At 45.3% G+C, this 243793-nt stretch overlaps 61 protein-coding genes across 61 annotated transcripts in view; 29 read left to right on the plus strand and 32 right to left on the minus strand.

Moving 5' to 3' along the window:
- The window catches only part of AOL_s00054g667 (uncharacterized protein), a gene marked incomplete at both ends in the record, with an annotated part of 6267 nt that extends 1544 nt beyond the window's left edge, over positions 1-4723 (minus strand). The window contains 4 exons of the mRNA XM_011121983.1: positions 1-341; positions 406-684; positions 976-4035; positions 4100-4723. The exon at positions 1-341 is cut by the window's left edge and continues 804 nt beyond it. Coding sequence (XP_011120285.1) covers positions 1-341; positions 406-684; positions 976-4035; positions 4100-4723 — 4304 coding nt within the window. The remainder of the gene's footprint in view (positions 342-405; positions 685-975; positions 4036-4099) is intronic.
- A 154-nt stretch (positions 4724-4877) lies between these two features.
- AOL_s00054g668 (uncharacterized protein) lies at positions 4878-5276 on the minus strand (the record flags this gene model as incomplete). Its single annotated transcript, XM_011121984.1, has 1 exon — positions 4878-5276. The coding sequence occupies one exon, from the start codon at positions 5274-5276 to the stop codon at positions 4878-4880; it is 399 nt and encodes a 132-aa protein (XP_011120286.1).
- A 1302-nt stretch (positions 5277-6578) lies between these two features.
- AOL_s00054g669 (uncharacterized protein) lies at positions 6579-7572 on the plus strand (the record flags this gene model as incomplete). Its single annotated transcript, XM_011121985.1, has 3 exons — positions 6579-6941; positions 7086-7464; positions 7532-7572. 3 exons carry the CDS (start codon positions 6579-6581, stop codon positions 7570-7572), a joined length of 783 nt encoding a protein of 260 aa, XP_011120287.1.
- A 5935-nt stretch (positions 7573-13507) lies between these two features.
- Positions 13508-14924, minus strand: AOL_s00054g670 (uncharacterized protein; the record flags this gene model as incomplete). The annotated part of the gene is made up of 5 exons (XM_011121986.1): positions 13508-13563; positions 13621-14126; positions 14186-14286; positions 14362-14501; positions 14558-14924. The coding sequence occupies 5 exons, from the start codon at positions 14922-14924 to the stop codon at positions 13508-13510; spliced, it is 1170 nt and encodes a 389-aa protein (XP_011120288.1).
- Positions 14925-25745: 10821 nt separating this feature from the next.
- AOL_s00054g671 (uncharacterized protein) lies at positions 25746-27053 on the plus strand (the record flags this gene model as incomplete). The annotated part of the gene is made up of 3 exons (XM_011121987.1): positions 25746-25821; positions 25965-26379; positions 26453-27053. 3 exons carry the CDS (start codon positions 25746-25748, stop codon positions 27051-27053), a joined length of 1092 nt encoding a protein of 363 aa, XP_011120289.1.
- Positions 27054-27250: 197 nt separating this feature from the next.
- On the minus strand, positions 27251-28722 carry AOL_s00054g672 (uncharacterized protein; the record flags this gene model as incomplete). The annotated part of the gene is made up of 5 exons (XM_011121988.1): positions 27251-27293; positions 27370-27545; positions 27637-28065; positions 28186-28398; positions 28510-28722. 5 exons carry the CDS (start codon positions 28720-28722, stop codon positions 27251-27253), a joined length of 1074 nt encoding a protein of 357 aa, XP_011120290.1.
- Positions 28723-31713: 2991 nt separating this feature from the next.
- AOL_s00054g673 (uncharacterized protein) lies at positions 31714-34147 on the minus strand (the record flags this gene model as incomplete). The annotated part of the gene is made up of 7 exons (XM_011121989.1): positions 31714-32120; positions 32179-32710; positions 32779-33022; positions 33079-33362; positions 33454-33513; positions 33789-33834; positions 34002-34147. 7 exons carry the CDS (start codon positions 34145-34147, stop codon positions 31714-31716), a joined length of 1719 nt encoding a protein of 572 aa, XP_011120291.1.
- Positions 34148-36031: 1884 nt separating this feature from the next.
- AOL_s00054g674 (uncharacterized protein) lies at positions 36032-36705 on the plus strand (the record flags this gene model as incomplete). The annotated part of the gene is made up of 5 exons (XM_011121990.1): positions 36032-36138; positions 36231-36257; positions 36323-36437; positions 36516-36574; positions 36672-36705. The coding sequence occupies 5 exons, from the start codon at positions 36032-36034 to the stop codon at positions 36703-36705; spliced, it is 342 nt and encodes a 113-aa protein (XP_011120292.1).
- Positions 36706-37918: 1213 nt separating this feature from the next.
- On the plus strand, positions 37919-43429 carry AOL_s00054g675 (uncharacterized protein; the record flags this gene model as incomplete). The annotated part of the gene is made up of 10 exons (XM_011121991.1): positions 37919-38043; positions 38145-38161; positions 38357-39005; positions 39148-39796; positions 39862-40071; positions 40143-40358; positions 40660-41061; positions 41125-41565; positions 41632-42870; positions 42926-43429. 10 exons carry the CDS (start codon positions 37919-37921, stop codon positions 43427-43429), a joined length of 4452 nt encoding a protein of 1483 aa, XP_011120293.1.
- A 4400-nt stretch (positions 43430-47829) lies between these two features.
- Positions 47830-48989, minus strand: AOL_s00054g676 (uncharacterized protein; the record flags this gene model as incomplete). Its single annotated transcript, XM_011121992.1, has 2 exons — positions 47830-48472; positions 48568-48989. 2 exons carry the CDS (start codon positions 48987-48989, stop codon positions 47830-47832), a joined length of 1065 nt encoding a protein of 354 aa, XP_011120294.1.
- Positions 48990-50819: 1830 nt separating this feature from the next.
- On the minus strand, positions 50820-51874 carry AOL_s00054g677 (uncharacterized protein; the record flags this gene model as incomplete). The annotated part of the gene is made up of 2 exons (XM_011121993.1): positions 50820-51387; positions 51477-51874. 2 exons carry the CDS (start codon positions 51872-51874, stop codon positions 50820-50822), a joined length of 966 nt encoding a protein of 321 aa, XP_011120295.1.
- A 3019-nt stretch (positions 51875-54893) lies between these two features.
- AOL_s00054g678 (uncharacterized protein) lies at positions 54894-55949 on the minus strand (the record flags this gene model as incomplete). The annotated part of the gene is made up of 3 exons (XM_011121994.1): positions 54894-55371; positions 55491-55608; positions 55820-55949. 3 exons carry the CDS (start codon positions 55947-55949, stop codon positions 54894-54896), a joined length of 726 nt encoding a protein of 241 aa, XP_011120296.1.
- A 2297-nt stretch (positions 55950-58246) lies between these two features.
- AOL_s00054g679 (uncharacterized protein) lies at positions 58247-60981 on the minus strand (the record flags this gene model as incomplete). The annotated part of the gene is made up of 3 exons (XM_011121995.1): positions 58247-59219; positions 59275-59855; positions 59914-60981. The coding sequence occupies 3 exons, from the start codon at positions 60979-60981 to the stop codon at positions 58247-58249; spliced, it is 2622 nt and encodes an 873-aa protein (XP_011120297.1).
- Positions 60982-63644: 2663 nt separating this feature from the next.
- On the minus strand, positions 63645-66200 carry AOL_s00054g680 (uncharacterized protein; the record flags this gene model as incomplete). The annotated part of the gene is made up of 1 exon (XM_011121996.1): positions 63645-66200. The coding sequence occupies one exon, from the start codon at positions 66198-66200 to the stop codon at positions 63645-63647; it is 2556 nt and encodes an 851-aa protein (XP_011120298.1).
- Positions 66201-69801: 3601 nt separating this feature from the next.
- On the plus strand, positions 69802-73018 carry AOL_s00054g681 (uncharacterized protein; the record flags this gene model as incomplete). The annotated part of the gene is made up of 4 exons (XM_011121997.1): positions 69802-71679; positions 71739-71944; positions 72001-72850; positions 72908-73018. 4 exons carry the CDS (start codon positions 69802-69804, stop codon positions 73016-73018), a joined length of 3045 nt encoding a protein of 1014 aa, XP_011120299.1.
- A 732-nt stretch (positions 73019-73750) lies between these two features.
- Positions 73751-76341, minus strand: AOL_s00054g682 (uncharacterized protein; the record flags this gene model as incomplete). Its single annotated transcript, XM_011121998.1, has 5 exons — positions 73751-75233; positions 75309-75387; positions 75464-75803; positions 75866-75978; positions 76044-76341. The coding sequence occupies 5 exons, from the start codon at positions 76339-76341 to the stop codon at positions 73751-73753; spliced, it is 2313 nt and encodes a 770-aa protein (XP_011120300.1).
- A 2776-nt stretch (positions 76342-79117) lies between these two features.
- Positions 79118-79774, plus strand: AOL_s00054g683 (uncharacterized protein; the record flags this gene model as incomplete). Its single annotated transcript, XM_011121999.1, has 3 exons — positions 79118-79244; positions 79346-79414; positions 79503-79774. The coding sequence occupies 3 exons, from the start codon at positions 79118-79120 to the stop codon at positions 79772-79774; spliced, it is 468 nt and encodes a 155-aa protein (XP_011120301.1).
- A 1014-nt stretch (positions 79775-80788) lies between these two features.
- AOL_s00054g684 (uncharacterized protein) lies at positions 80789-82013 on the plus strand (the record flags this gene model as incomplete). The annotated part of the gene is made up of 2 exons (XM_011122000.1): positions 80789-81622; positions 81714-82013. The coding sequence occupies 2 exons, from the start codon at positions 80789-80791 to the stop codon at positions 82011-82013; spliced, it is 1134 nt and encodes a 377-aa protein (XP_011120302.1).
- Positions 82014-87211: 5198 nt separating this feature from the next.
- Positions 87212-88955, minus strand: AOL_s00054g685 (uncharacterized protein; the record flags this gene model as incomplete). Its single annotated transcript, XM_011122001.1, has 4 exons — positions 87212-87600; positions 87660-88268; positions 88373-88498; positions 88580-88955. 4 exons carry the CDS (start codon positions 88953-88955, stop codon positions 87212-87214), a joined length of 1500 nt encoding a protein of 499 aa, XP_011120303.1.
- Positions 88956-91794: 2839 nt separating this feature from the next.
- On the minus strand, positions 91795-92855 carry AOL_s00054g686 (uncharacterized protein; the record flags this gene model as incomplete). The annotated part of the gene is made up of 3 exons (XM_011122002.1): positions 91795-92149; positions 92418-92545; positions 92808-92855. 3 exons carry the CDS (start codon positions 92853-92855, stop codon positions 91795-91797), a joined length of 531 nt encoding a protein of 176 aa, XP_011120304.1.
- A 644-nt stretch (positions 92856-93499) lies between these two features.
- Positions 93500-94487, plus strand: AOL_s00054g687 (uncharacterized protein; the record flags this gene model as incomplete). The annotated part of the gene is made up of 5 exons (XM_011122003.1): positions 93500-93664; positions 93746-94008; positions 94079-94166; positions 94258-94328; positions 94397-94487. 5 exons carry the CDS (start codon positions 93500-93502, stop codon positions 94485-94487), a joined length of 678 nt encoding a protein of 225 aa, XP_011120305.1.
- A 581-nt stretch (positions 94488-95068) lies between these two features.
- AOL_s00054g688 (uncharacterized protein) lies at positions 95069-96682 on the plus strand (the record flags this gene model as incomplete). Its single annotated transcript, XM_011122004.1, has 2 exons — positions 95069-96443; positions 96513-96682. 2 exons carry the CDS (start codon positions 95069-95071, stop codon positions 96680-96682), a joined length of 1545 nt encoding a protein of 514 aa, XP_011120306.1.
- A 460-nt stretch (positions 96683-97142) lies between these two features.
- Positions 97143-97866, minus strand: AOL_s00054g689 (uncharacterized protein; the record flags this gene model as incomplete). Its single annotated transcript, XM_011122005.1, has 2 exons — positions 97143-97489; positions 97569-97866. 2 exons carry the CDS (start codon positions 97864-97866, stop codon positions 97143-97145), a joined length of 645 nt encoding a protein of 214 aa, XP_011120307.1.
- Positions 97867-99755: 1889 nt separating this feature from the next.
- On the plus strand, positions 99756-100780 carry AOL_s00054g690 (uncharacterized protein; the record flags this gene model as incomplete). The annotated part of the gene is made up of 2 exons (XM_011122006.1): positions 99756-100019; positions 100175-100780. 2 exons carry the CDS (start codon positions 99756-99758, stop codon positions 100778-100780), a joined length of 870 nt encoding a protein of 289 aa, XP_011120308.1.
- A 430-nt stretch (positions 100781-101210) lies between these two features.
- AOL_s00054g691 (uncharacterized protein) lies at positions 101211-104558 on the plus strand (the record flags this gene model as incomplete). Its single annotated transcript, XM_011122007.1, has 2 exons — positions 101211-103187; positions 103248-104558. The coding sequence occupies 2 exons, from the start codon at positions 101211-101213 to the stop codon at positions 104556-104558; spliced, it is 3288 nt and encodes a 1095-aa protein (XP_011120309.1).
- Positions 104559-104808: 250 nt separating this feature from the next.
- Positions 104809-105875, minus strand: AOL_s00054g692 (uncharacterized protein; the record flags this gene model as incomplete). The annotated part of the gene is made up of 5 exons (XM_011122008.1): positions 104809-104988; positions 105130-105515; positions 105581-105592; positions 105666-105723; positions 105825-105875. 5 exons carry the CDS (start codon positions 105873-105875, stop codon positions 104809-104811), a joined length of 687 nt encoding a protein of 228 aa, XP_011120310.1.
- Positions 105876-107218: 1343 nt separating this feature from the next.
- AOL_s00054g693 (uncharacterized protein) lies at positions 107219-110026 on the plus strand (the record flags this gene model as incomplete). The annotated part of the gene is made up of 2 exons (XM_011122009.1): positions 107219-107699; positions 107883-110026. The coding sequence occupies 2 exons, from the start codon at positions 107219-107221 to the stop codon at positions 110024-110026; spliced, it is 2625 nt and encodes an 874-aa protein (XP_011120311.1).
- Positions 110027-110861: 835 nt separating this feature from the next.
- AOL_s00054g694 (uncharacterized protein) lies at positions 110862-111616 on the minus strand (the record flags this gene model as incomplete). The annotated part of the gene is made up of 2 exons (XM_011122010.1): positions 110862-111340; positions 111439-111616. 2 exons carry the CDS (start codon positions 111614-111616, stop codon positions 110862-110864), a joined length of 657 nt encoding a protein of 218 aa, XP_011120312.1.
- A 2907-nt stretch (positions 111617-114523) lies between these two features.
- AOL_s00054g695 (uncharacterized protein) lies at positions 114524-117889 on the plus strand (the record flags this gene model as incomplete). The annotated part of the gene is made up of 3 exons (XM_011122011.1): positions 114524-115345; positions 115427-116785; positions 116861-117889. 3 exons carry the CDS (start codon positions 114524-114526, stop codon positions 117887-117889), a joined length of 3210 nt encoding a protein of 1069 aa, XP_011120313.1.
- A 1824-nt stretch (positions 117890-119713) lies between these two features.
- Positions 119714-120283, plus strand: AOL_s00054g696 (uncharacterized protein; the record flags this gene model as incomplete). The annotated part of the gene is made up of 1 exon (XM_011122012.1): positions 119714-120283. The coding sequence occupies one exon, from the start codon at positions 119714-119716 to the stop codon at positions 120281-120283; it is 570 nt and encodes a 189-aa protein (XP_011120314.1).
- A 684-nt stretch (positions 120284-120967) lies between these two features.
- AOL_s00054g697 (uncharacterized protein) lies at positions 120968-121635 on the minus strand (the record flags this gene model as incomplete). The annotated part of the gene is made up of 4 exons (XM_011122013.1): positions 120968-121083; positions 121147-121204; positions 121409-121501; positions 121588-121635. 4 exons carry the CDS (start codon positions 121633-121635, stop codon positions 120968-120970), a joined length of 315 nt encoding a protein of 104 aa, XP_011120315.1.
- Positions 121636-122664: 1029 nt separating this feature from the next.
- On the plus strand, positions 122665-126226 carry AOL_s00054g698 (uncharacterized protein; the record flags this gene model as incomplete). Its single annotated transcript, XM_011122014.1, has 8 exons — positions 122665-122691; positions 122793-123145; positions 123230-123309; positions 123375-123431; positions 123497-124473; positions 124541-124771; positions 124834-125071; positions 125133-126226. The coding sequence occupies 8 exons, from the start codon at positions 122665-122667 to the stop codon at positions 126224-126226; spliced, it is 3057 nt and encodes a 1018-aa protein (XP_011120316.1).
- Positions 126227-133939: 7713 nt separating this feature from the next.
- Positions 133940-134254, plus strand: AOL_s00054g699 (uncharacterized protein; the record flags this gene model as incomplete). The annotated part of the gene is made up of 1 exon (XM_011122015.1): positions 133940-134254. One exon carries the CDS (start codon positions 133940-133942, stop codon positions 134252-134254), a length of 315 nt encoding a protein of 104 aa, XP_011120317.1.
- A 7648-nt stretch (positions 134255-141902) lies between these two features.
- Positions 141903-143786, plus strand: AOL_s00054g700 (uncharacterized protein; the record flags this gene model as incomplete). Its single annotated transcript, XM_011122016.1, has 7 exons — positions 141903-141919; positions 141984-142051; positions 142123-142347; positions 142419-142503; positions 142567-142613; positions 142675-142783; positions 142844-143786. The coding sequence occupies 7 exons, from the start codon at positions 141903-141905 to the stop codon at positions 143784-143786; spliced, it is 1494 nt and encodes a 497-aa protein (XP_011120318.1).
- A 2203-nt stretch (positions 143787-145989) lies between these two features.
- AOL_s00054g701 (uncharacterized protein) lies at positions 145990-146406 on the plus strand (the record flags this gene model as incomplete). The annotated part of the gene is made up of 1 exon (XM_011122017.1): positions 145990-146406. The coding sequence occupies one exon, from the start codon at positions 145990-145992 to the stop codon at positions 146404-146406; it is 417 nt and encodes a 138-aa protein (XP_011120319.1).
- Positions 146407-148245: 1839 nt separating this feature from the next.
- Positions 148246-149211, minus strand: AOL_s00054g702 (uncharacterized protein; the record flags this gene model as incomplete). Its single annotated transcript, XM_011122018.1, has 1 exon — positions 148246-149211. One exon carries the CDS (start codon positions 149209-149211, stop codon positions 148246-148248), a length of 966 nt encoding a protein of 321 aa, XP_011120320.1.
- Positions 149212-150252: 1041 nt separating this feature from the next.
- AOL_s00054g703 (uncharacterized protein) lies at positions 150253-151275 on the plus strand (the record flags this gene model as incomplete). Its single annotated transcript, XM_011122019.1, has 1 exon — positions 150253-151275. One exon carries the CDS (start codon positions 150253-150255, stop codon positions 151273-151275), a length of 1023 nt encoding a protein of 340 aa, XP_011120321.1.
- A 1252-nt stretch (positions 151276-152527) lies between these two features.
- AOL_s00054g704 (uncharacterized protein) lies at positions 152528-159191 on the minus strand (the record flags this gene model as incomplete). The annotated part of the gene is made up of 6 exons (XM_011122020.1): positions 152528-154273; positions 154332-154781; positions 154838-155884; positions 155946-157480; positions 157533-158792; positions 158867-159191. 6 exons carry the CDS (start codon positions 159189-159191, stop codon positions 152528-152530), a joined length of 6363 nt encoding a protein of 2120 aa, XP_011120322.1.
- A 1146-nt stretch (positions 159192-160337) lies between these two features.
- On the minus strand, positions 160338-161838 carry AOL_s00054g705 (uncharacterized protein; the record flags this gene model as incomplete). The annotated part of the gene is made up of 4 exons (XM_011122021.1): positions 160338-160607; positions 160676-161602; positions 161673-161702; positions 161773-161838. The coding sequence occupies 4 exons, from the start codon at positions 161836-161838 to the stop codon at positions 160338-160340; spliced, it is 1293 nt and encodes a 430-aa protein (XP_011120323.1).
- Positions 161839-166375: 4537 nt separating this feature from the next.
- Positions 166376-167872, plus strand: AOL_s00054g706 (uncharacterized protein; the record flags this gene model as incomplete). The annotated part of the gene is made up of 4 exons (XM_011122022.1): positions 166376-166536; positions 166622-166832; positions 166896-167731; positions 167794-167872. 4 exons carry the CDS (start codon positions 166376-166378, stop codon positions 167870-167872), a joined length of 1287 nt encoding a protein of 428 aa, XP_011120324.1.
- Positions 167873-169275: 1403 nt separating this feature from the next.
- On the plus strand, positions 169276-175226 carry AOL_s00054g707 (uncharacterized protein; the record flags this gene model as incomplete). The annotated part of the gene is made up of 14 exons (XM_011122023.1): positions 169276-169531; positions 169602-169856; positions 169929-170866; positions 170924-171392; positions 171456-171798; positions 171856-171883; positions 171948-172259; positions 172324-172479; positions 172549-172965; positions 173019-173176; positions 173239-173336; positions 173399-173662; positions 173724-174821; positions 174889-175226. 14 exons carry the CDS (start codon positions 169276-169278, stop codon positions 175224-175226), a joined length of 5130 nt encoding a protein of 1709 aa, XP_011120325.1.
- Positions 175227-175775: 549 nt separating this feature from the next.
- Positions 175776-176944, plus strand: AOL_s00054g708 (uncharacterized protein; the record flags this gene model as incomplete). The annotated part of the gene is made up of 3 exons (XM_011122024.1): positions 175776-176240; positions 176327-176523; positions 176602-176944. 3 exons carry the CDS (start codon positions 175776-175778, stop codon positions 176942-176944), a joined length of 1005 nt encoding a protein of 334 aa, XP_011120326.1.
- Positions 176945-177151: 207 nt separating this feature from the next.
- On the minus strand, positions 177152-178243 carry AOL_s00054g709 (uncharacterized protein; the record flags this gene model as incomplete). The annotated part of the gene is made up of 2 exons (XM_011122025.1): positions 177152-177789; positions 177862-178243. The coding sequence occupies 2 exons, from the start codon at positions 178241-178243 to the stop codon at positions 177152-177154; spliced, it is 1020 nt and encodes a 339-aa protein (XP_011120327.1).
- Positions 178244-179690: 1447 nt separating this feature from the next.
- On the plus strand, positions 179691-180563 carry AOL_s00054g710 (uncharacterized protein; the record flags this gene model as incomplete). The annotated part of the gene is made up of 3 exons (XM_011122026.1): positions 179691-179925; positions 179998-180172; positions 180257-180563. 3 exons carry the CDS (start codon positions 179691-179693, stop codon positions 180561-180563), a joined length of 717 nt encoding a protein of 238 aa, XP_011120328.1.
- A 644-nt stretch (positions 180564-181207) lies between these two features.
- Positions 181208-185303, plus strand: AOL_s00054g711 (uncharacterized protein; the record flags this gene model as incomplete). The annotated part of the gene is made up of 7 exons (XM_011122027.1): positions 181208-181366; positions 181501-181582; positions 181671-181860; positions 181931-182148; positions 182220-182244; positions 182298-182882; positions 182945-185303. 7 exons carry the CDS (start codon positions 181208-181210, stop codon positions 185301-185303), a joined length of 3618 nt encoding a protein of 1205 aa, XP_011120329.1.
- A 939-nt stretch (positions 185304-186242) lies between these two features.
- On the plus strand, positions 186243-188366 carry AOL_s00054g712 (uncharacterized protein; the record flags this gene model as incomplete). Its single annotated transcript, XM_011122028.1, has 4 exons — positions 186243-186850; positions 186951-186980; positions 187061-187101; positions 187180-188366. 4 exons carry the CDS (start codon positions 186243-186245, stop codon positions 188364-188366), a joined length of 1866 nt encoding a protein of 621 aa, XP_011120330.1.
- Positions 188367-188843: 477 nt separating this feature from the next.
- On the minus strand, positions 188844-190241 carry AOL_s00054g713 (uncharacterized protein; the record flags this gene model as incomplete). Its single annotated transcript, XM_011122029.1, has 4 exons — positions 188844-189076; positions 189137-189166; positions 189234-189335; positions 189395-190241. The coding sequence occupies 4 exons, from the start codon at positions 190239-190241 to the stop codon at positions 188844-188846; spliced, it is 1212 nt and encodes a 403-aa protein (XP_011120331.1).
- A 1344-nt stretch (positions 190242-191585) lies between these two features.
- AOL_s00054g714 (uncharacterized protein) lies at positions 191586-193455 on the plus strand (the record flags this gene model as incomplete). The annotated part of the gene is made up of 4 exons (XM_011122030.1): positions 191586-192234; positions 192310-192434; positions 192495-192608; positions 192679-193455. 4 exons carry the CDS (start codon positions 191586-191588, stop codon positions 193453-193455), a joined length of 1665 nt encoding a protein of 554 aa, XP_011120332.1.
- Positions 193456-194782: 1327 nt separating this feature from the next.
- On the plus strand, positions 194783-195691 carry AOL_s00054g715 (uncharacterized protein; the record flags this gene model as incomplete). Its single annotated transcript, XM_011122031.1, has 1 exon — positions 194783-195691. The coding sequence occupies one exon, from the start codon at positions 194783-194785 to the stop codon at positions 195689-195691; it is 909 nt and encodes a 302-aa protein (XP_011120333.1).
- Positions 195692-196060: 369 nt separating this feature from the next.
- AOL_s00054g716 (uncharacterized protein) lies at positions 196061-197098 on the minus strand (the record flags this gene model as incomplete). Its single annotated transcript, XM_011122032.1, has 3 exons — positions 196061-196435; positions 196489-196770; positions 196835-197098. 3 exons carry the CDS (start codon positions 197096-197098, stop codon positions 196061-196063), a joined length of 921 nt encoding a protein of 306 aa, XP_011120334.1.
- Positions 197099-198089: 991 nt separating this feature from the next.
- AOL_s00054g717 (uncharacterized protein) lies at positions 198090-199404 on the minus strand (the record flags this gene model as incomplete). The annotated part of the gene is made up of 2 exons (XM_011122033.1): positions 198090-198847; positions 198939-199404. The coding sequence occupies 2 exons, from the start codon at positions 199402-199404 to the stop codon at positions 198090-198092; spliced, it is 1224 nt and encodes a 407-aa protein (XP_011120335.1).
- A 584-nt stretch (positions 199405-199988) lies between these two features.
- On the plus strand, positions 199989-201600 carry AOL_s00054g718 (uncharacterized protein; the record flags this gene model as incomplete). The annotated part of the gene is made up of 5 exons (XM_011122034.1): positions 199989-200698; positions 200774-200879; positions 200941-201044; positions 201110-201123; positions 201197-201600. 5 exons carry the CDS (start codon positions 199989-199991, stop codon positions 201598-201600), a joined length of 1338 nt encoding a protein of 445 aa, XP_011120336.1.
- A 225-nt stretch (positions 201601-201825) lies between these two features.
- Positions 201826-202930, minus strand: AOL_s00054g719 (uncharacterized protein; the record flags this gene model as incomplete). Its single annotated transcript, XM_011122035.1, has 3 exons — positions 201826-202219; positions 202448-202542; positions 202619-202930. The coding sequence occupies 3 exons, from the start codon at positions 202928-202930 to the stop codon at positions 201826-201828; spliced, it is 801 nt and encodes a 266-aa protein (XP_011120337.1).
- A 1706-nt stretch (positions 202931-204636) lies between these two features.
- On the minus strand, positions 204637-207793 carry AOL_s00054g720 (uncharacterized protein; the record flags this gene model as incomplete). Its single annotated transcript, XM_011122036.1, has 8 exons — positions 204637-205315; positions 205385-205545; positions 205603-206641; positions 206709-206873; positions 206945-207160; positions 207229-207279; positions 207357-207375; positions 207589-207793. The coding sequence occupies 8 exons, from the start codon at positions 207791-207793 to the stop codon at positions 204637-204639; spliced, it is 2535 nt and encodes an 844-aa protein (XP_011120338.1).
- A 4098-nt stretch (positions 207794-211891) lies between these two features.
- On the plus strand, positions 211892-216237 carry AOL_s00054g721 (uncharacterized protein; the record flags this gene model as incomplete). Its single annotated transcript, XM_011122037.1, has 5 exons — positions 211892-212184; positions 212263-212341; positions 212429-212581; positions 212753-214860; positions 214926-216237. 5 exons carry the CDS (start codon positions 211892-211894, stop codon positions 216235-216237), a joined length of 3945 nt encoding a protein of 1314 aa, XP_011120339.1.
- A 677-nt stretch (positions 216238-216914) lies between these two features.
- AOL_s00054g722 (uncharacterized protein) lies at positions 216915-221575 on the minus strand (the record flags this gene model as incomplete). Its single annotated transcript, XM_011122038.1, has 4 exons — positions 216915-217130; positions 217211-217978; positions 218040-218201; positions 218255-221575. The coding sequence occupies 4 exons, from the start codon at positions 221573-221575 to the stop codon at positions 216915-216917; spliced, it is 4467 nt and encodes a 1488-aa protein (XP_011120340.1).
- Positions 221576-222431: 856 nt separating this feature from the next.
- Positions 222432-223702, minus strand: AOL_s00054g723 (uncharacterized protein; the record flags this gene model as incomplete). Its single annotated transcript, XM_011122039.1, has 2 exons — positions 222432-222904; positions 222976-223702. 2 exons carry the CDS (start codon positions 223700-223702, stop codon positions 222432-222434), a joined length of 1200 nt encoding a protein of 399 aa, XP_011120341.1.
- An 822-nt stretch (positions 223703-224524) lies between these two features.
- AOL_s00054g724 (uncharacterized protein) lies at positions 224525-226055 on the minus strand (the record flags this gene model as incomplete). Its single annotated transcript, XM_011122040.1, has 2 exons — positions 224525-225536; positions 225910-226055. 2 exons carry the CDS (start codon positions 226053-226055, stop codon positions 224525-224527), a joined length of 1158 nt encoding a protein of 385 aa, XP_011120342.1.
- Positions 226056-227802: 1747 nt separating this feature from the next.
- On the minus strand, positions 227803-228813 carry AOL_s00054g725 (uncharacterized protein; the record flags this gene model as incomplete). Its single annotated transcript, XM_011122041.1, has 2 exons — positions 227803-227834; positions 227925-228813. The coding sequence occupies 2 exons, from the start codon at positions 228811-228813 to the stop codon at positions 227803-227805; spliced, it is 921 nt and encodes a 306-aa protein (XP_011120343.1).
- Positions 228814-229742: 929 nt separating this feature from the next.
- On the minus strand, positions 229743-231664 carry AOL_s00054g726 (uncharacterized protein; the record flags this gene model as incomplete). Its single annotated transcript, XM_011122042.1, has 4 exons — positions 229743-229788; positions 229879-230172; positions 230272-230335; positions 230413-231664. 4 exons carry the CDS (start codon positions 231662-231664, stop codon positions 229743-229745), a joined length of 1656 nt encoding a protein of 551 aa, XP_011120344.1.
- A 2663-nt stretch (positions 231665-234327) lies between these two features.
- On the minus strand, positions 234328-240761 carry AOL_s00054g727 (uncharacterized protein; the record flags this gene model as incomplete). The annotated part of the gene is made up of 4 exons (XM_011122043.1): positions 234328-234474; positions 234553-236867; positions 236931-237002; positions 237059-240761. The coding sequence occupies 4 exons, from the start codon at positions 240759-240761 to the stop codon at positions 234328-234330; spliced, it is 6237 nt and encodes a 2078-aa protein (XP_011120345.1).
- Positions 240762-243793: the final 3032 nt, after the last annotated feature.

Below are 243793 nucleotides of genomic sequence, written 5' to 3' on the forward strand. Positions count from 1 at the left end.
TCAGGACTTGAAGCAGCCTTTTCGTCATTTGCAACATCTCTAGCAACAAGTTCCTCGAAGAAACGTGACAACATGAGTTTTCTCTTCTTCGTTCGAAGGTGGATCCGGACATGGAACTCTGCTGCTTCTGGGGGATATCCATCTTCGAGGGCATCGAAAAGAATGGATGCAAGTTGCCAAACAGCCTTTTCGTGTTGTTGCTGTGGCGAGGCCCCAAATTTGGCCTTTGTGAATTGGTTGAACCCCGTAGTTACATCGAGTTTGGCGAAAGGAATGTTCGAGCGATCTTGGAGAATCTCGGAGGCTGCGAGTTGGAATTCAAGCAAGTCGATAGCTGCAGTCTATAGTCTGATATTAGGTTTGAAACACAAAGTTGGGGTTTGGAACAAGCGGTGGGCTACTCACAGAGGCTCCCGCGGAGTACTGTAATTTGACTTTGTGAGTCTTTGAAGATTTGATTTCGCCGAAGGCTTTAGAGTGGCCACCTTCTATAGAGCCAGCATAGATAAGCTCACTAGTTGGTCCCCAAGACGGGCGGATACATTGTCGCCATTCACGATCATCTGGCTGTTGATTATTTTTGTTAAAAGCCTCAGGGCGTTTGTATTGAGATGTACTGCTGGATTTCTTATTTCTGTTCACAACAGGGGATGAGAATACTCGGACGGACGGACGATACGGTGACTACAAAGGAACCCATGTTTTAGCAAGTTATTCTCCAGCCAGTTTTTCATTTCAGATGGATCTCGTTAGGGTGATATTTATCTAAATACATGAATTGGGCCGCGGTTACAGATATTAAAGACCAAAGCAATCAAGGTTGGACAAGTAGAATGACATCGCCGAGAGCAAGGAAGTAAAAGTGCAGTATGTGAAATTCATGTGGAAAGCGGATGGGGAAGAACAATGGGTGAAAAAAAAAAAGGAAGAAATGAGGGAGGGGAGCGAGGAAGGGGTGAGCTAGGGTATTCACACCTCAAAATCGCGATTCCTGGAAGCAAATAAGCTTTCTGAGAAGTCGACATTGCTAACATCGCCAAATGGGTTTCTTGCCGAGGTGATCGGGCCTCTGAAGCCGAGGGGGGCTCTGGTTTTAACTGGGCTGATAGTTCGACTAAGTTGGTCTGTCCAGTCACGGCCAACACCCAACTTGACTTCTGGGGTAGCTTCACGGTAGTCCTCGGCGACAGGGGCAAGCTGGGTGTCGTCATCTTCATCAACGATAGAGACGTCCTCGTGGGGGAGAATCTGTGTGGTTTCTCCTTCTTCCTCAGAAAGGTCAGAGCCCTCGACAGACTCCCCTGAAGCATCCGCTGGATCCACAATGTCGGAGGTTAGCGTTTCATCAATAAAACGCATAGAAGGTGCTTTCCTGGAGCGTTTGAAGTCGAAAGTATCGTCAGCAATACTATCGTCTTCGAAGGTGATGTCGGATGGAGATGCAAAGCTAGATTCTTCTAGGACACTCGAATCAAAACGTTTAGTAGGGGTAGCGTCGGCATAAACTGATTCACTCATGTATGCATCCGTCTCATCGTCCTCTTCTTGCAGACCGTATGTTGTGAAGTGCTGGACTTTAAAGATCCAGATTCCATCTTGAACAAGATAGTCGACGAACTCAGTATCTCTTATATTCTTGAGTCGGCGAAGATGGAACTGGTAGCGTGGGTGGTCTGGATCTCTGATCGGTTGTTTGTGCTCGCGGTCAGTAGGGAAACATTCTTCTAGTGTGATCGTAGCTGGGACATTCAATCCATTCCCAGGGAGAGGCTTGTCCCAGCCAGGAGGATAGACGGTGCAGACACGGTCTGCAAATGTGATCACTCCGCCAAGAATAGCCTCTAGAGCATCGGCGAATGCAGTAAGGTCGACTGGCTGGTCAAATCTAATTTGGCCAAAGTTGGTTCTTCCGACAAGAAGGTCTGGGACTGCGGACAGTTTTTCTCGGGGCATAGATTTGAGCTTATCAACCGAGGGGATAGACCAATAATCTCCGGTCTTATCGCCACTTGCCCGGACTGCCGAAGGCCCGGCCTCTTGTTCTACCTCTACTTCTGCAGCTTCCACTTCCGGCTCCGGGGACGGCACACGGACTAACGCATTTTCAGGAACAGGGGATGCAACTGGCGCACTAGAGTGTCGAGTAGGCGTCCTCATATAGCCCAAGTCGGCACCGCTAGCCGGGCTCCCAGTTTGGGAGCGAGGGCTAGCATCGAAGCTAACGGTTTTCTTAACGGTATTATCAGGGGTTGCAGTGTTGTCTGGAGTAGCTTTGATAGCCTTCACTTCTCCCTCCTTGATAAACAAATCCGAATCTCTGAGATTTCTATCAATAACAAGTCGCTTGAGACTAGTGGAGCGATTTCCACCAGGCGTAAACGCAGAAGTGTTAAGGATCGAGTCATCACTAGTACCCGCCGAGTCAAAGACAGACCCGCCGAGCCCGATTCTGCTGGAACCACCACTAAAAGTTCTGCCAAGGCTCCCACCTGTCATTGGAGAAGAGGTACCAAGGGATGATCTAGAGAACGGAGACGCGACTCTAGGGGTCAAAGCAGGCTGTCGAGGGGCGATCTTGCTATGAGGAATCATAGCTGCCTTTTTTTTTGCCCCAGAAACAGGTGTTGCGAGGAGACCAGGGGCTGTGCTCGCAGCTAATGAGGCATCGAGTAGAGAAACATTTCCATAGGGCCTTTGGTCCATGATTGAGGCAGTGAGTGTTTGTGGCATTTGTTGCTGCTGCTGCTGTAGTTGTTGGGATTGGAAGAGACTTGCGCCAAATCCTTGTTGGGTAGCTTGGGCAGTGTTACCAAAAAGGCCGCCAGCAGACGACTGACCAAAACCAGCTCCTGCGGTCTGTGCTGGCTGCCCAAAGAGTGAGGAGGCTTGAGGTTGAGTAGCTAACCCAGCAGATCCGAACATCCCACCAGCTGCTGAAGGTTGCTGTTGTTGTCCAAATAAGCCACCGGGTTTCGGCTGGTTTCCAAAGAGGCCACCAGCCTGAGCAGCCTGTTGTGGTTGACCAAATAGACCTCCAGACGCTCCAGTCGCAGCTGGTTGTTGCCCGAATAATCCTCCGGCTTGTGCAGGTTGCTGCTGTTGCTGTTGACCGAAGAGCCCAGCAGCTGCGGGTGTGGCGGTTGCACCAAATGGCTTATTATTGCCAAATAGTCCACCAGCAGCCGCGGGTTGTTGTGTCTGTTGGGCTTGTCCGAATAACCCACCACCAGCAGCTGCTGGCGCAGGTGTCGTTGAGGCGCCACCAAAGCCTCCGAACGCTGGCTTAGCAGGAGTTTGGGCAGCAGCCTGGCCGAAGGCTCCAAACCCAGTAGAAGTAGGTTGCTGCTGCTGCTGCTGCGTACTCTGAGCTCCAAATCCCCCGCTACCAAAGGCTCCCGTAGCTTGTTGTCCGAAGCCACCGGCACTCTGTTGAGTAGTTCCAAATAGACCACCGGTTCCTGTCGCTGTGGATGCAGCTGGCTGTTGTTGCTGTCCAAAAAGAGTATTTCCAGCAGCAGGCTGTCCAAACCCCCCCGCACCTGTTGTACCGAAACCTGTTCCAAAGCCGGTCGGTTTCGGCTGATTTTGGGCACCGAACATCCCAGCTCCTGTACTAGGAGCTGCTTGTCCAAACCCACCCGCAGTACCAGCGTTTCCAAAACCAGTCCCCGTAGTGTTATTTTGCGCGCCAAACAATCCACCAGCTGTAGCACCCGTAGCAGTGTTAGCAGTGCTGCCTCCAAAAATACCAGCGCCTGCAGGTTTGGGTTGTCCGAAGAGGCCGCCCGCGGCAGCACCAGAGGAGCCGAAACCGCCTGCCGCCCCTGCACCGAATCCCGTATTGGTAGCGTTCGGAGCAGTTCCGAAAAGTCCACCACCAGTTGCGGTTGTCGTTTGAGGTTGCCCGAATCCTCCAGCAGCCGGTTGCTGCTGCTGCTGCTGCCCAAAAGCTCCGAAACCGGTTCCCCCAGACCCGAATCCAGATGGTCCAGCTGCCTTTGTTCGGTTCTGCATGTAATCTTGGAGTCGAAGTTCCTATGGAAACCATATGTTAGAATATTTTGAAGTTGGGGGGGTGTACTGGAACAAAAAAACTTACTTCTAAACTCCAATTTTTGTACGGATCTATGAAGGAAATCGTCTGAAAATGATTGGTCATGCTACTAGCAGCATCTTTTTCAGTAAACGGAGAGAAGGGCGTGGTCGCGGTACCCTGGGCCGGTGGTTGGAGATTGCTGCTTCCAGCTGCTGCTCCACCAAATCCGCCGCTCGTAGTTTGGGTGGCTCCGAATCCACCGCCAGTATTCCCAGTGGTGCTGCCACCGAACATGCCTCCACCAGCAGTATTCCCGCCAAAACCTGTGGTTGCGGGTTTAGAGCCAAACAATCCAGTAGCAGTGCTTGACGAACCGAAACCCGTACCTCCTGTAGTTCCTGTACCAAATCCACCTCCACTTCCAGCCCCAGTTCCAAAGCCTGATGTTGCCGTATTTGACCCAAACAAGCCGCCGCCGCCGCCGCCGCCGCCACTAGTTGTCGCAGGTGTTGCTCCAAATCCTTTATTTTGGCCGAAGCCACCCGCCGCGGGGGTTCCAAATCCTGTAGTATTAGAAGAAGAGTTAGATTTTTGTGATGCCCATTTCGATGACTGCAAATTGCCTCGGTTGGAAGAGTTGAGCCCCCCGGTTTTCCCACCACGTCGAGTATTCAGGAATGACGCCATTTTGTCTTTGATGGATTGGTCGTTCAGACTCTCCAAAAGGTTACTTTTCGTCGTTCTTGTTGCTCTCAACCAAGCTTCCTAAACTCGAGAGCTTTGAGAAGAATCGATAGTGACAAAACCGACCAAGAAGCTGACAAGTCGAAATAAAGAATATTCAGAAAGTCTCGTCGCTTCCTGTACGTACCAGTTGAACCGAAACCCGTCGATTGGGTGTTCGCGCCGAAGCCCGTGGAACCGAAACCCGTCGATTGGTTTTGTGTCGTTTGACCGAAGCCTGCAGGATTCCCACAGGGTGTCCGTTAGACACATTCGGAAACGTACTGGGTACCGCCCCATAAAGCATATCTTGTATACAAAGGGGTGGGGTGTGTGTGCTTGTGATCGCAAGGAAGGGGGAAAGGGAATAATCGTACTCACCTCCGAATCCAGTACCGGTAGCATTTGAACCAAATCCACCACCTTGCGGCTGTTGTTGCTGTTGCTGTTGTTGCTGCTGCTGCTGCTGTTGGTTCTGGCCGAAGCCACCACCGAAGCCGCCACCACCAGAGAACATTTTGATAGGCAGTTAATTAATCAATTGACGGAAGATATTGAAATGGAAGACGCGCAAGCCGTACGCTATGGACGTTGAGGTAGACACGCGCTTGAAGAAGACCGTTGCTTGAAGAAGGCTGACAACAGAGACCCTCAAACACCCTTTGAAGCGCGTTTCTTTCAGCGCTAGACCTTTATTGGTATTTAAGAGAATTTATGTTTGTTGTGGTTGTGGCAGGTGAATGTCCGGCGACGTTATATGGGAAAAAAAAATCGCGATCAACTCGACAAATGACCAGAAAGGAGAAAGAGTAAAACAAGATGGTTGAAAAAATGGCGATGCTGAGAAACGAGAAGGAGAAGCAACGGAATTTGGCTTGAAGGGAGCGTATAAGAAAGGTATGAAGACAAGGCGGAGGATGTTATGCCGTCTACTGTGGTGATAATCGCTACCCAGCTGATGAGATGGGAGGATGAGATGTCGTTGAAGCGGAGAGGTTGGAGTGAGGTTGTTTGTGTGCGATGCTACTGCTGGCCACACGCTAAGAAAAACCCGCCAATATAAAGCGTTGCGGTAGGTGTTGATGACTAAGCACACAACACGCCTGGATCCTGACTGTGCCCACCATACAGACACAAGCTTGAGAGCTGGGAGCTAGACTAGCAGGTATTAGAAGCAGAAGTACAAAAGGTGCTTTTGGTTGTCAGGCCACTGCCGTAATGGCCAATGTGATTGCTCGTTTAGAGTGAATATCGCTGAGTCAACTATCATCAACCGTCTATAGACGGGGCTGGACCGGTCGATTAACAGTCACCTGATCGTAGATGTTACAGCGTTGATCTCAACGCCGATTGAATCCTGCGTAGGATCTAGCATTGATGCCTTGTTACTGTAACCAGCGCTGTAAAGTGTCAGTCATTCGATAGCAAATTGATAATCATTGCAGCCTCGAGACTCACTGTATCCTGTTTTTGAAGTTGTAAAATTAGAAGTCAAAAATGAATTATGTTCAGACTGAAATTTGATTTATATTCTTCAGAAATTGGACGTCGCTGAGCATGTGTTGGGCGCTCGGACCATGTGGGATCGGCCATGTTGTGTTGTGCTGTTGTACGCGCCAAAACGCGTCAACCACAAATGGCCAAGCGAGCGCCGAAACCTCAAACATCCACACCGCCAAAGTCACCACCAACCAAAATTCCCCCAATCGTGGACTTCATCTACCCGATAAAGAAGTTACTGCTAGCTACGCTATTTAGTTAGCCGATAGTACCCGATAAAAAAATTTGTTAGCTTCACCCCATCTACATGTACGCCTAAATGTTCGCCACATCTGTTGCGACTTCTTCCAAACCGCAAGCGCCAAATCCTCGATCCCGACGGCCCGCCCAGCAACCTACTTCCTCGTCGCAAGCCCCACAGGTTGGGACTATAGCCTCTATCGCTTCGCAAAAGCAGCCTCAGCGATCGCATTCGCCGTCCGGAGGTCCAGGTCCATCGTCTAGACCGATGCCTGCTGGTGCTTCTGCCGGTGCTCTATTTGGCCGGTCCACGATTGGAGGTGGTTCTGTCGGTGTTGGAACTGCGGGTGGTTCGCATCATCAGCCACATCAACATCAGTCAAATGGTGGGATATCAGCTCGAGAGTTGAGCGAAGAACAGAGAGAAGAAATCAATGAGGCTGTAAGTTTGTGCCGCTTTTCACAGAATCATGATCCTTTACATATATATGTGTGTGTGTATATACATATCTGTCCTATAAAAATATATTTCGTCGTATCCTGGAATCTCAAGTATGGATAAATTGACTAATATTGGACGTAATAGTTTGGACTCTTTGACATGGATAAAGATCAACGGATAGACTTTCATGAGCTCAAGGTGGCCCTGCGAGCTCTAGGTTTCGAAGACATCCCCAAATCCGAACTTCTCTCTATTCTGCATCGCTACCCTGCCCCTACATCAGGCAACTCCACACGGCTCCTGATCGGCCGGGAAGACTTCATTACTGTGGCTACACAAAAGATGCTAAGCCGAGACCCTCTAGAAGAAATCAGGAGGGCATATACGATGTTTGATGAAGACGGCAAGGGTGGCATTAGTATTGCTGACTTGAGGAGGATTGCTAAGGACATCGGAGAAAACTTGGAGGAAGAAGAAGTCAGGGCAATGATCGAGGAATTTGATCTGGATGGTGACGGATTGAGTAAGACCCAAAGTCCCTTCCTCCCTCCCTCCTTTGGAATAAACTTACTAATAATCTTGAAACCTAGTTAATGAGCAGGAGTTCATCGCAATTTGTCGTGGAGAGTAAACGGTTAATGCATGGCATCCTCTTGTAACAAACTCATCACCATATAACAGCATTTATGCACTGTCTCAACCACCCTCGACTTCGCATAATGTCCCCTCTCCTTAATCAACAACCCCATATGATTATAAACTCACATTCACATACATATACCCTTCTTGTTCGTTAGTCCCTTCTCCGTTCCTTAATATTGCCCTTTTTGAAATATTGGCACATTTGATAGCGAAGGCGTTCTTCTTTTTTTCCCTCTCCACTTGTCCGCCCTTTGTCACCGGACTTCCGTTCAACCTACATATTCCAATTTACAATCATCAGCCTCATCCATATCTCCATTTTATTCGTTTGGTCTGCAACCTTACGAGGAACCTGCGAGTGTTATTCATATGAAAAATAATATGTCCCCAAACACAGATTCCCTCGGTTGTTTGGGCTCTGTTCGGTTCGCGGCTTAAAAGACCGAGCTTCTAAACAAGGCCGATTTTGCGGGATCCGGGGAACATCATGATCGTTTGAAATCGAGTGTAACCGCTTGGGTGTTCATGCTTAGACATAAATCAAACGCACTCTGCCCAACTACCGACATGTGGCCACGAGACTAATTCAGGCAAGCTGCTATGCAGGGCCAGTGAACGGGACACCTCCGAGAACCCCATATTCTAATGCTCATGTGGGTCACCTAGCCGGAGTCCTCAAAGCCTTACGTCCTAACTAGGGCGCTGTGAAACTCCTCACCACCATCATGCAGGATTCTCAGAATCCGTGACAACGAGAATTGCCGACCCGTCATCTCAAGAATTCTGCAGGACCGAAGGGCATGAAGCTGCAGAATCGTGGCACAGGTTACCCATTGGGCTTCAATGCGATGCATGAACTAGCAACGCTCGAAGGGATACCCCAAGTATTTCCCGAGCAACCAAAACTCACATACGTATCTCCATACTTTCCTGGAGGAATACCATGTTGAAGAGGCTCGAGGGTCCCTTGCCCGCATGAAGCTATGCTGCAACCAAGCTGCAGCGCTGCAGCTCCGTCTATCCATGATATGGCCCGAATTTATCCCCATACTCCGCTTCCCTTTCCCCGCAAGGCAGGCATACGGCTGGCTACGCGGCATATCAGTGTCGGTTCTATTAAATGCTAAGCAATTTGCTTGATGATTAATTGATTAATTAATTCGCTACCGCTGCAGCTGGGGTACTGCAATAGCAGCTACTACATATAGCACTGCAATAGCCAGCCACCTATATGTATGTTACATGAAATTCTTCGAACGACCTCGCTACGAGCTCCAAATACGGATATCACGAATCCTCTGGGAAATGACGATACATATGCATCGGTACATTCTTCTTGTGTATGTACTTCACTATTTTGTATCATAGCAAGAAGACATGGGGCTCTCTTGTGCATGTGCGTCCCGTCCACATCGAATTACGTCTCATCTACCGCCCTACTACAGAAAACTAAATTGACCATGCCTTCGCCCCCGATACGCGGACAAATAATGTTGCGTTCATAGGCAAAATTTTGTCCAAACCAACAGGCCGATAGACGAGAAAGCCAGTGGATCACCTTGGCAAAAAGCGGTCAGTGCGAAGAAGGAGACTGGCAAACTGGTTGTTGTTTTTTTTGAACAAAGGGTCTGTGCTTCGCATCTTGTCGAGCCAGGTTGCGAAATCCACACTAGCAGCTCTAGCTACCCGAGAGCGGCATTTTCCATTGCATTCAAGAAGTCATTGTCACTCCGGTCACAGACCGGAATCCTTGATCATAACTTTAAAGAATCGAAGATTGGAGATAACCTGAAACCCCAAAGAAAGTTTCACGATCGATCAACTCATCTTCTTTTTCTCGATAAACTCCATGGATATCTCCACCAGACTAGGGTGCGCCTTGTTTTCTATTCCCCTCAATCATCTTGACACATCGGGCACACCGGTAGCACTAGGGGAACTTAAAGTCACTGTTACACGGCCCCCAAGAAATTATTCTGCGAGCCAGAACGGTGAGGCTGACAGCACGCTTGTAATGGGTACAGACGGTAGCGCTGAGGCCTGGGGATAACTACAAATAGCAAAAGAGGGTCTTACAAATTTGCGAAACTTACATTCACGCCCCCCGCGTTTTGACCATGTTTTGTGCAACTTTTTCGAGATGAAGGGAGGATAAAAAAGTGGCGTGATATCTGAATCCTCGGAGACATTCACCATCGATGTTGCTCACGGGATATGAAAGTTGAAAGGGCTTGTAGAAAAGAAAATGTACTTACAAAGTTTGCACGTTTGTACACAGTGTACAAATGCGGTATGGATATTTTGTACATCGAAGTACCTCTCGACTTCCAGCTTTTCCGAACCACGGAACACTCCATAAAACCTAAAGTTATGAGATTGCCAGCCACAATAAAAGCACGGACAATAATCCGAAATTCTATGAATCCACATTTCAAACGCCTAGTTGCGAATTCCCGACAGAGAGTGGAAAAGACCATCCCTTCGATATCAACATCTCGATCCGAATATCCATTCGGACATCTCCACTGCGATGCATCATGCACTGAACTTTAGCGCGTTGCCCAGTTCTTGTGTTGCAATTTGATCCAACAGGTTATTTTCATTTAGTTTGAACTGGGCAATCTAGACTTGCTTTTAGGCCAGGCCATGACCTACCCTACCCCAGCACCCAAGCCCAAGATCTATCGCTTGGATGAAATGGAAAAAAGACAGGTAGCGAGAAGGGAAAATGCGATTTTAGCAGGGTCAGTTCCAACAATTCTGTCCCATAACGATCTCCCCGCATTCCACAGACGAATCAGAGCTGGGGAACGGATTTATCTTTATCCGGAACTGGATTAAATAGGGACGTCTCTCCGTCAAACCTTGCATATGCAATCAACGGCTTTTGAAGCCGACGGTATCGATCGCGGATCGGTCGGAAAGACAGTGAAGCTCCTGTTGGAAGACAAATTTCCTTCATGCAGACAATTTTGATCGGGAGCAAGGATCAGCGACTTATCCTAGCATTCACTCTCCCAAAATGCCAACTTCTTGGTCATGGCTCAAAAATTAGGCTTTCCAGACGGTAGCCCAGATGGACCGGCCCTGTTTAAGTCGCCCTGCTTCCGCGAAAGTGTCAGTTTGCTGTACATGTGTGGGTGGGGAAACGCCGTAAATTCGTGCGACCTTTCCGAGAAAACGCTAGCCAGCATTTCTCCTGAGGTAAACCAATCGATACCTGGACAATTGATACACAAGCGACGGCAGGCTACGACAAGACAACTGGCCCCAAGCTTGAAAATCGATACAGAGAAGAACACCCTTTCGGTCGAGAGGGCGCTGGGATCCGTGTGATTCAGACTGGGGAGCTTTGACAGTTAACTAACCGGTCTTGTTTATTTCATCCCAAATGTTTCTCTTCGTTGAAGGATGGGGGCCGGGGATACCGCGAGGGAAGAATAGGAGGAAGTTAACGGCCTGGGTATACAAATGACGGTATACTTGCTTCTCAATTCACAACCCCATTATTGAAACGGACTTTAGGGAATTAAGGCATCATAAGGTGCAATTTTGGACCACATGTATGTATGTATGTAGTATGTATGTATGTATGTATAGTGCACACGGAATTGAGGTATTGATCAGAGTTTGGTGTCAGTCCGTGCTAAAAAATAGTAATCAAACCTAGTCTGCCAAACCATTCCTCGTCAAATCGAGGCAAGATACGTTACCATGATGTATCCCTCGCCCAATTGTGGGACCTCTGGTGGAGTCAAATCAGAAAGAAAGATAGTTACCGCGCCTCCAAGCATGCAAGTAGCTACCTAGGCGTATGGAACCCACTCGTATCAACATCCTGGCGTCTGCACCAATACGTAAGTACGTATCGATATCAGTACAGTGATGTATCAGAAATTTGCTCACCATAACTCTCTGGCCTTCAATCTACGGAACTGTATTTACACACGGTATGTATGAATTGGTTTTCAAAAGTTAACACAGCCAAGAGAAATCATTTGCCTCCTTACCCCCGCTTGGCATCATCCATCCAAAATGCACGTTGGAGTGAAAGTATCAAAAATTCAAGATTCAAAGTTTTGGATGAAATGTATCCGAGTCTGTTTCTTGGCATAACTTTCGATTCCACTCTTCCGAGTCACCGGCCGATACAAGTGAGCCAGAAATAAGCCCGCATTCGGATGTCAAACCGTGACCTAGGTCATAAAATAAACTTTGTGTACATGTAAACTTACGAAACTGGCACCTTATGCATGTGCAAGATGTGGTAGACGACTGCCCAACTGATTAGCAACAGTTAGCAAAGCCAGTTGGGGAATGGAGACATGGAATTGATATTCCGCCCGCACACCGCCAAGACAAGCCTTTCGTATCGAGGCTCCCATACGTCCATCATTTCCAAACAGGGCCTAACTTCTTGATCTGGCTTGTGCTACGGGATCGATCACGTTCCTTCTTTTCGACTCCCTTTCGCAATGGTGGAGGACCTGCACGCTCGAGCCCGTTGTTTCTCATGAAGAATGGCGAGAGAAATGCAGGCCTCACTTGTTGGCACTAGCTTTGACGCTAAAACGGCCTGCAAAACAGGTGCCCACATTTGAGCTGGTACATAACTATTCGTGTTAGTGCCTTACCATGTCCTACCGGGATGTTGTGATGTATCCTCGTAATTCCATGGGTCCGTTGTCATCAAACCGCGTAGATTAATCGATAAAGCAACAGCTCCCATGTCAAAATTGGGATCAACTTTCGGGTCAGCGGGGCCTTGCAAAGCCAATAGGAGTCGAATCATTAATTTCTCCAACGGAAGGGGAAAAAAAAAACAAGAGAACTTCGATAGTACTGAGAAGTGGAATCAAGAGTATTCCGGGCAGAAACATAAGGGCTGGGAGCTGAAAACCTCATGGCTTTCTCGGCCTTCTCCAAATTCCTCCTGCAGGCCTATGATCCGGGGGAACCGACGGGTCAAGGTTTCTCCCTTCTGCCAAGCCATATAGGAAAAGGTGGACGGCTCCTGAGTCAGTGTCCACTGACCTCCTCTCAAAGTACTCGCCTCGTTCAAGGCAGAAACTTTGTTAAGTCAACAACATAGTGGTCGGCATGTACTTCGGTGACGGTGCTCCTCGGAGCTACTTTGTTTCTCTCTCTCCCGCTTCGATAGGAACAGGAAGCCAAATCGAAGCTTTTTGACCTTCGAGAAGGAAGAAATCGGTTGGATTTGGAGCAAAACACGTCAACTAACTGTGAGACTTTAAAGCTTTTTGATGCAATAGGGTCCTGAAGTTGGCCGGAATGGGCACACAGGGACCGTTGCAATGAGCTTAGTTAGGACTCGTACGACAGGCTTTGTCGATCCAGGTCGACTGCAGGTTAGTCAACAAAAACAACACTAGCCAGATATCAAAGAAGCGTCCGGGGAAATTTAGAAAAATGATATCAAAAGAAAGTCGAACCAGAACTCATTAAATTCTCCAAGACCATCATAACTTTTTTGTTTTTTGAAATGTCGGTGCGCGCACTACCTCTCTACATGGTATGGTAAAACTCGTTAAACCAAAAAAAAAAATAACCGAAGAAGATTCGTAAGAAAACAGTAATGCGCCTGCCCCACTTCCATTTGAATACAGACACGACTCCAAGTACGCCTTGAATTTGAACGGAGGCAATGCGAAATATAAATGTAAATGAAACCGAAAAGACGAAAAGAGAATGGAAACCTCCCCGTGCGAAGTACATGAGCCCTAGAGTGAAAATAGGTAATATACTAGTAATCCAGAGAACGAACAGAAGGGCCCAGTGATTTTTTTGTGCTAAAGATGCAGCCGATGATGTACACATTTATTAAAAGATCGATATGAAGAAGCTTTGAAAAAAGCATATCAAGATATGCACAGAATGAAGTCTGACGAAAGCGTTTTGAAAGTTTACCGGTAAGCCGGCTGGGGTGATAGACTGATGGCAGTATGAATTGGTAGTAAAGCTATAATAAAATATCAGTATTGTTACTGGTAGATTCGTATGCCAGTACTGGGCTTACATGTAGGAGAGCCATTGTGCGTGTGGTGCTGCCAGATGTGATGCGAAATCCCTGAGCTTGGACTACGGTGGAGAGGGCTAAGAGAACGGGGCTGGGAACCACTGCCCAGCGGTGGTAAACCTCTAAGATTTTGCCTGGAATCCGATATCTGCAATGCGGCTGTGCCAGTTACAAGGTTGGCAGGAATGGTTGGGGTAGAGACTGGGGTGGGTAGAGAAGTGACTGCTTGGTATGGTGGGCTCTCACGCCATGCTAGAATCACTTGCTTGTCGAGATCTGCCGCCGGGCTCGATCCTTGGGATAATCTTAACGATGAGTTCGAGCCGGTACGGGATTGGGAGACTGACTCCATGTTATCTTCACGGGGGCTGTTGCCGGTCAGTGATAGCGACTGAACACTTGACTTGCTTGAAGATCTCCTGCTGGCTAATGCAGCAGCAGTTGCAGCAGCAGCCTCGCTAATAGTCCCAGTGTGATGATTTTGATGGCGAGTTAAAGTAGTACGCCTATGAGTTTAGCGTGAGTAAGTCTTTTTCTGGAAGGATTTGTAGGATTTTCTGTTTACCTTGTGAATGTCTTCTGGCAATCTGCGTATGGGCATTTGTAGGGCCTTTTGCCAGAGTGTATACGGCGATGGCGAGCGAGAGAGCTCGAGTCGCTAAAAGGCTGTAACGGTGAAAAGAAAACAAAATTATCAGTAAGATTGGGGAGCGAGAAGGCTGGTTGTGGGAAAGTATTTACCTTTCCACAGGCTTCGCACATATGTGGTTTCTCTCCAGTATGTACTCTTGCGTGGACCGTTAAAGCCGATCTCTGAATAAATTGTTTCCCACAACCTTCGAAATCACAAATATGTGGCCTGATGCCACTATGGATACGCTCTAATAAAAGCATTAGTAGTCTGCTTCTAAATACAAGCTTAGCATTTAGAACTAACCGTGGCGTGATAGGTCACTCCTGCGAGCAAAACCCTTCGAACATGTCTTGCAATGATATGGCTTCGTAGGATCATCGTTTCCATTATTCGAATGAGGCCCTTCCGAACTAGGACCAGGACTAGTTGCAAACGGATTAGAAGGGCTGGCTGCAGGCGGCGGAGAGTGCTGTGTCTCGTATGAATATCTTGGAGCAAAAGTTGCGTGTGGATATGTTGAAAACGAATTCGGAGCCATAGAGGGTAAGCGAACTGCATCTTGTTTCTCAAACCGTGCTTGACCGGTTTCCGGTTGTCTAGAAGTTGGGGAAACAGCATTGTCGCTGCTAGCACTAGCTTCCTTTTTGTTTAAGATGTTGACGATATCCATAGTGTCGATAATTTCCTCTCGATATAGGAAATAAATATGGGACTTATTGTGGAGATATTCGTGGAGGCGAAGTCCCACTATAGTACTAGCTCCTCTTTATAACCTCGGAAGCGAAAAGGCTTATGAATCGAGATCAAATAAGTAATTCTATAAGAACTTTCGACGTCACAAAACAGTGGTAGGAGGGCGAAGTTGTAGACTTTATAAGTTTTTAGTACATCCACAGGACGGAGAGGGAGAAGAAAGTTGTTTGGAAGAGGTCCTTAAATTGGAAAAGCTTTGAACCACGGCACTGGAACTTAGCTTATGCCTCGATAGTGCCAAATCTCAAGGCAGTACCTTAGCTCGGCTCCAGACGAGGGCTGCGGGATTACAGAAATTAGTTTTTGAGGGTGGTGGACCACTGAGACCCGACCTTTCCGTATGCAGACGCCCAACAAAGCAGTGTTTAGCGACTCGATTGGCGTTCGGGCGGCTGCAACTTACGGGAAACAATATGATTGTTACCTTGAAGAGGCCCTTGCGATGGAATGACGGTTCTTCCCTTAGTCAGTGGTACAGGTACAGATGGCCTGGGAAAGAATCGGATTTAGAAGTATTTCCCAAATGTTTTTCCGGTCTAGTTTTGTATTGAATCTGAAGGGTTCTTCTGCCAAGATCGAGAGGTGTTGCAGTTTTGAGTGTTGTCGTCTGGGAGTTCCGTATTGCCGTATTGAATGGGCCTGGTGGCAAGCGCAGCGCGGCCGACGTCAAGGTTTGAAAAATTGTCTTCTATGGGAAAACCCAGTGCTGTTTGTGTCAGTCAAAAACACCCAGATAGGATGAGGCATTGTTCACGGTGGGACTTTTCCGAGATTCCATTCAAATTAAATTGCGGAAAAAAAACCCAAGGCGACAACATAAAGCAATTGCATTAATTGCAACTGCAGTTGCAGTTGTAGTAACACTTCGGACGGGAGGAATAGTAATAATATGCCCGGTTAAGGGCAGAAGCGAAGGCAGCTGAGTCGGACGAGTTGCAACTTTCCGCTGTCAAAACAATGCAGCGTCTCAGCTAGTTTAAAAGCTAGCTTCCAAGGTATCAGAAAACTCGATTGACATCCGGACTACGATAGCTGGGTAGGCCTCGAGGATGCACGGCACTTATGGGGTAAAGTGTAATTCAACCCTCTCGCATAGCTTGTATCAAGAACTGCACATGGCAGAGCTAGAGGCTAGGACCTACCGCTGCCTTGAACTGGAACTGGAAAATGTCGCCTGCAGGCGCGCTCATGTCTGAACAAAGATGCAATGTGTGCTTGGGTACTGACCTTTATGTTGGCTTTAAAAAAGTAAGCTTTGTCTTCCTGCTGCAGTAACAGCCTATGCACTGTCCCGAAGATTCACCAACAGTCGATATTTCATACCATCGGATTATGTCTTGGTAATGTATTGTAAACCCCAATGTTCAAGCCTGGTTGCTTTGTTTGTGTGATTGTGACAAATGTCTCGGACGGAACGTTTGAAGAACCTTTTCGTTGAGGAGAGTATATGTTCAAAGTTCGATATCGGTTCAAGCGCAGAAGACGGCGCAAAGTTTGAGTTCTGCCGTGAGATTAAGCCGGGAGAGAGAGGCAGAGAGAGAGAGAGAGAAAAGAGAGGTAGAGAGAGTATGAGCTGAGTCGATCGCAGCAAGAATCGGGTTTCGGTTGATCTGGGGTTAAAAAAGTCGCCGTGCCTACTCCCTAAAGCTATGCTTTGTTCCCAGGATGTCGGATATGTAGACACTCCTAATTGTATCCCCGTGGCGTCTATAGACGCACTGTTGAATTTTTATGAAAAAGAAGAAGGAAAATATGTCAAGGCCGCTTTCAAAATCTTTCCACCCGGTCTTTCATATCTTTCTAGGTTTTTGTCAGGTAAGGATAACAAAAGATTTTTAATGTGAAAAGCTCGAGTTCAGTTGGTGTAAATTAGACTTTCGTCTCTATCAAAACATTAGATTATGGGGGAAATCTGTTTCCGAGACAAATCCGGCTTTGGAGGGCAAGTCGCTGCAGCGGAAGCACGTTTATATTTAGTTTCTCCCAATCAATCATTGCCAACTATCATGGAGACTGAAATATATCCGGCGGGGTGACAGCTATGGTCAAGCGACAGGTAGGTCACATTGGCAAATGCATCGAGACACTCATATGAGTTTCATCCAATGGGGAAGATTGGTAAAACCCATCGACCTGATGACAATGCAAGGAATATAATAAAATGTGAACTTAATGGTTGGCAAGGAAATTATTACTTACGGGTAAAATTTGCGAGTCCAAAGCCACAAAATTAAGCTCGATGTTTTAAATGACTCGAGTCGTGAAAGGGCGTATTCTCGGGTCGATGTGATGCAGATCTTTTGTCGTCGAAGGCCACTGTGGGAAACCACTTCTATATAGACCTTGTGCTAGAAGCCTTTTTTTATATATATAAAATAAAACCTGGAACCCTTGAGGAACCAGGTACTTCGAGGCTCTTTCTGAAATCCGGGGTGAGTACCTCCACCTCCCAATTCTCGCCCGGCATATACCAGAGGTTAAGACGTATTCAGAATGATGTTGTGTCTCCAATGATCAGACGGTCACTATTCGGAAAAGAAAACTGGTAGGACTGTGCCGTGCCCGTTTCAACGGATGCAAATTATAAGGGGAAAAACAAGGTCTCGAGGACAAGATCCTGTATGGGGGATCAATGCGTAGGCGGTAATTGAACTCCCAGACCCGTAAGTTGTGGTGGTGCGGGACTAAGTTTTAGGGCACGACCGGCAGTCGACTAGTTGCCTTGGGCGATGGAATGCCTTGCGGGTGGGGTGTGAATGTGTGTTCGAGGATACCGATATTGGGAACTTGAAACAATACATACAGAGACCGGTGCCAGTTTGATATCCCCAGATATATTGAGACTACCCTGTCGGTACGTAGATGCACCAGGCTCCAACCGAATCGAAACCGCGAAATGAGTACGTAGGTTGAAACAGGTAGAAAGGGAAACATAAAAGTAACTTGCAATGGTCCAAGATGAGGAATATGGAAAGGCGTGACGGGCAATTAACTGGCGAAATGTCGCAGCACTTGCAGCTACGCACGGACTGGAAAGCGATAAATCAGTGGTCACCCTTTCGGACTATTTCTTCGCCTCGCCAGATGCAGATGATAATTGACATAATAAAAGAAAAAAACAGCCAATTCTCTCGATCTTTGGGTTTCTATCCGAGGAAATAACTCGCCGGCAGGCTCGTTTGTATCTTTCTTTTGGCGGCTAAGCTATTTCGTCCCATCTGTGGAACTAAATCGCTCAAAGGAATGGAGATACTCGATGTAGTATCAGAAACTAAATCTTTTTTTGCTCAGGACTCGGGAGGGAGGAAATTGGTGTGATAGATCGAAGAAACGAGTTAGAAAAAAATCTGACCAGTAACATTTATTCAAAAGGTTCGAAAGCTTTTTCACTTGATAGCCAGCCAGCCCCGACGGCTTGGACCGAGATTATTCACATCCACGGCACATAAACACAGCTCCCAGGAATTATGCGCAGTGACCACCTCGACACTGGCCCAATACGGAAGCCGCAAAGGAACAGAGAAACCTCTTGGACTGAAGCTCTGCCCAGGATGGACCCAGAGAGGTTGGATACAAGTGCCCATGTTCGGCCGATGGATTGGGGGGCATGACCCGCTGCAGGTCTGAGTGGGACACTTGAAACCTATCACTCATTGGGGCAGAATGGAAAAGCTGACACATGAATTCAATAGCATAACAACGACTCGGCTTTGGGTCTCGAAATATTCCGCTCCACAATTGCAAAGTGCGATGCCAATGCAGCTAGCTAATATAATGAGCGGGGAAGTTACATGTACCAAGCTCACCTCAAACCGGGCTTGCCAATAGAACACTGTTTGGATAGGATGCTTCCATGGGTGGACTATGTAATCAACCCGCCGCACACATTTAATGTTTTTTTGCTTCTATTTACCCCAGAATGTCATCAGCAGGAAACCCCAACGTCGCTCCCAATGGTTTTTTATCGAATAATGAGAGCCATGGATGCCTTACAGAGGTACCGTATCATCATCTCATCGTCTAAAAAATAACTACTTCCCCTGTCAAAGCTGAATTTTCCCGATTTATCCGGGACGAATGGAGAAGCGGGTTTGCTTTTCGGCCAAGTTCAACCGGAGCGATACAGCTATGTCAGCAGGGATTTTTAAACTAAAATTTATAATTCCCTGCCGAAGGAAGGCGAGGTCTCGCAGCTATGAGTCGGTATGCATAATCAATACCCTTCCCCCAGATAAACCGGAGGTAATCCTTCCATCGGAGCGCCGGAGCGAGCAGGTTCGCCAGAGGGCAATCGTCCGGCATGTCGCATTGGCTAAATAGACCGTGGCAAATCAAAGAACGCCCGTGTAAGTTGACGCCAGATCGACTGAAATGTGATTTCAAGACCAACGCTATGATATAGGATCGATCCCCTTCAACTTCCAGTACCGTGGGGACCTCGCTCAACTAGCCAATAGGAGGCCCACAGTATGTGACTGATGTACTCAGAGCTACAGATATGATGTGTGAAATGAAACCGAAACAGCTTTTGCTCAAAATTACCATCCGGGGTTCGGACGAAATCGAAGGAGTTAGCGACCCAAGATGGTCCATGAACCGAGATTATCCAGGTCCCTTTGTATTGCATGTAAGCTACGAGGAAGATCCTCGAACGTGGCATCATGCTTTGCCGAATATAATCCTCGTGCCGATCATGGGACCCCATTATCCCACAGCTTCGGACCACCTTATGATCAATAATCCATTTGCCTTATGATGATGAGTTCCAAGGAATCACGGGAGGTCATCCTTGAAGCGAGGTAGCGAGCTCAAAAGACAAAGGGTGAATGAAGATAGTCACTGGTCAATGGATATATCCGCGTATAAACCCGGTTTTGCGTTCCAGCGTATACCCTTGGTTTATTTACCCGGTTCTCACCGCTGATGTGTATTTCAAAGTTTACACGGAGAGAGTCCAGCCAGCTCGGAACAGGAGTCGCAATCATGCAAATCATATGGATAGTTGAGCAAACTGTTGTTCCGGCTAATGTACGGAATAAACCAGAGTCGGGTGTACCAGGACGAGATCTCGGAGATGGAACATAACGACTGGGGCTTCCCGACCTGTGACACCAGCTTTTCTGTCAACCGCCCCACAGCTGGTTGGTGGGAAATACCTGCTGGTGAACTGGGCGGCGTAAGGCACGTGCATCGAATGTTGGCACCCGCATCTACCCTACTCCTGGTTCAGAAAATCCGAAGTTGGAGCGCAGGAATGCCTGGAGCAAGGCAACGGCAGCCAGGGACCCCACAAGCATGCAATGGCCCAGCACGGATCCATGCGCAGACGATAGCGTCGTGATATCTAGGCTAACAGTCGAGCCGAAATCCCAAGTTGGGGTCGAATCGAGGCCACGAAAATACGACGAGTTCAACAACAGCACGTGGGGCCGAACACAATATATTTCCAGGAACAGTATTGGAGAACTATAACAAGCCCCGCTATTGCATGTCGGCTCCGACACAGCTTCTGGTGTGTCGTCTGTACCGGACGCACCAACGAGTGACAGGTCATGTTTCAACGGCTGGAGCTGAAGAACCGATAATATACCCCAACTGAATGGATTTTTAAAAGCAGGCTTGAGTTTTAAAATCCACCCACAGGACTTACGCAAGATCGATCAACAGCTCCTCAATCAGGCATTTTACCAAACCATTCGGGACGACAAACTTTCACTCCGGAGCCTTATGCCCAAAGAAATGATTTACGGATAATGACCACGGACATGATTTACAGCCTTCCGCATATATTCCCACGGGACAGCACATATACGACTTTCCCGCAGGCTTCGAACCAGCCTGCATATATATTCTACAGGCATTAACGTCCAAGTTTTTCCCTCTCCGTCTCAATTCTGACATTTCATTTGTGTGTCAATTCCATCAGCTGATCCCCCAGCCGCGAGAATTTATGGCTTGCCAGGGACTTCCACGCTTCACCGAAAACCCTTTCCGTCAAAATTACACTTTTCCGTGCAGCAAACACTCTGCATTGATGATGAAGACCTTTGTCGCAGAACTCGGGGGGTTATTGATGGGCTTACTCCGGATTTCGTACGGGTCTTCCCGCTAACATAGCCATCCCCGGGCAAATGCAATTGTGGAGCCATTCGTTTGCCGTTTCGACATAAGACCATTATTCGGGATCCCCGTGCTAGGTCTGAGTGATTTTCTATCCATCCGCCCGTCAACGTCTCGCAGAAGAGTCTTGATAAGTAATTTGATGTCAAAGCTCATGGCCAAACTGACTGCTGAAACAATGGCTCGCAATCATTATTGGGTGGTCGGAGTCGCGGTTACTAATAATTCCAATTATCGCTAAATTGGGTGATATATCGGATACATATATTGATGCCTGTTGCTGATGCTGATATCGCCAAGTATCTAAATTAGTTATTGCCTCAAGCTCAAGCTCAAGCTACTGGCTTTTACGAATTCATTAAGTTGAGCTTAAAATCATAACTTTTTTTTTTCTTCAGTTGTTCTCGTGGCGGGGTATCTTGATGAGTGATATTAGCGGGTTGACTCGCAAGTACGACCAATCACAAGAAACTCTCAACGGCACCCTTTTTCTTAGCCTAGCAGGTGGAGCAGCTAGTAGTAGTGAAAAGCTTTGACCTTGCATCATGCAGGACTTAAATGTAGTGTGAGGTTTTCGGTGGATGTCTGGAGTATAGTAACATTGACAATGATCTGCACAGGGATTCTCTTCTCTTTGCAGCCGAACCAAAATTGGAGTGACTTTGAACAATTGGGATTTAGGTCACAACTCTGGCTGACGATCAAGCGGAAATTTGCCAAAAAAGATACAGGTCATGTGGAAAGTATTTTTTATGCTGCAGAATCCAAAGCTGCCGAGTGGGTGACACCCGAGATTCACCAGTTTAGAAAAACGGTATTTGAAGGATTGTTAATTTGATAACATTTTAAAACTTCAAACATACATACACACACAGACACACACAATCACATCCCACGCTTCAATGGCGAGCTACGAGATTCAAATCCATACTGACTGATGCATTACATGGCCTCATGAATCCACCAATTGGCCTTCAGTCAGTCAGTGCAGCAAGCGCATCAAACTTTTTCCGTCCCGAATATCCGCCCCCCAAATTACCAACCGAAGAAGCTAGAAAACCGAACAAGCGAAGAGGATTCCGAATAATACCGATATTGCTCCGCGCGTAGACTGAGGAGCTCTACGGGCCTCGAAATCCTGGGGAAATTGGCTCATTCGGTAACGAATACCGATTCTCGAGAATATCTGCAACAAGGATAATGAAGGTTGGATCTTTTTTGGGCCCTAACGATGTAGCCTGAGGCTAAGCTACTCGAGTGTAAAAGCTTAATAGCCTAAACTTTGGTCTCGCTTTCGAGGTTATATTAAGAAATTCTATATCGATAACCGATAAGAGAACTTCATCTACATACCATAAAACTGATGCTGTGGCACAGTAACGGGTGCCAGGAAGTGCAAGCCGGCCAATTAATTTAGTTTCCAAGGGTCCTGATTGTCTCGTACCCAGACCTGGAAGGGTCCTGACCAATTGTGCAATTCTCTTTGAATTCGAAAAATTTTCCTCCTACCCCAACTTCAAAGGGCAAACGAATCGACCCGTGTGCCCAGCAATCTGCAACTCCAAGCAGTGAGGTACGTGTTCATGTGGGGGGTTCTCCGTCGGCCAGGAACGCTTGTCCGAGGGAAAAAAAATGCTATCACTTCGATATTTGAGTTTGCAAAGCAGCTTAGACGAGTGCATGTAGTCTTTTTGTCTTAATCACCATGCACCGCGCATTGCATATATTCCTGTCCGGACGAAAGCAGTTTGCAATACGTTTCTATGACCTATCGGAGCTTGGCCGACACAGGAGCAGTGCATTGCTTAATAATTAAAATATCTTGTTAAACGGCCAAGTGGTTGTCTGATGCATGGTGCTGAAACTCATCGCAGTTTGTCCTACGTGAGATTACAGAACTTTGAGGTCTAGGCACGAGACAAAAGTTACACCAAATTTGGAACGAGAAAAGAATATTTCTCTGGAATGCATATGTTTTTAGGGACTTGGAACTCCACTTGACCGCGAATCGGACGTCTTAAGCACCATTCTCATCGGCTATAGCCTACATACACCTACTCAACGGCAATAACATTCCTTCATGATAGGTGCTATGCGGGTGGGGGCGAAATAATTATACCCAATTACATGTGAAAGTACTCACATATGCAACACCGTATAAACGACCAATCGCCTGATCTTTCTGAATGTAAGTTTCAGATAGATCAAATTTCAATATTTTCGGAAGCCTGGTGATGCAAGCCCGCAGAACCAATTGAAGCCAGACAGGTTATTTGGGATGTTTGGGACAAAAAAAAGACTCCGAGCTACCACCGTGCGCCATATTTTTTTCTGAATCAATTCAAACTTTCTTCAGTGCGCATCATGCATCAATGTGGCGGGATGCATCGGGTCAGGATGTCAAATTGAGCTCCGAGAGAGCTCCGAGCCATGAACTTAATGCTGCGATCAGACCTCACTGGCATCTGACCGTTGTGGCTCAAGGGCGAACGATGGCAATGTTACGTATCCCCAGTATATTTCCCTCAGGAAACCTGAATCACACATATCATGGTATAAATTTCTTGGAGGCTGTTATTCCCACGGTAACCGCGCTGCACGTACGGCTAAACATTTCCGGGGTAGATAATTAAGTGCATGTATGTATAAAGATAACAGCTAACTATGAGGCTCGCAGTGTAGTCTGCGGTTCCTGCATTACAAATCCTCGAGGATTCGATAGCCTGTATTGTGAAATACCCGAATCTACGCGGCCGATGCAACCCAGTGTTAATTAACTCCACTGGCTAAATGTCGATACATCTGAGCCGCACCAGGTACATTGCCTTATGTATATTCTTGTATCAATCATAAGGTCTTCAAGGATGGCAAACCTTGCCAGCTCGCAATTAACTACCCAAGTATTGCACTGCCACATTCCTTTAGGCTTCAGTCCCTCCGTAGGCCCCCTCTAATGCGTCGGTGCCTGGATTTTCCCACAAAATAACTCAGATAGATAGATCATGCCATGGGCCCATATTGATATTGTCATCACTTCTGTTTGCTTACCAGTATGGTCAGGGTCTCGACGATTTGTTTCTCTTAGTCATACTGACAATTCATATGGGGGTAGTTATCGCTCGTATTTACTAACATCGTACCGTGGTATATAGCGGGAGCGATGCAGGGATGTAAACGAATCTTGTCAAGGCCGGAGACTTAATGAAGGGATAGTCCATTTACTGTCCTACCCCGAATATCTTAAGATCTTGCAGCTACGGTTCTAGAGTGATGTTTTAATGCACTCTCCGACCCCGCTTTCGAATTTATGAACTTAGCTCACGGGTGCACGATAATACTTAGGCAGGGAACTCGGGATTCACAATATTAAAATGACACATTAATAGACGCCTATAAAAATACTTCCGAATTCAGATGTAAATTGTGACCAAGCTGAAACATTTGTGACATTGATAGAATCTCACAGCGATATGCCGACGGCATGCCGGTGAGCTAGGAAGTATTCTCGGCTAGAAAATTCCGAAACGGCTATATAGTGAAGTTTTATTTCTATATTCCCGGAAACTAGCCCTGCCATTTTTCATCTTTGTTCGTATGAAGGATGATATATCGCTATACCCTCTAAATCCTCATTGTTGTAGTTTATACATACCTGTGGGCCCGGTTAAATCCGCTTAAATTCGTCCGATGTCTCTAGTATACCAGCTATAGCTAAGTACGTATACCATGTGGATCTTTCATATATGAAATAGAGGAGCGTAAAGTGGCTATTTGAACTTGTGATCCAAATCTAATTAGCCAGCTCCGATTTCCTCAATAATAATAAGTCCCAGATTTCGAACAGTTTCGAAATTTCAGTTTCTACAATAACTGCTGGAAGATAGGTAATCAGCGACTAGATAGCCGTAAATTCCTATATTCACAACTGTAATATACCAGCAGATGTTATTTAGCACTGAGCTAGACTTTGTCAAATTACCCTGCTGGTAAGAAAGGAGGAGGAGGAAGATCGTTGTAAAAACTTAGCGTCATATAGATGTAGCCCGCTGTGGATGTTGGATTGTGGTTGCAGCTGTTCCCCACAATGTTTCAAATCTGTTCATAAAATTGAAAATGGAAAGGGCCTAGTGATTCGAACCCTCGATTTATGACAATTCAACCTCGATTGACTTCTAAACAATTAGTATATCAATTTTAAATAGTTAGGACATCTGGTTCTGTTCGTTTTTTCATTTGAAAATAGTTTTCCGAGAGCCCCCCAGGAGGCTACTGGCGCAGCTAGCCAAATGTCTTGAACACAAGGTTCAGGAACGCGAGCAAAAATGTGCAAGGATGTTGATAGAAGACGTCAGACCCACTTAGTCAGCTCAACGGGAGCTAACGACGTGAAGTAAGGGGCATTTCTGAGCCCGAAGAAACAAATTTTAGTACGCGACCGTAAACAATTAGCTAGCTCTGAACTTCCGCGTCCTGAGGTCAATCATCAATATCTACAATTTGCCAGAAAAAAAAAAATCTTCCCCCAAGTTTTCAAACTCTTTTTGGATCAATCCTGCAACGTTTGCACGGCTTTTTGTGGACGTCGTAAGTCGGACCCTCGTATCAATTTTGTGTTACAATGCCGCCGAAACGCACCGCATCTGCAAGCTCGCATGCCGCATCCAAAAGGCCGCGCCCGAATGCAGATGCAGAAGGTAGCAATAGCAACAATGAATAATCCCCTGCACCCCCACGAAGCAAGCGCTGGGCAAAGGTTTCTGGATCAGGAAACCTCGATGATGACTATAAACTCGCCACTCGGAGCCCAGCTAAGGCATACAAATACATTTCTGCCAAGCTCCGTTCAGCGGAGAAGATGATGAAGATGAGGACGAGGAGGACGAGGAAGATGAAGATGAAGATGAAGATGAAGATGAGGGAAATGGCAACAGCAACCCTTCTCGAAGACGATGTGACGGCGGCAGAACGTGTATCTGCAACAAGCCAGTGGAAGAGCATCCGGACCATCCCTGGAAGATCACATTTGCTGCAAAACGCAAGTTCTTTAACCAACGTTCCCATTGTAGCCTACGTGATCCCGATTGCTTTGGAATGCACACGTACAATGATCACGCTGGATTTGGGGTTCTAGAGGCCATCGAAAACCTCATCCTTGACTTCGAAGAGGCAAAGGATAATGTAGACGAAAAATGGGTCATTTGTGAAACACTGGGATATTTCATTCACACAGATCATACGGCCACAATGTTTGGGTATGTTATATAACTTTGCCTGATTGAATTTTCTCCTTCGGGTGTGTTTCCCAATTACTAACTGTTCATCTAGGATTAACGACGGCGAAAGGGTTAGAGAATTGTGTTTGATGCTTGTGCGCCTATTCATGACAACGCTTGCTCTATTGGAGCGCGATAACCTCCTTGGACCGGATAGCAGGATCAAGAATCTCGGCACCATTATGGCGCTATGGATGTTCGCCAAGACGGTATTCAACGACCAGGGCTGCGTGGAGGCGCACAATGAGGAACCCGAGGAGTCATTGGGCCCAAAGAAAGACAAGAAGAAATGGATGAATTCCTCGTTCGATAGCCTGATTTTTGTATATGCAAAGAAATATAACATCACACTTTCGGGACCCAGAATAATCGATAGTCTTATCGAAGATTGCGAACAAGATATGGCAACAGAAGACGTTGATCTTCCACTTCCGGAGTCCAACAATCTGCCGAAATCCGATCCTTTTAACTTTGTATCGGGTTTGAAAAAATACAAATCTGATTGCAGCCCCCGAAAGATTGGTGGGGACAAATTAGATATCACCACATTCAAGAGCACCGAACGAAAGGGTGCTGCTTTTGATGGGAGGGATCCGTTGGGAAGGAGTGAGATCACCAGTTTGAAGGAAGGTCTGGTGCTTATGGTAGGGTGAGGAGGGATATTTCTGCCTTATATTACCGCCATGACTAAGACACCTTATATTGTTTCAATGTGTGCTTCAATAGATTCATAGAGCTCGAGGTTTAGATATAATTAGCAATAGCCACATCCTCCTAGATACCTAAATATATATAACGCGTATTCTAGACATCTAGAAGCTCCTAAGGAGATATCTTAAGCTCTAATTAATCAAGAATGAATAATTTTAGTGATCAATTTTCCAGTATTTTCACTACATATACGCGATATTTAATTAGCAACTAAGTCGATTGACCGCTCGAAATCGGGTAGCGATATAAAGTACTCACCCCTTGAACAACTTCAACATTCCTTGAGGAACATCTTCCATCCTTGCATCCCAGATTTCTTTAATCAAGTGGATCTTCCCCTCCATAAGCCAAGGTACCAAATCCGCCAGTGCTTTCGGGAGCTGGTCTGCAAATTGTATCACGATAAACCCTTCAATCCTAACCTTATGGCAGTACTGCACCAGATATATATCATATCAGTATTCACTTCACCAATTTTTTTCCCATTATGCAAATCTAAAGTGCATATGATTACGGATAACTCACCACCTGTGACCAAGCCTCTCTCGATATTCCCGCCGAAGCCTTCCCACCCTTCATATCATCATACATACTAATAGCACCACATGAAACTATCCGTCCGTACTCCTTCATCCTTAAAAGCGCCATATCCAAAATCTCTCCTCCCACGTTATCGAAATAGACATCGATATCATCTTTCGTAGCTTCCTCGAAGTCTTGTTTAAAAGTTGGCGAGCGGTAGTTTAATGCATAATCGCATCCGCAGGATTTTTTCAGCAGTTCGCATTTTGCATCAGAACCGGCGATCCCTACTACGTTTTTGATACCAAGGACGTTCTTTGCGATTTGACAGACTACTGAGCCTGTTGCACCGGCGGCTACGGAGACGACGACGGTGCTGTCTTTTGAGGTGGCGGCGCCGACGGTGAGGAGGCCGAAGTAAGCGGTTATTCCCTGTTATATAAATATAATGTATTAGAATATATTCCCGGACCCCATAATATAATTAATTTTATAATTATATCAATCATTCTGCTTCTCTTATAAAAATTGCAACCAGTTTGGAAGCCTTACCGTTATTCCCAAAGTTAGAAAATCAGTTGGATCACCCATTATTTTCGTCAGAGTAGCCCCGGGATCAATCGTTAAGTCGATAGGCGTCAATGTACAATAGTCAGCCCAGAACGCTCTAGCAAGTACAAAATCTCCGTTCTCGTAGCCCGTTCTTCTCGACTCGATGACTTCATAAATCCCATAGGCCTCCATGAGATCCCCTTTTTCGATTGGCTATGGTAAAGTATCACGATTTATATTAGTTAACTTAATCGCGAACTTGTGTCCATACATTTTGGCAATTTGGAAACTATATTAAAGATTGTTTTTAGAAAAGCTGCTCACCGCTCTATAAAGCCTCTCCTTGACACTATCCTTATTGACCCATATCCTCTGTGTAGGGTCATTAGAAAAGAAATGGGCTTTGAGAAAGAGATCTCCTTCTTTGAGGTCATCTGTTGATAACTCCTTCGTGACCAATTCGAAAGTTTCCTCGACGTTTATATTGTCTCCTGACCGTTCCTTGACGAACCATTGCTTTGCAGAGTATTTAGTCATACCTCTCAATCGATATCAATTTTTTTTCCTAAAAAAAAAAGGGGAAGGAAAAAAGAGGCAAAATCAAATGCACAAAAGTTATAGAGTAATCTCAAGGTCTTAGGGTGTCTAGAGAACCGCGGAACGTAGGTATACGTACGTACTTATATAGCCGAAATATATACCTCAAGTAAGCCTCAACAAACTCGTATACACGTACTCGTATACGTACCCGCGCCCAAAACAAGAAGGGTCACCGAGACCACCCCAAAAAGTAGCCATGCGCGAGCTACGTCCAGAGTCCGTATTATTGTCCATGGATCCAAGACGCATTTCCTTTTTTCCCCCCTCTCGCCTTATTACTAATGTAAGTTATTCCGAAAATCCTCCGTTTCTTACCCACATTTATAATTATGATATACACTTTACAACCCAAATATTAATATTACATGCAGCGCATGTAGAATCCTAAAGCGTATTTGGTGAAGGATCTGTACATGCATCTGGGAATAAACGAACGTCATTCCTATCAGTTTCGTTGTGTGGAGGGTATGTTCTTCGGTAACAGCGCTTGGCATTCTTGAAGATGTTACATGTTACGAGTTTGACCTCTCCATAGTAATAGCTGATGTGATTATAACAAAGCAACTATACCATTGAACCTATATATATTGCGATCGAACTCGGAATTTTCTGGAATATAGGCGGTGTTCTGGCTTGGTTAGTTAAATATATATATATTGATACCAATATATACGTACTATGTATACCTAGCCCTTGACATGCACCTATACCAACTATACCCGATAGACTCCACAATTTTGTGGACTGTATCCCCAAAAAGGCTCTATTTTAGATTTAAGGTTCGATAATCGACCGTAAGCTAGCCGAAATGTTTCAAGTCAGCCTTAGGTCGAGAATGCTAGGTGGGGCAAAGGATAAGATAATGTCTATATAATCAAGCTATGGTACTAACTCTAATCGAGTTTGTGAATCCTATTTCAGAAATGGCATTGAGATCGCGACCTCATTTCCTGCATATGAACCACTAGCACTAATGTATGTACATCTACTTCAGCCCGGTTGCATTGACCAATTTGTCTTAATTACCTATCAAATTGAACCAATTCAGTCCGAATCTGTGTGCATGTGTTACCTAGATCTGCAGAATGATTCCTTGAATAATAAGCTCTGTAGTACATGCACTTAAACTTAGGATTCCCAGCTAGTTGATCGATCGTATTTTGCGATATATATTTTCAAGACCGTCATTCTCTGTCTATAGACGTCTAGACCCACCCGTCTTGGATTTGGATCAAAGATAGTCTTTAAATTCAGATAGAATAAACCTGAAAACCAAAAATTGATACACCCGGAATCAAGTAATGTATATCAATACCTGGATCCGGAGTATTTAACCGCAAAGGTCCCAGTCCGAATGTCTAAAGCTTCAAGATCGGCTTCGACTCTTTGGAAGTGACGTTATTTTGCATTGGTATACTTAGATATACATGCGTATGATAGGTTACACTAACCATCTACTGATTAAGACTTACCCATTATTATATTTTATATACGTTACGACAGGTATTTACCTAAATAACTAGGTACTCTTAAGTACCTAGCTAGGCCATATATAGGTAAGTACATACCACATAGCTAAAATATCCCCCAAATTTAAATCAATCATACAATTAAGCCAGAAACCAAAAAAAAAACAGCCAATCATAACGCCAGGAATCACATCCAAGACTCTTTAAATTCATATACAAGCCAAATTTATAGCCCCAACCTTCAGTACCTCGTATACGTACGTACCTTTTACCCAAGCGAATACCATCAAAACGACCTGCATGCCCAACTACTTAAGTACCTTAAATTATAAGTAAAATAAACAAAAAGCAAGGATCATCACGCATCGATTGTTCGTCAGGATCCTGCCTGGATCATCCCTGTAATTCAACCTCCCATCTTAAAAAAAAACGGTTTAAAAAAGCCACACTTTAAGTAAGCACTTGTTCTCTACCACTACGTTGCATTTTGCTTTCTCACAACACATATAAGCTACCCAGTCTCGTAACCAAACTGTGTGATAAGCTACCTGGAAGAGGTTAATCTCTAAATTTCGTTCTATCGGACTATACCGGAAAGATGTTTTTGCTTCCAAAAAAAATGTCTTGTGGTGTTTTCCTGGAAGGTCTTGTATATAATAAAAATCTTGACATTAGGAAAACAAAAAAACAAGAAAGTATTGGTATAAAATTAGTTATTGCGCCATTTTAATAACCATTAGTAAAGAGTTCGTTAAAGGGAGGGGGAGGAGCTTCTTAGTATAATACACTAGCTATTTGATGCACATTATGGGATTGGCTGCGGTAGGTGGAATAGAGTAAGTTCTTAGGGCGGGTTATCAAGATTTGTCAAGGGGTGGTGTAGGTCAAGGGCTGCCACCTTAAAAGCAATGCATCTACTCCAAAAAAAATTGAAAGGATTCCCTTTAAATAAAAAAAAAAGACACGTAGGAAACCTGAAGAGCGGGGGTACGAGGTACCTGTACGATATAAGCTGTACATGGAAGGGTACTCCGGGCGACAAACGAAAACGTCAAAATACTAACAGAAGAGGGAAAATTAGACGGGGAATAACAAGCCGAGGAATCGCCTTTGACAAACAACTCCCTTTGAAAAAAAAAAAAAGCAAAATAAAGGAAGGGCCGATGAGACGAAACCGTCAAATAACAACATGCTATGTTCCAAGCTGTGAAAGAGTATGGGGTGTTTTGGAGAGTAGTTGACAGAGAAAGCTGATTGCCAAGCCTCGTGGCAATAAGGTCTTAGAAAACACCGGGGAGGAGGGTAAATAAGCGACTAAGGGAGAAAGAGCGCCGGGTCGATTTGACTCATGTCCAGTGGTGGCGACGGCGTGGGCGTCATGCTCTTATTTTGCGGCTTTGGGGACTGGGAGCCACTGGTGTCGCTCGTGTCGCTGATCGTGCTATCAGACCCTCCTCTTCTAGTTAAGAGGGCCAATAACGAAATTGAACCAAAAAAGAGCCTTTTCAATGTATTCCTTATTCTGACCGTTGGTAACCACCATATCGGAAATGAAGTCGAGGTAATTATCCTTTCCAGGAGTTGCTCGGAATTCGTATATGCAACGTCTCTTGGATTCTGGAGGAGGGATTGATAGGGAAGTAGGATGGTGACCTGGGTGTTGGACCCACAACCCGTGGGGGGCTAGAAGAAAATTCTGGTGGGGAATAATCTCAAAGCGAATATTGGTTTGTCCCGGGTTCAAGGGAATGATTGAACCGCATCTCCACCTATCAAGTTCAGGACGAATAGTGATAGTCCGTGATTCGTTATATTCGCCAGGCTGTATGGAAACCTCTATGGCTCGAATTGGGGAATCTTGTTTTGCTAAATACATTTATGAGCATGAACGTTTACCAAGACATATGATCTAGTTTGTACTTACTAGTTCCGGGGCGGCGTAGAATCGAGTGATTGGTCGCTTCTGCCGGCTGGAGTATCAACCCATTCTTAATTGAGTGCGAGTTTAATCTGAAATCCGCATACTGAGGGAGTTTTTGATCAGGCTTCACGATTGGAATTTGAGGAGCAGAGGGTTGTGGTTGAGGTGTGACTATTGCTGGAGACAGAGACTTTTCTGATACGATTTTCGAAGGGCTAGCAGCGACCGGATGGGGAGACCGGGAGGTCTGGAATGGATTTCGACCAAGGGATTCTGGGCCTGGCGGCGGCGACTGGGCGGTACTAAAAGCAGCGGGCGTGGAGGCTGCTGTCGTTTGCAGGGAATTGGTAGCGGAGACGGAGGAGGGGCTACCCGCCTTTTTAGGACCGTTCATCTTCAATGTTATACGGGGCGGTTTGGATTCAGCGTCCTCAGGCTTCATCTGGCTTTGCTCTTGACCCCCCTCTGGTGGTAGAGTTCTCGGTGGCTGGTTAAGGTCTTTTCTCTTGCTAGCCATTGTGTTAATAAACCAGGCCTATACTATCGGTTAGAAATTACTTTGGTAATGTGTGCAGCGTTTATATCTGTAGTGATAGGGCATACCTCTAGAATCCTGGCGTCGGCCATGACTTCGCTGGTTGGCTCATTAAACAGTGCGCAGTTAGAAAGCATCAAAAATATATCATTTTCAAAGCAGGATACGATCGCATCCGGAGGGTAGTTCTTATTTTTAAGCTTTCTTTCGATCTCTCTTAGTGAAATTGGGTTCTTAATGATCTGATAGTAGTTCGGATATTCTTTCTTGGGGACAAGTGATCTGAAGAAATCGCCAACAAAGCTCTGACCGCTACGAGGGGGGGTTAGAAGGATACCATAATGTTGTTTGGGTATTTTGGGACCTACCTAGAATCTCTGACTTCGTTCAGGATGCTGTATATGACACCTAATAGCTCGTCCTGTATCTCTTTGTACGGCGGCCCGTTTACCTCCGGAGTAGCACCATCTGCGGTCTTGGAGGGCGTTGCATTGAAGGCACCGATAAGCTCTTCAACAACGACTCGAATCTTTGTTGAGAACTGAGCAATCAAAGAATTGGTTTTGTTGAAGGTGTTGGCATTCGTTTCCATCAACTTGAAGTCTTCCAGGATTTCTTGGACAGACTGGTAGGAATCCGAATCTAACTTGGACTGAAAAATCCAACGCAAAAAAATGTCAACAGAGCATGTCTAAAATATGGCGATTCCAGCGATAGGGAGAACGGAATTGAGGAAGACTTACTTCAATTGTATCCAAGGCAATGGGATTTGTAATGATGGTGTAGTACTCTGGCAAGTCCGCCTGGAAGTCGCGACAACACAAGATGGAGTGGAATTAGCCAATCCATGTTCTTGCGAAGAGATGCCTGGGTGCAGCGACATCCGTGTATCCGCATATGCAGGTACGATAGTGGAAGGGTGTCGCCAAGCTATGGGACGGATAGCTGCAGACGGTGCCCATAGCCGATGGGAAGGGATTGAATGCACTTGGGTTTGGAGCTTCGGCCTGAATTCGAGGCCTTGAAGCTCAAAGCCTCGAGATGTCATGATGGCCGAATATATTGAGGAAGAGCTTACCTTGGATGGGAGCGTCTCAAAGTTGGATGCGATCAGAATGCCCCTGCTAATCCGCCAATGCACGTTAGCCCGGCCCGTCTTATCAATCAAGGAAAGCATTTAATCCCCTCTTCCTGCTAAGTTCATCTCCATTTCAAGCTTCCCAACCTCTAACCTTCCAAGGTCACAACTCGGATTACTACCACCATCACCACCTACTTACTATCTACCTACCAAAAGGCTAGAACGGCCACACGGATATCAAATGGGAAACCGGAGCAAGTAGCAGCAGGAGGAGCAGCGGGAGGATCAGGAGCAGTGGCAGCAGTGATGTCGGGGAAGGGTGACGGTACGATGACAATAATAATAAAAAAAATCATGATGATAAAGGTGATCAAAGGAGGTGAACTCACCGTCGGGATTCTGTTGCTTCCCTGACTACCTTTAGAGCTGCTTTGCCAAAGTCGGCGACGGATTGTGTCTCAGAGAAGTCGAACGAAACAGGCTTTCGATTTGATGAACATCAGCAGGTTAGTTCCCCTTCACCATCAAGACTTCCCCGAGTGTTAGTCGACGGAAACTAGATCGCTTACTGAATTGGTTTGTCGCATTCTTTTAGAAGGGTCATTGGTGTCTTTGGTTGGAGAGCCGGACTGCTCCTTTCGTTTGGTAGTTCTTCTCATTGTTGTTTCGGCTATCTATCGGTCGAGTCGAGAGAGCAGTTGAAGTTCCAAACAGCTACCGAATACGAGTCCGAGCGCGTCTAACGAGAAAAGAAGAAAAAAAGACCGGATTCAATGGATATAAGAAAGGTCGGAAGGGGATGGTTGAAGGCCTGTGGCTCTATCCTCCGAAGTGCGATTTTGTCAGGGATAGAGCCGAGCTGTGACGCGAGAGTGGGATGGTTTTTTGTATCGTTGAGTACAAAGGTCCAGCTATCGGGAAAATGACGACCAGAGAAGGATGCGAAACACTGATGCTGACAGGGGTAGATGGTGGAGGTCGAGGTGATCGGTTGGTGATGGATGGAGTTTGGGGGTGTCGCGACCGATAAGCTGGCGTTGGTGGTGGTTTGTGATGGCGGAAAGTGGGAGAGAAACGCAGAGACGGACGGGGAACGGGGACAGGGCCAGGGGACAGGACAGAAAAAAAATAATAACACCGGGGACACAATACAATGCAAAGACGGGAATAGGTAGTCTCGTCGAGAAAGAAACAAACAGGAGCAGTGAATACTTAAGTATCAGGTATCTATCTATCTATCCATTTTCAGTATGGAAATACCTGTTTCGATATAATTCACTTGATTAAGTATACACCGGTGGTGGTGGTTGTGGCTGACTTTTTGGTGGACGGTCTTAACTGTCGGATTGGAAGCGACACTAAAGTGAGGAATTGCTAACTACGCTTCATGCAAGGTACATTTTTTTGCTCTCCCGCGACAGGGAACAACACAATCATCATAATACTCTATCTATAGTATATAGCAGTCTCGTAACCAGACTTGTGTGAGTATATAGTATATGACAATCTGGTAAAATCTTTTCAAGTAGCAGTGGAAATCCAGCTAGTTTCGAGATACCTATTTTCCATTTTATATTCGTCTACTTTGCAGTCCTGTGGCCATAGCGACTTATCTACTATTTAAGTACTATCTAGTACTTGGTGCTTTGCTTGTATCCTGCCGTTTGTTTACTTTGCTTGTTCTGTTCTTTGACCACCAAAATCTCTGTCGCTTCAACCCAACTCAACTCAACTCAGATCAACTCAACTCAACTCAAACCCCTCCGGCTGTACCAGACTGCACCGTTCCTTACAACCTTTACACTCCACTCCACCACTACCACCACCACTACTACCACTACCACTCTCCACCACACACACAAACAAAGCTTCCCCACAAAGAGCAAGAGAAAGGGAGAAAGAACAAGAACAAGAACAAGGAAGCTCCAACTCCATTCAAAGAACACCCCTCCCTCCTTTTCTTCCTCTCTGTCTCTCTCTCTCTCTCCTCGACCGCCTCTATCAGCTTCTGAATCTCCTGGGATCCTTCAACGTACATCTCTTTCCTTTCATAAGCTTCTCTGACTCACCTGCTCGTCTGTTCGTCAAAACAGCACTAGCTGAAATCGGTCCTATCCATCCTATCGAAGCTTAAATCGCAAAAAATCTGCTTCTACTATATACATAAATACATACGTACATACTTGGCTGCATCCTTCTTATATTGCGAGTACTTGATCACCCATTCAACCGCTCCGACAATGTCTCGTCATCACCATCGTCAAGGGGGATCTGGTTCCAGGATGCTCACGGAGTCTGAACGTGCGAGACTCGAAGAGTTCGTTCCCGACATCAACTATTCTGCCAGGTACATCCAATTTTACCTCTCCCTTTTTGTCCCGTCCCCTTATCTTCCTCTGGCAATCTCGAATTTCTAACGAACGGATGGTGCTCGAATAGGTACTCAGACAGCAAATACGAATACCGGTACGTCCTTGTCTACCTTCCCGACCGGCTTCTTCTGCCTACCGTGGTACTGATTATCGCTCTAGTCATGTGATGCTCCCGAAGGCCATGCTCGATATGATTCCTAACGACTACAAGGATAGTAATGGTGTCCTGAAGATTCTGAAGGAAGATGAATGGCGTGGGCTGGGAATCACACAGGTACTTATGCTTTCCTCGCAGGGCTGGTGATCCTCACGGCGCACAGTTAGAGCTGATCGCGGTTACACTCCAATTTAGTCTCTTGGCTGGGAACACTACGAAGTCCATGCACCGGAACCACATATCCTCCTCTTCAAGTGAGTTTTTTTTTTCTCCCTTTATCATTATCTAGGTACCAACCGAGAATTTCATCTAATCTTTTGGCTTCTTCCTCTCTTCCTCTCTTAAAATTAGGCGCCCGAAGAACTACGGCCAACCGGGTCACTGAACTGAATTCTTTTCTATTGTTTTTTTTTTCCCGTTCCATCTGCACCACCCTCACCGTATCGACAGATTCTCGCTTCACATGTCTATCACGGATCCGCCATCGTGGGGAGCTAGTTAGCTGTATAAATTGAGGCTCGGAAGACGAAAGTTATATCCCTGACCCCTGATAGGGAAGATAAAGATTTAGGTACCGGGAACGAATGACGTGTGAAGGAAGGAAGGAAGGAAGAAGGCAAGAAAGATAGGGAGAAGGAAGGAAGCAAGGAAGACAGAGAAAGACGACAACCATTCAGCAGCATATTCCCTCACATTTTCAGGCGTCTCGAGGAGTTTAAACAATATGGATTTTTTTTCTCTTTCTTCTTCTCAATTTTTTTTTTTTTTTTTTTTTGCAAAGGCTCCCAAGTCTATACCGTTGCTTTTGTTTCTCTCTTTCTTTCCCCCCCTCTTCGCTGTCATATTAGCATACTATTATATCAATGCATAGCTGGACTTCTCTTTCTCTTTCTCTTTCCCCTCCTCCTCCTCCTCCTCCTCCTCCTTTCTTCTTTCTTCTATCACTTATCGTCCATCTCTGTCTTGTACAAGCTTGTATTTGCACGGGTGTGTGTGCGTGTGCATGTGCGTGTTTCTCGAATATGTCCCTAGAGATAGAGGTAGATAGAATGTCTCGGTCATGTGAGATTACATAATCCATCGTTGGCGGAAAATGCCGCGGCCGATGAAACGCGCAGATTTCCATATCCGGTTAGACGACTCCTTCCAATTTCCTATTCCGGTAATTTACGGTCGGCTCCAACGCATTTTTGCACAGCGCTCCGACGCTCCGGCCCAAATCTCCCTTCCTTTTCTTCCCCGTCTTGTCTTCTCTATCTCCACCTATCACCACCAACCATCATCACCATCCCTCTCCTCCATCACCGCTTTTCTGGGTACCTTTTGTTCGCCGGTAACGGTCCAGCAAGCGCCCAGCTTGTCAGCTTCCTATTTCTTTCTTGACCGGAAGCCATAGTCTCGTTTATCTCTTCTTATCCTTGCTTTTCTTGAGACTCGTCTGGTCCTGTGTGCTTTCCTCGCGACGCGCTGGGTTTTTTTCTCTCCCACCATCTCGGAACCTCCTCCTCGCTCTTGTCCGATACCCATACCCTCTGGTCGATACGGTCCTTGGACATTCGGGCTTCGACAATCACGGACTTCACATATCTCTCGCCGAAATGACGTCGGCGAAAGATAGTTGGCACCCGGCCGACCAGCGGGAGCAACCTCCACCACCCGGTCACCTCCCGCCCAGCCAGTCTCAGTCTGGCCGACAGTCCCCAAGTGGGATACATCGTTACCAGTATGGCTCATGCTTCATGCTCCACTCATTGATCTTCTTTTCAAGTTGGTTGTTCAACTTACTAATCATTTGGTATTTTTTTTCCACTTGGAATATTGTAGGCCGCCTCCTTCTCAAGGTATGCAGAGACTCCGACACCCCGTGCAAGATGATAATTCCGACGGAGGCTATAAAATCCTTTTCGCCGAACTTCTATGGCTGTCCACTCCGAGTTTTCCGTTCTCTAGAGGCCTTCGGATATTTGTTTGATTGTTGGCTATCTTCGTCGTCGCATTTTCTGATTGTGCTAACGGGCATGCCGCACTAATTACAGGAAATTTCTACCAAGCACCTCCACCCACATCACAAGCTGGACCACAGGCTGCACCACAATCGCAGTTACCACACCTACCAGGTCTCTCGTCGGGACAACCTCCGTACCCTCTCCCGTCGCTACAAGGGGGCCCTCAGGGCCCTCCTCATCCACACATACTTGACCGGCCACACGAAACAAGGCCCCCCCACTCACAGATTCCGCAGCTTGCGAGTCCTCCTATTGGGATAGGGCAGCAACAGCAATCGGGCCCAGGCCATCTATACCCTGCATCACACCCTCCGAATCCTCAACAGCAGCCTCCTGCTCAACCTCAGGATCGTCTGGGACCTATCACACCGGCTAATAATGCCCAACCACTCCCTGCAATAGCTTCACACCCGCTTCAGGCTTTAGCTCAACTCCCTCAGCAAGGTGGACCTCAGCCACCTCAACCTCACCAAGAAGCTGTTGCGACAATAGTCAATGCCCAACCTGCCGGCCTCGTGAATATACCCATTGGTGCACAAGCGTCGATGCCCCCTTCGTACCGTCCGCTTAACGTTAAAGACGCTTTGTCCTACTTGGATCAGGTGAAGGTTCAATTCGCTGAGCACCCCAATGTTTACAACCAGTTCCTGGACATCATGAAAGACTTTAAGAGCCAAGCGTACGTACCAAATTTCTGTCTTGAATATTTTGCCCCAATGCTATTTGGTTAGATTGTCGCTCACATTTATTGCTAAATTGACTCTTTTTAATACCCCCCCTCCCTCTTTTTTTTCTCTTTGCTGAATCATTTACTCCCTTAGTATTGATACCCCGGGTGTTATCGAACGCGTTTCGACCCTTTTCGCCGGAAATCCAAATCTAATCCAGGGGTTCAATACGTTTCTACCCCCGGGATACCGGATTGAGTGCTCTAGCGACCCCTCGGATCCCCATTCGATTCGTGTAACTACGCCCCAAGGGACAACAACCGCAACTTCAGGGTTGCCTCCAAATCTCCACCTTCAGGGGGTAGTCCCCCCTGCTGGACAGGTAAACGGGGGGTGGAGGCAACAGGATGCATGGGGAGAACCGGCTGGCGCTAGGTTCAGGTTCAGCGGAGACGAGCCTGGGCCCTCCGAGAGACCGCCGCCGGGCGAACCAATGCGCGCGGGACAGGTCCAAGGCCGTCCGGGCCATCCCATGGCCAATCAGCCCGCACATCTTCAGCAGCCTCAGCCGCTCCAGGCCAATTCTGGGCAGCCTTCGGGCATAGACACGGTCAACCAGCTTCAAAATGCTGTAGCTGCGGCTAATGGAACCGGTCCTTTGTCTGGGGGCCAAATGAGGCAAGCACCCCCCAATGGCCCGTTGGGGCAGCCGGTGGCGAACGGCCCGCTCACCCCAGGCGCTGATGTAAAGCGTGGCCCTGTGGAATTTAACCATGCTATTAGCTACGTTAACAAAATCAAGGTAAGAGCTATATTCGAGTTTTCTAAGCTATGAAGCCAGAATTACTGAACAAATTCTTCAAATAGACACGGTTTTCGTCGCAACCAGAGATTTATAAAAATTTCCTGGAGATATTGCAGACATACCAACGTGAAAGCAAGCCTATTCAAGAGGTGTATAGTCAAGTGACACAGTTATTTAACGCTGCACCGGATTTGCTGGAAGATTTCAAGCAGTTTTTACCAGAGAGTGCTGCCCAGGCAAGGCAGAAGCCTGATGACCACCCGAGGGAAATGGTAGGTTGCTGTTGGTAGAGTGCATGCTGAGGAGCTTTTTGGAGTCAGAGCTGACATAACTCACCCGATAGAACGGAATGGGTGGCCCTGGTGGACGGGGGCCTCCTCCGCAAGGCCATTTCGCTCCTCCTTTGGCTGCTCCCAAAGACACCGGAAAGAGGAAGCGTCCAGCCCAACCTGTTCTGTCGAATTCTCGTGATTCAGGAATAGCTCCTCTGCCGAATAACCCACTTCACGACTTGAATGTTGGGCCGAGCCCGGGTCCTCGGGGAGCTGCAGCTAATAAGGTAAATCTCCATCTTTTCTCAAGTCGCTCGGCGGCCAACTCCTTTTCCTTTTTGCTTCCTCCTTCCCCCATTTCTCCTACCTCATCACTCTCTCACCCCCGCCACCTCTAATCACCCATCGCAACATAAACGCGTCCACTAACCTACGCCAATATTCGACTCCTAACCATTATTCTCTACCTCTTCTCCATGAAAAAAACATCCTACTGAATATTCTCGGTTGCTCAGCACCCTATACCGAGGTCCTGAGCACCCGAATTTGCCATTGAAGAAGCTAACTAACGTGTTTTTGGATTTACAGCGTCCTAAGATTATGCATAAAGCAGCGGAAGCCCCCGTCTCCCCTACCCTCATCCCTGCACCACCGACACCTCTTCTTCCGGCAGACCCAGTTGGAGCCACAGGTGAAGAGATTGCTTTCTTCGATAGAGTCAGAAAGTACATCGGAAACAAGCAGACTTACAATGAGTTCCTGAAGCTGTTGAACCTTTTCAGCCAAGATCTCATGGACAAGTCGTTGCTTATAGTCACGCTGGAAACGTTCCTAGGTAGCAACCCGGAACTTTTTAACTGGATTAAGCGCTTTCTCGGTATTCAGGATAAGGCCGAGGACAGCGTGCAGAATGCCTTAAAGAAGAGCCAAAAGGTTCGGCTTAACGTTTGCCGTGCTCTAGGTCCTAGTTATCGCCTATTGCCAAAGCTCGTAGGTCCTCCCTTCCTTATATCCCTGTGATCGTGACCAACTTAATCTCTAACTTCACCATAGGAAGCCACAAAGCCATGCAGTGGCCGTGATGATATGTGCCGTGAAGTGTTGAACGATGAATGGGCTTCACACCCAACTTGGGCTAGTGAAGACTCGGGCTTCGTCGGTCACAAGAAGAACCAGTATGAGGAAATGCTCCATCGCGTTGAAGAAGAGAGACACGACTATGATTTCCACATTGAGGCGAACTTGCGAACGATTCAGCTTCTAGAGCCTATTAACCAGAGGATTGCCACGATGACTAATGAGGAGAAGGCAAATTTCCGATTGAGTCCTGGTCTCGGAGGTCAGAGTCGAACTATTTACCAACGCTGTATCAAGAAAGTTTATAGAGACGACGGCCTTGAAACAATCAAACAGCTACACGAACAACCTGCTTACGCCGTGCCTATTATTCTTAGGCGACTAAAACAAAAGGATGAAGAATGGCGTTTTGCGCAGGTAGGCAATCACCATCCTTTTTTTTTTTTTTTTTGATTGCATCCGAGGTTGCTAATGCCCGTACAGCGTGAGTGGAACAGGGTTTGGCGTGAGCAAACGGGGAAGATCTTTTATAAGAGCCTTGACCACCAAGGAAACACCTTCAAGCAAAATGACAAGAGGAACACAACCAACCGGCATTTTAACGCCGAAATCGATGCCCTCTACAAGGTTGCAGATGCTTCAAATACCGACAAATCCTATCATCTGAAGTTTAGTTTTCCAGATCTAGACGTTTTGTTGGACATTTGCCGTCTGTTGTCTACTCAATTAGAAAAAGATGGCGCTTATTCTTACTCCGAGCGCCAAAAGATCTCACAGTTTATCAGGAATTTTATCCCCACATTCTTTGGAATCAACAAGGACGACGTGGAGAGTGCGATAGGTAGCTTCTCGCGAAAGTCTCCAGATGAAGACGTAGATATGGACCACGCCGATTCATCTTCAGGAAGACGCAAGAACAAAGAGTCGAATCTCCTCCAAGATGTCCTCAAGCGATCTCGTGGGGGTAAAACCCACAAAGCAGATGGCACTGGCAGTCGCGGGTCCACCCCTGAACTTTCGAATGAGGATGACCTTATGGAGGTTGACGGCCTTGATTCGGAACCAGTCCCACCGAACGCCCCTGCCACTTGGATAAACCCTACTGGCCCATCTCGTCCCTCCAATGGGATCGAAGCCTTGAATACTGCACCGGGCACAGACGCCCGGGACGTTGTTGTCTCCGAACTAAAAGAGCGAAATGTGTACAACTTATTTGCTAATGGTAGCATTTACTGCTTTATGAGGCTGCTTCAGTCTGTATACCAGCGGCTGTTGGACGTCAAAAGCTGTGAGGAGGTCGCTAAAGTGACGCTGAGTCGTCGAAAAAACAACACGACTGCTCGCAAGCTTGGATTGATCCCTCAGGCACATGACGAATTCTTTACAGTTGCGGATGACGCCAACTATTACCAACAAGTGTTAGAACATGCTGAGAGGCTCATTCTTGGAAATATCGATTCTAATGTATTCGAAGACGGAATGCGCTCAGTTTACATCCAGAAGGGTTGGCAGCTCTACACAATAGACAAACATATTGCCACTCTCAACAAGACAATTCAAACATTTGTCGGTGATGGTGGTAAAGAGAATAGTAACGAGATCCTAAAGCTCTTCGACAGAGATAGAGCTGAAGAGAAGACAAATTTCCAACTCCAAATGTCATATCGACGGGATGTTGAACTCTTCATAGGGCGTGAGGAGCCAACATATCGAATTGAATGGGTAAATTCCCCCGTCCTTTCATATATGCTGACCATTCGACTAACACGTTATTTAGAACACCGAGACAAAGGAGATGGCCATTCAATTGCTCTTCAGAGTTGACCCGACACATACGGCCAAGTTAACAAAAGATGAAAAATGGTCTTACTACGTGGACTCGTACATAATGGCACAGCCCACCGAAGGCGTCGACGTCCCAAAGAAACCACCATTCCTGCCCCGTAATCTTCCCGCACCAGAGGCGATTGACTCCTTTAGCTCGAGAGACTGCGAACTCAGCGGTTCGTATAGCTATAAGAAGCCGATTATCCAAGAAGGGTTGGAGCTGAAGATCTGCGTAAATACGTATAAGTTGTATTTCACGCCTGGTACCACCGATGTTATGATCATGAGTGGAGAATCTAGACAAAGATCTTTGGATGCAGAGAAGAGAGGTACATCGAAGCGAAAACGAGTCTTTGAGTCAGAGTATGTTAATAGCAGGAAAAAACTGAAGGATGCACTGCCAGAAGATGTAGTATTGGGATTTGATGAAAGAGAGGGCTTATGGAAGCCTTAGAGAGGATGGGTGTTTGTTAGTCTTTCTGTGTCGCTAGGTTATCCCACCAGCGAAGTTTGACAACGGCATTCTGTAGTGCTTCAGAACTGAATGTTGTGGCACGTAGAACTTTCTGAATTTATTTCCTAAGCTAAATACTGCCTTGAATAGTAGCATTTAGTTAAAAGTGATAAAGGTCAGTATTGTTCGTTCCAGGGGTTATATGATATACTCTGCTGCTTAGGGAGGTGAGGGGTGTTTTATGCTGTGGTTTATATTCCCATCCCACAAGAGCCTTGTGTTTCTTTTACCCACCATCCCTTTTCGTTTTTTTTTTTTCCTGTCAAAAAATATGGCGCGTGGTTCTCACCGATATTTATGTCTACGAGCGCTTTCGTATTTATCTTGCAGTTTTTCATCTCCTTTCGTTTTGGTATGCTGACCTCACTTTTGATCCTTTTTAATGAATATGAACTAGAATTCGGTCTTTTTTATTCTCTACCTTTTCTTTTCCTTTTCACTCTTTTTCACACTTTACTTTTGTCATTGGTGATTTTTGGTGTGCAATGATTTCATAAGTTTGAAGAGGAAGTGGTGTATCCTACTACTTCATCAAATTAAATAAGAATTGAAGCGTTATGATCATGGTGACTTGTGAGCTATGGGGGTTGTAGAAGGCTGGGGGTTATTGTGAACTTTTAATTTTGGGTATCTCTGAGTATTTAAGAGGTCCCGTTTGCTGGTATATATACCTAGGTACCTAAGTACTTAAGTAAGTAAGTACTATATAAGGATTTGTAGTATCCGGGTGTGAGGCTTGACCTGGCACGGGGCCCGCGTGATTACTGATAGAACGGATGATGAGTGGGGAGAGAAGGGAGGCCTGAGGAATCCCGCAATATATACATATCTAAGTATATAGAGATTAACAGGAGATCTCTAATTATCAATCCCCTTTTGACAACATTTTATACTTGTGCAAGTGATTTTGGAGGATCTACAGTGTAATTGGAGCTGAATGATGTATAGAGAGAACGGATGACGGGCGGTCAGGCAGAAGCTGGAAGAATATCTCGAGGTATAAGGTAGGCGAGATCAATTGGTGGTCTCTGTATCCCCTAGTGAATTTTATGGATAGAGAGTTAAGATAAATACAAGAATTTGGGGAGAAGAAAGGTACTGCATGTCGTGTACCGCAAAACCAAGAATAAGTAGCAAACCAATGAGGCCTCTTTCCCTTTACCCTCATATATATATATGTGTGTGTGTGTATGTATGTATGTATGTATGTATGTATGTATGTATGTATGTATGTATGTATGTATGTATGTATGTATGTATGTATGTATGTAAAGAGACGACCGTCGGCCTGCTATTGACCACAGTTGCAAATTACTTCGTTGGCTTTATTGCAGCATTTTCATATTGAACATCATAACTATATAACCTACGGCTTCTTGTAGTAAAAGGCATCCAGTCCCAGAAGTTTATACAAGAATTTATTCTGGATTGCAATTTGGCAATTGACACCATATGGAGCCTCTGGATCCGGCTTTTGCGGTGCGAAATATTTACCATAGATTTTTTCATATTCCTTGCATGCAAACCTGATCCGATGCTTTCGCTGGATCTCTGGATTTACCGTCAACGAAATAGCTTGCATCCCGACACTTAGCCCACTAATCATAATTTCCCTCAGCTTGACGGTATTCCACGGAATCTAACGACCCTGGTTTCAAGGATTCCAATGTTGCATTACAAATGTGAGAGGCGTCTACGTAGTCATTTAATCCCGTCCTGATATATTTTCTAGATGTCTCTGGGAATGAATTTTCAAGGGTTTGAGTTTTTTCCGTGCAGCCGAAGAGGGCGGGATAGATTGTTTTGCCATCGGGGTTTGCCATCGGGAAGAGGCGTGGGATGATAAGAGAGTTGAAGTAATTGTCTTTATTAATATTGTCGCCGCCAGCAGTACCTCCGGGGGGGCAGTCGTATAGACCAGCTGAACGACTGGGGTCTGGTTGTCTAAACCGAGCATTTGAGGTGTATACAGTATCCAATATATCGTAGTCTTTTGGATGCCTTTTTTTTTTATAGACAAGACATTGTGGTGGCAGTCAGCTTTATTGGTAGGTCTAAAGGAGATAGAAAACCAAAACTAAGAGGTAAAGGTGGGGAGAAAGGTTCACATACACTGGCAAATCTACGATCTCATCTATAACGTTGTATGCGTCGTGAACGTAAGGGTCCTCGTTTTCTGGACAAGGGGCCACCATCACATATCCCATGGCCATCTGCTTTGCATTGTTGGTATCCAATGAACGCATATCAGAGTTAGGAAACCCAAAGAAAGGGAAAATGCATCTTTTAGTTTAATAATTTTGTTTCCATCGGTGTTTAAAATAGGTAAAACTAGGCCCGATCCCTGGGAGTGGATGTTTCCATCGATTGTAGGGTGAGTATACGGGTACTCGGGATACTTTTGACGAGAAGGTACTAGGGCCAATCCACAGTTGGGCATCCCCTCCCCGCGCACACTCTTCGAGTGTGGCATACGTATAGTTAGATCCGGGGGTCCGGGTTCCGATTTATCAGCGAGGCAATGCTTTTTCCCATCTATCACGATAGTAACTTTTGTGCTTTTATATCAGTAATTTTCTATATAAACATAGCTATATAGTATGTATAGCTAGATATTTTTGAAGGGGGTGTTATTTTGGAAAAATTTACTTGGCTCAATACGGGGTTCGCGCCATGGGCTTACGGAATCAATGATCTCAAACTTCCAAGCATCAGAAAAGTCGGTATTATTCGGGTTTGGGAAGTCTTCTTGATTAAAAAATGCCGTGTTATAGTCTTCGATTTTAGGGATAAAATCACGATCCGTTCTTGGCTGTAGCTTGGGACCCGTTATATCTCCAATCGGTCGCAGCTGGACCTTGGAAAAACTGGGTTTCTCGGAAGGTGACGATTTACTCACTGGTATGTTCGGCCATCGACCAGATGCTAAACTAGCCATCGCAAAAGCGGGCAAAACTAAAGTATACGCGAGAAGAAGAAAATGGAGGGAAGAGATAAGACTCGGAGTTATACGGGGCGTCATATCTATAACTTGATCTATCCGATATGCCTTAGTATCGGTCTAGGTGTTCATTAAAGCCAACTAAAAAAAAAAATATTCAAAGAAGAACTTCGATTACTTTTGGGAACGGGAGAGAGGTTTTAGGCTTAGCCATCGTAAAGATTCGGGATGTATCGACTTTTTTATAGGACCGCATTTTTGGAGCAAAGGGAGAGCATGGTGGCGTAAGATCGGATAATATCAATACCAGGTTCTTTCCCCCCAACTAGTTGGTCGGTTGAGAGTGATGGAAGTACTAGGTACGGGTAGTAACTCAAACGTAAGCTGGCAATGCCAACATACATATGTATGTTGGTAGGCCGGCAAATGAAACGAATATTGACGGCGGCTTTGAGGTTTAAGACTCAGCTCCATGAATTTATGCACCATACGTTGTTTATAATACCATCCATTTTCCAAATTGTAAGCTGTGATACGGTTAGCTTACATAGAGTATGGTTTTTACAGCCACAATTGGATATCTAGAAAAGCCAATCTGAAATCTGAAAATATGCAGGTATACCGCGTAACATACAACAACTTTGTTTTGTTGGAAATTCTAAAACGGCAATTGTCGGAATGGGACATTTGTGCACCTGTGCATGCGGTTGCTTTTAGTTAGCAAGCACGGAATCGCTTCGCCATAATGTTGTACCCACTAAAGTGCCTCTTAACTGTTTTCTTCTTCTCGTCTGTACTTATGCAGTTTAGATAAATCAATTTATTCATTCATAGTTGAAGGATACAAGTCGAGTGTTTCGAATTTGAGGGCCTCATGTATATCTATTCTATTCTATTCAATTCTATTCTAGCAGACCCGAAGGATGCATGAGGTGTCACCGATTCGTATATGCGACCCCAGTTGAAAAACTAGATTCTAATATCTCATCTTGGGGACCAAAGGTTGTCAAAGGCAAATAAAAATATTTGACCTAGCAGACGTCTAGACTAGGTTTTCTGTCAACCGTATACTATTTCATCTCTGTCAGATACACTCCGAGTGTATATGACTATAGATGTATATATATGCACATAGGGTCACCTGAAAGCCTTATAGAATAGTATATATTATCTTCCATAACATGATATTCCCCATTTGCAAACAAAAACAAAACCCAGCACCTAAAATTCTGCTCCAGACACAAGACTTAAATTTATATAGACATAAAAAGGGGTCTCCGCAACAGTGATGTAGTCTTTGCGGCAAGGTAATTGTAAGTTCTTATATGCAAATGTACAAGTTGACTTTTTTGGTTTATTTCTTATATTCTGTATACCTATACTGAGGGGTTTCATACACTCAGTAATTCTTATGCATTAAATCCTCGATGGCCAGTGGGTTTGATTTATCCAGAGTAGCTATCTCGTCACACTCAACGAAATTTGGTGGTCTTTCCGGGTCAGGAGGTGGTAAATTCAGCAAGCCCCTGTTTTGAAGTTCAATACACATCTGATTCAAAATCCCATCAAGGCCGGGGTTGACGTGGCATCTTTGAGCTGTTTCCCAGTAAGATTTTGCCTGAAGGAACTCGTCAGAAGCTACCCACAGTTCCTTCGCTCTTTTATTTTTTTGTTGACAAGCTTGCATCTTGTCCACGTATATATTTAATCCGATCTGGTAGACATATGCGAGCGTATATGGGAGTGTGGTTTTTTCGGGGAGCTTCCGACTCACGCAGCCAAATATGGCGGGGTAGAATTGTGTACCATTTAAGGACGCCGGGATCAGATTTGGGAGCATAAGGGAGTTGAGGTACTGTTCGTTGAGTTCTGAAGTCTTTGTACGAGTGTAGTCACGGAGAGTTGAATTTTGATTGGGTTTGTCTAGGGTAGGATCGAGCCTATCTGCGGGACAGCCAAAACTTCCATTTCGAAGATCTGGGGCCAGCTGGTCAAACCGTAGATTCGAAGAATACCGCTGGGTATGATTGCCATACACAAATCTTTTGTTTATCCATTAGTATTAGATATTCGCTTTCCACGTATAGGTCTGATCCAAGTTACATCGTGTCGAGAGTGAGGATCCATTGGTACTTACGGAACACCTACGACTTCAGTTCGCAAACTGTGTATCCCATACCCTTTGGGTGTTTCCCCGTTCCCGCAAGGAGCCAAGGCTACAAAGCCTTTTCCAGTATCCAAATAATTTAGATGAATTACGTCCATATTAATCCATTTACCGGGGAAGCCCCAATAAGGCATGATGCACCGCTTGGTAGCATAGTTTCTTCTCCATTGGGATCGATAAGATGTGAGCCCAGGACCAAAGCCGGGAAGTCGAAGCTCGTTGTTATCGCGAGCCACTCTAGTTGAGAAATAGCCTGGACCTTGCCATAATTGAGCTTTATCGAAGTTTTCTTGATCACTGCACTTTTCCAGTGTGGCGAATGTAACATTAGTCCCCGGAGGTCCCGGGATTGAGCGGTCGGTAAGGCAGTAGTAAGTATCGTTTATCAGCATCTGAACTATTTGAGTAAAAAAAAAAAAAGATTTAGTTTTAACCTATTTTTCTAGATGATTGGGAGAAGTGAAAGAGCAGTTATATATTGGAAGGATTGCTAGTATACTTGGGGCAGCAAATTTAGGGTCCGACTGTGGCACCTCAAGATCGATCTTCCAGGAATCGGTAAAGTTCGTATTCCATGACTTCGGGAAGTCAGCAATTGACAAGTTTGATATCGGATCGTTGATTGGTAAGAAAAAACCAAAGGCCGGGCCAAAAAATATAGAAAGAATGAGAAGAATGGGGTTTAAGGCTGCAAGGCGAGCCATAGTGCTGCATAAATCGTATGATCAAAATATAATCATAGAAAATTGTAGCCAGATCCAAAAATGAGGAGCACTAGACAGCTCTTAAGCTAAATTGACTATAGGATTTCGAGAAGACGGTGGTAGCGCGAAAGTATAAAAATATCAGTGAAATATGAAGAAAAGACAGTGTTTATGCTGGCCTAGGATTTGGCATTTGAGGAGAACAAAAGTTAGAGATTGAATAGGCCTATGCCCATTCAAATTGATTCTTCGGAGTCGAACTTATATGGCTGTCACACGCATTATATGATCACAGACTAGCACAAAACAAATTAATCTCAGTACCTTGTCTCGTACCTAGACCTGGAAGCTCAGTACCGTTAACCCGTTAATCGTATAACATGTTGTGTGTTTAAATTGGTCTACGGGCCGCAATGCGGTTCTGAAACTATTTCTTTGTTCTCGAACGGAGCAAGGCCAAAAGAAGACGAGCTTAAGGATAACCTAGCTATAGGAGTAGACACATGGCCTCATAACGCACCCTGTTAGGCCTTGGAATTCTCTTCTTTTCTTTTGAATATACTATTTTACATTGAGTTGATACCACTTGTACAATTTTTCTCCGGCGCTGATGACAGATCACAACGTTGACGTTGGAATATATGTATGGTAAATTTATAGCAGGGTTTCAATTGTGGGATGTTGGAAACTTTGAAACGGCAATAAGGCCTACAAGGGTCTTTCCTCGATCTTCGGCTCGAATTCACTTTCCCCACACGGCCACAGCCCATGCTCGCTATTCAATTGCAAACGTCACATGGCTTATATATATATAGACATACCGTAGTAAATACTTTACACCTTACCTAGGTACTATGGCTCATGGTACTAGGTCATTTATATGATCGATTAAACTTCACGTAGGGCAAGGCGAGCTAGGCTGTTGGATACTGCGGCCATGTTCGAAAGGCTGATGTTTAATTCCATGCCTGTTTAGTTGGCTGCGAGTAATAGTCTCACCCTTGCGGCATAGATTAACAGTATAAATTATTTTTATCTCTTCACTACTTTTTAGCATAACCCTAAGAACATTGCTGTACATCAGATATCGTTCTAAGCCGAGCGGTTATCTGGTAAACCAACTACAGATGCTAGTATACCGTGAAAATAGTAGCCTAGGACCCGTTCTGGCTTTTTTCCATATTCGATCACAAGGGATCTTATACAAACTAGATCGACTGGTATAAAAATAAAAGAGGTTATCGATAGCGATACTATTTTCCTATGATAATAGTCAATCATGATTGTCGATACAAACTAGCACTCGTCTTGCGAAATCGAACAGAAATCTTAGTTCATGGGCAGGTATTTCAAGATAGATGGCAGAAAACAGAAATGGAATATAAAAAGGCGTCGAAAATACATGTATATTATGTACATTCATTTATGATATAAATCCAAGAACCGGCACACACCCGGATACCCATCCTCCTGGAGTTTCGCATAACCCCCGGCTATATATTCCACTATCCCAATCTATTAAACCACCCAATCTGCGTAACAACTACACTCCGTTACATCGGGTACTGACCCCTCATAATACATCTTGGTAGCTGACCATAAACTCTCAATTTCATTTTTAGGATCCAAATAGGGCTGACAGACTTTAAACAAGTCCCTAAATACGCCAATACTATAGCAATAAGGCCAATGTTTATAATACTCCACATTTTTGTTCCACTCATCTCTCTTTTCCTCGTTACATTTCCGAATCTCCGTGACTTTTTCACCGTACTTGTAGAGAGCAGATTTTATCGGTGACTCTTTGAACGATGGGAATGATTTGTTAGTGTTGTTTGCACAGCCGAAGAGTGCCGGGTGGAATGATGTATTATTGATGTTCAATTCGATTAAGTGCGGGATTATTAATGTCCTTGTGCGATATTCTGCTTCCGACGAGTCGAGTGAATCCTCTGTTCTATTTTTCTGTAGTAGCTTTGGACAGTTCCATGTTCTCCTAGAGAGGGTTGGGTTATCGAAATATAACACCTCTTTTATTTCAGGGTAGGACCAGGTAGGATTTGCGTCCGCTCCATGGAAAGTATATCTATTTCAAACTACAACGGGTCAGTGTCAATATAACTTAAAAATTTAGATATCTATAAAGAAAATTTGTTTATGGGGTGTTCAACTTACCCGGATCCCACAAGTGCATTCCGTACATCAAAAATCACACTTGACTGTTGACCCTTCCGCGGACAGTATTCCGACAAGTATACAAATCCAAAATAGTCATCCATAGCCCCGAGACTTTTAATATCAGGTATTTGAACCTCTGAACCCGGATAGCTAGAGTCCCCGTGAAGACACCTCCCCGTCATCTCATTCCTGAGTCCTGGGATTCCGTAATGGGTCACATTAACGGCATAGTAAGGGAAAAATGGGTCCTGATTGTTGTTATCACGCTTCGGGGCCTGGGTGATCAGTTGTCCTCCTGCAGTACCTGGCCAGAGCGTCCATTTTTGCCCCGGCTTTCCCCCTTCGAAGTCGCATTCCTCTAAGGTGGCAAAGTTTTGGATACTTTGGTTTGTCATAGGTTGGATTCTATCTCCGGGATCGGTGAGGCAGTATGTGATATTATTTATTATGAGGGTTACTATGAATTTTGTTAACCTTTGGTGAACCGATGCTTTATATGTATATATTCGAGGATGTATTATAATTTTTGACATAGGTTGGTACAATGATAAACTCAAGATACTAAGAACTTTAAGGAATTTTTGAGTAGGAATACTTACTCCAGCTGGAGCCTACGAGCAAATTTTCGAGTGCAAGCCTCCTAGAATCGAGGCTTACTTGTGAGGTGTTAACACCCGTGGGTATGTGAGATTGGAAAATATCGTAAAACCCAGGGTCTTCTGTGTCTAGTGCTGATAAAGTGGAAAATAGAAAGAAGAGGAAGACTATAATAACGCTTTTACTAGATTTAAAGGTAGACATAGCGGGTGTTCTAGTGCGACCAGCGCTATAAATCCGTGGTTTTCATTCAGGTGATAGAAGGTTTGCAGGAGATATATGCAAGAGAATCGGGGTTTTTTTTTTTGAAAATAAGAAACTAGTGAACGATAGCTACGGGTTGAATTCTTCAGATCAGTCGTTTAACACAATATATAGCCACCAATCTTTTTTCTTCCTTTAAGGCTTTCCTGCCAGCTATGATGGATGTGAAAACCTCATTGAATACTACTCAATAACCCGAACACTACCCAATAACCCGAACACCACCCTTATCGATTTTCCTGTGCCCCTTTCAAACAGGCGTTGGAGTAATAGATTCATGGGCATAAATATCCTCATATCCAGTGCATGAGAGTTGAATACTATCAAAAAATGTCGAATTCGCGAGGTTATACTTTGAAACGGGAAGTCACAAGGCTGGCATGGAGTTAGTTATTCGAACATGTTGGCTTTGGTAGGGTATGATTTCGTTGGAATTACCTATCAACATGCAGTTTCAAAAAGCATCCAACAAGGCCCCAGGAAGAAATTTAAGCGGCGCTGACAAGCCAACGTTTTATCGATTGGCTGCTGTTGGATCCATGCGTGGGGCGCTTATACTGGTCATAAGCAAACGTAGTATCTATCTAATTTGATTAATCAAATCTCATAGCTCTTGAAATAATTAAATTTAACAGAGGTGTTATAGAGCATTATTTTTAGTGTTTAAAAAAAAACATATTTAAACTTACTCTTAGGGCGATATATATCTAAACATGGACTCCCAAATAGCATAGACCACAGCTTGAAACCATCCTTAAATTCCAAATCGAAATTTGAAACGAGATGGATTTACTCGTGCCGCGAATGCAAAAAAGCGGAGAGCCCGACGAATTAAATTATGGTGTTGAATATGTTGGATATTTAGCCAAACCTCAAGATCATTGCTGTGGCTGTGCTGTACTGTGCTACACACGCACACAAGCCTTAACCGAAAGCCCGAATGCAATCATCACGTGATCAGTATAAAATTCTCAAAAGCTTCCTCGAAACCCCAACCACACGACGCCTCACAACTAGCTGCACCAATCGTTCGCCAACCTCACGACGGGCCGGGACCAGCCACACCTCCCTCCGAATCCTCCAACCCTTATACTACTACAATGCATCACAGACATCTACGGTAGCCTCTTCAATTTCAGTACCTTGAACGATTTACCTTCATTCATCCGGACCGAAGAACTCCAACAAAAAAACACACAGATACACTACATACTACGACGACCTTCAAACTTAAAGGAAGAAAGAAAGAAGAAGGATGTCGGCCAAGAACTTCCGTCTCCCACCACTCCCACGCTTCCGTGTGAAGTCAGCAAATAAACAACAGGTCCACCCGTGTAACCTCGTCATGTCCAGTGTTCTAGGATGTTGGGCATCTCAAGGTCACGCTACCAAGGGCTGTGAAGCGTTTGAACAGGCGTTGAGGACTTGTATGGATACAAATGTTAGTATAAAAAAAAAGAACCATATACCCCCTCGATTGATTATCTCCATAAGAAGAAGGGTGGTCTGGCCACTCTTCTTCTTCTTCTTCTTCTTTTTCTTCTTTTTTTCATTTAAGCTTTTTGGGGAAAGAATCTAGAATACTAACGATCTCCTCCCATTCCCTTTTCTACGGAGTATAGAAACGAGTTAAAACACAAAAGAGCACACTTAACTACCATATGGCGAGGTTATACCCGAAAATCGTGGGTCCGCAGAAACCGCATGTCTAGCATCTACATACCGGTTTCGAAATCGAAAGGGCTCGGTTAGCTCTTTTATATTATTATTAAGCCATTTATGGCCGGCCCGGTGGTCGTTTAGTAGAGGGATGAATGGAGCGCCCCCTTAGACTTTGGGTATTTGTGCATAAAGTCTAAACAATCATACTACATCTTTTTTCGCCCGGAAGGACGGGAGTGTACTCTATTTTCGGTTGGTGTAGGAATATTACTTTTTTCTTTTCAATTTAATGTATATACTTTAGGTACTTACCTCTTACTTATTAGACGGAATATACATCGTTTGGTTTCTGACAAGGGGAGTTTAGAGTTTTCGGGTGTATGTGTAACTTTGGAGGGTGATATAGACAGATTTGATTGTTTAAGAAAAAAATATACAGTATAGCTATAGTACACCATGGAGCATTTGGAAGAGAGAGAGGAAAAAAAGGAAATCCGAGCTCTATAACAGATATGCCGCGATCCGAAAAAATAAAATAAAATAAAATAAAATACCATAGTAAAATAAAAAGGAGTAGAAGAACATACAAACCAGATATGTATATATGCATGTAACTGGTAAGCTCGAACTACTCACTCCTCGAACACCCAGAATACATCCTAACACCTAATCCTAGAGCGGAACTTCATATACGATAACAAATGCACAAACTATTCGGTGATATTGAAATTTCGAACGTTACCAAGTCCCCAGTAACGTTCGAAATATTCAGTATCCCAATACCCAAAACTTCCCCCCTCCATTTCGATTTTTTCCTCTCTTTAAGCTTTCTCTCCTCAGAAAGAAGGATCGAATCGTGTCCAATCAAAAAAAGCCACCAAATACCCATACTTAAGCCTCATCGACCCACTTCCCTTCTTTCGCCTCCACATACTCCACCATATCCTCAATCGTACAAACCTTAAACCCCCACTTCCTCGCAAAAGCAATACAATCATCCCTTCTAGCCATCAGCCCATCCTCCTCTCTCACAATCTCGCAAATCACCGCAACCTGTTCCTTCCCCGAAAGTCTACAAAGCTCCGTCGCAGCTTCCGTATGTCCCCTTCTGACCCTCACACCTCCCTTCTTAGCTCTAAGAGGGAGAATATGCCCGGGTCTCCTAAACTCCAATGGCTTGGAAGTTGGATCTGCTAGTTTTCTAGCAGTCAGGGCTCGGTCGTGAGCGGATATACCGGTTGTAGTGTCGGTTGCGTAGTCAACGGATATGGTGTAGGCGGTTAGTAAGTGATCTTGGTTCTTTGGGACCATTTGGGGGAGTTCGAGACGGTCGGTGTGGTCTGGAGTCATGGGGACACAGACGTAGCCACTATGTTGTTTTAATTGAAACGGGATTTGATTAGTTATTTTGTCTTCTTTGGCTCTGTTGCTAGGGAGAAGGAGAGGCGGGGTGTAGACTACGGGGTCGGAGCTGCAGAGGGGGGTTACCTAGTATGTCGGACCAGGAAGGCCATTTTCTCGGTAGTTACATCTTGGGCGGCAATGATCAGGTCGCCTTCGTTTTCTCGGTCTGTGGAATCGAGGACGACGAGGAATTCTCCTCTTCCTGGAGATGATTGGGAACAGCGATGGTTAGTCTACTGGCTACCATTTTCTTGCATGTTGAATTCATATTCTGTGCGGGGAGATGCGGCATCCGGACCGAAGCCGGTTTAGACCCGACGCCATTATTTTTTTTTCGCTTGTGATATTTGGTTACCTGCTTCTGGGGCTGGTTTTTGGAGCATGTGAGAGAGAATGAGATATGGGGGACATACTGAAAGCTTCTACCGACTCCTCGATGGAATCAAATCGTGTATCTGGAACATGTGAACCATTTGTGCCATTGGCGCCGTTTGCACCGTTTGCGCTGCCGTTTGTTACGGTTGTGGTCATTGTCGCAGGCATTCTAGAATATCCGATGATATAATTTTTTGGGGGAGAATTGAGGGGAGTTTTCTTTTGCCGATTGGTAGGAAGTGTTGTAAACTTAAGAGAGGTTTCGACAAAGCTTAAAAAGCCCTTTGAACTTAGTAAAGATAGCTAAGCTTCTTAGTAAGGATTGATAATAGAGGAGGGAGAAGATGATGAAGATAGAGGATTCTGAAGTTCCGGGATTTTGAGAGGGTTGGAAGCTGGGATTTATATATATTTATTATCTTGAGCTTCCGGTCCGTTAACCGTTATTACTTGTAGTCGCAATCCGCGCAGAGGTATACGTATTAGAAGTTAAGAGTTTAAGAGGGCGGTCGTCTTCGGAGTAAAAAACGAAAATGAAGATATACTAGAAAAGTCCAATGCAGCTGTACAATTCAAACCAATGATAATAATAACAATAGTAACAAAAGAATACAAGATGGAAGTTAGCAGATTTAGGTTGAAGTATCAATGGAATAGTTCGGAGAAAGGTCAGAAAAAAACTGTTAGCCTTGACGTCGCCCAGCTTAACGCTTATAAGGGCAGGCTTAGACCGGGACAAGTCCACAGCATCCGTTCGACTGCCGGATCTGGACCGAGGCTTTCGAGCCTTAGGCCTTTGAGCTCCGAATCGAGGTTGAAGACGGATGACTAACTCCTGGCTGGCCCCCCTCCTCTTAATTATCCTAACCGATCGATGCAATGGGGTGGCGAATCAGATGTGAAATTGGTTTGTGAAAAGATGCAAGATCAATTAATGCCACCCAGCGGGGGAAAGGGGACCATGGAATGGAATGGAATGGAATGCGCATGCGATGGGATTCGTAAACCAGTAACGTTAAATGGGTTATAGATAGCCAAAAGGCATTATGCAATGCAATGTCGGCCCTGCAGCTGATGAAGTATCTATAAAAGTTTATTTTTCGATTTGTATTGTGTATCGTATCTATTAATTGCTTCAATCTTCAGCGTTCCCCGCTCGACACTTTTCCTTTGTAGGCCCTTTTTATACTTCCCGGTATAATTAAGTAATTATAAGAGAGCTAGAGGGAGAAAAATACAAAGATGAGTAATTAATCATGAAAGCATTTCGCATTCGCCATCCGCCTTAGTAATCCGTGGCATGAACATGAAGCTTTGTGGGGCCAGATGCAGACCTCGACTAGAATAACGTGACAGTACAGGCACAAGGGTCCCACCAGTCGGCCGAAGTTCAATGTTGTGCTACCCGACAAAGCCGGCCGAATAGCTCCCTGCAAATCCCACCACCGGTAATATATCGGCTGTAGGCCTCATCATATCATATCATATCACCCCAATTAATTATCAAGGAAACAAGGAAAGAAAAGATAAAAAAAGACTTGGATAATTCGGTCATTGTATTGTCATTTGCATAGTAGGAAAAGTGAAAGGGAAGCTATCGTAACACTTCAAGTTTGTTCATTACACCTAAAGTTATAAAAAAAAGTAGTGACAAGAGAAAAAGCAAGGAAAAACGCCTGTATCGTAACAACGGAAGAAGCCGCTAAGCAAAGCACGCAGTCAGGCAATGCAAAGCAAAAAGGGACATCGTAAACGCAACAGAAGCAGGCAGGCAAGCGGCGGTAGCAGGTAGAAGCAAGAAATAGGAAAAAAAAAGACAAAGGAAAGACGTTAAAAGACGCAGTACCGTCCAAAAAGAGACAGGTGAAATCCGAAATAAACGGAAACCGCCGCCTTATCTAGCGCGAATAACTGCCCATAAGTCCAAGATGGTTCGTTCAATATTTGCGACATTGAGGCCCAGAAGAAGATTCGTGGTAGAAAAAACTCATGGATAAGCCGTAAACACATCATCTTGACTTCTCTCTTCCTCCCGTCTGTTCCCCGCGTGGGTTTGCACAAAAGAAATTCATTATCAATTAAACTCCTCCAAACAGTCAAAAGACCTCGCCATTCAGAATAATCAGATCGTACAATCCGAACACCATTCGCTCCTAAACAAGGAAGCTGAAAAAAGTGGTTAGAATACAGGGCGGAGGCGTGCCATACCGACTCGGGTAAGGTTCGGGGTCATGAGGATTGAATCGGTAGTCGTAGTCGTAGAAGTAGTAGTAAACTCAAGGTTAGAGTTGGTCATAAGGGGATGGACGTGTGAGGGTGAAGGTGAAAAGGGGGGGGTTTAATAAAATATCGACAGAGAAGGAGAATGTATTTCGAGAAGTATCATATCATGTTTCGGCAGTCGTCGTAGTTGAGAGGGAATCTCCCTCCTCTCTAGTAAAAGAAATCGTTCGAGCCACACAGGCTTAAAAGTCCCACTCCAAAGAGACACCACCGTCGGTAACCTGGAAGACACTCATGGACTCTTCAGGCTTCATCGACATCCTCTTCTTTTGGGCAACCGTATCCTCAAGACCCATATCGGGAAGCTCGTACTGAGGGCCATACATCGCCTCGATCTTTCTCATCGCCTTGACTTTATCTTGAGACTCGGCTGGGAATCTTCCGGTGCGAACGTGCTCCCAAGATTCCCACCCATCGGCTCGGGCGGCAGTGACCCAGTCGGTGAGAGCAGAGTGGATGTTGGCAAGTTGCTCATAGTGATGTCCCTTTCCGGCACATCTCAAAACTTGTCCCATGATTTTTTCCATACCAGACATGGAAACCGCCATGCGGAAACCATTCCTCTCCGCCCTGGTTGGAAGATAAGCGATGATGGCATTCATAATCTCCACATGCAACGCCGCATAATTTGAAACGTTCATTTCAATGGAATTAACACTACCACCATCAATAGCCATAAAGGCGCGTGGGGTGGGGAAGTGTGCAACACTGAATGGTGCCTCCGGATCGTATTCACGGAGTGTAATTCTGTTTCCAGGGTGATACCAAACCCATCCGGTCTCGTAAGTCAATCGAGCAACCTCACTGCTCCATCTGGTAAAGGGTCGCGGCTGTTTGATAGCCTCAACCCAAGCAGGTCCCTGTTGGCTCTTAGCCAAAGGTGGGTTCTCCAAGATCTTAACAAGAGATCGGGCACGGGCGACTTGTTGGTCAAGTGGTGCTTGCTGGAGGTAGGTAAACATGAGGCTGATGGCGGCCTCGCGAGTTTCATACTCATAAGGGGTCTTCTTTCGTTCTTCATCAAACATCATAGAGAGGATCATGGTGAAGAGTTCGACATGGACTGTGTCAAAACGGGCATCAGCCATTGGGGCGGTGTAGGCTGCCTTGAGGCACAAGAAGACCTCTTTAATAACTCTGCCGCTTTGAATATCGCTAATGAAATGTTAGAATATGCGTCCAAATTCAGGTACGGAATGTAGTGGCTTACTGGTATTCCAATTCGTAAATATTCTTGATCAAATCAAGAAGGCGATCCAAGCCCTCTTGCTCAAAAAAGGTCTCAACCCATGCAAGACGCTCGTTTCTGAGCATCCTCTTAAGGCGGCGAAGCCATCCAAGGTCAACGTCATTGTAATTCCTTCCATAAAGGTAGTCAATGAAGTCGCAAGGGGAATTCGCGTGAAGAGGGCCGACATTAGTCTTCACAGATGGGGTAATAGGAGTAGTAGGCGCAGCGCGGAAGGCTTTATCGGAACGAGTAGTCTTAGGTCGTCCCTTATCTTCCTGCGACCTGGTCGGTAGACCAATGGTGCTAGCTGTCTTGCTCCTAGCACGGGTATGCTCACCACGGAATAGGGCAGCGCCAAAGGCACTAAGAGGACGCTTCTTCTTCTCGCGGGCAGGTGTGACAGGAGAAAACCCTGTCATAAGTGGTGGAGACCCATGGCTGGATGGTGGTGGCAGCGGGGCCCTTGACATGACTTTGCTAGATTTGAGCAATGTCGCCTTGACATGTGCTGGCATTTCAGATGCTCCATTCTTGATGTTGTGGGGGAGACCATAATTGGACTACATATAACATTTAGCATCGGAATGTTTCACAACACCATGATAAGGCAGGACCTACCAGAAGATTATTGAATTCATGATTCAAAGTAACGGTGGATGGAGCTCCAGATTCCAATGCCGCAGGGTGGACTCTCTTATTCCCACCGGACCCAAAGGTTGTTACCCTTGACAAGAACCCACCATGCTCATTGCTGGTATGGTCCGCCTCTCCCATACTATTACGCTTCCCCATCGAGATGATGCTTCCCCAGCTGGACTTCCTTTCTCCTGCTTGTTGTCCGTAAAAAGTAGTCGGCCGAGGCTGTGGGGCTCTCAACTCGGGTGTGACAGCGAAATTACGCTGGCCAGATGCCGAGTAGAGCCTTGGAGTGTAAAGCGAGATCTCTCGTGCAATTTCATCAGGAATATCCGTCTTAATGGGAGGAAGGGCCTTATTTGTATTGCCCAAAATACGAGATTGTTTTTGAGGAGGTCGAAAGTTTTCCTGATCGAGGGTAAGAGTGAGGCTGGATTCATTTTGCATTCTAAGGTCAAGGAATGAAGCATCCAACTGATCGGACATGGACTGGGATTGCTCGACAAAAGCGGGCTGAAGAACTCTGGATGTCGTATAAGCCCGAGGGTTTCTTGAATTCTGTTCATCTTGACAGTCGTCGTCGGTGCTAATTGTGAAGTCGGAATCCTTCTTGGCATCTTTCTTAGACTTGCCGGTAAGAAGGTCCATAAGACTGGGTGTCTTCATGTGTCTAGCCTTCAGATTAGGCTTGGGCAATGGACCCCCAAATCCATGCTGATCGGTTTTGGTGGGCGATGGAGGCCCGTTTGCCGCACCACCGGAAAACGAGAAGTCCAATGGAGGCAGCTGGGGAGGACCCATCAAACCTAAGTTGTCGCTAACAGATTCGGCACGCTTATGGCGACCGCCAAAGAATCGCGAAGCCCGTTTCGTGGGCGAAGGAGGAGGAGCCATTGATGAAGCCATGGTGATAGTTGCGGAGTCGTCTGGATTGTAAAAGATGATGTTAATAAGCCGTTCTTTAAATTGTTTTAAAGTTGCCCTGAGGCCTCCCCTGTGAGGAGGAGGATCAGTAGCAATAGCAGTAGCAGTAATAAGAGGAGATTCCATTTTTGGATGTGTTTTTAATGCAGGTATCTTGTGGGACGTGGCAATTGAGATATAGGCTGAATAGGCAGACCAATCGGGGCAGTTGAAGTGGAGATGGAGATGTGGATGGTGATGAAGATGAAGATGGTGATGCTGACGATAAGGACTTGAGGGGACATTGCTATGCTCGAATAACTGACGGGGTTTTATGTACTTATTTCTTACCAATTATGAATGGATTTCGATGCGGGATCGACTTGATACCTGAGAACGTCGAGATCGCTGCCGACGGTCTGTCGAGCAAGTTGGGGAATTCGAATTTGAATTCGAATTGGTGTTGTTGTTGGCAGTTGGCGGGTTGTGGTTGGTAGGCAGTTGACTGGGCAGTTGAGGGAGGTCAGCCCAGACAAGAAGTCGCAAACGTCACAATTGTAGTTGCAGTTGCAGTTGCAACAGCCTCCACTAAAAGGAAGAAGATCTGAAGAAGAATAGAATACAGTGAGAAAGTAAGTAAGTAGGTAAAGTATTCGTTAATATCACAAATTTAAAGAATCGAAAGGTCAAGAAGGAAATGGGAGAGGGAAAAGGAAGTGTGGGTGAGAGTGTGAGAGAGAGAGGAAGAGATCTTCTGGAGCCTCTGAGAGAGGAAGCAGCCCGGATGGAGTTCCAACTACTAAAAAGTTAGTGGAGCAGGTTGAAGCTGAAAGTGGTTCTCTCGAGATATTTATCTCATCTCTTCCCCAGCTTTTAAACATATCACACAATCTCTCTAAGCTTACCACTAAGTAAACCCAATACAATACAATACAATACAATCCGATATACACACCAACCCCCCTGTCATAACAAAGACAAGAATAAGAGAAAAAGATACCACTACCACCACCACCACCACCGGCGCCAAACATAGATGTGGGGTCGCTGTTGATTGTATGTATCCAAAGCTTACTTTTTCCTGATACCAGCCGGCTATGCTCTGAATCGGTCAATTGTTCATGCGAAATGCCCTGCCCAGCCAAGGTTTGTATGGAGTGCTATGGAACAGCTCGAGTTGTTTAGAATGTCGTTAGAGTGCAAGGGTCGGTCGGCCTGCAGCTTGTTCCCACAGCAACTGACGCTAATTCGGGAAAGTCCCGCCACTGCCCACAACAACAAACCACCTTTAGGCCCCCATGATGCAGAATCCCGCGCGAATCGGGCAGGGGAATAAGACCTCAACGTTCCGAAGAGGGGCGAATCAAAGCTGCAGTGATTTGCTGGCACGGCCGTTGTTTATATATTATTTCCAAATGTATATACATATATATCCACAGACCAGCTTATTTTTTTACGAATTGTAATTATATAAGTGTCGAGGGAAATAAAGGGGTGCATTGAAAACAATATATCTACGACCTATCACAAACGGTCAACTTGCATATAAGGCTTCTGCATCGGGGAAAAATAAAAAGAGGCGTGAAGATCAGACAGACCCTCGTGCAGGACGTGTTTGCCGGCCTATGTACATAGTACATAAACTCACTATGTAATTAACAAAGTAAACTAATTATTCCTCGGGAACGTCAACCAAGTGGATCCCATGCCGACGGTTCGAGGTCCCTCGATCGACCAGAATTACCTGCATCTTTGGCCTTCCCGACCTGTCAACGTAGAATCATCCGATTTATTGCACTATCGATACTAATATATATGCTTAGATACGCACCCATTGTGCTGAGACACATCAAAAACAAGGACAAGAATTTGAACCGGGAATATCGTTGGAAAGAATAGCCTTTTCGACTAATCTCGACTGATATGATCCTCGGCTTCGTCTTTCCCCTCTCGCTTTCTTCTTTCTTTCCTTCATGACGACGACTACGCGAAATCACCACTTTCTTCTTTGTTGATTTATTTTGGAAACTTGGCTAATCCGTTAATTTACCATTTGCGAACAGGAACAACCCGTTGCGACGGTCTGTTTTTTTTCTTCTTGTCTGGAATTCGCGGTTCAGCTGATCCCCCACCACCATCAGAACTAATAATCAAGATGGGAATTTTATTGGGTAGTTGGGGTCATCGGAACATTTCACGAGGGTGTCACAAGCATCGTCTGGCAAAATTGATCGCATTCTGGGGCTGGTTGGGCGACCGGACAGACAGGGGGTTCCCTGCTGTTGGATTTTGGGGATCATCAACAACACCTCTTTTCACTTTCACGTTCACATTCATGAAATGTTGATTTTTCTTTCAAGCTTTTCAAATTAATTTTTTTTTAATACCGTCAGAAACCGGTCCTGAAATTTCTTGAGACTTCCGACTTTGACACTAGTGTAATTACATCTTTCCTCTGTACAGAATAATAATAATAAAAAATCGGTTGTTTGAAGAGCTCCGATTAAGAAAAAAATCAATTGAATAGGAACTACAAAAGAAAAACGGCCCGTGGTATCATTTCCCCGATAGCTAGCTGAGACAAAAGAGATTGGGAGATTATGGTAAGGCTATTAGTATACTGTGAAAGGAAATTCTGAAAAATCAAGAAGATCAAAAAAAAAAAAAACGCCGTATCCCTGAAGAACCTTTTGTGGATATCATTTCCCAGAACAAAGAAGAGGTGAAGTTATAGAAAGGATGGACAAGCAGATAATCTGCTTAATAAAAAACAAAACAACAAATGAAACTTGAAAATAGCAGGTACTTTTTTAAGACATCGAGATACGTCTAGAAGCCCTTTCGGACTCTGGTAATAGTGACAAGGGTTTGACTGGCGACAGAGGAAGCTCTCCGGATTGTGGTGTCCTGGTTCCCATGATATCGTCGTCTTCTTCGACTGCGCAGTCATCAGAAGGCTCTTCGAGATACATTGTTCTCAAACCCTCTGCAGCTTCGACTATCAAGCACTCCGAACTTGCTGTCCGTCTTCTCCTCCTCCTCCTCTTCTCTGGAGGCTCTGTCATCGCTAGCTCTGTGATCTTTCGATAGTGTGCGATTTCTGCGGCAGTCGGTGTCGAGGGGTGTAGATCATCAGTGGTGAGTGTTGTCCCTGTCGATATACTACTCTCCCGTTGTTGAGACCTTGTATCAAACTCTAATGATGGTACACGGGGAATTTCCCATTCTTCATCTTCTTCCGGAGCCTCTTCGATCCCGGACATCCACCAGTCATGGGCGGCGGAATGGCCAAAGAGATCTTCGTCGGAATCGAGAATGCCAGCGCCCTCGTCTTCATCATCACTTTCATCATCTGAATCAAAGAAGCTGCCATTTGCGATACGTTGCAAGAGTTTTTCCTGCTTTTGTTGTTTCTCATAAGCGCGAATCTCTTCGGCTTGGATTTCTAGTGGGCTTGTTTTGGGTTTTGTAGCCATGTAGAATGCAACGAAGGGGTCTTCTCCTTCGGTTGCTGGGGTTGGCTGTGCCGAATATACCCTTTCGACAAGAGAATGGATGGATGATCCATCTGAAGATCTAGAGGTGGCTGCGGTAAGATTTGGAGAAGAGGTTTTAGTAGCAGTAAATGTTTGTGTGAGTGTCTGGGAGTATTGCCATTGGTGGGTAGCAGTGGGTGTGGCCACCGAATTCCTTCGAGACGACATCAGGTGCGCATAAGTTTGTGGTGGTACTTGTCTCCAAGGAAGTTCTGCGACTGAAGAGCCGGATAGTGATGGACGTCGTCTATCTTCCACGTGAACTCCTGTTTCCGGATGGGTGTGGTGGTCTAGAGCTGAAGTAGATGATGAAGATAATGACGAACCCTGGGAAGTAGATATAGACGCAGCGGAGTACCTCGCCCTGCTGTGCCTATTATTTGCAGAAGAAAAAGATGCGATAGAAGACCTATTTGACCAAGATTTCCAACTCCTTAATGGCGACCTAGACGACTGTTCGCTTCCTCCGTCATAGTCATGTTCGGATCCGGAAAGGTATGCCAAACTGAATCTACGAAAACGGGAAACGGATCTTGAAGAGCCACTAGGCTGCTGTTCCTTGGCGGAACCGACGACTTGTCCGTGCGACACCATGTCTGACAATTCTGCGACCACTTCGTCTGCTTCGTCGATTTCCTGGGACGGCCCAACCGAGACAGACGAATAACGGGCGGTGCTGTTGGATAATCTGTTGTTGTTGTTGCCAATATTAATGCTGTTGGAGATTGAGAGGGCGATACTAGGAATGCGGCCTCGGCTTGTGCTTTTACTCCTGCTTCTTGTGACAGCGCCCAGCGGGCTAAGCAGCAGCGAGTGCAATGGAAGTTTTGTACGAGATTGTTGCGGCGTTTCTGTGGTATTCCGTTCTGGCGATGCGGCCCTTGAAACTGTAGAGTGTGAGGATGTGGCACGAGGTCCTTTTCTCTGTGTCAGACCCTTCTCCTTGGAGTTTCGTCGCTCACTGCTGGCAGGAGCTATCAAAACTGGAGTAGTCCTAAATGTTGGATTGCTAATTGCGGTTCGAAGTTGCAACTTCGGTCGGAATATCCGTAAATTTCTATTCGAGGGTTCCTCCACAACAGGCAGTACAGGAGTAACAACAGAAGCTGGGGTCTCGATTGGTTTTATGGTGCTGGATGAACTATTGCTGGATGAATAAGGCAAAGAAGCAGTAGAATTCAATATTAACTTCTGATAATCAGTATCCCGATCATCCAAGCCCCAATCGCTTCCTTCCCGGCTGCGGTAACTTTCAGCCTGGTCCTCATCTTGGCTCTCAGATAGGAGAATAGAGTTGTATTGCGCATCGCTTCGGTCAAGCATGCAACGTCGGTCTAGACGCTGGCCGCTTTTGCCGTTGGCTGGCACCGTTACTTCAACTTTGTGCGGCGACTGCTTTTTCGGATTAACTTTACGGTTTGACTTTGGTCGCAGAAGAGCTGTCCCGATCCGAGACTCGTTGGATTCAGAATATACTTTATTCGGATTTGCGGATTTGCCCTCCAGATCGCAAGTTAATATTGATCTAGGCTTGGACTTTGGGGACAATGGGATTTCCTCGATCTTTGCCAATGGCGTATTTCTGACTGGTGATGATTCGCCGTCGCTTTCGAACCAGCTAGTGAAATTTCCGTTGATTGGGCCAGTGCTACTTCGTTTGATGATGTTCCCAAAGTTGAAATCTGGGTTGAAGACCATGACTGTAGAGTATACTGAGATATAGGAAAGACCACCCTTTGGGTCAATAGAACCATCTGGCGATGTCAATTGAGGCTCTGTAGGGCTTGAAACGGCCGAGTCGTAAAATATCGAATTAAAGTTTGGTGACATTTTCGGTTCTTCTTCTTGGAGGATTATGGAAATTTCTTGGGTGTGTGAGCAAGTTTTATACAATCGAATCCAATCGAATCACTCAGTATTTTTTAATTAACATCAACAGGCCATTTAGAATGGGAGAAAAAATGGAATGGCTCAGTGCTGGGATTTCACAGTTTCCATATCAAGACTCTTCGGAGAATTTGGAGGTTTCTTGGAAATTATTGAATGTTCGTGGGGGGGAAGCAATGCTGGGTAGGTAGCTGTCAACCGAAAACGGGGGACAACCTAGTTGTTGAACCGGCTACGAAGGAGTCCTGAAGCTGTGAGATTTTGGAAGTTGATGGTAATTTCCTTTGATTGTTGTTTTGAACCCGCAAACGTCCTGCACAGGCGGATATTACAGATTCTGGCAGATTAAGTCCTTATATTCCTCTTCTTCTTCCTTTTGAAGGTTGGTCGATTGATGTTGATTTGTTGGTTGTATGTTGTCAACGTTAGTACGGTAATGAATGTGTGGACATACGTGGCTGTCGCTTAACCAGAGAGACAGGCAATTGTATATAGCATATATCGAAGTAGGCAAATAGAGATATTAACGAGTGACAGAATAGAGCAAAAGCATAGGTCTGCTTTCAGCAGTAGGAAAAGTGAACCGTTCGAAAGAAGCCTCAAAGTGGTAGGAGCGGATCGTTAGGAATATTAATAAGTCTGGCAGATACATATATGAGTACTCACCCATACGTAAGTACAGCACATTCAAAAAGTCTTGCAAGGGAACGATCCGGACCCCTGGAAGATAACCTAATGTGTACACAGCCTGGACCGCTAACTAGTTTACTGACCTCATTGATGTTTCTCTCGCAGCGAAACGGACCCTTCCAATTCGTCGTTGAAGGCTGCAACGAAAATACACAAAAAAAAACAAGCAAATGCCCATGCATATTGGGGGTATGTAAGAACCGGCACCCATGCTCGCGGGTTCGCCAAACCTCGCTGTGGAGTGTGGGTCGCGATGATCAGCCAGGCTTCATGCTTCGAGCAGGTTAGCGCCGTGAAATTAGAGAGTCTTCCTCCCTGCGCCAACGGTGACTTGGGCCAATGGTGTGGCGCGGAAGGTAGGAAGCACACCTAAGATTAAAGATCTGAAGATCATGATTGAGATTTTCCTCTCAACACTAGCGACGTTCTATCTCTTGTTCGGGACGGACCCATTGAGATCGAGCTAGCACATGTACTTTCTGGGCCGTTGGGAAATTCCGGATGCACTTTTTTCCTGTCCTTTTCTTCCCTCTTTGATGGTATGAGCCGCTCCGCGTCCACCACGTCTTCGGTTGGGGATTCTGGCCCTTCTGATCATGCAGGGTGCAGTTGGTTTGAGTGCTTCACGAGCCGTCTTGGTGAGATTACGGAGGCATATGATATCTTTTCTATTGTTAAAAGTAAAAATAGACTAAACATGTGAAGCCTAGTCAATATTATTATTTCGAAAATGGGAGTCTTATTCCCCTCCCACCGTCGGAGCCTCATATGAGCTCATGCAACTTGGGTTCACGAGTAATATGGTTAATAGTGGGCATGAAGTCTTACAGGTGTGTTATGGTAATATAATACCGTCAGTTCAGCCACAGTTTTGGCCAAATGTAAATTTATAAATTTTCCCCGTATAAAAACTCTTTTATGTTCGGGAAATTCCCCCCTCTGCAAGAGTTAGGTTTCGATATTTGGGGTGTATTATGCATCGAACAGGAGGTCTAACTAAACGGAATGCGTAAGGTTCTTGCGAAATGGTCCGCTTTTCCGCTGTCAGATGGATCCAAGGCCATGTCTTTGCAGCTCGCTTGTGCAATTGTGCTAGGACTCCGTTAGAAGGCGTAACGGTTGTACACCTTGAAACCATGCAGGTGCCGGTGAGTCTGGATGATGCCGGACTGCCCAGAAGGATGGTGTGCAGACGGAACTTGCAGCTGCTGATCATCATCTGAGAATATTCTAAAAGATTATATTTCACCGTTAGTTGTGCGACCTAATATATTTCCGACATCCAGAAAAAAGACAGGAGACCTTCCAGAATATCAATTGATACAAGATGTTGGTGTGAGCTCCTTGGGGGGGTTTTCGGCAGCAGGATTTTGGCACCAAGGCTGTATCGGACCTGTTTTAGCGAATGTGGAGATCTAGAACATATGACTTCAAGGGGAATTAAGACGCCACCGAAAGGCCGCATTGTGCCGCACCACGTCCACATTATAATAGTCCATTACGCCATCTACGTAAATACGAATTTTAAAAGACGCATTGTATAGGGGTCTGGAAGTAAACAAATCAGTCGTGATAACAATCATATCGAGTTAACGTTAAGAGGGCCTAGGGGTGCAGTTCAATTACATAGTACAATCCAACATCAAAAATTAATCAATTGGCACCCATTGGGGTTTCCTAGCTTTGAACCCAACAGTCAGAGCTCTATTTAACCCAACATAAAATCTATCACAAATTTAAACCGATCGGACGGGAAGACGAATGCAGGCATCTGATATCTGTCTCGCGGAACATGGTTACACCTGCCGACAGACAAACGGACAGACAGAGAGACAGACGTCCCTTTACTCTTGCCGAACCGTTTGCCGTGAAAAATGGTGTCGACGGTAGATACCGATGAATATGTATTAACCGTTCGTGGCCCCGAGCTTGAGTTCAAGACTTTAAACCTCGTGGCAGGCCGGGAATCGGTTGCAGTCTGGTCGGGATGATTCAGATCTTGCAAGACAGTAATATAGAAGAAACCGAACCTAATTGTTATCTTTCTCTGGAGGGGCTGAGATCAGAATTCGTGAGAATTTATCAAAATATGATTTGCAAATTTGATCTTATCTTCTGGGGTGAAGCTTGTAGACTAGAATGATGCACAGACCATGGGGTTTTCCGAGCTATATAAGATAAATAGCGAAAGTTATGGGGAGTACCGTAGAATATTTAGACATTCCAACCGGAATCTAATAGCTATTCTAGCCTTGAATTGCCGTCCACTTCAATTGCTCAATCGAGTCATGGCATCAGCCAATTTATCTCGAATTGGAGCTCACGAATGAAGCTGACCACGCGAGATCGAGGACGTGGACCACATGGACTCCATGTGTTGCGATCAAAATTGTTTGTCATAATCGAATTCCCTATTCGGGACAATTACCATATTGCCCTGAACCAATGACACCGCGTTGCCAAGACAGACGCTAACCCGATCGGCAGAAACAGAAACAACAACAACAAATTTCCGCAATCAAACAATATTTTGTGTCGCGTTCCACCTCTGCAACGGCTTTTTCGATCCCTTACGCCTTCAACGACACAACCACAACCTTCACCGCTTCATCTCCACGACCATCTTCATCTCCACATCAACCTCCATCCTCACCATCGATCACCAGCTACCATCACCGACAGCTTTGACTTCATCATCAGCTCGATATCTCTATCATCATCACGATCAAGTTTACTCCAAGCAATTGTCCCCTCCTGAATAATCACCTGATTCCAGCATCCGACTCGTGATAGTCGGTTTTGCTTCACTTACATCATCACCAAGAACATCACACCTTCACATTTCGCATTCATCATGCCGCCTAAGCGCAAGCAAACCGTTCCGGCCAATGAGCCGACAGGTACTACTACTACCACTACTGCAAACTCCAATCCTACCAATCCTCGCAGGAGGCGTAACCAACCTTTACCGGAGCAAGAGCTTCCATCTCGAAGATCGCACAGATCACGAGGAACAGTCGCAGCTACCGAAGCTGTCGCATCCAATGTTCTAGAGCAGCAGCAACAACAACAACACACAGCTCCTGTTGCTAGAACCCGCCGAGGCAGAGCTGCTGCTGCCGCCGCCGTCACCGAACAACAACAACCCGAATCAGTTGTTGAAGAAGCCCCACTTCCAACCAAGACTAGGAGTACTAGGGCAACGAGATCTACGAGAGCCAAAGCTAAGGCTAACAACGAAGACGAAGTCACTGAGGGAGCAACCCAAGCTGTTGAACAGACGCAACCACCTGCCGAGAAGGTGAAGAAGCAGACCAGGAAGACGAAGGTCCCCGTCCCACCTTCATCACGAGCGATGAGAAGCAGAAGTAATAGTGTCACTTCGACTCAGTCGCAAGAGAACGAAGTTGGTGAGGAACCAAACAAAGTTGAAGAAGAGCAGCATTCCGTGGAGGACGAGGAGAAACAGGCGAGGAAGAAGAAGGCACCTGTCCCGCCTTCGACTCGAGCGACTAGGAGTAGAAGTAATAGTATTACTTCTATCCAGTCAGAAGAGTCTGAGGGTGGGCCAGGTGCTGAGAAAGAGGAGGATAACACCGTCGAGCCGGCTCCAGCAAAGCAGGGGGACAGGAAGAGTATGGCCGCGAAGGGGGGGAGGAAGACGAAGGTCGCCGCCCCCAAAGACGCCGGGCCAACCACCGAAGCCCCCATCGAAGCTTCGAAGAGGCCAACCCGGTCTGCCAAGAGGGCGGCCGGGCCCTCGACCGAAGTGGCTGAGGACCAGCCACAAACAAAGCGCCAGAGGGTCCAGGGCGGCCAGGAGACCACCCAGGCGCCAAGGCGGCGACGAGGTCGTGCGCCGAGGGCCGAGGTGGACCCTCCTACTGCCACACCACCACCACCACCAACATCATTATCACCACCACCACCACCACCAACATCACTATCACCTCCACCAGCATCGGCGCCACCATCGCCACCTCAAGCAGAGGTCGGGCCGGGGGCACTAGTTGCCCCGGAACGGACTGGCGACGACACCGAAGCCAGCGAGCAGCTCTGCCAAGAGCAGGGCTGCTGCGCTGCCGGTGAAGTTGTAGAGGCTCCAGAGGAGCCAGAAGCCGTTGAGGAGAAGGAGGGGGAGGGGGAGAAGAAAAATGGGGAGGAAGAGGGGGAGAAGGAGGAAGAAGAAGAAGAGGAGAAGAAGGAGGAGGAGGCAGAAGAAGAAGAAGAAAAGAAAGAAGAGGGAGGGGAGGAAAAGGAGGGAGAAGATAAAGGGGAGGAAAAGGAGGAGAAGGAGGAAGGGGGGGTGGGTGAGCAGGGGGTGCAGTATGCTCGCCCAGGGGATGAGGAGCTTAGCTTGACGGGGTCGGAGAGGGAGTTGTTGAAGGGGGGTTGGGGTGGTGAGCGGGGGCCTGGCCAGGTGGAGTTTGGCCAGGAAGGGGACACAGCCCTGAGCATCACGCAAAGCGAATGGGCAGAGTTGGAGGAGGGCGGAGAGGAAAAGGATGAGGAAGAGGAGGATGTGGAGATGGGGGGTATGGAGGAGGAGGGGGAGGGTGTGGAGTCCCTAGGGGAGGGGGATGCAGCCGATGGTGCTTGGCCCGGTCCTGCCAATCCGTCGGCACTCGCGCCCTTGTCGCAGGCGGCCATTAATGCTGGCCACCCTGCCCAAGCTGGCGCAGGCCCGGAGGAAGCAGGATCTGCGGCCTCGCCCATCGCGCCGCAGACTCCGGTACGTACTCCAAGCTCAATCTAAGAGCGGGGATCTCCTAACCATATATATACATACAGACTCGGTCCGCGTGGGGGCAGTGGGGGCACCTCAGGCACCAGCCCAGGCTCAGTTCCCCGCTAAAATCGTATTGTATCACCGCCCAGTACTCGCCGCCAAAGGACGATACGCCTCTGAGGGGGAGGCTAATTTCGGAGAATGGGATAATCTCGCTCAGCGGGGACCCTTCACCCCTCCGGGGTGAGGAGCTCTTAGGAAGAGACTTGTTCGTCATCAGTTGTTTGTTCCCTCTTCTATGACTTTATGCTAACAAATAAATAGTAATACCCCGGTAGGGTCCCCAAGCCAGCTATCGCCCAGGACGCGTTCGACCCCGGGCCCGAGGAGGCGTGGCCGCAGCAGGTCGGTTTGCGGGAGCTCCCCGCTTAAGAATGCGGTGGATTTTGCACTCGATGCCAGCAACGAGGGTGGGCCTAAGATAGCCAGCCCTCTTGCTCGCTTGGCTTCAGATTACGACCCGACACAGGAGATATCCGAGTTGAGGATAGAGGAGGTCCTTATGACTCCAACCGCCGAGGAACCAGTTGGCACCATCTTGGACGATGTGCTGGATGAGCAGTTGCTCGAAGAGAGCACTGCAATCAGCTCTGATGATAGTAATGATGACGCCATGGCTGCTCCAACTGAAGAATCATACCAAGAATTTAACGGCGCCGACTCCCCTTCGGAAAGACCAAAGCGACGGTCTCGACTTCCCGTTCCAACGTCTATAGAAAACCTACCAAGCTCACCGACTAGCGCTCGACAGAAGCGGGTTTCCCACACAAAGAGTCTATCTGACCGAGAACTTTTGAAGGTTACTGCTCGAAATACGACAAGGAATGCAGTTTATAAAAATGCGAAGTTTGAGCGAAAAATTGTTCGGATTACTCGACAGCGACCGCCGTCACCAACCCGGGACACGCAAAGCGCTGTTGCAGAAGAAGCCCGCCAACTGAGACAACGAGTATTTGAGGAAACCGGAGTCGCCCTAGGGCCTGGTGATGAATCTGATTATGTTCCACCTCAAGTTTCGCCTTCTGCCAAGAAAGTTAAGTGGCATGAACTCTTGGAGTACGATTTGGATGATGAGGAAAGGGCGGTCTTTCAAACTGATAAGGGAATATTGGCTGTAAGTTTTTATGCTAAATTGAGTGAGCCTCTGCAATGACACTAACAATCCGTCTAGCCTGAGCGTGTTCGCCGGGACTCTAGTACTATCCACGAGATCACCATTCAAAAAATTCTGTATGAGGGCGAGAAGGACGTCCTTGATGAGGACTTTGAAGAAGGGTTCTAGAAATCCTATCCACCTCCACACCCTCTCTTGTCCACCTCTATCGAAACTGAAGACGAATTTCACCCCCCAAATTTCTTTCGTACAGTGCGACGATGACACTCACCGAACATTAACATGAACGAGATACGCATATCCGAGTGAGGTTCACAGCAGCATTGGCATTTTTCCCGAACCTAGCTAATTGATTGAGATGACTTTTGTCTTCTCCCGGAGTTTATGGTCTAGAATGCTTTTCTGTTTCTATTTTCTTTATACAGGCGTTTGATTCTAAAGTTATACTTTTTTTTTCTTTTTACAGCCATCGACATGCTCTCGCTTTGCTTTGGGTTACACATGTTTTCATAACCCTAATCCTTATTCCTGACTCCACTGGCATTTAGAACACCCATGTTTTCAGTTCTTACGCTTGGTTGAGTGCCCGTTAGCGAAAGCATAGTCTGGCGTTCATTGTTATTGAGCGTACCTTGATGATTGAACGAGGTACTTCGTCTAATGCACTTTACTCTTTTGATATTCTATTTTTAAAAGTCTCTTGTTGTTCTTCGTTTTTGTTTTGCTTGGTTCAATTAGAGTCAACCCCCACCGTGCGCCTCTCTAGATCGCCTTCTGCCGTCTAGCGAAGTTGCATTATATTAATTAACATTACATGCCGCATAATTTACAACTTAAATCAGTTTCTCTACCCGCTTAAGCCTAGATATCAAGTCTGGCGTCTAGGTTCTACATAATGACTCAGTCCCTTTTATACAAATGAAATCTCTCGTCCTCCTCACAGTCAACATGAAATGCAAGGCCAAATTGCTTCCCCCTCGGACCTTTCCCATAAAACCCGTCTCTCCTCCTCGCCATCCTACTGCTAAAGTCCACAGCAGTCCCATCAGACCTCGAATTAAACGCCACACAAAACAAGTTCTCGATTTCCGTAATATCAAATACAAGCCCCCTTGCTACAAAAAAATATACCAAACAAAACACATTCATAACCATCACACCGGCCAATACGACATAAAAGCTAGCCTGCCAACCCGCAGATACACCCGATGCGTACTCTACCGTTCTTATCCTCGCATTGAAAGATTCCGTCGTGGGGAGTTGGTACAGATACGGATCCACCCCCGCGTAAGAATTTGATTTTTCGTCGGCACCGAATTGAGCGCCTACGGAGGAGAGGACTATGGCGTTTGCGTATAGAATTGCTAATGCTTCTGCTACGGATGGGAGGGAAGGGTTGAATCCTGGAACTGTGGATGTGGCGAAGATACCGAGGATTCGGGATAATGCGGCGTCTGCGACGTTTAATGAAAGTGCGTAGGCGAGGGCGGTTGAGATGTCTTTGAATTGGGATTGGTAGGTTTCATGATTGGTTGAAGGGAGGGAGTGGGATAGAGAGTTTTGGTTGTCTGGGGAGCAGTTTGTGGTTACGTTACCACCGCCGGAGGCGGAGAGGTAGGTTGTGGAGCAGCGGGAGGTTAGGAGGGAACGGATGGCGCAGAGGGTGTAGGATGGGGATATTGTGGCGTTTGCGGCGGTTAGCATGTACATTGATGGATCTGTGTAGCCTGCTGAAGCGAAGATTGCGACGTTGAAGGGTGGTGGGAGGGAGATGAATGATGGGGCGAGATATTGGCCTTCTGAGGGAATAGAGAGGGATTGTGAGGAAGATGGGTCGAAGTTGAAGATTCTTTGGGCTTCTGGGTCGAGGAGTCCTTGTCTGGTGTCTGATGAGTTATTTGATATGAACCATTGTACTGCGGTTTGGTTTAATTTGTAGCAGATGACGTTGATAGCGGGACTTAGAACTGAAGCCGTTGCATCGATATTTCCAAAATCACTTTGCATCTCTGGTTGGACGAGGTTGTTGAGGGTAACGTTTCGAACCGATGGAACAATACTGCCGTGAGGCATGGCTAATGTTACATTGTTCAGTTTGTCGGAACCGGATATCTCGAGCCATGCTCCGTAGTATCTTTCATTTCCAACCGTTGTCCATCCTACGGGTCTTCGGTTGAGTTGGTCTCTCGGTATGGATTGGTCGGCTCGATATCCGTTCCATGCGTCTGTGAAAAATGTAAAGTCTCGAAGTGGTTGGTAACTATTATGGACTCGGTAGCAGGTCGTTTGTGATACGGGAAGTGCGGAGCCATTCATAGGACCGTCCAAGGACGAACTGATAATCGCGGGACATCGTGAAGCTAAAGCTGTTGAATTGCCGTATCTGTTTTTGTATCCAATGTTGTGAGAATAGTCACAAAATAAATTGTATGCTCTAAGATCTTAAGAGATGACTCACGTTAAGGTGACATATCCTTCTAACTTCACGTCACCATATTTACTAAAATGAAGTTTTGGAGAAACTAAAGAATCGGCGGCTGGTGATTTATAAATCGGTTAACTTGGAGTCCTTCATAAATTATAAATTTCCTCTGAAGCATCCGAAAAACTTACCAGTCGTATAAAATGTCACGCATAGAACTACAAACAAAATAACAACCCCCAATAGTGTCCTCCCAGCGTATTTTAGGCCTGGCATTGTCGTAAGTAATGATCCTGGCTGGTAGACCCATCCTTTCATCAATAGATCCGCTATCCTAATCCCTTTCGAATCTTTTCCCAACGCCCGTTTACTGAGTACTTGGCCAGTATACGATGTAAAAACTGTGACAAACGATATTTCAATCGCCTTTGCGAAGATGGCAGATAAGAGAGATGCGGTAGTTGGGGAGAGATGACCGTTCGCATGAATATAACCTTGATATCTAGGTTTTGCGACGGCTATGAAGAAAAACTATACCATCAAATTCTTGTGAGCAATAATTCTATAGTAAGTAAATATGATAGTTATCTTACCAGAAGAGAAAATAATGTCGAAAATATCGATAACGAGAGGATCATGACCCCCAAGCCGGAGAACTTGGGCACTTTTGCTTGTTCGAGAGCTTTTGGAGTTTTTGGATCATCTCCTATAGATGATGTCAATATTCAAACTAAATTTGTAAATTCATTTGTTTTGTTTTTCAGAGCTTACCATCGATATCGCCTGTATACTGTTGAGTCCGCTCAACTCTACTGATTAATTGGATTTCTTCCGATCCGAAGCCAGTTTCACTCTCCCTTTCCTTATTGACCGGCCTTAATTTTACTTGTTTATAGTCTTCGATCGTTTCATTTGACTTCGGTCCCTTTTTCAAACTACTTATTCGCCGTATGAATCGATCCGTTGTCGTCTCTGGTGTATAGTAGGGTAGCTCATTGTCCTCCGGTCTTGTGTGAACACCAGCGGCCCCAGTAAAAACTGGGTTGGCATACCCACTCCGATTCGACATTGATGGATATATACGGTGCAGAATCAAGATTCTATCGAAAGAAAACCCCTATTCGTGACTATAACCTTTTCACGAATCGTCGTAAAAAGCCCATGAAGATTTCTATTCTTCCTTACGGGGACAGCCCTTGAATATAACATTCTTTCCTCTACAGCCCTGAGTACTACGTACTCGCATCGGCTATATTTGCAACGGGGGGTAAAGATACTGTGGCTGGCTCGATAGCCTTCTTTTTGTGCGCCAACCCAGGTTTTTTCGTCAGCCCCTCGTCGCACGCGTCGATAGCTAGCACTAACGATATGAATGGTGAATGGTTTAACAGGCGTACGTATCAGCGTTTTTTTGACGGGATTAAAAAAGGGCCTGTCGACGGGTACAGGCAGCGAACCAGATAGCGTCAGACCCACACACCGGCCTTGTTCCACGACTAGGATCCAAGGGTGTCAACATGGTCTTTTGCATAATGGAGGGTTCCGGTCTGCTACGTATGTCGACACTCAAGTGGTCGGCCCGCCGCTGCATCATTCCCTTTTAGGATCAGTGAGGCTGAGAATAGATTCCGAATCTGCAGGTGGGCAGGTATGAGTACATCGAAACTTACATAGCTTCGAACTCTTTTTTCTCAAATACTTCGATGTTACTGGTGGTGGTCAAGGATTTCGGTGTTGCCTTTTGTTGTGCCAAGGATGATGGTGCTGGGGAGGTTCGAAGCCGAAGAAGCTACCTCTTACACGCGTGTTAAGTATACGAGATGGGGAGTTTCGGAGTACTCTTTTGATTTGTGTAACCCTGACCAAGAGGCAGCCTGTGTGACCCAGCTGTCTGGGCTACCTCAGCTGTGAGTTTCCCCGTTGGATAGCGACATTGATTCGTGAATGACTGAAACGTAATGTATGTATATGTACGCACGTATGTATGGTACCTACCTCTTGGTTGACTAATTCTCCGTAGGTGGATGCATGGTGGGCCATGGGATGTTATCGCTGTCACAGAGAATTACTCACATATATGTTTTGCATAGGTACTTTATATGAGCACTTCTTTTTTATATTATATTGTCGGCGTTATATCTACTAACGTTATTGAAAGCCGTGCCGTTGACGGGTCGGTATCACGTTTACATCCGATGCAGGTGTAATTAACTTTCGGAGTACCGCTCTGCAAGGCCATTTTCTGCCTTGAAATCTGCCAGGGAGGGTGTCATGGAGGATAACGTCTATAACGACACTTTGCTGTTGTATCATAAATATCTAGATTCGGGTTATCGACACGAATCGAGCAAAATTCCAACTAGCCTCGCTTCTTTCCATATGGAATTTGTATAGAATACATATATTTTTAAATCATAGTTATTCTATTATACCAGAAGGACATATGAATACCGCTTTATATAATATAAGTCTATTATTAAATCGCTTATATCAAAGTTCATGTAGTATTCGCTAACAGCTAAGTAAGTGCATTGGTCGAGAATGCAACCTCACTGCAGTAAAATCAAATCGTTAAGATATAAAATATCTATCTATTAAGCCTACACAACCGACTGTACAATCTTTCCTACAGCGCTGGCAATACGGTTTCTAGGAATTTAATTAATATTTGTGTACGTAAACTTAGGGTTGTATCGGTTAGAGGTGTGCAACTTCCCATCTCGGGGAAGCCGTGGGTATCCGTGATGTTGATATTAACATGGCCGGCTACTACTTTTAATAGATACTCCCCTTGTCCGGTGTACAGTGAATAGAAGTGAGAAAAATAATATAGCTGAATGTTTCATTTGTACATCTATGAACTCGGGAGGAATACCGTCCCTGATATGATCCAACATGACCAACATTGAAAATTTGGAAATCCCATAGGAACCTAAAAACTTTCAGCTGAATTCTGGAGTAAGCAGACAATTAACCCAACTACTTATACCCTGTAGTAGCATTCTTCTCTCGGAATCTTACTACGAGGTGGGAAAAAAAAAAAACAGTTTAGTCCCTCAATCAATTGCAAGCCTAAGAAATTTTATTTGATATAGAAATTTGACATTTAACTGAATATGGCTTAGTCCAGAGCAAGGCCCCTCAAGCGAGATCTTAGATCTAGATCTGAAATCTTGATCTTGTTGACTGAAATTTTTTTTTTCTTCACACCGTTATCCGAGTAATGGCGTCTTACCGAACCGATACCGGACGAGAAGTCACGGGTATCACTATCACACCCGACATCACATTTTTTTTGAGATCTTGAATTTTCTCGGCTTATGATCGGACTCGACTTTCCTACCTTGGTCTAGCTATGTTTATAATGCCTAACAAGGGATTATGTGCAACTCAAAAATTCGGGGCGAAGGAAGTGAGGGGCAGCAATTAATCATGGGGTGTTGCTACAAAATTCTAATCGATCAGCTAGTCAGCACTGCTTGGAGGGGTGTACTAGCCAGGCATCCCACTCAAAAAATATCGACGACAATTTGATCGCTCATCGGTATACTGAATTCACTAAAGCACTTTTACCTTATTTGCGTTCTAAATTCTTTACAACTAGGAAATTTAGGTCTAGAATTCTATACTATATATAATAGTATTAATACTATATATTTGATGTCTTTTATCCATGGTGCGCTGTTCCTTTCAGACGATTTCAATCCTATAAATTTATAATATATTAAATACTTATGCAAATACACCACCATCAAATCTCGATACGTGAATATAACTCCGATTCTTTCATACTCAAATAATCAACTAGAATTATATTTTAAAATAAACATATTGAATTTTAAAATATGCGTCCACAATCTTTATTATTCCTGACGTTTTCTGTTATTGTGGCAGCAGCCCCACTATCGACCTCAGGCCCATTAACAGCCGGATCTAAGGCCACGGGGGTCACAGTAGACAGATCTCGAGATGGTATGCTCTCCTTGCCTAATTTGACGTTTGCACTTTGGCACATGCACTATAGTACTAAGTAGAAACATTGTGGCACTACTTCTAACATATAAGGATCGCAGGATCTACACACATAACTGGTTTCAATCCCACTGGGGACTTTAAAGACATCCTCGACCGTATGGAATTGGGTATGCATCCTTCATTAATCTATAAGACTTAATATATGCCCTTTCTTTTCAGCATAGGATATTTTCCTAATTTTGAAATAATAAATAGATCTGTCAGCGAGGGATAGCGCTCAAGCTGCAGACCCAAATCCAACCGGACTACTTAACGACAAAAGACAAAGCAGTACTGTTGATTTCGATTCTGATGTGGTTCTGAAAATCGATATTGACAATGGCGGTAGCGATCCCACTCGGGTCGAAGTAAAGCCGAATGTTCGCTTCGATGGACAGGAGTCGGGGAGGGGTAAGACGCACGTTATAGTAGAAGGAGATGTCTTCGCCATTCCGGCAGGACACCATGTTTGGTCCCCAGGTGTATAAGTACAATTATACTAATTTGGCCCCCCCCCTTTTTATTCTTTATGTAACGTCTTATAGCCCGACAGCCCGTTTTTGTACAGCCTCTTATAATAATTTTTTTGGAATCAAGTTTGCGACTTGAGCTGTTTTGGGTCTGTTTCCCAGAACACGGTATAGCATCTGGAACACGAAACATACAGAAACTTAACTTAACAGGTAGGAATTTCGTTCTAGATCCGTCATCCGATTACAAGACGTTTAGAACCCTAAACTTCTATCCCGCTCCCGCGTGTAACGCTATATATATATAACGTATGCACATGTACCACGATATGTATAGGCGAGCCAAGCCTAGAATGCAGATTTAGACTCTAGACTCTAGAATATGCGTTGCCGTTGGATTTCCGAATGAATCAAAATTGGCTGGGCTGGCCTGGGAGGAGTTCAAGTTCGAGTAAAGTTTGTAATCTGGCGAACTCCATTTGCCCTGCCACCATGCAGATGTCGTCACAGGTCAAGGGGGGAGTGTGCGATAAAGGTCGGCTGGTTTGATTTGGTCAAAAATATGTTGAGGAAGGTGTGGCCATGGGCATAACTAACGGGTGGAGTCCGCTACTGACCTCTCTATGTACTTACAAGGGCCCCTTCGAGGAACGCCCTCCGAACAAGGGTTTTCGACGAAATAAACTTGGTAGAACTTGGTACTGGGCTAAGAAGTGCTTAAGCACATGGTGTAGGTACCGCACGTCGCCGTCGCCGGAGATAGGCCATTGAAAGGTTTTTTTCTTCTTTTTCTTGTCCTTTTTTCTTTTCTTCTTTGATTCTTGTTTGGCGAGAAGATGACCTTCCCTCTGCATTCCCTCGAATGAGCTCAACAGAATCACCCGATTATAACCCACCCTTTTGCTTCGAATCTGCATGATACCCCCATATTTCATATGATATCTGGACGTCAGGTATTATTAGGTATCATTCTATACGACCCGAGTCCGAGTCTGAGTCCGAGTCCAAACGGGAGCCTGAAGGAGGTATCATATGTCCTCCTCGGTTGCACATTTCCTGACCCGTAACCTTGGTGGAGGTCTACGCAGAGGGGGTGGGGGCCGAAAGTTCAAGTCAGCTCTTCCTCCCAGCACGGGCGCCTTTATTAATATACGCCATCCCCTCGTTCCATCTCGTCTTTCTCTTCTCAATTCATCTTCATCATCTTCATCATCTTCACTATCACCATCACTATCACCATCATCATCACCACTATCATTGTTATCATCATCTTCTCCAAATCATTTACATCTTGTTCATCAGCCCTTGTCAGCTCGCAGCTTCAGTATGCTTCATCCTCTTCAATCCCAGCACAACAAGGCAATGTCTCCACCGTTTCCTGCCCCATCACGAGCACAAACACAACCACTACCTCTATTAGAACCAGCAATCGAAGAATCCCTCTCATCAACGCCACCAAATGAGGCTGTCGCTGGCATCGATCCCTTAACCGGTCTGCCAAAACGTGGAAACAAGAGAGCATTCGCCAGCGAGGACCCGATTGAAGCTCTTTTGGCAAGAAACGAACACTGGTCGTCATCCGTCAGCAAAAAGTATCCCGAGTTGTTCCCATCTCTCGCCTCAACACAGAAACCTCAGATCCTCTGGTTCGGTTGCAGCGATTCGCGTGTGCCGGAGACAACCATTCTCAACCTGTTGCCTGGTGAGGTTTTCGTCCACAGGAACATTGCCAATTGTCTGCCGCCGAACGATCTCAGTTCCTTGAGTGTCTTGCAATATGCAGTTGAGGTCCTTCAGGTCAAACATATCATTGTCTGTGGTCATTATGGATGTGGTGGTGTCGCGGCCGCTTGCGCCCAGAAAAAGGTATGTGTGATACATCATGAAACATACACCGATTGACCCTCGGTTCCCAATATATATTATATATACTGACATCATTATGTCTCTGATTCAGCTCGGTCTTATTGATGTCTGGCTGAAGAACATTCGGGATGTCCGTGCAAAACATATGCCTGAACTTGAGAACATCAAGGACCCAGAACTCCGAGTCAGACGGCTTGTTGAGCTCCACACAAAGGCACAGGTTCATAACGTTCTCCACAACGCCAATGTTATCGAGGCGATGAAGGAGCGAGGTCTTAAGGTTCACGGTTTCGTCTATGATGTTGCCAATGGAAAGATTAGGAAGTTGGAAGTACCGGACGATCACTCGACGGAAATCTACAATCTCAACAACGATAAGCCACTACACTAAGATATATACCCATATCTTTCATATCTTTTACATCTTCTATGTTTCTCTTTCACTTTCGCTCTTTCTTTACAACACCCTGTATTATTATATCAATCTTTGGGCTATGGTGGGTTGTACTTTTTTTTGGATGTTTTAGCGGAGTATTTTGAGGCAGACAGCTACAATTACTATATACCTATAAGGAGTACCAACGGAATTTTACTTCGAATTCTTTTTCATTCTTTCTCCACACACACACAATGGCAAATTCAAAGTTCCGGATACCCTAGACTGCTTTCGCATCTTGGTTTTCTTGATCTTCAATTTCTCATTTCTTAGCATTCTCATATCAAGCTTTTTCTGCCAACCTATCCTGGCAACACAAATTGTCCAAATGATATCTTTGTCTCCACTTTCGTGAGAACAAAGTATACAGGGGAATCCCCATCGGTTTCCTGCACTCTGACCAACGGCAGCGACGAGCCAAGCAATATGCACGGTTTCTCTGACAGGCTGACATGCGGGTTCAGGTCCCAGCTTTCGTTTCCCCTCTTTCGTTCTGTTCCTTTCCCCGCTTGGAACAGGTGGAATCCGGCAATTTGTGCATTGTCAAACGGCTTGAAAAGAAACCGTGCTTGGGCCTCAATTTCCGAGCTCAAGAGCTCGTCTAGACCTTCAGAGACCGTTGGAAATGACCTGATATTATAGGCATATGTGGGGCGGGGAATGCGGGCGTTTCGAATCGAATGGACTTGGCTCTTTTTTTTCTTTCTCGCCTTGGAAGCTAACTAGCTAGCTACATACATACCTAGTAGCCTGGTACGAGCGCTGGTTCGACGCCGAAAAGTCGTTGAGGGATAGGCAAGTGCGCTGTACTCACACGCACACACGGGAACAACGGCAATGTCGGAACAGCAATCCCGAGGCCGTTCGGGTTCGCTGGTCTTGGTTCGGGTTGAGTAGGCTCGGATTGTCCGGCTGATAACAAATGAAAAAAAGAACCACCCACCCTCGGATGGGGTTACGTCGGCATGTCTATCACTTTTTCTTCCCTTTCATATGCATTCGGCCGTATACGGATTGGTTTCAAAGTGCTTAATGCGGGCACGTCCCGTAGCATATACGTACTTGCTAATAGGAAATCGCCGACAAAATTGGAAGAAGTCGGAGCTTTAACTATATCTTTTTCCCCCACATCTGTGTTATATCTGCATAAGCCTCATATGCTCATGATAATGCATTAATGGGAAAAAACAAGCTTTCTCTAACGCAAGTATACGTTGCTTGTCAGGCCATTTTAGATGAATATTGCCGATGCAAGCTGCCCGGCGGAGTAGGTACAACCGTAGGGAGAATTTTCTTCTTTCTTCTTCTTCCTCTTTTATCCAAAATGATCGTTTTATTTTTTTTTATTTTTTTTTAGGAGTCGTATCTTCGCAATACTAAAGGGGCTTTGCGCATTTTGCATTTGCATTGGTGAGGGGTATTTTTATTATATTATCTTGTGATAGATAAGTATGTATGTTGGTACCTACGAGTATGTATGCTGTCTATATCAGCTGATGAGCGCATAGATGCTCTGCCTCGTGATCACTAGAATCCGTGGGGATAATTCATATTCAAATGTATATTTGCCGATGGAGGCCGAAGCCGAAGATGATCGATATAGACGGTGCTTAAGGTTCCGCGATCAGAACCTGGTTCATTATCGGCCGGCCTCGAGGGGTTTCTAGCTATACTCGAATATTTCCTTCGGATATGCAAATCAAAATTGATTTATTTTATTTCAAAATGATCATGATATCGGGTGAATAAATGTATTGTATACTGATACATAATATCAAAATGTTGATGTTTCGATATGCCACCCGCGAAACATCCAGGGTGCATATCCTGATTCTTCCCCGCATTAAGACTTGTTTACATGTATGTAAATATGCATGCACGGCTATATTTAAGCTATATTTAGAATGCTTATCATAGGTTATTAGTATTGTGTGATAGTCACTAATTGCCACTTCGTCGCCTTGGGCTCTTAGATTGCGGTTACAGATATACAACCCCCCTTCTTTCCATATCACCAGATTTGAGATCCACTATCACGGCCCGGTTGATGTCAAAATGAACTCCCTTGTTACATTATTTCCGAGATTTCGAGAGTTATTATTGTGGGGCTGCTTTAGGAGGGTACATTTGGTTTTAGGTCCTAGACTTCAAAAGGAGGTTAGGAGAGCAGCATACAAGCACGTGTGAATATCTTGATATACGGCTCGTCTAGTAGCTAATTCCTAGTATTCGGAAGAAGAAGCCTAACCAAACATCCCCCTTCAATTTAGTCTGGTCAAAAATCGTATAAGTCCTATAACCGACTTCGGTGTCTTGATCATGGACAATATTTACTAGCTTCCCAGTACAGTAATGATAGATATCGTATGATACAGATGGTGGAGTATTCTAAATATCTACCCTGTTGTCAGATGACCAGATTGATTCCCTGGTAATGTAAGAAGTGGGACAGCTCCGCATGCAGGGCTTGGTTTTGGTAGGGTAGGGTTTTCGACGTTCCCCGAGAACGACGACGTCCTATCGGCATTTACTTCCAATTGGTTTTTGAAAAATGGGTTGTAGTTTGTGGTAGAAAACGGTTCGTAAGAATCGCGCTAAGGACCGTAATGACCAATTTGGCAAATTGAGCAGCGGCAGGTAGGTTATGCATATATTGTATCAACATTAAGCCCTAGTCAGAGCCTTTGGGGTCCTCAGCTCTTCAAAATATTAATGTATATCGGTAATATTTGTCATGATAAAGGGTGCCGGGTGCTGGTACCCAGTCAAACGGTTATCAGAGGACCTCCAATCGTTGTAGACTAGCAAATCCAATATCTCAGTGCAAAGACATCGATACCGTAACATGAATACCATCCGGGGACATGGAATTATACATTAGCTAGTACCAGCTAATTAATAAATCTTAATTCTCCATCCTACTAGGATTCCAAGCTGGCTCCAACATGCGACGCGAGATACGCGAATGCCGTTATCATGGCCATGATGTTGACGTTTGAATATATCTAGATATATCGATATCCAACATAACATGTCGATATATGGTTTATAAGCTAGATAGATACTCTCACAATGTATAACCAATTCTGACTTTCATGATGTCCAAACTCCCTAAATACCGTTATGCACACCAAACACCACGCGCCCAGCCTCCGATACTCGGGATTCAACCGTAATGCATTAATGCATGCATACGGATTCTAACACCTGGGGGAGGAGTAGGATATCGATATGTATAAAATTTATAAAATTCATCACCTGGGGCCAGTCAGCACTACTCCCCCCCCTTTTCCCCAGCTTTTTTTTTTTTTTTTTTTTCCAACCCTATCTCATTTTTTCTCCTCGGAGTTCCTCTCCGCTTATGTTGATGTCGTGCTATGTAAAAAAAATTGATAGGAAAAAAACTTGAGTAGGAGGAAAAATAAGGCTAAAGGGAGCTCACCCCCTTGCCCATGAACCCGCCCAACGGTGGCGCTAAGGGAAAACTACTATAGCTATAATAAACGAAAATGGTGTTTTGTAATTTTTTGCTCGCCTCGTTTCTTTGGTTAAGAGAAGAAAAGAAAAAAAGTACACTTAAACGTTTTTTTTTTCTTAAGAATTCTTTTACTATAAACCTGGTCTCGTACCCAGCTGCCCAGACCTGGAAGCTATTAACCGTTAAAACAACCGAAGGTTACTCTGCATCATGCGCGGGAAGTAGCAAGCATGTAATGTTAGTACATCAGCATGTACATACATACATACATACGTATGTCAGTACTTACTTATGAATTGTTGAGAAGATACTTGTCCACGCGGGGAAAGGAAAAAAGAAGCTGTATATAGCTATATGTGGCTGTTAACTGTTAACTGTTAACTTGTTTGCAGCTGCACATGTTTGACATGTCAAGGCGCAGATCCGAATGCAAAAAATTAACGTAATATGCCCTTAGATTGGTCTAAGATTGGCGAATTTCGGGTTAATGGAACTGTCCAAAACGGCCCAAACGGGGCTTCTTTATTTCGGCATGTGGATGATTCAATTGGTTGGAGCTAAGCTTGGAAAAAGGGCTTGCGAGGATGTTATTGCATTTGATGGCTGGTAGTATTTACGCGAAGCTTTGGAAGTCGTTGAGGTTTTCGAAGCGAAGGTGTGCAACGCAAAATTTACAACAAGCAATCTCGAAGATCAAGTCGAGTGACTAAGTGTGCTCTAAACCTGACTACCTTTACTTATACCAGGATCAAAGATATTACTTGATTCAACGTGTCTGGAGAGGCGTATACCTAAACACTACCTGGGGATTTAATTCAATAGAATGCCTTAGTCCTAATAGTAGAAATTGTACTACCTACCCTGGGGACGGGATCCTAAGATGAAAGACAGGCCCCAATACACATCCAGCTTGTGAGTCCCCCCGAGCTGCGGTGGGCATTGGGAGGAGAAAAGGAAAAGGGGTTAAGGTTATATTTTTTAATAAGAGTGAAACCGTGCAGCTATACTTAATAGACAACTTCATAGACAGAGAGGACAACATGCAAGAGACGTACCTTAGGGATCAATATACTAAGAGCGAGAAACCGTACAAACTTTCATTTCCAAAAATATCCTATAAAAAAATTGATTAGTTTTGAGGCTCAAAATAGTCATGTGACATCCAAACAGGTCCCGCACGTGGTAATAAATATGACCTTGATTACGTTCGTTTACTCTCGATGATCGTGACACGGAGGGATAGCTGGTTGTGCACACTAAGTACTTAGATAATGTGCCGACACCCCCTTTCCGGCACAGTGCTTAAAATAGGGTATATATACAGCCTCGTATTAGTATCTGTGGCATTATAAATTAGACTACACCTTCGAAGTTACTATAGAGATGATATATTTTGATGTATTTGGTGGAAGAGATTGGTGGTATTCTGGGGTAAATTTGTTCTAACTCTGCTAATTTGTTTTTTTGTTTTCTCTTTGTTTTTTTATAACACTAGAATGATGCTTGCAATGATGGGTTGGGTATCGATATATGTACTTAAGGGAAGAAAAAAGAATAGGTAAAAAAAAAAAAGGTAAAGAATATCTCGAAATGAAGGTCTAAAACAAATGAAAATGATGTGCCATGCCATGGTGGCCAAAAAGCCCTTCTATTCCCCGATACTCCACAATCAAGTCTAATCTCTTTTATCCCTCAACTCCCTAAATCTTTTCGTCACCTCCTCTCTCTTAGCAAGAACCTCCTCCTTCCACTGCGTCACATCACGCAAAGCTTTCCAATAATCATCTTTTCTAACCATCAGAAACTCCGTAATCTCCGCAGGCGAGAAGATATCGGCATCCAATAGGTCACCGAACCGAAGAGCTGCTGCTATAAGCTTCTCCTTCGCAATTTCGTCACCTTGTTCTTCATCGTCGTAGTCATGAGAGTACATTATTGTGAATAAGTTGACTATTTGTTCTTTTGTGGCAAGGCCGAAGGGGACTTCGAGGTCTACTCGACCCTTTCTGACGAGAGCTGGATCGAGAACTTCGGGGTGGTTTGTGGTCATTATGAGGATTCGTCCTATATATAAGTTAGTATTTGAGATATAAACTAGGGGTTCTTGGGGTTTTCTCTCTTACCCTCATGGCTAGCTACCCCGTCGATAGCATTCAACAGTCCAGACAATGTCATTTGTGTTTTATGCTCCCCCTTGCCTTGATCCCCACCCGCCGATCCATCTCTTCTCCTGCTAATATCCACAGTATCGATATCTTCCAATAGCACAATACATCTATTCGGTAAAGCTCCAAAGCATGCCAATAATTTATCCTCCGTCATACCCGTATCCACCAAACTCAAACAATAAATCGGCAACCCGAACAATCCACCCAACGCAAAGCTCAAGGAAGTCTTTCCGGTCCCCGGTGGTCCATGGAGTAAGTAACCCCTTCGATAAGGGATTCCTCTGTTAGCATACCACCTTGGAGCCTTTGGGTTTAAAAACTCATTGACGTCTCGTAAGAGCGCCTTTTTTGTAGATTCGTCAAGACTGATGGTGCTGATTGGACGGGTGGCGCGGGTGGCGGCGCAGTACCATCTGGGACTCCAGGAAATATCCTTTGCACGGAAGATTCGAGTTTTGGAGCACTCTTGGGTTAGGTAGATGGATTTTGATTCTTGGAGGAATTCTTTGATGGGGTCGGCGGATTGGCCCCAGCAGGAGATGCGGATGTATTCTGATTTGTTAACTATGATTTAATGAAAGGGAGATTCGTGAGAATTAGTCTTTTCTTCCTGCTCCTGTGAAGAGGGACTTGGAAGATCATGTGAGGTAGATCTAGAGATTGCTTACTACTAAATTGATTCCCAGAAAGGAGGTGGTCCTGTAAAAGACTATCATTCTTGTTTCGTGTGATCCAGAATCTTCTGCCTCGAAAGAAAAAGATATGTTCGCCAACATGGGGTTCAAAGTCCGGCTCTAGTAGCACTGAATGTTAGCCTTCTACAATGGCCATTTAACGCACACTTAACCGCCTCCCCTATGATTATGCACACATACTTGTAAACTTTTGCCATTCGATCAAATGAAACTTTCCGTCCCTTGCTGAAGCATTATACTCCATGACTCTCGTCTGATCCTCAGAATATCCACTGGCCTTCGCTGTTCTTGCTTGCAATCTCCGTGTCGATACATTCACGGCAAGCCATGACATGACATGAGTATAAATGGGATCATCAGAATCGATAGTTATAGATGTTTCGTAGTATAATGAGAGGTAATGTAATACCCTGATCCAAATATATGTTGTAGAGCTAATGATTGCAAAAGTAACGGTGGTAAGACGAAAGATCCAATTGTAGGAAGCCAAACTGAAGAAATCAAAGATATCAGACATGAAGTCTGGGCTAGCTGTTGGTAGGATGGTTTCTAGCATAGTGAGGGGTATGGAAGAAAGAGGATCTGTGTCTCTATCGTATCTAAGGTCGTTGGAGTTTGCTGCTGGGAGGCTTTGGATTTGATTCATCGTGCTGGAGTAGTTTTGGGGGGGAAGAAGTAGAGATACTCCCTTTAAATATTGTTTCCTTCTTCTTCCAGTTGCTCAATTGACTTTAGGTGTTAATGTTTTTTTATCCAGCCTTCTCCAGACTTTGTATGATCTTGGAGTAGACAATGGTGAGGAATTCTTGTCTTGGAAAGATTGGGCGGGCCTTTCTCTGTGCGTTGTGGCGACAGAAGGGAGTGTTGGATTGGACGTCAGCCGACTACCCAACTTGCGGTCCCAAATGTGGAATGACAAGGATAGGGGTCCTCGGGAGGTTTAGTCCGGGCGGGAGCTAGGGCAGCCAAGTACCTCCTTCCCGAGCAGCTTAGATCGATCTGAGATCTGGATAGCTTGGGAGGTGTGTTGGTAAAACTAAGGTACCTTAAGGTATCTTGGATATCTCTGCCTAGGGACCAGTATTCTTGATACTTACAATAGGATGGCTCTTGAGAAACCCTTTGAAATATCGAGGAGGAAATTCAATTAATTTATAGCAAATTATAGCTGTATAGCCCGGCTGTTGCTTGATCCTATATCATTGAATCGAAAGTGGCATACGACACAAACAAAGGAGTGAACTCTCTCCTGCATCGTGTGAGAGTTCTGTCTGCTTCCTCTACAGGGTATCAGCAGAAGTACCGGCATCCGGCGTAGAAGTATTTCAACTTGCGACGAGCCCCTCTCGAGCTCTCCGGCGAAAAGGGAACTATAATGCATAGAGCAATCAATCTATATCGCGGCACAGTATCCCACCAATTCGCAGGAAAGTCAATTGGGAATTCGGGCTCTAAAAGATGGGTACCAGGAAATCAAAAGATATCCGGGTGTCGGTACGAGGGTCTGTGCAAACATCGACAACTTGCATATCCGCCAGTTTGTGTACCCAATCGTAATCCATCAATTTGCCTTTACGGCGCTCCTCCTCCTCCCAATGGCATATTCCAGGCAGGATGCCAGTTTGCTGTCCGTTACGGCCTATCGGCAAATGCATTAAAATGCTGTTTTATGCCTATTCCGCATGCGAGTAAACATGGAAATCCGAATTTGTAGCATGCTTTTCAAATCGAAGTTTGCGCAATCGAGGGGTTCGAGAGTGGAGAACATATTTGTGAAGGTGATGTAGGCCCTTTTTTTGCGGCAGCCGCGGAAATAAAGATATATATAGCATATAACGCTATTTCAAACCAACTTCTTGGAGGTCCTTGTGATGGGGCGCAGTTTCCTAAATCATAAAAACATTCTTTCAACTTGTATCCTCCTTAGATCATCATTTCTTCTTCTCGAAGAACCACCTCAGGTGATTGGGTTCGAGACTAGAAGAACTCTTGTGCAAATATTTGGGTTCATAGACGGAACGGTGGCGTTTGCCATACTATCACGGAGCGCCGATGTTTTGAATGGAATGCTCGTCGCATGAAGTAGGAAGAAGCAGCATGAAGCAGAAGGAAGCAGCACCAGGCAGTAATATCAACGCTCGCTAAACTCCATGTACAAATCGCAGGTTGTGGCATTTTATCCAAAGTCTGCTTGGACCGGCCGTACATATCCGGGAACTCTCAGCGTCACACTGCACGGCACCGAATTCTTGGTACTTGCACTTGACTGAAGGAATGATACCAGAGGTCGCCGCTTTAGGCCTGACCATGGTCTTTCACCGTACTCTGACATATTAGATATTTTTTTCCCAATTTCCTCACGAAGCGCCGTCGAATAGCATAGTTGCTGTAATTATATGGAGTGATCGCCACCTCGCACCGGACGGGCTGACGATTGGAAAGAGACGTTCTTGATGGTAACACAAAAAGGCCCAACACTTGTACCGTATCTTCCTTCGCAGTCTCGTAACCAGACTTGTGTGTTCTTCCTTCGATAAACCCACCGAAAATATCAGCAGGTGACTTGGTATTCATGAACCTCTGGTTCCTATATCCCGCTCTTGCATGAACTTATCCAGGGATCAAAAAAGTGGTCACAGTGTTCTTCATCTATCGACGGCGTTTTCGTGGATGACCCAATTGCAAAAATTGGGTTTGAAAATTCCCAAAAGGGAAGATTTTGGGCTCGAAATTGTTCTCACTGAGTGCCACGGCAGTAGGCAGGAACCGAAAAGAGACGGGAATATGCAGCGCTGTCGATGAAATTGGGGTCAGTCGGAGCGAGGAGCTGTGGTTCTGAAGCAAATCAGAAAGAACGGAAATTTTTTTCATAAGGGTCTTATCGTGAAAAATTGGTGAGACCTGAAAACGATAGAAAGAAATATGTGTCATTCTTAGTAAGAGAATGAAAATACGTCCTTTTGATAGCGAACAACCACATGTGCGCCCAAAAGCTGCCTGATGCACGGCAATTGGATTGGTTCCTCTCCTTCGGAGAAATCTTGGGAGCCTGCAATGCTCCGATTCCGTTTTGGGGGGCTGTCTACCCTGGCCGCCTAGGAGGTTCACTTCAGTTGGGAAGGGCACGAGTCGCACAAAACCACCAGTTATGCACTGGTGGGTGTGGAACAACAAGCGTGGCCTTTCTTCACGCCTCTCAGTCTTACCATGCTGTATGACCCGGGGGAACTGTTCCCTTGTGACCCCTAGACCAAACGCTTATCCACTATTTCTTCTCCTGTCGCCAACTCTTCATAGCCTTTGTACTGTCATGAGCAGCACGGAATACTACAATGCCACGAAGGTAGCCCTCATGATCAGCAATAAATTCTTTCTTTTTCCCCTTTGGAACAATGTCATCTCAAACGGCAAACGGCAGAGCTCTCGTCGTCGTTGTTATACATACTCTGCCTCTCCGACTCCTCCAAACCCGTCAAGAACTCTGTACCCTCGCCCAACGCACCTTTCGGATTAACCGCATGATCCGCAATTTCAATCGTCCTTTGTCGAAAGGTCTCTGACAACGTGTCTACTAGTTCATCTTCTGCGTCTTCGACGAGGTTGACCATTCGCTCTCCAAGGGAATAGTAGTGTGTGGCAAGATCTCGAAGGTTGACGGAGAGAGGGTTGGCCTTAAGTGCATTCATTACTGGTGCAGAGAGTGCGTGAGGAATATTCGTGTGAATGAATGTTTTGGTCCCAAGTTGCTCGCTAGATAATTTGTTAATTAGCAAAAAAATTAATAACAACCTCCAAAACAAGATTTTGAAAGCAAAGTATCACAGCATAAGCAGTGAAATATTGCATTTTTTGTAGTTGGTATCTTGCAGTGTGATGTTGTATAGGGACGAATGGGTATTCCAGCCCTTCGCATGGGGGTTCTTGTAGTACGTTCGTTCGTCTCATCTTTCAAAATCTCGAAAGCGAAAAAGAAACTTGTAGAAGAGGCGACAAGGTATAGAATGGTGTAGGTTTGTACCTGACAGCCAATATCTCAGCCAGCCAAATAGGCATCTCGAGTTTAGTCCCGGCTTTCATATCGGAGTTATCATTTCCGTCCAGGTACCCCAACCCGGGTACATCGACTTCGAAGGTGCATGGTATTTTCTATGAATGAAGATAGGTTGGGTGTGAGCATCCGTGTCAGCCTATTATTGGAACTCAAAATCGACAGCCTAGGTTGCAACCTGTGGAGTTGCCGTCTCCCCGAGTTTTGACGTTTTAAAATCAAGATCTATTAAACGATCATGTAGGGTTTGCATACTGCTCGTGGGCTGAATAATCCTCCCACCGAGACGTTTTGCAACGAGTACAGGCGGAATTGAGATGTATGTAATGGTATAGAATGTACTGGGATGATGATGTTTACCTGTGCATCGGTTAGGATAGCGTCGATATCGTAGTATTTGCTGCCCATTGTCGAGACTTCCACGGTGCAGTGATCTTGATATGATAATTGGATGAAGTTGAAGTTGGTGACAATTGGAAGTTGGAGCTCAAGCTGTCATGTCAAGAGCTCATGGCAGGTATAGTGCTGCTGGACATGGACATGCAATGCATGGTTGTTTGTGGTGTTTCGCGTGGAAAGGACGTGTTGGTTAGCGCATATAATATATTACCTCTTTAGGAAAGTGGGTTGTTATCCATATTTATTTCCTTAAAAGGTAATCTAGGATATAATTCTTATCTCCGAGTATTGTGTAATGGCGCCGGCTTTCGGGAAGTGATGTAATTGTGATATTCTAGACCCGCGGATATTTTGTAAGCGTCGACTAGACTAGCATTCTTTCACCCTCATTTGTAACAAACTCCTGCAATTGACCCTTGATATCTTCAAGAAACCACCGGTAAACAGCCGATTCGATACCAATTCCAATTCTTCGGGTACGTTCGTGTATTTAAAGTGTCCTTTCATGGCTGTTTTACGGACTTGAATTCTTTGGAATACACGCAATGTCACAAGCTAGCCCGAGTTCAAGATATATCAAGATACTGAGACATTAACATATACGTATATCGTCATTTCAACAGGACACAACCACTTCTCAATCGTATTCAACCATGTCGATTGCAGCTTCAGCACGCTCCACGCTCGTCAGAGCATCCAAGGCATCTAGTGTTCGTGCCTTGGGAGGCCTTACCGCTGTCCGAACCAAGTACACCCTTCCGGACCTGCCATATGACTTCGGCGCTCTCGAGCCACATATCTCTGGCCAAATCATGGAGGTAACCTCTTCTATTTTTATTTTTTTTCGTCAGGAGAAGAATAAGGAGTATAGACTAACAAAATTTGGGAATTGATACCAGACCCATTACACAAAGCACCACCAAACCTATGTCAACGGCATCAACGACGCGCAAGAGAAGTTCGCCGCCGCGTCTTCACCTGCCGAGAAGGTTGAATTGACTTCGCTCATCAAGTTCCACGGTGGTGGCCATGTGAACCATAGCTTGTTCTGGGAGAATTTGTCTCCTACCAGCAAGGCTGGTGGTGCACCACCCAGTGGTAAGTTGAGCGAGGCAATCAACGATACCTGGGGTAGCTTGGATGGCTTCAAGGGAAAGATGAAGTATGTTTCTCTCTCATGATAGTATTTGAGTTTCTTTTGTTATAGACTTTGCATTCTAACTATGTAATAGCACCGCTCTTGCCGGTATTCAGGGATCCGGATGGGGATGGCTTGTCAAGGATAACACCACCAATAAGTTGTCTATCATCACTCTACCCGTAAGTCTATCCATCGAGATGTCTGGATATCAGACGGATTTAGTACTGTTCACCGATATGTACAACTGACTAATGCTATTATTATAATTAGAACCAAGACCCAGTAAGCACCACCCAGTACACTCCAATCATTGGTATTGACGCCTGGGAGCACGCATATTAGTAAGTCTATCATTTACTCCTATTCGAAATTAATAGGAACTATAAATATCTAACCGCATTACGTGCAGTCTCCAATACAAGAACGTTAAGGCCGATTATTTCAAGGCTATCTGGAACGTTATCAACTGGCAAACTGGAGAGAAGAGATTCTCTTCCTAGTTGGTTCAATAGAGACTTTCAACTTGTCGCTAAGCGAAGGGAGTGAAGGGCTTGTAGTTAGTATTGGTACAATAAGTATTTCAAGAAGCAATTTTGGCCTTGATATCACTTTTAGTACAAGAGACGAGGTTCTGCGTATACTCTAATATCGTTACTAAGGGATCATATGTGATCATATCATGACGAGTGAAGTGAAAAGTTAGTAATTAAGAATATACACTTATTAAATCCCAAGTACATATTGCATACACAGCAAAAACACCCCTAAAATCATGTAGCACTATTATCTATCAATCATTCCAGAATTTTTGACAAAAAGATCTAATCCGACGCAGATTGGATCGTTAACTTGGAAATTTATGTCCCCAACTTCAACAGTAGAACAAATCGAAAATGTGTTGCCTTGAAATTAGGCGGTTGTGATTGGCCACACGCCAAAAATGACCTCAGAAGTCAACTTCAAACCCGACAGACTTCGACAACCTCGAATTTTGAAGCCCTTCCGACATCGTCACCAGCCAATTGACGGGAGTCACTAACATCATCGAGGTCGGTCCCTATAGGCCCTACTACTGCCCACCATGCTGGCCTCACGAAGTGCTTCCTCTTCTGTCCGCGCCATCTCCAAACGCCTCTCCACAGCCGCCTCCTCCTCCTCGACATCCACCACCACCCTCCTCCGCACCACCGCCTCTTCCCTCCAACATGTCCGCGGCCTAGCCACCCCGGCAGCAGACCCGGCTCCAGCCCCAAAACGTACCCAATTCGGCGGTCTAAAAGATCAAGACCGTATCTTCCAAAACCTCTACGGCCACCACGGCGCCGATCTCAAATCCGCGCAGAAGTACGGCGACTGGTACAAAACCAAAGAAATAATCCTCAAGGGACACGATTGGATCATCAATGAAATCAAAGCCTCAGGACTCCGAGGCCGTGGTGGTGCTGGTTTCCCATCTGGCATGAAATGGTCCTTTATGAATTTCCCGGGATGGGATAAAGATACCCGGCCGAGATATTTGGTCGTCAATGCCGACGAAGGTGAACCTGGGACTTGTAAGGATCGTGAGATCATGAGGAAAGATCCTCATAAACTCATCGAAGGGTGTTTGGTCGCCGGAAGGGCTATGAATGCTACTGCTGCGTATATTTATATTCGTGGGGAGTTTTATCATGAGGCTACTTGTGTGCAGAGGGCGATTCAAGAGGCCTATGCTGCTGGATTGATCGGGAAGAACGCATGTGGCAGCGGATATGACTTCGATGTCTACGTGCACCGAGGAATGGGAGCATACATCTGTGGTGAAGAAACCTCGCTCATTGAATCCCTTGAAGGCAAGCCAGGAAAACCGCGTTTAAAGCCACCATTCCCGGCTTCGGTCGGTCTCTTCGGTTGTCCATCCACTGTCGCTAATGTTGAAACCGTTGCTGTTGCGCCAACAATCTGTCGTCGTGGCGGGAAGTGGTTTGATAGCTTCGGCCGTGATCGGAATTCTGGTACCAAGCTATTCTGTATCTCCGGAAATGTCAACAACCCTTGCACCGTCGAGGAAGAAATGTCAATCCCGCTCAAGGAGTTGATTGAGAAGCACTGCGGTGGTGTTCGTGGCGGATGGGATAATCTGCTTGCTGTCATCCCCGGTGGTTCCTCGACCCCGATTCTACCAAAGCATATCTGCGACGATGTGCTTATGGACTTTGATGCTTTGAAGGACGCACAGAGTGGATTGGGAACCGCAGCAGTTATTGTGCTTGATAAGAGTGCGGATGTGGTCAGATCTATTGCTCGATTGTCGGTCTTTTACAGACATGAGAGTTGTGGACAGTGCACACCTTGCAGAGAAGGTAGCAAGTGGACACAGCAGATTATGGAGCGGTTTGAGAGGGGACAGGGAAGTGTTAGGGAGATTGATATGTTGCAGGAGTTGACGAAGCAGGTTGAGGGACATTCTATTTGTGGTATGTATCTTCTACTCAGCTGAAGTTCTAATATCGAAGAAAGGAAGGATGCTAACATATGGGAAATAGCTTTGGGAGAGGCTTTCGCCTGGCCGATTCAAGGGTTAATAAGACACTTTAGACCAGAACTTGAGGCACGGATGCAGAAGTATGCTGAATTACAGGGCGGTGCTGCCAGAGCTGGTGGATGGGATCATGATTCTGCGCTGAAGGGTACATTCTCTACACCCGGACCTTGAAGACTTTCTTTATAAGAAAATGGGTTCCGGTCTTTTTTGATTCAGCGTGTATATTTTTTGGTTCCTTTTCACAAAAAGCTGTTTTTACCGATAGTGTAACGGCAGTTGTATAGGTTAGATTCGGTCATCCTTTTTTCTTCTATTTAACTTCGAATTGTGTATAGTCATTTCTTTTTTCTCTTCCTCTTAGGGAAAAAGAAAGAAACGTTTTTTTATGTCGAATATATAATATTTCAGTACATACGTCCTAGATTGGGGTATCGTATTCGAAGTCTATGATGATGGAAGTCTTCCAAATTATGGGATCGTGAGGTAGCTGTAATGCAAGAGTAACCCGCCCCCAATAACGCCAAACAGCGGTTAACATAAAAGCAATAAAAAGGATATAACGCTATACACAAATACTCTTTCTCTTCCAAGGCATTAACGATTGATGATTGACATGAAATAAAATAAAAGATCATGCAGCAGCCTCCTTAACCGGCTTAACTTCATCTTTACCACCATCTATAAACGTCGGCACTTCTTCTTGCAGGAAGCTGGGTATCTCGCTTTCCATGTTTGCTTCACTCCAGCCGAGCTCTGCCTCTGCGCCTAGAGCCTCGAGTTCGGCGTCCAACTCCGATTCGTCGATATCGTCGGGTACATCGTAAGCTCTTGCTAAGGAAGCGTTGATGTCGTTTCCTATTTCGAGGAGGTCTGCCATTTCATCCTGGAGTTGTTCTATTTTGTCGATGTCTATTTTGCCGTATTGCTTTTTTAGGGTTTGGTTTGTAGTTTTGAGGGCGTCGACGGTGGTCATTACGTCTGGTTTTCAAGAATTTAGTAACATATTCCCCACAATTCACGAGGTTAAACTCGGCGAAGGGAAATGAAAGAAAAATACTCTTCAAATTATCCGTCATCATATTAGCCTGTTCCATATTCCAACTCTGGTTCATCAACTGATCCCTCTGAGTCTCATACTGTTTCCTACGTTTTAAGACAGAGAGAGCCTTGGTTTTTACGGAGTTTTTCGCGGGACCGTCACGCATTTTTGACATTTTGGACTGGTAGGTTGCTAGTTCGGCATTTAGTTTTGAGATTTGGACGTCTAGGGAGGACACGCGGGTATCGATTTTGGAGATGGCATCGTCCAAGGTTGGCTTTGGACCGGTGGCTTTGGTGCCGAAGAGGCGATTCATTTTGGATGTTTCTTTTCCCTTTTTGGTTCTTTTAGGTTTCTAGTTAGGGAAGTAGTCGGTAGGGGTTATTGTAGTATGATGGCGGGTGGCGCTGAGGTTGAGATGGATGGAGGAGATGGGATGAAGTGAGAGGATGGGAGAGTTAAAGCGGTGGAGGGGCAATTCGTCAGATGTCTAACGTTGCGACAAAACAGTGCAAACGTCACCCGGCAGCTTTAGCTCCCTAAGCTTGGCTTATGCTTAATTACAATTCCACTGCTCAACAAAAAAGAACCCTTTGAATTCGGTATCTTAAAAAAGAGAGAGAAAATAAAAAGGTTTCTATGTTCGAGTCGATAGAATAACCGGTTTCTTAAAAATCAACAGATACTTTATTTTAGTTTCTATTGAAATCTGAGGTTGGTAAGGCTAACTCGATCACAGGTGTTATGGTGAAGAGCTTCAACCACAGTCAACACATATGCACATATCGATCTCTGATGCTGATCTATCTGTTCATGAGGGCCTATGCATATATGCTTTATCTCGCCCATGCTACTGGAGCAAGTGATATTATATTAAGCGCTGTCTTTGTTTCATATGGTCAGGTATATTTTCCCAGAATCCAATACGCACCGGCAGAAGGTCCAGCCGGAAGCGCTTTTAGAGATCAGAGAATAATATCAAATGCCGAACTGCGACGAGACAAAACTGCCCAACTGTCCCAGGGACTATAGCCCAACTTGTCAAAAAGGCAATACCCTATTTTGCACTAGCTCAGAAAGTTCAGGCAAGAAGCGAGTATGTGATTAGAGGATGTCTTTCTAGATATGGCCGAGTATACAACCTTGTCAGGGCTTCGGGGACAACATCAGCCTAAGATTCGGACACTATAGCCGCCTGGATTGATAATACTAGCATGATGTTTATATATCAGAATACCCACGGATAGATATTCTCCTAGATCTGAGGAAAATTTCGTACTCTACTGAATCTGCACTTGACGGGGTTGCTAGTGAAGGCTGCAGAGGTACTAGGAGACATACCATGACCGGCCAGACACACGTGCACCTAAAGTATTCTGGTATTAATATGTGGGAACTAGATTTCGAAACAGACTTCTAAACCATATCAACCTTGCAAATGAAATAACTTTTTCAGTCTTAGCGAAATTCAAGACGAAGATGTTACTCTTGTAGGAGATTGGGGGTGGTCAGAATCCTGCCAGGAGGCTTATAAGCTTATTGATTAGGAGACTGGTGGGATATATCCTTCTGATTTGGTATTCCGAGCATACTAAATTTATAATTAACTTAGAAACGAAAGTATACGTATGTAAGTTGGTGTTAATTTGAAGTATCAGGAGGTATATGGTATCGATTGAATATTTTATATCACCAATAGTATCGATACCAATACTGGTATAATCTCATTCGTATGATAGCTGTCATCCAACCTCTGACTACCTCGTCCATTTAGCCGTCTAATTTTCAAACTATATACTCAACTTTATCTCTAATCCCTCCTCGATAATATTAATTAAATGCGTTATCTTTTCACATGTATACGTAGCTTAGTGTTAATTAGTAGTCTCCAGTAGTGCACCGGGCCTGTTGAGAAGAATGAATGTCCTGTGTTGCACCAATGTTGCATATTTCCTGACAAAACGGGTAATTTTATAAGTGACAAACATATATCCCTCTAAAAGGCCAGCTTTGAGTAGCTGCGGATGCGCCTGTGTTATATAACCACCAAGTTCCCTAAGCAAGCCGCAGGAAGTCTGGAGTAAGCTAAATTATAGACAACCCCCCAGGAGTAAGTTACCTCCCTCGCTCATTAACCTCACTCAACCTCACAATCACTAACTCATCTCTTCTAAAAAAAAGGAAAGGAAGAGAGAAGATGCGACAATGCAAGTCCCCGGGTTCACACACACACCCATCAGTCAATTCTTCGTCTACTACCTCGTCATAGCCGCCGTCTTAATCTCGGTCAGCGACTACAAATACCTCTTTCACATCCAAATAATCCCGCATTTATGGCGATGGGGACAATGGTGGAGAGTTCTGATCTGGCAGTTTTCGTATGCCAATACCGGTGAAGTGCTTTTTGCTTCGTTGGCGGTTTATACGCTTAGAGTCGTGGAGAGGTTGTGGGGGAGTAGGAAGTTTGCTGTATGTGGTTTTTTACCCTTTCCCTTCTTTCTTTTTTCCTAATTCTTTGGAGTTTGTTATTATGATGATGATGGTGATGATGGTGATGGAGACGATGGTATACTATTATGATATAGATGACGCTGACGTTGTGATGGTGACGATGATAACAACAGAGCTTCATAACCTACAACCTAATCTTCACATCCCTCATAACCCCCCTCCTCCTCGCCATAATCTTCCGACCTCTAACCCTCTGGCGAATGAACTACCTCCCACCGGGTCCGACCCCTCTAATCTTCGCAATCCTAGCCCAATTCCACGCCACAATCCCATCAACCTACAAATTCCGTCTCTTGCTCCCCATCTCCCCTTCACCACCCCCACCGGAAGCAACACCATCCCTCCAAGTCGCAAGAGAAGAATCAGAACCATCCATCACTCTATCCGATAAATTCTACGTCTATATCGTTGCCGCTCAGTTGGCTGTTAGTCAGTTCCCAGGGAGTTTGGTGGGTGCTGCTGTAGGTTGGATTGCTGGGTATGCTTGGAGAGCTGAGGTTGTGCCTTGGGGGAGGTGGAGGTGGCCGATTTGGTTGTTTGAGAAGAGGGGGGTTAATGATGGTGGTAGTGGGTATGGGGAACTTAGGAGGATGGCTAGAGGGGAAGGGGAACAGGGGACCGGGGTGCAGCAGGTTGGAGAGGGGCAGGAACAAGGGGATGGAGATGGGAGGAGGCCGTTGAGTACGCAGATTTTGGATCAGTTTAGGGGAGGGTTTTAGGGTTTGATTTGGACGGGTAAGGTGTATTTCTTTGTATGTTAATGTGTGTATGGGTTATTATTCTTTTTTTCTCTAGCATATTTGCTATAATTTACCTATTTATGGCAGTCGATCAGTCGGGCCTTATACCTTGAAAGTGTAGAGATATAGAGATTAGAGAGTGTGGTGGGAATTTCCCTTGATATTCAGGAAGTAGTAGTCTCTGATGTTATGATCATGAAGCTTGAGCGTATCTTCATAAAGTACTTAACTTAAGGAGCTTGTGTAATGAGGCTCTGCGAGCTATCCTCTTGGCATCCAAACCATCTGTCATACATCCACACCTTGAACATTTTCGCGTCACAACCTTCCCTTCCCTTCCCTTCCCTTCCCTTCCCTTCCTTCTCCACGCCCTCACCACCACCATCGTCATCATCAGACCACTCCCCAAATGATGAAACGTTCCAAACTCTCCATGCAAGTCGCCTACGACTCCGACTCCTCCCAAGCAAACACCGACTCCGATGCCGACCTCCCAAACGATGATAATACTACCATAACCAACAACGAATTCGATACATCATCCCACCGTCGCAAACGTCAAAAACGTTCTAAACAGGACGCGAAAGAAGCTGCCGCTCTGGGAGTCTTCGGTAGCGATAGCGATGACGACGATGATAACTTTAGAGATTATTCTAGAGGGAAGAGGGGAAAAGTCGGGTTTAGGAATTTGAGGGAAGGGGGGATGAGTTTTGTTAAGAAGGGGGAAGGGAAGGGGAAAGATGATGAGTATGGTGATGATGATGATGATGATGATGACGACGACGATGACGATGAAGAGGAGGAAGATGAAGATGGAGATGAAGGGCTCAAGCAAGATCCATTCGCTGTGGAAGCTACAGCCGGTCTTCGCGATATAGGAACTCGAAGAGGAAACGAAGGATACTCCGAAGATGAAGATGAAGAAGAGGAATCACGACCAACAATCGGTCTCGGAAACGCCCTGCGAACCGCATTCTCCGCCGTCACCCCAGCTACAGCAGACGAAATGTCACTTGATGAAAGTGCAGACGATAAACCCCGAATCTCATTAAAACCCCGTCTGTTCGCTCCAAGAGCCTTGGGCGGTGGTGGTAGCAATCTAAAAGGTTTTACATCTGGAACTGCTACACCGGGTTCTTTGGACGGTCATCGTGGGTTGGGGTTTCAATCCGCTGGGACCAGTAGTATGGAACAATCACCTGCTCCTGAAGTTCAAAAACCTTTGTTCAGACGAGCGGGGCTTGGAAGCGGAAGTGGTGGTGGTGGAGGAGTCGGGTTGGGATTTAGGAAGGCCGGGGTTATTGATTCTACAGATTTAGCTGGAGAAGAGGAGAAGATGGATGAAGATTATTATGATGGGCGGGGAGAAGAGGAGGAGGAGGAAGTAAAGGCCTCTATGATTAACCCCCTCGGTCAGGGATTCGTTTCATCGATACAAAAGGAAGCAATGATGTTTGCACCTCCAAATGGTGGTGAACAGGAAGAAGAGGAAGAGGCGGTAGTCGAAAAACAAAAGGCCAGACCATCGTTTACCGACGTCCGAGGGATGAGGGGGAAGAAACAAAAGGGTGATGCACCAGTGATCAATCAAGATTCCTTCGCTGCGAAGATGATGGCAAAGATGGGGTATCAACCAGGCCAGGGTTTGGGAAAAACTGGAGAAGGAAGATTGGCGCCTGTGGATACGCAATTAAGACCTACGAGAATTGGTTTGGGTGCTGTCAAGGAGAAGACCGAACAAGCAAAGAAGGAGGAGAGACGGGCGAAGATTTTGAGAGGAGAGGTGCCGAGCGATAGTGATAGTGAGAAGGAGAGGAAGAGGAGGAAGAAGAAGAAGAAGGGACTGGCTGGGCTTAGTAGTAAAGAGGGTAGCGGCGCTAGCACGCCGGCTAGGAGGCGGCCTCAATTTAAGACCGCAGAAGAGATGGCGAAGGAGTTGGAAGGCGTGGAAGTTCCATCTGCTTTGAAGAATTTGATCGATTTGACCGGGAAGGGGGTTGATGTTGGTAGTCCTGGAATTATGGCGGGAGGACTGTCCGAGGTGGAGAATGAGAATGTAAAGATTGCGAAACTAGCAAGGAAGGAACTCGAGGATTTCGCCAGAGAGTGGAAGAGATTGCAGGAAAGGAAGAAGTTTTTGCAATTGGAGGAGAAACAGATGACGGAGGATATGGACGAGCAGGCGGAGACTGTGAAAGCTTTACAAGGGATCGTGGATGGAGCTGAGAAGCTTGCTATCGATGTATCCGTTGCGGACAGTCGGAATGAGTTTGAAGACAAAATCGCGGCTTTGGCGTCTGAGCTTGAGGCGATGCAGTTCAAATACAAGAACGAAGTGGAACTGTACGATCTCTCAGAAGTCGCTATCGCTGCATTCCATCCTTTGGTAAGAATTCTTAATTCACAGCTTAACTTAAATATCTCCTTTATACTAACATTTACATAGTTCAAATCCGCCTTAGCAATCTGGGATCCTCTCACCGACCCTGTCTACCTCCTAGATTACATCCGCAAACTTCGCCCCATTTTCAACGTCCGCACCCTCGAAGACATGGAGGCCTCCCTCGTCACAACGGGATACGCTGAAAAATCGGGTAAAATGTCAACATATTACGAAAGCATGATGTATAGCATCTGGCTACCCAAGATCCGCAGTACCATTAACAACCACTGGAACGTTCACGATCCCACGCCCGTTCTCACAATTCTTGAAACCTGGGCCGGTGTGTTACCACCATTTGTTAGTGACAACATTTTGAACCAGCTGGTCCTGCCGAAAGTCAAAGCTGCGGTTACAGAATGGAACCCACGGGTCTCATCAAGAAGGAAAACAGCACCTCCACCGCATGTGTGGGTTTTCCCGTGGTTACCACATCTATCGTCACATATGGATGATCTAGTGAGAGAGGTTAAGAGGAAATTCAAGGGTGTTCTGGATAAATGGGATCTCTATAAGGGAGTCATAGACGGCCTAGAAGCCTGGAGAGAAGTCTTCGGACCCGGAGAATTGGAAAAGATGTTAATCTCCCACCTCCTACCACGACTAGCCGATTTACTACGACGAAAATTTGAAGTCAACCCGGCGGATCAAGATATAGCACCATTAGAAGCAGTAATGGCATGGCATGGGTTCTTCCGACAATCCACATTTGCACAATTACTCGAGGCGGAGTTTTTCCCAAAGTGGATGCAGACGTTATATACGTGGTTGACGATGGAAGGGGTTGATTTGGAAGAAGTCGGGGAGTGGTATAAATGGTGGCAAGCACAGTTTCCTGAGGAGGTTAGAGAGTATGTACTTGTTAGGAGGGAGTTTAAGAAGGCGGTTGATATGATGGGACAGGCGGTTGATGTTATGGATGGAGTTGAAGGGGTGACTATTGTTCCGCCAGAAAGTGGTGCTGCGAAGCCTATTAAACCGCAACCGCCATCGGTGGAAGAGAAGAAAAAGGGGAAGTCTGGGAAGGGTGGTAGTGGTGGTGGTGGAGGAGGAGGAGTACAGACGGAAACGACGTTTAGAGAGTATATGGAGGAATGGTGTGCTGAACAAGGGTTATTATTAATGCCTTTGAGGAAAGCGCATGAGGGGACCGGGTTCCCGTTGTTTAGGATTACGGATAGTCCGAGTGGGAGTGGCGGGGTGCTTTGTTATTTCAGTCAGGATGTTGTTTGGGCGCAGGATAGGAAGAAGAAGGAGGTTTTTGAACCGATCAGTTTGGAGAAGGTTGTGCAGAGGGTGGAGGCGGGGCATCGGTAGGTCATAATTAATATTAATATTAATATTAATATGATATACAATCCTGCATATTATTTGAGGTTATATATAGTAGTACCTAAGGAATGTACGATAGAGTCGATAGAGAGATGTTTTGATAAGATAACAAAAAATGATACCCCAGCATTTTGCATGCATTGCCAGGCATGAATAACATTCCTCGTTTGATAACTACATACATACCTTAACATTTCTAAACATTTAGTGATATCATAAAAATATTAATAGGGAATCACAAGCTACTGCGGTGCTTTTTGAATGCTTCCTGCAGACCACTGTTGTTTTGGAGAACGTCGATTCGGACTTTATCATCGGCACCTGTGATCTTTGGAAGTAACTCGAGGACAGCATCCAGTTTATCCTGAGGAATCGATACGACGCCGTTTACCGGGTCGGCAAATATAATATCTCCCTATATTTTTTAAAATTTTTTATTTTGAACATATCGATTAATTAAATCCCAATTTGAATAACCAAAGTATTCAAACAGTATAACATGCATAATACAGTAGGAATAGATATTAAATATGAAGAAGGTAGAAAGAATACTCACAGGAACAACCTTAACCCCTTCAACCTCAATCTCAACCCCAACAGCCACACACTTCGACTCCCCCCCAGCACCAACAGTACTAGTCCCCTTAGCCCAAACATCCACTCCCAGATTCTTCAATTCGGTAATATCTCTAATCCTGCCGTCGACTATGATCGCCAGACTACCAAGTTTTTGGATACGAGCGGCTACCAGACCGCCCAGGACGGCGTTTCTTTGGTTTGGAGGTTGGGAGATCAGAGTTATTGTGGAAGGAGGGGTCAGGTCGGCGAAGTGAGAGGAAGGAGGGAGGAGAGAAGGAGTTGGTGAGGATTTGGGGACGAAGAGGACTGTGTGGGCGGGGGAGATGATGGGGGTTTGGAGGGGTTTGGAGGGGGTGTGGAGGGCTGTTTATATATTATATAGATATTTTGTATATTCGTTAGCATGCTTATTACTAACGAATACCTACCTACTTCCTCACCTAAGTACTTAAGTATATTAGGCATAAGTACTTAAATAAGGAAGGAAGTATAATTGAGACAAGAGGGACTTACAGATATCGGCGAGGAAGCCGGCACCGGGGACTTTTAGTTTGAGGAGGGCATCCGAGATCTTTGTATTTTAAATATTATCAGAACCACGATTTCTTCATATTATACATAATAAATTCGATCAATTGATAGATGGATGGATGGACAGAAAGGTAAACTAACATCGCAGGCGGTATAGGCAGCCAGAGCCTTGAATTTATCGTCGAGAGACATTGTTATTATATGATATCGGATGAATGTGAAGTGAATGTTTAGTGAAAGTGGTGTTGTTCGAGTGTTATAACGCGGATCATATTACCTATTGGTTGACAGACAGCCGTTTGCCCGAACATGTGATGTTTCTTCTTCCATTTCACTTCACTTGACTTCACTTCACTTAACTTCACTTCATTTAACTACGACTTTAACTATAACTATGGGTATGTATTCTAATTATTCAGGAGTCAATCGGCCAAGTTGTGTATATACTACTCATCACAATTAATGCAATTACAAGTATAGGAAAATATATCCTCGTGGCTGGGAAGAAAGAAGCTGTCTACACACATACATACGTACCATACCCTGAACGGCCTGAACGGGGAACCTCGGATGTCCCCAAAGTACGTAGTACTACACAGCATGTACCAGCCATGACCATGGATGGAAGCCGAGCCGCAAGCCATGCATTCATTTCCTACTCGTTTACAGCCGGGTAACCTATTAATTAGATTAGAGTTAGTCTGTTGGTTGGACCGGACTGACTAATGTACTGGACAGGAAAACTTCCAACCGGGATGCTTTTCTGGTTGCAGCTGGAGCTACCTTGTCAGCCATCTCCACTAGTCACGAACTAAACCGGCTAGGTCTCCTCGTGGGAATTGGAGGAGGGATCCACTGTTGAAATAAAATGTTATATCAGGATGAAACAACGATACCATACACACATACATATATCATATCGCAAGTAGTTACTGTAACTACTGTACTGGTGGAGGTGAATGGATAATTGATTTAATGCACGCTGCACTGCACGGCACTGTACTGCACTGCACTGCACGCAATTGCTCGTTAGGACAGCACAGACTGACAGATATCTCTCATGTTGTTGTGAATCATTGATCAATCAATCTTTGAATCGATTGATTCTTATTTACTTACTGTCTCTGAGACTGTCTCTGAATATTTCATAGCTGTGAATCTGTAATCAAAAGTAAAAAAAGTAAAAGTATATAGCCGTGCTGTTTTGCCTCGAGTCGCCTTCGAACTTCTTTTGTTTTCTGCACACGGACCTTCCACCATTTTCCTGGCTGCATCCACCGCACTAAAATCCCAACCTTAACGCTGCACCGTTCTGCTGCATCCAAACTCCACTCCACCACAACTACCTGTACTTACTACTTACACATTCTACCTAATCCATCCCTATTTTCCTTTGCTTTGCATCTTGACTTTACTTTATTGAGTACTTCTTACTGAAGTATATATCTAGATATTCTTTCTTCTTCTTCTTCTCCTTCTTCTTCTTTTTTTTCTTTTCTTCTTCTTTTTTTTCCATTTCGCTCTGCTGGCCCTTCATGTCATCACACGCAGACAACCCTCATCACGATTCCTCCATCGACTATCATCTCCCAGAATTCACCTCGCCACCAACCCCAGCCTTCTCCTCTCTTCCTACTCCCATCTTCCCTCCTTCGTCTTCTTCTTCTTCACACGCGATTCCTCTCTCTGCTCTTGCAAGATCCGGGTCTACTACTCTTCCTCTTCATCTTCACAATCACCACCATCATCCTCCTCCTCCCTCTTCATCTTCATCTTCATCTTCTTCTGCTTCAGCAACTTCGACATCTCTAAAGAGACCCGGCTCTCCTCTGTTACGCAAGACCCACTCCTTCAAATTAGACGAAGGTTACGGCGAGGGTGTAGAAGAACCCCAGCCCATCATCATCAACGACTCTTCACGAACCTCAAAATACCCTGCTAGTTCTTCTTCTTCGGGGGTTGCAGACGTCAAAATTCCCGACTGGATGTTGGAACTTGCTGACGACGTTCGAACTGGTATGTTTTTTCCTTCTTCCTTTCTTCCTTTTTTATATATATTTTTTTTAAAAAATAAATAAATAAATAAATAAATAAATACACTGAGAAAGCCTTGTTGGTCCATTTTGTCGAGCCTTGTGGGGATAATTTTATGATGATGGTAGCTAATAAAATATTATTATTATTATTGATAATCTACAGAAGTTGCATATAAACTCGTCCGCTCCCTGCCCACGTCGGCTATCGCATCCATCGTGGAACGACTAATCCCCGTCCTCCATCTCGACTTTGTCGCCCTTCTCCCTTCAGAGTTATCCCTACAAATCCTATCCTACCTACCTCCCAGGTCTCTCTTGAATGCTTCTCTCGCGTCGAAAACATGGCGGAAATTCGCCATGGAACCTCGGCTCTGGAAGGGTCTTTACAGGGCCGAAGGTTGGTCCCTAAACGACGAGGCATCCTACGAGTTCGAACGTGAAATGAGAGGTGAAGGGAAAAGAAAGCTTCAACAGGATGCCGAAAACTTTGTGAGACAGAGATACGGCATCAATGGATCATCCTCATCCACCGACAACCTATCGACAGCTGCAACCCAAGGAAGCGAGGCACGGTCTCCAACGTCCAGTTTCTCCACGAACCAACAACCTACACCTCCGACATCTTTCCAAACAAACACCCCTGACGAGGAAGATCTCTACCCTGCGCCCTTGCCACCTCAGCAGCATCCCAATCCGGCCGTTCTCGTCGCTTCTTCTTCCTGCGACCCTGCGAACATCACGTCCATAACAACATACGGTTTAACCCATCCTAGGCTCAACTGGGCCTTTGTTTTCCGAAACCGCAAAAAACTGGAGGAAAATTGGCGGACCAACAGATATGTCTCGTTTCAGATGCCTGATCCGGCATATGCCCACGAAGGGCATAGCGAGTGCATCTACACCATCCAGCATTCCGCCAAATACCTCCTTTCGGGTTCACGCGACCGGTCCATCAAAATATGGAACATCCATACACGACGGCTGGTTAAATCTTTGACCGGTCACGAAGGATCCGTTCTCTGCTTGCAGTTTGATGATTCGCCGCAAGAGGACGTGATTTTCAGCGGATCCTCCGACACAAATGTTATCGTTTGGAGGTTCTCGACGGGAGAGCGACTGAAAACTATCACCAAGGCTCACACCGAATCCGTTTTGAATTTACGATTCAACAGGAAGTACGTTGTCACGTGCTCAAAGGATAAATACGTCAAGGTGTGGTCGAGGGACGAGCTCCAGTATGGATCTCCGGGGTTCGATTGTGCCGTGCGACAGATCCAGTTGGGCAACAATAGGTTGATTGAGCCCTCTCAGTTACCACACTATATTCAACTTGCCGGCCACTCACGGCCCACCAAGGACTTACCGGCTCTGACGTTGCTTCATACCCTTGTCGGCCATAATGCCGCCGTTAATGCGATTCAGTTGAATGGTGAAGAGGTCGTGTCGGCTTCCGGAGATAGGATGATCAAACTGTGGGGACTGAAATCCGGGAACTGCGAGAAGACATATGTTGGCCATCACAAGGGAATTGCTTGTATCCAATACGATGGCGTCAAGATTGTCTCCGGATCCTCGGATAAGACTATCAGGGTTTGGGACAAGGATTCTGGAGCTGAGATTGCCAGATTGGAAGGGCATACCGGCTTGGTGAGAACGGTTCAAGCCGGTGGACCCAGGAATGCGAGGATCGTCAGCGGTGGATATGACGAAACGATTCGAATCTGGAGAAGAGAGGATGAGAATGGTGATTTGGACGATGGAGAAAATCCGGGGATCTTTGGTTCGTTGAGGGACGGTGTGCGGTGGAGGACTACTGGTATTTTACGACACGTTCATGAAGTGTCACCCGTTAGGCCTCATGGACACGCATTGGCCCAGCAGGCAGCCGCGGCAGCCATGCACCACCAACCCGCACCTCCTGTTGCGCCACAGAACGTACCCGTGGCCCCACCGAACCATGATAACCCGGCATTGAATGCTGCCCAAAATGCATTCGCCAACGTTGGAGCCCAGAGTAACGTCCCGGCAACAGTGCCAGCCCTGGCAACAGCTGGGCCATTACATCCTTTGCCACCGCAGTTTAATATCGCCCCGATCCCTCCTCCGAACGTTCATCAGCTCTTGCCTCAACCTTGGAACCCACAGAACCACGGCCTGACAGCCCCGGCTGCGCAGAACCAGAACAAGGTTTTCAAGTTGCAGTTCGATGCGAGGTTTGTTTGGTGCTGCAGCCAGGATATGAGGATTGTCGGGTGGGATTTCGCGGCGAACGATCCGGATATTGTTGAAGCCAGTCGATTCTTCTAGGCGAAGAGTCGATTTGATGGGTTTTGATTCTTTATCCACTTTGTTTACCTTTTTACTTTATTTTTAATCGGCATTATTTTATTCTTTCTCTCTCTTTGTGGCTGCAATTGCTTGGGGTTAATGTCTAGCATACATTGCATTGCATTGCATATTGGAAGGTTTATGACAAAAGAAAGTAAGAAAAAGGCGCTACTCATACCTGCAATCAGTTCCATTTCCTCTTTTTCTCTTTTCTTCTTATTGTTTCTGTTTTCTCTTATTTTAGCAAAGCATGCAAGTGAAGTCAACGTCAAAGTCAAGAAAGCAAGCAAGTACCTATGACATGGAACTTTTTATAGACAAAGAAATACGCGGCCCTCAAGGGCGTTTTGGAGGTGTTCTGTTTTCTTTCTTTTTTTCTTCCTTTCTTTCTTTCTTTCTTTTTTTTTGTTTATAATGAACGACATACCCCGCTCTTGTCCATCCCGTTTTGTGGTTCTTCGGTGGAATTCTGAAATTTCGTAAGAGGATGATCGATTCTGGGTGGCGTCTTCCTGTTTTACTTATATTCTTTTTTTCTCTTTCGATTCTTTATGATATCTGTCTAATTTCACTTTAACGTCTTGTAGTAGTATAGTAGTATTAACTTATTCTAAAGATTAGTAATTTCTACCATTCTTCATATTTGCAATTTTATCTATTTGAGTGCACGTGTCTAGACCGATAAACTGTAATACATAGACTAATAATTAACCTATATGGTTATATATACCTAAGTGTCTAAGTACTTAAGTAAGTACATATGTACCTATTTAGTATTTATATTATATAACAAAGTATATACGTGTATGGGCGTCTACTCCCACTCCTGCAAATCCACATGAAGAGCCGTTGGAGGACCCGCAGCAACCTGTCTCATCTCCGGTTCCGCCTTCGCAAACGCGTCTGTTTTCAAAAAGGCAGCATGTTGATCTTTATCCTTCCATCCGATCAACGATACAAGCAGATTCTCATGACCTTCATCGATTGAGAATGCGTATGTTGAAGGGATAGATTTCCCTCCTTCTTCCTCTGGGTCGTAGGTTGATAAAGCGACTTGAAGGGTTTCGAATGTAGATGATATACTGGAGTTTGAGGATGGGAGGGTGGGGAGGGAGAAGTATTCTAGGTATGGCTTTTTTGGGAAGGTGGAGAGAGGGGTTGGGAGGTTATAGTGTAAAACTGAGATTGGAGATTCGGATGAGGGGTTTGTGAGGGTGGTTATGAGGGTTGAGGCGAAGGAGGGGTATGAAGGTTGGGATTGGAAGAGTTGGTGGGAGGAGAGGGAGTCCCATTCTTTTTTTTATGTTAACAGTAGGTTGTTAGTATATATATATATATATTATATCGTATGTTAAGTTATTGGAGATAAGTTGAAGGAAGGGGTTGTTTACCGATAAACCAGAATAACTTTAGAGGATCTTGGATTCCTACGCCCCAGTGGAAGGATTGACAGCCCGGTTGGGAAAGAACGGTTGCGATTGAGGATTTATGGACCGAGGAGGGGTCGAGGAGGTCTGGGAGGGTGATTGTGTCGAGGAGGGTGAAGACGCAGATTTCTGTGGTTACCATTTTGCGTAGTATAGATAGGTACTTAAGTACTTATAGGTAGGTAGATGGGTATATTTATTAAAATAGATGATTTATTTAATTGATATGATACAATTGTAAATGGAAGAGGGGAAGAAGAGAGGAGGAGGGGTTTTATATCCTTCGGAGTTCTTAAAAAACTAAGTTAGTTTCGCGAAATTTCGGAGTAAGTATGTACTTAGGTATACAGCTGTACAGGTATTCGGAGTTCGCGAATTTCGGAGATGACGGAGTCTAGGTTGATATTTATATTGCACATCAATTGTGGAGTAAGTAAGCTAGTTTAAGTTCGTAAACGCGGCAGCGCCGAGTGGGTTTACGAGATCGAAGCTTACGAGCTTACATGATGTGCCCCCCCCGGGATCTGGGAGGGATTGGCTGGATTTGGGTATTATAAAACTACCAAAGTTAAGTAGTTCGGTATGGAAGTTTTCTCAGGACGGATGTTTTTGGCTTATAGGGGAAGTAATCCATTAGACTTGGTTTTGCTCAGAACGGAGGGTTCGGAGTATGTGGTGGGGATGGAATGGTCAGATCTGGTTAATATTTGCCGAAGGATTTCGATTGTAATTCATGTCGAGTTGGATGGATGATATGGTTACTTTTGGAACGCTTCTTAGAATTTTCGTGAAGACTTTGGGAGGTCAGACGCTGGTAGACTGGTTGGAGATGGTATTTGATACTAGTTGATGATTGGTTGATTGACCGGATTGGGGAGTCGATTCCGTCTTAAAGTGGCGGTGGTGATGCATTTGAAGTTGAGGTTGAAGATGCGGTTGGTTTATTCTTTCGTATTTTGCGGTACATGACTGTTCGAGTACGTACCTTAAGTACCTAAGCACTTAATATTAGTAGCATAAAATTGTCTAATATATCGTACGGCATAAAATGCCTAATATTGTATTCGGTATGTCGAATATGATTTAGTATCATAAGGTTGGAGTGCGGATATCGATCAGCAGAGTAGTGCAATGTTCTCGGGCCGATTTTTTAAAGGCTTTAGATCCGATTCGATTGCTGCACACGTGCCCCATCTGTCGGTTACACTTAATTGTCTGACCAAGTTAGCCCAGTATATACCTAATATCCATAAGTCGGATCCGAGGGTACATGTACATGGACATGTACCTCTGATATGACAGGTGCCTCGTATGGAACGTTCGAGGTTGGGTGTTTCTGCAATGCACAAAAACGTGGGCCAGCCCGGCCCTGCCAGCCCGCCACGCCTTGCTCGCTCGCTTGCTACCTAATGAGTACCTAGCCAGCTATCGGGATTAGCAATCAGAAGGTGGGGTTCATTTTTCCTGCTTGCCTTATCACGAGCTCAATTGCAAGTGTTAGTGAGTGGACAATGCAGCTAAGCTATATATGTAAGTATGTAAGTAAGTACTTACCTAGCTGTTGCATATGTGGTGTTATAAGAACCCCCGCCGGAGAGCTAGAAGCTACTATTAATTTAAATTCATGCACGGTCTTCTTGGACTTTGAGCTTAAGCGCCGCCCTTTCCTTCCTTTGCCTTCTTTCTTTTCCCTTCCCCTTTCGAATTCGCCCCCATGGTCCCCGTTGCATGCGACTCGCTCGGATTTCTTTGATTTACGTTTTCGTTCTCTTTGGAATGACATAGTATGTTCGGAAGAGCTCTTTGAACGAGTTTCAAGTTTTCAAGCCACTGAGAGGGCGAGGGAGGGATGGTTCTTTTGTAAAATCCTACAGATAGAAGTTATTATCCTCGTTATATTAGGTGAACAGCACATCATACCTCTATCTATGTAGGATTCTTCTTCGAGATGTAGTGTATATGTAATGTAATGTCCTGTACTGTCCTGTAGTGTACGGTACGGTACGATCTGGTTTCGGAAGAGTGGAGCCTGTTTAGCTATTCGAATGCAGGATTGCCTCGCTAGAGCCGTGAGGTTAAACAATTTAATTGGAGCTCTGCAAACATGGAATAAAAAAAAGAACGATGGATAAGTGACTACTTACCTTCCGGAGTACAGGCATAGTAAGAAGTAAGTACCTGCCTGGGTAATTAATAGCATTGCCTAGTCGTGGTGGTGGTGGAGGAGCAATTAAACCCCGAGCTCGAACGTGAATGATGTTCGTTTCCATCATCCTCGAATAAATATCATCTTCGCCATCTGCCATCGGCTTCCAAGCCACATCTCATCGGGTCTTCTTCTTCTTATTATTATTCTTATTCGGTGTTCAATTCTGAAAAGGTATGATCTTCTTTTTATTCTGTCAAGCTTCTCTCAGCCCTGCATGGTGTCTTGTCTCAAGCTGCAGTGTCGACTTCTTGTCCGTGGGAGGGAGAATCCTTCGTCCGGGCTGCAGCTGCTGGGGTTGTTTGGGATTGAACAATGGACAACCGCAATTCAAAGCCATAAGCTTAGCTAGCTAACTCTACGAGAACTTTACTTCTTCAAATTTAGCCTTCGTTGATATCGATACGTCTCCTCAAAGCTACTCGATCCTTCTAGAAAACCTTATTGTCCTCGATAGAAAGCCCGTATGAGAACTCCCTCTCCAGCTCAGGCGACCAGCTCCCGATTCTGACGTTTCGTTATGTAGTTCAGGGCCGAATTCGAATCTGTTAGCTCCACCTCACACGCAACACAGTCTAATCCCAATCTCTACCCCTCCATACTTTCAACTCTCCCACTTTTTCGCCCGGCCTTCTGATCCTATCAATCATTTCTTCCCTTCCCTTCACTCCCCTCCTCCCCTCCCTTCTCCTCCCCCACTCCCCTTCCGACTGGCCTCGAAGAAAGAAACAAAAGAAAAGAAAAGAAAAGAAAAAAAATACATAAAAAAATAAACCTCACCCTTTCCTTCCTTTTTGTCCTGGTAAAAAGGAAACTCGATTTCCTCCTTCCGAACAGCTCAGCATGTTTTGGCGATTCGGTGGCTATGCGAATATCAGCACCATAGAAACCTTATTAGACAAGCCTGATGTCACCCTCGAGACCTTACTCGAAGAACCAGACCTCATCCAAGAGCTCAAACAGCATAACACCAAACTTATCGAATTCATCCGCGAAGATGCTATCATTCGCAAACTCCTTGAATATGTCATTGCAGCCAAGATACCGGCTCCGACGGTGATGGGGATTCCTGGTGACGCTAAGGCTTTACCGCTCACTCCTGATGAAGTGGTAGAAGCTGCAGAAAAGGATGCAGAAGGGGAAAAATCTACTGCTGAAGAAGGAGACGATGAGAAGCCTGTTGATGCTACCACCGCCGCTCCATCGGACGAGGCATCTCCTTCTTCACCGAAGGAAGAAGAACAACAACAGGCTGCTACTGCTGCTGCCGCCGCCGAACTTGCACCACCCTCGCCATCTACGAGCGAATTGGAAAGAGAAAAGGCGGAGAAAACCCGGGCTAAATATTCTTATGTCTCCTGCGAGGTCTTGTCTAGCGAAACATGGTCGATATGCGAGGCTCTTATGGATAATCTCGACAACTTACGGATGTTTTGGAAGTTTTTGGAGCGGCCTGCACCGTTGGATCCTCTTCAGGCCGGTTACTTTACGAAAGTAAACGAAACCCTGTTCGATAAGAAGACAGGGGAAATGATGGATTTCTTCAAGTCGATTGAGAATATTGTCCCCATGATGCTGAAGCATATCGACACTCCTCTTATTATGGATTTGATCCTGAAGATTATCAGCATGGAGAAGTCAGATGGAGGGAGTGGTATTGTTGATGTGAGTGCGGCCCGTATCCTCTCTTTGTTGAGGCTGAGACGGGGTAGACACTTTAAAACTAACAAATTATATTATATATAGTGGTTATGTGAAAAGGAATTAATACCCCGACTCCTATCCTTCCTCTCTCCTGAACACTCTTCGACTACTCAAACTTCTACCGGAGACTTCTTGAAAGCGATCATTACCATCTCCGCTAATGCATCCCAGAACGAACAATCATGCATCGGTCCTAACAACCTCACTCGTCAGTTGGTATCAGAGGATAGCGTGGAGAGTCTTATTGGTGCCATGCTCAAGGGCGGTAACCCTCTTACTGTCGGCGTCGGAATCATAATTGAAGTTATTCGCAAGAACAACTCGGACTACGACCCGGAAGTACACGGTGGTATCGATTCTACTCCTTCTGGTCGGGACCCAATATATCTCGGCAATCTTCTAAGATTATTCGCCAAACATGTACCGGATTTTACAGGGTTAATCCTGAATTCCGAACCAACTGTTTTGAACGAAGACGGAACCCGAACGGTCAAGAGGAGGGAGTTGAAGGCTGCATTTGGTGGAACAATTGAGCCCTTAGGTTTTGACCGATTTAAGACATGTGAACTTATGGCTGAACTTTTGCATTGTAGTAACATGGGTTTGTTGAACGAGAAGGGTAGCGACGAGTATGTTAAAAGGAGAGATTCTCAGAGAGAACAACTTCGACGGCAAAGGGAGCTTGATCTGGCGACTCTTGTTGTTGGCCGACAGGATCTGCGGGGATCTCTTTACAATCGTTCAGCTTATCTTTCTGAGAAGAAGGATGAGGAGGAGTTTGAGACTGTGGCGGTAGGGACTGTTTTAGAAGAGGTTAACGATGGAGAGTTTGCAGAAGGACAGGAGAAGATAAAACCATCGATAGTTGAGGATCCAACTACCTCACCAAAGGAAGATAAGCCGGAAACTGAAGGCTCGGAGCCGGTTGTTACGGAACTTGATGTTCCAACTTCTTCCCAGCCTGTCGCAGCGCTCTCCCCAATTACTGAAACTGCCAAGAGCGTCGAAGCTATCAAGATCGACGATGAAGATACGGTTATGCAGTCTCCACCCCCATTGGCTCCACTGGATAAACCAGAAACTACGGACGACAAGACTGATGCAGATGAGCCAGATGAGCACATGTCATCACCGCCGACAATAACGGCGACTCTTGCTGATCCTGCTTCGATTTCTAAGCCCGAAATTGTCGAGCCAGAAGTTGAGAAGAATACCGAAAAGCCTCTACCACCGCTGCCAGAAAGTGCCGAGGAAGCGGCCAGTAGAGCGGTAAAGGACTTGCTCTTGGATCCGGAGTTACTGAAAGCACCTGGTATCGATATCGACACTGATGGAAGACCGCTGGTTGGTGATTATTTGAAGATGATGTTTGTCCAGCATCGAGTTGTCCCCACAATACTGGTAAGAGTCAAGATACTCAACTTCTCTTTTTTTTTTTCCCCAAGAGCCTGTTACTTGTTCTAACTCAAAAGGCAGGACTTCTTTTTCAGGTTCCCCTGGAACAACTTTTTACATAACGTTGTATACGACGTCGTTCAACAAGTTTTCAACGGGCCAATGGATAGAGGCTTCAACAGACACCTAGCCAATGATCTTTTCATCCAAGGAAGCATCACAGAGCGAATCGTTGAGGGACAGAAAGCATCCGACAAAGCACAAGCAGAATCTAATATGAGGTTGGGATACATGGGTCACCTAACATTGATCGCTGAGGAAGTGGTTAAATTCGCTGAGCGACAGCCTGGTGCGGCATTAGCCCCATCGGTCCACGAAAAACTCCACGATGCTGCTTGGGTGTTTTATATGGAGCACACCCTTACAGAAACTCGGGAAAGAGACAATGCGATCCTTGGTGGTGTGAGACCTGACATTATGTCCGGTAGACCTGGAATGGGTGGTTCGATGAGTGTAACGCAGACGTTTGGAGGTGGTGGACTCGGACAAATTAGTGGTACGTCTGACACCGGATTGGATACTATCGAACTACAGAACAGTGGAATCGGCGAAGGCGCGGACATACAGACGGCAGAAACATTTGACGGCGACGACGGCGACGTAGGTGCGGACATCGGCTCCCGAGAAGGACACCCAGATGAGAGTGGCGACAAATCGTTATCCGGATTCGGCAGCAGCTCGGACGAAGACGAAGATGAGGAGATGAACTTGGGGGACAGCGATGACGACGATCAAATGAAGTTGGAGTTGACAGGCGACCGTAACCAAGTAAGATACCTACAACTCTTGCTTTCAGAAGATGTTGAGGACGATATTGAGGATGAAGAGGATGAGCACGGTGCGGGGATTGGTGAGGATTTTGAACAGGGCCAGAGCAGCAGCAGCGCTACGGATACGAATACGACAGCGAAAGCGACCACAGAAGCAGACCTTGAAGCAGATCAAACAAAGAAGGATAAGGATGGCGACGATGATCATGAAATGGAAACGACGAAACGTGACGACGATGACGATGATAAGAAGAAGAAGCATGAACCCTTGGAGCCCTGAGAAGCCTTTATTTATTTACGAATAGACGAATTATGTGAGCGACTGATCTTGTTCAGGCTTATTTGAACTCGGTTAATCGGCATGTTTCTCTTCTTTTTTCTTTCCTTTTCAGCGTAAAATAGAGGCCATCTTTTACCTGGATCATTTTTTGGTCTCATATAGACAGCCACCGTACCAAAGTTCTGGAATCTTTGTCCTTTCATTCTCACAATCTCCCCTTCCCTTTTTTTAACTTCTATTTTTCAATTCTCTGGTATGCTTCTCTGCATAGCCCTTTTTTTTCTCTTTTCTTTTCTCCTTCCGTTACTTTTCCCACTTCCTGGCGTTTTTGCATTTCATTCGTGGACCGTTGCATTTCATGTATAAAAGACGATTCTTCTTGGGAGCGACGTTGAACTTATGGCTGACGACGGTTTTTTTCCTTTCCCCCTTTCTACGTCTCTGTCCTTTTTTCTGATTCTTATTCCCCAATTTTTTGCTTTAAACCATCCTACTTTCCCTTATATGACTGTTTTCTTCTTTTTCATCTGGCGTCCTGCACTCGCGCTCGTCCATATGCTCTCCCCCCAAAAAAACCAGAAATCCTACACGCACACACAATCGACCTACGTTAGGCTCCAAGGGTTCTATAAGACAAAAAAAAGAAGAAGAAGAAAAGAAGAAAAGAACAAAGGGTAATCAAAGATAACTTTAAAAGACAATAGTGCGAAGAAGAAACACGCCGTCTAGTTCTCGTGTCATCGGTCTGCTTCTGCCTTCGCTTTTTATATTCGTGAAAATACCTGGTAATGATGCTGCTGCTGCTCTCGCACTTCGGGTTCGGAAATCCTCTCTGATTGACTTCGTATAATTCCGTATCTCTCTATCTCTCTCTTTTTCTTTTTATTACATCCCCATATGCTAGCTAGCTATAGCCCTAGAAAAAGGACGCAAGATGATAGCTAGCATTAGTATAGTAGGGGTGTAATTCTCTAGAAACATCTTCTTTGAAAGAATCCTCCCCCTCTTTTGAAAAAAGAAGAGGGGAATTGATGGTAAATTAATAATGTTGCGAGTGAAATTGTGATATTTCTGCCGCTTTTGTTTATCCTTTGACTTTTAATATTCCGCTTCTTTTCTTTCTTTCTTTCTTTTTTTTTGGGAGAAGAAACATGGTTTACTGATTATAGACACCGTTGACGTTCTTCCGCACGCTGTTCCCTGGAGTTTCACAGGTATCCACAATATCGTCGAACGAAAGTGCATCATCATCTTCCGGTCCTACAAATCCAGACGGAAGCCGTGTAAAACCTTTACGAATTGCGTTAAAATGGCGAAAGATTTCTGAAAATCCCGAGGAAACTATCATCGGTCCTAGCGGCGATAGCAGCAAAAACGGTAGTGGCGGAAGCCATGATATCGAAGGGGAAGGGTTTATGGTGGAACACGAGGAAGCTTTTGATGAAGATGAATTTACGAGGAGAGTTCTGGGGGATGATGGGGTGAGTGCTAGTTGTTGTGTGCCTCTGCAGTCTGAAAGCCTTGTTCGAGAAAAGAAGGATGATGATGAAGTTGGTGGTAATGATAAAAGAAAAGAAGAAAAAAAAGAAAAAGAAGAAAAAGAAAGAAAAGGGAAAGAAAGAAAAAAACGTGAAGATGAGGATGAAGAAAATGAAGAAGAAGGGGAGATTTATTACTATTACTACGGAAGAGATCGTCATCATGATAATAGCGGGGAAGGGATGTTCCCCAGTATGATGTTTATGCTTTCAGGGTATGCGTATAGTGTGATAGTATCAGCTGACAGTATACCCTGGTTCTGGGGGGTTTGAATTACTTTTACAGATGTCATCCGGTAGCGAAGATCATGGAGAACTTGGGGCGAATTCACCGGTTCTACTGAGTAAACCGAGAGGAGGAAGGTCGTTACTCGAAGACGACGACGACGATGACGATGACGATGAAGACGACGACGACGATGATGATGTGGTTTCATCCTCGGATGATGAGGATGATGATGATGTGGTAGATTTGATTAAGGAGTCTATGCCGCAAGAGGAATTGCATAGTTTACATATGTCGGATGATGATTTGGAGGATGTGGAGGATGAGGATGAGGACGATGATGAGATTGATTCGGATGATGAGAGTGAGTTGCCGAGTGTGCTACCTTTGAGGATTGTGAGGGAAGGTGGGAAGGCAGATGGGAGTGGTACTGCACCTGTTGGAGGCCCTGCTGGGGGTAGTAGTACCAGTGCCGGTGCCGGTTCAAGTACTAGTACTACGGGGAGTGGGGGTGGGGGTGGAACTGGGGGTGGAGGGGTAGGAGATGCAGTAGAGGAAGTCAATATCATCACATTGGATAAAATTGATGAACAACTGGCGGATCCTACGATTGTCATGAGCAATGATTGACTGGCCGTGGGGCTAGTTTTGGGAACTCTGGTTTTGGGGTTGGCGGTTGGATATGTGGTTAGGAGGAGGTGGGTTGGTGCTTTTTGATTCTAAAAAGTATATCGTATAGAGAGGATGAGGAATGAGGTCTCGAGACAGATGTCTGCCCTTTTTTTCCCTTTTTATTACCTTCACCTACTACCTTTTTTCCCCTCTCTTTTCTATTCCCTTCTGATTGTTCGCCCCTTTTATATATCTCATGACCAGAGACGAGTTTTCTTTTTATATATATATTTTTTGTTCTGTTTTTGTTATACTATATACCTCTTCGAAAAAGAAAGAAAGCAAGATAGAGCGAGCTGGCGAGATGAGACAAATTCATGTATTTCCTAGATCCTTTCCTACCTATGTATATCCCGTTTTTATTTTCCCTTTCCTGTGTTTATTTTTTCTTAGAAGGATACCCGCGATATCAATTATAAAATAAGTCCCTTATTTTGTTCACCTCTGGCCTCTGTAAATCTTGTTCGTAACTTTGCAGACTCTAGTTCGAGTACCAAATTTGTTCAAAATAACTTCGAGTACCTCCAAATTTTTGCAAAAAAAAAGAGAAATTGCTGAATTTTATCATATATAAAATGTCGGCGTATGTACATACACTCCAAAAAATCTTCCAACCTTTTTCGCCGCCCAAAAAAACACTTTCTACCATGGACAGTCCTCGTTTGTTTCTGGTGTATACATGATCCAGGTCTTTGTGCCACTGTGCTTTCCAATAATGTTCCGTCGGAGACCTTCGATTACGATATACGTTTTTCCAGCTAGGAGAATATTAGTATCCGTTTATGAATATAACCCCAGCATTTGGGACGGATTGTACGTACCCTCCATTGTGAACTCAATTCGAAGCCCTTCGGCGCCCTCGGCGCATCTGATTGTCCTCTATGGATATTTGTAAGGCGCTGATCCCGTCTCATCACTAGATGAAAGCAACAAAAGTCGCATATAGTTAGTAAGACTGGTTTCCGGGGATAGTTGGATGAAGGGGGGAGGGAGATGTCCGTTATTTACTTTGCTAATAAGTTGCGTATCAAGTTAGCATATCTTGAAGGGAAGCTCGCGAAGGGTGAATATGGAAGGACTTACATGATCCCAAATATCTGTATTGTATCTTCTGGGCTTATAACCCTCGGCAACGTATGAAACCGTCGACATACCGGCGCCGGAGATGGTGAACATCTATGAGGAGTAAGAGAGAGGTTGTTAGTCGGGTGTATGCTTTTGCCTTGCTTGGGATCGGTCCGGTGGATTTCAATTGTACGTACGGCAATGACGAGGCCGAATGGCAGGAGGGTTTCCCATGGGACAGGCATGATGGACGGGTTTTACGATATCGTTGATTCGGAATGCGATGGATGGGTGGATGGTCAGAGGGTCTATCGGGACGGGTTTCTTTGGAAGTCGTTGTTTGTTCGGGAATGTCGTCAAGAGCCCCAATTGCACCGCCGTATTGAGTTTACTAGCCACAATAACTGGAAATGTAATTGTGGCTGGTGCTTTGGGTCCCAGGGCTATCGCGACGGGGGAAATGGACAAACAGACTAAACTAAGAACTTACTACATCGTTTTTGCGCGCATCGCGGCAAAGAAAGACACCCATCCCTACTCCCCTCATCCTCATCCCACCTCTCGAGCTTCAAAAAAAAAAAACTGTTGAATATACCGCCTACTGGACTTTTTCGATATCAAAGGCGATCCTTTACGAAATCCATTTCTATAGCTGTTTCAGCTTTTTACGCCGTCGTCATCTTATTTTGGGACAACATAAGTGATATCAATTCCTCAATCCTCCCGCTTCCCCCCTTTATCGGCGAAATTTGAACGATACTTTTGCGAACAAACGCGTCGATAACAATTATTTCTTCGTCTCCGACGGGTTCAGCTATATTGGTGTATTTCCTTTGTGTGGACGGACGGACCCGCTTTCAATCTGGGGGGAAGAACGGTCTTGGCTACCTTTGGGGGTTTGAAGTACCTAAAGCCCCCAAACGCGATAACCTCCCGGTTCGACAGCAAAAAAACGATATATTCCATTGGGATACGATAGTGGTTTACGGCTTGGGGGAAGTTCCCTGTTGGGAAAGAGGCAAAGCTATCGATCTTTTGATAATAATCCCGGCCGCCGCATGACAGTATCCTTACATTTCGCCTCGATAAGATAGGGTGGTAGTGGACTTGGGGAAAGAACCTCGTGCCTGAAGTTCAACGGAAGCAAGGGGCTTGGGAAGGGAAAAGAAAGACAGGGGACTTTGATATTGGGGGGAGATCAGTTTTGAGAGAGAACGAACGAAAGAAAGAAAGAAAACCACTTCAAGTTTTGTTCTAACGATTGTCGAAAAAAGATGACTGTGGCGGTTAAGAAGCGAAAGGTGTGTGCGTGTCTGTTTTTGTCCGTATTCTCTTTGTTCTTCACATCTTGGAATCTACGTTTTAGAACCGACGGATTTGCTAAACAGCTTGGTGTCATTAGCGGGACTCTGACGACGAAGGCGACGAATCGGATACACCCTCCACACCCGTCCCACGTGGCGCTGCTTCCAGAGCTTCGAGTACGAGCGACGGTACCAGTGCTAGCGAAACCGGTAGCGATAGCGAGACCGGCAGCGAGACCGGCAGCGACGATAGCAGTGGGAGTGAAAGTGGCAGTGGCGACGATCAAAGTGTATCCGGTGATAGCGATAGCGACGACGATAGTGGATCAACGGACGATACTACGAGTAGCAGCAGCAGTAGTGATGATTCATCTTCGTCTGGGGATGAGGTTTGGGATGGGCAGTCGGAGGATAATGAAGAAGTAGCGGGGCGGGTAAAAGATATATGCATGTGAGTTTCTTATCCTTTCTATTTTCGAGATTGGGAAGGAGGTTGTGGGATTGTGGAGCTAACTGGTGTGGCGTCGCTTGGTAGATTCTGTGGTGGAACAGAAGAGGATGACCCCAGTGAGACTTATGAAGAATTACTGGAGTGTAAGCTCTGTTATGATAGTGGTAAGTCGAGCCCGGTTATATCTGGTGATATCGTGTTATATCGATCTAACTTTGTGTATTCAAAGCCCACCGACAATGTGCCCGTAACCATAAGGGACCCGGTCAACTGGCTAGTGGTGATGGTAAGAAAGGCACTCGGAATTGTAATTTATAGGTGTACATAGTGTACTAACTTGTGGGGTCTCAGCTATTTCGGATTGGCGATGCCCAACTTGTGCAAACGTGATATTTGAAGATGACGCTGCAGATGCAACCGAGGAGAGGACTACCCCCCGTTTAAAACTAAAAGTTACACCTACCCAAAGCCGAAATGCAGCAGGCAAAGCTACTCCGAACGTTGCTGAGACTCAGAATATGGATGGGGCGACAAGACGACTACGGACAAGGCATTCTGACGAATTCAAAACGCCTTCTGGATCCCGACCGCAAAGGCGGACTGGAAGGACAAATTACCTTCACCTTCAAACAGACGGTGCGAGTGCAGAACCTGAACATGATACTTCTACTCCGATTAGAATATCGAGTCGCGCGAGGAGGACACGGTTCCCGGAGGGGTCTTCGAGAGGTGCCAGTATTCAAAAGTCAAACCAAGGAGGGCTCATCTTGAAGCTGAAGTTCAAACCGGAAAGGCTGGCTTATGCCATAGCTACCTCTTCTTCGATACTTTCTCAATTCCCTAAGAAGGGCCAGAGGAATTCATCGCAGCCATGGTTGACACCAGCACATAACCCGTTTCAACCACAACCCCAGGTCCAATACTCACATTATACCCTCTCCTACTATGAAAGTGTTACAGACGAGAACGTGAAGCCTTACGGTGGAATCCTTAATGAGACTGAAACCGATACATCAAAAACGTTACCTTTGGCTGTCGACAAGATCAAGTTCGATAAGGCTCGACAAGAGGCAGACGAGGAGAAGGCACAGAGAGAGGCCATGCTCGCTGCATCTATGCCGACACCAAAACCTGGTAGAAAGCATGATCAGGCTCTGAGAGCTAGCAACCATGCTAGTATGATCAAATCTGTTCATTTCGGAAACCATCAGATAGATACATGGTATGCGGCGCCGTACCCAGAAGAGTATAGCAGGAATCGAATCCTCTTTCTCTGTGAGTTTTGTCTTAAATACATGAATTCAGAGTTTGTACAGTGGAGACATCGGGTGAGTGTATATTCCGCCGATAATACTTGGTCGGCCTTGAACCCTAGGCTAAACTCGGTGAAATTAGTTAAAATGTCCGCACAAGCATCCGCCAGGTGATGAAATCTACCGTGATGGAACGGTTTCGATATTCGAAGTCGATGGGCGAAAACAGCCGGCTTATTGCCAGAACTTGTGCTTGCTGGCTAAGTTATTCCTTGGCTCTAAAACGCTTTACTATGACGTCGACCAATTCCTGTTCTATGTTATGGCGGAGTATAATGAGACCGGGTGCCATTTCGTTGGATATTTTTCCAAGGTAATACATTTAGGCAGTTAGCGAGGCACTTAGGGTTCAATAAAACTGACAGGGCATATTAGGAAAAACGTTCAACGAGTTCAAACAACGTCTCCTGTATCTTAACCTTACCAATCCATCAGAGGAAAGGATACGGACATTTACTCATCGACTTCTCTTACCTTCTAACGCGAGCAGAAGGCAGGTTGGGCTCACCTGAGAAGCCGTTATCGGACCTCGGATTAGTCTCATACCGCAATTACTGGAAGCTTACATTATGTTACCTCCTCAGAGACTTTGATGGAGGGACAAGTGTTCAAAGTAAGATTTTTTCGGACCCCTCATCATCCGTGCTCATCAAGCTAACGGCAGCCTGCGACAGCAATGTGCGACCAAACCGGGATGACTGCAGACGATGTTATCAGTGCACTTGAAAACCTTCAGGTCCTGATTCGCGATCCTATCACGAAGACATACGCCTTCCGTATTGATAGGGAGCTAATGCAGACTATAATCGACAAATGGGAGAGTAAGGGGTATGTGAAGTTGAATCCGCGTGCTCTTGTGTGGGTGCCGTTTGTCATGGGGAGACAATCGCTTTTGCAGGCCGCTCCGCCCACGATCGCGCCCCGGGAGGACGAACCCGTCCTTGAGGAGGGCGTGATGGTGGATCAAACTATAACTAGTACCCCTGCTGCTACAAGTATCAATACCCCAAAGGACAGTACCATGGATCATGAAGATTCTGTATCCAGTGGGAAGAGTGGAGATCCCATGGACCTTGACTCCGGGATGCCTCAGAAGTCCGCCACCAATCAAAAAAAGTCGCGTAGCCCGGCCGCTGCCACGAAGCTTACCCCGCCTGAAGATCCTCCAACCATAAGAAAGGGCAACACCTCCTTTATCAGGCTCGGCGATGATCTGTTCCGGCGAGCCGCTTCAACTCCGGCGAAGGATTTGCCAACAAGGGTTGCAGTTGATCCCAACTACATACCACCCAGCCGCTTCCAACTGGTATCGAACACACCGGGCTCTGGGCTTAAGAAGCCAAATTTCAATCGATCCCCATCCTCTGCATCTTCAAACTCTAAAACATCGCAGCCTTCACGTGTAGTATCAGCTCCTCCCGTCGCGGCTCGTGCACAGAGTGTATCGGATCTCAAAACACCATCATTATCTAGAAAGTCACAACCACTACCCACACCCCAGCAACAGATTCGAAAAGCGAGGTCCAGCTTGTTTGAGGAGGCAAGGGAGCCCCACAACATGACTATCATTCGACAGTCCTCACGCAAGTCAACGAGAGTTTCACTAGCCCCCAGAGGTCTTGTGCCGTCTCCCGCCCCTATTAGGGACGGCCAAATCACGGTCATCACTAATGGTACCGGTGGGAATGGGGGTGGGTATGATTCTACAGATCAAATGAGCGATTCTGTCAAATCTGTCAAATCGGAATTGCCAGGTGCAAAGCCGTGAGCAACGATGTGTTTTTGAGAGGATGGGTTGATGCACTGCCCAATCGGCTATCTCCACTCTCCTCTTCTCTACAGTTACTTGTCAGAACAGCTTTGAATAGTGGCGGGTCGGGCCTGCACGGACTAGGATTGTTGGTTTATGCTGACTCCTCAGTTCTTCGGCCTCTCTTTCGTATTACCGTATCCTCGTCGTAACGACGTTTATATTTTCTTATGCTGGCGCAGATTGACGAGCAATCGTCTTTGTCCTGCACTCGCAATTCCTGCTTATTTGCATTTTTGTTCACGCGTCTTACCCTCGCCTAATCCCTTTTTTTCTCTCTTCAAGTGGGGGCCCCGTACCCCCACCATTGCTTTTTTTTTCTTTGGCTGGCGTCTCTGAAGACGGTGAATTTTCTCTTTTTTCTTTCTTTCTATAATTCGTCTTTAGTAAGTGTTTTTATCATGGGGATCTTTCTAGCTAAAGGTCAGGGTTGTCAAATAGGTTTCTTTCTTTCCTTTTTCATTTTTGAAAGTCGTTTCATGGGATGCAGAAATTCAATATATAGCTCAAGTGATGATGGATATACCTTTATTTTACTACTGCTTTTCTTTTACTCGATCAAATGCAACCGTAAGATTACGAGAGCACTGTATGGAAATATAATTAGATCAAGCATGATTACTTAAGGACATATCTACTACGACTGTAGAACTTACGTATATGCGTACACAATTGAAGAATTAAATACACTGATTATATATACATATGTGTGTATATAAGTGATTATATTTTATGAATGGCTGGAGTTTTAGGCTTGCATCTAGACCTATAATTGTGTAACAGGTATTATGTGAGGTGCTACATGTTTGCTGATACAACAACTTTCGATGGGTCTCGTGAACGTTCACCCAATTGGCCAACCCAAGGGTGCCATTCGGGCCTCGAAGGTACATTTAATCTATCTTTGAAGTTTTGTTTATTCAATTTTGGTTTGTTAGGACGTTGCACAGTACGGACAATTGTTGAACTGAAGTAGTAGAGTATCTTGATTACTATAGAAGGAAATAATTGGCAAAGAATTGATATCAGGAAAGCTACGAAGAGTTGTTTTTGTGGTATTTTTCATCGCCGTTTTGGGAAACATCGACGGCATACGCTCCAATCGGTTCACACCCTGACATTCGTACCCTGATTGGAATCGCTTGTCTGGTTGCATTGGAAGATATCAAATTCCCGGGAAATTTGCAGTAACCCTTTGAAAAAACTTTTTCTGAGGGAATATATTTTTGGCAATCAGATTTTGATACTGTATACTCTTTCAACGTTGCAACAAACATATATGCGATTGAGCGTAATATAATATCATGATCAATATAAGACGACATGATCACTGCTTTTGAGTGCTAAGCGCGAAGATATCCTTTCTCTCCAATCAAGATTATGCGGAGATGATCAATATGCAATTGATCGATATTACCAATCGATGACAACTCGATGCACGGGCTGTGAACGCCAATAGTATAGGTACGCTTATGGGAAGCAGTATAAAGTATATGCATAAAATATAAAAGAAATTTTTCCCGAGCCCGATTTCCAAGATTGTGGAGCTGGAAAATAGTCCGAGCCCGAGTTCCAAGACCCGAAAGCTAGGAATATCAATTATAAGAAAAACACTGGATGTTACAGAACCAAATTTTCACGATATTTTTTGTGGTGGCGGAAGCATTGCTACACCGCAAAGAGAAAAGACTGCTGGCTAGCTAGCTAGCTAACTTAGCTCGATGCATCGATGTTCGAAGATATTTAGCCAATAAGTGGAATGGTATCACGCAAAACTGAGGAGATCATGGAAAGAATTTTCTCGCGTTAACGTTCTTGTCCTGCAGGATTGTCCTCCGAGACACACATTAGTTTCGAGGAGGTCTCAACCGTTACGGGGGCTTTTTCAATCTTTCTCAGAAGCGTCTAGCCCTGAGCTATGACAGCTGCATAGCTCTGCTAACAACTGTACAAGGGTGTCTCATCCCACACTAATGCAAGCTGCTATGCTTTGGGGGGCTTATGTCGAAGCTATTGGCTGCAGTACTCTGAACCGGGCTTGCCGCCGCCACTCACCCACACCCCCAGATCCAAAAAATTTTCTGTCCCAATCATTTTAGAATGGTCACAGGATCGATTCTGACACAATTGGTTTCCTGGATAGCATACAATGCAGGCGTATATTTTACTTTAATTTTTTTGGAAGAGACTGTTTCGCTCCCGCTTCATCCCACTGGTTTCTGTTCTTGTGTTTCCATGGAAGAGATATACGTCAGCTAGCTGCTGTTCCATGTTTTTGATTCCCTTTTTCCAATTCCCAAAGGAATTTTATGATAATGACCGCCACTCCCATGCATGCATGGTATCATCCATACATGATAGACCTGTCAGCAAGAGATATAACATATATTAGCTATAGTATTATGTTCTATCAGGCGAAGTGATGAGTTGTAAGCGCTTCCGCTTTTTGAAATTTGCTCAAATTGATCAGTTCACCGGAATCATTGATGATCGTTACCGGCGTTAATATTTGTCTTGTCTGGAGATACGGACTGGGAAGCCGGAGTGGTAGTATATTTCGAGAGATGTCCGGTTTGTGTAGATTATACGAAAGGAAGCTTTTTTTTTCGGAAAGCAAACTAGCTGTCAAAAGCTGTCAAAAGTTCCGAGCAACTGAACTGCATCAGTCGTGAACTCCGTTCTGATACGAGAGTGTGTCTTTTCCGTAGCCTAGCGGCCAACCGGAAGCCCAAATACCCTGTGACAATTCAAGATGGGGTTTCCTTGTATGACTTTGATAGTTCTAGGTAATTATCTTCACGCACAGACCATTTTCCTTCTTCCTCTGTGGTGTCAATCAATTAATACTGCTACCAATTATAGGAACTAACGCCCACGATACTTTCCTGCAGCTTCGTTCGCTCCATGCTTCCCTTTTACCCTACTGATTTCCGGAATTTCTCCCCTGCAAGTATGTATACTAGAGAACTTGGTACGGGTGCGTAGACTGGCGCGGTAGCTGGTGTAGGGAGGTACCTCCTGTTTCTCACATATATTCGGGAAGTGGAGTCGGGGAATTTCAAGGGATCTAAGTGGGTTCGAGCTCTCTTTTACCCTTATTTTTGCTAAATTCAAAAGCTCGTGGGAAGGAAGCGTGAAAGGGAAAAAAAGAACCCATGCCGATACCCGAATACGTTTATTCTCCAATTCGTTCGAGGCTCTCTCTCCTTTCGATGCGGGGTTGCCGGTCTTTGGATTTCATCCTATTTACCCAGAAGTTCACAGTGTGGTACATGAAATCGGGATCCGAAGATTTGCGACAGGCAAAATGGGGGGGTGAAGTTACTCTGTTAAGGCGAAATGATGGGTTCGAAAGGGTTCGGAAGGCTAAGAGGTTTTTCCCATTGAGGAATTTCAACGTAGAAAGGGTAAATTCGAAAAAAGGCATGAGGAAGGGAAAAAAAACGTGGGCGCTTTGCCTGCATCTTGCATTGGGAAAATCCGGAACATATCTAGCGAAGTCGTGGGATCTCGGTAAAAAAGCCCATTCAGCCGGTCGTTTGAATTGGATGATTTGAAGAAAAATATATCTCGACCGATTTTCCCACAACTTCGATTTCTTTTTGCACTTCTCGGCAATTCTGCTAGTACACTATATGATATTAGAGAAAAAAATAGTTATGGACTTAGCTCACTTGGAAGAAACATTTTCTTGGGAGCAGCCTGTTTTTTTGTTTGTTTCAACCACTTCGTCTTGTAACTCAGCACCGGTTGAATCCCCGCCTTTTTTCTTTTGAGAACTACCGGCTTAGCATTGAACCAATTGATATTTAGCCCCTTTGATTGAACTATGGTAACATGACCCGAGCCTATCTTGCCGAAAGGTCTATATATTTTGAACTTTCTTTAAAGCTTGGCTATATGATTCAGTAATCCATAAACTGTGCAATTATGCCAATTGCATTTTGCCTTGGACCGGAAAACTTACAGATCCGTATAGCCAGAGAATGAAAAATAAAAAAAATAATACAAAAACGATTTAAAAAAATAAAAAATAAAATAATAAAATAGAGAGTGCTATAATATATATCTCGTGACGAAGCAGAAACAACAGACCTTCTGCCTGGTGCGCCTAACCATTTCAAATATTCCAAACAGTGATCAGGTGACAATATGTTTTATTACCACCACCACCGGCCACAGGTTGAATCTGGCTATATTTTCTTGGTCTTAAGCTAATAAATGTTGTTGTCGCGTTACACATCAGATAGGTTTTACTTTACGGACGAGGACGCGGACGCCGGCTAAATTGGAATACCCACTTCCACGTACTGTACTTACCTCTTTGCGGGATTCATGCAATGTCGAATACCTTCGAACAGGGTTACTCCATACATTGAGTTCCATGGTTAGGTGGCCCAAGCTCGAAACTTTGGATCCGTAGATGTCTGTGCCAAAAAGACGTAAGGGTTTCATCTAATCCGATACAATGCACTTACATAGTACATACACAAATGTACTTCGATACTTTGCTCGTGCGTATTTCTAGAACCAGTATCGCCTCTCCTCTGCTCCCCCTCTTCCCGCAGCACTTTATCTGCTTTTCTTTACTTTATTTTATTAATTTGAGCACGCGCAAGGTGCACCGGTGTTGCATTTGGCCCGTTCGTTTGCGTTGGCACGGTCCAAGACTCGGCATCCGACACAGACCAGGTTCTGCCATTATAAACTGACGAATGGCAGCTGTCTTCCAGAAGACTACAGCCGCACGGGCCTACGATTTCGTCTTTTTCTGCCCAAGTTGGAAAAATAAAATAAAAATTATAAAAAAATAAAAAAACTAGAATACCGTTTCCGTGTTTGTGATTCTCTTGCATGAATTTAATATCTTGGGGGTGAAAAAAAAAGAGAGAAAACTTTCTCTCACACTTCATAATTCACATACGAGATGAAATGCTATTGTTTGGGCCCTTGTGCACTATTACCCACTTGTGGGGAACTTCAACGGAAAACAAGTGGTCGATGATCGAATCTTTAATAACATATCACGCCTCTTGCATCTGGGTGTTAAGTAAGCTAATAAGGGGAGGGGTGGGCTTGAAATCTGGAATCTCTGGAGGTCCAATGAGATTCAGCGATCGAATTTAGCCAGATATAAGGGGATCACATAAACCAAATCTCAAAAAGTTTGGCAACCTGGTTCTTGTTTAAAAATCTTCGGCTGCAGGCAACTTGGGGAAACGGAAGGGTTGCAAAACCCAATTTTTCATGTAAAAGGAAACCTATATAACCGGTTTTAAACCCAAGGAAAAGAAATATATCTGGTGTGGGAATTTGGAGGAAAGGGAGGGAAAGGGAAGAAACAAGAAGGGAAAAGAAAAGATCAGATCACGAACCTGTGGAACAACCAACTTCACGACTATATAGTACAATGCATATGTACTAAACTACTTTGGTTTCCCCACTTTGACGCAGTGGCCCTAATTTGGTATAAATGCAGATATATCCACGGCTGGTAAAATATAAAATAAAATGATACGAAGCACGAACGGTTCCTTTTAACCGGGGTTGTGGGAAGATGTGTAATTGGGGAAATGCACCATTGAATTATAAGCACCCCTCAGGGTTTCTGCGTGTTAGAAAACTTAAAGATCTTTGATTGGAGCGTGACTGCATCTGCTGACATGACGTCTGAGGCTCTTTTATCCAGACATATGGCTGAAACGCTAGTAGCAACGAGCCGTGATAGTATGATAACACCAACGTTGAGCTTGGGCCCTAAACTTGCGGATTGACACTGCTGCAGCCTCGTTACAGAAAGATTGATCCTTTATTTGGAAAGCTTCTCGAAGCCAAAAAAAGTGGAGGAGATTAAACTCTCGGGCTATTCCTCGCGTGGTAAATATTCGAAGGTAGTGCAGTCCTTTGCATCGGCCAAGTCTACGAAGTCTGCAGCCCAGAGAGCTCGATGGAAAGTTTTCCGCATTTGTGGAGCACCATTCCCATGGCTACAATGGCATCACCGGCAGTCGCCTTTGAAAATACCAGCGGAACCAGACCAGTAGTACTCCGATCCCAAACAAACACCAGCTTTTACTTAGGAACCTCAGTCCGAAGTTTTCAAAGAAGTGTGGGAGTTTCTATTCCATGGATGTGAGCCAATTCGCATGCATAGCGTCCGAGTGTCCCTATGCTATGAGCTGTCAATGGATATTAAGTTACAACCCCGCCCATGTTGCCGCCTAGGGCACCCTCCAGAAGCTCTAGAAGAGCCAATTTAATTTAATTTAATTTATCGGAATGGCATCGCGAAACAGGGAAACCCCAGGGGAGTTATCATTTCTTCACAGAAACAACTCACAATAAGCATCCACCCTCCCAGTGCTATCGATAGCTCTTCACCGGTTAGCCTTCCCGAAGATACAAATTATCTCTCAGGGATAGGACTCGCATTTGCCCGGTCTATGACTCGAGATACAGGAACTAAGCTTCCATATTGTCTTCAGACATTGTGGATCAGTGGGTCACTAGATATATTTGCACGGACCCGTCAGCTTCGCCAAAACTCGTACACAGAATTGGCAAAATACTACCGGAGGCACTGAACACAAGCCTCGCCGATGTCTGAGCCATATATACTACATATGATCACCAGTGCCAAACCGTCTTGCCCGAAATCCCAGGACGAGATCTTAATACGCCTCTGGGTATTATAGTTGCAGGCGACGATCACCCTTGTTTCGCCATAAAATTCGCGTCAATTTTATAATGAACCGAAATTTAAAAATGGGTCTTGTGGTATAGACCACCGAGTGAAAAATGGATTAGAGTATCAAATAGAGTGTCTTCCAAGGCTCGGAAAGTCAGCTCTGCCTTTCCTGAACCCAAGGTTCCTCAGCCGTTTTGTTTTTTGTTTTTGGAGTTCTCCCAACGCGAGAGAGAGTGGCTCGAATCTATGGCTTGAGTCCCGCTTCCCGGTTATAGATGTTTCATGTATACAAAATCTCGAATAATCGGGCCTAGGTTTCCACTATCAACCCTGTGTAATCTTGACAAAGGGATTGGATTTTACTCACTTATAAATGTTTCGAGATTTAAATTTGGAAACTACGACATGGAACAGCACGTCATAATCTTTTTTTCGCATAATAGCTCGTCTGAGATTTGATTGTTTTCAACGGTTATATAGAGACTAAGGGCTAAGTTAAGCTATCTCCGTATTCAGAATTAGTGCTGTAGTGATGCTGAAATTTAAAATAAATAAATAAAAAAAAAATAAAAAACCGAAATTACTGATACGATATCGATACGAGGCCCCACCGAACTACTGAACCGTTAGGTTTCATCTGGAAATTTATCAGAGTGGCAATTAGGTTGACAGTTTTTGTTTTCCTTCCTTGGTTTTATGAAATTGGAAAGACGGGGCGGCAGATTCTTCGTGCAGGCACAATCTGTCTGCATGCACCTCATCGCCGTGGCAGTTGAGAGACGTCAAAGAACGAATTGGTGTGGAGTTTTTCGGGCCTTCATTGGTTCAAAAGAGTAGGCTCTGGAATAAAGACTCGCAAGTATTGCAAATTGCGCATAAGAACGGTTTTGACAGGCTGTATCCGGACCACAACCCATGGAACCCTTCAAGGTCTAGGTTCTCGGAGAGTTAAGAGGCTTGGTCAGTCAACCGTGCCGTCTTCCATGCCGAAGGAACTATGCGAGTTTTCTGTTCTGGAAAGAAGTGCCACCATCGAGGTCAGGATAATCTTTGGATCCTTCCCGAAGGAACCGTCTACTTTGAAAGCCTGGTCGATATTCGTCGACAATCTATGGGAACCAGTAGGTAAGAGGTCTGTAACCTTGCATTCGTCAACGGCAAGGGGACCCCTCTCGAAGCAGGAAAGTGACTTTGGAGAGCATGATGTTACCATCGACAAAATCGCTCGCCCCATTGCCACCAGTGTATGTACATACACTATTCGGGTAAGGCAGATGTCGAATACGTTTCTAGACTGAAAATTTGTTTCTTGATAACGACCCGAGATTCCAGATGGAATGTCTTGCACGGAGCCTGGTCACAAATTGACATCAGCTTCAAACTAGAATCGCATACAAGGGTTGAGTTAGCATTGAAGTTGAATTGGCGCTTCCATGAGAGAGAGCAGCCGTTTACAGAAGCGGGGACGGGTTTCGCTAGGTTCAGCGAGCTGACTTTCCGGATCAACCATATGCCCCCCCAGGGTAATAACATATTTCCGATGAGCTAATGAGTACCAATACCCCCCGTTCATTGAACCAGGTCATCTGAAGGTGCTAGAGTCTCCAGTGCACCTGACAAGGCATGGTTGCGACAGCTGTCCGTGGGGTGCATGTATTTACCTGCCGCCTTCGAGTGTGTTCCACTGATAGCGACCCAAAGCCAAATATCTTTCAAAAGGGCGAGTGAAGTTGGTAACTTCTGTTGTCGCTTCCAGCTGCAGAAGCAGGTTCTTACCAGGCACCACGTGTGTGTGTGTCCTGTTTAAGACATCGCCAGGAAGTCCTCACTGGGAAGGACCTCGAAAAGCGATAAAAGAAAAGAAAATAGAATAGAATAACGTTAGTCAGATTCTCATAGCATAATCGAAAGGTGGAAACATTTACGGATGCTGGAATCCGATTCTCACATATACATACTTAATTCTTCCTGGGGTTACGAAGTCGATTGACACCGTATAGACATCGTTGCGTGAGGAATTGGCGGCAGAAGGATCCTATAGGGTCATTGCATTAAACCGTCGAGAGTACCCCATGTCAGAGAAGTACGATCCTGGAAATTTGCAGCGTGTATTATTAACACCTCCGGTATATTTCTATTTAGCAAAATGGGGTCGGTATGATAGATGTATCATACCTCTATAGATTGTCATGCAAACAGGGAGTTTGGAAAAGTGATCCGTGAGACTTCACGATTTCCCTAACTAACCACTTTCTTAACCAAGATAGACTCGGCTATTTCCAACAGGCGACTATAGTTAAACTAGAAACGAATGAGAAGTGGTCTGACAAGCGGTTTCGCATACAAAAGACCGATCCAAAGAAAGTAGCTTATTCAAAATTTTGGGCGTTGGAGATGATCCGAAAGATTTGATTGCTGCCTGCCATATGTATTCACATGCCCCAGACCCTGGGCAGGCTCGGGAAGAGCGAGACCTATGATCCCTGGATCCACGGAAGCCGCTTGGCGTTGTCGTGCCGTTTTTCGGAATCTGGAAGATACACATGTTAATGTAAAGGCAGGGCTTGTGATAGAGCGTGGCCATGGAAGGCGTACGTGCTGATAGATGGTATCGGCATAGTCTGCAGCCTGCAGTGGAGTCCACAGGACATTCTTAAGTTAGAAAACATTTTGAGGAAAACCGGAGACACTCGCCAACGCAAAATAGATGTCTGGTAGCGTTGGGTTTTAGATTTCTGCCTCGTCTGGTTCCTCAGATCCAGCCAGGAGCACTGCCCATGGCCATGCCATTGCAAACACTGATTCAGGTACGACTGTAAGTTCGAGAACTAATAATATTACTGCGCTGTGCTCCAGCTGTGAGGTCTGGACATTTAGAACTTGTGCAACCTGATGTCTCGTTTAGCCTCCACATGCAAGCATTTATTTATTTGAAGCTCAGGGAATGGACAAATATAGCGGTGGAGATACACGCCTTTTGTGCTAAGGTCCCCACTCCTATGCATGTTGCAGAGGTGAAGATTTGTTTCGCATTTGTACGCCACGTTTCGCCATCCGAAGCTGGATTGTCTGCATTTTTTTTTTAAAAAAAACACAGATCCACTGAAGCCGAAAGGCTGGATATAGTGGCATAATATCTAGTAAACCCAAACGCCGGGCCGATCGAGCCCGCTCCGAATATGTAGTGGGTTCGAAGGAAAACTGGATTTCGCTTTCGTTCAATTAGGAAAAGAAAGAGAGAATCTCGGGGAGGGTAGGATTTCCTACGGGTGCTAGTTGAGTCTAGTCCGCAATTTTGACTACTGAGGTTTTTGGATCCGATGGCAATCTTAGAGAGGTCCGTAGGTACCTCTGCTTCATGTTTTGTATTAATAGTAACTTCATATGGAAACTCATATTTCCGTACTTTTAAGGCGCATCATATCATATTATTATAGATCTGGACGGTTGCCTCTGTGCCATATTTAATAGGGTTTTAAAAAGTTAGAGAGTTTATATATTAATTACCTACCAGGTACAAAACAACTTTATTTTGAAATGCCAGATCCCGATAGAGATGCTGTCTGAGTTTCATTGTGAGTCGATTCCCGATTGACTGGACCTCGATGTTTCGTTTTGATATTTTACAGCATTTCGCAAAGTTGACAAATCGCTTAGTCTTTTCGAATATTTAATCAATCCGAAAAGGTTAACATAGCCCATGTAGCGACCAGGTAATGGTGATCTGTATGAACGCCAACGGAACCTGGCGATATCTGCTCCAAGATGACCGCTACTTACCTCATCGGTTCAGCATGAGCGGGGCGAGCTGCAGCCTTTTGTCTTGAATTGTTTTAATTCTTGCCGCTTCCGCTCAAGCTACCGTTGGATTAACATTATCAAAATGCGGGAGCTGGCAAAAAAAAAAAGGTCTTGTGCTCGAACATCTACATGACCCCGGCTGCTAAAATAAGACTTCGTTTGTTTCGCACGAAACTTGACAGCCCAAAAGATGGGTATCTACCCAGCGACCAGTTGGGGTAATTAGTTGAGGTCGACGAGACAATTGCGCAAAGAACTTCCACATCCTTGTTCCCTGCATGTGGGCAATATGAAATAGAGGCGCCAGAGTGCCGCCGGCGTCCAAGGTAGATGACCCGTAGGAGTTAATGAAACATAAACCAAGGAATCTACATACTTAATTCCAAGACGTGGTGGTGGTGGTGGTGGTGGGAAATGAAAGATGCAATAAAAGAAAAAACAATGCTGCCAGAAGTCGAGTCAAGCGGGCGATGTTCCTATCAGCTGGATAGCGTGCATAATGCTCCGATGAAAATGGTATGCTCGGTTCCCTAAATACAACATGTCTAAGGGTTGCAGTGCAAGTGCAAGTGCAAGTGCAAGTGCAAGTGGGGGGGGGTTTCCTGACCGAAGCCACGCCCGTACACAACTGTGCCTAGTTTCCAGCTGTCGAATCGATGACTATGACCCGCACATGTACATGTACATCATGTGTGTATACGGGGCAGTTGTGCTACGTAAGTACCTGGCATAATATAATTGAGACGAAGGGAAAAGCTTGGTGACGATGTCAACCGAACCGGACCTTAAGCCCTCCCTCTCTCTCTTTCCACATTAGCAGAGGGCTACTTAGCTAACTAAAAGACGTCGCAATCTTGCCTTAGTTTAGCCCCTGGTATTCTCCGCCAAAAAAGCCATAAGAAAAGAAAAATAACTAGAAAAAGAAAAGGGATTCTTGAATGTCAGTAGCTGCCAGTCTCTCCAATCCTGTCGACAGCAGAGACACAACCAGCTTGCAGCCTGGTAAGCGTACAACCAGGAGTCCCAGGGTGATGCTTGTGGGTCGTGCCCTTCTTGTGGAGCCTGCATGAAGTTCCTTCCTCCCTGGGAGACAATGGCGATGTCGTGCAAGGATGGCCCCGAACATCACCCATTTCCTTTTTCCTCCCTTCTCGGATTGCATCTCGAACACCTTCTTTTGCCATTCGCTCGTCTTTTTTCTAATCGGCTTACCCCTCGACAGTGCACCCGTGCTCTGAGGGGGAAGGCCCAGCTGCGGGAAAAAGGAACGGCTCCTTTCCCAAGAGCCAAGCCAAATGCTAGTTCCCTTCTCTCCAGTTTGACAAGGTTCATTGTAAAAAGTAGATCAGCCTGGAGTCCACCGATCTTGTTGATTATTATCATCCGGACTCGAAGGACTGACCTTCCAGATAGTCCTAAGCCGATAGATGTCTCTGTCTAGAGAATCCTTGGCCAGAAGGGCGGTGATTCGCTAGTTCTCCCAACGATCCACAGGTGGACAAAGAGCATATCGGTAGGGTTTGGAAGCTGCCTAGTATCGTATAATTCTTGATTCCGCTGACGGTATCAGAATTCAGCGACATTGCAGAACTAATTTATTTTACAATCGAAGCAGAAGCAGCGTGGTGGCACTGCGTTCTGCGTGGACCAAGGTCAAGCGCGACCCTCTTACCTGCCTTCCATGGGAAGCCGGTTCGGGTCGGTACCACAGATAGCGAAAGAACGAGAGCATGAGAGCCCTCCGATCCCTCACCCATCCACACCCCCCCATTTGAATTCATTTATTCATTCCAAGAGGGCAGAGAAGAGAAGAGGAGAGGAGAGGAGAGAAGAGAAGAGTAGAGTACTATAGAGGATGTCATGTTCTCGCAGTGCAATTGACTGGTGTGCCAATTCAAAAGCAAAATCCCAGGAATCGAGGGAAATCATACCATACATACTAGCTATAATGAAGCGAACTAATATATCGCGAAGTATTAAAAAACAAAAAAAATAAAATACAATAAAGAAAGAAAGAAAGAGAAAAAAACAAATAAATTAAAAATCAAAAAGTACTCACTCACTCACTCGCTCGATCAATCAATCAATCAATCAATCAATCAATCAATCAATCAATCACTCACTCGAATACTCACTCATTTGCTCGTTCGTTCATTCGTTCATTCATTCACCCACATACTCCAAGAGGCCATGGTATACGGGCCATGGGTCATGACCATACATAGCCAGGAAGGACCGTAGTATATTATAGTATAGCGCAGAGCGGTGCGGTGCGGTGTATCTGGCCATGGCCCACCTTTCCGGCTACTGCTTCCTTAGTGACTTTTTGATTTGATCTATGAACCGATTGCCTTTACTGTGTACTTACAATTGGTCAACCTCGTTCCTGCTCTTCCTGTCGGAGCTTATTGTTAGCAATCTTCCTAACACATATTAACACTCGGTTCCCCAGCATTTCAAACCGGAACGAACCCAGGCTCCCTCCAATTCATCCTGAACATAAGTTGCATGGCCTCGCTTTACGGCGGACCTGATCTCAACTTTTTATTTTCGATAGTTTAGCCTTTTCCCCAGGACGCTTCCGCGCTGTGAACTTAGTACGTACTTACATACTTACTAGTCTCAGCTATAACTGTCCTTACATCCCCTCCTTGAACTCAGATACCTTTTGGGAGATCTCGCATATATTTTGTAGCATCCCGCCCCCCGAGTCTTGTCTCTCTTCCCCCCCCGTTTCTCTTCTTTTTTTTATTTTATTTTATTATTACTATTTTCTATTTTATATATATAATCACAAGCTGCGACAGCACTGGCAAGCGGGCCCGGTCTTTCTAGCGGAGCACATAGCAGCAAACCCTTCCCACATACAGCCCACTCCGTACTTACATATATAACTCCAAGTACCTACCCGTCCAGGACCTTTTTTAAACTTGGCCCTGTCCTATTCCATCCTATCCTGTGTATCTGCTTGGGTTGATAGGACTTCTCATACATATCGAAGCCCTTTTCTTTGATATCTGTGATATAAGGACACACACACACACACACTATACGACATCGACTTCAACCTCGACATCCTTTCCAGCCGAAGCTATAGTCAACATTTATTTATAATTACCAGTCGACGTCCTACCAAAATATTAAATTCTATCGGCTCACTTGCAACTGAACCACATAGACTTCCTAGATGTAAGTAACTAGACTATATTATACTCCTTCTTCCTCATTTTTTTTATTTTATTTTATTTTTCCTGTCCCCCCCCTTCATCTTTTCATCAGCCAGTTTCGCTTTCGCCGGAAAACTCCAGCGCATCCATAGCGCAACGGAAATCCAGGCGATGCAACTGCGCTGCAGGCAAACTCCGGCCACTTGTGATACAGTAATCGTACCTATTTGATCATAAAGGAGATTTTATGGTTTGCAGTACGCACATACATGTACGCGGCACCGGCGCCTTGCTTTTTGACAAGCCATCGTTGTTTCCTTTTAGGAAATTAATTAGTTATAACCAAGTTTGGTCTTGTGCATCACCTCCCCCATTCCTTCATTATCTCTGGTTCTCCTTCTGCGGGTGCTCGGTTTAAACTTTGTATCGCATGTGCTTTGGTCGCACCGGTTGCTGGCCGGCTTGTCGATGATTGGAATTTCATACGGGACCCGGGAACCAATGCAGCTGCGCAGGCTCGTCTCGGAACCTGGACTTCCTTCGAAATCACAGCAAGCAATCGGCATTCATACCGCAGAATGTGAAGCTAATCTACCAATTGAATAGCCAGCAGAGGTTCACACAAATATCATCAACATTACACGAAAGGTCTTAAAACACAGCCGTCACATTTTCTCTAAACTTGCAGCCGCTTCAGCACGCCACTAGAGCACGCAGCGTAACTTCTTTCTGGTTCCACCGCGCGAATCTGCGTTTTGCACTCCCTTTGGCTTGGGACACTTAGCAGCACCGCACCCGTCCGGCCGGGATTATATGTATTACCGTCCCATTCGCATTTCACTCTCTTAACCTGCACTGTCCTTGATCTCCTGGCTTTTTTGCCTTAACGAAGGAAATTCGGATCGAAAGAAAAATCCTAAGCCTTCTAAACCACCGTTCGCCTGTGGAAATTGCGCCACCGGCTTCACCACTCGGTTCCGTTTCGAGGGCATTGCATACGACCCCGAAACCCGAGTCAGTCAGTACTGCAGTTGTTCTTATTTAGCTTGCCTTTGGCCCGCCCGCATTTTACATAGTGACCAGCCAATCCGCCAAACCTCTCCCCAGCCAAACCTTTTTATTCTTGCGTGGTGGCGTTAACTTAACGATCTCTTGATTTCCTGGTAAACTTCTTCTGGATCCGAAAAAGAATTTTCCTCGAAGCATCTTTTAAATCTTGCAGCGGTGTCCACGTTATCTATATCGGCGGAGGGTAAAAGACTGGTAACAGTCCTTGCCTTTGTTTCAAAACGACTTGGTTCCCTTCCCTGCGCTCGCTCCACAGTCGGACCCTATAGACCTCGGGTCATATCAGTCCGCGGCTATACCAACTGCGTATCTCTGGTCGTATATCGAGAATCCGACCAAAAAAAAAAGGTTCCTGTTGGGTCCGAGCTTCCTTGTTTCCAGAAAAGCACCAACTTCAGCGCCCAAGCTTGTCCTCGGAATAACTTGACCTTGACCTTGACTAGGCTGTTGACTGTCTGGCACTAGTTTCAACTCACAACATCTCGAACCACAGACAACCCCACAGTACCTATCAGCTGCCTCCTCTTATTGGAAAATAGTGGACCCCGGCTGGAAAAACTGGTCCTTCGAAAGACATCGTTGTCAACTGCTCCGGATGTTAATCAGAGTTTGACCGACCATATTATATGTATACAATCTACGCTCGACTTAGACATCGAAGTCCGCTTTTGCATACTACCTATACAACGCAATACAACTTTATAGACGAAGGAGCCTAATTGATCGTCTAATACTATTTGGAACTCGAACCGGCTTTAACATCTCTGGTTTCGCTGCGTTCGTTGCTATTTTTCTTTTTTTTTGTTCTTTCTTCCTCGAAGATCCAAGATCTTAGGATACCTCCGGCCGTGGTACCTAAGACGCACTGGTGGAAATGCAAAATCATTCTTTTGCGGATGCATCCTCGAGAATGTCGAGGCTAAGAAGGTAATTCGCAATTTTGCAACTGTTCCTCCTTAGCCATATGCTAACTTCACTTCCCATAATACAGTGACGATTATGAGCTCTATATCCGACAGGGCCCAGAGAGAGCGAGGGTAGCGGGCACAAAAGAGAAAGGTATTTCCATATTCCAACGTACGAACTAATAGCTTGGACAACCTCCTCATACTAACATGCATTTACGAAAGATCGAAAACCTGTCGACCCTCCACCAATTATTCAGTTGAAGATCAGAGATGACAGCGACCCCCAGCAAAACTACTTACAGAGCCCGTACTACTTTATGTGTACAAACCTTTACCCAGCCACAGAAACCCCAAAGGATAATACCGGTGCAAGCTCATCGTACAACCAGGCCCTGGCTGGTACTCTTGTATCTTCGTTGCACAGACTCAAGGACATCGACAACACTGGTAAGTGGAACATTGGAATCCATGGGAACCTTAATATATATAGGTTTGCTAAACTTGATTTTGTTTTATAGATGGGGGGTTTTTCGTATTCGGTGACCTTTCCGTCAAGGTCGAAGGTCAGTTCAGATTAAGATTCAGTCTGTTCGAAATATCGTCGTAAGTGTTTCTTCAGTACCTGTTATAGTCACTACGTTGTACGTTGTACTAAAGGTTTCGTAGTAGCGAAGTCCATTATATTAAATCAATAACTTCGGCACCTTTCACCGGTATGATCCCAGCGTATGCTTTGGTTTTATTGAATAATTTTAACTGACAAGTGGCATTTAGTCTACCCAATGAAAAACTTCCCCGGAATGTCAGAGTCTACATTTCTATCCAGATCTTTTGGCGACCAAGGTGTCCGCCTCAGGATCAGAAAGGAACCCCGAACTCTAGTGTTAGTAAATTATTTAAATCCCCTATTAATTGAGAGAGTATAGAGTTGACGAATAATTAGAAGAAAACGTGCCTATCGCCCTCCTCCACCAGAGGCATATGCCAGTGCACAAATGAGGAGGCCTTCATCTCCTGATAGTCATTATATACATGGATACCCAACGCCTCACCCTTCGGTCGATTACGGGTATGGACCCTATCACGATGCGCATAAGCGGATGAAAATGGAATCGAATCCCCCTCCTCCATACGGATCCCATGGGCGTGAGCCATATGGTGAACGCTCGCCATACGGCGAATATCCCCCAAACCACCCACCACCAAATCAAACAAATTATCACACTGGCTATCCAAACTACCCGCCCTACCAACAGCGCTCCCCGACAACCCCAGGAGGATACTTCCCTCCCCATCATGGCCCCCACTCAAATTCTGGATACGGACATTATCCTCCACATTCGCAACACCCTCAGCACGAGTATCAAAGTCGTCATTCGTCCTACTCTGGTCCTTCTCCTGTCCATCCTACTCAACAGCCTTCTCCGCTTTACGAATCACCCAATCTACCACCATCAGCTCAAAGCACTAGGTCGCCGGTTGCAGGTTCTGGTCCCTACAAGAGTTATGAAAGGCATAATTCAGCCTCTTCCGCAGGGTACCCACCATCATACCCTGAAGATACATCTGCAAGCAAACAGCCACCATATCGGGCGGCACCGCAATCCAGCTCGGTTCACTCGCCACCTGGGGGACTTCCATCACCGGGGCTATCAAGAACATCCGGTTCCATGGCTTCTCATACATCTTCACCAATGAACTCTACATCGAGAGGGTTAACAATGCCAGCGCAACCTCCGTCACCATACAAATCAGGGATTTCTTTGCCCCCACTGCAATTACCTCCCTTGTCTGAGCCCCATGGATCTAGATCACAGACACACACCAAAACCCCTGGCCCACCGATTTCTTTTGATTCAGCTGTTAGCCAAACTTATGCTACATGAAAATCCGATTTTATGACGACCGACTTCTAGCTATCGAACCGGGGACCCGGCATTGTGGAATTTGCTTTCCCGTTTTTGCTTTCCCTTGCATTTCCGATTGAAGCATTTAAGGCGTTAAACAACAGTTTCTTTACTTTGTCTTTGCATATTTCCCTGCAAGGGTCTTCTGTGGTCCTGCCGTGAGGCAGGTAGTACCTACATACTTACCTACTACTTTACATTAGAGTTTTTGTAATTTATGATTTCACACTGTCCAGATTTCACTCTTTCTTTTGCTTTTTCATGTTTCAAGAAAAATTATTCACCAGGCGTTTTACTGTGGTTGGAAGCAGGCTGTCCCCGCCGATGTTTTTTGCACAAAATGATATAGTATATACGAGCAAGATACCAGATTTGATATTTTCCCATCTTGATTTCCTTTGTCAGAAAAAACATGTCTTTCAAGTTTTCCTTACCCCGCATATCTCCGAGGGGGGACCTTCTGTACATACTAGACGTATGCGATTATGAACATATATTTGGCATTCAGTAATAACTAGCCATAATCATCTTAGAACCGTTTGCAGCTTCCATTACGCAGATACAAAACGCCATGCTGACCAAAAAGTAAGATAGGATAAAGGCGCTAGCGGTACCCTTTGCCCTTGCTCATGAGTATACGTAGTATTAATTCTGGCCAGAAAATTATCGAAAGAAGGAGACCAGCTGCCAGCTTGAGAACCCGGTCACCTAACTAGTCTTCAGGATCCTGCACACGAGATCACACGCATACATAGCACACACACACACACACACACACACACACCACACTGATGCAACAATATCTCTTTCCTCGTATATTCAGGACGGTAATGGTCAAGAAAGGCTCGATTTCATGCAAGTCAGAGAGCCTTAGCGTATCACCAAAGTGGGTTAAGGTGCTTGGAACCGGACACATTCCCGCGTCCCATACCAAAAAATTTCCCAGACCACGTTTTTCTCGGGGTCTGGAGACGAAAGAACAACCAACAAACCAGTTCGTCTGAGACAAGAAATGTGGACCAGCCAACATTTTGCATTTGACGCCTGGGTCTGGTCGAAGTGGGGGCCAACCGCAGAAGACAAACACATTTTCGGTAGGTACTCCCTAGGCAGTTAGGGTTAAGATTTCTCGAGGTGAATTAAATAAAATAAAATAATAAAATGATAAAGTAAAATAACTACTTCCTTCCTCTTCATTTTGAGGGGTTCGAATTTCGTGGGTTTCCATGCGGAAACCCTACTCACTGTCCAGGATATCGCAGGACGAGATGAAGAAAAAGGTTGTAGATGCGGAGACCAGTCCTGGTTTTGGTTGCTAGATTTGATACGTTTTCGGGTATCTCGGGACCCATGTACGAAGTTTGTAGATTTCCCCGTCTCGTCACCAATACTACTTCTATGAAATCATCGACTCATGCACCACGCAAAAGAGTTGACAAAGGGGTGGTACTACTTGTAGATGGTCTAAGCTCCACACCCTCCAGTTTCGCTAGCCCTCTTTTTTCCAATACGATTCTTTTTTTTGTTGGGTGTGCAGCTTGCATTACGCAGAAGTACAGCTGAACGGGACATCAGGCCATACGATATCGGATCCTCTCGATCGAGATGAATAGGATTTTCGGATGGCCACCTTTTTTATGTCCATATCTACATGGATGTGCATCTAAAATGCCTAACAGGAGAGGACGGAAATTGTCTGCTGCAGCAATTGCAACGCCCTCTGTTTTTTCTTCTGTCATATATGATCTATCACTTTTTTTATATTATTTTTTTTTCACCTTTTCACACCGGCCTTTCTTGGGGACTTCATTCTAGACTTCCTTCGTCCCCTGGTGCAAATCTAGTGATGAATTCCGGCCGGCAAATGCCATTTCAGTAACTCAATTCGAAAATCAAGCCAGCGTTGACCCAGTGGAATGCTCGAAACGACGCATCAAGAGAATCGGGACTAGTACCTCCTCCAACATGAAGAAAGTACTTACTTCCTTACAATGCACTGCTGCACCTGCACCAAGAAGAAAAAAACCTACAGGATGGGGTCGATGGAAGGCCAGGTTGTGTGGACCGCCCAGCCTAGTTTTTCCGAATTTTATGCCGACTCCATATTCCGATCCACAGGTCAAGAAATAAAATTCAAAGTGAACCACTGGATTGCTACGGGGCTCCCGAGGCGTTCTCCACAATGGTCTCCACCTTTTTGTCAAACCGACGACAGCTCATTGGCCATCCGAGACCGGGAATTAAGGGTGCAAAGGTGTTGGCGTTAGGGTTCTTGTTCCTTAGCTTGCGTAGTGATAGTGGTGGCCTCGGCCTGACTCCACCGAGAGGTTACAACATCGATATTTGGCTATTCGGATTTTCGAAACTGCTGACCAAAAAAATTAGTCAAAGACACCTCGGCAAACGGATTCTGGACCTGGATTCCTCGTACCAAGATCTCAGTTATTGGATTACTTCCCCAGCGTCACTGCCTACATCTCGCTTATTCAATGCAATGAAGCTAGCGCACGGTCTGGCACGCTGGTTCCGATGTGTCTCAGAAACTTCTACGGTTGGATACCCGAACTTCCAGGATAGAACAATGGAATACTGTACCTAATGACGACCTTCCCCGTCCGGTGGAATAGTGGGTTTTGGAGCATACTACTTAGTTTCCAACATTTCGAACTTGAGACCCTCAAATTAGTGTCTCTGTTGTAGGTGGTATAGTGTAGTAGCAGAGAGTGAAATTGTTGGATTCAGACGCTAATTGTTGATAATGTTGTGTCTGGACCATCCTCCTCCACTCTCCTTGCTTTGTGTTCGATGTATAACGGCCACTAAACCTACGCTCAAAGCGGCTAAGAAGACCTCCCTAGACGACTCGAAATTCGGGTTCTTCTTCCTCTTATTTTCTTTCTTTTCTTTTCTTTTCCTTTCTTTCCATAAGCTTGGGCGAAGTGAGGGGGCCTTTTCTTTTTGTCTCTGATACTCCCGTGATCTAACGTTCCTTGCCTCTTGCATAAGTGCGAGCCGCCTCATGATCAACCAATTAGCAAATTAGTCTTCACAAAGTTTATGCATCTATGAGCCAGATACTGGAAATGAACAGTCGAACAGGATTTAAAAGCTTGGTTCGTATCCAATCTGCTGAACCAGGTAAGTATAAGGCATGGAGCGTATCGTCCTGGCTGATCAAACTCGTTTAAGCCGTGCTAAAACCTGGCCGAAGGTGGGACAGCATCGCTCATCGGTTCAAAAATACTGTTTAAATTTAGTTAGCCGTCTGCGGTCCTCCTCCTCCTCCTCTAGCTCTTCAGCTGTACCATGTATCATATGTATGTTATGTAATGTATGTACATTACATAAGTACTTATTCAGTTACAGTTTCAATTACACTTACTTTTACTATTATTAAAAAGCAAATCCTATTATTGCTGTGCAACCATGGAACCTTTTAAACAAGACTCTTATTTCGGTTTCCCGAAGGTAGGTTCATATCGCCAAAGTGTTATAGATACGGCTCGCGATCTGATTGGTGGATATTTTATCGCGATGCTTCCACTTAAAACCTCACCCGGTCCAAGGCACACTCCACAGAAACTTCTTCCGCTTCCCTGACAGGAAGCAAAAATATAATTCTTCCTTGTCTCCCCCTCTCCACAGATCGTAATGAGGGATTCTTACCTGGTAACAGGTTGATCCCGAGCTTACGGAGCGAGAATTTAACCTTAACTGAACTCTCCCTCTCTGTGATATCCAGGAGACGGAAATACACAAAAAAGAAAAGAAGGAATGTAAAACGAGACCCCTCTTTTCTTGGGCTATATCTGCTGGATGTTATTGCATAAAATATAATATTGTATCGAAGGTACGGAGTAGTTAAGGCAGACTGGGACATGCCGGTGATACACTGTCTTCATGGTGTCTTGACCCTGTTACTACTATACTTTTGTGACTATATACATACATACATCGAGAAGGGAAATCTCCCTTTCCGGTTCTCATTGGCTGGGACAAAGCTTTCGTCTCCATACTTTTTTTTTGCGACTCCATGTCAATTATGTCAGGGTAATGTTTTATGTACTTAGCTAGTGGATCAATTTTTCCATTATCGTATTTCTGCGAGTGCATGTATGTATGTACGACAGCATACCAACCTCGGTACCAATACCGACAGCTCAGCGTTTGATGATTTTTGGCCGAAAGCAGAATTTTTTGAACCCATTCCATCTAGAATGATGTCGTCCAGGGCTGTACTAAGGTGGGAAAGAAAGAAGAAAAATTCCGAGGAGAAGATGTTTGCAAGCGCGGGGAGCACGGCCCATGTCTCATCTTCCAGTAACGGTGGGTTTAAGCTTTATGAGCTGAGAATATACCTTTTTTGAGATCTCAAAATAAAAAATAAAAAAAATAAAAATAAAAAAGATAATGGTCAAGCTGGTCACAAATCGACTATCTAAAGGTCTCGGCGTACACCGAAGAAATAGTTTCCGTAGTCTTCGCTGCCCTTTATTGCCTTCCATCCAAATCCGGGGACGTACAGACATCCCATGCTGAGCATTCCTTGTGACCCCCAACCATGTTGCTTCTCAAAAAACGATCTCATCTCTGGCTCATTGATGTATTTGTACCAATCGTGTGTCCCTCTGGGGACGATATGCAAGAGATCTTCCGCAATAAGCTTGGTGGTCATCCAGCTGCTCCAAGTCCTTGCAATAGTGCTGAGCACGATCCACCCACCTGGCCTCACATGCCGCATACATGTCTGTAGAAATGCGGCGGGGTATGGCACATGCTCCACCACTTCGAATAGGGTAATTAGATCGAACTGATGGTCAGGTGTATAGTCGTCTATTGACGAATTAATGTATTGTAATTTCTCGGATAACGTTGGGTCCTTCTTGGCGTGCGCTCGAGCAACTCCCAAAACCTGCTCGGATGGATCAAGTCCGATGACTTTGGCGGTGTTTGGTAGTCTTGCGACAGATTCTGAAAAAATACCACCACCGCAGCCGACATCAAGAACGGTCAGACCTCTAGACGAACCTTCCCCTCCCCCTTCCCCTGCATCTGTAGTCGCTTCGACAGGAATGCCCATTGACAAGCAATGTTTTGCGAAGTCGATTCTCATCGGGTTCATTAGATGGAGGAGTCGAGACGGCCCCTGTGCATCCCACCAGCTTGACGCAAGGGCGTCGAAATGTGATACCTCAACTGGATCTACTCCGCCTCCACCTGTTGGACGACCTGGGCTCCCTCCAATCCCTTGGTATGCTGACGTAGAGTTGTGCCTTGCATCGCGTGAGACCGGTTGTTGGAAGAAGGCATTAGCAATGGGTGAAGATCGACTAAGCTTTCTGAGGGCTGTCGAGCGGTAAGAAGGGGACAGATGCGCGCCGACCCGTAGCGTCCTCCCCAACATTGCTTTGCTGAGAAAAAAGGATTTTTTTCCTGAAATTATGAAAGGGATAAAATTGGTTACATGGTGTGGTTACGGGAAGGAAGGATGCTGGGGGAACTTGTCCCGAGACAATATTTTGATATCACGTGATATTGTTGGATATTTTTTTTGGGCGACTCCGTGCAACCTTCGACAACACGTTTTTCACGTGGCATTGTCGTCCTGTGGAGGGTTTCCATAATAAGTACCTTATATAACTACTTAAGTATATATATAGATATAAATATAAATACATTGGCCTCGAGGTTATCGTGAGAAAGTTAGATTATACATTATATAAGCCTGCCCGGTTTCCTCGATATAATCCGAAGCGTCCCCGTCAATGAAAACTCGATAGTGACGTCTTATCGTCAAACGTCGACAATCTTTTTATATAATATATTCCAAGACCTGGAAATTACTACTCGCTTTATTAAGGGCATGGATCATAGAACATAGTCGATCAAAAAAGTTTATATAACGCATTTATGAGGAGTTTTCAAATAAGTGCTAAATATATCAAGTAGCGGCTTAGATAAATTGCATCTTCGCGATAAACCCGTGATCAGTTCCAACCTATATAGCTATAGACCTCTCTTGTTCTAAATTCGAACCATAAAGTAATCCATAGCTGGCAAGAGTTTCCATATCTGGTATCACAACCCGCAGGCGGGATGTCAATTAAGTTATATATCTGTAGATCATTGAATTTTCAAGATAGACGATCATATAAACTGAAGACTTAGGGCTCCAGGACGGATGACTCTACTGAACACTGTATTGTAAAGCCCCCTTTAAATAATTGGTCTATAGGCCCGTAGACCCAATGTGATATTCTACCGTTAATTTCAATCTACATCAACCTTCAAGCTCCATACAAGCTTACACTCCTCGTTGGATAATAACCTGTTAGCAACAGTTACACCACCCTTCCGTTTCAATCTTCGCTTTGAGATTATATTCAAACAATTACCTAATCCCTTTCGTTTAATTAAACCTACGATCAGACATTTTCCCACAAAAATGGCGGATCATAATCAAGAAGCTAAGGAACGTATTATCTTATGCATCAACCGGGTAGCCCAGAAGATCACAGCGAAAAGAGTCGCCGCCCCAGCTGCAGCCGTGGCTCAAGCCTCAGATTCCAAGGCAAAGGAACCTGCCACTCCCGGAAATTCAGTCCCAACCACAGCTGAGTCGAGCGGCCAAAGTTCCTCGCCCACACTAGTTGACAGCTGCAGCGCGGCATCATGCACTCCAAAAACTTTCGTTGGAGGAAGAAGACGTGCCAGGCGCAATGCTACAACTGGCATTCCAGAGCTAGAGGAAACCAGCATTGATGGACTTCAAGTCTATTCTTGCAGGAATGGACAGGTTCCCAATATTAGCCTCATGGAGGACAGCCCACAGTTAACTTGGTCAGCGGGTTCGGGTCCAAAATTGCAGACTCTAAAAGCTCAAAGCCAGAGTTCCGATGGTCCCGCTGATCCGGACCATAAAGAATTGGATAAACCACTATCTGCATCAGCACCACCAGCACCATCCCCTCCAAAGTTGGGACATGAGACGTCCGAAGATCAAAGAACACCGGACCAGCCATTAGTCCCATCTTCATCACCAGCCCCGGAAATCGAGGAATCTGACGACGAGGCAATATCAGAAACTTCAACAATTACACCATCAGTTGCACCATTATCGCCCCAGCCACGCCAACTGGCTCCATTACTTCCGTCCTGGAGCCAAGTTGAACGATATGTTCTCACTATGCGAGAACAAGAACAACTTATTGACGGATTAGTCATTTCCCGCGCTAAATATCGAATGCTATTCCCCAGTGTCCCAGTGGAAACCCGAAATCGACTAGCTCAATCGAATATGGAACTGTCCCTCCGGCATGAAGTTTACCGGAAAATCAAAAAGGGATCAATGAGCAGAAGTGACTTTGATGGTCTTGTCGGAAGAGAGCATATTAGATTGGCAGAGATGGCTAATAATATCTTTACACCTAATCTAATTGCTAGTCGGGTGCTGAGCTTTGCACCATAAGTTGAAGTGGAGCTAGAGTGCATGTGAATTGCCCTCTACGGCGATTGCGGGGCGTATATTGTATATATACCTAATCTGGCGACCACAGCACCTATTCAAAGGAACATCATATGTCTAACCTGTGCACGCACCCCGGTTTCTACCCTTTGATTTTTGCCCTTTCCCCTGTATATACCTTTTTCGTTCATACCTATATGGACTTACCCGGTGTTTTTTTTTTTACCACAACGGTGTTTTGTTTTTTTGGTCTCTTTTAATATTCCTCCTTGTTACAACTACGCCTGCACGCATTCGGGCCCTTGCTGCCTCTTGTATATTTATATTAGTGTGGCTCGGATATTAATATATTGTTAAGGTTTATAGACTTGCAGTTTGGTATATATACTGAGGGTTACGTAGATTAACCGGGCCAGGTGAATCCTGGGCCGGGCAGCTAGCATCAAATCACGAACGACACGCAGTTAAGTAACTTATGGAACGAAATTGATATGATAAATACCACAAAGAAGATGGTCACGACTCCCATGAGTTTATGACGTCCCTCAGATTCCATTAATGTCCTATATAGAGAAGAAAAACGAAAAAAGGCGTTGAAACAATAAGAAAACAAGCTGAGGAGCCTTATATTGATAATGCATGTACACGAATAAAGTGGCGCGACGTGAAATAAAGGTAAAACAGGGAAGAAAGCAATTCGTAAGAGGGGTGGGGGAAAGCATAAGAACAAACACCATGATCAAAATGCGTAGCTGAATGCATGAGATCGCCGTGACCTTTTGTTGCTGTAAAAAAAAAGAAACATTCTCGGTTTTTAGAGGGTGCATTGGAAAGACGAATTAGAGTCCATTAGATGAAAGACAAAACGAGATAAGGAAAGTTATGCAGGTAACTGTTTGAACATGGGCGAGGATAAAGGGCGCGGCCTTCACTCGTTGGGAGGCTGAGGCCCAAAACGTTCCTTTCGCGCCTGGGTTTTGCTTTTACTAGGAGGCAGCGGTGGGCGCATCCAAGACTCCAAAGCTTGGTGTCTTTCGGATTGTAGGATTTGTTCAAATATTGTAGGTGGAGGTCGATGAGAATTACGCGTTGGTGATGGAGAAACCGATGATACCCCGTCAAAGCAAGGAATACGTGAAGGTCGAGGAGTTTGAGGAGCAGAATAAGAATTCGGGAGGGGCTTCTAGCTCGTCTGGCCATTGCCCGGCTTCTTTTTTCTTGCTTTGCGTGCAACGGTGCCGTTAGAACGATTATACTATTCCTCGCTCTTCTGTCTCTTCAACGGGTCATCATCCACGATTTCTCCATCCTCTCTCGTTCTCTTGCCAGTGGTCGGAGTGAAGGCTCGAGCCTGAGCGTTCATCAACGGATTCGGAGCGTTTTGCCCCGGAACAGGGATTCCAGATGGGGCAGGGGTTGGGTGTGATTGTGGTTGAACGGCGATACCAGCTGGCCCGCCTCGGCTCAGTCTATGGCCGAAAGCGCCGCGTCCCGCTGCTCCGCCCCGTGGCAATTGCGATTGTGGTTGACCTGCAGGACCGGCTCCGAATACAGCTTGAATGCTTTGCGGTTGTGGGATGCCAGGCTGCATGCCGCCGCGAGGAGCGCCGAATGCTCCTCTGATATTTCCTCCGCCTCTTGGAATGCCCGATTGGATGCCACCGCGCATATTCTTAATAGCACTTGGACCGGTTCCTTGGTTGCCGCCTGGTTGAGGGATACCACTAGGCTGTGCGAGTTGCTGGTGTTGCTGTGGAGTGTGTGATTGTCCGAAGGCAGGCGCAACTTGTGGGGTTTGCTGCCCAAATGCTGGAGGTGGTTGATTAGGGGTACTAGCCCGCTGCATGACACCGAAGGCAGGAGCGATGGGAGCACCGGGCTGAGGTAGCTGACTTGGAGGCGGGTGTCCGGGCGATTGCAAAGTAAGCTGAGCGCCGGGAGCGCCTTCGAGTGACTTGACCTTCTCAGTCAAGTCCTTATTCTTCTTTTCTAGCATTGATACCTGAACACGGGTCCTCATTTGCATCTCTTTGCGACCTGACTCACGGGCGTCTTCAAGTTTCTTCGTAATCTCTTGATCCCGGGTAAGAAGCTCCGCAGCATGTTTCTCCTTGAGGGCGTTGAGTTCGGCTTCATTGGATTCACCACCTGTAGCGGGTGCGGCAGGAGGTGGAGCCTGGGATGGATCGGAAGCAGGTAGCTCTTTCTTCGCAGCCTCAAGCTTCTCTGCAAATTCCTTGTCTAGCTTTTCCCTTTGCTGGGAAACGCGAGCCTCGACATTCTTCTTGATGATGGCTTTCATATTCTCTTCATGACGCTTCTGGGCAGCACTCGTGGTCTCGAGCTTTCTTTCAACCTCGGCGCGCTCCTTCTCGATGGTCTCAATCTTTTCTTGGGCGGTCTGAAGTTCGGTACGCAATTGAGCCTCGATTTCTGATAGGTCGCTGGATGGCGCCGCTGGTAGTGGTGGTGGTGCTTCTGCGCCTTCTGCAGCCGGTACTGCAGTCTTCGCGGCCTCAACACTAGCCTGTAGTTCAGCAACCTGGGTTCCAAGCTGCTCGTTAGCCGCCTTCAAATCCGCGATTTCCTTGTCCTTAACCGTTGCCACATCCGCAAGTTCCTTATCCTTAGCGGCAGTCATCTTGGACACGTGGTTGCGGGCACTTGCGGTATAGCTTTCACGTAATCGCCTCTTCTCCTCCTCAAACCTCTGTTTCTCTTCAGAGAGGCGCTGCTCAACAATGGCCTCAGTGTTGACCTCTTCGCTAGCCGGTTGACTAACACTGGTAGCAGCGGCGGCGGCGGCGGCAGCCGCGGCAGCCTTAGCCTCGATCTCCGGCAGTTTTTCAGAGATTCGGCGCTCAACCTCAGCCTCGATTTGCTCTGTAGAAACAGCTGGTGCATCTGTGGAAGGTGGCTGGGCTGCACGAGCGGCTGATAGTTGTGCCTCTAGGGACGAAGCTTGGCTACGGGCCTCCTCTAATCTCACATTGCAATCGGCCTATAGTTGATGTTAGCATCGATGATAATGTAATGGAGCATACTTCAAATGAACATACCAATTCCTGTGTTAGCCGTTGGATTTCCGCTGCCTGCTGTGTTTGATGTGCTTGGAATTGCTGCTGTAGGTTGTTCATTTCTGTTTCTAGGGCGGCACGGGCTTGATTGAGTGCCTCTTCGGAGTTTGCGGATGAAGATGTCGCAGCAGCCTGCGTCTGTTCAAGGGTTTGCTTGAGATCTGTGATCTCTCGCTTCTGCTCCTCAATCAGCTGTCTCCTGGCAGCCAGCTTCTCCTTCGTCTCAGCCACGAGCTTATCGAGTCTTGCCTTCCACTTCACCCCTTCTTTGGCAAGAAGATCAGCTGCCTCTGCACTCTTTGTCTGGATCTCCGTGCCACTAGCCTGGAGTCGGGCCTCAGAAGCAGCCAATTTGGCTTGTGTCTCTTGCAGTTCTTCCTGGACGGACTTAAGCTGGTCCTTTAGACCTTCAAGCTCGGCAGGGTCAATTCTCTGTTGATATTGCGTTAGACCTGACTCTAAAGGTACGAAAACTCAATGATACTCACGTCATATTTCTGTAAAATTTGGTTTGTCCGTGCCTTCCACCTTTCGTTGTCTTCTTGCAGTAACTTCATTTGTCCATCTTTAACTTCGACATCTCCTTCCAACATGGCAATCTTCTCTTCTAATGGCTCCATCTTCGCCTTGAGGTCTGCAGCCTCCTTCCTTAGTTGCTCAACCATACCCGCAAATTTGTCACGCTCGGCGCGGAGAGTAACATTGCTTTCACGAATAACAGTCAGCTCTCCCATTTTTTGCTTGATTTCCTCATTCTGAGCAGCAAGGCGCATTGCTTCTGTCTCCCTTGCCCGCTCCTCGGACAAAGTAACACGGACTTCATCAAGTTGCTTTCGGGTATGATCGAGTTGGACTTTAATCCTCTTGGCTTCCTGGGTTTGGAGCTCGAGTTGTACATCGACGATTTCTTTCTCACGGCGCAAGTAGGTAATGACTGCTCTGAGTTCCTCCAAAGACTGATCGGAGGTAGCAACTGCGAGTTCGCCAATTGCACGTTCGCGGTCCTTTTGGAGGTCTGCAATCTGTTGGCTGACAACCTCGAACTGGTCGTGAACAAGCTTATTCTGTTTGACGAGATCATCGCAGCGTGCCCGGACGTCTTTGAGCTCCTTCTCGTATGTTTCCTTTTGCGTCTCCCAGCTGGTAGCTGATGATTCAAGCATGGATCTTGCAGTTTCTGCTTCCGTTTTGAAGCCATGAACCTGCATCTTCAAGTTCGTGTACTCCGCGCGAATCTTCTGGAGAGCATCGGCTGCCTGGGCGTGTTTCATAAGTTCTTGTTCGTATGATTGCTGGGCTTCTTGGGCGATTTGGGCTTGTCGCTTGAGATCGTCTTGATGCCTCTTGCTTGTAACTATCTGGCTCTGAACCTCTTCTTTGAGACTGGCTATTTCGCTCTCCAGTAGTTTGAGCTGGTCATCCTTGATCCGAACATTCTCAGCTTGTTCTTGACGGAGGTTAGTAAGCTCTTCGTTGGATGTCTGTAGTTCGGCAGTGATTTCTTGCACGCGCTTTTCAAGGTCTTGAATTTTAGCCTGTTATGAAATTATTAGCATTTAATTTTCGGGTCGAAGGACAGCAAATATGGTGACTTACACTCTTTTCCTCGAGCTGCTGTTCGGTGTCCTGAACATATGTCTCATGAGATGCGTTGATACTTTCAAGGGCATCTTCACTACTCTGGCTGATCTCCTTATATTTTTCAACATCGGCTCGAGCGGATTCCAGGTCAGCCCTGGCTAACTCGAGGTTACGCGTAAGCTCACTCATTTCAATCTGGAGATCTTGTTCCCGACTGAGAGCCTCCTCCTCGACATTGTGATTATTCTGGGGTTGCAAGACGCTAATCTTCTCTTCGGCGGCTTTGAGGGAGATCTGTAACTCATCGACCCTGGACTGAAGATGGTCTTGGGTCGTCTTTGCGGCAACCATGCCCTCGCGGGCAGAAGCAAGGGCAGCGTTGACTTCGTCGATCTTCTTTTGGGCTGCGGTGGCTTCGGTATCCCGACGTAACTGGAGCTTCCGGGTTTCTTCAACTTCGTCAGTCAGTCGCTTCTTCGTAGATTCAAGCTCACCCTCGAGCCTTCCAAGTTGACTAGTGAGTCGTCTCTTCGATTCTATCTCTAGCTGTTCCTTCTCAGTCTGCATTGCTTGCAAGCTGTTGATCGTACTCTTTAGCTGGGCGCGTTCAGAGAGAAGAGTATCGTTATCTTTGGCCAAGCGCTCTTCGATATTTTTCCAAAGGTCCTTCTCTGCCTTAAGCTTGACATTGTCATTTCTCACACTATCGAGAATTGAGCGATTCTCCACAAGCTCTTGCTCAATCTGTTGGCTGCGAAGGTCCAATTTGGCATGAAGGTCCGACAGCTCTTGGTTGCGCTTCCGCAATTCACGGTTTTCGCTGTTCATCATTTCAAGATTGCCACCCAACATTTCGTATCGAGAAGCAGCCAATTCAAGCTGTCCGTTGATCCTAGTGAGTTGGATCTGCAATTCGTTCTTCTCATTCTGGACAACATTCGCCTGTTCACGTAGAGTCTTCTGGTCGGTGGAGGCCTCCATTTTGTATTGGTCGAAAGATTGTTGAAGTTCGCGGAGGAGTTGACCATAGTCTGTCTTGTCTGTTGTTTCAGGCTCGGTCCTGGTTGATTGTCGTAGGGCGTTGGTTTCATTGTCGGCTTGCATCTCGGCAGGAAGTTGATTGCGGTGTTGCAGCATTCTTCTAAACATATCACGCTCTCGAACGAATGTTTCGGCTCTCTTCTCAAGACTTCGGATTTCGTCGCGCATTCCGTCCAGAGTTTGCTGCATTTCCTGGAGCTCACGGGTCTTTGCACCTTCGGCCTCCATGCGCATCTGCACCTCGTGGTCTTCCAGCTGCTTGCCGACAGCACGGGCGGCACGTAGGAGTTCCGAATTCTGCTCTTGAAGCTCTTTGATATTCGCAAACACGACAAGACGCTCACTGATAAGTCGATCAGTGTCAGTTTGAGGCAGGCCCATACTAATTCCTTGTATAGCCATCTTTCTGAATCTAGCCTGGTCTGCAGCGGACATCGGGCCCATGCCTTGACTGAGGTGCTGAACTTCTGCAAGTAAGAACTGAATCTGAGATCCAGAATCCCTGATTTCTACATAGTGTTAGTGTTGTTTTCATATATTTAGTGGGACCTATGGACTTACGCTGTTTCAGAGATTCGATCTGTTTAGTATCTTCTTTCAGTTGTTTTTTCAAAGACTTGAGCTCCTTCGTGCCGCGTTCATTATTGTTATTGGCTTCTTGTAACAGCTCACTCAATATTACGATCTCTTCTGCGGCCCTGTCGAGTTCCGCTTTCTGGTTTTCGAATTCGGGTCCTTTGTCCTCCAACTCGTGGATAAGCTCGTCGAAACTTTCCTGGAGTCGCTGGTTACGATTATTGGCGGCCTCAAGTTCACGCTTAACAGCAGCATAATCCGTATAAACCTCTGTAAGTGACATGCCGGATTTCTGGGACATGACGATAGCATGCGCAGCGGGCGACACAAGGTGGCGTTCGGGTGTACCTGTACCTCTTACAGGCGTCATAGCGTTTCTTCCTCGTCTGCTTGCAGCGGGCGACTGGGCGATAGGTTGGATCGCCCCAGAGGCGTACAAACCAAGGTCGGTCTCAAGGCGCTCAATTTGGACTTCTAGTTCCTGAATCTTTTTGTGGAGTACACCTTGTTCTTCCTTGAGGGCTTCGTTGAGAGCCTGAACCCTTCCAACCTCCTCGGCTGTTTGGGACTGTTGCTGCTCTCTCAAGTCTTCAAGTTGTTTGATGCGGTCTCTAGCAGACTTGGTGCTGTTCTCCCAAAGGTCGGCGAGCCGCTTGGCGTTGGATATTTCTGTTCTGAAGTCATCTTCACGAGATGCAAGGTCTTCGGTGAGAGCCTTGATCTTCAATTGAGATTCCTCGACCTTGTGACAGACCTCCTCGTATCTCTTCGTCAGGGAGTTGGCTTTTTGTTCGGCCATGTGGGATTTTGACTGAGCATCCTCTAGGTTTCTCTCGAGCTGACTAACTTGAGCCGAGCGCTCCTTTCGGTATTTGGAATGTTCGGTCTGCTTGATCGACAACTCATTTTCAAGCCATTCGTTGTTCTTTTTAACAATTTCGAGTTCCTGTCTGATAGTCTGTTCACGGAATTTGGCTGAAGTCTGGGCAGACTCAGCTTGCTGGGCCCTGGACTCAACGGTACTGATTTCGCGGCGTAGCTCGAGGATTTTTGTCTGCTGTCGGCTGTATTCAGCTTGAACGTCGTCAATCTCATTGAGTTTCCGAGTGTAGGCTTCCAAGGTCTCTCGTTTCTCAGACTCCAAAGTAGAGATTCGGGCTTTGAGGGTACGGGTTTCTTCGGTAGACGAGGATGTGCTGGTTCGGAGATGGCTTAGGTCGGCTTCGAGGGTACGACACTTGGTTTCTGTACAGTTATGGCTGGTTAGCAACTTCTGAAACGATAAATGTAAAGGAGGATAGAGGGGTATCTGTGGTTACCAAATTCAGCAACCTGCTTTCGCAAATCCTGAGTTTCTGTTTGTGAGGTTTCCATTCTAGCCTTCATATTATTAACCCGGGCATTCGAGGTACGGGTGTTCTGCTCCAATTCCACTTCCAAACGCAGTTTGTCGGCCTTAAGCTCATCGTGAAAGCGAGCCTTCGTTGTAACAGCCTCAAGAATGGCCGTGACGAACGATTCACTGATTCCAGCGAGGGATTCGATGGTCACTTGAGGAAGTTCCAAGAAGGCTGAAATTTTTGGGATGTCATAATTCCCTGGCGTCAGTTGCGACGTTTGTATGGGAGGAACGTCAACCTCCATCATGGCGGTATTCTGAGGACCAGAATCGTATAGATTAGTTGTTATAAGTGTGAAGGACTATGTTCGTAGGTGAGCCAAAAGAGCTGATAGCGGTGTAAGGGTGGTGATGAAATTTCGGGGTTGAGGTTGAGGACGCGCCTGCACGTTTGTGGTTTTGATGTTTGTTGTTTTACCAAGTGAGAAGGAATCAATAACCGGCAAAGCAGGAGAGAAGGAGCGGAAGAAGGTAAGTGAAGTAGTAGCAAGTTAATACTGATGCTAGAATTTTGATTATCCGACGCGAACGGGAGATGATACGCTCGTGGGGATAGGTGATGGCGAGATGATGAGGTTGGAGGTTGGTGGAGGAGGGTTGGAAGACGTGTGTGTGGTGTTTAGTTTGGGTCCATTAATTTCGTTGCTGGCGGGAAACTCAATTGATCGGTTGCAAGGATCCAAAAAAAAACCATAGCCACCACCACCACCACCACCACCACCACCACCATGACGAACGATATCAATATGATACTACAAGACTTCAGGCGCCAAACTAACATCATAAGAGGGCAAGATTAAATTTTACACGGCAAGCAACCAAGTAGGTAGCTGGAAGACCCATTGATTTGATATATTATTGTATATAGACACATCGAAAGAAACGTTTCGAAACCTAAATCATCTTCTTATCTTGACAGATACAACGCCTCTATCTACACCTACGCACCCCAGACCCAATTTAAGTAAAGAACCCATATATACCGGCTTGAAAAGTTCCCAACGAACGCTACAGTTAGGATGAGCATGCTCGATACCGTGTATAAAGCCAAATATCAAAAGGACAAATGTCCCGAGGAGTAAACTAGTACACCGGCTTTTCAATACCATCAACAGGCCAATGCAAAATCGAACAAAAATAAAATAACAAGATGCCAAAAACACAAACCGCCAAAACAATGCTGATGAATACTTCTAAGTTTTTGGGCACCTATAGACGTCATGCTATCATGCGAGGCTAGATATTATGTATGTACAGAAATTACTTTGCCGCAGTTGCTAAAAGATTAATAGTTATTATGATTGCCTCGAACCGCGATATTGTTTTGTCTTGGAAGGATCATTCTTGGGCAAAGCTATGTCGCTGGGAATATTCCGGGCTTGAGAACTCAATTAATCATCTCGTTTCTCTCCGGCATACTTGGCAAACAAAGCGGGGCTCCGGGGGCGCTCAGATATCGGGCTAGAAATACCTAGGGCTGTTGAAGGGGCAAGATTCATTCGCAACGAACCGACTCTCTCAAGCCTCGGCTTCTGCTCCGGAGGAGGGTAGATTGGCTCCGTCGTCGTTTTCTCTAAAGGGACGTATACTGGTTGTTTGGAGTCATCGGTTCTGGAGTAGAGGTAGGTCGCGAAGAGAACGACCATGGAACCAATGAGGAACTGATATTACGAAGGATGGATGTTAGAACCAAGATATATTCTTGCCACACGTGGGGATATTCGCTTACCTGCATGGAAAGTTGAAAATCGAAAAAGTAAATACTGGCGACACAGCTTAATATAATACTGATACTCGTGGCGAAATTCTTCGCGATATTGTCGGCATAGTTGACACACAAGGCGACAACGATACCTCCGAGCGCTTGGAAGCCAATAGCTGTCCATACAACTCCATTGTAGCCATCGAAGAAACCCCGTCTTGCAATTTCAGCTCCATCCTTCCAAGCAACCCCAATAAAGAAAGCCGGAAATAAGGAATAAAAGGACAACTGAATGTTCCGAACCCAAAGAGTCGCCGAATTGCCTTTCAGGACCTTTTCGAAGTAGACACCAGCCAATCCGGAGATAGTACACGCAACGATAACTGCCGATAGACCAAGAGATCGATTCATTTGCGAGGCTGGATCGTTATCCTTGTGAATGCCGTCGTAGGTAGCGGACCTATTCTCGATAAGATCACGAATAGCTTTCAAAGTTGATTTTGCCCCTTCACCAGATGCGTCCGGGCCGGGTGACGGGAGTTGGACGATAGCCACCCCAAGGGTTAACAGGACCAAAGAGACCCATCGCCGAGCAGACAGTTTACGACCAAGCATGCTAACGCTGAACAAGGCTGTGGTAAGGATTTTGAGTTGATATGTCACCTGGAAAGTTGCCGCATCGAGATTGGAGACCGCCACATATTGCAGACTGTTCTGCAAGGTGTACAGTGCCGCCGGGATAGCAAGTTTCCAACTATCGGTTTTGAACACTTCATTGTAAACGGTTGTAGCAGTTGCGAACCAGCTTGTATGCGGACCATCCCGGTTGGACTGATCATGAAGGGCGACAAGAGAACAGATGAGAAATTTGATGACTTCATTCATAAGGACTGCGGTAGAGGTAAGGTATCGGCCACCAGGAGACGAAGGCATAATCCGTGAATAGTGCATGATCTATTTGTAATTCCCAAAGTACGTCAGTCGGCGACTTCCGTCACCCAAAGAAGGAGAGAGCATGTCGTACCAATATCAGCGCCGAATTTTGAAATGTGAGCTACTCCCAAGCCTTGTCAGTCATGACATCCGTAGAAAGGCCAGAACGTATGGGAACCATCGTTACGCACGGTGACAAGGGAGACGTGCTTCATGGGAATCCCCATGAAGTATGCTTTCCTCGCGTTATCAACCATCTTTGCCGTTGGTACAGCCTACGAGGAGGCGGGAAATCCGGGGAACTAAATCCTTCTCCCCTCCCTTCCTTCCTATGAACAGGAATGATCCAGGCCTGTCTACCGGTCGTCAAGGAGAAAAAAGTGGTGTTTCGGTCGAGACGCGATCGTGCGCAAGATATTACGTTTTCCGAGTTTGTTTTTTGCGAGAAAAAAAGGTGGGAAATCGTCGGAAGGCTTCGAGTTTTTGCAGGGACTCGATAAACAGATAGTTGAAGAGATGTGGAAGAGAGAGGATGATCAAGAGAAGTGGTGACAATGGTTACGAGAATTTAGGTGGGAAAAGGAGTGTGTACTTCGGCCAAATACGCACAGCCGCCCCTTGCCAGTGATGTTAACGTTACTTCTGGTCTAAAATGGCCCGTTCAGGAACGCAGGGTCCGTAACAGATTCTATGGACGAGAGGAAACAATATTAATAGCCAGTTGGATTATAACCAAAATTAATAATGGCTGGGAGTGTCCGGATTTCGATTCAATCCATTCAAGCAAGACAAGCTCCGACGACAGCTAGCTGCAAAATAGCAGGTGGGAGTTACACTAGGAGATATGCTTCAACTTTCGCTATTGGACTGCCTGCGGAATTGAGTTAAAATTTAAAAGGCAGCCCACAAACTACCGAGAATGCAAATGCAATTCCAAAAGCTAGTACTTGTACTAGGTACTTTGGACTTACCTGTAATTATACCTGCGTACAGAGTATATACTAAGTACCTGCTTGCTTCACAAACTATCTGGGCAGGCCTTGGCGGTGAGGCTGTCGGACATACATCTATCTAGTAGTACTAAGTAAGTAAGTATCTATGACATAGCTAGTATAGTCCTGTTTGCCTCTATGCATTTGAATTACTTGTAATTCAGTACAATAGCTTCTATGGATCCACCGGTTGGCCTTGTCTTACTAGCCGCCTTGCTTGGTATCCGCATTCCCGGATATATATCTGAAATCTGTCCATCGGTGCTACATAACAGGAGGCAACATGCAACATCGTGAGTAAACCCTGGCTTCGGCTTGCAAGCCTGCACTTGTGCAGCTGTGGCGGTGAAATACCGACATGTCAGTGGCCGTGGCCTCACAGCTGCTAGGTGCCACAAACCACCAAGTCCCTGAAGCTTAGTAGTAGCGTACGTATACCGTACACTAATATTATATATATACATCTCGTATAACATCGTATATCTTGATTTCCAGAAAAGTATAAAAATTTGAATGTAAGAATTAAATTCAACGGGACCTAGTTACCCACCTAGGCCAATATTTGCGGATACCATTCCCATTAATTTGCATTGATGTGTGCAGATACGTATATACGTTTATCATAATCGATAATCCTATCATGATCATGAGGCTGTCTACCAATTATATATAATTAAATTAGCCCAGCTGTTCTGCAGTGTACGGACTAGTTATAGTACTGCAGGGCAAAAATCCAATAGATCGGTGCAGCTAGTACGGGTATACTACAGATGCAGCAGCAGACCAGATCTGGTTTCATTGGTTCAAACTACTATCCTGTGTCAGTTAGTTGATTCCAAAACGACCGTTTTCATATCACATCTTATATAGATGTGCATCGATGCGTTTTATATATATAAATCGATACAACATCCAACATTTTGTCTCGTATGTTAAGTTAAATAGGTATCAAGAGATATATACATACTTGCAATTGGATAGGATGCACGACGCTAGTCACTAAACTGAGGCGACCCCCAGAAATTCCGAGTATTCACGCTTGACGAGAACCTCCCACACACCGATATGGCTTCCGGTGCCGACACATGCAAAGAAAAGGCGTTCCATTGCATCCCGACCACCTCATTATATTATCTCATAGCTTCAAGTATCCCTTTTGTACACTTAGCTAGCGCTGGCCAACGGGAACTGACCGGTACCGGCAGTTAGATTTATTCACCGGTACTGTTGGCAAAAAAAAAAAAACCACCCGCGCTCGCTGCTGAATCGATCAAGCCTAAACTTCGGGGATGCATCATGCATCAATCAACTTATCAAATTATCTAATTCTTTCATTCATTCAGCATACACAGACAGGCTAAGTACCTAGTTCGATGGTGATATCGCCCTTTGTTACCCGACCTGATCGTTTCAATTGAACTGAATCCAATCGAATCCAATTGAAACAGTAACGAAATTGCTCTGACATCAGCCCATCTCATCATATCCCTCGCTTGAAAATTCTTGGATAATCTCTCGCCACAGCCACGATATGCCATGCCACGAACGCAGAAATGGTCAAGGGTGAGGGACCCTCCTGTGTAGAGGAATGCAGTCCACCCGTAACGGAGATAACATCGTCATTTTACCAGGTTCTTTGTGGATCGAAAAGCTTAGTCTCTGTGAAAAACAGAGTTCTCTGGTTCGAAAGCAGCTGAGATGCCTGGTGCATACTTTTAGCTTGTTTCTGTTACTTAGCTGGAGTACTTAAACACTTAATTGACACCAGATTTTGAGGTCATTGTCACCTTTAAAATTTATAACTTTGACGTATTTCACGTATTTCACGTATTTCTCCAGACTGCTCTGCAAACCTTCTCCGACACTAGCACGCCGGGGGGGGATTATTCAATTCTCTTCTCCAATTTAAAGTTAAAAGTACTCTACTCGGGGATTTTACACTAGCACTATTTCTTTTTTTTTCAAATCTTTTCTTTTTTATAGAAGTATACATATCAATTTAATTTTTCGAATCAATCGATCGAGACCACGATTTCTCATCGATTGGTGTCATCAGCAGCATAATATTTATTCGACTACCTACGTTCGCTCTCTCTTTCTTCATTTATTTACTTTCGACTCCCTTCTTCCCCACTATACCGCATACAAACAAAAAAACAATTGTCGAACGATTTCAAACTCTCATTGGAAGTGACCAGCGTATCCGACACTTAACCTCCTTTACCAATTGCCAGCTGTTCATAATTAACCACGCTTAACCTGTACTTAATTGTTGGCCGGAGAGTTGCATAGCCGGTGATACACACACTCCAGTCCTTTGCGGCATATCGACACCGAGTTCGAATTCGCCTTGCCGCAAGCCTTGAACAAACCCCCCAAACGTCGGGCAGTGGACCCATCGACACTTCTACTTATCTTCCTCTCTTACTTCACCGTATCGCCATTAAAAGTCCAGCTCAATGTGTAAGTGAAATTTGATTTCCCCTTCAATTTTTCCAGGAGAATTTCAAGTACAATTTCCTCCTTTATTCTCCCCCGGATCAAGTCATTATTTTTCTCCTTCACAACACGATGGATTTTTCTCGGCTACTTTTGGATACCCGCTGGTAATTAAGTACTTGGCGAGAGACCCAAGATGGCGAGGCAGAGTGAAGGCGCACCGAATCGATTTCCCAGCGTTCCTGAATTCGCTGTCCTTTATTTCGTTTGCTACAGCCCTCCACAACAGCACGTGGGTCCTAATTCATGATCGACTAGGATGAGGAAATATGCTCCGTCGAGGAGATATATCTGTTGCCAGTCGTCTGCATTTTCGCTTTTCGTTGACTTGCATGCACATGTATCTTGTCCTCCCGGCCCTTTACAAACTTTTGTCTGACATTTGTTTGTTGGGTGACTTATGGATGACTTCATGCAGCTGTGATCATACGCCTCAAGCAAGCTCACCGCTCCAGTGATACTTGGGAATGATCCATGCCTGTCAGAACAAGGTTATGCTCTGTTCTCGCACCTAGAGTGTGGGGTCTTTTAGATCTGATTCAAATGGTCTTTTCGATCGGTTATTTGGTTGAAAACAGTTAGCAATAATCCGTCGAAAGAGTGTTTGGACTGGGTCTAGCCATGGGCCAACAGATCGACTCGAGTTAAGCAGGCGCTGGCCTGCTCGTTTGAGCTGTCGTCGGAGTATTAAAGTTTCGTTTGCACAGCCCCTCTCTCCTCTCTCCATGCGCAAGATATATGCTGGCTTTGCTTTGCTTTGCATTCCCCGCGTATGTAAAACAAGGCCTGCAAAGTGACAAAGGGGAAAAACCTTTCGCCTGCCTTGTCTTTGTTTTTTTTTCCTTTTCCTTTTGCGAAACGTGCATGAAGCAGATGGGATAATAAGGGAGCGAGAAACTGCAAGTTTGTTCGTTGTTGGCGTGGTAAGAGTTAGTATTCACTGCTTATCGAACGTTAACAGCCGGCCAAATATAATTGTGTTTGCGCTGGGGCGGCCCTGAGCGATAATAATCTGTCGCTGGCCTTCGCACATCATACTTTTTATTAAGTACCGGACCTACTTCTTCACTGCTACTTACTTTATACCCCCATTCATCCTATCGCAAAACACTTCCCGCTTCTCCCCCACACAATATCAACATCAACCTTGCCTCCCTATGATACACCGAACTCTTAATATCAATAAATATCTAATGAAGTTCTGGGCTGGGTCCCGGAAAGCCTTACAGTCCAACTGAAACGGTCTGCCTCACGCCGTTCATCTTTCGCCTGGCTCTTTGAAGACTCACAACAGCCCGACAATATGGCTCCTCCCCGAGATCCAGAGGCCGGTACCAACGGCATCAACGGTCACACTAACGAACATACACCGTTACTCGGGTCTACCGTCCGAAGCGACGATAACTTTGTCAAGCGACATGCGAAGGAAGGCTGGAATGCGACTATGTCCGTGCTAACTAGCAAGTAAGTGGACTACTATTAAGGCTGTTGTTCCGAACTGCGTTATTGGCTTGGACCCTTGTCTTGCTAACATAAATTTGACTTATAGTTACGTCAATGTTCTGCTTGTCTTTGTGCCAATCGGGATCATTGCTGGTATGTTCGAATGGGCACCCATCACAATCTTCACCCTCAACTTCCTTGCCATCGTTCCCCTTGCCGCCCTCCTCAGTTACGCTACAGAAGAAATCTCCCTTTATGTCGGTCAGACTTTGGGTGGATTACTTAATGCTACATTCGGAAATGCCGTCGAGTTGATTGTAAGTCCGAGACTTTTTGTCCTATTCTTTGGCTACCTCTTGTTAATCTGAATCGTTTCATAGGTCAGCATCGTCGCTCTGCAAAAAAATGAAATCCGTATCGTCCAGGCTAGCATGCTCGGTAGCATCCTTTCCAACATCCTATTGGTCCTCGGATGCTGCTTTTTGTTCGGTGGAATCAAGTACAAGGAACAGACCTTCAACTCTACCGTCGCTTCCACCATGTCTTCTCTTATGGCTGTTGCTGCCGGTTCCCTCATCATCCCCGCCGCTCTTTATAACAGTTTCAACAACAATATCGACCCTATCAAGAACCCGGAACAATATGCATCCCATAATTCCAGCATTCTCCTCCTTTCTCGTGGAGCATCTATCGTTCTACTCATCCTCTACATCCTCTACCTTTTCTTCCAACTCAAGACGCATACCAATTTGTTTGCCGATGAGCAAGACGAAGAGGAAGAAACCGAGACACCTACCCTTTCCGTCTGGAGTGCTGGATTGGTCCTAGTGATTGTCACCTTCATGGTCGCTATCTGTGCCGAGTACCTTGTCGACAGCATCGATAGCATAGTCGCGACAACGAATATTTCGAAGACTTTTATTGGTTTAATTCTTCTGCCGATTGTCGGAAATGCAGCTGAGCATGTAACTGCCGTTGTCGTCGCCACCAAGAACAAGATGGACCTCGCCATCGGTGTTGCTATCGGTAGCAGCTTGCAAATCGCTATTCTCGTGACCCCATTCCTCGTTATTCTTGGCTGGATCATGGGCCGTGAGATGAGCTTGTTCTTCCAAACATTCGAAACAACAGTTTTCTTTGTTTCCGTTCTAATTACTAATTATTTGATCCAAGATGGCAAGTCCAATTACTTGGAGGGAGCTATGCTACTTGGAACGTACGTATCTGATTCTCTTCTACGTGTGAACCGACATAAATGCTGACTTATTACCTTGATAGTTACATCATTATCGGGCTATCTTTTTACGTCTACCCCGATAACGAACAGGGCAAAGGACCTGGTATCCCCATCCCATAAGAGGAGGGAACTGATATAAACCAGAATTACTTTCTTTTGTGAATCCTTATCTTTCTTTTCTTTCTCTCCTTCAAATCTATAGGGTGTCTGGTTCTCTTTTTTCTTTTTTCTTTTTTGTCTTTGGTTTCTATCCTTTGTATCATTAGCTTTTGCTGGGAGTACTCTGAGTAATTTTTTCCTTTATTTTCCTTCTCGCTTCTCCTTTTTTTTTTTATATTTTGCTTACTCGCTTCATTTCAGTATATTTCTCAATTCTTATCTACAAAACTTTGTTGGGTCGGTTCCCTTTGTTTTCTGAGATTGCAAAATCATCTAAGTCCGGGAGATGAGAAGAAAAGCTCGATGACGGTGGCTGGTACAAACTCGAGGACTAACCCTCGTTCAAAATCAGATTTTCAAAAAAAAAACCCCCCCATATTATTGTATAGCGAGCTTAAAAATGACATTTCAAGAAAAGCCCATCCATACGTGCCAGGACGGTTGAATCATCAAGCTTGTGACCTTATCGCATTATCAGATGCGTGGTCCCTGAGCATGCAAGCTCAGGTGGTCAGATACGCCTAACCGTGCCACTTAAATTCAATTCCACATTCTAGCTTAACAAACCCCAGTCTCAGATCGAGGCTACCAATTTTCATCCATCTGATGCCACGAGGGTGGAATTAAGCTTAAGATCCCAAGCGATGTCAAACAGCCACCGCCGAAGCAAACCTTTCCATGTCGGGCTTAGTGTGACGAGGCTCTGGTTGCACAGCTTTGCTGCAGGAGGGCCTGAATTGTATGCAGGATACGGTTATATCACACAACACATCCTATTGAAACTTCAACAATATCGTGATGTGTCGGGCTCAAGGGTAACATTGCGTTAGGAGTATACTCCCATTAGAATATATTTAAGATACACCTCAATCATTTGAGATTATTTTTTTGCGCGGCAAAGGTTTTTTTATAGTAACGTAAGGTAGGTGGCTGGCTTGTTTTATTCTACGCGCAAATAAGTGTCGTAGTTCTTATATTCAACTGGAGCATCACGAAACAGAGGTGCCTCTAGCAAAACATACCATATATATGAAGGGATTTCATAGGAGATTATACTTTACAAATGAATGGTAGCGGAGGCAGATACAGTATCTTAATTCAACACCCATTCGCTGATATGATTTCAAATTTACCTCCTTAGCTCTACAACTTGAAACCGCGGACCATCGAGATACAGTATCACTAACTCCACAATTGCTCTTCCTCTATCATCCATCGACCAGCGCTGGCTGGTTTTGATAATATAATAAAATTATTGAATACAAAAGTTTTTGTGCTTTTTGACTTTCTTCGTTTTTTCTTTCTCTACGTTTCGTGTGCGTATAGAAATACAGATCATCCTAGACGACCTCGACGAAACGACGATGTCTCGCCCTCACATTCGTGATATGGATCGGGAACTTGCAAATTCGGAGCTTGGTACCGAATTCAGACCCTTAGAAGTCCCCTCTACCCGACCAAGACAGTATTACGATATTAGTATGTTCCAAGATGATGCCGACGCAGAGTTTAACTCGGTCGAGATTCCACCAACTTTCGCTGGCTCTCAAAGCTTTACCAATTCGCAGATCACCATTGAAGAGCAATACTCAAGAGATCCTAGTCTTGGTATGGGGTATCGTAAGTTTCAATCTTTTATTTAATCAGTATCCTCCGATAATATGCCGTCTAATAAACCTGCCCTTGGTAGATGCTTCGCGGCCTAGCACAGCTGGTCCATATCAAGCAGCTTTCCTCCCATCTAGAAGGCAAGGCCGCTCTATAGCAAACCCGCATTTGGGACAACAGGCGAGACTTCAAGAACCAATGCGACCACCAAGTCGGCTTACCATAGGACCACGAACTCCTCCAAGGCTCTCAACATCCCAGACGGACTCAACAAGCCATATGAAAGATTCTGGAACGGGCACAACCTCTTCAGTGAACCAACCAGTATCCTTTTTTGGTCTGTTGTCCTCCAAAATGCTGAATTCCTGTTGTATTATTGATATATTGATCTTACTTTTTCTACCCATAGACCGCTTCAAACATCATTCCCAAATAAATGAGCCAAGAACTCCAGTCCGAGTTGCACAGAAGCAGGCACGGCATTCAAGTTCATCTGATGAATTTGAACTTGAATCTAGTCCTACGAGATCTGCCATGCCTCCGCCATCCCGTCAAGGGACAATAAGCTATGATTTCCATAGATCCGGCCGTAGTTTACCTGTCTCTTCACAACATGCCCATCTTCCGCAGTCCCGCCAAGGGACAACGGGTTATGGTTTCAATAAATCCGGCAGTACTTTGCCTGTCCTCCCACAATATGCTCCACTTCGTCCCCCTCCTGTCACGTCACCACGGGAGAATCCGTTGAATACATTGCTCAAGAAGTCAAATCATCATGCCCGCACACAACTTCAACCTATAGAGGACATCGAAGAAACACTCGCACTGACACAGCATGAGCAAACCTATTCACCTCGTCAAGTCTTATCCCTTTCCCATGCCCCAACGATGGCACAAGGAATACAACTAATCCCGATATATTCTCTTCCTAAAAAATACCACACAGTCTTCCCATATAAGCTGTTCAATGCCACCCAGTCAAAATGCTTCGATGCAGTCTTCAACTCGAATACTAACATAGTCCTAAGTTCCCCAACGGGTAGTGGGAAAACAGTAGTAATGGAGCTCGCAATATGTCGTTTGATGGAAACCTTTGAGCCTGGTACCTTTAAAATTATTTATCAAGCACCAACGAAAGCTCTGTGTGCCGAAAGAAAACGGGACTGGGAAAAGAAGTTTGCGTCGCTGGGATTGAAGTGTACCGAGTTGACGGGCGATACACAATTCAACCAGTTAGCGGAAGTGAAAAATGGAGATTTGATCGTTACGACGCCGGAGAAGTGGGATTCCGTGACAAGGAGATGGGCGGATCACAAGAAGCTTTTGGGATTGGTGAGGTTGTTCCTGGTATGTCCCGTTTCAATTTACACCTGATCTAGAAGTGATATATTAAGGATGTGTTAGATCGACGAGGTTCATATCCTCAAAGAAGATCGAGGTGCAACCCTTGAAGTAGTCGTCAGCCGAATGAAGACAATCGGCTCCAGAGTTCGCTTCGTCGCTCTTAGTGCCACTGTCCCAAACTCCAAGGATATAGCAACATGGCTAGGTAAAGATTGCGACAATCCAAGTGTTCCAGCCCATGAGGAGCGTCTCGGCGAGGAATTCCGGCCAGTAAAGCTCGAGAAAGTAGTATACGGCTACCAGGCGAATTCAAACGATTTTGTTTTCGACAAGTTTCTAGACCAGAAGCTGTATGAAGTCATTCAAAAACACTCACAAAGGAAGCCCGTCATGGTATTCTGTGCTACAAGGAATATATGTGTATCGACGGCGAAGATTTTGGCCGAGAAGTGGAGTAGTACGAGTGGGATGGAAAAGCCTTGGCCTGCACCACTCACAAACTTCTCACTGAGAGATAGGGACTTGCAATGTAAGTTTCCACCTTGATTAGCGCCTCTATCGGAACTAATTCGGTTGGTAATATGTAATTTAGTAGCGGGGAGGTCTGGCGTGGCTTTTCATCACGCGGGTCTTGAGGCAACGGATCGAACTCTCATTGAGAAATTGTTTCTAGAGGGTCACCTCTCTGTTATCTGCTGCACCTCGACTCTAGCCGTTGGCGTCAATCTACCGACACATTTAGTCGTTATTAAGAATACTGTTAGCTGGCAAGGCTGTCAAATGCGCGAATATCTCGACCTCGAGGTCATGCAGATGGTAGGCCGGGCTGGACGCCCACAGTTTGATACGACGGGTGTAGCGGTTATTATGACGAGGAAAGACAAGAAAGATAAATATGAGCGTATGATATCTGGAACAGAGAAGTTGGAAAGTTGGTAGGCTAGATGAGCTCTTTTTTCAAAGCCATATGCTTCATTACTAATTCTTAACAGCCTTCATCTCAATCTTATAGAGCATCTGGTATGTCATCTTGTGATTTTGACTCCAATCCTTCCTATAATACTGATATGACGCATAAATATAGAATGCGGAAATAGGCCTTGGAACAATCACGGATATCGAATCAGCAAAGCAATGGCTTAGCTCGACGTTTTTGTATATACGCATGAAATCGAATCCAGCTTACTATAATTTCAAATTCGAAAACATCGAATCTGAAGTCGAAAGCATTATGGAAAGGGACATTGACTCTCTCTCGGAAGCGGGTTTTGTCGAGTGGCAGCAAACGAAACTTAAGTGCCTTGAACCCGGCGATGCTATGGCGAGGTATTACATCAAGTTCAGGACTATGAAGAATATTATGGAATTGAAAGAGAAAGCAAAGGTCTCTGAGATCGTAAGTATATATATCTAGTGATCTCTTCAAATATGTGACTCTCGTTGACATTAAACTCTCAAAGTTGACATGCCTCTCCGAAGCTGAGGAGTTCAAGGAATTTAGGATTCGGTCCGGAGAGAAGGGAGTATTGAAAGAAATCAATGGCTCGCCAAGTATGAAATGGTCTATTAAAGGCGATATTAATAGTCCTGCGCATAAAGCCTATATTTTAATTCAGGTTTGTCTCCCCACCAGTCGCTGGAGTTGGCCGGTTACCTAAAGACTCTTCTAATACTTTCTTCTGTAGTTTGAAATCGGCTGTATGGAATTCCCTACAACTGAAGGCCTTCAAAAGTACCGGGCGACTCTCTTCCAAGATAAATCTCTAATCTTCCAACATCTACACCGTCTCGTAAGAAGCATTTGTGATATCAAGCTTTTTCTTCGAGACTCGATCAGCTGTCGAAATGCTCTAGAGCTATCAAGATGCATCGAAGCAAAAGTCTGGGAGAATTCCCCGTCAATGTTGCTCCAGCTCGAAGGACTTGGCACCGTCGGCGTCAGGAAATTTGTTAATAACGACATCAAAACCATTGATCAACTTGACGCATTGGAAGCCCACAAGATCGAGATGATTGCGAGCCGAAATCCACCATATGGTGCTAAACTTAAGCAAGATATTGCGGGGATACCGAGGTTCAGACTATATACGCAGGTTACAAAGGTGAGTGCTGAAAAGCCCTAGGGGCGTTGGAGGGTTATATTAATAATCTACAGGTCCAAGCAAATCGAAAGGATCCGGTCAAGATCAACTTTAGAGCCGAGATTGGGGTTCTGAATGAGCAGACACCAGCGAAGTGGCACGGGAAGTTGCTTCATTTATATTTTTTGGTTGAAAGGTCCGATGGTTACTTGGTTGACTTTCGTCGAATGCCGTACGTAAATGCATCTCATAAGTTCTCCTTGACGGGACTTGGAGCTAACTTCAACTATAAAGAATCTTGAAACTAGCCTCGAATAAAGACGTCATGGTTCAAGCGGAGCTTACGGAACCTGGACAAGTAATAAATTGCTACATTGCCTGTGAAGAAATTGGTGAGGGCGCTAAATTCGAGAATGAGTGGACAAATGAATGTAAACTGACGAAAGAAATTAAGTGAACACCTCGAAGAGCATCGCAGTGGAGTTTGAGGTCCAGGATTCCCAATTTCCTCCAACTAAGAAAGAAGGCCCTATGTCGGCGTTCCTCAAAAAGAGAGCTACTATGGCCACTCAAAATCAAGAAGTTATCGATCTTACCGAAAAGCAGGGGCCCATCGTCAACAAGTCGTTTAAACCACCCGGTCGAGAACGGAATAGGGCTTCTAAAGATGAGATTGATGAATTTGAAGATGAAGAGTTCGAAAAAGAGTTATTAGAATGTATGGTTCATATTCAAAACATTACGCAATGGTGGAGGCTAACTCATATTTATTATGAAAGTGGATGCTATCAGCGGGAATCTGGGCGCCAATACTAATATACAACGAACTACTACAAGTCAGCCTCCGATAGGCAGCCAACAGAAGCCGAAACCTATGCCGCCACCGTCATGGACGCCGATAAACAACAAGGAACCTCAATCATTCTCAATCAACCATGGCTCCGAAGACGACCTCCAACCGCCTCTGGAAGAAGAGGATCCTGAGGAATCAAATGAACCAAAACAACGACTTGATGGTAAATGGGATTGTAATCATCGATGTGCTGACAAGTCTGTTTGCAGACATCTCTGCTGCAGGGAAGGATTGGATAAAAGGCCGAAGCTAAAAAAGAAAGCAGCTCTGAAAACTAGTAGTGCCACCAAGCCTATAGGCTCAATACAGTCAACTCCTGCAAAGACAAAGGGTACCGAGTCCGGAAGCAAGACCAAGTCTTCTCAGAAACAAATTTCAAAGGAGCTCCCTCAATCGAAAAGTTCTCACTGCCCTCTTCGGAAACGGGTATCTGATCTTGTCAGTGAAGCAACATCGGGTGCCTCGACTGTGTTTATAGATCTTTCGAAGGATGACGATTCGCCCTCTTCTTCATTTAAGGGAAACGGTGCCGATTCTGTACGAAGACTAAACGAACTTCATGCCAAATGTCAAAAAAACAAATCCATCAAGATACCTAAGCTTCCAAACCCGACATCTTTATATAATTCTACAGAGAAGCCACAAGTTCCACAGAAGCGATCAGCGATATCGGATGAACTTGAAGCGCTATTGGAAGATGACGAGGATTTTCCGACAATCTCAGAGCTTATGGAGGAGGTGAGGATGAAAGATGGCTCTATAAATAAGGGGAAAGGGAAAGAAACAATAGAGGATCTAGAAGAGGGGTTCTATGGACTGAATGATGGTTTGTTAGACAGTCTTGATGTCTATGCTGTGGATACGCCAGAGAAGAATTCAAAAATGGAGGATAAAAAAGACGAGAGGTCGATGTTTGATATTCCGGAGCATACTCTACTGAAGGAAGATATGAGAAAGAGGCCCAAAATGACTGCTCCACAGAGTTCGGGTACTGACGGTAAGGCGGTACACGAGATATCCTCTGGTATGTTGGGTACATCGCTTTTTTAACATATGCCCTTGCGAATTCTAGACGCTAATAAAATATGTAGAAACACTACCTTCTTCGCCGCCCCCATCATCTATGAAACGAACTCAAGAGACGTTGGTACCTTCGGGACCGGCTAAACCAGCTAAAAGAGTCAGATTCGACGATGAAGTCCTTCAAGACATTTCAAACAGACCCTCAAGCAAACAAAATTGTAATCCTGTCTTTATCACAACCTCGGAATCTAACTCCGAAGCTGGTCATGAACAGGGAGGCATAGGCGATAAAATGAACAACCCGGAGATGTCAATGCCACCACGACATGAGAGAAATGAAGAGGGATTTAATGAACTCGAGCAAGAGATTATGGACTTTTTGGGGGACTGCGTAGTTTTTGTTTAATATTTTTTCAGAATTTTAGACTGGTTGGTCTCGTTCCCAGGGATTGGTAGAAGAATTGGGCTATTCGAGTGGCCGCTAATGCTGGCCTTACTGTTTTCATTTCGTGCATCGTTCTTTAGAATTGGGGAACATACAGCAAACCGAATTTGCTGAAATCTATGTATATTCACATAAAACCGTCTCCTTGCAGCCGACCTCTATAAGTCGGAAACTCGTAGCGAATGAAAGTTTTGAAATTCTATCCCATTCACGACCTCTTAATTAACATTTGAGGCCTGCGAGGTAAACTCGACAAAAACAGCAGATCAAAAATCCAACATCGTCCGTGTTGCCGACATTTGCAGCATCGACAACGCCAAAACCCTGTTGCATTCTAATTTTCAAGCCTGCTAAATCCTATCAACGACATACATGTCGACGTGCAGAATGAACTCCTCAGCCGCCCAATTACTCCGGCGCTGCCATCGATGCCTTCAATCCCCTACACCATCCAAAATATGTAACTTCTCCACAAAACCATGGCTCTCGTACCCACGGGTCCGCTCTTCAATGCGTGCCTCACCCGAATCAAACGCAGACTTTAGCAACTTTCCCGAGCCCGGCGCTAACTTCTCCCGCGACGAGCTCGACGCTGTGCTTGACGATCTGTTAAGCGATGACCTACCTGAAGAATCACAACGATCCAAAAGGATCAAGAGAGAATCCAAACCCCATCCTATAATCAAACCAATACACAACCAGCCACCTTTAGAAAGTCCCAAATCTATTAACCAAAAATTCAAAGCTTCAAAATCCGATATCGAAGAAGGATTTGAATTTAAACCCCCAGAGCCGACTATGTCTTCCACGGCTTATAGATGGGATATTGAAACACCCAGTGCTGAGCAACTTAGGTACGCGGCTAGGTTTTTTGAACAATACCCAGTACGGTTCTTATGGGGTGCTGAGGAGTTTGCGAGTATTCCCGATGGAGCGGTGCCTGAGGTTGCGTTTTTGGGGAGAAGTAATGTTGGGGTGAGATGATATAATCATATATATATACTTTTCCTTGTTTGGGGAAATGAGGTTGGTGGTAACTGATAGGAACTGTGGATTACTAGAAATCATCAATTTTGAATGCTTTAATGGCTTCGAAGGGCATGGCAAGAACATCTTCAAAACCCGGAAGAACGAAGCAAATGAATGCATTTGGAGTTGGGGGTGCGCGCTTAACCTTGCTGGATATGCCGGGTTATGGACACGGGTCGCGGCATTCCTGGGGGCGAGAGATTATGGAGTACTTGAGGTCAAGAAAGCAGTATGTATAACCCCTCCTCGGGTGCGGAAAAGGAGTTTGTATGGGATAGAGTATTGATTTTGGATCTTGTGCTTGAAGGTTTCGAAGAGCTTTTCTGTTGATTGATCCGATTCACGGATTTAAAGAGGTGGATATGATGATTATGGAGGCATTCGTGGATATGGGGATACCGTATCAATTGGTTTTATCTAAAACAGATAAATTGGAAGAACCGAAAAAGAAGAAAGACAGACTTGCAACGCCCCATATCAATGAAGTATTTATGGATGTCCAAGGGGTTATGAGAGACTATGGAGGACATTCAGGGTTTGGAGAAATCCTGGCGACATCTAGCGAGCCTGTGAAAAAGGGAATCAATGAGTTAAGATGGGCGATATTACGGGCTACTGGGTTAGAACCAAAAAAGAAGAAATTGAGATGATGAGATGATTTAATTTCTTCATGAATTTCATCTATTGCTTTCTCGAACTGTATTAATTACTAGGAATAATTCGTAAAAAAAAGAGAGAGAAAAACGTAATCAGACGTATCTATCCAGACCATCCTTCCTACCGTAGACGCCGAAAAAAATATTCCACGAGAATAATATTGTACAGTTGATTTCCGAGTTGTGGATGAACGCGAGTCTTTATCTCCGAGTTCTCTTGTTCCTTCCAGACCCACCCCCATTCCCATTTAGGCGAGCCTGGGCAGCTAAGAAATCTTCTTCAGATGGTTCTGGCTCTGCGCTGACTCTCTTTCTCCCTTTCTTCGCCGCTGGTTGGCCATACTTGGCTTCTAGATTATCAAAGAAGTCGGTAGCCCGGACTCCCCTGTCCTTTTGACGGCTGCGGATCAGAGCCGCCAATGGGTGGTTGGGATCATCTTCCGGGTTGCCTCCCTTCTTTTTCTTAGTCGTGACGGCCTTCTTCTTCTTCCCACGGGCTGATGGGGCAGGTTCTTCATCATCAACTTCCTCGACATCTGGTTGGTTCTCGTCCTTTCCAAATAATTTGTCGTAAACTCCTAGCTTCTTCGCATAATCCATGGCTTCTTTACTCTCCTTTTCTGCGTTCTTCTTCCTCGCTTGTTTGGTCTTCTTCGTTTCATTGACATACGCGGGGTACCCCTCGACTTCGCCGGCCTTGATAGCGGCATCGATTATTTTGCGGAAACGGTCTTCGTCGGCAAGTGGGTCCGAAAGCATAACGTTTTCAAAGAGTTTATCCATATCACCTTCAACTTCTTCAAAGATTGCGAGTAAATCTTCTCGCTCCTCATCAGATCCTATAATTGACATCCCAAGGTTAGCTCCAGCTGATTCAAAAAAAAAAACCATGACAAAAAAAAACAACATACCCTGATATGTCTTCTTAAACTCAGTCAAAGTATCACCGGTAACAACATCCGCCCACATCTCCTTATAAAAGCTCTCCCAATCAAAGTCCTCATCATCAACGTCATCGCCGTTCAACACCTTCTCGTCGGTCCTGCCTGTACGATCATATCTCGCCCGTCGTTTTTCATCGCTAAGCACCGCATACGCAAACGCGATCTTTTGGAATTCGGCATGAGCGGTAGCTTTGTTTTCCGGCGCAGCCTTGTCAGGATGTGTTTTGAGCGCGAGCTTGCGGTATGCGGTACGGATCTCGGCGTCCGTGGCGGTTTTAGGGACTGAAAGAACTTCGTAGGGGTTTATATCGGTAGGAGGAGCATCGATGGCAATATCTTCCGACGACATTGTTTAAAATGGACTTTTTTGTGGTAATGCTGTTTGGGTAATATGGGTTTATGGTTGGTTGGTGGTTGAAGGAAAGAGCTTCGAAGCTTGTGCTTGAGCTCGAGACCAACATGATTTTGGTGTTGTTGTGGACGTGCGACGCGTTTTCTGGAAGGTTAATTACTTATCCATAAAAGGAAGTGATCGCCGTGGGTTTTGTCAAACGGCAACACATTTCTAGAAACCACGCTCTCAACGCAAACGAGCTCTGTTCTACCACAAGGCTTGAGGTCCAAGACTCGAGTCTATGCATACTCGGCCCATGATATCTGTCCACGATAGTTCTACCTGCACCTACGGGAAGGCTGGATTGAATAAGCAAACCAATCATCTGTGATATGGTATTGCGCCTCAATGCATTACATCTTGTGATTGTCGCATCCGCGATTACCCAGACTTACTCGCAATTCCTTGAGCTCGCGAGTATCCACAACCTACAGTCTTTCGATGACATTTGACTAGCTTCAAAGTCTGGTTCAATTTATTCGGACTTTAAAATCGGATTTTTAACATCATTCATCCCGTTTCGAAATCTGACAAGGGGGGGTTTTTCCAGAAGCTAACGGGTATCTAGACATCTGCACTAAGCTACGGCTTTCACGGATTAAACCTCTCAGACTACCCTTTGTGCTGACCTACACCGGAACACTTGGCAGGTGGCGGAGCAACAAAAAAGTCGGAATGTAGGATACCGACAAAAAAAAGGGCTTCTCTTTCACCTTTCATCTGTGATATGCTTAAAAAGCTTTAGATTTTGTTTTGCTGTAATTGATACCTTTTTTTTGTTTATTGTTCCGACGCATCGATGGCCAATTAAATCCGAAGTTGCCCTGAGGTTCGCCTAAAACATGCAAGAGCATAGCCCGCCGTCCTCATTACTGAATTTCATGAGATATATCGCATATATTGTATTACGCTTGGGGGCTAGATATTGTATATACAAGTGGGGATCAAAAAGAAAATCACGTCACCAGTCTTGCTCCGCCCTCGCGCGAGCTCTAGAGTTGCTTTGATCTTGCAGCTCGCTCTAGCTCTAGGACTAGTATTTGCACTTGAGCCGTGTGGTTGTTGGATTTCAGCAGCCTCGCTCGAGACCAACTGGAAATTCGGCTCGCGGCTTTGTGTAATCGTGTGAAGCTGGGCTTAAGCCAACATGGCCAGCTAATGATGATTCGGTATATAAGCCTTGAACCCAAAGAGTATCCGGATATCTTGCCGAATGCCACCCGTGGTACGATACATATTCAGTATATAACTTCGAAAATTTCCCTTTAATCGAGGTCTTGGAATATTGGCTTAAAGAGGTCTTAAATAAACCAAGCTTTCTACTATAACCTTCACCTTTAATTTCGTAAATAAACTTTTCACAGCTTTCTATTATCTACTTCAAGAATCAATATTCTTTTCCATGTTCGATAGATTCTTTATGAGCCGTCGTGTCGCCCCCAACGCTAATGACGAGGAGGCTGCCACGAATTCCCCTATTCCTCCGCCAACTCCCACCCAAACGGCCCCTCCAGAATACACTACATATACTCCAGGAGGACGATTTGAGTTTCTTAAAGATATAGAGGCATATCAAGCAGCATGTCTGATCAACAAAGTCGTGGATTTCCCAGTCGACGATCCAGCGCCTGCATACGGTACGTTTTTTTTTTATCGATATTCGTGCTAGAATACCTGGGTGCTAGGGTCCTGACTAAATACTCTCATAGACCTAGACGACATTCCAAATGTTATCCCTTCAGAATCTACCGATGATAAACAGATGTTTCGCGCAAAGTTCCAAAAGAAACTCAGCGAACTCAAAGAATTTCTACAACGTCCTTCTAACTTGAGATTTACCAAAACAACTCTCTCCGATAAAGCCATGCTTCTTATTTGTGCGGCGTGAGTATTATCTAAACAGTTATAGTGCATGAAGTACAGAGATTAAAGACTAGTTACTAATACTGATCTTCATTCTTTGTTTAGTATTTTAACTCTCATTGGCGCCTTCGTAGCCGTATGGGCCGCCGTCCTCCACCATATCACACTTATCGTAACTCTTGGTATACTTTGGGTGGCTACTTTGATTAAGTTTTGTTTGACTGGGTGGAGGTATTATACTAAGAGAAAATTGCTAGGTGTGATTAATGTTGCTTTGTTGAAGGTGGATAATTTTGAAAGATTGGATGATCGGACTGTTCGCGGTATCAAAAAAGGAGTTGATCGTGCAGTTCCTTGGAGTTATTGGGTGGATTCTGCTCGTATGGTTAGGATGAATCGGACTAATCGTTAGGTTGGTTCTGTGTATGAAGGTTTCATTGTGGATTCACAGCTGGTTACCCGCTGGTGGAGCCATGGAGGGCCGGATGGCTCTCAAGGCTAGAAGATTGATATGATTGCGATACATCAATGGATTCTTGAGTTATTTGCATATAATTCGAATTTCTCTCGGAGCAGAGCCAAATCGACCAAACTAGTCTTCTGTCAACTGTTCCTGAGTTATAATGTTACTCTATTCTTAATTTGGTTTGAACGAATTAATTTTTCTATTTCTCGACAGAACTCCATCATATTAACACATTCCCTCCGCGTTGTACAGTAAATCAATGCATTGTTCGGCTCTTACAAAACTATCCAGCGCTGGCTAGTCGGCTAGTCGGCTTCGAATCCAAGCATATGAATAAGCGAACTTACCAGGTGAAATATAAGCCCCGCCTTTGAGCGGGTCCTCTTCAAGGATCTGAATTCCATGTTTTCAGACAGTTGTCGACACCTGTTCTAGCTTAGAAAAAGTTAGGACCCTTTTCGAAATCTCTACCCGGCCGCAAGATCCCAAGAGCGCAATTTAATTGTATCCAAATATCACGAATTTGATACAGGCATCATATTTGAATATACTAATATATTCTTTAAATTTTTCTATATCTCGAGCCCACCATGTCTGGATTAGAGCTCGCCGCAAGTCTTGCGGGATTAGTATCTCTTGGAATGGAGCTTTGCAAGGGAATCACTCAGTATTGTATGAGTTACCAAGGAGCACAGAAGGATATCGAGCTTTTGCATGAAGATACAAACGCTTTGATACAGACTTTTGAGGTGAGAATTTTTCGAGGCTCTGTTGGGAACTTGACCTTTGGTCGAGTTCTAATAGAGTAGTTGAAACTGGTCCTTTTGGTTTATCACACCCTGTCCGGGTTCGAGGCGCGCTGACCCCCCGACCCTTATAAAAGAGCCTTCAAAACGCTATGCAAGATAGCACTTTGAAATTACAGCTTGAAGAATCAGTTGCTCATATCTTTTCTGCGTGTAGAGGTTTGTTTATTATTACCGAGACTGATGCGGCGTCGTATCTCTATATATAATTATGTACTTTGCTAATCGGGTTTTCCATAATGCATAGAGCGAGTGGCCAACCTTAGCAAGGAGCTGGAGAAGTACATCGAACCAACGAAAGCCCAATCTAAACGTGGGAGTATCTCTATCAAGGCGCGCATATTTTATCCTTTCCAAGAGAAAGGTGTGCAGAAGTTACGTGATGATATCTCCAGAATCAATGAGATCCTTCAACAAGCTACTGGGTCTGTCCTAATGTAAGTGCATGCAGCCTATAAATTTATATCCACCACTAGGGAAATGTAGTAGTTAATTTATGTTTTATAGCCGCCAGAACAACAAGATCAATGATACCATAGACCGGATTCATGACTCTGGGGAATTGGATAAGATAAAAGATTGGCTGTTGCCACCAGATTTCTCAACGAGTCAAATGATTGCGTCTGATAAAAGGAGCGAGAATACTGGGTCATGGTTTCTCGAAAGTGAAGAGTTTGTGCGGTGGCAGGATTCTCCTTGCTCATTATTATGGGTTTCAGGAGGCGGTATGTTTTCTTCAAGTATATTCCACGAACGTACCTCTACGGAACTAATTACTTCACAATGCATTCTTTAGCTGGACGAGGCAAGACTGTTTTGTGGTAAGCAGTTATTCCTAAGCCCCGAAGCCTGGCTATTCTGATCATAATTGCAGTTCAACAGCTATCGATTATCTCATTGCTGATTCAGAGCATCAACGTTCCTCGGCAGTCGCATACATATACTTCGATCAGACGAATCAGTCAGTGTCTCAAGACCACAACCGATTGTTAAGATCCCTAGTTCATCAACTAGCAGCACAGAATACCACTGGTCCAATACCAGCACCCTTGAAGAGTCTATACTCTCGGAGTCAGAATGGGACAAGGCCGCCAATGACGCATGACCTTACAAACACATTACGGCATCTTATTGAGACATTCTCGCCGTGCTATCTGGTAGCCGATGCATTCGATGAGTGTAAGGAGAAGCAAGCATTTTTGAAACTTGTCAATACGATCATCGGACAATGGAGGATACCTCAAGTGCGGTTTCTTGTGACAAGCCGATCCGAACTTAGTTCCGAGCTGCCAAATCGGAGTTGGAAGGGTTTCACCCTGTCATTGGAGGAAAGCAATAATGGCGACGTTCGATCTTATATTGAAACGACCCTCGAGAGTCCTGGCGAGCCTCTTAATGCCTGGGACCCAGAGCGACGTAAAAGTATTGCTAAATCTCTCATCGCACGCGGCAATGGAAAGTATGCACTGCCGTCAAATCTCTCCAGATCTTTTATTTCATTGGCTAAAATTCATATATTAGTTTTCGGTGGGTGGCATGCCAGCTGGAGAGGCTGCGCGAATGTTCCACCAATAAAGACCTTGATGAAACGCTGGAGGGCTTACCATCAACACTCGAAGAAACTTACGAAAGAACTCTGGCGAAGGTTGAAGAATCGCGGAAGTCTTCAATTTGCCATATCCTTAGGTTTTTATGCTTTTCGGCAAGACCAATGCGCCTTGACGAGATGAGTGAGGTGCCTGCTATCGACTTTGAAGCAGAACCCCGACCCAAATATTGCTCTGAAAAGCGCCTTGTGGTAGGTAAAGCGGCATACTTTAACAAGTATAGCGACTTGTTCTCCATCGCAACAATAAAGGTCGGGGACGAAGAGTATTCTGAGCTGAGACTAGCTCATCTATCTGTCAGAGATTACTTGCTTTCGACGAAGATTCTCACCTCTCCGGTTTCCTACTTTTATATAACGGAGCTGTCTGCTCACCATAGCATTGCTCAAGCTTGCATTGTATACCTACAACAGTTCGGAACCGGTGACCAACTCCCTACCTACGAGGAAGCTATCTTTGAAACTCCTCTTACTCTATATGCTGCCAGATTTTGGTTTCATCATGTGCAAGCGTCAATCAAGGCAGCCAGTCAAGAATCCTCTGTTGCAACTGCATATCCAACTGGGATCGATGCTCAACAAGCGACACTAATAATTCTCATCATCCAATTTCTAACCCAGTTACTTGGTCTTTTGGGTGTAGAGGCACCGGTTTTGATGAAATCCTCCGGTGTTAAAAATCAACTATTGGATCTTAATCAACTTTGCGTCGATTTCCTGGTATCCCAGGGACAAACCCAGATCAGGTTCTTCGATCCGGATACCCCGTGGGTTGAAAAGCCTCGAGCTTCGACTACACCTGGTCACTCTGGCCCTTCACCTCTCTATACTGCAGCACAAGCCGGGTTTTTGGATGTCGTACGGCAACTCGTTTGGCAAGGCATGGATATAAACTCCGTAGGAGGAAGATTTGGAACTCCTCTTCAAGCTGCAGCTTGCAAAGGCTACACCGACATTCTTTTGTTTCTATTAAAAGAAGGCGCGGACCCTAATTTGCGCGGGGGAGATTATGGATGTGCCCTGCAAGGTGCTAGTAGATATGGCCAAGAGGCTTGCGTAAAGATTCTGCTGAAGGCGGGTGTGGATGTTAACGCAACATGTGGCGAATATTATACAGCAGCTCACGCAGCAGCTTTTCATGGACACGCCCATGTACTCAAGCTCCTGGCAGACAACGGAGCAGATATCCACATTCTGAGACCGAGGGACCGCGCCGAACCATTGATCTTAGCCGCTAGTGTGGGCCATCTCGCGGTAGTCGAGTTGTTACTCAGCTTGGGGGCGGATATTCTAACAAGAGACAAGGATGAATGTACAGCGCTAGACCATGCAGCACCCGCGGGCTTCGATGAAGTGGTTAAACTGGTCATAGCACACGATCGAGCTTGTTTAACAACTTCTGATCGACTGGGGAATACAGCTCTACATTATACGGTAGCACAGAATTTCCCATCAGTCGTAGAGCTACTGCTCCAGAACGGCATGGATCCCAACCTAGGGAATCATCAGGGGCGTACTGCGCTGCATAGCGCCATAAGGACAGGGAACATCGAGGTTATCGAAACACTTCTCAGGTACGGCGCTAAAGTTAACAAAAAAGACTTGGAAGGCTTGACTCCTCTCCACCTGGCAGCCTATTTCGACAAACCCGAGGTCGGCCAGATGTTACTCGATACCGATGGAAGTATTATCGACATACCTGGGCCAAATGGGTACACGCCGTTACATATCGCGATCCTAAGAACCAATGTTGAATCTGTCAAGTTCTTGGGAAATCGCGGTGCTGAATTTACTAATTGTCTCCAGGTATTTAATTCCATCGACGGTGCCGTTATGCTTAGAAACTTCCATATAAACTATATATCCCCTATTACCGGTCTTCGTATTGCCGCATCTTATGGCCTGGAAGTGCAACTTAGAGATCTTCTTGAAGGCGAGGCAGATATCAACGGGACTGACGAAGGTGGGCGTAGTGCTCTCTATTACGCGTCAAGAATGGGAAATAACTCCATCGTAAGATTCTTGATTGAAAACGGGGCAGACGTCAATGCAAAGGCAGATGACGACGAATCCTTTATGGACTTCTGGTTGGATCAGAATATAATTGACCTGGCTTATAAACATGGCTATATCGATAGACCTGGGGTTCTTTCAGATGGGGGTGACAGGGCGAAGGAGAAGCTCAAAGTAGATAAACTGTTCGAATATCTTGGGGGGAAACTTCCAGCTGATGAACTCGCTTCTTATCAGTTTCAGTATTCACAAGATTCTTAGATATATCGATAAACAACCGAGCTCGGATGTACATAGATAGGAGGATACGAATGTATTTATTAGATGCTTATAATATACAATAGTACATACGCATGCATACGAATTTCCTGTGCGTCGTCCTTAAAAAGCTTAAAGCGAACCGCCCTCGCATAGTAACTAGGGACTTATTCATATTCCAATGGATTATAATTACGTATTGATGGTTGACCATGATTAGGAATTTCTAACTTGGGATTCGAGTTAGGACCGCTGGTGCGTTAAAAACTTCAGTCATTAATCTAGATAGATATTTGGATGCAAAGAAAATAAAAGATGTATCAGATCTAACATAGTCAGATTGTAATATATATGCGTCTATTAGAATCTAGTTCCCATCTCAAAACGTTAACACCAGCATTAATCTCGACCAGGATTCTCCTAATTTAATGCTCGATTCGATTCGTATATTATTTAGTCTGTGGTATTTTATCCTTGTCCCGGTCAATCTACAGACGTGCCGGAAACCCGCATGCATAACCAAAATGCCATCCAATTGGCTGATTCAACCTAGTTACATCGCATCCGCTAGGACTTATAATATAATTCTTGGAGCCAGGCCGCGCAAGTCATCCTGCTGAGTAGTTCGTCTTAAGCTTTTCAGCGCCGATTTAGAACGATTATCTTTCCCGTATCCTCGTATCCCGCAACCGCGTTGAGCCCGTCATCCCGAGATTCGATTACTAGACCTTTGCAGACTTTGGTGGTTAATGTTGCCTGCATCTTTGAACATTAACATTAAGCTTTAGACCTTTATAAGGATGTTATTTTTATAGAAAAAGTCCAAAGACTAGAGTTATAGATTGGAGATAATATTCAGTCAGCTTCAAGTTCCCTATCGCCTCTAAAACCTCGAGTTCTTAGATCTGGCTCGGTCGAATTTCGAAGGCCTAAAAGGCGAATATGACGACAAGGAACAGTGACGGTACGACGCAGCCCCTCTTGGCCAACACGAACAACACATCTCAGCAATATCTCTCGACTTCAACGTCGAGCTCGAACACTTCCATAATCGAACCCGATGTCCCCGGTAGCAGCGCTTCTAGCGCCAGCGAAAGTGGACTATCGAAAGACCAAGATGATACCGAAAATGAAAACGAAAACATCGGCTGGATGTCCCTCCCTCGTAAAAAACAGTTGATAATCCTCGCCCTCTGCCGTCTTTCCGAACCAATCACTGCAACTTCACTTCTTTCCTACGTATATTACTTTATAAAATCTCTCCCAGGCGCAAATACACCCGAGGAGATATCTCGACGGGCGGGACTTATGGTAGCTGCGTTCTCTGCGTGTCAATTCGTGACTGGAATGATATGGGGTCGATTAAGTGATATATACGGGAGGAAACCGGTTATCATGATGGGATTGTTGGGGACTACAATAGCAAGTTTTGGATTGGCGTTTTCGAAAAGCTTTTACTGGGCTGTTGGGATGCGAATGATGGCTGGGGGTTCTAATGCTACGACTGGGGTTCTGAGAACCGTTGTTGCGGAGCTAATCAAAGAAAAGAAGTATACATAAATCCATTGAAGTTCTGCCGTGGCCCGGTCAGTCCTGAAAATTCGCACGAGGGAATATGGATTGCTAATATATTTTTTGCCTGATGTGTAGGTACCAATCGAGAGCATTTTTGATAATGCCGTAAGTAGCTCTTCTGCCTTATAATAACTGGGCTGTGTTTTTTGTTCTCCTGATATTATATACTGACAGGGGGTTCATAGTATGTGCATGAATATCGGTATTATCATCGGTCCGATATTAGGTGAGTCTATAGAGTTCAAGGCATCTCAATTTGGCTGCTTTCTTCTTCTTGTATGCTAATGCTTTCCGATTCTTATAGGTGGGCTGCTCGCCAACCCCGTCGAGAGCCATCCTGGCATTTTTGGTCCAGGGAGCTGGTTGGGAGGTAAAAATGGAGTCCAGTGGATGAAAGAGTATCCTTATGCCCGTAGGTTCCTTTATTTCTACACTATCTACCTTTTGGATGATACTCTGACATACTTTTCTTCAGTACCAAACATCGTCAGCGCATGTTTCCTCAGTTTCTCATTTCTCCTGGCCACTTTCGGGCTAGAGGAAACAAATCCTTCTGGAGATATCATCGGAAAAATAGTTACAAAGCTCCATAACTTCTGGTTACGAATCACAAGCCCATTCCGCAGCTTCTTCAACCGTTCGCAACAGCAGTATACACCAATATCACAAGAAATCACCGATGATATTGTACAACCTCCACAACCTCCTCCCCGCCCCGCAGGAAGGAAGCCCGTACCTCTAAGAGAAGCATTAACTCCCTCCGTTATCTTTTGCCTCATCTGCTTCATAGCCCTACCCCTCCATAACTCCACCTTCCTACAACTCTATCCAATCTTCCTATCCACCCCTCGCCGTGACAACTCCCACCCTTCAACTCCAATCTCATGGAACGGAGGTCTCGGTCTCCCAGCCTCACAGGTCGGTTACGGCATGGCAATACTAGGTTTTATAGGTATCATCATGCAATTATTCATCTACCCGCCTCTTCAAATGCGACTGGGCACACTACGGAGTTATCGAATGAGCCTACTCCTCTTCCCGATAGCATACACACTCACCCCATTTCTCGCAATCCTACCATCTGAAAACCACGATCTTAAAAAACCGGCATCCGGACGGGTAGTCTGGGCCGGGATTATAGTCACATTGTTTATTCAAGTTACAGCTAGAACCTTTTCAAACCCTGGGAATGTTATTCTGTTGATGAATTCGGTGAATAATAGACGGGCTTTGGGGACGATTAATGGGATAGGAGCGAGTGTGAGTAGTTTGGCGAGGGCGGTGGGTCCTTTGTCTGCTGGTTGGGGGTATAGTTTTGCTTTGGAAATAGGATGTGTGGGGGCTGTATGGTGGGTTATGGCGGGAGTAGCGATGTTTGGCGTCTTTGTGAGTACTTATGTTACTGAAGGGAAGGGGTTTGTGCATAGTGAAGAGGAGGAAGAGGAGGCTGCAAAGGCAGTAGTACAGGACAATCGGGAGGGGACAAGATAAGAGATGAAAACTAAATGTGTGCGTGACTATTTGGTGTATTGGCGATATATGGTCGGGATAGCTTAGACTTAAAATGATCTTATGTTTTTTTTTTTCATCGGAAAGATTGATAATTATAACCAGGTATAGCTATATATTGTGTTCAAAATTGATCTTCGGGGACATGCATTTCGTGATGCCCTACTTTGCGTTCAAAAGAGAGAGCAATTGGGTTATAATAGTATGGGGAAAGAATCATATCAATTTTAGACATTAAATACTAATTAGCAGTACTCAGGCTATTACTATAAAAGTTGCAGTGTCATTATAAAGTGCATGAATGCTAAAATGAAGGTAAAAAAAAAACTTCCACAATCAAAAAGAGCGAAAGAAAGACGTTAGCCGAGAAGACATGATTGCATCCAAAACCCAGTCCACCCTATTTGCTCGAAGTCCGCTATACCACGGTAAAATTACGATTGACGCCTTTGGTTGATTTTAAATATTGGGTGGCAGAGGTACGGTGAAAACCGGACCAGGAGGAGGAGAGACTCTACTTCCTGGATCTTCCATGACCTTATCGATGGCAGTATTAATGGTTGTTATAGCACTAGTACTAGGGTTCGTCGCCGGGACGGCTGGGGCCTCTTCCAGCACTGATTGTACGAGCCTGGTATCTTCAGCCTCTTGCTCCTGACGTTCCTTTTCGAGTCTCACTTCCTTCCCACGTTCTATTTTCTTAGATTAGTACTAATCTTTAGACAGGGGTGTTTATGAATGGGCAGACTTACTCCAACAGTACCAGAAAACGAACAATAGAACTATATATTGTTATGTCAGTTTTATGCTACAACCAGATCGCGATATAGCATAAACAAGGCAACGTACCAAATAATGCCATAGAAATGACTACGTTGGTGCCTAACATAATTCCTGGGAAGCGCAGCTTAATAGCATTGACCACAGTCTTCAGAGTGTCGGCGACCACACCTTTGTAAAACATATTAGCTTGCCAATCGTACTATAGTATATTGCTGGACATGACTTACCCGGCTTCGTAACTAGCTGTTTCAGGGTAGGAATACCGAGGGTAGCAGCCTGTGCGGCTAGGCCTGGTGCCAGATTCTTCGCCTCTTCTTCTGCTACCTTTTCCCCGAGGCCTAAAGCACCAGGTAACTTCTTCGCCAGAGACTTGATGAACCCAGGCATCTCATCGAACATCGTCTCGATCTGTTTTGATTTCGTCTCGAACAGCTTCGTTAGGTCATCGTATGCTGTTGGAACGCCGTTAATCATATCCTTGAGAATCTGAGTGAAGTCCTTTAGGATGCCGCGAGTTTCGGACGAAAGCGAGAATGCCCTGCCATCTTGTGCGGCAAGACTAAGTGCGTCAAGAGCATCATGCAGTTCCTTTTCTTCTGGCGTCAAGTTGGAAAAGTACTCTTCATCTTCTTTGTTTGCTTTGCCCTTCCCTTTCTTATCCTTGGAAGCCTTCTTATCCTTCTTCGTCGGTGATCCAGGTTCCTTCTCTTTGCCCGCACCCTCTGCCTTGGGTTCCCTCTTAAGGAAGGATGGTAGGTGCTCTGCCACCTTCACGTGTTTAGCCTTCTCATAGGTTCCCGTCGCATATCCAGAGACAGTATCCTTCCAGGTCTGTTTTTTAGGTGCAGCACCAGCTTCAGACGCAACTGGGGTTGGTCCACCTGCCGGGGACCCTGAAGGCGAACCAGTAGCTGGGGTCCTAACCGAGTCGTTAAGCGGAACCTCCTGGGCTTCTGGGCTGTTCACGACGCCCTCGAAGTAGTTCTCATCCTTCTGATCGAGAACTTCCTTTGCGCCGGACTCAGCGGCTTCACGGTGTTTCTTAAATTTCCGGTAGGTGAAGTATTCGAGCATATCTTCGGCTTTGGTGGGGGAGGGGAGAAAGTGGGTAGGTTGAGGTGTGTTGGGAGTTGAATGTCAGCTGGATGCTGGATTAGGAGCAGATATTAATATCTGCGAATACCAACCCGACCTGGTCTTGGATTTCTTGGGGATGTTAGTCCCGTGGTAAGCGCGCACGCCCTGCTTAAAGTTTTACCGCTCGATCGATATATTGCTAAACTTCTTTTGTTTTGTTTTGTTTCCTGAAAATATTAAAATATAGATCCGACCGTTGTATTATAGAAGCAGGTTAAGCTGGCTGCAGGTGGAATTCCAATCTAGCAACTGCTCGCTGTCGACAGGCTGAGAAGGTGCTAATATAGCTGGGTCGGACCCACCAAGTAAACTAAGTCCAATACAAGTCTGTAACAGCAATTGCAATTTCAGGAATTCGATTCCAAAAAACTGGATCTCAGAGCCACAAACCGCCACAGCTGTTCGGATGACACTGCGATTTCGTGGTTCTGACGTCGGCGACAGGGGTTTTGCGCCTTTACTAGCCACGTTTTTACTTTGACTCAGAAGGCTTAACGAGTTCGGGCCTAAGTTCATTTCGAGTTCAATGCCTCTCTTGTCTGGCTAGTTAGCGCTATACTAGCGCTTCTCTCCCAGATCTAGACCTATATCGATATATCTATATCTAGATCTAGACCTGAACTTAAGGGTCTAGCAAGCAAAACGAGTGTATTTGAAGCCACCAGTTGACGACCTACCGACGCTGCGAGAGTGCGACCGTTTGCACGTATTAATTTTGCACCCGTAGCTATCGATCTAATTTGAGTTAGTGCAATCGAAATGTATTTAAGTATATACCTACTAGTGTAATATATTTGTGATATTTGATTTTCCCTCATCTTCCAACACTATACTCTTCCTACCTTCGAATTCTAAGTTGCGTATATAATTGGCCCACCAGCCATTATTCTTAATCCCGATATCGCGATAAGAGGTACCGCCAGATTTTTTCGCCCCGGATCGTTATATTAAAACCCATTGAAACAAAAGATTCAATCGAAACGTAACTGCATCCCATGTCCGCTGCCGCACCCTCTACCATTGGGTTTCATCAATTGCAGAGCTTGCTTGCATAGCGCTACTACCCGGCCGATTACGATATACCTGATCACCTGGCCAACTCCCAATACGATTGTAACCACACATCTTATTTGAAGCCAAGGACGGATATATTCGAAGCATCCAATATATATATATATATATATTTAAGTTGGTTTAGAAACTTTCTGCGAACCTAGGGTTGGTGATCAAGGTGGCTGAAACGAACAGCCCTCAAAAAAGACAGAACGGCCTAAACACAATATGTCCGACTTCACTGTGGAGAATGAGGATTACAAACTTACAGCCAAAGAATGCCGATTACCAGCTACTGTAGAAAAATCTCGAACGGCAGCTCGGATAATTGGTTGGGGCAGGGCCTACAACGTGCGCTGGAGAGCGCCTTTCATGGAGGTTGCCCGTCATTATATGGCCCTCTTGGACTCCCCGCGAAGCGAACGGGGTTTCATTGGTGCGGCGGTAAGAACGTTCGTTGAATCTGAAATTGACGGCCTCACGGCGAGGTTTGTCGAAACTTTTCAGATTACCGGGCGCGGTACCCACGATTCGACGGCTAGCGAATCATCACTGGACAAAACTTGGGTAATTGTCGCCGATATAGCAGCACCGGTCGTATGGCCGCAACAAAACTCTGCTATTGAGAGGAGAAAGAGGTCGGATGCGTATTGTCGTTTGATCACCGATGCGTTAAAGGCTTCGGACCTAACGATTACGTCTAGTTTTGGGGCCATGGTATACGTGCTGCTGCTTTCAGACGAGCTAGACCCAGAATCGTTGGATGAGAGTGGAATCAGAATCCTTGACTATCAAGGAGGTTCGAGTATTGAGCTAGAAGGACTGGGGAAAAGTCTTAATCAGATTGGTATAACAATCGATCACGCACTATCGTACTGTAAGCTATCATATCATGATCATAATATCGCTCCTTCCATGGTGTACAGGTGATACTTACATGTTTATTTTCTAGGGCTACAAAGGAAGTGCGCGTCTATTTTACCCCCTACAGATTCTCCATCTCGACTTAGTATGCCCACGGGAATATTTGCCAGTATTTCTGTGGTTACACCACGAAGTACTCACCTAGCAAATCAAGTATGGCAATTAGAAGACGTGGAACGCCGTTACCCACCCATGGCTAACATTTTCTTATAGGCGAGGATTCGCGACAAATATCGGTGTGTTCTCTCGCATCGATATAGCAAAAGCGTACAAGTATGCCATATCGTGGCATACTCCATTGGAAAAAAAGCATCTGGGGAATACAAGGTGAGACTTAACTTAAAGCTCTGGGCTCAGGATCTTGGGTCAAACCTTTTAACGATGATGCCGCTTTCAGTTTGAATTTTGGAATTTCTTGGCCATGTTTGTTGGGAAAGAAGCGATGCGGAAGATACGAGAGTACGTGGTGGGTCCCATAGATGATAGGACATTGATCAACCGCTTGGAGAATACCATTTCGCTATCACCTGGATGCCATTGTGAATTCAATGATGGACTTTTCATTTTGGAGCCACTTACACAAGATGGGTCATCTCTTCTAGCGGTAGACCTCTCAAAATTTGCGGAAGCCGAGATTCCAGCCAAGTATCCAGTAAGATACACAAAACTTCCAGGTCAAATTAAGCCACTCGCAACAAGAGGCGCCGGTCTCCAGGGATTATCTATCGATGATCTCGATCCATATGAACTGGATCAGGATCCTGATGTGGTTAACGCGAGAATCTATAACCAGTCGATGGACAGAGCCCTGAGGGATGGCGAAATCGTCTGGCTTGAGACTGACAACCCCGACTTACGGCCGCTTCCGCATCCCCATCTCCTCTGGTTACATGCTAACATAAGCAGAGTTGTAAGGATGTGTGGCAGAAGTGGTGAATACGTATATGCGCCTGAGTCCGATGAAGAAGAAGAGCCAGGCGCTGATACCAAGGAGGCGGGAGAGGGTATGACTTCCTTTTCACCAGAATACCAGATCGCAGGTGGCAAAGAGGGCGGAATTGAGGGTTTAGGCCTGGCGAGGGAAGAATGGAGTATGGACGATAATGGTTCGGGGGAACAGGAGGCGATTGACCCTACGGTGGTACCGCGCAGAAAACAAGGTGACCTTGGCTAGAAGCTTTTGTCACCCGTTGGTTCTTTGCCTGGCGTTTGATCGTGCGTGGGCGGGTTGAGAAACCCTGCATGGGCGCTGTAGCGTTTTGTGATTATATATTGTAGAAGCGATATTGGGAGCTTAAAATCGGGGGTGTGAGCTATATATACGAGATTAGGGTGGGCTCATTTTGGCTTTCGTAACTAGTTTTTGTGAAACAATGACTGAGATCCGGCGTCGAGGTAGTATCGGGTTGAAGCTAACATACCCTCCTGAGAATTATTAATATTAAGAGGTCTTCTTATCGCCCTTACCACGGCCTCCGCACCAAGCCGCTAGCTTCTGTAATTGTTTTTCACTAAGAAGACAGGTATACTTACTATTCCACCTCCTCACAAATAAAAAATAAGAACCACAAGGAGATACACGGCTAACTGGTACTAGCTTAGCAGTGACTGCGATTTATCTATTGCATTTATAGTTAGCATGCAACAGGCACCTTTGCCCAAACTCCGATGGCTGGCCAGCTGGTCTTGTTTTCATGATTCGACTTTTGTTTCCTAAATTAAGACTCTGTGTTATTCACTGGAAGCATTTCTTCAAGCACAGGTTGCCCAAGGAACCAGAATCTCCATAATATCATACATGTATTGGAACATACCCTGCCAACTAATTGTATGATAATATTAGTTGGTTTTGGATGTTTAAATTTTTATTTACAGAGCTGCATGCGCACGCAGAGGATCGCCAGCTCGGGGTATTTGTTGTTGTGTGTGGTATATTGGCAATATTAGTGTTGGGGTGCGGAATCCGGTCTTGGCACTAAACAAAGACCTTCCAAGCATGGGTACAAGATATGCAAACGCCTCCATATGAACAAACTTCTATGGCCGTACTGTTCAATTCAGCGACTCGGTACTGATTGGATATCGACACGGGATACTGGCCAGTGATTTATCAATGTTAATACATCACGCCACCGCATATCGCAACAATAGCTAGAAAGCACATGCAGCCGGTCCAAGCCTAGACTTCTTGTCCGACTGGAGATCTGTCAACTAAAGCGACTAGGTCAGGTTGACTGCTAGAACTCTTCCTGTGCGGCTGTGGTGGGTGGGTGGTGGTGGTGATAGTTTTGAGAAGGGCACCTAAGCCGGAGATTTTCCAATGCGGGGATGTAGGAAAATCGTGGTGGTGACAGACGCCTCCCGAGGCAGGTTATAATGCACTCCATTGATCTAATGATCCTTTATCCAACGTACTAATAAAAAAAACATATATATTAGGCCTCGGGGATCGAATTGTTCGCGCGATGCTGCATAATACTAGACAGCCTCTAACAATTTACATGACTAATACAAGTCTCAAGAGTGAGAACTATCCCGTCAATTTGAATGACGACCAGGGAACAGTGAAGGCATTAGAAGAGAGTGGATCCGAAATAAGATATGAAGAAGTCGATCCAACATGCTTGAATTCTATCACAGTATTTAGACACCGCCTTCAGATTGCCCACGGAACGAGTCATGGAACGAAACCATTATCGATTCTTGTTAATTCCCCGGCACAGGAATTCGAAAACGCCCAAAAGGCAGCGAAATTGGGGTACTTTGGCCCGAAGAATATGTCTAGCATTCTACTCCCGATCATGAAACGTGATGGAAATAGTAGAATAGTTAATGTGTCGGTTGGCGGTGGAGGGGCGGGTTATTGGATATGGAAGGCGGATCTGGCCGACAGATTCGAACTACGAAATCTCTCAACGGAAGTATTGGATACCTTGGTACGAAAGTATGTACGCGATGCCGCCAATGGGGAGCTTGTTGAACAAGGGTGGGCGAAACGCCTGGATGTCAAAGGTCCCCAAAATCATCTTTATGTCATCCCGAGGATGATATTGGGGGCGTACACCCATCTTCTGGCGAGAGAAAATCCCGACGTCCTGATAAACGCCTCAGGTGGTGATTCATTCAAGTTTTTAAAGCATGTATACGGTGGTGCTATCACACCCACCTTTTTGGCTTTAGGGGACTTAAAGGGTGTCTCTGGACGCTATTGGATTGCTGGAAAACCCGTGGATTGGGAAAGTAATCGATATAAACCCCCGGAAACTGATAAAGTCTTATCTTGGAAGAAACCTAACAAAGTAAAGGTGTCAGAGCTTAGTCCTAGTGAGCTAGAAGCCCCAACCCCTAGGCCCGAGAAACCGTTTACCTGGGTCTCGTTCAAGCCAAAGACCCTTGGACCGGACTCCTAGTTTATTTTTTATATTTATATTTTATTGACTCATCCATTTCCTGCCATAATATATCAATAATATATATTCTCGCGTGGAGAAAATTTAGAGTAAGAACAGATTTTTGTATTTTGCTTGTTAGTGCCGTGGCTATGGTAAATTCACACGCCCTCTTGCGTCTTTAAATTATGGTTCCGCCTGCACTGTATCGATGTAGCGGCAAATACCATAAATCTCAAATAGCTTTCATTATTTATTGGGTCTATGCACAGCTAGTTGTCTCAACAAACTGAAATTGACACTAAGAAATATGGTGGAAGAGGACCTAGGTGGACGTCCAAGTACCTGAAGGAATTGCAGGGATAGAGTGGAAACAGGGGACATGCTGTACTATTGCATCCCACGCCTGGCTTTCTGATAGGCAACCCAATCCGCTACTGAGAATTCCCCATACTCTGGAATGTAGTTTTCCGGTATCACTTCACGGAGCTCTTCTGTAGCGTGTATCACACACCGCGGAAAGCCTGATGCTGTAATAGATGACGGTAAGAGGTTATAAAAATTTGAGTTGGCGAGATTTTTCACTCTGTAGATTCCTTTACGCTGGGCATCAGACACCGGGATTGGGTCGTAAGTCGTCCGTAGTAATGACTGCGCTGAGGTAAACCCATCTTCGGACAAATGCCGCATCAACTGAATGATATCAGCTTTATCGACTTTGTACAATTTTCTGTCCTTATCTGGGTGGACATACACATCGAGCATCTGGGAATAGTTAGTAAATGGAAGTAGTTTAAACCAGGAGAGTTATGAACTACCTCGTTCCCACTTTCTCCCCGATCAAAATGTACAACCCCGGATAAAATTTGTGTTTCTGCCCAGAATCCAACAGTGCACTTCTCAAAAGAAGATGACTGAAGCTTTGCATAACGTGTGAGCTCAGTATAACTGTGGTGATAGAGGGGAGGTATTGTTGGCATAGTAGTAGTACTATGTCTAACATGTTTATATGACTCTCCTGAAATTGCGCGAAGGATTTCGATAAGTACTTCGAACTCCACCAGCACATTTTCCGTTTCATTGATGTATCTGTGCAAGATCTTTTAATTTGGAAGTCAATATAGTATAGTAAAAACGAAAAATACAAAATTCCAAGATTCTTACATCGGCACCAATCTCTGTTCCGATAAGGATAAGCTCAAGCTCCTCCACAAGTTTTCTGTACTCGATACGGCTCTCTTCTGACGGTTCAACTTTTCGATATTGGCGGTTGAAGGGATTCGATGACTGCACGGGGGCATCGTCAAATATCTGGCGAAACGTCCGCTCGGTAACCTCGAGACGGAACAGATTTCGCACAATATTTGAGATTCTCTCAAGATGCATGGGAGGTAAACCTCCGATAGGAACAAGGTTGGTCGTGGCCATGGTATAGGAAATTTGGGCGATGGAAGGCTGGTTGTAAGATCTTGGTTGGGGATTTCGGTAGATTTGCGAGCCGCGTCTCCAGATATATAGTTAACGTGCCTAGTGCTAGCTTAGGAAAGTACTTAATTATAAAGTTGCAATTGATGCGCGGATATCAAACTTAAATTAATCCCTAAGTATACGTATACTACATCTGTAGTATCTGATCTGGCCGATCGATCTTATTTTAGATTTCTGTCGGCGCAGTGCAGTGCAGCAGCAGAACTCTATTAAAAACGAGTTTCAAACGCTCTTATTATCGATATATTTGGTTTTATCTCAAAGTTCTCTGTTACAAATATTAACGCATGTCTATAGATCTACGTACGACTCGAGCTCATATGATCATACTCATAAGCTTAACCAAGCTCATAGAACTTCAAAAGAGTATATGTAGGTGTTTAAACCGTAGATTACGTACTACGCACACCTATAAATTGAAATCGGATACATACATGTGTTTATTTAATTTAATATCAATACTTAAGTCGTTTATATATACTTAAGTATATATAATATACGGTACCTGCCCCATCTCTCCTACAGCCCCAATCAGGACAGCAAAGGGGTGGCTATTTGCGCCCATTTGTCGTTATTGAATATCGCCGGCGTGTCAAGGTTCTGCATTAAAAATTGAGAAGACCTCGAAGTTGGCGTTCAAGGTTTCTATCCAACGTCAACTCAAATGCCAATTAAACATAGGAACAGGACCAGGTTAGATCTATAATTCCGAGGTCTTATGGCGTATTTTATACCCTCAATGTCATAAGACTACCCAATACCTTGGTTTCCGTTCTCTCGGTAGTGAAATTTATGTTCTCCCAAAGCGTCAATCCCACGTTCGGTACCAGGCACAGTACTACTTCATCAGCAGGAACTCGACGGGATTAAGGGACAAAGGGCGATGGTACTACGCCCTTCCACTAGCCCCAGCCCCAAATAAATACTTCTGCTACTTTTTTTCAATTGCAATCCCTTTATTTCGTTCATGTAATAAATCCCAAAAATCCTCGGGCCAGTAGAAGTATGGCCGGCGTGATACAAATTTTCTCAAGTTTTGCATTGCCAACCCTCCAAGAAAAAATTTATAATTCTTGTCCTTTGCTTCATTGGCTTCTTTATCATCTTCTCCTAACCAGCGGGACGGCTCTCTACTGGTTCTTGCTCCGAGATAGGATGCTTTCATCTTCAGTTCCGTTACGTTTACTAGAGGGCATTGTGCGAATTTTCGCCACCATGAAATCGAGACTATTTGCGTCAGACCCAATTTTGTAACACTATCAGGAGGAATAAGAAAGAATGAAGGATGGAAGATCAAGCCCAAAACCTTAAGACATTTAAGGTATTTTAAGTTTGTGACTGCGTTCTGCAGATCTTCTAGCTGGGGAAGCTTGGAGATTGGAAAATCACAATCCATGGCGTGTTTATTCCCCATCAATTCGAGCTGTTTCAGTGATTTGGTCAGTTGTAGTATTTTGACAACCACCTCTATCTCTTCTATAGTATCATGTTCTGTAGTAAGCGATGCACTACTAAGAAATGGGAGTTGTAGATGTGTAAAGCATTCTAATGCGAAAGCATCTATTTGAAGGCAGCGGGCATATGTACACCGGTTACACATGTCGGTGGTTGCGTCGATCGATAATCTATTCGACTTTGAATATTCTTTCAAAACCCGAAGAAAGTTTAGGGCGCTTTCGCTAGCGCATCCTAAATTTTGTCACCGATTAGATATCCATGCACGAAAGGAATAACCAAGTGATCGATCAAATTCAATTGTTGGGTTGTATAAGTCGCTTACCAGCTTCCACCAAGTGTAGTCTCACGCGCCGAAGTGTCATTTCCCCGGATGCAAGCTTATCGGAGAATATATCGAATAGTTCGCCAGGAAAGAACTTGTCATATTGTCTCCTTGCCGCGCACGCAGCCTCACCCACATATAATCGCCGGAGGGATGATCTCATATGACCGGAAAAAAATCTTATTTCTTTGATGTGATTGAAACCCATGGCATTGACACCTTTTTCGTTGGTGATGGTAAGTAATTTTTCGAGATCGCATTCTTTTGCGCCGTCCTGAAATACAGGTTCAAAGGTACGCCAAAAATGTGGGTAGGTTCCGTAGTACATAGTTTTAGAAGTTTGGAGGAGTGAAATCATGTCAGACCTCATGTCGAGGAAGCCGATGATTTCGGATAGAAGTTCGAGTGGGATATTTTCTATGAACGAAGGGCATTGGCCTGTTGGCCCTTTGGATTCGGATTCCATTTTTAATTCGGATATCTAAGTAGCTAGATGTGGCTATAGACGAATGGATTTCTTGTGGGACTAGAATACTCGTTGTGAACGCTTGTTTATTAGTTACTTAGTACTTAGCTAAGGTAAGATTTAATTTGTCGAGGCCTTCAGAGCTATAGCAAGAGCTATGCATGGAGCGCTGCCAGCTGCTAGCCAAGCTACTAGTTAGGTCAGCCGCTGGATCCTTGTCAATTGCTTGTGCATGCACAATGTTGTATTCGTCTCCAAGCTAAGAGCCAAGCTCAGCCAATATGTGGCTGGTGTAATCTACCAGCCGCAAAGTGTGGCTTAACATTCACGACAGGGATTCTCGTGTGACGTCAGGGCTTCCAAGTCGCCCAATCCAACTTCACAGCTGCACGCCGCATAGGCCAGACCAGGCCAAGCTCAAGACAAATCCCGCATTACATTGCACTGGCAATTCCAACCCGTCAAAACATTATGCTTTCATACTTTCTTCTATTTCCTCGATCTCTGTCCTATACCGAGTATAATCGGTATCTTGCAAGGAGCGTTATCTACCTTACAGAATGCGACATTCGATAGTAAGGTCTATGCTCTTGCGCACGCGACACTGTACTCAGAACTTCCAAACGCCTTATCTTGGGTATATAATACACCACCAACCCGGAATCTCCCATGGTCAGCTTTGGAGATCATTTTCTGCCCATGCAAATTTACAGGCTCGTCAACAAGTCCTTCACGGTCTCACGGCAAAACTGACGAGTACTCCGTCCCGTCTCTTCAAACTCATCCTCCCACTGCCAGCAGTTCATGAAGATGGTGATCAAGATCGTTCGCTGAGTCCCAAGGAAACCGAACATTATGAGAAACATCCACCGTCCTCGCTTTCAAAACCATCTACGTCTGTAAACCATCTAGATCAAAAGCCAAAACATTTGGCTCTTTTGATTCATCCGAATCAACCAATCTCGCATCTTGCGCAGTTGATCCAATCTCAATTGCCGACTCTTAAGTCAGGCAGAGTCCCCAGTGTAAATTTCTATAGACCATTGGATACTCCACCTCCAAAATCCGAGGTCATTGCACCTTCTGAAGATGAAGTTGTGAGCTCGGGTGGAGAGGGGGCGCCAAAGTCTGCGCAAGGGAGGGATGTAGATGATGAAGAGGAGAGTCTGGTCCTTTGGTCAGGGAGTACTGAAATTGGTGATTTTGTTAGGGATGCTGCGGTTGGGCATGAAGAGGAGGAGATGGGACTTCAGGGTGGGTTTGTCATTGATATCGAGGGCACCGTAGACAAGAGGTAAGACCTAGCTTCATATACAAATATAAACCAATACGGCAAGTCAATGATGTAGGAAGACTAATCGTGGTATAGTGGAGTCTGGGTTTCCGTCCCAAGTTTTAACGATAGAACTGTCTTTCTGAGGAAGAGATATAAATCGATTACGAAAGAGATCGAAGGACTAGTTGAGTTAAAAGAGGTAAAGAATTTTCAGTGCCCCCATAACGATACCGAATATCTCTAATAGAACCTTCGATTAGAAATGCGATAAACTAGCTCAGAAAACTGCCCAACATATGGCTCTCGGTGGTTTTGGAGCAATGATCGGTTGGTGGGGCTTGGTATATTTTCTCACATTCAATACGTAGGTTATAATATACTCGTATCGATATATTGCAGAATGAAAGGCTAACCTAAAGCAACTCAAAGGTCTCTTGGATGGGGTATGTACTATTTTCTTGATGAAAGTTTAACTGCTTGGAATACTTGAATCTAACCTGCCCTGCCTACAACTAGATACTATGGAGCCAGTAACGTACCTCGCCGGCCTTTCAGGTATTATGGCGGGTTATCTTTGGTTTCTATACCATAACCGTGAAGTCTCATATCGTTCTGTACTGCACGCTACAATCTCGCGGCGTCAGCTAGCGTTGTACGATCAACATGGGTTTGACATGGATAGATGGCAAGAGCTACTCGATGAAGGTCGGTCGTTGAGACGAGAGATTAAAATAGTCGCAGAAGAGTATGGTGTTCGGTGGGATGGAAAAGCGGACTCTGAATCTTCGGGCGATTTCGGGGTTGTGAGCCGAGAAAGGAAGAAGCGGGCAGCCAAAGTAGAGGAGGTATTAAAGAAGGAGGAAGAGAAAACGGAGAACGGGAAGCATTCATCAAAGAAAGAAGATGGAGATGATCATTAAGCCTTAGAAGTACATGTTTTCTACTAGAATAGACGGTGTCTGATTCCCCAGATACGAGGCTAAATAAATCCTAGACCAGAAGGGTTTCTTTCTAATTATTTGTTTATATTCCTGTACGCTTAGCAAGCGAGTTATATAATTCGAATTGCTTATTCTCTAATACATTCGCCTCTAATAAAACCCCATTTCTATCTAACAAAGAATTTTAATTCCGTTTATCGAGTTCTATAAAAGCGCCTTGACATCCTCTTTTTCGGCCTCTTTCGCAAAATCTGGTCTCGGCAGTTCGGCACCAGCAGTCGTCCTTCCGTACATGATCCCACCTAACCGACTAATTGGCTTCAACTTCCCAATATCCACAATTGAACCTTCACTCCCCTCCGCCCACATATCTTCCCTAACATGGAAGTTAAGGCCTTGCGCAAATATCGTAACTCCAGTAGTCTTCCCAGTCGCCGGCGAGACCCACGGATGATGCGAGACAAGCTTTGCTTCAATGCTAAATGCCGATTCGGCAACATGTGGAGGCTTAACTTTTGAAGAAGGGGCAGGAGTTAAACCTGACAAATCGAATTCAGAAACACCGGGAGGGGCATTTATGGAGGTGTAGTTCGCAGCTCTAAGTAGGATTTAGCGTATGATCCCTATACAATATAGTTGAAACGAGCTATGGAGGGACCGACTCTAAAAACCACTCGGAAATGACATTTATGACAAGCTCTCCCGTATCAAGAATATTTTGCAATGTGTCTTTTTTACTTTCCATACTACTCGAGAAACCGATAACCCTATAAATTGCTAAGTTAATTGCATACTCTGGTGGGAAAGAGCAACAAAATGAACCTACATCATTGGTGGGTCATGAGCAACCATCGTCGTATATGAGAATGGTGCAAGGTTTGTTGTTTTCCCATCTTTAGATATCGTTGATACGAAGCCAATCTTTCAACAACCAAAAGGCGTGTAAATTCAGTTGGATGAAGCCTTTGAAATAGATTTCGGTACCATCAGAACTTACAAATCTGGGTGTGATGGCAGATATCATAAGCTTATAGTTATCACCCACTCGTCTACCTTCAGCATAAGGATCAATCTCAACCTTCTTTAACGATTTCCAAGAGTCGTCCGTTGCGCCAGTTCCTACGCGCCCATAGATCGAAGTCAATTGGCCGAAACAATCGATTTTGAGGCACCGAGACCTTAAGAGGATAAAGCTATATTTCTCACCAACTTTCCACTCTGGATTGACTGTCTTATTTAGGTGCCATTCAATCGTCTCCCAATCCTCCCGTGTAGCCTCAACGGTCTTAAAATCCGGATGTCGTGACATTGTTCGTAATTGTCGGTGCGGAATCGAAGCAGCGGGCGTGTTGACGGTGTTGTAAATTTAAAGGCTTCCAAGCGAGTCGACGGAAAAGCTTGGATGAGGTCAAAATGTATCTCTTCATGAGAGAGATTTATACCCTTTTTTTATCGATAAAAAAAGGCAAAGTTTCAAAGGGTTTTGTAATATCGCCTATCTTTATTCTACTCGAATTCGTTATTCTAATTGTCGTGCGCTTGAATCGGTATTCGGGATTACAAATCACGCAGTTCATGCAGAGGTAAACAACTTAAAACAACTTTCCTGGGAGGCTTACTAAGATTAGTAGATTCGTGCAATCCTTGTAGACGTATACGCGTAAGTCCCGAGGGCGCCCGAGTGTATAAAACGTTAACGTGGGGGCAGACCCAAGGCCCTTCCTGGTTCGAATCACAATGCATGCATGTACCTTCTACATTTCAGAACTCGACCACCTGTTCTTTTAACAAGGATATTTTATTTTTATAAACTTAGGTTAATTGATTCGATTTTACCGATAAGTGACTGGGAATAGCTATAGTAATAATAGAGCGGTGCGAACATTTCGAAATTTCTATCGATTAAATTATAAACATTTGATATTTATATTTGCCGCTACATATTCATATTCGAAAGCAGAGAAATCTAAGGAGCGGTTTTTCACTGTCTGAATTCTATCAAAAAGGGTTTAATTCGAGACCATGAGACAATCTGAGCTCCTAGGTGCTGATTTAGTAGCTACTGATTCGGATATCCTGATTACTGATATCTGCGGTGACAAATGAGGAATAGGTTGGTAGATCTATAGAACTAACATGAAAGAATTAATACGTAACCGGTAGTCCCGCGAAACCCATTTCTCAAGTATGCAGTTCTGGGATTGGCTCGTTCATCCAGTACTGCAGTATGCATGGGGTGTCTTCGGTGAACAGGGTGCAACATCGCCATTGACGGGAGCTTGCTGCCACCCCGAGCTTCGGGAAGGTCTGGGAGATCTAGCTAGAAACACATATGTGCGGGAGCATGGGTCGGCGGAACTTTACGGGCAGGTGTATAAGTCGGTAGATAAGTGATATCTTAGTCAAGTCTAGAAACATTTGGACTGGCTTTATACTTCACATATCAATTTCTAAGATATATCCCTGGCTGAGTACGAACTTTTCACTCGGATGCCTCATAAGCTTCACGATTTCAAATAACCGCTAATTCGTCTCTTTCATCCACTCTTATACGTACAAATGCAGCAACATCTCATCGTATATTTGCCCGCAAGAAACGAAATTCAATAATAATAACAAAACTCTTTGCCAAAGGGGGATATGCTTAGGTTTCAAGGTGCGAGGAACTGCAAAGAGATCATCCCAGAACCGGCCAAGCGATGTTATTAGAAAAACTCAAGAGCAACCAAACAAGGTATATTATAAAACAATGAGGCTCCAAGAACGCCAGATGGTATAAAATTCCCCGAAAGTGTTGTAGATATTTGTGCAAGTGGTGGGGATTTTGAAAGGGTGAAAATTCTGGGAAATGCCATGAGATAGGAGAATACAGAGAACGCCCGGTATCACTTTTGACGTCGTGGTGCCATCCTAAAAAACAGAAAGGAAATTCAAAGATTAGGAGAAATATTTGGGGTTTGGTAAAAAGTTGGAGGAGTCAGGTAATTGGTAGATGGTTGAAACCTAGTCAAGACTTTAATTTCCGGGCCCTGGTGGGTTGCCCATGAACATATCAAGACTGTTCCCATCCTCGCGGGTCGCCATTTCTGAAAGTAGTGTCATCAACGGGTCGGGCTCGAGCTCGGTAGGAAGCGCATCCTTTTCTTGTACAGCACTGGGATCTGCGGAAAAGACAGCGGGGTCCATTCCAAAGTCAAAAAAGTTGTTGTAGGGGGTTGAAGAGAAGAAAGAATAGTTTCCAGAGGGCGAGAAAGTATATTTATTCATATCATAGGAATAGGCGGAGTTAGGCATAACGGGAGAAGTAAAGTCGAAGGGGTTGTTTTCAGGAATTGAAGTGGCGGAAGCGCTTCGTTGGGGGCCCATTGGTGGTGGCTGTCCTGGGTAGTGGAAGCCAGGGTGACTATTTTGTAGTCTTTCGCGTGTTCGCATGCGATACTGGTCTTGGGGAGAATGTTGGCTGTTTAGGGGCGTTGACCCATCGGAGACAGAAGAGTGTCGATGTATTTTCGGGCGCTTATTATGGCGATGATGACCATATTCGTCGACATGGGTTATCGATGATGCAGAGCCGCCGTCTGTGGTGTTCGAAGGTGACGCATTTGGGATTTGTGGGGTTCCAACAGATGGGACGGGGGAATGGAATATTTCTGATAGGGTGGGGTCGGCGAAAAGGTCATCAGGACTCGAAAGGCTAATTGCAATGTTAGTGTTCTAGTCCCATAAAAAAGGATTATCGCGAGTTTAGGGGATGAAAGCTTACTTTTCGACTGAGAAGTCATTGAGAAACTCAAAGGGAATAAAGGCGGTATCGAAAGTAACATCATCATATCGATCAAAGAAGTCGTCAAGGTATTTAATATCAGCTGGTGAACCCTTGGACAGACGAATATGATTCATGTATATCCGGCGTATTGTTGAGCACTGATTTTAAGTCAGTAAAGGCCTCTCGGTCCGTGTGAGCAAGTTTAGTTTCCTTACCTGATGATTGATAATTGCCCACTGCCGCCGCATTCGGATAAGGAACTTGATAACCCTTAACAAGCTTTCCCTGCTACCTTCGGACAAGGAATGTCCTGTGTATTGGGTGCCGTGCAAATGAACCGTTGCAGCAGATGTTAAGCAATACGACATGAAAGCAGGCCATTCTATTGAAGGTGTATTTGCTGCTTGGTAAGCGAGGTCTGTTAGAGCCTTTGCATGCTGTAAACACATGCTTGTAGCTTCTTGCTGCCATGCTTGTTGGGTGCCTGTGCCATTGATTTCTTTGATATCGATTGGGAGGAAGGTCCGATACATCAAACAATGTATCAAGTGATAAACAGCCTTGCTCAAGTAAAATACTGTAGCCTCGCTACCGGACGGAAATGATGCCTTTTCTTGGGCTTTGTTTTCAAAATAACCGGCCCATACTTTCAGTTCGTTTCTGATCATCGATAGGTTTGAAGAAGAGTGCCACGGGAAATGGGAGTCGCCTTTTACACCACCCTGCTGGATGTATAGAACTGTCTTTCCTAAGATCCGAACAATCTCAACTAACATAGCGTTGGTATTTCGCGACAGAGGCATGCTGCCGAACTGTTGCCCAAACCCATCTTCTGAGAACAGTGATTCTTCGCTTGGTTTGCCGCTTCGAAAATGCGATTCGGAACATGGGAGGCGTAATTTGATTGTACAGTCGCTGATTAAAGGAGGGCGGTTCGAACCACAGACTGCAAAGCGATCCATCAAATAACAAGTCCAGAAGCATCTCCGTCGTACTTCACGCTCAACTGGAGTCGCCGGCGAGTTTGGCGGCAGCTCTCTATGTAGCTCTAGGGCAAGAGCCATACGGATTGCTGATCCCAACTGCATAAAAGATTTCTTTCCATGTCCCAAAGCAAAATAAACATCGGAGAGTAGTATTAATGTTAGCAAATTATCGACTGATGGTTCGTCTGCATCAACTTGGTTTCTGGCCAAACTGGCGAACCGTTCAGCGCATTCCGCTAGTGTTTTCCCTGTAGGAGGCAAGGTATAACTTTCATATTATTAGCTGCTTTATTCAGAATATCAATCACCGTCTAAATTTGGCTTTCTTGACTCACCGAATACTAGTTGCGCAGATTGCATTGAGAAGGTGCTGTGGAACACTGCCATCGTGTATCCTGCCTCTGAATGTTTCCTCATGGATATAGGAATGCGGTTTTTTGTTCACACGGGTAAAATATACATCCACCAGGTGGGGAACATAGTTGGCATCCATATCGACGCTATAATGTCGCCAGAGGCATATAGTGTTAGCTCAAAACCTTCTCGCAAATCGGAACTTTTATAAATGTACCTTATAGGGGTAGGAGCCAGCTCTGGGAGTTCCTGATCCATGATCACATTTTCTTCTTCGTGCTTTAGCCCCGGCTCCTCTCTTGTAGGATGCGAAGCTGTCGCAGAAGGCGGGGTGACTAAAGCAGCTGTATGACCATTCGCCTCGGCTTGAGCCAGTTCATCCGAGGTTTTATCTTCTTCACCCGAGCCTTTTCCATCTTCTAGCCGTTTTTCTCTATTCAACCAGGGTTAATATCACTTTCTACTTTGCCTAAGTATTCTCTTGCAAGCTCTGAAACTCACAAATGACCAATGCGCCGTAGTAAGTCCTCGAGAAGCTCGGTTTTCGGGCCACTAGATTTTTTGGTTGTGTTGTTAGCCGAGCGGGCTTGACAGGGTGACAAACGCCAGCCAGATTTTATCGCGCATACCGTTTGCGGGGAACAGCATCTGAACGAAATGCGGAGGAGAATGTCAGCTCCAAACCAGAAGAAAATATCTTTAATCTGAGAAGTATTGTAAATAGAAAGGCTTACCGTAGATGCATTCACAGTGAAATACTTCACATGAATTGCATTTTGGCCGTGTTCTACTGCATTTTATCTGGAAAAGAAAATGGCTTGAGTGTCAGATAAAACGTGCGCCGTTTGACAAAAAACCCACATGGCTGCTGCACCCAGACTTTGGGCTGCAGAGCAGCGCTGGGGGCTGTTAATTGTACGTTTGGAAGCCAACGAACCTTTCGTTTCCGACAGGATTTGCAGTTCATGGCCTCCTTCTCTTCGCTCGCCGACTTGCGGCTTGGGAGCTTCGTGATAGCGTAGACATTTCCGTTTCCATTCCCATTTCCATTCGCAGGGCGAGACATTGCGACCGAACCATCGGCAATGACGCCCTCGTAGCTGCCGGCTATCGACTCCAGTTTTGTGCCTGCTTCTGAATCCAATTTGCAATTTTTGAGGTTTCGAGGACGCTGTTTGTGCGATCCTCTTCTTCTGTAAATACTCTGAGTGGGTTCTGGTCTCTGATGCTCAATAAATTCGTATGAGACGTAAAATCGTTACTCTGTTGATTTCTAAGCTGCTGCTGGCAGCTGGTGGGGGCGTCGCAGGTTTGTAGTAGCAATCGATAAGACGCGTGAGAATGCAATATCGACGGTTCAATCGTGAATTTCGCTCCAGAGCTTCAATCGCTTTTGTCGACGTTGATTATCACCATCTGCGAATCTATTGTTTACTCTTGAGAGGGGACTCCAAAGTTTTCTGACCAAGCTATCGCAGTGAAACTGTTAAAGAAAGCAGTGAAAGCGACGCCTAGATTTCGGATTGACAAGCCCGGCCAGAAAATGCGCAACCGCAAAGGGGGAAAGAACAATGTGACTTCTGAACCCTTGATGCCGAATATATTGCTTGGGGGACCCAGATCCTAGAGATCAACGACCAAAAAGGGTCACGTCGAGATTCCTGCTCCCACGGCTATATGGGGAACCAACGGCAAGGGCTCCGACGTTTGTTACAGTTTCCAGCCCAAGAAAACGAGTGGACGCGGACAGGCCAAGCGCAAACGAAAAAGAAAAGAACCAGGGCGTACCAAACGGATGTCCAACTCGAGAGGAGGCCGGGAATATGTCTGGTTCTGTATGTAGGTATGACGATTTCGCCTAAAGTGACTGTTGGGATCCCAAATTCACCTCCGTTGGTATTGTTATGAGAATGAGGGAGACTTCACTCGTCAGGAGGTTTTTCGGGGATGTATATTTCTTGGAGGAGGTTACAACGAACAGACTTTGGCTTCGCTCGTTCAATTCAGGCCTCCGCGAGATGATAGTGCACTAAAGTTAAGTTTCTTTTTATGGTTTTTCGAGGCAACGATGGAGAGCAACCACCAGACTTATTTCAGTAACATGTACTGGAACGACCATGGGGTTGCAGCTCGTCTCCCCGGATCTCTCGATTTTCGCTGTTTGCTGGGCTGCGGCGTGATGGTGTGGAGCAAAAAGCCATCTCCTAAGCCGTCCATGGGCAGGGACCTTGGAAGAAATTTTGGACAGGACCATCAGGTGGAGCCGGTGCTTTATAACGGAACAGGGATCTTAATGATGCTGCACGGTCCGGGGTCAGCATCGAATCTAGCTCATGCATTTGCATTCCTCCTCCTCCTCTTCTCGATGTGTGCGGTGCGTAACTTGACTAACCACATCTCAGCAGGACACTATGTATAAACATCCTTCTCGACAAGAGTGCATGGACGCCCACCTTAGGATTAACCGGACTGTAACATTTGCCGATGCCATGTATTAATATTGGGATATATATACAAACCATCATACATGAGAGATGGACACAACCGGCCAGCTGAAGCCGGCCGCGGGCCAAAAGTTATAGAATGTCGATAACACGATAATATTGGCAGCATGTGCCTATACAATCGTCGGGGTATTTTGCTATATGCTTGGCCTGACCGCCGATTTTACGACCCCGAAGTCGCACGAGGAACGAAGCGTAGAACATTCATTAGCAATCCGGGGACTCCACCTTTGGATGCACGGATTCAAACTTTGGTTCTTGGCGGGTTGGCATGGAGGGTTGGACTTCTCATCTCTACATGTTTAAAGTTTCTGGATATCTCTCCCAACCTATTTCAGGACTATGAGATCGCACCGATATCTTCTGCAAATGGATACCGCTACGCTACTAGAGGCTGTCTCAAATTTGCAATCTTGGGATCTCTCGCTAACCGGGTTCGGCAGGCTAGCATGCTGTTCTGTAGATCATACTCGACAGAGGCCTTATGACAAACGAAACGGATATTGCCATTCACCATAGATACTTAAGTATATACTTACATATGTGCCTATTGTCATTGTAGTAGTATTCGGCGGAAAAGGTATCGAGCCCTTGTCTTTCTTGAACTAATTGTTGTATTTTGAACCCCTCGTCTCGAGTCGCGGACGGAGGGGTTCTCGATTCGCGCCGGCTAACACACGTCTATATTTTGCAAGGCATGACCCCTCAACGTTCTTTGATAGCTATATGTCTCAATTCATAAAGGCGGGGAGTGCGGAGCCCCGGCTTGGGGATGTGGAGATGGTATGATGTCTCAACGAGCATAAGATGATCGGTTGTGGACTCAACAGCAGATGTAAGTATGCACATGTATCTAACGAGCGCTATTTGTCGACGGAACATACCCCAGCCCTCATGTATGAGGCTTTCCTTTGGACAGCTGCATGCAGGGACCTAGCCCGCAATAACGGTTAAAGGCTATGATAAACCTGGCCGTAGTGTAGCCGATGCGTGGAGGGGTGCATGATGAGCTTTGTGGTGGAGCTGGGGATCAGGAGAGGTTAAAGGGAATCCCGGCCCGTGGTTCATCCACCAATAGGAGCTATAAGTATTTTTATTCATCTTTGAGATGAATATAAAATTTTTCTTTTCTTCTCGTGCTGCTCCACCAAAGATCAGATGTATCGATAGTCACGACGACAGATTTGAGACCCGCCACCCCGAGGAAAACCTGTACGCGCGCGTGCTACTAAGAGTGGTGATAGTGCATTTACATTTGTTTCGACGATACCCATCGTACTGATTATCTATACGGACATGTCACAGCTCGGATGATAGATGATGTAGTAATGGTAAATTGAGCAGGCAGTTTCTAGCCGGGTTTCAGAACAAGACCGTCTTTGCTGTTAATATATCAAAGCGCACACTAAGTCGACTGTTTTTGTATGTATACACCCGCATATCTGAAAAAAAATGGTGTTAAAATTTTTTTATCATTCCTCGAGAACAGTTGGAGGGATTCTTACAATCTTGAAAGACCAACGAAGTTCCCAAAATTGTAAAATACCTCAAACATTGCGAACCTTGCGCAAAACCATTGGCGGATATCAAGCTTTCAGCCTAGAAGTCCCATATCAAGCCATAAAAATCTTGTTCTACTGCCTTGGCCTGGTTGTGGCATACCAAGACACCCACGTATTGGCAGTAGGCATGGAATAAGAAATCAGACGAATCTGTGACGTCTGTATCTTTTTCTGGGTACATAGAAGTTGTGATCCCCATACATTACTTAGCCAGCACTCACATCAAAACAAATGCATGCAAGTTCGAGAGCGGAATAAAACATACCTTTTGAAGCCCTATTACATTGGAACCTTGGTTCTCGTTGCCGGGGTTGGCTCGGAGACATGCTGAGCAACTTGTGGGGTCGGCTAAAGACGCTGTTCCTTGTATAATTGGGATGGCCTTATTGGTGGGAAATTAAGAGCATCAGCGCCGGAACCAGCGGATTCTACCCCGGACTCGCCCAGCTCACCCAAAGAGGCTATCGATAGTGCAAACCGGACAGCGCTGGCCTGTCGCCGGACTGGGGTTCGCCACGACCCCAAAACTTTGGTCGCGAGTGAGAGCCTTCGAGTTTCAACGTGATTCCTTTGTCGACGGTTTGCATTTGATCGCAAGTAATAATAGCAATCGGTATGTTTCCTCGCTTCTTTCGACTATCCCGCCCGTTCTAATCCGTATCCCCGCATGTTAGAGTCCGGATTTTATTTGCTGTGCGACGGTTCAGGCGCTCGGTCCAGCCCTGTTAACCTCAATATCGGAACTCCGGCTGGCTTGTCCCTTAGTTGAGGGCACGATTTTCCAGAACACCATCCTGAACTGCTTGGCTCTCTTCCATAACCACGTTTCTTGTATATCGATTGCAGAAGTTCTGCCGGCATGCCCTGCGACTGCTCCCAGCTGTAGACGTTAGCAAGCTGGCTCTTTTGTATCAGGGTCAACTCTCCCGGCTATTGAATATTGATATTGCGGTAATTCGTAGCCCAAGGTCCGCCTTGGTCGTCAAAGGGCTCATCTTTATTCCGGAGTACCTATCCCTATCAAAATACCGAAGCTATTCGATTCTCGAAAACCCCCGTCATTCATCTTAGTACTTCGTCAAGGACGACAGGCCCACAATGGCGTCGGTAAACACCTCCAGTATGGCGAGCATTCGTGCGAATCTGCCACATGAAAATAGTATCGCAACCTTCTGCTTGTCTGGTCCTTTAGTCGATAAGTTGAAGGCAATCGCAGAAGCCGGGTTTCGAAGTGTCGATATATTCGAAGATGATTTATTACAATATCCAGGTCGTCCGAGCGAGATTGGTACTCTATGCAAAGAATTGGGGTTAAAGATCTCCATGTATCAGACATTTCGAGATTTCGAGGGCACTGCTGCTCCCGAGGCATTTGAAAAAAACATGCGAAGGTACGTTAATAATATATACCACGTCCATCCGTATCGGTTTTTCCGCCGTGTTACCTATTAACTCTGAACTTGCCTTAGACTTCAACAAAAGTTCAACTTTATGGACCAAGTCGGGGCCGAGCTTCTTCTAATCTGCTCCTCTTGTTCTCCCACGTCCGTGAGTATATGCTACCCATTGATCTGTAGCTACAATTAAAGTATAATACCAACATTGTCCATAGTTAGCTAACCTAGAGAGGGGTAGATTGGTGACCGTACCAGAATTGTTCATGATTTGAGACTTGCTGCAGAACAAGCAAAATTACAAAATAAAAGGATCGGATACGAAGCTTTATCTTGGGCAGAACATATTGATACGTGGCAGAAATCTTGGGAGGTGGTTCAAGAGGTTAACCATGTAAGTTCTTTGTCAATTCATCATCTATCGGGATACCCTGTTAGTACGCGGGAGACCCACCACAGATAATTCCCTCTGCAGATACGATGATGCCACTACCATTGGACAAAATACCCCCATCCAAACTATCCGGCGAAATTCAGTGGCCCGCCTATCTGACAATCTGAGTAGCCTAATCTAGGTTTGATTCTTGATACTTTTCACATATTTTCTTCTGGAGGCGACTATACTGGTCTGTCATCTGTCCCTGGTGATAAAATCTTTATGGTTCAGGTGGCAGATGCTCCAGTTCTTAACATTAGTGTTCTTGATTACTCTAGACATTGTCGTACTTTTCCTGGTCAAGGATCTTTCCCGATAGTTCCCTTCATCAGGGCCGTCGCCCAAACAGGATATCGGGGCCCACTTTCTCTCGAGATCTTGAACGACGATTTCCGTGCAGCATCTGCGAAAGTTGTGGCCGCGGATTGTATGAGGAGTATGACGTTAATGCAAGGAGACATCTTTGGAGAACACCTCCTTCCTCCACTCCCAAAACTCTTTGGTGTCGAATTCATTGAATTTGCCATCACTGAGAGTCATCTTTCTGAGTTGGAAGAGTACTTGCAGGATCTAGGGTTTCAGAAGTTTGCAAAGCATAGATCGAAGAATGTTCTGTTATATCGCAGTGGCAACGTTTCCATCGTTCTAAACTATGAACCGGAGTCACACGCCTCCTCGTTCACACTGCTACATGGGGATTCGGTCTGTGCGATGGCTCTCCGCGTGGATAATGTTATGAGGACACTGCACAGGGCCGAGATTTTGGGGCTTTCTATTGTTCAGCCGTTGAAGCTTGGCCCTGGGGAAGCAGCCATACCAGCTGTGCGGACGCCGGACGACACACTTTTTTATCTGGTGGAAAACGACAGCTTCTGGGCACAGGATTTCTTACCATGTCAGCCAAGTAGTAATGGTGCCGCTACGCATTTTGCCGGTTACGTTCCAACTTTTGATGGCATCGACCATGTCTCCCAATTCCTTGATCGGCTATCCATTGATCAAATGGTTTTATTTTTGAGGTCCACGTTTGGGCTAATCAACCACGAAATCTTCCAACCTGAAGACCCTTTTGGTGCACCAGCTACAAGAGCTTTAGTATCTGGCTCAGGCTCAGGCTCAGGCTCCGCTCGTTTCCTCCTTCGCGCCCTAGACGAGAAGAACTTTAATGTTAGTAAATTAGCACGAGGTTCCCCGGGATGCGTCGTCAATCATATTGCCTTCTCCACCAGCGACATATTCGAAACTGTCGATAGAATCCGACGGACCGGCCATACAAGTCACTTCCTCCGCGTTCCTTCTCACTACTACGACGAACTTCATCAACGATATGACCTTTCTCGGGATTTTATCAAGAAACTCCGGATTCACAACGTTCTCTACGACCGTGATGAAAAGGGAGAGTATCTCCATCTCTCCACCGACCAATTCCATGACCGTTTCTTTTTTGAAATCGTGCAAAGAATCAATGGATATGATCATTTCGGGGCTGTCAACTCGAGTCTCAGGATGGTGGTGCAGTCTGAGAGGAGAATGCTAAATCAGACCGTTCGCTCTCGCGTCAACTCCCCAGCGCCTTCGAGGTCTGCCTCTCACGAAGGAGCCCTACAGATTCGCTATCGAGTCATATTGGTTCTGTTCAATACTGGCTGCGAAGAAATCGTAGATGTTGTTGCAGATGTCTTAGGCAAGCCGAAGGTCATTGTGACTACCGCTAGTGAGCTTAGCCAACTCGACGGCCATCCAGTCGTTGGCATACCCGCCTCCCTCGCAAATGGTCCTCTCCGGAACGAAATTCTCCAGAGAGATCGAAGCCAAGTGCTCCTCATCAATACCTATGCTGTTGATGCGAAGGACGACGGAAATTTACAGATGTCTGATGACGCGGATTTCGAGTACTTGTACCCATCTCGGCGCATTTCGAGGCGAGATTTGACACGATTTATATCATTCATCTTGGGCCAGTCAAACAAGCATGCTGAGATTTGTAAAAAGTCGCGAAGCGTCTGTTTAGCCCTTACATTCTCTGATGTTAGAATTGCACTCGCGAATCTTGATATCTTAACGGTTGGATCGGATAGTATTGAATTCCGGGCGGATTTGTTGAAGGAACCTGTTGGAGGTGGGAAATATTCAGACATACCGAGTATCAAGTACGTTGGAGAGCAGTTGATGGCCCTGAGACAGGCTACTGAGCTGCCAATTGTTTTTACCTCTAGATCTTCACGAGAGGGCGGAAGGTGAGTTCTTCTGTCGACAATTTAACATTCTAATCATATAATGCTCACTCAATGCGTTTCAATAGCCTTCCTCTGGACTCCGATTACGCTGGATTCCACTTTTATAAGAAAGCTATCCAATGGGGTTGTGAATATATCGATGTTGAGGTGCGAAATGACGAGGAGATCCGCTCCGACCTTGCTACCCGGAAAGGAAATACCAAGATGATCGTTTCCTACCATGATCACAGTGGCCGTTTCAAGTGGACAGGCAGCGAGATTCACAGACGCTATCACGAAGCCCGAAGACACGCAGATATTGTCAAGTTTGTAGGTTTCGCTAATAGTCTTTCTGACAACTATGACCTTGAGCATTTCCGCTCCAGTGTCGAAGCTTCTTACAACCATCCCTTAATTACTCTCAATGCCGGCCAAGTTGGTCAGCTCTCTCGTCTTTTCAATACCTTCCTAACTACCGCGACACATCCACTTCTTCCTATTGCAGGTGCACCCGGCCAGTTGAGCGCAGCCGAGATCAATGGTGCACTGCATATCATCGGTCAGCTCCCAAAGAAGCACATATACAGCATCGGTACCCCTCGCGCTGTCCCAATGACGCAGTTCTTCGAAAAGTGCTTCAAGGAGCTTGGCCTACCACATAACTACTCTTGTTTGGAAAGGATATCAGAGCACTCGATCTATTCTTTCAGTCAGCAACCTTATTTCGGTGGAGCTATCCTTGACCCTCCTCTTTTGTCAAAGCCTAGCTATATTCATGAATATACTAGCGCAGCTCGCGGAACTGGTATCATCGATACAATCTTCGTCCAACGAGAAGGGAACCAACAGACTCTCGTTGGCGACAATGCATCCGCTAAAGGTATCAAACTCGCTTTGACTCGTGAGTTTGCACCAGCAGCTTTCGACGAGAAACCGGTCCTTGTCGTCTCCAATAGCTTCGAGGAAGCCGCTGCCGCCATCTATGCCCTTAGAGAACTCGGTTGCGGAACACTCTACACCGTTGGCTTCAAAATTCCTCAAACCAACGAGGCGGCTGCAAACGCTGAGTATTGTAATTCTCAGCAGATGGTGGAAAGACTTGCACATCCGTTCGTAATGGTCTCGGCGGTCTCGGCGGAGCATGCTTATGTTATCCACCCACTACTCCGTATTATCAACAGTCACAGTCAACCGATCCAAGGCGGGAAGATATTCTTGGACTTAAGTAACGGTCCTAAGCGCGGTGATCCCCTTGGCGTGGCAGCTGCTACCGGGTGGACTACTTTCGGAATTGCGGATGTGGCTGCATGGACTACTGTCAGACAATTGCAAAACTTGGTCGGTCAGAGTGTTCCGTATGATTTCGTGAGAATGGCAAGTGGTCGTGGTTTGTTCTAGGTGGTAACTGTATTCCTTTCTCTTTTCCTCGGGCATTTCTTTTTTAATGGGGGGATCCTTTATCCGGATGATGGATGGTATATGTGATGTAAGATATTGGAATATTTCATTTCTTGTCGTTAAAATTATTTTTGTGGCTTCTTAATATTCTATACCCTCCTTTGCAGCAGCTTCGCGCCAGCCATATTGCAAGAGCCTTTTAGTACCCATTTTGATGTTGATCAACTTTCTTTTTGTATACCCTTGAAACATACTCCTCTAATTCTGTTCAGTTCAATCTCAATTACTTTGCGATTGCCGAGTCCGATATTGTGATACGACTATCAAATCTGTGTAACCTAGCGCTGTTAAATTTTTTATTTTTTATTGGTAAATCATTTGATTAATAGTATCCGTGGAGTATTAAGTATTTCTATTATAAGAAGTTAAGTACTGGAGCGTAGTTATGGTACAAAGGGATAGAGTGATTGTTGTGACCAAGATCTAGCATAAAATCCGACATCAATTAATTAACCAACGTCTTTCTAGACATTCGGCCAGTCCTGTGTATGATTTAGTTTAATTGCCAAGTCATTGGAGCTTCAAAAAGAGAAAAAAAGAAAAAGGAAAAGAAATGCTTTTTTGTTGCGAAGGATAAAATGCACAACCTTTCTATCAACCGTGGAAATAACGCCTGTCTAGGAAGATCTAACCTTACCACGCCCCAAAACACGCATTGCAATATCAAACCATTGCAAGTCCTCAGGGGATATCCCAACGTCGATATTTTTCCATTTTTGAGCCGTCAGGGAGCGGATTTGATTCCGAAGTATACGGATAGCAACCATTCCCTTCCAGCTTTCAAATACAAAACGGATACGATTACCGTCAATGATCATAGCACCAGCGTAGAGCTATAATTGATGGTAAAATATCAGTATAAAAAATTTCCCCAAAATAGATGCATGATAGTATGAGAGAGAAAAAAACTTACCTTAAATTCGGCATCACCACATAGCAATGCTAACACGATATCATTCACCCGACTTGTTTCATACGCATCGTAATATTTGCTGCTTGATTGAAAGATATTGTAATACGATAGCCAATCGATGCGATTGTTCTTCCGATTCACCGAAGTAACCGCAACGTTAAGACTTTGATTGTTCGCGATGTTCTTCCACCCCTTGCCATCTCTTGAAATAATCTTTGGGTAGAACCCAGCGGCAATGGTAGAACAAACAACGTCGTCGTTTTTACTGTTAAAATCATATCGATCAGGCGCGGTGAAGAATTGGGTCTTCCCACGGCGCAAGTATCTGGCTCTGTTGAGACGAACACGTTCCTCGGGTTCCAGTCGCATGATACCGCTGTCCGCGAGGGCCACGAAGAGCTGGGTCTTCATTTCTTCGATTGCGGCTAAGTTTCGGAAACTCAAGTAGTTTTTGTTACAAAATTCAAACTCGTTTACGCCTTTCGTTTCGACAGCTCGGCGCCAACCACTGTAGGCAGAGTAAGTAGTGAGAAGATCGGAATCCCCTGTTTTCCAGGTAAGTCTAATGGCTTCAGCCTGCTCACGCTTGCCAAATGGTTGGACCCATGGAGATTTCGAGGAAAGGATAGCTGCAATTGTTACGCAGACATCCACGCAGCCGTAGAGAGAGCTTAGTAGGAGAAGCTTGCCGAGGTAAACATCGAGAGGGAGTTGAGCTAGGTGTCTTCCCAACGGCGTTAAATCCTCATTTGGTGTCAATGCTTTAACCTATAGGTTGTTAAGGAGTAAGCAACAGTCCTCTTCGAAGTTGCGTTCCGAATATACATACCTCCAACAGAGAATCTATTGCTCGGGAGACATTCTTGGGTGTGGGAGGGTCAAGAGCTGATGACAAAGTTTCTTCAATCCCTCCTAGATTACATATCTTGATTCGTAAAACAAGGTCTTGGAGTGAAAGCCGAAGCATTTCTGGGACTTGCTGTTCTGGGAACTGTATTTTGCGTTAGATAAATATATACTGTAATATCTGATAAGGGCACTTACATAGCTATTAAACCTCTCTTGCGTCACAAGATGGAAGCACAGCCCTTCCTGTACTCTACCAGCTCTACCCCGTCTTTGTTTCGCATTGGCTTTTGAGATGAAGGTTTCAATCAGTCTTGACAATTGTTTCTTTTCGTCGAATCTCATTTCCTTGGATTTGCAAGTATCAATGACACATGTGATATCTGGAATTGTGATACCCGTTTCTGCAATATTGGTGGCAAGGACAACCTTTCTGATGCCCAGTTCGGGTAGCAGGAAAGCCTGTTCCTGTTCTTCTGTAGCGATCGTGGAGTGTAGTGCATGAACCACCCAGCCGTTTTGAAAGTTGGGGTCCCCTAGCAAAGTACTGTGAAGTTTTCTTATCTCGCTGAGACCCGGCAAGAAGATCAAAATAGCCCTGCTGAAAGGAACATAGCCAGGGTTCGTGGCAATGCTAGCCAAGAGTTGTACAATAAGATCATAGTTGATAGTCCACTCATCAAATCGAGCCATCGTTTTGCGTGTTTGCGTGCTGTAACCTTCATAGCTAGACGCCGATGCCGGTCCGGTTTCTTCACCCGCATCCAAATCAAAGTCGTCAACTTGGCGGCGGTTGCGGCGAACAGAATCATCTGAGAGGATGAACCCAGAAAGCTCGACCGCATCCTCCAAATAGAAGGTTTGGACTGGGAATGTTCTCCCTGGGATCTGGAAAACCGGGGCGTTGTCTAGGTAGTCTGAGAATTTTTTGGCATCGACAGTTGCAGACATTAGGATTACTTTGAGGTCCTGTCGCACAGCAAGCAACTTTTTGAGGACAAGAAGCAGGAAATCGCTTTCAATTGACCTTTCGTGGACTTCATCGAGAATCAAATGTGTAATTTCTCGAAGATTATTACCACGCTCTAGCATGCGCATAACAATACCAGTCGTAGCATAGATCAAGCGTGTTTTCGAAGTGAACTTTCCTTCGAGCCGAATAGAGTACCCAACAAGGGAGCGATTGGTACCTAGATCCGTTCCCATTTCTCCCAGCTCCTCGCACACTCTCTTTGCCAGAGATATAGCCGAAATACGTCTTGGTTCCGTAACAAATATGCGACACGACTCTCCGGCAGCAAGGCAGCTCTCGAGAATATACGCAGGCAGCTGAGTGCTCTTTCCGCACCCAGTCTCACCACAAACAATAGTGACCTGGTTTTCACTAATTGCTTGGAGAAGCTGCTCTCTATAAGCCCAGATAGGAAGTCCCATCCTCCCTTGGAGCATGTAGTGATACATCGGATTCGTGATCTTCGCTTCGTATGTGCTTCGTATTTGCTGCATCGTCATGAATTCCAAAGATTCGTAAAATATTTTCTTTCCATCCCCAACTTCAGCTTCTAGGTTGATTCTACCCTTATCTTCTGGAGGGCTTGCATCTAGCATGATATCCTCCGTCGCACTTCGTACCCACTTCAGCAATTTTTTCTCATTTTTGTCAGCCTCCAGTTTTGCTTCTGCTAGCAACTCCTGCCAGTACCCTCTCCAAACGCTATTTAGACGCAAGTAGAGCTTTTCTTCAGGAAACAGTTGATAAAGAACAACGGTAGCCAAGAAAAAATCGGCTTGTATTTTCGTAGGACACGAGATATTAACCATCCTAAATCGTGTTGTAATAGATCTTCCATCATGAGATTTGAGTGTATGAATTGAGTAGTATACGTCCTTTCTTTCTTGTCCCTCTTCGTCGGTCTCGCTGATTTCCGATGGAAATACTGTAGGCAAGTTTCCCGACAACGGCCATGTAACGTAAATCTCAGACTGGAAATTCGCACTATTGCTAATATCCCTGGTGCTAACCTTAGCGCCTGCGTAACGGCCGCTCACTGCTTCCTCAAGAATCTTCTTCGAAGATGGATTTATCTCCGAGGGTTTCCCAAAATCTCTGACAAAAGAAGTGGTATTAGTTGACGGCTTAGGATCTTCGCTCCCTGGTTCCGCGTTGAAAATGGTGCCGAAAGCCCCGCCATCTGTACTGGAAGCGCTAGCTCTACTAGATGCCCTGCTTCTGTTGCGTCCAAGCTTAATACCTCCAAACCCAGTCACTATTGCTTCGTCACCCGAGTCTCCATTAACACTACCTGCACCGCTTCTAGAATTGCTTCCGGTTCGCTTATTTTCACCGGTGGCGGCTTTCCTCGTCCTTGAGCGGGCCATGGCTGTTGATCTTTGTTTCTCTTCTTCGACCTCTCTTTCCCAGAGCTCAGCAGCCTGCTGTTGGTCGAATAATGGATCCGTTTTGAGCCTCTCTAACTTGGATATTAAGATCGATAGTTGCTGAGAACGCTCCTTTGTCAGGGGCACAGATTGAGAGATAGAGACCCCGGCATTCCCTTTCTTCTTAGACTTTTTGGAGAACTCTGCGATCCAAATTCCTGTAATGCGACTTGTTTTTCGCATATATCTAAGATACTGCGATACCAGTATGGCAGGATCTAGGTTGTCTTCCTCGTATTCGCTCTCTGACGAAATATCATCTTCTAGCTTTTCAACAGGTTCCTTTGATAGAGTACCAGTGGGGGCCTCCGAAGATACATCGGCAGGTAGTGTATCCAGAAGCTCTCTACCTCCAGCTTTAGTAGGCGCGTCGCCAGTGGCGACTTGAAAAAGTTGTTGTCCATTTTTAGGAGGCCTAGAATTTGGGTTATTAAAGCTTGGGAGCTGATTTTCCGGGTAGAATAGAATCAAGTATTCGATGGCATCTTCTGGGGCTGAGATCCCCAGCGTGATGACCTCTTTGATATGTGACTCTCTAAACCCAAGGTCTGATAGAGTATGGTAAAGCTTCCAGACTTCGAGGGAGTATGCTGTCTCATCAGACGCCGTGACCGTATGCTTTGCTCCCTCACTCTCTCGGTGCATCTGAAGAATTTGTTCGACATCTTGCTCGTCTAACCAGTCCGAAACGTTGAAAGAAGTACACCCGGTGTTCCCAGTAGCTCTCAGAGTCCGTCTCTCTCCTTCGTATTTGGTGACCACTCTCCTTGCTTCCCGAGATACCTTATCACCATTTTTCTCAAGAAATTCCTGAAGCTCATTATCTTCAAGTTGTGCAGCGTAATCCTCCGGACTAAGAAATTTTCCATTTTCCGCTTCCGAAGTCTTTGCCGCAGCCAATCGCGCAGCCTCCTCCTCGGCCGCGGCAGCAGCAGCTTTTTTCTCTTCTTCTTCAGCCGCTAATCGTGCCTTCTCTTCCTCCGCTTGTTGTAGTTTGGCCTTCGATGGCAATGACGTTGTCATGGGCGCCCTTGCGGGGTTCGCAGGCGTCTTCCTCTTTGATCCCTTTTTTGGTGGCATCGTGAACTGATTTTGGCACCAGTCGGCCGTTACCACTACCTTATCACTAGTCGATACTCCGGGCGATAATAGCAGCTAGCTAGTAGCCAAAAAATGATCTCAAAATAAGTAATATAGACCCGTCGCGTAAAAATTATGATTGTTAACAATTGTTAACGTTGATAAAAAAAAATTCTGATGTAGTTAGGATGGAAATTTCGAAAGAAAAAAAAAGGTCTATGGTTTCCTTTTCAACCTGTCTTTCAGGTTATAAATATCAGAGATTGATCCACGAGGTGTCTGAGAAATGTTTGCCATCGCTTCCTTGTCAACCGCTGCAATGATGAGTCTTTTGGGGGAACTATTTGATGTCTTGATTCAGGCAAGCTATGCAACTGAGCTTATGCGCATCCCTGTCGGTCAGTTGGAGGTTCATTCAATTTTGTGAGTCAGGCTGCGTTGCCAGCTGCTTTGTGGAGGTTGATTAACGATGCAACGCATAGCTGTTCAGAATGCAACAAAAGGACAGATATCGGGATATTTTGATATCGAAGGTTCACTAAATTTAGTGAATAATACTCTATAGATTAGTCTCGTTCCCAGTGATTTTATTTTCATGTTCGAAGCTCTTCGATTCTAAATTTTCAGAATACAAGTATTGTATTCATTTTTATTAAACTTCTGAAATTAGTCCTCAATGGCAATTAGGATTATACTGCCATGCTATGGGGATTAATATTAGTCTTTATAAGCAAGTCGGCGCCCTTGAACTCCACTATCTATTCAAATATCACAAACTTCTACGCTTCTATCACTGATAATCTCAAATATGTCTGTGTATACATATCCTCCATAAAACTACCAACCATTTTCTTCCTTAATCCTTTTTAATCTGATCATCATCCAGCTCCTCGTCCTCCTTAAGAACGCACAGCTTCCTCTTCGTCCCCAAAGACGCCTTAAACCCCTCCAACTCCACTTTCTTACCTTCAATCGCAGTCCCAACACTCCCCACAAGCTCCTTCATAAAAGCCCTCAGACATTGATTATGAGGGACCCTTACAGACCTAATTTCATCCCAATAATGTCCTATCTCAATGGCTTTAATCCGTTCGCTAAGTTCGTATAATGATAATGCATCACTTTTTTCTTTGACTGGGAAGATCCCTTTGTAGTGTAAACGACGGATGAATGAGCCGTATAGTGCGATATCACAGATCGTGCAGTCGTTGAATTTTTTGCATCGGCTTGGGTTGCTGTAGACGAGACCGAAGGTGTAGCCTTTGATTCGGTCGTTGACGGATTTGACCAGACCTGTACGTTTTTCTTCCCATTCGGCCATGAAGTGGACTATCCAGAATTTACCTGATTAGATTTCATAAACTGGTTTGTGGTGTTCGAGGGTGGATGGTTTATCTTACTATATAATCGATCCGGAAGACAAGTTGGCCCTTCAACGACCTCATCGTCATCTTTAGACTTCACTTTCGGCTTCCAGATCATCAAATAAGTCCGATAAGCCCGTGGAAAAACCTTCTTAAGGTTAAACACAAACGAAACATAAAGTAACATCTTCGCAATAGCCGGTTTATCACCACCATGAAGTCCATTCCCACTCTCTTCCTCTTCCTCTCCAACATCTTCCTCATTCTCAGGTTGATATTCAAACGAATACTGATAAAACCCATTCCAAAAAGCTTGACTTTCAGCTTCCTTAAGATCAACCGCAAATTCATTGATCAGGGGCTTCGCAACATCGACACAGTCGTATTTATCACATACGAGAGCTAAATGAAATATCTTCTTCAGTCCCAGACGTTTCGGAATACGCTCCTTTTGGAAATGCATAAGTCTGAATAAAATCTCTAACGCTTCTGGATCATCGTCGTGTAAGAGAATGGTAAGGTTACCGTGTTCATCGTTGTCCTTTTTCCAGGGTGAAGAAGGATCAACCATTCTGGCTAGAACGGATGATGCATGACGTAGTGTAGACTCAGACACACGGAAGATATGTCGTTTGGTACCAGAAGAGCTGTTAGCTGCTGATAAGGAAACCTGACAGGTGTGGCTTTTGTCGATATCATAGAACTTGGTGGAGTCGACTACCCCTGCACCGATATCTGAGCGCTCGTTTAGTGCTCTTCGCATCCTTTTGGTTGCCATGTGCACTGAAAATAGTAAGGCCTTCGAACGAGACGCCGAGTTTTTGCAGATTAATTTTGGGCAGATTTAAAAAGACTTTCGTGAATCTAGGTTTATTTGCAGCCTGTAGTGTTTCTGTGGAAGAGGGTGGTTTCTAAAAACAACTATTATATATATATCCTAACTAGGCCACTGTACTATCTATGTATTTAGATGTATACAATTAAATAAACGTATGGAATCATTTATGACAGTGCTAGAATCGAATGGGGGTATGTTATATACAGACCAACAGGGTTCTAGAAGTTATATATTGTAGCTAACTCTAGTACTAGTTCAATAGCATATGATAACTAGCTACATATACCTATATATATATATACAACTTTGTAAGCAATCTCGCTCGAGGCCAGTCTCGAAGGTTATAGTAACAGCGGAACTAATTGGTACCAACGATGGTTTACTAGAATATTCACCAAGTATATGTGTGTGGATAGAAGTCAAATTGGATACTGTAGTACACTGCAGGCTATGCACAGGAGATATCAAGAAGACATGAAAGTGGCGATCTCATAATACTAGTACATATTGCAACATTGGAAACTTCAAAAAAAAAATTTAAAAAAGACTGCCAAAACCTGACAAAAGAGATTCATATCATAAGTTCGTATCGTAATTTCGTAATCGTCAGAAACAAAAAACCCCAAACCTCAATACTAAAAAAGAAAAGAAAAGAGAGAAAAAAAGAAGGGGAAATAAACTTCAACCATAATATCACAATAGGCAACCACCAACAAACATATAAAAATATGGAAGAAACCCCAAAACCTACAAGCTGATAGTCTCACCACGATAACTTCCTCCCGAGTTCCTCCTCTTCATAACCGCTCCTCTTCCTCGCCCAGTAATAGCACCGCCTCTAGCGCCAGTAATCACCCCTCTCTTAGTAATCTTCGTTGGCGCCATACTAAAATCCACCTCCTTCCCCTTCAACCTCGGCGAAGTACTCGCACTCTCACTCTTAACACTCTTGAAACCCATCATCATCCCAATACCAATCGGTGGAGGCTTCCCCTTGACCATCTGAGTACTAGTCTGCGTCCTAGTCGACCTAGTAGTCCTGATACTCACCGAACTCAAACTCCTAGCCAACTCCTCCAACAACTCCCTCTGTTTCCTCTCCTCCTCCTCTTCATTTATCTCCCCAGCCTCCAACTGCTTCAAACTATTCCTCCTACTCTTCGAAGTAGAAACAATAATATCTGCCGAACTAGGCCGTAGGTGTACAGGAATACTCAACACCGGCGAACTAGGAAAATACGCAGTGATCTTCGTCGGAATATACCTCTTGGCAGGTTTGATAACCTCCTCTATCCTTTCGATCTGAATCGTCGTCATCTCCAACTGCTTCCTTCCTTCTTCAACCTGCGCATCAATCGTATTCCTCCACTCTTGCTGCTCAGATGGTGTAACAACCGTCTGAGTTGTGGTGGTCGTGGTAGTGGTCAACGTAGACATCATAATATCGTGATGCGATACATCAATATCAACATCCATATCCATCACCATATCCATATCCACATCCACATCACCGTCATCAATATCGACAATAACGGGCTCAGACGGGAAAGTAGCGCCGACATCTTTCTGCCATTCTGTAGCGGGTTCAAAGGTGGTCGTCGAGCTGGTCCATAAGTGAGACTCGGCTCCGGGTATCGATGTAGACGTCGGGGTCGTGGGCGATTGTGTAGCGGAGACTACTGTAGTGGTGGTTGTAGTGGTGGCGGTGATGGGTTCATTCGAAACAGATAACGACGGAGAACTAGAAATGCTTTTGCGACTGTGCGGATTTTCGAGAATATATATAATATAATGACACCCCCCGGGTCGGGGGGGAAGTCATTGCGGAAGAAAAAAAATATAAGGATATTATTCTTTTTAACACCAAAAATTGCGGACTTTCATGCATGTATCATCTTTTCTTTCTTTCCTTTTCTTTCTTTTCTTTTCTTTCTTATGTCGTCATGGCGGGGTATGTGGATATATACAGACATGCTTAACAGGGGTTTATTTCTGCTAGTTCAGAAGCAAAAACCATATGGCAAGCTGTAGATACCATGATAATGACAATCACGATAACAAATTTAAGGGAATGAATTCAAAAGAGAAAGAAAATGAATGAAATAAAGAAATAAAATATTATAATCCCTTACCTTGCAACGAAATCATCCCAGCCGCTCTCCTCGGCATCAAGAGCGAAAGCTGCCCAGCACATCCTCATTCTATGTGGTAATTCTAACGGTGGTCTGCGGATGGGTTGTCTGTGAACGTAGTGCTTCGGAGCGTGTATATAGAACATGAAACAACAGTTCGGGAAAACTGCTGGTTGAATTCGAAAGTGGCAAGAAATATGAAAATATGATGTATAGATATGGATTCTTTGTTTTTTTTTAATCTTTCTGTCTGTCTGTCTGTCTGTCTTTTCTCTGTAACTACAGCTACTTTTTTAAGTTAATGCGAAAAAAAAAAAAAGGAAGCTTGACGATGATGAGATAGATAGATACAAGTTCCAGTATCCTGAGAAGAGAAAGAGAGAAAAACTGCTCTGGCTTTGTTAATGTCCCAACAGAAAAGCCGTCGTCCAAGTGGTCTGCAGCCCGAGTATTTAAGTGTACTATGGACCCGGTCTCGTGGTTCGAAATCCCGAAATTCTGACGTGGTCACCCACCAAAGCCGAAGGGAAAAGAAAAGAAAAGAAGAAAAAAAAAGAATAAAATGTTCTTATGCAGGTTTCATCACACTAAAAAATAAAAAAAACCAAAGACTAAAAGACAACCCCGACAAAAAAGGTCTGGGGGCGGAGAGAAGAAGAGGGGCAATTTTGGGGCAACATTATGATATGCTGCAAAGTGTGAAGGAAATGAAACAAAAAGAGTCCAATGACCATCGGGCAAAGCTGGATCTCAAACGTGATTGATCAATGGTGACTCCATAGATCTGTCATTGTCTGCCCTTTCATCATTCTATCTTCGAATCCCGGCCGGAACATCCAGAAAAGCAAGTCCAATTCTTTGAGATGTAAGTAAGTAGTATGTCAGTACTTTGATCCCCACAAGCTAAAAAAGCCCCCCATTTCTTAGCCTCTCGTGATGATGCATGATGCATACATACTAGTACTTCTGATACATAAAGTCTAGTCAACTGCGCCCGAACAGAATCGAAAGGAACAAGCAGAAGAAGAAGAAATAAGTCTTCTTCGAACCTATAACCTTAAAAAAAAAAGTGCGCAGATGGTCACGGGGGTCACAATTCAAAATTGCAAATCCTCTTGCCAGCAAATACAAGATATCCAATCTTACGATATGCACCTGTACCGTCCTGCACTGTACTGCAAATGCAAAGGCAAAGGACTCTGAGCGGAAAAATAAAAAAAATAAAAACTATAAAAAAATAAAATAAATAAAAAAAAACAATAAAAAAAAAGAATGGGGGTGTGCATGAACAGCTGGCGGGACTGCTGTACCCAATGCCATCATCTCACAAGGTCAAATTCCCTGCCGCACTTGCATGAACAAGCTAATGTTGACCTGCAGTCCCCAATCCACACAACGCATTTTCTACCACACAGCACCGCTCCGAGCCACACAGAGCCTGCATATAAAGGCATGGATCAAGGCCCGTTCCTTCATGTAGCACCGTTAACTTTACTTCTTTCCTTAACGTAATTTAACTCTCTCTCTCTCTCTCGACGTATCTAAGAAGCTATTATAACAGGTCCAATTGCATGGCATATTAGATCTTGTTCTCTTTCTCCGTCCTTGACCAAAGCTTATTAATTAATTCGAAGCATAAGATAATGCAATGCAATAGCAGGCGACGTAAGCGCCCTGAGACCATGGCAGTTACCCCATATTACTTAGGTATTCAGTAGGTACTCCCCCACTCCCCATGCCGGCCGTATAGTTAAACTACCTAAGCTAGGTCGGTACTTATGTACATACGAATTGGATTCAATTAAAACCTTAAGCTTCTGCAACGATGCACCCAATCAATAAACCAGGAATACACAAAACTCAAAATGAGGTCCACCTTAATCAATTACTAGCTTAGCTAACGCCCCAGGGCGTGCCAAAAAACCCTAATTAAAGCATTAGAAACCGAATCCCATGATCTCCTATCCCTCCACCCTGCAAATTTGAGCTTCTTCGTGTCCGCGACCGAAATTTACCTCTACTTGAACCCCCAGATCCAATCCTCGGATTCTTCAGAAGCGAGTAGTCGTACAGCCGATCCGCGGCGTCCGGACGCCTCACGGTACTCTGCTCTACCCCCGGCCCTGGTAAACCAGGCGGTCTACTTTCAGCAGGAACTAATGGACAATCTTCCGGTTGAGGTGCCTGGAACCCTCCACAGGTATACCAACAACCCTCCTTAACATTGTTCCTGCAGTGACATTCGTTTACTGGATCATATGTCTCCTTCCTGCAATTATAACTGGCGACGCAACGATCATAGGTACCGCCGATACATTCTTGATTCTGCGAAGAGTCGAGAGGTCCTTTTGGATAACCGGTTGGAAAATAGGGAGTTGCAGGGAATGTTTCTATTGGGGAAGGCTCTGCAGGCCACCCCAATGGCGAACTAGCAGTAGAAGTAGGACTAGAAGTAGGACTAGCAGTAGCAGTGGTCTGTGAACTCGAACAGGACGCTGCAGAAGGCGTGGAAGGCAGAGGAGGCGAACCTGCAGTCTGTTTGGGGGTGGGGGCAGGCGAGGATGAGGCTGATCCTGCAGGAGCATGAATCGATCCCGCAGAAGTCACGGTAGCCATAGAAACAGTAGAACCAGAGTAAGGCTGTTGTGGCGGCCCAGTGGACGCCCTAGCCATACCGTCGTCGTCGTCTTCTTCTTCCTCGTGCGGGCGAGTCTGGGCATGCGGGTGAACAATTACCACAACAGATGCTCCACGAGTAACAGTTTCGGTCCATGAGGTAGCATAGTAGTCATCCACAGACTGGTCCCTTTTTCGGTCCGGGGAATCCCTGTCAGGCGCCTCGTGGGCGAATGAGCAGGAAGAAGCGAGCCCCAGCGCCAGCACAGCGACCTGCAAGAGCCTCATTATTGCAGCTCAGCTAAGGATCGGTAAATGCTTGTCGCGATATCGGATTGGTGGGTCTTTTGGTATATGAATGTAGGTATACTTAAGCAAGCATGTATAAGTATGCACCGACGTTGAAGTCCCAGTGCATTAAAGTACACTGAAGGTAAAGTGTACTGAAGTGAATTGAAGTGAAGTGATTAATAGGATATGACATGACATGACTGGCGACACACAACTTGACTGGTTGGCCTTATGCATCCAAGGCACGCCTAATGACACGGTGCTGTCGCAGTAAGTGACAGCAAAATGTCGGATTAATCAGGGTCGCTCTGGCAGCTGGAATAATGTCTTAGTCGCAACTGTCCGCTGCCCGTATTTGTCAATCTCCACGTGCGATCGATCCACGTAACTCGTGGCAGATGTGTACATCTTCCTGTCAATTGGCACGTTTAATCAACGTGTGTCCATTGAACGTCCTTCCATAATGTTATACCTGAGTATTATGGTCATATGGTAGAGGACTATAAAAAAAGTGCGTGAGAGAGTAGAACGAATTGATAAATTTAATATTCAATCAGAATGATAATTCTACCGGCGTCGGTAACCAGCTATAGATAAGATACAATAATCCAAAATGCCCCAGCCAAAATGCAACATGCAGCACAAAAGCAACTCCACATCAGAATCCCTTTGCCTCCAAATTCTATGAATATGATATGATAAGAGAGAAAGAGAAAGAGACAACCGAGGCAATGCAATGCAATGCACTAGGGAGGATTAGACCACGAATAAAAAATGCATATATACAGACGAAAAAAAAAAGAGGAGGGTATTAATAGTCAAATAATATTACTCTAGAAGTTCTGTTCTTGTCGGCCGTTATGCGTATGAACGAATAAAACAAAAAGCGCGTAAGTGATATATCATGCTTGTGATAAATCAATTGATCAATCAAAATCGACCTTATACCTCTCACGGATCCTTTCACCATATCTAGAAATTGCCCCGATTGATTAGTTAAGTTCAACGTTGACCAGGCACTTAACCAAGAGAGAGAGGGAGGGTGGTGGCCAGTATACTCACTTTTGGAAAAAGAATGGAATCGGAATCATCAAAATCGCAATTCCACCTAGCAAACTATTTCCCGGTCCGACTCCGAGAGCATCGTACATAGGAACACCTGCCAAAGGCAGCAATGCACCGAGCGTAGATCTCAAAATGGTATTGGCGCCAATAGCGCTGGCAGCATAGAACGAGAATGCATCGACGAGGTAACTCTGGATGGGCATAAATGCCGCCAACATTCCGAGACCGACAAAGCTAGTACCAATAATCGGCGCAATCCAGTGAACTCGCTTCTCCGCCGTCCAGCCGTATCTGTAAAGAATATAAAATGATTAGTCAGAGAAATTTAAAAAACGAAAATCGCATATATGTCAAATAGGCATAATGCATGGTGACTTATGTGAGACCCACATGAACATTCCAACCGGAATAAGCCAGGACGAGTATGTAAGCATAGGTAGACGATATTCCGGTTCTACACAAATCGGATGTCAGTAATCTCTCCGGAAAAATAAATGCTAGAACCTGAAAGAAGAAATTCGGAATACTTACTGTCGCCACCGTTCTTCTCCCTGAGTCGGACGTACACCTTATCGTTCAAGACGCCGAAGATGATCAATCCCAAGAAAGAACCAACACCAATCCCCAAATACGACAAGCCCACGGACCCAGTCGAGAACCCATAGAAACCTTGAAAGACGATATAAAACGTGGTGAACAATAGATAAAGGTACCCATAGACAACAGACATGTATAGCGAAAGCAGCAAGATAATTGGTGAAAACACCAACATCTTGAGCGGACGCCAGATAGCCCGGGTGAACACCTCCTTCGTTGGTAAGTCGCTATGGTACATGGACTTGTACTTGTCGGTATTGTTATCTTGATTCAGCTGTCTCGCCTTGTGCCTCAACAATGTCGGGTGATGGGTCTCGTCCAAGACAAATGTAGAAACGATCGAAATGACTCCGAGAGCGATAGCGAGTACGTAAAAGATCCATCGCCAGCCAGCATCAGCTCCCAGGTAACCGCCGGCGATAGGACCAATGATAGGTCCCATAAGCGGTCCCATACCGTATATCGCCATAAACTTTCCACGTTGTTCAAAAGGAATCATATCGGCAATCGATCCACCACCCAGAGTGAGCGGTGCACAACCAGCAGCTCCAGCCAAGAGACGGAAGGCAATCAACATGCCAATCGATGTCGACCGTCCACAAGCAATTGTGAAAACCGTGAAAAGGTAGTTGCAGCCGATATATACCCATCTACGTCCGTATAATTCCGACAATGGTGCAATGATGATAGGACCGACCGCAAATCCAAGTAGGTAGACAGAAACAATGAAAGAACTCAACGTCGTACTCCGATTCTGGAAATCCCTCATAACCTCTGGAATTGCGGGCGCAAACATAGATGAAGCAAGCGGAGTAATCAAAGTGATCAACGAGATGACTCCCATATTCTTCCACTTCCTACTCATCGGCCAGTTCATCGGACTTTCAGGGTCGTCATTACCATGCCATTTAACGACATAAGGATCGTTTTCTGCAAGAGTATCTGCATTCGACATAGAACTCCCAGGGACATCCTGTTCATTCTTTTCCAGATCGGTGCCTCTATTCGTTCGACTCTGGCTCCGTGTAAGGTTCTGAGTATCTTGATCGACCAGCCGTGTTTCTGCTTCCTCCAGCTTTCGATTTTCTGCTTCTAATGATTTCTCCGTGTCCGTCTGTTTGTGATTTTTCTGGCTCCGAGTGGACATATGGGATACCACCCGGTCTAGTTCTGGTAAGGGCTCCATAGTGAATGTTTAAATTCCTCCTTGCCGTTCTATAATGTATTTCTGTTTCAAAACGTCGACTATATAAAAAAGGAGTGTCTATATTTTGGGTTGTCAGTGTTGGGAAACCTCAAAGGGGCAGGGATGTCTCCTCGAGCTCGTACGAAGGTAGAAAGACACAAAGCCCATGATTCGATATCCAAAGACATCGACATCGAGACAAAAACGTTTAAACCAACCATAGAAAAAAAAAAAAAAAAAAAAAAAAAAAACTTAACATTTTCTGTGCAACAATCACTTAAGTAAGTTCTTATGTAATTGCAAACTAAGAAGTACAGATACAAAATAAAAATCCAAAATCTGAACTCCGACTTTTAGTTCCAGAGTGAATGTCGAAAAGGAATAATAGTAAAAACGAATCGAGAATAGAACGTTCCTCGGGAACATCTCCGAAATATATACTACCCTTCATCATGCATCACAAAGAAAAAGAATTAATTAAAATCCGCAAAGTCCACCTATGTGGCCCCAAAAAACCCGTATTCTAACCAACCCGGAGAAATTATATTATATTATCACCAGCAAGTTTCTATCCTTTGCGCGCGCACCCTCAAAGGACCCACTATCGTGTATCAAACCCCCCTAGCTATTTCCAAAAAAAAAGCATGATTTATGATTTATATACACTCAGGTACGAACTAATTGGGATTATTCCCCGTTTAGGCGATGTCAATACCCCTTCCGGTAATCTTCACCGGAACTTCAACGTTCCGGCCAGGCACAACCTCCGTCCACCGATCCTCTCGGATATATCCCTTTCCTCAAAAAAAAACATAAAATATCGTTTTGGGCCATATGAACCCAAACGACTGGTTTCCTATTGATGCCAATGCTTAGGTGATCTAATTTCATGGCAATGACCCCATTTCGTGGCGACCTTGCAGCGCATCCTTCTTCTTTTTTACCAACCAGAGCTTGTTAACCGTTGGGGCCAAGGTGGACGAGGGAAAGCTTATATCACCCTCCTTTCATTTTAAGCTCGTTAGTCAGAAAAGTCGGGCAGTCGGAGCTTCGGATCTTTTGAGATCTGTAGGAGCCGGTGCAGCTCTAACTATCTGAGTAACTATAGATTAGAGATCCAGATCTAACTCGGGTTTAGTAACATTTTAATATATTTATTGATTTCAATTTTACGAAGCTCTCTATCGGGGCGACAAGATATATCGGTCATGAACGAGTCGAGTTTAACCAAAAATGCGTAAAATACCTCGACCGGACATTAGCATTTTTCTAAACTATAACTTACAGTATATAATTATAAAACCACACTTGTCTCCGCGCCGACATGCATCTTCCAAGACCTTCTTCTCCCAAAATATTTCCTTGACCGTTTAAAATCTTTTCAAAAGATTTCCCGCATTTTAACATATCGGCCCCTCGGCCTACCCACACTACTCCTAACATCCGACATATAATATACCAGCACAGGTCTACACCCACCAATTAACAAACTGCGGGGTCCGGCATCGAAGTTGCAATACATACTTACATACGGACATAACATATGCATCGCCAAACCCCCTCCAAAGCTACCCTCGTATTAAACGCATATAAGCCCATGACGAAGTATGTACTTACATTAAGCAGCAAAAAAAAAAAAAAAGACGGTATAAGAATCACACGATATGCCGGACTGCCGTACTCCCGTGCCAGAAAAAAAAAAAAAGGTTTATGTCACACCGCCTCATCGATATACTTGTCACACGTCGTACAATTATCATATCATCTCATATATATATCATCTCTCCAAGGACGAGGCTAACTAGGCTGCAGAAACTTGGTTGCCGGTTCTACCCCCTCCCCCCGGATCCGATTGGAAATCGGTAAGTTTTCGGTAAGGTAGCACAGGAGGTTTTCTACATTTTTTAAACAAGGAAAACAAAAAAGAAAGACTACCAATCGCGAGAATTTTTGTTTAAGTTGAAATTGGCGCTTAGATTCCTATAGGGCGTTTGATTTTATCAATGTATCTATCTACCTAGGTACTAGCTACATAGAGACGTAAGTAACCCTATAGTCATATATTGCAACCGTATATCTAGGATATAAAAAAGTCGTGGGTAAACCTCACACGCATCGATATCATGAGGACCAGCCTCGATGTTTATCATATCACAATATACTAGCCCAATATCTGATGTATTTGTACCAAAAAAAAAAATTTGGGTTTAAAAACATCTAAACCTATATCCTCAATCAGATTCCAGCATTATAAAACCTAGGCTCTACAATCAATCTCAGCATATCAACAATCACCAGGATCATCGAGTATACAACCAATTCCTCAAGTAAGACTTAATCCTCCAAATAAACCAAAGATTCAACATCAACCATCATATAGAAAACCCCCCAAAAAAGCCCGTTCAAGAAAGACAGACAGACAGACAAAATAATGTCAACCAATAAAAGTAAATCAATTGGCAAAAAAATAAAAATATCAGAAAATGTATCTTAGAAAATCAAATGAAATGAAGTTAAAAAAAAAAAAAACTATCCACATCCAACGATCTGGTATCTAACATCCACTGCAAAAGTTGATATCCCCCTTATAAAAGACACCTCATGAAAAAAAAAAGTTCCCCTTAACATCGTAAAACTATCATAGCGCAGCCACACAGACAACTCTACTGTCCATTGCCGCTTCCATGCCATATCCCCTGACCCCCAGAGTATGCACCATACCCTCCTGCTCCACCACCACCGCCGCCACCATTACCTCCTCCTCCACCACCGCTTGACGAACCCTGCGAAAGTCCATAATTATGTCCCCCCTAATGAAAATTCTATTAGCACTCAATATCCCAGTAAAAACTCGAAATTTCTTTTCAAGATTGAAATCCATTACTTACAGCCCTCAAGTTCCCAAGCATAGTCCTCAACGCCGGAACACCCCCTGGTTGAACTCCCTGCTGTCCCCCCTGATGACCACCTATATGTCCACCCATCTGCGACCCTCTTTGTTGCGGCTGCTGCTGCTGCAAATATCCACCCCCCAACCCTTGTCCTCCCAAATGACCACCCTGCTGTTGAACCAACGAATGCAATCCGCTAGGTAGACCACCTAACCCTCCATGATGCCCACCAAGTCCCTGCTGCTGCTGCTGCGTCACATGTTGACTATGCATCTGCGACTGATGGTGCAACAACCCCGGCTGTTGCTGTTGTTGTTGCTGCTGCTGTTGTTGCTGGTGCGATTGCGATGCATGTAGCCCATGACCTCCGTGCCCTATTTGATGTCCCGTCAACCCTCCAAGGCCAGATAATGACCCAGCACTCCATCTATTCTCATTATACATCCCATTCCCACCCTGATGGTTCGAAGCATCCAATTCAGCAGGACCCTGCCAACTCTGCGAATGATGATGTCCATGTGATGACTGTTGCTGCTGGACCTGCTGCTGGACCTGAGACTGTTGTTGTGGCTGTGGAGGCGCCGGCGCATAATGCTGGCTTGAATGTTGACTTGCGTGCTGGTTCGAATGTTGTTGTCCCGAGGCAAGGGAGCTAGGTAATCTAGGATCCTTCTCGAACGCCGAAACCATCGCATTCAACCGTCTAAGGATATCGATCAGATCCTCTTGTATGCCCGCCAACTTTGCGTTCTGCTCCTCGCGCAACCTCTTCAGCTCCGGTGGCCACACTTTTCCAAGCCCAGCCGAACAAGCATTACTCGTCTGAGACGGCGAAGTAACTCCAGCTGTCTGTGCATGTTCCTCCGCCACCTGCAGAGAACATTTGGCTTCACACATCTTGATCTGTGGTTTATTTTGGAACTCCATCGCCAACTTCATCAGCCCGAGCAGATCACTCATATTCTGCGTTCCATCCCTTAGTAACTCGATGATCGGTTTGGGGACTACAAAGTCGGCTTCGGAATGGTGAGCAGGCGGTAAATTCCTATTCTTGTCAAACTCGAAGAACCGTCTGAACAAATCCGGAATAACCGATTGTGGGAACTGGAAGATCACGTTATTGATTCCATCAACAACCTCTTCGTACTTCCGCTTGAGCCCACGGATTACATCTGTAACAACCATCTCAATAGTGGTAGAATGCTCCTTGGCCCGCTTGAGCGAATCCTTCTTAGCGATTAGCTGTCGTTCCTGCTCGTCCGCCCAGAATCTACGCTCCGCATCCTGCGCACGAACTGTATCACCAAACTGTAGTAGTGGCGCAATCGAAACGTGAAGATAACGTCCGTTTCTCTCTGACACCAAGTTCTGTAGCACATGTTCATGTTGCTCCATTGTCTCGAAGAACTTGTTGAGGAGGTCGATACACTCAAGAATGAGGTGGTAATCCAAAGCCGTTGTTGTCTTCGCTGAAGCAGCGGCACCGATCAACCATATCCTGACTTCTTCATACCACTTTCCACCCAAAATCTCAAGCTGGCGCTTAACATCCTTATAACAGACCTCAACATACTCGTTTTCGAAAAGAAGGTATGCTTTCTTCTCCATCTCGAGTTTAATCTTTGCCTCACTCTTTTCGAACTCAATATTGGCGCTCTGAAGTTCGTCAGGTGTGTATCGACGGGTGCTGTAGTACATATTCGTCTGTTGTTGATGAAGTTGGCGACGGGATACAGCTTCCGACTCAGCATCTCGAGCGAGGTTGATAGTCTTCTGTTCAAGACCGCGACGGGCGTCGTTGAGGTATGTTTCGAGCGATGGACTATTTGTTGCCGTTTCTAGAGCTGCATAAGCTGCATGAAGCAGTGGCGGGATATCTTGCGAAGGTGATGTCGGGCCGGAAACAAGGCCGCTGTGGCGGGTTGCATTCCCACGATTGAATGTTGTAAGCAATGTCGCAAGAGCCTTTGGATCAATGGGTCTGTAATTCCCGTTCGATGGAACAGCATATTGACTATAGGATCCAAAGTCCGCGGCGTCGCCCATCTCGCTGTCAGCCACAGTGGACATTTCATCATCCTGTCGCCTATTACTGGGATCCAATTTCATGGTCGGAACTGTGACAATTGGTCGTGGCATCTGCAAGACGAGATCCACCTTTGGCGCCTTTGCAACTTGGATGTATGTCGGTGTCGGGGAAGGCGAAAGAAGGTTCTCTGGTGGTGAAATCGGTCGTTTCTCGTCCTCTTCGACCTCGAGGTGCTTGTGACCAATGACCTCTGACTTCTTAGAGTGAACTGGAGATGCAAGAGCTATTGAAAAATGAAAATTAGTTCCCAATCAGCGATACAATGTAGACAGATGGAAGCGCATACCCTCTTTTCTAGCCATTGCTTCTTCATCCGTAGGAGTATCATCGCGATCATTATAAGTAGTTCCCGTAAGCGCTAGTTACTGTTAGTACATCTCAATACCATCACCTTTACAAAGATCATATACTCACATCCATTACCCTTCGGATTTTCATTGACAATCTTCTGTAACCCAGCTCCGGCCTGCTTCTTCCTCTCCACTTCCTCTTGGTCAATCCACTCGATCCACTTCTTCATTCTTGCATCGGTAATCTTCCTCAGCTTCTCCTGCGCATCCAAAACCTCTTCGTTATCCTCATAGCTAGAGTAGTTCTGCGATGACCTATTATTAGCCCTCAAGAACTCCCTCAGTTTGTCAACCGAATCACCGGCCATGGCATCGTCGCAAAGGAAGAGAGCGAATTTATGGAGCGATCGGAGATGGTCGGTTGGTAATGTCGGGTATAACGAGGATAGCGAGTCGAAATAATCGTCTTCCGTATCCTTTTGGTCCATACTCTCTGTCCGTCGAAGCGAAGGGTGAGAGAGGATAGGAAGTTCCGGTGTAGGGCCCACGCTCGGGTTAGTATGTTGATATACATCCGGCGACATGGGATTGGCAGGCGGTGAGGTTAGAATATGTCGTGGAAGACTGTTCTGGTGCGTGCTAGCCTGCGAATGCGACTGCTGAGGTGTCTGCTGCTGATGTGCACCGCCTAGTCTGCTGCCATGGAACGAGGATCCAGACCCAGCACTACTGCTCGTCGGCCAATTATGACTTTGTTGTGGCGGTGGCGGCACTTGCTGTTGTTGCTGTTGCTGTTGCTGTTGAGAGTACTGCTGCTGCTGCTGCTGCTGTTGCTGCTGTTGCTGACCCCTCTCCGTTGCCGCATGCATTTGTGAGTGAAGATGTTGGAGGAAGTGGCCAGGCCGTGGTCCAGACTGTGGGTCGTAAGTCTGCGACAGGCGATGTTCTCTCTGTGCATGTGTGGGTAGAGGAGGGGATTGATATTCTCCAACGTAATTTCTAGCCTCTCCGAGTCCGCTGGCAGAGGAGCTTAATCCCGACTGAGACTGATCTCGTGGTCGAGAGTGGTCGCGCGGTTCATCCTGTCGCTGGTAGGAATGATCGTCGTAGACTTGGTTTTTTAAATGGGACGAAGAAGCAGAAGCATCCCCGCTACTGTTGCGTTGGCGTGCAGCGGGGATGGAAGTCGCCCCGGTGGAGCCCCAGTGACCACGCATTACGCTCTCTTTTGTGCTACCAGCGAGCGATCCGCTACCCAAAGATGGCATGGGCGGGGAGGTGTAGTCCCTTGAGCTGCTTTGCGCAGGTATGCTCCCAAGCCCCTGGGTCCGCACGGGGCTCTCGCCGAGGATACCTCGTCCGATATGGGAAGGTTGGCCGGTACTATAATTACTCGCTCCGGAACCAGGTTTCTCGGGAAGTCGTCCTAATCGGCCGTCAATTGACTCTTGGTCTGCGCTTTGAATTCTCTTGTTGGGACGATATTCCGCTGGGATCGGGTCCTCTTCGAATATACTTGGAGGGCGGGGTAATTCGAGTGACGAGGTGGGTATTTTGACCCCACCGACGATATAGGTACCACCGTTAGTACCACCTAGATGTCCTCCAATGCCACTAAATCCCTTGCCTCCGTTCGCAGAGCCCAGTTGAACACCACCAATGCTACCGGTCAATTTGGGACTATTTTTAGGTGGGGCGCCGTGAGATTGTGTCTTCGGATATCCACCAGAGAGTCTATTCGGATTCAATGAACTGCTACCAGCGCTCATAACATTCCCAGGCTTTGTTGGACTGAAGTGAGTCTGAGTAGGATACTCCTCTCTAGAAGAGTCCTTAACAGCGTTAAAAGCCTGGGCAACACCAGGTGGCATCTGATACCTCTCAGTTGGAGGTGGAGCAGACGGGGCAGGTGGAGGTACATTATGAAGCATTGGAAGAGGGGAATTTCCATATGACGTCCCGCTTCCAGCCGGTGACGGCGCCTCTGGCTTGCCGCCTTGAAACCTGCCACCACCCCCGGGCGCTGCAGCTGTTGATGATGTGGCAGAAGATTGTGTGCCAATAGCTTGAGGGGTAAACGGATAAGATGATAACTGCGACGACGGTGATAAGATACCCGACCCAGACGAGTGATGGGCAGTAGGTTTTGAGCCCTGGCTAGGATGTTGAATTGGTAGCTGCTGCTGCTGCTGCTGCTGGATGGGACGGCTCTGAAAAGCTGGTCCAAACGAATTATGGTCCTTCAATTGCCCCTCACCATGCATAACCCCCTGCTGGTGATGATGATGGTGCGTCGAAATTCCTTGTCGCTGCTGCTCCTGCTGCACATGCTTAGGAGGAATCACACTGGGTGGAGCATATCCACCAGATTGCCCATCTTTCGCAGCACTTCCAGTCGTACTAGGCGGCGTCGGTCTAGCAATGACCCCAGCACTTCCCGATTCTTTCGCACTAGCAAGCGTGGCCATTAAACTCTCGCTGCCACGTGCGCTTACAGGACTCGTGCTACTACCAAAACTTGCATGCCGCATCCCAGTGCTTCCACCAATCCGAGCGCTGCCCCACGGCCCATTCTGCTGCTGCTGCTGCTGCTGCTGTTGTTGTTGTTGCTGCTGCTGTTGCTCCTCGCGACTATCAAGCGAAACACCGCCTTCATGCGACTGACTCGTCGTCCTACTAAAATTAGGGAAATCTGGCCTCGGCTGCCCCACCGAATATGTCGATTCATAAGACGAAGGAGCAAAAGCATTGGCATCCCTCTGCGGCTCTGCCCCACGTCCAATAATCATTTGCGAATGTATTCCCGATGAAAAAGAAGTTCTAGGCTGTCTGTTTTGATGCATAAAAATCTCTGGCGAACTCGACTGCAGTAGCGAAGAAACAGATCCCGCTGGGGATGGTGCTGTATCTCTGTAGCTGTGCGTGGGAGCTTGGCTATGTGCTTGGCTATGCGCCTGACTATGCGCCTGACTGTGCGCCTGACTATGCTGCGATGTCTGTGATCTTGGAGACATATCGTGTTCTAGCTGCTGTGCAACTTGTTGCGATTGTATCGCGTCTACTTCAAGTTCTGGCTGTTCACGTCTTTGCTGCAGCTGGACGACTTGCTGTTGGACCATCGGTGACGGGATGCTTATAAATTTAGGCTCGACGAATTCAGAGGGTAAAAAATCCGTCTGTTGCTGTTCTACGTCACCTTGCTGTTGTTGCTGTTGCTGTTGCTGCTGCTGTTGTGGGCTCTGCTGGATATGTTGCACATGCGGTGGAGCAGATAATCCACTTTGTGAAGGAACCGGTGTCTGGTTCTGATCTGGATCCGGATGGCTATGCATCTCCGTATTCGAAACATGTGAAGAAGTAGCAGAAGTAGCAGGAGCAACAGCAGGAGGCGGAGAAGGCGCAATGGGCAATCTATCCTCTTTAACAATTTCCTGCACTTCCTCACCACCATGGCCTGCCGATCCAAAGGAACTCCTGGACGGTTTCTGGTAATGCCCTCTCGACGGCTCCTCTCGGATGGGTTCCTGGGAATAATCCGCGGAAAAGTCTGTAGAAAATTCTTGGTGGAAATCCTGCGCCGAGTACGTCTCTCGAGAATTCCTATCGCCGTATTCAGATGATGCGGAATTTTCGTTTATAATTCCGCCGCCTACCGACGAGCCTTCTGCCGGTGAGTTGAGGTTATCCCCGGCGGCTTCGATGCCAGGCGATCTTCGGGATTCCTCATCTTCCAGGGGTCCTAGGTTTCCATGCATGGTGTCCTTCACTGACGGGTGGTATAACGGTGAATCGAAGAACGAGTAAGAGGATGATGATGTCTGGGCCATTTTCGAAAGATTGAAGGTCAAAAAGTAGAAAAGAAAAGAATTGTAGACCTTGACCAGAGGGAGGTAACAAGAACGACTCCGAGTAGGTCCGAATAGCTAAGCTATAAAACTGCAAATAATCAATCAAATTTAGTCATCCCGCTGATATAACTGACGATTCAAACAAAAAAAGGTATAGTAATAGTAGGTAGGTAGTAATAGCTGCTAATAATACGTGGTCGGCAAGTCCACATATAAAAGACCCTTAGAAGGGGAAAAATAAGAATCGGGAGGAATATCCCCACGCCACTTTTAGCTCGTTACACCGATAATGCGAAATGTGCACCCCCCCGCAAGACGCAGATTACGACACCATGAGCAACCCACAATTGACTAAAACCACTAGCCTCCGTTCTTCCTCCCCCTCCAAAAACAAATTTAAGCTATCATGTTGGACGATAACTCAAAAAATTCGCGTGGTGGAGTGAGAATCGAAGGGAACTCATCTACCTAATCCGAAAAGCTTGACAATCATGTCATGAGGCCTTCCCCCCCATCACAAGATACCATCCTACAGCACGCCTGATTGGAGATATTCTATATCTCATCCCAACAACAGGGGGGTGAAGGACGCTAAAGAGAGTCTGTGTAAAGGCAGTCCCTCCCATCTCTTCCACACATAAAAAAATATCAAACAAAACACAGGCGAAAAAGAAAAGAGTACTACATACCCGCTATATTTTTCCCTCGAGGGAGTGGTCGTGCGGGAAACGGTTCAGCCCGCAATTGGCCTTTGTGCGTTGTCGGTACCTGATTGGGTCACTCAAGCCGGATGCAGTAGCTTGCAGCGAAGAAAAAAATTCAGTGGAGTGGATGGGAATGCCGCAAGATGGCCTGCAGAGTGCTGCTTGCTGCAAGCTGGTGCAGAAGGTGACAAGAAATGTCCTTGAAGTAAGGAGGGGCTCCTTCCCGTCAGTGTTTGTCGATATCGATAGGCCCAGAGTTAATGTTTATAAAAAGTGGTGGGCTGGGCGTAATTTCGATGTCTTTCGAGATATAATTTTTTATAGTTGAAAATATTTTTTTCGTCCGGGTTTTTATATTTATATATATCTTGCAATTTTTTGAACAAAATGATCCAAAAAAGAGAGATTGAGGTGTGGAATATAAATAAAAAAAAGGATTATAGATTCCGTCAGAGGAAATGGACAGTTGGTCGTTAGGTTCGTCGCTTCGATTGGCTAGCCGTTCGTATGTAGGGATGTATATGCAATTGGAGCTTGATTATGTCGAAAAGCACAATTATACGTCGTTATATGCAGCTATACGAAACCTGTCAGCGATGGGCATCTCGAAGGATCTAGACGTCGGACGCATAACATCTGCCACACACTAAATCGATAGCCAATTCAGACTAAGAGAGGGGAAAAAAAAAACTTACCTTGGTCGTTAAGGATAGGAATTGTTTTTCTTTCGCACTATGTCTATAGGTCGTTAAGCTTTGACGACCGAATTATCTTCCCGAGCTCTTGAAGAATGGCCAGTTTATACAGCTCTGTTGTCGCGCTGGTCGAGAATTCGGAGAAGAAGGAAAAACTATCTTGGGTATCCTGCAAAGCGATGCGAAAATTGAAGATACGAACGACTTCGAGTCAAAAAAATTAGGACGGATGGTCAAGCCGGCGGGATTTAGTGATTATTTTGGAGGGGAGAGAAAAAAAACAATCGAAGACCACAGAAGGATCGAAGAAATGAATGAAAAAAAAGAGGGAAATGGAAATGGAATGTAAATGAATATCGTTAAAAGAGAAATAGACGGCCGTAAAAAAAGTTGATCGAAACTGGCGCGATAGCTCCAGGGCCGGGCGGCTCTTCGAATTCAGCTTTCGTATGTAAATTTGGTGACCCAGACAGAAAACTACAATCGAATCCTTGTGAAACTAGAATTCGAAAGAGCGAGACCGTTAAGTTCCAGGAACCTCTAGGAACTGGTATGGTGGGATTTTAAGAGACGCGGTCGGCAATATCGTCCGTGAGCTCCTTATCTATGTCCTCCTGCCAAGTAGATTCTAGATTCTTGCGGATAAGTCAGCTAAACAAGATCTAGACTAGCTAAGCGGAGCAGAATAATACAAATAAAGCGGAAGCCGCCAGAAGAAAAATAAAAGAGAGAGACGAGACGAGAAGAGACAAGATGAGAATGAGAAAATGTAGGAACAACGGCATCAATGGTATATAAACAAAGTATATCGAGAAGTGCCTTACCTTAATAGAACCTATCGCGGGAAAGATATCGTCGTCGTCGTCGTCGTCGTTGTCGGTGGGTCGACACGATAACTCTGGAATCGGAATCACAGGTGGATAGATTCGCAAGCAGTAGAACCCTGGATATTACCGTCGATCAGGGTTCCCGCTGAGGGAGAAAAACAAGAAGACAACGGGCGGTGAATCGAAAGGGAAGGACAGGCTGGGAGACAAAAAAAAGATGAAAAGTCTTCGGCTGGTCAGCTGTCGAAGAGCTTACTTTTGCTATCCTCCCTATTTGATGGCTTTTCCCCCGTTCAGGAGCACGACCGTGTGTGAGGAAAAGGTGGAGATGAAATGAGAGGTGGTGGTTGGGCGAGTAGCGCCTGTGGGAGAGAGGTGAGTGATAAAAATCACCAGTGCACCAGCAGCAGCTCCATAAACTGACTAACTTACTAACCAGCTAGCTGTCGAACAACAGAAAAGAAACGTTAACGGCCCTGGGTCTTGTTAACTTAGCAGTTATTAATATTTTGACTAAGAGCTAGCTACTTCGGGGAAACCTCACTCGTCGCTGCTTGAGTGGCCGGATGGCTTTGGAAAATGCCCCGAATCCCAAGGAAGGGATCCCTCTCGCACCAAAAAAAAAACAGTACTCTGTACAGTATTACAAAAATTACAAAAAAAAAAAGACAGATACTAAACTAATACGGACCAGGAATAATCGATAGATACAGATTAGAGCGGGCGTCGACTTACTTCCCTCTCGCCTGTCAAGCCCCCGCTGTCTGCGTGCGACTTAACCGCCT

The sequence above is a fragment of the Orbilia oligospora genome (genome assembly GCF_000225545.1).
Source record: "Orbilia oligospora ATCC 24927 unplaced genomic scaffold scaffold00054, whole genome shotgun sequence".
NCBI classification, from domain to species: Eukaryota; Fungi; Ascomycota; class Orbiliomycetes; order Orbiliales; family Orbiliaceae; genus Orbilia; species Orbilia oligospora.